This window comes from Oncorhynchus kisutch, linkage group LG25 (assembly GCF_002021735.2).
Source record: "Oncorhynchus kisutch isolate 150728-3 linkage group LG25, Okis_V2, whole genome shotgun sequence".
Taxonomy (NCBI): Eukaryota; Metazoa; Chordata; class Actinopteri; order Salmoniformes; family Salmonidae; genus Oncorhynchus; species Oncorhynchus kisutch.
The window spans coordinates 9333789-9552675 of record NC_034198.2 but is presented as its reverse complement, the minus strand read 5'-3'; the positions used below and the strand labels follow the sequence as shown (position 1 = coordinate 9552675).

Here is a 218887-nt window from a genome sequence, read left to right as displayed (position 1 = left end):
AATATAGACAGCACAGCAAAATGGACATCCAGAGTGCATCAAACATGATTAGAGCTTGTTATGGAAAAGTGCTTATTTCTGCATTTCAATGTTGCAACTTGCTGAAAACTGTCCACAATGTTCATTTAATCTCAACTAGACAGCACAGCAAAAATTGGACATCCAGAGTGCATCAAACATGATTTAGAGCTTGTTTATGGAAAAGTGCTTATTTCTGTATTTCAATGTTGCAACTTGCTGAAAACTGTCCACGGCGTTCAATTTCATCTCAACTATAGACAGCACAGCAAAATTGGACATCCAGAGTGCATCAAACATGATTTAGAGCTTGTTTATGGAAAAGTGCTTATTTCTGCATTTCAATGTTGCAACTTGCTGAAAACTGTCCACGGCGTTCATTTCATCTCACCTAGACACAGCAGCAGCAAAATTGGACATCCAGAGTGCATCAAACATGATTTAGAGCTTGTTTATGGAAAAGTGCTTATTTTCTGTATTTCCATGTTGCAACTTGCTGAAAACTGTCCACAATGTTCATTTCATCTCAACCTATACACAGCACAGCAAAAATTGGACATCCAGAGTGCATCAAACATGATTTAGAGCTTGTTTATGGAAAAGTGCTTATTTCTGCATTTCAATGTTGCAACTTGCTGAAAACTGTCCACATGTTCATTTCATCTCAACTAGACACAGCACAGCAAAAATTGGACATCCAGAGTGCATCAAACATGATTTAGAGCTTGTTTATGGAAAAGTGCTTATTTCTGCATTTCAATGTTGCAACTTGCTGAAAACTGTCCACGGCGTTCATTTCATCTCACTATAGACAGCACAGCAAAAATTGGACATCCAGAGTGCATCAAAACATGATTTAGAGCTTGTTTATGGAAAAGTGCTTATTTCTGTATTCCATGTTGCAACTTGCTGAAACTGTCCAGCAGTTCAATTTCATCTCAACTAGACAGCACAGCAAAAATTGGACATCCAGAGTGCATCAAAACATGATTTTGAGCTTGTTTATGGAAAAGTGCTTATTTCTGCATTTCAATGTTGCAACTTGCTGAAACTGTCCACAATGTTCATTTCATCTCAACCTAGACACAGCACAGCAAAAATTGGACATCCAGAAGTGCATCAAACAGATTTAGAGCTTGTTTTATGGAAAAGTGCTTATTTCTGCATTTCAATGTTGCAACTTGCTGAAAACTGTCCACGGCTGTTCATTTCATCTCAACTATAGACAGCACAGCAAAAATTGGACATCCAGAGTGCATCAAACATGATTTAGAGCTTGTTTATGGAAAAGTGCTTATTTCTGTATTTCAATGTTGCAACTTGCTGAAAACTGTCCACAATGTTCATTTCATCTCAACCTAGACACAGCACAGCAAAATTGGACATCCAGAGTGCATCAAACATGATTTAGAGCTTGTTTATGGAAAAGTGCTTATTTCTGTATTTCCATGTTGCAACTTGCTGAAAACTGTCCACAATGTTCATTTCATCTCAACTAGACCAGCACAGCAAAAATTGGACATCCAGAGTGCATCAAACATGATTTAGAGCTTGTTTATGGAAAAGTGCTTATTTCTGTTATTTCCATGTTGCAACTTGCTGAAAACTGTCCACCATGTTCATTTCATCTCAACTATAGACAGCACAGCAAAAATTGGACATCCAGAGTGCATCAAACATGATTTATGAGCTTGTTTATGGAAAAGTGCTTATTCTGTATTTCCATGTTGCACTTCTGAAAACTGTCCACAAGTTTCATTTCATCTCAAATAGACAGCACAGCAACAAATTGGACATCCAGATTGCATCAACATGATTTAGAGCTTGTTTATGGAAAAGTGCTTATTTCTGTATTTCCATGTTGCAACTTGCTGAAAAACTGTCCACAATGTTCATTTCATCTCAAATTAGACAAGCACAGCAACAATTGGACATCCAGATTGCATCAAACATGATTTAGAGCTTGTTTATGGAAAAGTGCTTATTTTGTATTTCCATGTTGCACTTGCTGAAAAATGTCCACAATGTTCATTTCATCTCAAGTAGACAGCACAGCAAAATTGACATCCAGAGTGCATCAAACATGATTTAGAGCTTGTTTATGGAAAAGTGCTTATTTCTGTATTTCATGTTGCAACTTGCTGAAAACTGTCCCAAGGCGTTCATTTCATCTCAAGCTAGACACAGCACAGCAAAAATTGGACATCCAGAGTGCATCAAACATGATTTAGAGCTTGTTTATGGAAAAGTGCTTATTTCTGCATTTCAATGTTGCAACTTGCTGAAAACTGTCCACATGTTCATTTCATCTCAACATAGACACAGCACAGCAAAAATTGGACATCCAAAGTGCATCAAACATGATTTAGAGCTTGTTTATGGAAAGTGCTTATTTCTGCTATTTCAATGTTGCAACTTGCTGAAAACTGTCCACGGCGTTCAGTTCATCTCAACCTAGACACAGCGCAGCAAAAATTGGACATCCAGAGTGCATCAAACATGATTTAGAGCTTGTTATGGAAAAGTGCTTATTTCTGCATTTCAATGTTGCAACTTGCTGAAAACTGTCCACAGGTTCATTTCATCTCAACCTAGACAGCACAGCAAAAATTGGACATCCAGAGTGCATCAAAACATGATTTAGAGCTTGTTTATGGAAAAGTGCTTATTTCTGTATTTCCATGTTGCAACTTGCTGAAAACTGTCCACAGGCGTTCAATTTCATCTCACTATAGACAGCACAGCAAAAATTGGACATCCAGAGTGCATCAAAACATGATTTAGAGCTTGTTTATGGAAAAGTGCTTATTTCTGCTTTCAATGTTGCAACTTGCTGAAAACTGTCCACATGTTCATTTCATCTCAACATAGACACAGCACAGCAAAAATTGGACATCCAGAGTGCATCAAACATGATTTAGAGCTTGTTTATGGAAAAGTGCTTATTTCTGCATTTCAATGTTGCAACTTGCTGAAAACTGTCCACAGCGTTCATTTCATCTCAACATAGACAGCACAGCAAAAATTGGACATCAGAGTGCATCAAAACATGATTTAGAGCTTGTTTATGGAAAAGTGCTTATTTCTGTATTTCATGTTGCAACTTGCTGAAAACTGTCCACAATGTTCATTTCATCTCAACTATAGACAGCACAGCAAAAATTGGACATCCAGAGTGCATCAAACATGATTTAGAGCTTGTTTATGGAAAAGTGCTTATTTCTGTATTTCAATGTTGCAACTTGCTGAAAACTGTCCACAATGTTCATTTCATCTCAACCTAGAACAGCACAGCAAAAATTGGACATCCAGAGTGCATCAAAACATGATTTAGAGCTTGTTTATGGAAAAGTGCTTATTTCTGCATTTCAATGTTGCAACTTGCTGAAAACTGTCCACGGCGTTCATTTCATCTCAACCTAGACAGCAGCAGCAAAAATTGGACATCCAGAGTGCATCAAACATGATTTAGAGCTTGTTTATGGAAAAGTGCTTATTTCTGCATTTCAATGTTGCAACTTGCTGAAAACTGTCCACGGCGTTCATTTCATCTCAACTATAGACAGCACAGCAAAAATTGGACATCCAGAGTGCATCAAAACATGATTTAGAGCTTGTTTATGGAAAAGTGCTTATTTCTGTATTTCCATGTTGCAACTTGCTGAAAACTGTCCACGGAGTTCATTTCATCTCAACCTAGACACAGCACAGCAAAAATTGGACATCCAGAGTGCATCAAACATGATTTAGAGCTTGTTTATGGAAAAGTGCTATTTCTGCATTTCAATGTTGCAACTTGCTGAAAAACTGTCCACGGCGTTCAGTTCATCTCAACCTAGACACAGCGCAGCAAAAATTGGACATCCAGAGTGCATCAAAACATGATTTAGAGCTTGTTTATGGAAAAGTGCTTATTTCTGCATTTCAATGTTGCAACTTGCTGAAAACTGTCCACAATGTTCATTTCATCTCAACTAGACAGCACAGCAAAAATTTGGACATCCAGAGTGCATCAAAACATGATTTAGAGCTTGTTTATGGAAAAGTGCTTATTTCTGTATGTCATGTTGCAACTTGCTGAAAACTGTCCACAATGTTCATTTCATCTCAACTAGACAGCACAGCACAAATTGGACATCCAGAGTGCATCAAAACATGATTTAGAGCTTGTTTATGGAAAGTGCTTATTTCTGCATTTCAATGTTGCAACTTGCTGAAAACTTTCCACGGCGTCATTTCATCTCAACTATAGACAGCACAGCAAAAATTGGACATCCAGAGTGCATCAAAACATGATTTAGCGCTTGTTTATGGAAAAGTGCTTATTTCCTGTATTTCCATGTTGCAACTTGCTGAAAACTGTCCACGGCGTTCAATTTCATCTCAACTATAGACACAGCACAGCAAAAATTGGACATCCAGAGTGCATCAAACATGATTTGAGCTTGTTTATGGAAAAGTGCTTATTTCTGCATTTCAATGTTGCAACTTGCTGAAAACTGTCACGGCGTTCATTTCAATCTCAACCTATAGCACAAGCCCAGCAAAAATTGGACATCCAGAGTGCATCAAACATGATTTAGAGCTTGTTTATGGAAAGTGCTTATTTCTGCATTTCAATGTTACAACTTGCTGAAAACTGTCCACGGCGTTCATTTCAGTCTCACTATAGACAGCACAGCAAAAATTTGACATCCAGAGTGCATCAAAACATGATTTAGGCTTGTTTATGGAAAAGTGCTTATTTCTGTATTTCCATGTTGCAACTTGCTGAAAACTGTCCACATGGTTCATTTCAATCTCAACTATAGACAGACACAGCAAAAATTGGACATCCAGAGTGCATCAAAACATGATTTTAGAGCTTGTTTATGGAAAAGTGCTTATTTCTGCATTTCAATGTTGCAACTTGCTGAAAACTGTCCACAATGTTCATTTCATCTCAACCTAGAACAGCACAGCAAAAATTGGACATCCAGAGTGCATCAAACATGATTTAGAAGCTTGTTTATGGAAAAGTGCTTATTTCTGCATTTCAATGTTGCAACTTGCTGAAAACTGTCCACAGGCGTTCAGTTCATCTCAACCTAGAACAGCAGCAGCAAAAATTGGACATCCAGAGTGCATCAAACATGATTTAGAGCTTGTTTATGGAAAGTGCTTATTTCTGTATTTCCATGTTGCAACTTGCTGAAAACTGTCCACAATGTTCATTTCATCTCACTAGGAACAGCACAGCAAAAATTGGACATCCAGAAGTGCATCAAACATGATTTAGAGCTTGTTTATGGAAAAGTGCTTATTTCTGCTATTTCAATGTTGCAACTTGCTGAAAACTGTCCACAATGTTCATTTCATCTCAACTAGACAAGCACAGCAACAATTGGACATCCAGAGTGCATCAAACATGATTTAGAGCTTGTTTATGGAAAAGTGCTTATTTCTGCATTTCCATGTTGCAACTTGCTGAAAACTGTCCACGCATGTTCATTTCATCTCAAATAGACCAGCACAGCAAAAATTGGACATCCAGAGTGCATCAAAACATGATTTAGAGCTTGTTTATGGAAAAGTGCTTATTTCTGTATTTCATGTTGCAACTTGCTGAAAACTGTCCACATGTTCATTTCATCTCAACTAGACCAGCACAGCAACAATTGGACATCCAGAGTGCATCAAAACAGGATTTAGAGCTTGTTTATGAAAAGTGCTTATTTCTGTATTTCCATGTTGCAACTTGCTGAAAACTGTCCACAATGTTAATTTCATCTCAAAGTAGACAGCACAGCAAAAATTGACTATCCAGATTGCATCAAAACAATGATTTAGAGCTTGTTTATGGAAAAGTGCTTATTTCTGTATTTCCATGTTGCAACTTGCTGAAAAACAGTCCACAATGTTCATTTAATCTCAAATATAGACAGCACAGGCAAAAATTGGACATCCAGAATGCATCAAAACATGATTTAGAGCTTGTTTATGGAAAAGTGCTTATTTCTGTATTTCCATCTTGCACAACTTGCTGAAACTGTCCACATGTTCATTTCATCTCAAATATAGAAAGCATAGCAACAATTGGACATCCAGATTGCATCAAAACATGATTTAGAGCTTGTTTATGGGAAAAGTGCTTATTTCTGTATTTCCCATGTTGCAACTTGCTGAAAACTGTCCACAATGTTCATTTCATCTCAAATAGACAGCACAGCAAAAATTGGACATCCAGAGTGCATCAAACATGATTTAGAGCTTGTTTATGGAAAAGTGCTTATTTCTGCATTTCCATGTTGCAACTTGCTGAAAACTGTCCACATGTTCATTTCATCTCAAACTAGACAGCACAGCAACAATTGGACATCCAGAGTGCATCAAAACATGATTTAGAGCTTGTTTATGGAAAAGTGCTTATTTCTGTATTTCCATGTTGCAACTTGCTGAAAACTGTCCACGAGCGTTCATTTCATCTCAACTAGACAGCACAGCAACAATTGGACATCCAGAGTGCATCAAACATGATTTAGAGCTTGTTTATGGAAAAGTGCTTATTTCTGTATTTCAATGTTGCAACTTGCTGAAAACTGTCCACAATGTTCATTTCATCTCAACTAGACAGCACAGCAAAAATTGGACATCCAGAGTGCATCAAACATGATTTAGAGCTTGTTATGGAAAAGTGCTTATTTCTGTATTTCCATGTTGCAACTTGCTGAAAACTGTCCACAATGTTCATTTTATCTCAAGTAGACAGCACAGCAACAATTGGACATCCAGATTGCATCACAACAGGATTTAGAGCTTGTTTATGGAAAAGTGCTTATTTCTGTATTTCCATGTTGCAACTTGCTGAAAACTGTCCACAATGTTCATTTCATCTCAAGTAGACAGCACAGCAAATTTTGGACATCCAGATTGCATCAAACATGATTTAGAGCTTGTTTATGGAAAAGTGCTTATTTCTGTATTTCCATCTTGCAACTTGCTGAAAACTGTCCACAATGTTAATTTCATCTCAAGTAGACAGCACAGCAAATTTTGGCCATCCAGATTGCATCAAAACATGATTTAGAGCTTGTTTATGGAAAGTGCTTATTTCTGTATTTCCATGTTGCAACTTGCTGAAAACTGTCCACAATGTTCATTTCATCTCAAATAGACAGCACAGCAAAAATTGGACATCCAGAGTGCATCAAAACATGATTTAGAGCTTGTTTATGGAAAAGTGCTTATTTCTGCATTTCAATGTTGCAACTTGCTGAAAACTGTCCACAATGTTCATTTCATCTCAACCTAGACACAGCACAGCAAAAATTGGACATCCAGAGTGCATCAAACATGATTTAGAGCTTGTTTATGGAAAAGTGCTTATTTCTGCATTTCAATGTTGCAACTTGCTGAAAACTGTCCACGGCGTTCATTTCATCTCAACCTAGACACAGCAGCAGCAAAAATTGGACATCCAGAGTGCATCAAACATGATTTAGAGCTTGTTTATGGAAAAGTGCTTATTTCTGTATTTCCATGTTGCAACTTGCTGAAAAACTTCCACAATGTTCATTTCATCTCAACTATAGACAGCACAGCAAAAATTGGACATCCAGAGTGCATCAAACATGATTTAGAGCTTGTTTATGGAAAAGTGCTTATTTCTGTATTTCCATGTTACAACTTGCTGAAAAACTATCCACAATGTTCATTTCATCTCAAATATAGAAAGCACAGCAACAATTGGACATCCAGAGTGCATCAAAACATGATTTAGAGCTTGTTTATGGAAAAGTGCTTATTTCTGTATTTCCATGTTGCAACTTGCTGAAAACTGCCCACAATGTTCATTTTATCTCAAGTAGACAGCACAGCAACAATTGGACATCCAGATTGCATCACAACAGGATTTAGAGCTTGTTTATGGAAAAGTGCTTATTTCTGTATGTTCATGTTACAACTTGCTGAAAACTATCCACAATGTTCATTTCATCTCAATATAGAAAGCACAGCAACAATTGGACATCCAGATTGCATCACAACAGGATTTAGAGCTTGTTTATGGAAAAGTGCTTATTTCTGTATTTCCATGTTGCAACTTGCTGAAAACTGTCCACAATGTTAATTTCATATCAAGTAGACAGCACAGCAAAATTTGGCCATCCAGATTGCATCAAAACATGATTTAGAGCTTGTTTATGGAAAAGTGCTTATTTCTGTATTTCCATCTTGCAACTTGCTGAAAAATGTCCACAATGTTCATTTCATCTCAAATAGACAGCACAGCAAAATTGGACATCCAGAATGCATCAAACAATGATTTAGAGCTTGTTTATGGAAAAGTGCTTATTTCTGTATTTCCATGTTGCAACTTGCTGAAAACTGTCCACTATGTTCATTTCATCTCAAATAGACAGCACAGCAACAATTGGACATCCAGAGTGCATCAAACATGATTTAGAGCTTGTTTATGGAAAAGTGCTTATTTCTGTATTTCCATGTTGCAACTTGCTGAAAACTGTCCACAATGTTCATTTCATCTCAAATAGACAGCACAGCAACAATTGGACATCCAGAGTGCATCAAACATGATTTAGAGCTTGTTTATGGAAAAGTGCTTATTTCTGTATTTCCATGTTGCAACTTGCTGAAAACTGTCCACAATGTTCATTTCATCTCAACTATAGACAGCACAGCAACAATTCGACATCCAGAGTGCATCAAACATGATTTAGAGCTTGTTTATGGAAAAGTGCTTATTTCTGTATTTCCATCTTGCAACTTGCTGAAAACTGTCCACAATGTTCATTTCATCTCAAATAGACAGCACAGCAACAATTGGACATCCAGATTGCATCAAACATGATTTAGAGCTTGTTTATGGAAAAGTGCTTATTTCTGTATTTCCATCTTGCAACTTGCTGAAAACTGTCCACAATGTTCATTTCATCTCAAATAGACAGCACAGCAACAATTGGACATCCAGATTGCATCAAAACATGATTTAGAGCTTGTTTATGGAAAAGTGCTTATTTCTGTATTTCCATGTTGCAACTTGCTGAAAACTGTCCACAATGTTCATTTATCTCAAGTAGACAGCACAGCAACAATTGGACATCCAGATTGCATCACAACAGGATTTAGAGCTTGTTTATGGAAAAGTGCTTATTTCTGTATTTCCATGTTGCAACTTGCTGAAAACTGTCCACAATGTTAATTTCATATCAAGTAGACAGCACAGCAAATTTTGGCCATCCAGATTGCATCAAAACATGATTTAGAGCTTGTTTATGGAAAAGTGCTTATTTCTGTATTTCCATCTTGCAACTTGCTGAAAACAGTCCACAATGTTCATTTAATCTCAAATATAGACAGCACAGCAAAAATTGGACATCCAGAATGCATCAAACAAGATTTAGAGCTTGTTTATGGAAAAGTGCTCATTTCTGTATTTCCATCTTGCAACTTGCTGAAAAATGTCCACAATGTTCATTTCATCTCAAATAGACAGCATAGCAACAATTGGACATCCAGATTGCATCAAAACATGATTTAGAGCTTGTTTATGGAAAAGTGCTTATTTCTGTATTTCCATGTTGCAACTTGCTGAAAACTGTCCACAATGTTCATTTCATCTCAAATAGACAGAACAGCAAAAATTTGACATCAAGAATGCATCAAACAAGATTTAGAGCTTGTTTATGGAAAAGTGCTTATTTCTGTATTTCCATGTTGCAACTTGATGAAAACTGTCCACAATGTTCATTTCATCTCAAATAGACAGCACAGCAACAATTGGACATCCAGATTGCATCAAAACATGATTTAGAGCTTGTTTATGGAAAAGTGCTTATTTCTGTATTTCCATCTTGCAACTTGCTGAAAAATGTCCACTATGTTCATTTCATCTCAAATAGACAGCACAGCAACAATTGGACATCCAGAGTGCATCAAAACATGATTTAGAGCTTGTTTATGGAAAAGTGCTTATTTCTGTATTTCCATGTTGCAACTTGCTGAAAAACTGTCCACAACGTTCATTTCATCTCAAATAGACAGCACAGCAACAATTGGACATCCAGATTGCATCAAAACATGATTTAGAGCTTGTTTATGGAAAAGTGCTTATTTCTGTATGTTCATGTTACAACTTGCTGAAAACTATCCACAATGTTCATTTCATCTCAAATATAGAAAGCACAGCAACAATTGGACATCCAGAGTGCATCAAACATGATTTAGAGCTTGTTTATGGAAAAGTGCTTATTTCTGTATTTCCATGTTGCAACTTGCTGAAAACTGTCCACAATGTTCATTTTATCTCAAGTAGACAGCACAGCAACAATTGGACATCCAGATTGCATCACAACAGGATTTAGAGCTTGTTTATGGAAAAGTGCTTATTTCTGTATTTCCATGTTGCAACTTGCTGAAAACTGTCCACAATGTTAATTTCATATCAAGTAGACAGCACAGCAAATTTTGGCCATCCAGATTGCATCAAAACATGATTTAGAGCTTGTTTATGGAAAAGTGCTTATTTCTGTATTTCCATCTTGCAACTTGCTGAAAAATGTCCACAATGTTAATTTCATCTCAAGTAGACAGCACAGCAAATTTTGGCCATCCAGATTGCATCAAAACATGATTTAGAGCTTGTTTATGGAAAAGTGCTTATTTCTGTATTTCCATGTTGCAACTTGCTGAAAACTGTCCACAATGTTCATTTCATCTCAAATAGACAGCACAGCACAAATTGGACATCCAGAGTGCATCAAAACATGATTTAGAGCTTGTTTATGGAAAAGTGCTTATTTCTGCATTTCAATGTTGCAACTTGCTGAAAACTGTCCACAATGTTCATTTCATCTCAACCTAGACACAGCACAGCAAAAATTGGACATCCAGAGTGCATCAAACATGATTTAGAGCTTGTTTATGGAAAAGTGCTTATTTCTGCATTTCAATGTTGCAACTTGCTGAAAACTGTCCACGGCGTTCATTTCATCTCAACCTAGACACAGCGCAGCAAAAATTGGACATCCAGAGTGCATCAAACATGATTTAGAGCTTGTTTATGGAAAAGTGCTTATTTCTGTATTTCCATGTTGCAACTTGCTGAAAAAATTTCCACAATGTTCATTTCATCTCAAATAGACAGCACAGCAAAAATTGGACATCCAGAGTGCATCAAAACATGATTTAGAGCTTGTTTATGGAAAAGTGCTTATTTCTGTATGTTCATGTTACAACTTGCTGAAAACTATCCACAATGTTCATTTCATCTCAAATATAGAAAGCACAGCAACAATTGGACATCCAGAGTGCATCAAAACATGATTTAGAGCTTGTTTATGGAAAAGTGCTTATTTCTGTATTTCCATGTTGCAACTTGCTGAAAACTGCCCACAATGTTCATTTTATCTCAAGTAGACAGCACAGCAACAATTGGACATCCAGATTGCATCACAACAGGATTTAGAGCTTGTTTATGGAAAAGTGCTTATTTCTGTATGTTCATGTTACAACTTGCTGAAAACTATCCACAATGTTCATTTCATCTCAAATATAGAAAGCACAGCAACAATTGGACATCCAGATTGCATCACAACAGGATTTAGAGCTTGTTTATGGAAAAGTGCTTATTTCTGTATTTCCATGTTGCAACTTGCTGAAAACTGTCCACAATGTTAATTTCATATCAAGTAGACAGCACAGCAAATTTTGGCCATCCAGATTGCATCAAAACATGATTTAGAGCTTGTTTATGGAAAAGTGCTTATTTCTGTATTTCCATCTTGCCACTTGCTGAAAAATGTCCACAATGTTCATTTCATCTCAAATAGACAGCATAGCAACAATTGGACATCCAGATTGCATCAAAACATGATTTAGAGCTTGTTTATGGAAAAGTGCTTATTTCTGTATTTCCATGTTGCAACTTGCTGAAAACTGTCCACAATGTTCATTTCATCTCAAATAGACAGAACAGCAAAAATTGGACATCAAGAATGCATCAAACAAGATTTAGAGCTTGTTTATGGAAAAGTGCTTATTTCTGTATTTCCATGTTGCAACTTGCTGAAAACTGTCCACTATGTTCATTTCATCTCAAATAGACAGCACAGCAACAATTGGACATCCAGAGTGCATCAAAACATGATTTAGAGCTTGTTTATGGAAAAGTGCTTATTTCTGTATTTCCATGTTGCAACTTGCTGAAAACTGTCCACAATGTTTATTTCATCTCAAATTAGACAGCACAGCAACAATTGGACATCCAGATTGCATCACAACATGATTTAGAGCTTGTTTATGGAAAAGTGCTTATTTCTGTATTCCATGTTGCAACTTGCTGAAAACTATCCACAATGTTCATTTCATCTCAAATATAGAAAGCACAGCAACAATTCGACATCCAGAGTGCATCAAAACATGATTTAGAGCTTGTTTATGGAAAAGTGCTTATTCTGTATTTCCATCTTGCAACTTGCTGAAAAATGTCCACAATGTTCATTTCATCTCAAATAGACAGCATAGCAACAATTGGACATCCAGATTGCATTAAAACATGATTTAGAGCTTGTTTATGGAAAAGTGCTTATTTCTGTATTTCCATCTTGCAACTTGCTGAAAAATGTCCACAATGTTCATTTAATCTCAAATAGACAGAACAGCAACAATTGGACATCCAGATTGCATCAAAACATGATTTAGAGCTTGTTTATGGAAAAGTGCTTATTTCTGTATTTCCATGTTGCAACTTGCTGAAAACTGTCCACAATGTTCATTTTATCTCAAGTAGACAGCACAGCAACAATTGGACATCCAGATTGCATCACAACAGGATTTAGAGCTTGTTTATGGAAAAGTGCTTATTTCTGTATTTCCATGTTGCAACTTGCTGAAAACTGTCCACAATGTTAATTTCATATCAAGTAGACAGCACAGCAAATTTTGGCCATCCAGATTGCATCAAAACATGATTTAGAGCTTGTTTATGGAAAAGTGCTTATTTCTGTATTTCCATCTTGCAACTTGCTGAAAACAGTCCACAATGTTCATTTAATCTCAAATATAGACAGCACAGCAAAAATTGGACATCCAGAATGCATCAAACAAGATTTAGAGCTTGTTTATGGAAAAGTGCTCATTTCTGTATTTCCATCTTGCAACTTGCTGAAAAATGTCCACAATGTTCATTTCATCTCAAATAGACAGCATAGCAACAATTGGACATCCAGATTGCATCAAAACATGATTTAGAGCTTGTTTATGGAAAAGTGCTTATTTCTGTATTTCCATGTTGCAACTTGCTGAAAACTGTCCACAATGTTCATTTCATCTCAAATAGACAGAACAGCAAAAATTTGACATCAAGAATGCATCAAACAAGATTTAGAGCTTGTTTATGGAAAAGTGCTTATTTCTGTATTTCCATGTTGCAACTTGATGAAAACTGTCCACAATGTTCATTTCATCTCAAATAGACAGCACAGCAACAATTGGACATCCAGATTGCATCAAAACATGATTTAGAGCTTGTTTATGGAAAAGTGCTTATTTCTGTATTTCCATCTTGCAACTTGCTGAAAAATGTCCACTATGTTCATTTCATCTCAAATAGACAGCACAGCAACAATTGGACATCCAGAGTGCATCAAAACATGATTTAGAGCTTGTTTATGGAAAAGTGCTTATTTCTGTATTTCCATGTTGCAACTTGCTGAAAACTGTCCACAACGTTCATTTCATCTCAAATAGACAGCACAGCAACAATTGGCCATCCAGATTGCATCAAAACATGATTTAGAGCTTGTTTATGGAAAAGTGCTTATTTCTGTATGTTCATGTTACAACTTGCTGAAAACTATCCACAATGTTCATTTCATCTCAAATATAGAAAGCACAGCAACAATTGGACATCCAGAGTGCATCAAACATGATTTAGAGCTTGTTTATGGAAAAGTGCTTATTTCTATATTTCCATGTTGCAACTTGCTGAAAACTGTCCACAATGTTCATTTTATCTCAAGTAGACAGCACAGCAACAATTGGACATCCAGATTGCATCACAACAGGATTTAGAGCTTGTTTATGGAAAAGTGCTTATTTCTGTATTTCCATGTTGCAACTTGCTGAAAACTGTCCACAATGTTAATTTCATATCAAGTAGACAGCACAGCAAATTTTGGCCATCCAGATTGCATCAAAACATGATTTAGAGCTTGTTTATGGAAAAGTGCTTATTTCTGTATTTCCATCTTGCAACTTGCTGAAAAATGTCCACAATGTTAATTTCATCTCAAGTAGACAGCACAGCAAATTTTGGCCATCCAGATTGCATCAAAACATGATTTAGAGCTTGTTTATGGAAAAGTGCTTATTTCTGTATTTCCATGTTGCAACTTGCTGAAAACAGTCCACAATGTTCATTTCATCTCAAATATAGACAGCACAGCAAAAATTGGACATCCAGAATGCATCAAACAAGATTTAGAGCTTGTTTATGGAAAAGTGCTCATTTCTGTATTTCCATCTTGCAACTTGCTGAAAAATGTCCACAATGTTCATTTCATCTCAAATAGACAGCATAGCAACAATTGGACATCCAGATTGCATCAAAACATGATTTAGAGCTTGTTTATGGAAAAGTGCTTATTTCTGTATTTCCATGTTGCAACTTGCTGAAAACTGTCCACAATGTTAATTTCATCTCAAATAGACAGAACAGCAAAAATTTGACATCAAGAATGCATCAAACAAGATTTAGAGCTTGTTTATGGAAAAGTGCTTATTTCTGTATTTCCATGTTGCAACTTGATGAAAACTGTCCACAATGTTCATTTCATCTCAAATAGACAGCACAGCAACAATTGGACATCCAGATTGCATCAAAACATGATTTAGAGCTTGTTTATGGAAAAGTGCTTATTTCTGTATTTCCATCTTGCAACTTGCTGAAAAATGTCCACAATGTTCATTTAATCTCAAATAGACAGAACAGCAACAATTGGACATCCAGATTGCATCAAAACATGATTTAGAGCTTGTTTATGGAAAAGTGCTTATTTCTGTATTTCCATGTTGCAACTTGCTGAAAACTGTCCACAATGTTCATTTTATCTCAAGTAGACAGCACAGCAACAATTGGACATCCAGATTGCATCACAACAGGATTTAGAGCTTGTTTATGGAAAAGTGCTTATTTCTGTATTTCCATGTTGCAACTTGCTGAAAACTGTCCACAATGTTAATTTCATATCAAGTAGACAGCACAGCAAATTTTGGCCATCCAGATTGCATCAAAACATGATTTAGAGCTTGTTTATGGAAAAGTGCTTATTTCTGTATTTCCATCTTGCAACTTGCTGAAAACAGTCCACAATGTTCATTTAATCTCAAATATAGACAGCACAGCAAAAATTGGACATCCAGAATGCATCAAACAAGATTTAGAGCTTGTTTATGGAAAAGTGCTCATTTCTGTATTTCCATCTTGCAACTTGCTGAAAAATGTCCACAATGTTCATTTCATCTCAAATAGACAGCATAGCAACAATTGGACATCCAGATTGCATCAAAACATGATTTAGAGCTTGTTTATGGAAAAGTGCTTATTTCTGTATTTCCATGTTGCAACTTGCTGAAAACTGTCCACAATGTTCATTTCATCTCAAATAGACAGAACAGCAAAAATTTGACATCAAGATTGCATCAAACAAGATTTAGAGCTTGTTTATGGAAAAGTGCTTATTTCTGTATTTCCATGTTGCAACTTGATGAAAACTGTCCACAATGTTCATTTCATCTCAAATAGACAGCACAGCAACAATTGGACATCCAGATTGCATCAAAACATGATTTAGAGCTTGTTTATGGAAAAGTGCTTATTTCTGTATTTCCATCTTGCAACTTGCTGAAAAATGTCCACTATGTTCATTTCATCTCAAATAGACAGCACAGCAACAATTGGACATCCAGAGTGCATCAAAACATGATTTAGAGCTTGTTTATGGAAAAGTGCTTATTTCTGTATTTCCATGTTGCAACTTGCTGAAAACTGTCCACAACGTTCATTTCATCTCAAATAGACAGCACAGCAACAATTGGACATCCAGATTGCATCAAAACATGATTTAGAGCTTGTTTATGGAAAAGTGCTTATTTCTGTATGTTCATGTTACAACTTGCTGAAAACTATCCACAATGTTCATTTCATCTCAAATATAGAAAGCACAGCAACAATTGGACATCCAGAGTGCATCAAACATGATTTAGAGCTTGTTTATGGAAAAGTGCTTATTTCTGTATTTCCATGTTGCAACTTGCTGAAAACTGTCCACAATGTTCATTTTATCTCAAGTAGACAGCACAGCAACAATTGGACATCCAGATTGCATCACAACAGGATTTAGAGCTTGTTTATGGAAAAGTGCTTATTTCTGTATTTCCATGTTGCAACTTGCTGAAAACTGTCCACAATGTTAATTTCATATCAAGTAGACAGCACAGCAAATTTTGGCCATCCAGATTGCATCAAAACATGATTTAGAGCTTGTTTATGGAAAAGTGCTTATTTCTGTATTTCCATCTTGCAACTTGCTGAAAAATGTCCACAATGTTAATTTCATCTCAAGTAGACAGCACAGCTAATTTTGGCCATCCAGATTGCATCAAAACATGATTTAGAGCTTGTTTATGGAAAAGTGCTTATTTCTGTATTTCCATGTTGCAACTTGCTGAAAACAGTCCACAATGTTCATTTCATCTCAAATATAGACAGCACAGCAAAAATTGGACATCCAGAATGCATCAAACAAGATTTAGAGCTTGTTTATGGAAAAGTGCTCATTTCTGTATTTCCATCTTGCAACTTGCTGAAAAATGTCCACAATGTTCATTTCATCTCAAATAGACAGCATAGCAACAATTGGACATCCAGATTGCATCAAAACATGATTTAGAGCTTGTTTATGGAAAAGTGCTTATTTCTGTATTTCCATGTTGCAACTTGCTGAAAACTGTCCACAATGTTAATTTCATCTCAAATAGACAGAACAGCAAAAATTTGACATCAAGAATGCATCAAACAAGATTTAGAGCTTGTTTATGGAAAAGTGCTTATTTCTGTATTTCCATGTTGCAACTTGATGAAAACTGTCCACAATGTTCATTTCATCTCAAATAGACAGCACAGCAACAATTGGACATCCAGATTGCATCAAAACACGATTTAGAGCTTGTTTATGGAAAAGTGCTTATTTCTGTATTTCCATGTTGCAACTTGCTGAAAACTGTCCACAATGTTAATTTCATATCAAGTAGACAGCACAGCAAATTTTGGCCATCCAGATTGCATCAAAACATGATTTAGAGCTTGTTTATGGAAAAGTGCTTATTTCTGTATTTCCATCTTGCAACTTAATGAAAAATGTCCACAATGTTAATTTCATCTCAAGTAGACAGCACAGCAAATTTTGGCCATCCAGATTGCATCAAAACATGATTTAGAGCTTGTTTATGGAAAAGTGCCACAACGTTCATTTCATCTCAAATAGACAGCACAGCAACAATTGGACATCCAGATTGCATCAAAACATGATTTAGAGCTTGTTTATGGAAAAGTGCTTATTTCTGTATGTTCATGTTACAACTTGCTGAAAACTATCCACAATGTTCATTTCATCTCAAATATAGAAAGCACAGCAACAATTGGACATCCAGAGTGCATCAAACATGATTTAGAGCTTGTTTATGGAAAAGTGCTTATTTCTGTATTTCCATGTTGCAACTTGCTGAAAACTGTCCACAATGTTCATTTTATCTCAAGTAGACAGCACAGCAACAATTGGACATCCAGATTGCATCACAACAGGATTTAGAGCTTGTTTATGGAAAAGTGCTTATTTCTGTATTTCCATGTTGCAACTTGCTGAAAACTGTCCACAATGTTAATTTCATATCAAGTAGACAGCACAGCAAATTTTGGCCATCCAGATTGCATCAAAACATGATTTAGAGCTTGTTTATGGAAAAGTGCTTATTTCTGTATTTCCATCTTGCAACTTGCTGAAAAATGTCCACAATGTTAATTTCATCTCAAGTAGACAGCACAGCAAATTTTGGCCATCCAGATTGCATCAAAACATGATTTAGAGCTTGTTTATGGAAAAGTGCTTATTTCTGTATTTCCATGTTGCAACTTGCTGAAAACAGTCCACAATGTTCATTTCATCTCAAATATAGACAGCACAGCAAAAATTGGACATCCAGAATGCATCAAACAAGATTTAGAGCTTGTTTATGGAAAAGTGCTCATTTCTGTATTTCCATCTTGCAACTTGCTGAAAAATGTCCACAATGTTCATTTCATCTCAAATAGACAGCATAGCAACAATTGGACATCCAGATTGCATCAAAACATGATTTAGAGCTTGTTTATGGAAAAGTGCTTATTTCTGTATTTCCATGTTGCAACTTGCTGAAAACTGTCCACAATGTTAATTTCATCTCAAATAGACAGAACAGCAAAAATTTGACATCAAGAATGCATCAAACAAGATTTAGAGCTTGTTTATGGAAAAGTGCTTATTTCTGTATTTCCATGTTGCAACTTGATGAAAACTGTCCACAATGTTCATTTCATCTCAAATAGACAGCACAGCAACAATTGGACATCCAGATTGCATCAAAACATGATTTAGAGCTTGTTTATGGAAAAGTGCTTATTTCTGTATTTCCATGTTGCAACTTGCTGAAAACTGTCCACAATGTTAATTTCATATCAAGTAGACAGCACAGCAAATTTTGGCCATCCAGATTGCATCAAAACATGATTTAGAGCTTGTTTATGGAAAAGTGCTTATTTCTGTATTTCCATCTTGCAACTTGCTGAAAAATGTCCACAATGTTAATTTCATCTCAAGTAGACAGCACAGCAAATTTTGGCCATCCAGATTGCATCAAAACATGATTTAGAGCTTGTTTATGGAAAAGTGCTTATTTCTGTATTTCCATGTTGCAACTTGCTGAAAACAGTCCACAATGTTCATTTCATCTCAAATATAGACAGCACAGCAAAAATTGGACATCCAGAATGCATCAAACAAGATTTAGAGCTTGTTTATGGAAAAGTGCTCATTTCTGTATTTCCATCTTGCAACTTGATGAAAACTGTCCACAATGTTCATTTAATCTCAAATAGACAGCACAGCAACAATTGGACATCCAGATTGCATCAAAACATGATTTAGAGCTTGTTTATGGAAAAGTGCTTATTTCTGTATTTCCATCTTGCAACTTGCTGAAAAATGTCCACTATGTTCATTTCATCTCAAATAGACAGCACAGCAACAATTGGACATCCAGAGTGCATCAAAACATGATTTAGAGCTTGTTTATGGAAAAGTGCTTATTTCTGTATTTCCATGTTGCAACTTGCTGAAAACTGTCCACAACGTTCATTTCATCTCAAATAGACAGCACAGCAACAATTGGACATCCAGATTGCATCAAAACATGATTTAGAGCTTGTTTATGGAAAAGTGCTTATTTCTGTATGTTCATGTTACAACTTGCTGAAAACTATCCACAATGTTCATTTCATCTCAAATATAGAAAGCACAGCAACAATTGGACATCCAGAGTGCATCAAACATGATTTAGAGCTTGTTTATGGAAAAGTGCTTATTTCTGTATTTCCATGTTGCAACTTGCTGAAAACTGTCCACAATGTTCATTTTATCTCAAGTAGACAGCACAGCAACAATTGGACATCCAGATTGCATCACAACAGGATTTAGAGCTTGTTTATGGAAAAGTGCTTATTTCTGTATTTCCATGTTGCAACTTGCTGAAAACTGTCCACAATGTTAATTTCATATCAAGTAGACAGCACAGCAAATTTTGGCCATCCAGATTGCATCAAAACATGATTTAGAGCTTGTTTTTGGAAAAGTGCTTATTTCTGCATTTCAATGTTGCAACTTGCTGAAAACTGTCCACGGCGTTCATTTCATCTCAACCTAGACACAGCACAGCAAAAATTGGACATCCAGAGTGCATCAAACACGATTTAGAGCTTGTTTATGGAAAAGTGCTTATTTCTGTATTTCCATGTTGCAACTTGCTGAAAACTGTCCACAATGTTAATTTAATCTCAAATAGACAGCATAGCAACAATTGGACATCCAGATTGCATCAAAACATGATTTAGAGCTTGTTTATGGAAAAGTGCTTATTTCTGTATTTCCATGTTGCAACTTGCTGAAAATTGTCCAAGTTGTTCCTACTATCTCAACTACACTATCTCAGTTATAACTGTATTTTATGGTTGAAACTTTCTGAAATTTGTTGACAGTGTTTCTACCATCCCAACAAAGCAGTTGTGGACAATATTACTTGCCAAATTAAATCAAACATGTTTTAAGACCTTCTTTGTGGAAAAATGTCGATAACTGTATTTCATGGTTGAAACCTGCTGAAAATTGTCTAAGGTGTTCTTACCATCTCAACTACACAGTTCTGGACAAAATGTTACTTGCTAATTGCATCAGACATGTTTTAGACCTTGTTTAGGGAAAACTGTATTTTATGGTTGAATCTTGCTGAAATTTGTTGAAATTTGTTACTAACCCAACAAACGCAATTGTGGACAAAGACTCAAGGGTTTAATAGCTTCCAAAAGGTGCATCAAACAAAGCACCGAGTAAAGGGTATGAATACTACATTTTCAAACATTTCTAAAAACCTGTTTTTGCTTTGTTATTATGGGTAGATTCATGAGGGAAAAACAAATTAATTTTAGAATAAGGATGTCACGTAACTAAATGTGGAAAAAGTCAAGGTGCCTTGAATACTTTCCGAATGCACTGTATGTCAAATTTTCCAACGACGGTCAATAAGGCTAGTTAATGAGGGGAATTATGCCCAAATGGAGGATGCTTTTATCGTCATACAGAAATCTCTGGAACATGCTAACATCTCTATTGACGAGTCTACAATACGTAAAACACTAAACTGGAATTGGTGTTCATGGGAGGACACCATGGAAGAAGCCACTGCTGTCCAAAAAACATTGCTGCACATCTGAAGTTCACAAAAGAACCCCTGGATGTTCGACAGTGCTTCTGGCAAAATATTCTGTGGCCAGATGAAACTACAGTTGAGTTGTTTGGAAGGAACACTCTTTCTGTGTGGAGAAAGAGACACAGGACATCAACATCAAAACATCCCAACTGTAAAGTATGGTGGAGGGAGCATGGTTTGGGGCTGCTTTGTTGCCTCATTGTTGCCTATCATTGACGGAAAAATGAATTCCAAGTTTATTAGAGACATTTTGCAGGAGAATGTAAAGCTATCCGTCTGCCAATTGAAGCGCAACAGAAGTTGGGTGATGCAACAGGACAATGACCCAAAAGACATAAGTAAATCAACAACAGAATGGCTTCAACAGAAGAAAATACACCTTCTGGAGTGGCCCAGTCAGAGTCCCGACTTTAACCTGATTTAAAATGCTGTGACATGAACCCGAGAGCGGTTCACACCAGGCATCATAAGAATATTGTTGAACTGAAACAGTTTGGTAAAAATGTATGGTCCAAAATTCCTCCTGACCTTTGTGAAGGTCTGATCCGCAACTACAGAAAACATTCGGTTGAGGTTATTGCTGCCAAAGGAGGGTTAAACTTGTTATTAAATCCAAGGGTTCACCTACTTTTTCCACTCGACACTGAATGTTTACATGGTGTGTTCAATAAAGACATAAAAACGTATAATTGTTTGTTTTTAGTTTAAGCAGACTGTCTATTGTTGTGACTTAGATGAAGATCACATCAAATTTTATGACCAATTTATGCAGAAATGCAGGTAATTCCAAAAGGGTTCACATACTTTTTCTTTCCACTGTATATTCCCACACCAAATAATTTCTCCACTGTCTGTATATGCTCAGTTAACCTATATACTATTTGAGGATATATTTGGATGATACTAAATCCTTCACACCAATGTGTGTCGACCAGCACCTTTGGGGGAAAAAAAAGAAGAGACAGACAGCTTGCTACATGCATCACTTAGTGATAATGAATAGCCACAATGAAAAGTTAGACATTCTTGGTTTTATTAAACTGCAATATAACAATTCTGGGCATATATTTAATAAACTAAGAAGCATATTTAATTCACATTTAAATAAAACTGAGTAAAACAAAGAGAACAAACATGCCTGTCACAGAACATTGAGGTCAAAGAAAAATGGCACCACACATGTTTTGGTAGCAGTAGTCTAGTCATACGTGCAAATCAGACACTATTTTCCCAGATAAAATACACTGCCTTCATGGTCCCTCGCAAAAGATGCGTTTAAGACATTTTAAAGCAATTAACCCCTTCAAAAGTAGGACTGTTTATTGCCTTTTCCTTTATTTTGAAACATAACACATTTTTAACAAACACCACCCATGTATCATTTGTAATTTCTTGAAATCTAAATGGATGAAAATAAAGTTAACATGCTCGTTTCGTCCAATGACAGAGGGGATGAGAAAGGACATCAGGAAGAGTAGCTGTTGCTTTTGCAACAGATAATTGGGATCCTAACAAAAACAAAAAAAAGGCAGTGGCAAATCGACACTAACATTGAGCTAGTTAAACCGTTATCTTGAACAGCCACAGAGTACACACCATAATAGGCTACACAACTTTGGAAGGGGATTAAGGTCGGAAACTAGATTAAATGTGTAAATAAAATCTAATACAATATTACTCAAACAATTCTTTGGTTTTGTAATGTACATGACAGTGGATCGTTCAAGGCTTTTACACTCCATTGAGGGATGCAGGTTTACCGACTAAGACTACTTCTCCATAGGCAAGCTAGTGTTCATGTTATGTGCATTACCAAGTCACCCAGAAAGCATGCTAACTTTCAACAGCACACACCCTAGAGGCCTAAAGCAGGGCTAGCCCTATTATACAGCTCAACCAACTGTTAATCGTTTGAGAGTTTAGTAAGAGATATGAAAATAAAATATAAGTGAGTAGGCGATGGACCAATCACTCAAACAACCAGGTGGCATGGTCAAAAATAAGTGTAAGCCATTATCCCATTTGTGAACCGGTGACCTAGTTTTCCCAGTCACCTAGTGTGACCACAGCTGCAGCTTGCATTGGTTCGGCTACTTTTTTTTGTTCACGATTGAGTAACTTATCTTGAACTCATAACTTAAATAACGTGAAATTATTCCCCTTTTCTTTAGTGACCTACGAATAAAACTAACGCTCCCCTCTTCCCCCATATCCCCCCACCTCTGGATTTACCCTGCCCAAAGGCAGAGGTTGTTGAAGTGATAAGGTGAAAATGCTTCCCGTCGTATCCGAGTGTTGACATCCAGAGGTGCCGACTCGGTGTCATCAGTTACATTGACATGTGTTCAGGAAGCACATAGGAGATGTCATCCCATGGGTGGCGGTACAGGCCCTGTTTTAGCCTCTTCTGGTCCAGGTAATGACCTGGGATGGGAAGTAGAGAAAGTGATTATTGATTAACTAGAACTTATTTAACTACACCTTATAACTTAGTATTACTGTGATAGTGAAGGGCGGGGGTGTATGCCTTATGATTAACGACTACATGGTGTAATCACTACAACATATAGGAACTTAAGTAATTTTGTTCATCTGACCTAGAATTCCTTACAATCAAATGCTGACCGCATTATCTTCCAAGAGAATTCTCTTCGATTATAGTCAGTTGCATATATCCCTCCAACCTGAAAGAACTTCACTGGACTCTATGTAAACTAGAAACCATACATCAAGGCTGCATTTATTGTAACTGGGGATTTTAACAAAGCTAACGTGAGAACAAGACTCCCTAAATTCTATCAGCATAACGAATGAGTGACACGAGGTCGTAAGCATTCTGGATCATTGCCACACTAACTTCTGCGATGCATACAAAGCCCTCCCCCGCCCTGCCTTTGGCAAATCTGACCACGACTCAATTTTTTTAAGATTCCCAGCCTATAGACAAACTAAAACAGGAAACGCCCCTGCTCAGGTCTATCCAATGCTGATCTGACTAATCGGATTCGACACTTCAAGATTGCTTCACTCACGTGTACTGGGATATGTTCCAGATGATAGCCTCAGACAATAACGCTGACTCGGTGAGCGAGTTTATTAGCAAGTGCATCGGAGATATCGTACCCAACTGTGACTATTAAAACCTTTCCTAAAGAGAAACCGTGGATTGATGGCACATTCGCGCAAAACTGAAAGAGAAGTAGCTCTTAATCATGGCAAGGCGACTGGAAACATGAACGAATACAAACAATGCAGCTATTCCCTCAAACAAGCAAAGCGTCAGTATAGAGACAAAGTAGAGTTGCAATTCAACGGCTCAAACAGGAAACGCATTTGGCAGGGTCTATACAGTCAATCACATATTACAAAAAGAGAACGAGCCCCGTCGCGAACACCAACGTCTTGCTCCCAGACAAATTAAAAAACTTCTTTGCTCGCTTTGAGGACAATATAGTGCCACTGACACGGCCCACTACCAAAGCCTGTGGGCTCTCCTTCTCCGTGGCCAATGTGAGTAAAACATTTAAACTTGTTAACCCTCGCAAGGCTGCCAGCACAGATGGCATCCCTAGCCGCGTCCTCAGAACATGCACAGACCATCTGACTGGTGATCGTTTACGAACATATTCAATCTTTCCCTATCCCAGTCTCCGGTCCCCACATGCTTCAAAATTGCCACCATTGTTCCTGTTCCCAAGAAAGCTAAGGTAACTGAACTAAATGACTATTGCCCAGTTGCACTCACTTCCGTCATCATGAAGTGCTTTGAGAGACTAGTCAAGGATCATATTACCTCCACCCTACCTGATACCCTAGACCCACTCCAATTTGCTTACCACCCCAATAGGTCCACAGATGATGCAATCACTATCACACTGCACAATCCTGTCTGGACAAGAGGAATACCTATGTAAGAATGCTGTTCATTGACTACAGCTCAGCATTTAATGCCATAGTACCTTCCAAATTTGTCATTCAGCTCGAGACCCTGAGTCTCGACCCCGCCCTGTGCAGCTGGGTCCCGGACTTCCTGACGGGCTGCCCCCATGTGGTGAAGGTAGGAAACAACATTCCACCCTGCTGCTCCTCAACACTGGGGCCTCACAAGGGTACATTCTCAGCCGTCTCCTGTACTCCCTCCATAACTGTGTGGCCATGCACGCTTCCAACTCAAATCATTAAGGTGGTAGGCTTGATTACCAACCACGATGAGACGGCCTACAGGGAGGTGGGGAGGGCCCTCAGTGTGGTGTCAGGAAAATAACCTCAACGTCAACAAAACAAAGGAGATGATCGTGGACTTCACGAAACAGCAGAGGGAGCACCCACCCACCCACACGGGACAGTAGTGGAAAATGTGGAAAGTTTTAAGTTCCTCGTCGTATACCTCACAGACAAACTGAAATGGTCCACCTACACAGACAACGTGGTGAAGGCGCAACAGTGCCTCTTCAACCTCATGAGGTTGAAAAAAACAAACTTTTACAGATGCAATCGAGAGCATCCTGTCGGGTTGTATTACTGCCTGGTACGGCAACTATACACAGGGCCCAGCTGTAAAAGAGACCTTGGTCTCAGTCTGTGTTCCTTGTTGAAATTAAGGTATAACTGCACTGCCCTCAACTGCAAGGCTCTCCAGAGGGTAGTGCAGTCTGCACAACGGATCACTGGGGGCAAACTACCTGCCCTCCAGGACACCAACAGCATCCGATGTCACAGGAAGGCCAAAAAGATCATCAAGGACAACAACCACGCGAGCCACTGCCTGTTCACCCCGCTACCATCCAGAAGGTCAGTACAGGTGCATCAAAGCTGGGACCGAGAGACTGAAAAACAGCTTAGATCTCAAGGCAATCAGACTGTTAAACAGCCATCACTAACAGAGAGGCTGCAGCCAACAGACTCAAAACTCTGGCCACTAATATATGGACTTAAAAGGTATCACTAGCCACTTTATTAATGTTTTACAAGGTAGTAGTTGTGAATGCTGCATTTCTCTACACTCGCATTAATATCTGATAACCATGTGTATGTGACCAACAAAATTTGATTTAGTTGCCTTACCTAGCTACCTCAAGTTGAATGCACTGGCTCTAAGTCGCTTTGGATAAGAGCTTCTGCTAAATGACCAAAATGTAAACCTTTCCCTATGCCCCACCATGCTAGTAGACAGACCCATTAACCTCTCTGGGACCGTTCGGGTCGTGAGTGTCCCACCTCTCAACAGCCAGTGAAACTGCAGGGCGCCAATTTCAAATTCCTCAAACACAGTATTTTACACCATTTTAAAGATACAATTCTCGTTAATCCAACCAGTGTCCGATTTCAAAAACGCTTTTCGGTGAAAGCAGAACATATCATTATGTTAGGTTAGAGACCAAATCAAGCCAAACAGATACCCGCCATGTTGGAGTCAGATGTCAGAAATAGTATTAGAAATATTCACTTACCTTTGATGATCTTCATCAGAATGCACTCCCAGGAATCCCTGGTCCACAATGCTTGTTCTGTTCGATAATGTCCATCATTTATGTCAAAATAGCTCCTTTTTTTGGCGCGTTCAGTACACAATCTAAACTCGCCAAGCGCGTTCACTAGTTTCAGACAAAGTTTAAAAAAAAACAAGTTCCGTTACAGTCCGTAGCAACTTGTCAAACGATGTTTAGAATCAATATTTAGGGTGTTAAAACGTCTTGGATTTACCCATCTCGGATCCTGGAGAATTGTCATCAACTGACACTAATTAGCATAACGCAACGGACAAATATTACTAGAAAATATTCATATTCATGAAATCACAAGTCAAATATATTGTTTCAAATATTTTTTATTAAACACACAAGAATGGTGTATAAGTATACAAGACAGGTATACAATTCTTATCTAAACATAAGAGCATACAGGAACAACAAGACCCAGAGTTCTGGGTGAAAAACAAATAATACAAAACACGACATACAAAACAAGGACACGTAGAAAGAAAGAGGGAATCTTCTGCGAAGATTATACGTTTCCCTCAGCAACTCAAAGGAAGCAAAGGTCCCTTCTATGTATAAATCCCCTATGGTACTTATCCCCAGCTGTCCCCATCGCTCAAAGGTGTTATCAAGGTTAGAAGGGGCAAAGGAAGGATTCCTGGCGACAGGGAGCATGAATGACATTGGTCTAAGCTCAAAGTGGACTTTCATTTGCTTCCAGATTCGGACTGTGCTATGTATAATAGGATAGTTACAATAAAGTGACATCTCCAGATTGACAGGTGACAAAATCACAGCGCCAATAGAGAAGGGGTGACACTCCTCACGCTCCATAGTAAAGCCAGCTGGATGCCGGAAGTGCGTCATCCAGCAGAAACGTAACAACGGAGGTTAGCGGCCCAGTAATAAAATATAAAATTTGGGAGACACAATCCTCCTTCCATCTTGGATTTACAGAGGTGTTTTTTACCTATCCTGTGTGTTTTATAATCCCAGATGAAAGGATTGATAATTGAGTCCAGTTTATGAAAGGATTAGTATGAATACTGGGATGTTCTGATATAGGTAGAGCAGTTGTGGGAGGAAGACCATTTTAATGGCAATAATTCTCCCGAGCAGAGAAATTGGGAGAGTTCTCCAAAATAGCATGTTTGCTTTGAGTTTTTGTATCAGAGAGGGGAAATTCTCTTTAAATAGTAAGGAGTATTGTTTGGTAACTACAATTCCTAGGTAGGTACATTTTTCTGAAGATAACTTAAATGGGAGATGTTCTAGAAAGGAGGTGTTTTGCGACCGTATGGGCATTAATTCACTCTTGTTCCAATTGATTCTGTATCCCGAGAAGGTACCAAACAAATTGATCACATCAAGAATAGCTGGGATACTAGCCTGGGGTTCTGTTACATAGAGGATGTCATCTGCGTATAGGGAAATCTTATTTAGAGTATCTTTAGTATTATAGCCGTATATTGCTGCATGAGATCTAATCGTCTGAGCGAGCGGTTCGATAATTAGGGCGAAGAGCATAGGCGACAGCGCACAACCCTGCCTTGTCCCCCTGTTAAGGTTAAATCGGGGCGACAATGATTGGTTAGTGAGTATTCTGGCACAGGGGTTCCTATATAAAAGCTGGATCCAATTTATGAACTCATCTCCAATATTACATTTCTGTAGGACCTTGAATAGATAGGGCCACAACTTGGTCAAAGGCCTTTTCGGCGTCAAGAGATATGACGGCAAGGTCCAAGTTGGGTAACCTCTGAGAATACATAATATTGAAGAGGCGCCTGAGATTGAAGAATGAGTTTCTGTTAGGGATAAAGCCGGTCTGATCCAACTAGACCAATTTGCCAATTAAAGTGCTAAGCCTGTTAGCCAGAGTTTTTGCTAAAATCTTTTGGCCTGTATTAAGGAGAGATATTGGTCTGTATGACCCTACCTCGTCTGGATCCTTACCCTTCTTATGTATAACTGTAATGAACGCTTCGTCCAAAGTAGAAGGGAGAGCTCCATCCTCATTGGCCTGAACCAACATTTTGTGCAGGTAGGGAGAGAGCATGTTGCTGAACGTTTTATAGAATTCACCAGGGTATCCATCTGGGCCCGGGTTTTTGCCACTCTTTAGAGATTTAATTGTTTCTCGAATTTCATCAAGAGATATTTCCTTATTCAGGAAGTTAGAATCTTCCTGGTTCAGGGCAGGAAGATTACAGTCCTCCATTTTTTTTTAGCATAATTAAGGGGTTAGGATCTGCTTTAGATGTATATAGAGTCTCATAAAACTGCCGGAATCTGTCATTGATGTCTTTGGCGGAAGAGAGTAATTCCCCAGATGCAGATTTAACTTTGTGAATCATTCTGTCACTCACATTTTTTCGAAGTTGTCTGGCGAGTAATTTGTTACATATATATATATATATACACATATCTCAATTTTGTTGTCCAGTTCAGCAATAGTGGCCTTAAGATCCTCCTCAGCTATAGCAACACGTAGCTCCCCCAAAGCCCGGGTAAGTTCTGTAAGTGTCACGTTGTTGCAGGTGCCTCCCGCCATGTCTGTCTCGTTGTTTAGTGGGGAGTAGGCCTCCGCTGTGGATTTATTGTCCTTTGGTCGCTTATTACTCGGCATTTTCATATAAAAAGTTACAATCTTGTATTAGAAAGAAACGCTTGCTGTAAAAAGTGCCATAAAGGAGGTTAAATTAGATTATTTCGCAAAAAAGTAGCAGGAGCCTCTCACGCACAGCCGTTCACTCCAACATGCTAGCTCCGCCCCCCACAAGTGAAATCTATTGAAACACAGCTTAGCCTTTTGTTAATCACCCTGTCATCTCAGATTTTGAAATTATGCTTTACAGCCAAAGCAAGACAAGCATTTGTGTAAGTTTATCGATAGCCTAGCATATCATTATGCCTAGCTAGCAGCAGGCAACCTGGTCACGAAAAACAGAAAAGCAATCAAATTAAATCGCTTACCTTTGATGAGTTTCGGATATTTTCACTCACGAGACTCCCAGTTAGATAGCAAATGTTCCTTTTTCCCATAAAGATAATTTTTGTAGCCGAAATAACTTTGTTAGTTCTTCACGTTTGGCTGAGAATTCGACCGGAAATTGCGATCACAACAACGCCGAAAATATTCCAAATTAGATCCATAATATCGACAAAAACATGGCAAACATTGTTTATAATCAATCCGAGGTGTTTTTCAAATATCTATTCGATAATCTATCAACCGGGACAGGTGGCTTCTTTGTAGGAAAGAGAATAAATGGTAGCATTTGTCTATTACGCACAAATCACTCAGAGCCTCCACTGACGCAATGTTGTCGTTCAGGCTCATTTTTCAAATAAAAGCCTGAAACTTTGTATTGTGACACTAGACACATTAGGGAAGCCATAGAAAAAGGAATCTGGTTGATATCCCATTCACTGCTCAATAGGGACGCATAGGAACGCAGAGCTTTCTAAATAAGAGTCTTCCTGATTGGATTTTTCTCAGGCTTTCGCCTGCAATATCAGTTCTGTTATACTCAGACAATATTTTTACAGTTTTGGAAACTTTAGTGTTTTCTATCCTAAGCTGTCAATTATATGCATATTCTAGCATCTTGTCCTGACAAAATAGCCCATTTACTTTGGGAATGTTATTTTTTCAAAAATGAAAGTAGTGCCCCCTAGATTCAACAGGTTAACATAAATCTTCAATAATGTTCCAACCGGACAATTCCTTTGTCTGTACAAATGAAGCGGAACATAGCTACCTTTCACGTGAGTGCGCCAGACCGAGGCTGTGGCACCCTGCCAGACCACTCACTCAAAGAGCTCTTATGAGCCCCTCCTTTAGAGTAGAATCCTCAAAACAGTTTCTAGTGGAAGCCTTAGGAAGTGAAACATAACAGTGGGGAGAACAAGTATTTGATACACTGCCGATGTTGCAGGTTTACCTACTTACAAAGCATGTAGAGGTCTGTAATTTTTATCATAGGTACACTTCAACTGTGAAACGGAATCTAAAACAAAAATCCAGAAAATGACATTGTATAATTTTTATTTTATTTTTTTAACTCTTGTTTATTAAGTTTTACACACACACACACACACACACACACACACACACACACACACACGACATATTGTATAATTTTTAAGTAATTAATTAGCATTTTAATTGCAATTATCAGAAAAGCAGAACTTAATATTTGGTACAGAAACCTTTGTTTGCAATTACAGATCATACGTTTCCTGTAGTTCTTGGCCAGGTTTGCACACACTGCGGCAGGATTTTGGCCCACTCCTCCATACAGACCTTCTTCAGGTTTCGGGGCTGTCGCTGGGCAATATGGACTTTCAGCTCCCTCCAAAGATTTTCTATTGGGTTCAGGTCTGGAGACTGGCTAGGCCACTCCAGGACCTTGAGGTGCTTCTTACGGAGCCACTCCTTAGTTGCCCTGGCTGTGTGTTTTGGCTCGTTGTCATGCTGGAAGGCCTCTTACTCTGCTCGTTGTCATGCTGGAAGACCTCCTCTCATGCTGGAATGCTCTTACTGAGGGAAGGAGGATGTTGGCCAAGATCGAGCGATACATGGTCCCATCCATCCTCCCCTCAATACGGCGCAGTCGTCCTGTCCCCTTTGCAGAAAAGCATCCTCAAATAATGATGTTTCCACCTCCATGCTTCACGGTTGGGATGGTGTTCTTGGGGTTGTACTCATCCTTCTTCCTCCAAACATGGCGAGTGGAGTTGAGACAAAAATACAGCTTTTTGGTCTAATCAGACCACATGACCTTCTCCCATTACTCCTCTGGATCATCCAGATGGTCATTGGCAAACTTCAGGCGGGCCTGGACATGCGCTGGCTTGAGCAGGGGGACCTTGCGTGCGCTGCAGGATTTTAATCCATGACGGCGTAGTGTATTACTAATGGTTTTCTTTGAGACTGTGGTCCCAGCTCTCTTCAGGTCATTGACCAGGTCCTGCCGTGTAGTTCTGGGCGGATCCCTCACCTTCCCCATGATCATTGATGCCCCACGAGGTGAGATCTTGCATGGAGCCCCAGACCGAGGTCGATTGATCATCATCTTGAACTTCCCAGCCTTGTGCAGGTCTACAATTTTATCCCTGATGTCCTTCCACAGCTCTCTGGTCTTGGCCATTGTGGATAGGTTGGAGTCTGTTTGATTGAATGTGTGGACAGGTGTCTTTTATACAGGTAACGAGTTCAAACAGGTGCAGTTAATACAGGTAATGAGTGGAGAACAAGGAGGGCTTCTTAAAGAAAAACAAACAGGTCTGTGAGAGCTGGAATTCTTACTGGTTCAAATACTCATGTCATGTAATAAAATGCAAATTAATTAATCATACAATGTGATTTTCTGGATTTTTTTAGATTCCGTCTCAGTTGAAGTGTACCTATGATAAAAATTACAGCTTACTACATGCTTTGTAAATAGGAAAACCTGCAAAGTCAGCAGTGTATCAAATACTTGTTCTCCCCACTATCTTCAATAGGGGCTGAGTTGAAAAACTACAAACCTCAGATTTCCCACTTCCTGGGAAATTTTGTCTCAGGTTTTTATTCTCACAGACATCATTTAAACAGTTTTAGAAACTTCAGTGTCTTCTATCCGAATCGACTAATTATATGTATACTCTAGCTTTCACGGCTGAGTGCAGGCAGCTTAATTTGGGAACGTTTTCCCATCCAGAATTCCCAATACTGCCCCCTACCCCAAAGAAGTTAATTCACCAACCCAGTACACTGTAAAAAATAATCCTGTAATTTTGACAGCAAAGTCAATAACTTATTGTAGATTTACAGGACCTTTACTAAAACACAAATGTACAGCATATTACTGTAACACCTGACTAGAGCAAAATGCTGTATTTCTAGAATTTACAGTGCATTAATGTCAGCACAGTAGCCAGTAAATTACTGTAGATTTACAGGACAAGGTTTTTGGAATGCAAAGAGACAGTATGGCACTGTATTTTGTGGGGTACACCCTTCTCACGAACACGTGCAACAAATAAATCCTCTTACAAGGGATGCCTCAAAATATGTTAATGAGCCAGAGATTATTTCTCTGCCCACAGCATTTTCTCTCAATGCACTATAATTCACAGTATGCTTTTGTAAATATAAAGCCAAACAGGTAATATAGTACATGAAAATAGAATTACTGTAATTTCCAGACTATAAACCGCTACTTTATTCCCACGCTTTGAACCTCGCGGTTTATACAATGACGCGGCTAATTTATGGATTTTTCCCGCTTTCACAAGATTCATGCCGCCAAAAAACTGAGCACCGTCACATAATGTGACGTAAATCGAGCGCGCTCAAACTTCCCATCATTCTGATTACGGTAGTAATTTTGTCACCCTCATCATGGCAAAGACACGGAGAAATGCATATGATGCAGCTTTCAAGTTGAAGGTGATCGATCTGGCTGTTGGAAAAGGAAATAGAGCTGCTGCACGGGAGCTTGGCCTTAATGAGTCGATGATAAGACGTTGGAAACAGCAGCGTGAGGAACTGACTCAGTGCATAAAGACAACAAAAGCTTTCAGAGGGAAGAAAAGCAGATGGCCGAAAGTATTTGCAGCCACTCGACATCAGTGTAAATCGTGCATTTAAAGGTGGCGCTCCTTGTTCAGTGGGAGGCTTGGAAGACAAGTGGGGGAAATCCTTCACTAAAACGGGCCGCAGGCGAAGAGCATCTTATGGTCAAGTCTGCCAGTGGGTCCTGACAGCGTGGAGCATTGTCAAAAAATCCACTATCATCAATGGGTTTCGAAAGGCTGGACTGCTGCGTGTTGAAGGGGCAGCATGAGCTCAGCGGGGTATTTGCCTCCGGATGAAAGTGACGAGAGCGACAATGAAAACGATCCAACATCGGATGAAGCAATTCTGAGGCTATTCAACTCCGACACCAAAGGAGATGACTTCAGTGGTTTCAGTGCACAAGGAGGAGGAAGATAGTGACCAATGACTTTCTTGGTAGGCTACTGTTTTAATTGTTGTTACAAGCCGTGTTTCGTTAAAGCCTATTTATTTTTGTTACAAGCCATGTTTCGTTAAAGCCTATTTATTTTTGTTACAAGCCGTGTTTCGTTTAAAGGCTGTGTAAAGTTAATTTGTTTCAATGGTACCGGTAGGCACCTGTGGCTTATAGACATGTGCGGCTTATTTATGTACAAAATACATATTTTTTTATAATTCAGTGGGTGCGGTTTATATTCATTAATAGTCCAGCAATTACGGTACAGTAGCTAACAAAATATACACCAATTTGTTAGTCTAGGTGATCCTCCGTTTTTCAGTTAACTGGACATTCAAATTAGTGTTAAACTGATGAGTGAAATTCAGCATATACTGCAGACCTGGGTTGAATTGGCCTTATGTAATGGCCTAAAAAGCCCACATGCTGCTTGCCAGGAGAGCTGCACCACAAGAATTTCAAAAACGTGTGTATTCGAACCAGATTTTATATGAGGTGGGTTTAATGTTGAGAGACACCTAAAATAAGCCAACGGGACTCACCGATGAAGCCCATACTCCTGCCCAGCACAAAGATCCCATTCAGTGCACCAATCTCCACAAACTCGTCCGCTTCGTCTCTGTAACGCAGAACACATACACTTACCAGACTGCATCTCCTAAGTCACTATTACAGGCTTCTCTGAAACGTGTTGGGAAAATACACTGCTCAAAAAAATAAAGGGAACACTTAAACAACACAATGTAACTCCAAGTCAATCACACTTCTGTGAAATCACTGTCCACTTTTAGGAAGCAACACTGACAAATTTCACATGCTGTTGTGCAAATGGAATAGACAACAGGTGGAAATTAGGCAATTAACAAGACACCCCCCAATAAAGGAGTGGTTCTGCAGGTGATAACCACTTCTTAGTTCCTATGCTTCCTGGCTGATGTTTTGGTCACTTTTGAATGCTGGCGGTGCTTTCACTCTAGTGGTAGCATGAGACGGAGTCTACAACCCACACAAGTGGCTCAGGTAGTGCAGCTCATCCAGGATGGCCAATCAGTGCGAGCTGTGGCAAGAAGGTTTGCTGTGTCTGTCAGCGTAGTGTCCAGAGCATGGAGGCGCTACCAGGGCCGCAAGCCAGTACATCAGGAGACGTGGAGGAGGCCATAGGAGGGCAACAACCCAGCAGCAGGACCGCTACCTCCGCCTTTGTGCAAGGAGGAGCAGGAGGAGCACTGCCAGAGCCCTGCAAAATGACCTCCAGCAGGCCACAAATGTGCATGTGTCTGCTCAAACGGTCAGAAACAGAGACTCCGTGAGGGTGGAATGAGGGCCCGACGTCCACAGGTGGGTGTTATGCTTACAGCACGTTTGGCATTTGCCAGAGAACACCAAGATTGGCAAATTCACCACTGGCGCCCTGTGCTCTTCACAGATAAAAGCAGGTTCACACTGAGCACGTGACAGAGTCTGGAGACGCCGTGGAGAACATTCTGCTGCCTGCAACATCCTCCAGCATGACCGGTTTGGCGGTGGGTCAGTCATGGTGTGGGGTGGCATTTCTTTGGGGGGGCCGCACAGCCCTCCATGTGCTCGCCAGAGGTAGCCTGACTACCGTTAGGTACCGAGATGAGAACCTCAGACCCCTTGTGAGACCATATGCTGGTGCGGTTGGCCCTGGGTTCCTCCTAATGCAAGACACTGCTAGACCTGATGCTTGATGCTATGGACTGGCCCGCCCGTTCCCCAGACCTGAATCCAATTGAGCACATCTGGGACATCATGTCTCCCTCCATCCACCAACGCCACGTTGCACCACAGACTGTCCAGGAGTTGGCGGATGCTTTAGTCCAGGTCTGGGAGGAGATCCCTCAGGAGACCATCCGCCACCTCATCAGGAGCATGCCCAGGCGTTGTAGGGAGGTCATACAGGCACGTGGAGGCCACACACACTACTGAGCCTCATTTTGACTTGTTTTAAGGACATCACATCAACGTTGGATCAGCCTGTAGTGTGTTTTTCCACTTTAATTTTGAGTGCGACTCCAAATCCAGACCTCCATGGGTTGATAAATTTGATTTCCATTGATCATTTTTGTGTGATTTTGTTGTCAGCACATTCAACTATGTAAAGAAAAAAGTATTTAATAAGAATATTTCATTCATTCAGATCTAGGATGTGTTATTTTAGTGTTCCCTTTAATTTTGTTTGAGCAGTGTATAATGTGCATATTAGTACACAGCCACTTAATATCTTTCTGTGTATGATAGGACAAACCTCCATTAGACCTACACACCTGACTTAAAACAGTTTGCTTTTCTACAAGCTTTTCTACAAGTGATTAACACAGTCCAATTTTGAGTCCAATTTTGAGTAGCACGAATTTGAACAGCAATCTCAAATTGACATCAATGAATGCATGATTTGTGCCTAAGTTGATGTTTTGCACACAATCCTTTAGTAATGATTTGGCCGCATGCAAGACCAAAGAGAAACGTCCTCTTACCGTGTGAATCCACCGCACATCCTAAGTAGGTCCACAAAGGCCACACCGATGAAGCCGTCCACATTGAGGATCAGGTTGGGTTTCTGCACACAGACAGGAGGGAAACAACAATACTTAGTTGATGAATCAATGGGCTTCTTCAACATTGCGGCAGACTGATCTACAAATCACCTTGCATCATAAATAACTTTCAGTATTGTTTGGCTGTGAAGACAGTTCTCCCCTGCTCCGCCTCCACCCACCCCTCTGGGTCTCTCTTTCTCAAAGTTAAGGATCCGGATCACATTTGGCGCATGTGTTAATTTTACACCAAAAAAATGTTTAACCTATCGATCACCTATATATTTTTTAACCTGTCGTAATGGACATTCCAGTTGCACAAGCAGGACGTACGCAGTCCCTACACATTGCATTGGAGCAAAATCAAGCCAAATTTTGAGATGTTGGCTAATATTTATAGTTGCTGCAATATCGTGGTCACTAGCCCAGAGTTCCTAAAAAAACAACACCACGACTGACTGCCTGTCTGCCTCCTGCTTAGCCAATGTGTGCAATGGTGAAAAAAAACTACAAATCGCTAATTAGATTCCCTGTCTGCGTCTTGCTTGTGTTTAATATGCTGCCTAGGTAGCTACATGTAACTCTACACTTGCGTTTTGCATTGGGGCAATGGAATTGTCTGCATGTACTGTAACTCAGCAGCTAAGAACATTAAATTGCTTGACTGCCTGTTTGTGTCACGCTTGTGTTTGCAATACTGTTACAACAACCTTTGTACGAACATGTCGTTCATGTCTTTTGTGTGCGGCATGTAGCCTAACTCACCTCCTGAAAAAATACAATTAAATAAAAATGGCGCTTATGCTTGTAATAGCCTACTGTTACAACACATGTTTGCTTTTCATAGGTTTCTCCTCCATCATGCCATGCCATTGTTTTGAGCCCTCCATTGGCACACCATAGCGGTGGTGATAAACGCTAAATAAACGATAAAGTGGTGATAATAAACCCATTCTGGACAGACACCAACTACTGTTTCATCTAAATTACACTATAGTGCCTGTTCGAACGTATCTTTTGTGTACAGCATGTCAAAGTTTGTAGGCTGCACCAGACAAAAGCAGAGGCAAAGCAGCTACATAAAATAAGCGGTAGTGGAGTGGGCAGCTACGTAAAAAAAATCCTGCACATTTATATGCAGGAATCTTTAGCAATGGCAAATCAGGAACCGAAGCCACGTTGTGAATGGGCCACCAGTCAACCCCCCCCCCCCCCCCCCAAATACTGTTTCATCTAAATTACACTATAGTGCCTGTTCGAGCGTATCTTTTGTGTACAGCATGTCAAAGTTTGTAGGCTGCACCAGACAAAAGCAGAGGCAAAGCAGCTACATAAAATAAGCGGTAGCGGAGTGGGCGGCTACGTAAAAAAAATCCTGCACATATATGCAGGAATCTTTAGCAATGGCAAATCAGGAACCGAAGCCACGTTGTGAATGGGCCACGTTGTGAATGGGCCACCAGTCAACCCCCCCTCCCCCCCCAAATTTGATACTCTCGAACACAGCCAGGGAAAGTACCCATCTTTTTTCATCTGGACACAGAAATCAAGGGGTACACTTCATAAGGTTGAAATGACTGATACTCTAGTATATGCAGGGTTATTAGTCCATGAGTAAGATCCCCGAATTTGGGCCATCAGGCTCACTTGGGATGACGATGTCTCAGGGATTATCTTGAAGGTCTGTGTCCTTAAGAGTTGGAAAATGTGTGATAGCAATGTGAGCTTTCTCTGCGTTATCACTCGTTCATCCCTCCATCCCATACATTTTACCCTATGACAAACAATGTCAGGATACAACAAGTTACTGCTCAAGCACACCCTTTAAATCATTACAAAGTTAAGATTCACAGCTATCCAGGGGACACATTTTTGGAATGTTAAGGTCAACAGAACTTTGACCTTTGGGCCAGTGGTGTCACCCCTGAACCTTTTGGACAAATGTATTAAAAAAAAAAAAAATCTGATATGGCATCTTCATAACATATGTTAAGCAGTATTAAAACAAAAGTTTAAACATTTTTATGACAAAAATAAACAAATGTGCTAGGCAGTAGTAGGGTAGTCACTAGTTCACACAGCCAAAGTATTATGGCTAAACCCCACTCTACAAATTAAGACCAAAAATCGATGATTTTGTGGCTCTTAACTAGTGGAAACCCAGTAGTAGGCACTGCATGAAGCCACCGGAATGACTCAGTAGCTGCTGTGATTGGTCAGGATTTCACAACGCAGTGGACCACTCACATCCCTTCACCCCTCCTCACAGCACCGGTTAAATGTTAATGTCTTCACTCAGCAAAACACTCACTCAGTCTGTAGTATATCACAGAGCAAATATGGATATTCGGAACATCTTTCGAAGGAGAGGCAAAAGAAGCGAGCAGGTTGAGCATGAGCAGGCAGCAGTGAATGAGGTGGAGAGGGCAGAACAGCCAGAAACTCAAAGTGCAGCAGCAGAGTTAGCCACAGGTTTGTGCAGGGTTGGTGGTAGCAAACTAGCTAGTCTCCCTTAGCATAAGGGTTGGCTAATGCTAATAAACTAGCATTAGCGCTCAGCATCCAAATCAAATCAAATTTTATTTGTCACATACACATGGTTAGCAGATGTTAATGCGAGTGTAGCAAAATGCTTGTGCTTCTAGTTCCGACAATGCAGTAATAACGAACAAGTAATCTAACTAACAATTCCAAAACTACTGTCTTATACACACAAGTGTAAGGGGATAAATAATATGTACATAAAGATAAATGAATGAGTGATGGTACAGAGCGGCATAGGCAAGATACAGCAGATGGTATCGAGTACAGTATATACATATGAGATGAGTATGTAAACAAAGTGGCATAGTTAAAGTGGCTAGTGATACATGTATTACATAAGGATGCAGTCGATGATATAGAGTACAGTATATACGTATACATATGAGATGAATAATGTAGGGTATGTAAACATATTAAGTAGCATTGTTTAAAGTGGCTAGTGATATATTTTACATCATTTCCCATCAATTCCCATTATTAAAGTGGCTGGAGTTGAGTCAGTGTGTTGGCAGCAGCCACTCAATGTTAGTGGTGGCTGTTTAAAGGTCTGATGGCCTTGAGATAGAAGCTGTTTTTCAGTCTCTCGGTCCCAGCTTTGATGCACCTGTACTGACCTAGCCTTCTGGATGATAGCGCGGTGAACAGGCAGTGGCTCGGGTGGTTGTTGTCCTTGATGATCTTTATGGCCTTCCTGTAACATCGGGTGGTGTAGGTGTCCTGGAGGGCAGGTAGTTTGCCCCCGGTGATGCGTTGTGCAGACCTCACTACCCTCTGGAGAGCCTTACGGTTGTGGGCGGAGCAGTTGCCGTACCAGGCGGTGATACAGCCCGCCAGGATGCTCTCGATTGTGCATCTGTAGAAGTTTGTGAGTGCTTTTGGTGACAAGCCGAATTTCTTCAGCCTCCTGAGGTTGAAGAGGCGCTGCTGCGCCTTCTTCACGATGCTGTCTGTGTGGGTGGACCAATTCAGTTTGTCTGTGATGTGTATGCCGAGGAACTTAAAACTTGCTACCCTCTCCACTACTGTTCCATCGATGTGGATAGGGGGGTGTTCCCTCTGCTGTTTCCTGAAGTCCACAATCATCTCCTTAGTTTTGTTGACGTTGAGCGTGGGTGAACAGGGAGTACAGGAGAGGGCTCAGAACGCACACTTGTGGGGCCCCAGTGTTGAGGATCAGCGGGGTGGAGATGTTGCCTACCCTCACCACCTGGGGGCGGCCCGTCAGGAAGTCCAGTACCCAGTTGCACAGGGCGGGGGTCGAGACCCAGGGTCTCGAGCTTGATGACGAGCTTGGAGGGTACTATGGTGTTAAATGCCGAGCTGTAGTCGATGAACAGCATTCTCACATAGGTATCCCTCTTGTCCAGATGGGTTAGGGCAGTGTGCAGTGTGGTTGAGATTGCATCGTCTGTGGACCTATTTGGGAGGTAAGCAAATTGGAGTGGGTCTAGGGTGTCAGGTAGGGTGGAGGTGATATGGTCCTTGACTAGTCTCTCAAAGCACTTCATGATGACGGAAGTGAGTGCTACGGGGCGGTAGTTGTTTAGCTCAGTTACCTTAGCTTTCTTGGGAACAGGAACAATGGTGGCCCTCTTGAAGCATGTGGGAACAGCAGACTGGGTTAGGGATTGATTGAATATGTCCGTAAACACAACAGCCAGCTGGTCTGCGCATGCTCTGAGGGCGTGGCTGGGGATGCCGTCTGGGCCTGCAGCCTTGCAAGGGTTAACACGTTTAAATGTTTTACTCACGACTCCGATAGCGTCTCTCCAGTGAGCCATGTTTCCGTGAAGCAAAGAACGTTACAGTCTCTGATGTCCCTCTGGACACACAACATCCTTAAGCTATTGGGTGTCAGAGTTATTCAACAGTACATTTAGTGAACGTGCAAGCTAAGGATGTTGATATAGGTCATGATATTAGATTAAGTGCTTACTTACAGCGAGTGTATTGGATAGGTTTAATTTCTGTAGCTAGCTAGCCACTTCGGTAGCTACTGGCTGGCTAGCTGAGACCGAAGAGAGAAAAGTTTCCGACTGAAGCACATATCTTCTGAGTGACACAGTGCCCCCCTGTAGACTGAAGCTAAACCTTAGTACAACTTGATATTAACCCTAATAATTCCACATTTAACCCAACCCCTCTGAATCAGAGAGGTGCGGGGGGCTAAACATGCTTGACTTGATGGCCTATATGGAAATAACAGACATGTAACTATGTAAATAAAAATAAACTGCCCATTATTACATGGATTAAATTATTTAGAGCTTTAATTTGTATTATGCTTTTTATTCACTTAGCTACTTACATTTTGTATTGTTGCTGCATTGTCGAGAGTAACATGCAAGTAAGGGATACCCCCCTGAAATGGACAAAAATGAATGGGAAGTCATTGGCCAAACCATATACACGGTGTCCAATACCACCCAATCTGGCGTTGATTCGTGTAAAGTTGATTTCAAATGCCATATGGCAAATGCCAGGTGTAACACTTTGAAAATCCAACAGGTGGCGAGCACGCTCCACCGGGGTTTTTCATATTGTCAACATCCAAAAGCAACATTTTCAAAAAGTGAATTTTTTCCCAAACTTATCACCCACCAAGAAAGTGCTTTCTGGATCGTTTTTTGAAATTCTTTCGATTTTTTTTGTCAATTACACATGTGTAACAACTGTATGAATATACTTTTGTCCAATTTTATTACCATAATTAAAATAAAATAAATTGCTTGCGCATAAGGCATATGTTTTATCCATTTGCAATATGATTTCATAGGAAGTCAAAAGTCAAAAGTCATTTTTTTGGGGGCCAAATGCCAAAAGAAATTTGACATGCTCAAAAATACTGCACAATTGCAAAATTGACTGGCCTGATGAACACAGGATGGCCTGGCAGTGATAGTTGCTCCTTTCCATCGCTTGTTAGGGTTGATTTCAGAATGTCACTTTGGTGATGGTACCTCACTGTTTAAACATATTGCAAATGGACAAGAGTCACCAGCAAGTCACAGTCCATCAGTCAATTAGAGATCATTCTGACACCAAACTGATACAAACTGACACCAAACCCACTTTTTCCAACTCGTTTAGTAGCCAACTATCACATACTTCAGAGCTGGCCCAAAATTCACAACGCCTTCTGTTCAAACCATAATAAAAACTTAAAACACGTAGTTACAGTCTAGCTGCGGGTCCAGTTCTGATGTTATGTGTAGGCCTAGCTGAGGCGACCCCGAATCCCAAGTTTCGGCTCGAGAGGTCATTTGGTGCCCGAGCAAGACCCTAATTGGTGCTGAAAATCCACTTTTTTTCCATGACTTGCTACGGGGTCCTTGAATGAGCTATCGGACAGCAACGTTGGGGTCCGTCTATATGGGCCAAGGCGGTCGTAATGCACTTAGTCTTGCGACTCTGGGACATTTCTAAATGTCGTCATTTTCGTGATGCAAAAATGAATTGAAGTCATTGCAAATGTACGAGGCTGTTTCTCGGTTCGAGAACCTTCTAGAGCCACGTAACTCACCACGCACTATCGACCTGAGGTCTAGAACAGGTTTCTAAAGTTTCAGAACTCTAGGTCTGACGGTTCTTTAAAAGTTCCAACAAAGTTAACTAATGCAGGCAGTGTATGTCTCTACGCACCCCAATGGGTCCCTCCTTCCAAGCTGTGTGTGTGTGATTTAGTTTTCCTTTGACATTTTATGGGAAAAATGACTGATTTACAGTTCATGGTGGTTGCCTAAATCACACATGAAGTTGGACAGATCTGACTTTTTTAATCCTTCAAAACAGCCCGAGACCCCAATTATGGCACTTCCGGTTGGCACAGAAGCTATAAGTCAACACATATCCTCATTGGGTATGCTTTTACAGAATCCTGAGTTAAGTCTTTACCATAAAAACTGACTGATTTACACAGGGTTGAAGGCACTATTTCTATCAAACTGCAGGCAGGGTATGGATTTACACTTTTAGGGTGATTTTAACCACTTCCGGTTGGTCCAGGAAGCTTTGGAATCTTAGAATCGACACAGGTAGACCTCATAGTGTCCTGATTGACTGTCATCGAAGACAGGTTCATAAGGCATTCATAACCCACATAGGCTTCAGGTTGAATTTAGGGGTGCAGGCAAGGTATTCCTATGGGGAGAGAAGTCATTGTAATCTGTGAGATCAAAAAACCCAGATTTACTGTTAAGGGTTAATGCCACACGGTCAAGGTTAGGCTTGCACGGATCGGGAGGACCTTAGGAACGTTCCTGAGGTCGAATTGTGCTTCTCACCCTAACGGTTCTCTCACTGTCACCCAAAAGAAAATAACGTTGTGGGGCAGGCTTCATTTTGGGCCTACTTTCCTAATGGTCGCTGCGCTTAGACCGAGCGAGCTACGGTCAAGCGGGATATCTCGTTGAACTCGGCACGGCCTAGGGATTATGGTAATGCCATTGCCTTCTCTCTGTATCTTTAAGCACCGCACTTTGTCACTCCATCCTTGCTGTGTGTGTGTGAGAGAGCTTTTCTTTGACATCTGTTGGGAGAAATGACTGACTTACAGTTTATGGGGGTTGCCTAATGACAAATATGAAGTTTTGTAAAGATCTGACCTTTTTAACACATGGAAACAGCCACTATGACACCATTTAAGGCACTTCCGGTTGGCACAGGTAGCTATAAATAAACTCATATCCTAATTGGGGTATGCCTTAACAGAATCCTGAGTTTTAAGTCTTTACGTTATTTACGGAGGGTTTAGTGAGTGTGTGTTATTTCAGAAAATCATAGAAAATCACAGAAATCTCGCAGAGTTCCGCAGCACACTTTAAAAAGATTTGTATGAACACCCTGCATCTGTAACTGTTTAAAAAAACAAACACCTATTTTAACATCACCAATTTGACATTGTACGATTTCTCTTAAATGACAAAAGATAAATGGCTGGTTCTTTTTTTATTGACACCGGAGGCTCCTAGACTGTGACGTGATGTGGAAAAATTATTGCTCTATTTTCATTTTGGACCTTTAATCCCAGAGAAATGGCCATAACGCAAAAACCGTTGAGGCCTAGATGCCATCTTGTTCGGGGCCAACTGCCCATTATGCCAAACCTACGCTCACCAAGTTTCGGCTTCAAAATATTTTCAGTTTTGGAGATAAGGCCACGTCGTGATTCGTGATGTTTTGTACATTTGCAATATGATTGCTTATGCCCTCTTGTGGGATTGACCGGGAGAGCGGAAAAATGACCAAAATTGGCTTATTTTATCAAACGGAAACAGAATGTCCGAGGAAGTTCGTTTGATGACTTCCCGGTAGATCCGGCCCTGCCGCACGGCCCGACGCCGACCGCGAATTTTAGAAACGTTTTCGGACATCTAGTAAGGGACCGTACATTTGCAATATGGACTTTCTCACTAACCATACAGCAAATGTCAAAATGTTCCCTTAAGGTATGTAAGCATTTAATTGCACTGTGTACACCATGTGTATATGACAAAAATACCTGGTTAGATTTTGAAAATGCCTCCTCAAATGTTATGTAATGAAAAAAGTTCACATTAGCTAGTAGAACTGACAAAATGTAATCAGAGGCCTTAACTTACTTCATCTTGCAGGTTAATTTTTTGGGGCTCAAGTCTCTTTATTCACTCAATCGTGAGCTACCAGTAACTCGCCAAACAATACTGAAGTTAATAAAATGTTTCATGCAAACCACTGAAAACAAATCTCAGAAGTATCAGACACCGCAAGCTCCCAGCTACTATCCAATCAATGCATCATTTACATTATTCCACCCCTGGTTAAAAAGCCAAACCTAACACTATCTGCCAATTCATTTCCAGCAATATTGCCCATCTGTCTATCAATCCGTGTGTAGCCAGTTGATGTGATAACCGTCTTGTGGGTTGACAGAGATACTTTCCCCAAAACCTCCTCAAGTAAATGTTAACTGAAAAGTAGGCTTACCTACATAAGAGATGCATTTGGCATTTGCTCTATGATTGATGAGAAACTCCATATTGACAGCAGAGCCTAGCATAGCATTATGCCATGATAAACTTACAAATGCTTGTCTAGCGTTGGCTGTAACGCATATTTTGAAAATCTGAGATGACAGTGTTGTTAACAAAAGGCTAAACTTTGAATATATTTATTTAATTTCATTTGCGATTTTCATGAATAGGAAAAGTTTCTTGGGGTATTTATGTCCGTTGCGTTTAAGGTTAGAACTACCTTGTAGTGTTCTGATACTTCTAGCTTGGAGTGGTATTTTTATGATAACATAGCTACAGTATTTCACCTTTTAATGTGTATAGTATTGCTTACTAGGTGTGTCCAATCAATTGTATAAAAACGCCCTCTTCCAATTAGGGCTAATTGAAAAGCTGTTCAAAAGAGGACACTGTATTCCTTTTTTTGTACTCCCTGACGAAGGCCATGCAGCCAAAACGCGTCGGTTTTTAAACTTTGTTTCTATTGAACATGCCATACTAATAAAGGCATTTTAATCAATTATATGAAGAGTGCCTTGGTCCTCCTTTCTTTTTATTTGAGGATAAATTGATTTTATTGATATATTATATTAAGTTAAAATAAGCATTCATTCAGTATTGTTGTAATTGTCATTATTAAAAATGTTTAAAAAGTCTGATTAATTGGTATCGGCGTTGTAAAATCATAATCGGTCGACCTCGGAGCTCTACGTGATTTCTGTGATTTTCTGAAATAACACTCATTCAACCCTCTGTAAATAAGTTCTTAACATGCAGGATTCTGTAAAAGCCTACCCCAATGAGGATATGGGTTTACTTTCAACTTACTGTGCCAACCGGACGTGCCTTAAATTGGGGGAATAGGGGCTGTTTCGAAGGGTTAAAAAGGTCAGATCTTTCCAAAACTTTGTGTGTGATTAGGCAACTCTCATGAACTGTAATCAGTAATTTCTCCCAACAGATGTCAAAGAAAAACAAACACATCTAGGATGGTGTGACACAGTGCGGGGCTTAAAGACACACAGAGCCTGCAATGGCATTACCATAATCTCTAGGCTGTGCAGAGTTCAACAAGATGCCCCGCTTGACCGAAGCTCGCTCGGTCTAAGTGCAGCGACAGTGAAAAAAAGTAGACCCAAAATGAAGCCTGGCCCTAAATTTCAGATGCCTATGGGTGACAGCGGGGGAACCGTTAGGGTTAGAAGCACAATTCAACCTCAGGAACGTTCCTGAGGTCCTCCAAATCTGTGCAAGCCTAACCTTGACCATGTGGCATTAACCCTTAACAGTGAAATTAAGGTGTTTACATCAAACAGTTTGCAATGACTTTTCTCTCCATAGGAATACATTTCCTGCTCCCCTAAATTCAACCTGAAGCTTATGTGGGTTATGAAAGCCTTATGAACCTGTCTTCGATGACAATCCATCAGGCCACTATGAGGTCTATTTGTGTTGATTTGAAGCTTCCTGGAGCAACCGGAAGTGGTTAAATTCAACCTAAAGGTGTTTGGATTTCCCCAACCTGCAGTTTGTGAAAATCACTGCATTCAACCCTGTGTAAATCAGTTAGTTCTTAATGTAAAGACTTTAAACTCTGGATTCTGTAAAAGCCTACCCGAATGAGGATGTGTTTTTACTTTTAGCTTCCTGTGCCAACTGGAAGTGCCTTAATTGGGGGCATAGGGGCTGTTTCAAAGAGTTAAGTCACATCTTTCCAAAACTGTGAGATTAGGTAAACCTCGAACTGTAAATCAGTCATTTCTCCCATCAGATTTCCACACACACAGCAAGGACGGAGTGACAGTGTGGGGCTTACAGACACACAGAGAATGCAATAGCTACCTTTGTTCTAACTTTCAAAGAACCGTCAGACCTAGAGCTCTGAAACTTTAGAAACCTGTTCTAGAGCTCAAGACGATAGTACACAGTGAGTTATGTGGCTCTAAAAGGTTCTCAGAACGAGAAACAGCCTTGTACAGTTGTAATAACTTCAATTAATTGTGACTAAACACAAAAATGACGAGATTCAGAGTCACAAGACTAGCTGCATTGCAACCGCCTCGGCCCATAGAGACGGACCTTAACGTTTGTCCGATTTTTTGGAAGAAAAAAAAATATATATTTTTTTAATTTTTTGCTATGAGGTCCTTGAATGAGCTATTCAAGGACCCCATAGCAACGCCCGGAAAAATTGTATTTTCAGCACCAATTAAGGTCTCTGATCGGGCTCCGAATGACCTATCAAGCCGAAACTTGGGATTCGGGGTTGCCTCAGCAAGGCCTACACAATGTCAGAACTGGACCCGCAGCTAGAACGTAACTACGTGTTTTATATTTTAATTATGGTTTAAAACAGAAGGCGCTGTGAATTTTGGGCTTGCTCTGAAATATGTGATAGTTGGCTTCTAACCGAGTTGAGTTGGACAAAGTGGGTTTGGTGTCAGCTTGTATCAGTTTGGTGTCAGAATGATATATTTTTGACTGATGGACACTGACTTGATGGCTGACTTTTGTCCATTTGCAATAAGTTTAAACAGTAAAACCATCACCAAATGGACATGTTGAAATCAACACAACGAGTGATGGAAAGGAACAACTATCACTGCCCGCCCATCCCGAGTTCATCGGACCAGTCAATTTTGCGCAATTTTTTAGCATGTCAAATTCGTGATGGTAAATGCCCATTGAAACATATTGCAAATAGACAGCCGTGAGCCTGGTGACTGGAACGGGTTACTAGGAACAAATATTTGAAATGGTTTCGAATGCCTTTAGGAGGGTGCAAGGTGTCCACGGCTGGGTAGCGAGCACCCCCCCCCACCCACCCGTGCCCATCCAATGGCACCCCTGGTCATTTTGGACGTTTTTCTAAAAAATAATTTAAGTCCCACTTCTCTCTCTCACTATGCATGACAAACAGACCTTGGGTTGATTCAGAGCTTAACATAGTGATATCATTTGGGCAGGATAAATGCCATTTGGACATGGTTCACTGACTTTTGGGTTTTGAAACTGACTTCCTATGATCATATATAGCAAATGGACAGAACATCCTGATTTGGCACTTTCAATACTTTCATATTGCATATGGACATTTCTTACGGAATTTGACAATGGTTCACTGACTTTTGACTTCCTATGATATCATATTGCAAATATGCCTTATGGAAAAATATGACAAAAGGTATGTTCATACAGTTCTTATACATGTGTAATTGAACAATTAGTTTTTAATAAAAAAATTCTAATAAAATAATTTTGAAAAACGGTCCAAAAAGCACTTTAAGAGGGTGATACATTTTTGGGTCTTAACTTTATGACCATTTGCAATATAAAAATTTACAGTGGCGCACGCTTGACATCTTTGGGATTTTTGCTGTATGACACTTGGCATTTGCCATTTGCAATATGGTTTGCATGAACTGTCATCCAATTGAGTGGTATTTGCGATTGTGTACATGTTTCATCCAATGGCAATATGGCCCCATTCATTTTTGTCCATTTCAGGGAGGTATTCCATTACCTGGCAGAAGTATATAATGATTAAGTATATCACTTGTATCTATTATTTGTTATTTGCGAACTTTGCCATGAAATGAGCAGCTGCAATACAGCACCATCGCTAGACCCGGCACATTTTTCACCAATATTAGACGGGAAATTCCTCAACCGCTAGCTGTTCATTTAATGGAGAATTACAACAAACAAAAAATCCTTTCAGATCTTAACATTTTTTATTTAAGCATTGACAGGTACTCAAATTTAATTGAGTTTTTTTTCTCTAAGAACAATCATAATTTGAGGGAAAACAACTAGAAAAATGTTACAATTTAGGAAACTATAAAACAATTTGGGAAACAAATCAGAAAGAGTACAGTGGGAGAGAAAAATGTGCTCATTTGAAAGCTAGAAAAAAGCTTCTTATCTGTCATGTTTGCAGTTGTTCTGTGGACACTTTACAGTTCAGTTACCCTAGTTGTGCCAGTCAGTATACAGTAACAAAAAAAAAAGCAACCACCCCTAAAAAACGATTTCTCATTTAGAAAATAGCCAAGGTGCCATCGATATAAGTCAAACATTTATTCTACTGTCAAAGTGTACTAAAGTGTAAATATAATCATTTTGGTCATTAAGTCACTGTCATCCAAAACTGAGTTTTGTGATACTTATGGTCGTGACTGAATCACAACGTAAATTAATGTTTGGTTTGTTTCAATCCTGCCCACAGCTGGCAGCACACAAGTAATCATCAATTCGGAGTGCAGCTGCACTTTGGGTTGACTTTGGACATCCCTATGGGGCTAGTTAGGGACCATCTGTAAATCACAATGTAAATGGGACAATATATAAACATTCCAATAGCTCCAAATTGTTATGACAACCTCAAACCAACTAGACATTTTTGAAATGTACATACAAATATTGAAAGCATTTAATGAGACAACTAAAAGATGTGCAACACAATATTGTCCCATTTAGATTGTCATTTATTGACGGTCCCTAACTAGCCCCAGAGATTCAAAGTCAGGTAGCACAAGGTAAATAATCTGGCTAAATCTTCCCACCTGCGAACACACACACACGCGCGCATTAAACCACACCATCAAACCAACTCCCGTTTGAATTCAGTCATGGCCGCTAACACTTAATGAACAGAATTTAAAACTAGACCAAATCAGGAAGTGCATTCGTCCTTTAAAAATAACTAATGACAGATTGCAGATGAGCCAAGGAGGATAGATGAGAACAGCAGGCCAGTGGAGTGCTTAGAAATGCAGTAGCCAAGGGCAACAGGTAGGGATGATTTAGGTGACCCAGACACAGGCCCATAACAAATGAAGCTACCTCAGGATCCCCTTGACCGTTTTCAATTGCAAAACTAAAGAGACACACCAGACAAGACACCAAGACAAGCAACAGAAGAGTAGATGGAGAGACACCAGAAGAACAGAAGCAATAACACAAGAGACAGTAACAAACAACCTGTGACAGCGAAAGTGACAGAAGAGATTGAGAGAGAAGGTTGGTTGAGCAACCACCCCTATCACTTCAAGCTGCTCTATAGAGTAATTCGTTTTATTTTTTTGCACATTACAAAAGGTGAAATACAGAGTGAAAAAGTAAAACATGGTTCACAAATAATTTGCAGGCGAGGTGAAAAAGCCTGTGTAATTACAATTAAAACAATTGTTTACTTTTACACTTTTTACAAACAGGACGAGAGAGTAGGGTAAACAAAAGAGATCGCAAAATAGAAGACCACGACACAGCAGCAAAGAGCAGACAGAGCAACAGAGAAAGCGACGGAGAGGCGATCACACAGTAGATTATCACTAAAGCATAGGCTCTATAGATTCTAAACTGAACAAAAATATAAATGCAACATGTAGTGTTGGTCCCATGTTTCATGAGCTGAAATAAATGACACCAGAAATGTTCCATAGGCACAAAAAGCTTTTTGTGCACAAATTTGATTACAACCCTGTTAGTGAGCATTTCTCCTTCGCCAAGATAATCCCTCCACCTGACAGGTGTCGAAAATCAAGATGATTAAACAGCATGATCATTAAACAGGTGCACCTTGTGCTGGGGACAATAGAAGGCCACAAATGTGCAGTTTTGTCACAATAATGCCACAGGTGTCTCAAGTTGAGGGTGTGGGAAATTGGCATGCTGACTGCAGAAATGTCCACGATGAAAATGTGGGTTTGCACAACTGAAGAATTTCTGCACAAACTGTCAAAACCATCTCAGGGAAGCTCATTTGCATGCACATTGTCCTCACCAGGGTTTTGACCTGACTGCAGTTCGGCGTTTGAAACAACTTCAGTGGGCAAATGCTCACCTTCGATGGCCACTGGCGGGCAGATAGCGTGTATGGCGTCATGTGGGTGAGCGGTTTGCTGATGTCAACGTTGTGAACAGAGTGTCCCATGGTGGCGGTGGAGTTATGGTATGGGCAGGCAATAAGCTACGGACAACCAACACAATTGCATTTATCAATGGCAATTTGAACCAGAGATACCGTGAGGAGATCCTGAGGCCCATTGTTGTGCCATTCATCCGTCGCTAGAAAGCACCAAATTGCGCTCACACAATTAAGATTTGTAAATACAGGATCATCACCGGATTCATGCATTAACCCCACAGGAGCCGTTTTCTAATATGGCCGCCAAATTACTCAATGGGGTCTTATTGGATCAATTTCACATGACCATGCCTGTATGAAATATAAATTGTATTTGGCCTCCTGAGTGACGCAGTGGTCTAAGGCACTGCATCGCAGCGCTTAAGGCGTTACTACAAACCCGAGTTTGATCCCAGGCTGTGTCACAACCTGCTGTGACCGCAAGTCCCATAGGGAGGCGCACAATTGGCCTAGCGCTGTCCGGGTTAGGGGAGGGTTTGGCTTTACTTGGCTCATCGCGCTCTAGTGACTCCTTGTGGTGGGCCGGGTGCCTTGCAGGCTGACACCAGTTGTCAGTTGAACAGCGTTTCCTCTGACATATTGGTGTGGCTGGCTTCCGGGTTTAGCGGGTGCTTAGAAGCGCGGCCGGCTAAACCCTAAACAGGATGACACGGGGTCAATTGTGCGCCGCCCCATGGGTCTCCCAGTCGCTGCGACAGAGCCTGGAACTCGAAGGATCTCTAGTGGCACAGCTAGCACTGCAGCGCCTTAAACCACTGCCCAACTCGGTAGGCCGGCGTGAGTTGTTTTATGCACGTGATGTCAGAATGCACTCACTGTTCCAAAATGTGATTCTTACACAACAGGACAAATAACACACGCTGCCTGATAGCTTATAGATAATTATGTTTCAACTTGTCAACTGAGGGGTGTTCCGCCTAATTAATTCACATAGAAGTAGCCCATTTCAGCTTTGCGGACAATTTATCTTTGAGGCTTTACTGAGCCAGACCAACGTCTTTCTTCGAGGAGAGACGACACACTTCACCAATGTGTCGAGGCACAGATCTGGGGAGGGATACCCAAAACAATTTCTGCAACATTGAAGGTCCAAGAACACAGTTGCCTCCATCAGTCTTAAAATGGAAGCAATTTGGAACCACCAAGACTCTTCCTGGAGATGGCCCAATGGCCAAACTGAGCAATCAGGGGAATAAGGCCTTGGTCAGGGAGGTGACCAAGTACCTGAACCTTCCAGAAGGATAACCATCTCGGCAGCACTCTACCAATCAGGCCTTTATGGTAGAGTGGCCAGACAGAAGCCACTCCTCAGTAAAAGGCACATGACAGCCCGCTTGGAGTTTTCCAAAAGGCACCTAAAGGACTCTCAGACCATGAGAAATAAGATTCTTTGGTCTGATGAAACCATGACTGAACTCTTTGGTGCAAATGCCAAGCATCACATCTGGAGGAAACCTGGCACCATCCCTACAGTGAAGCATGGTGGTGGCAGCACCATGCTGTGGGATGTTTTTCAGTGGCAGGGACTGGGAGACTAGTCAGGATCAAGAGAAAGATTAACGGAGCGTAGTACAGAGAGATCTTTGATTAAAACCTGGGGAGAAGGTTCACCTTCCAACAGGACAACGACCCTAAGCACACAGCCAAGGCAAAGCAGGAGTGGCTTCGGGACGAGTCTCAATATCCTTGAGAGGCCCAGCCAGAGCCCGGACTTAAGCCTGTTCAAACATCTCTGGAGAGACCTGAAAATAGCTGTGCAGTGACGCTCCCCTTCCAAACTGACAGAGCTTGAGAGGATCTGCAGAGAGGAATGAGAGAACCTCCCCAAATACAGGTGTGCCAAGCTTGTAGCGTAATATCCAAGAATACTCGAGGCTGTAATCGCTGATTCAACAAGTACTGAGTAAAGGGTCTGAATACTTATGTAAATGTGATATATGGTTAACACATTCATAATTCTAAAAACCTGTTTTTGCTTTGTCATTATGGGGTAGTGTATGTCGATTGATGAGGGGGGAAAAAACTATTTAATCAATAATAGAATAAGGCTGTAACGTAACAAAATGTGGAAAAAGTCAAGGGGTCTAAACACTACCTCATGAATGGTTGAGAAAATGCCAAGAGTGTGCAAAACTGTCATTAAGGCAAAGGTTGGCTACTTTGAAGAATCTAAAATATATTTTGATTTGTTGAACAATTTTGGGGTTACTACGTGATTCCATGTGTCATTTCATAGTTATGATGGTCTTCACTATTATTCTACAATGTAGAGAATAGTAAAAACAGAAAAACCCTAGAATGAGTAGGTTGGTCAAAACTTTTGAAGCTACAATCTATCTGCAATAATTAAAGCCTAACCCCCCCCCCCCCCCTGCCTAATATGCCCTCTGACAGTAATGGATTCAAAATAGTCTAAACTATGTTAACGGCAACATTACGCTTGATAAGAATGTATTGTACCTGTAACCTTGACCAAAAATGATCAAGTAACAAAATAAATTAAGTATTCCCTAAATAAAGTAGCCTGCACCACTAGGTAGAGAAGTGAGAGGTTTAGTAGAGGGCAGTACCTTGGAGGTGGTGATCTTTTCCACATCCAGAGCGTAATCCAGCATCGGAGTGGCAGGGAAATGCCCCTTCACAAAGTCCTTCAGGATCTGGACTCTCATGTCGGGGTTGTTGATCTACAATTATATCAACACATTTAGATCATTCTGCCAGCAAATATGTCAATGTATCCATTCTGCCACTGAGCTGTAGAGGTATACACACACACACACACACACACACTTCTGAATTTATTTGATTTAATTGTGAGGCAATAAGACTAAGGACGGGAATCAAATCTTAATGTGTACTTTCTTGCAAATCATGGTGTCAAATAACAAAAATTCTAGTTAGACTTAACACAGGCAGCCCAATTCTGATATTTTGCCATTCATTGATATTTTGACCAAAACAGAAAAATTCTGATCTTTTGCCAATAATTGGGCTGCATGTTTAAAAGCAGCCATACATCTGGTCTTGAAAAAACAGGTTTAGGATTATTTTAATCTACACTGAACAAAAATATAAGCACAACATGTAAAATATGCACTTTTGTCACAACAGTGCAATCGGAAAGTATTCACAACTTGACTTTCCACTTTTTGTTACTGTTGAGTTCTGAGAATATGAAATATACTTATTCATGTCACTGAGGGAGAGAAGGTAATGTATAACGTTTACATTATGTCAGGATATGTTATTGTTGGCCATCAGGAATCCTATGGGAAGGATCCTCTGGGAGGAGAAGACACAGTCTAGTACCAGTCACCATGACAGCCGTGAGTTGGGGAGGAGTGAGCACTTTGGGGTAGAGGTCAGGTCAGATGATACAGATATCACTAAGGTTCTGTCTAGCAACAGATGTCACTAAGGTTCTGTCTAGCAACAGAAATGCATTGGCTGTTCAGATGTGTAGGAGGAGACTCAGCCTAGGAGGAACGGTTATATATCAGTGCTTGTGTGAAAATGTCTTCATCTAATGCGGCTGCATTGATCCTCTGGGAAGAATAAACTTGTTTAAGCCTTCATAGTGTCTTGAGTTTTTTACTCAGAATTAGAAGATTAGAACATTATGTTACAGCCTTATTCTAAAATTGATTCAATATTTTTTTCCCCCTCATCAATATACACAGAATAACCCATAATGACAAAGCAAAAACGGTTTTTTTGACATTTTACGAAAGACAATGAAGAGCTCTCCAGTAGGTACCAAAATACTCAAAGGCCATTTTCTCAAGTGAGGTTACAAGTTGATCAATTTTCAAAGCAGAATTACTTTCCCATTGTTCCTGAAATGCAGTGTATGATATACCATTTTATAGTCTTGTGTCTACCTTTATCCAACGTAAAAAAAACAATATCACATGTTGCTACATAAGACCTGTCATGACATTACCCTGTTGTATGAGGTTTATGACCCCCATAATCACCTTTCCCTCTTAGAAAGCAAGAGAGAAATAACTCTTTAAAAGCCCTGTGTTAACATCAAAAGTTTGGGGAAAGGTACAATATTTCTGTAATCCAACCAGTTGAAAGTGTCCATTGGTACTTAGAGAATATGATGTCAGATCAGTTGGTGTCTGGGACATTATATCTGATAGGATGACATACATTGTATCATACTAGTTACCAGATTCACATGGAATTGTTGTGCAATTTAAATGTTTAAATATGAACCTATTTGTGAAAATATTAAAATGTAATTTAGCTTCTAAATGATTTGTTTTCATACGTAAACTGTGCTCACTCAGTGGTAATGACCAAGTGAACAGACATTGGTTGAAAACTATGGAATACGCCCTTCTCTCCCCTAATACAAAAACCCGACGGAAATCGACCCTAGTTCCCGACGACATTAGGAATGGTGTCTATACTTTAAAAAAGGGCTATTTTTGTTGTTTGTTTTTTAAACTGTACCCCCTTTTTCTCCCCAATTTCGTGGTATCCAATTGTTAGTGGTTACTATCTTGTCTCATTGCTACAACTCCCGTACGGGCTCGGGAGAGACGAAGGTCAAAAGTCATGCATCCTCCGAAACACAACCCAACCAAGCCGCACTGCTTCTTAACACAGCACGCATCCAACCCGGAAGCCAGCCGCACCAATGTGTCGGAGGAAACACTGTGAACCTAGTGACCTTAGTTAGCATGCACTGCGCCCGGCCCGCCACAGGAGTCGCTGGTGTGCGATGAGACAAGGATATCCCTACCGGCCAAACCCTCCCTAAACCGGACGACGCTAAGGCCAATTGTGAATCGCCCCACGGACCTCCCGGTCGTGGTCGGCTGCGACAGAGCCTGGGCGCGAAAAAGGGCCTTTTTCAACGTGGAGGTGACTATCCCCACGCTGGAAGGATGAATTTCGACAAGACCAGCCAGAATACAGCACGAGCTGATTATGGCAAAACGGTATGTATGAACTTTGAACTCGTATTCAATAAAGAAGTAATACATCCTAGAAGTCGAGTTATCAGCTGCAGCTGTAAACGTATGTGGCCTAGGAAATTACAGAATCTCCTAATAAGAACGACAGGGTACAACGTATCCCGCCCTACAACATTACTACCAGAAAGATTCGTCAAAGGACAAAGGCGCTCTCTGCTGGACAAACCAGTCTTCCATCATCGATCCATCTATCGAAGCGCAGCTCGGTGTAAATATACATCTCGCATTTTCCTTTTCTGAATGGGCGTATTTACAGATTCTGTATTTACAGTAGCATAGCTTCTCAAGGTCCGATAGAGACCCAATCCTTTTGTTCCTCAGTCTCTCCGCTCTTTCATTCAAACCCAACTCCCTTTCTTTGTGTAACCAGCTGTCATATCGGTTTAGTCCGCTAGGGACCTTTTATGACATTAGTAATCGATGTATGATCCATCCTGTGTATATGTAATTCTCTGTGATTATTTAGAAAATAAACAATTGAAATAATTTGTTTGCCTGGGTTCGTGAAGATAACCAAGTACTTACGACAATCAGAATGAGACCGATAGAAGGTGACGATTAATAATTGACTGCTATTGATACAAAAGATCTTCAGATCTTTAAGAGTTTATTCGGAAGGCAGCAGCTCTATAAACACTCTTCCATGGTGCCCCAGGTTATTAACAAGTTAATTGTAGCATGGTTTAATTCAATCACGTAATCAAACTTTAGGTAATCAATTTGATAAAATAGCCGGTCATAATTTAATCAGTAGGACACAACAGACCGAATCAAGGATGTCAGTCATGAATTCATAAAAAAAGTATTACTTTTACAGAAGTATTCAGACCATTTACTCAGTACTTTGTTGAAGCACCTTTGGCAGTCTCGAGTCTTCTTGGGTATGACAATACAAGCTAGGCACACCTGTATTTTGGGAGTTTCATTCCTCTCTGCAGATCCTCTCAAGCGCTGTCAGGTTGGATGGAGAGCGCTTCTGCAAAGCTATTTTCATGATCTCTGTACTTTACGCCGTTCATCTTCCCCTGGACCCTGACTAGTCTCCCAGTCCCTGCTGATGAAAAACATACCCACAGCATGATGCTGCCACCACCATGCTTCACTGGTGCCAGGTTTCCTCCAGACGTGACACTTGACACTCAGGACAAAAAGTTTAATCTTGGTTTCATCAGACCAGAGAATCTTATTTCTCATGCTCGGTGCCTTTTGGCAAACTCCAAGCGGGCTGTCACGTTCCTTTTACTGAAGAGTGGCTTCTGTTTGGCCACTCTACCATAAAGGCCTGATTAGTGGAGTTCTGCAGAGATGGTTGTCCTTCTGGTAGGTTCTCCCATCTCCACAGAGGAACTCTAGAGCTCCGTCAGTGACCATCAGGTTCTTGGTCACCTCCCTGACCAAGGATCTTCTCCCCCGATTGCTCAGTTTGGCTAGGCGAACAGTCTTGGTAGAGTCTTGGTAGTTCCAAACTTCTTCCATTTAAGAATGGAGGCCACTCTTTTCTTGGGGCCCTTAAATGAGACAAATGTTTTGGTATACTTCCCCAGATCTGTCTCTTGACACAACCCTGTCTCAGAGAACTACAGACAATTCCTTTGATCTCATTTTTTGCTCTGACGTGCACTGTCAACTGTGGGACCTTATACAAGTGTGTGCCTTTCCAAATCATGTCCAATAAATTGAATTGACCACAGGTGGACTCCAATTAAGTTGTAGAAACATCACAAGGATGATCAATGGAAAAAAGATGCACCTGAGCTCAATTTCAAGTCTCATAGCAATGGGTCTGAATACTTATGTAAATGTGATATTTCAGAAAAAAAATAGATATAAATGCACAAACATTGAGAAACCTGTTTTCGCTTGGTCGTTATGGGTTATTGTGTGTAGATAGATTTATTTTTTATTTTTTTAGAGAATTTGGCAGTACGTCCAACTATCTCACAACCACAGACCAGTGTATGATGTGTGGGCAAGTGGTTTTCTGATGTCAACGTTGTGAACAGCGTGCCCCATGGTGGCGGTGGGGTTATGGTATGGTATAAGCTATGGACAACGAACACAATTGAATTTTATTGATGGGAATTTGAAAGCACAGAGATACCGTGACGAGATCCCGAGGCTTATTGTGAGGGCCTTTTTAAAAAAGGTACAGTATCTGTGACCAATAGACGCTTATCTGAATTCCCAATCATGTGAAATCCACAGATTAGGGCCTAATGAATTTATTGCAATTGGCGGATTTCCTCATATGAATGATAACTCAGTAAAATCTTTGAAATTGTTATAGGTATAGCATTTATATTTGTGTTAGTATATGCTCAGTCAAATAAATTGAGATGGAATCGTTCAAATTAACTGGAAATGTAGCTATATTTAAATCCTTGTAATTTACTGCTCACCGATTTGACCCTGTGCCCAATACCCATGATCAGCTTGCCATCCTTCTTCATCTTGTTGACAAACTCCATCGGCAGCATGCCGCTGTCGAACGCCTTGCTGAACTGCTTGGCCGCAGCATCCAAAGCTCCTCCAAAGCGGTCCCCCTGGCAAACAATATCAACAAAGTATATTCGTCTCTAAACTCTTACAAGACAACTCCTTTTTGTCAGTGTCCCAGTAGTGGGCTACATCCAAATTCTCCACACTTTTCCTGAACTTATACAGATTCTTGCATTCATTTAACAAATGGTGGAAGCCAAAGATCTTGGCTGGAGAGAGCCTTAGACCAATTGCTATGCTTTTTAAATCCACGATGGAGAATGGGCAAGTGCAGAAGTAATGGTCTTTCGAAATCTTCACCTTTTCTCATTCCCTTCCTTCAAGACCTTTAATCTGAGAGGTATGGAAGCCATTGGATAGATACTAATGGTAACTGGACTTGATGCATTTTCAAATTAGATTTCAGGAAGTCACACAGTGTGTGTGTGTGTGTGTGTGTGTGTGTCCTCACAATGGTGAGCAGGCCGGATGTCAGGCTGGAGATTAGGTCTTTGCCGGCACGGGCACAGACTATGGTGTTGTGGGCACCAGATACGGCGGGCCCATGGTCTGCAGTCACCATCAGGCACATCTCAATGAACTGGCAGGCGTAGCGCGGTAACCTAGGGAAAAATCAAGATGTGGGAGGATAACTGGAGGGAGAAGTGATGGGGCCATGTCAGTGCACAACGCCAAAGTGGAGTGTGCATTCGTGTTCATTCATATACAGGCACGCAACGGAAAATGTTGTGCAACAGAAAAACAAAATCTGAAAGTAAAAAAAAAGTCCAGGTAATCCTTCCAGGTGTCAGTCCTACTTCCGTTTGCTGCCTAATGAACACACTCAGGTGTGAGAAATCTCTGGCCAATCAAAGACACTCCTATTTTGCCAATTGGCCCTTTTACCACACGGAGCCCTGCTGATCCATGACGACTGGTCTGCCGACGTAACAGCACGAGGGGGCTACAACAGACTTCTTCCGTCGTGACGTCCCTCTAAGGCCCCTCTGCTAGCTTGCTAGCCCCGGCCCGCTAGCTGTCTCACTGTAACCCTATGATGACTCTGCTACGCATGCTTTCCCCTAATGTCAACATACCTTGTCCATTGCTGTTTTGGTTAGTAATTATTGCCTTATTTCACTGTAGAGCCTCTAGCCCTGCTCAATATGCCTTAGTTAACCCTTTAGTTCCACCTCCCACACATGTGGTTTCCTCACCTGGTTTAAATGATGTTTCTAGAAACAATATCTCATCGTCACTCAATGCATAGGTTTACCTCCACTGTATTCACATCCTACCATACCCTTCTGTACATTATGCCTCGAATCTATTCTACCGTGCACAGAAACCTGCTCCTTTTACTCTCTCTGTTCCGAACGTACTGGACGACCAGTTCTTATAGCCTTTAGCCGTACCCTTATCCTACTCCTCCTCTGTTCCTCTGGTGATGTAGAGGTTAATCCAGGCCCTGCAGTGCCGAGCTCCGCACCCATTCACCAGGCGCTCTCATTTGTTGACTTCTGTAAACGTAAAAGCATTGGTTTCATGCATGTAAACATTAGAAGCCTCCTCCCTAAGTTTGTTTAATTCACTGCTTTAGCACACTCTGCCAACCTGGATGTCCTAGCAGTGTCTGAATCCCGGCTTAGGAAGACCACCAAAAACCCTGAAATTTCCATCCCTAACTATAACATTTTCCGACAAGATAGAACTGCCAAAGGGGGCGGAGTTGCAATCTACTGCAGAGTACTGTCTTATAGTCGTGGCCAAAAGTTTTGAGAATGACACAAATATTAATATCCACAAAGTTTGCTGCCTAAGTGTCTTTAGATTTTTGTCAGATGTTACTATGGAATACTGAAGTATAATTACAAGCATTTCAAAGGCTTTTATTGACAATTACATGAAGTTGATGCAAAGTCAATATTTGCAGTGTTGACCCTTCTTTTTCAAGACCTCTGCAATCTGCCCTGGCATGCTGTCAATTAACTTCTGGGCCACTGATGGCAGCCCATTCTTGCATATTCAATGCTTGGAGTTTGTCAGAATTTGTGGGTTTTTGTTTATCCACAAGTTCAATGGGATTAAGGTCTGGGGAGTTTCCTGTCCATGGACCCAAAATATTGATGTTTTGTTCCTCGAGCCACTTAGTTAACACTTTTGCCTTATGGCAAAGTGCTCCATCGTGCTGGAAATGGCATTGTTCATCACAAACTGTTCCTGGATGGTTGGGAGAAGTTGCCCTCGGAGGATGTGTTGGTACCATTCTTTATTCATGGCTGTGTTCTAAGGCAAAATGATGAGTGAGCCTACTCCCTTGGCTGAGAAGCAACCCCACACATGAATGGTCTCAGGATGCTTTACTGTTGGCATGACACAGGACTGATGGTTGCGCTCACCTTGTCTTCTCCAGACAAGCTTTTTTACAGATGCCCCAAACAATCAGAAAGGTGATTCAGAGAAAATTACTTGACCCCAGTCCTCAGCAATCCAATCCCTGTACCTTTTGCAGAATATCAGTCTACCCCTGATGTTTTTCCTGGAGAGGACTTCTTTGCTGCCCTTCTTGACACCAAAAGTCTTTGCCTCACTGTGCGTGCAGATGCACTCACACCTGCCTGCTGCCATTCCTGAGCAAGCTCTGTACTGGTGGTGCCCCGATCCCGCAGCTGAATCAACTTTAGGAGATGGTCGCTTGCTGGACTTTCTTGGGCGCCCTGAACAATTGAACCGCTCTCCTTGAAGTTCTTGATGATCCGATAAAAGGTTGATTTAGGTGCAATCTTACTGGCAGCAATATCCTTGCCTGTGAAGCACTTTTTGTGAAAAGCAATGACGGCATTTTATTCCTTGCAGGCAACCATGGTTGACAGAGGAAGAACAATGTTTCCAAGCACCACTCTTTTATACCCCCTTTTCTCCCCAATTTTGTGGTATCAAATTGTTAGTAATTACTATCTTGTCTCGTCGCTACAACTCCCGTACGGGCTCAGGAGACGAAGGTCGAAAGCCATGCGTCCTCCGAAACACAACCCAACCAAGCCGCACCGCTTCTTAACACAGCGTGCATCCAACCCGGAAGCCAGCCGCACCAATGTGTCGGAGGAAACACCGTGCACCTGGCGACCTTGGTTAGAGTGCACTGCGCCCGGTCCGCCACAGGATTCGCTGGTGCACGATGAGACAAGGATATCCCTACCGGCCAAACCCTCCCCCTAACCCAATTGTGCAGACCTCCCGGTCGCGGCCGGCTGTGACAGAGCCTGGGCGCGAACCCAGTCTCTGGTGGCACAGCTAGCGCTGCGATGCAGTGCCCTAGACCACTGCGCCACCCGGGAGGCCCACCACCCTCCTTTTATACGAACTCAATCAGCATGACAGAGTGATCTCCAGCCTTGTCCTCATCAACACTCACACCTGTGTTAAACAAGAAACAAGTATCACACCTTTGCCGCTTGCCTTAGACCACCTTTGCCCCCAGCTGTGCCCTGGACCCCATATGTAAATGGTTCCCCCCCATCTATCTTCAGAGCTCGTGCTGTTAGGCTGACCTAAACTGAGACATGCTTAACACCCCGGCCGTCCTACAATCTAAGCTAGATGCCCTCAATCAAACACAAATTATTAATGAACCTACCAGGTACAACCCCAAATCCATAAACACTGGCACTCATCGATATCATCCTAACCAACGTGCCCTCCAAATACACCTCTGCTGTCTTCAACCAGGATCTCAGCGATCACTGCCTCATTGCCTGCGTCCGTAATGGGTCAGCAGTCAAACAACTACCCCTCATCTCTGTCAAACGCTCCCTAAAACACTTCAGCGAGCAGGACTTTCTAACCGACACGGCCCGGGTATCCTGGGAGGATATTGACCTCATTCCGTTAGTAGATGCCTGGTTAATCTTTAACTTTTGTGGTAGGGGGCAGTATTGCGTAGCTTGAATGAAAAACGTGCCCAAATTAACCTCTTGAAGCTAGGGGGCACTATTTTTATGTTTGGAAAAATAACTTTCCCAAAGTAAACGGCCTATTTCTCAGATGCTAGAATATGCATATAATTGACAGATTAGGATAGAAAATACTAAAAAGTTTGTCTGTGAGTTAAACAGAACTGATATTGCAGGCCAAAACTTGAAGGGAAATCCAATCAGGAAGTGCCCCTGTTTCTGAAATCTCTCTGATCTCATGCATCCCTATTGCGCATTTAAAGGGATATCAACCAGATTCCTTTTTCTGTGGCTTCCCTAAGGTATAAACAGTCTTTAGACATAGTTTCACGCTTTTATTTTGAAGAATGAGCGTGAAGGATCACATTGCGTAAGTGGACAGGTGGGGGCTCTCAGAGTGAGTTGGTGCGCAATTGAGTAAGACGGCCATTGTTCCTCCCGCTGTTATGGAAAAAGCTACACACTCGGTTGATAGATTATCGAATATATATTTTAAAAACTACCTGAGGAATGATTCTAAAAAACTTGACATGTTTATGTGGACATTATGAAGACTATTTGGAACTCCCGTCTGCGTTGTCGTGACCGCTCTTTCCTGTGGATTTCTGAACATAACGCGACAAACAAACGTCGGTATTTTGGGTATAAAAATAATCTTTATGGAACAAAAGGAACATTTGCTGTGTAACTGGGAGTCTCGTGAGTGAAAACATCCGAAGATCAAAGGTAAACGGTTAATTTGATTGCTTTTCTGATTTGTGTGACCAAGCTTCCTGATGCTAAGTGTACATAATGCTATGCTAGTCTATCGATAAACTTACAAACGCTTGGATTGCTGTGTTTTCCTATATTGCACTTGTGATTTCATGAATATTTTCTAGTAATATTATTTGACTGTTGCGCTATGCTATTCAGTGTTGCTGATGACTATTATCCCGGATCCGGGAGGGGTGGTTCACTGCCTGCTTACTCAGCCGTAAAACCTAGAATATGCATATAATTAGTACATTTGGATAGATAACACTGAAGTTTCTAAAACTGTTTGAATGATGTCTGTGAATATAACAGAACTAATATGGCAGGCAATAACCTGAGAAAATATCCAACCAGGAAGTGGGAAATCTGAGGTTTGTAGTTTTTCAACTCAGCCCCCATTGAAGATAGTGGGATATGTTTCACTCCCCAAGGCACTGGATGTCAACAGCGTTTAGAACCTATTTTGAGGATTCTACTCTAAGGAGAGGCTCATAAGAGCTCTTTGAGCGAGTGGTCTGGCAGAGTGCCACAGCCTCGGTCTGGCAGAGTGCCACAGCCTCGGTCTGGCAGAGTGCCACAGCCTCGGTCTGGCAGAGTGCCACAGCCTCGGTCTGGCAGAGTGCCACAGCCTCGGTCTGGCAGAGTGCCACAGCCTCGGTCTGGCAGAGTGCCACAGCCTCGGTCTGGCAGAGTGCCACAGCCTCGGTCTGGCAGAGTGCCACAGCCTCGGTCTGGCAGAGTGCCACAGCCTCGGTCTGGCGCATTCACGTGAAAGGTGGCTAGGTTCCACTTAATTTGTACAGACAAAGGAATTGTCCGGTTGGAACATTAAGTTTGTTAACCTGTTGCGACGAGCAATCCCGTATCCGGGATCCTATTTATAGCCTCAAGCTCATTACCATAACGCAACGTTAACTATTCATGAAAATTGCAAATGAAATTAAATAAATATATTTGCTCTCAAGCTTAGCCTTTTGTTAACAACACTGTGATCTCAGAATTTCAAAATATGCTTTTGAACCATAGCTAAACAAGCATTTGTGTAAGAGTATTGATAGCTAGCATAGCATTAAGCCTAGCATTCAGCATGCAACATTTTCACAAAAACAAGAAAAGCATTCAAATAAAATCATTTACCTTTGAAGAACTTCAGATGTTTTCAATGAGGAGACTCAGATAACAAATGTTCAGTTTTTCCAAAAATATTATTTGTGTAGGACAAATCACTCCGTTTTGTTCATCACGTTTAGGTAAGAAAAAAAATGAAAATTCAGTCATTACAACGCAAACTTTTTTCCAAATGAACTATCGACAGAAACATGGCAAACGTTGTTTAGAATCAATCCTCAAGGTGTTTTTCACATATCTATCGATGATAAATCATTCGTGGCAGTTGACTTTCTCCTCTGAAGAAATGGAGCTGGAGATCACGCAATAATTTCGACGGAGGACACCGGGCGGACACCTGGTAAATGTAGTCTCTTATGGTCAATCTTCCAATGATATGCCTACAAATACATCACAACACCTTGGGGAAACGACAGAAAGTGCAGGCTCATTCCTGGCGCATTCACAGCCATATAAGGAGACATTGGAACACAGCGCATTCAAAATCTGGACCATTTCTTGTATGAAATTTCATCTTGGTTTCACCTGTAGCATTAGTTCTGGGGTACTCACAGATAATATCTTTGCAGTTTTGGAAAAGTCAGAGTTTTTTCTATCCAAAGCTGTCAATTACATGCATAGTCGAGCATCTTTTCGTGACAAAATATCTTGTTTAAAACGGGAACGTTTTTTAATCCCAAAATTAAAAGAGCGCCCCTTATCTCGAAGAAGTTAAAAACATTCTAAAGATTGATTCCATACTTAGTTTGGCATGTTTCTAAGAGCTGTAACGGAACTTGAACTTTTCGTCCGAGGTTCGGCGCGACCTGAAAGCGCCTTTTTTTTTAACCAAACGCCCTAACAAAAGATGATATTTGGACATAACTGATGGACATTATCGAACAAATCAAACATTTATGGTGGAACTGGGATTCCTGGGAGTGCATTCTGATGAAGATCATCAAAGTGAATATTTAAAATGCTATTTCTGCGTAATGTTGACTACCCAATATGGCGGGTATCTTTTTGGCTGCTTTGTCTAAAGGCTGTACTCAGATTATTGCATGGTTTGCTTTCTACGCAAAGTTTTCTTTGAAATCTGAGTCCGCAGTCCGAGACAGGTTAACCTGTTGAAACTAGGGGGCACTATTTTCATTTTTGCAAAAATAACATTCCCAAAGTAAACGGGCTATTTTGTCAGGACAAGATGCTAGAATATGCATATAATTGACAGCTTAGGATAGAAAACACTAAAGTTTCCAAAACTGTAAAAATATTGTCTGAGTATAACAGAACTGATATTGCAGGCGAAAGCCTGAGACAAATCCAATCAGGAAGGGACTCTTATTTAGAAAACTCTACGTTCCTTATGCGTCCCTATTGAGCAGTGAATGGGCTATCAACCAGATTCCTTTTTCTATGGCTTCCCTAATGTGTCTAGTGTCACAATACATAGTTTCAGGCTTTTATTTGAAAAATGAGCCTGATCGACAACATTGCGTCAGTGGTCAGCTGGAGGCTCTGAGTGATGTGCGTAATAGACACATGCGACCATTGTTTCTCTCTTTCCTACTAAGAAGCCACCTGTCCCGGTTGATATATTATCGAATAGATATTGGAAAAACACAGAGGATTGATTATAAAAAACATTTGCCATGTTTGTCGATATTATGGATCTAATTTGGAATATTTTTCGGCGTGGTCGTGACTGCAGTTTCCGGTGAATTTCTCAACCAACGTGAAGTACAAACGGAGGTGTTTCAGCTATAAAAATAATCTTTATGGGACAAAATGAACATTTGCTTTCTAACTGGGAGTCTCGTGAGTGAAAACATCCGAAGCTCAAACGATTTCATTTGATTGCTTTTCTGATTTTCGCACAATACTGTGCAGCTGTATTCATCAACCTGGCCAAGGCTTTAGACTCTGTCAATCACCACATTCTTATCGGCAGACTAAACAGCCGTGGTTTCTCAAATTACTGCCTCGCCTGGTTCACCAACTACTTCTCAGACAGAGTTTAGTGTGTCAAATCGGAGGGCCTGTTGTCCGGACCTCTGGCAGTCTATGGGGGTGCCCCACAGGGTTCAATCCTTAGGCCAACACTTTTCTCTGTCTGCATCAATGATGTCGCTCTTGCTGCTGGTGATTCTCTGATCCACCTCTACGCAGACGACACCATTCTGTATACTCCTCGTCCTTCTTTGGACACTGTTAACTAACCTCCAGACGAGCTTCAATGCCATACAACTCTCCTTCCATGGCCTCCACCTGCTCTTAAATGCAATTAAAACTAAATGCATGCTCTTCAACTGAACGCTGCCCACACCTGCCCACCCGTCCAGCATCACTACTCTGGACGGTTCTGACTTAGAATATGTGGACAACTACAAATACCTAAGTGTCTGGTTAGACTGTAAACCCTCCTTCCAGACTCATTAAGCATCTCCAATCCAAAATTAAATCTAGAATCTGCTTCCTATTTCGCAACAAAGCATCATTCACTCATGCTGCCAAACATACCCTCGAAAAACTGTCTATCCTACCGATCCTTGACTTCGGCGATGTAATTTACAAATTAGCCTCCAACACTCTACTCAGCAAATTGGATGCAGTCGATCATAATGCAATCCGTTTGGTCACCAAAGCCCCTTATACTACCCACCACTGCGACCTGTATGCTCTCGTTGGCTGGCCCTCGCTTCATATTTGTCACAAATCCCACTGGCTCCAGGTCATCTATAAGTCTTTGCTAGGTAAAGCCCCACCTTATCTCAGCTCACTGGTCACCATAGCACGCGCTCCAGCAGGTATATTTCACTGGTCACCCCCAAAGCCAATACCTCCTATCCTTACAGTTCTCTGCTGCCAATGACTGGAACGAACTGCAAAATATCACTGAAGCTGGAGACTCATATCTCCCTTACTAGCTTTAAGCACCAGCTTTCAGAGCAGCTCACATATCACTGCACCTGTACATAGCCCATCCAACTACCTCATCCCCATACTGTTATTTATTTTGCTCCTTTGTACCCCAGTATCTTTACTTGCACACTCAACTGCACATCTATCACTCCAGTGTTTAATTGCTATATTGTAATTATTTCACCACCATGGCCTATTTATTGCCTTACCTCCCTTATCTTACCTCATTTGCACACACTGTATATATACTTTTTCTACTGTATTATTGACTGTCTGTTTGTTTATTCCATGTGTAACTCAGTGTTGTTGTATGTGTCGAACTGCTTTGCTTTATCTTGGCCAGGTCGCAGTTGTAAATGAGAACTTGTTCTCAACTAGCCTACCTGGTTAAATAAAGGTAAAATATATATTTTTAAAATTAATTTAGCGGCAGGGAGAAGATGAGCAACAGGACTTCAGACCTAGAAGATCCTGCAATGTGTATACTAGGGTCCAGTTCATTAGTGACTGACCAAACAGAATGGACTTTTGTCTCTTGGCTAGGGGGCCAGACTGTACTCTCACCTGCGTTGGAACCAGAGCAGGCCCAGCACGCCTCCCAGGCCCATCTCTTCCTTGAACACCTCTGTGATGGGCATGCCTGCGTATATGAGCTCCTGGCCACGCTCGTCACAGATGCTGGTCATGAAGGAGGCGGGCTTGCGGATCAGACCCAGCTCCTAGGGACACAGAAGGAAAGACAATAGATATGGTTTTGTTAAAGGGGTAATCTGCAGTCCCAGTTGCACAAAGCGTGCAACTGCAGATTGCCCAAACAAGGAAATGGAATGGAAAACCATTATAGTCTTCCAAATAGATGTTATCCACCCCAAAAAAATCAGAAGGTCCACACCTTGTACTATTGTCAAAGAGCATGTTTGTTTTTAGTGTTTTATAATAATACACAAACGTTTCAGCTAAAAGCATTCTTCAGTGCGTAAGCTTAGTGTCTTGGGGAAGAAGATGGATAATGAAGCAAGCTCTGATGCCAATACCCTGGGGAAATTCAACACATTGGTTTTTACCAGTATCATGACCCAACAGAACCATTACTGCTGCCTATATTTACATCTTCACACCAAAAAAACAAATCAATAATCAGCCACTTATGGCCATCAGATATGATCATATATATTTTATGTGATTTATGATATACAGCGGCTTTATAAAGTTCACACACACCTTCACTTGTTCCACATTTTGTTGTGTTACAGCCTGAATTTAAAATGGATAACATTTAGATTAGTCACTGGCCTACACACAACACCCCATAATGTAAAAGTGGAATTATGTTTTTTATACATTAATAAAAAAATTAAAAGCTGAAATGTCTTCAGTCATTAAGTATTCAACCCTTTTGTTAGGACAAGCCTAAATTGTGACATTAAAACATTAAAACAACTGAGGATGGATCAAGAAGAACATTGTAGTTACTCCACAATATTAACCTAATTTACAGAGTAAAAAGAAAGAAACCTGTACAAAAAAAGAATATTCCAAAATATTGCAACAAGGCACTAAAATAATACTGGATTAAAAAAAAAAAAGTATTTAATACAAAGTGCAATGCTTGGGGCAAATCCAATTCAACACATTACCGAGTAACACTCTCCATATTTTCAATCATAAATGTAACCTTTAGTGCTGAGTGCATCATGATATGGGTATGCTTGTAATCATTAAGGACTCGGGAGTTTTTGCATAATAAAAAATAAATGTAATGCAGCTATGCACAGCCAAAATCCTAGAGGAAAACAGTGTTCATCCCGCTTTCCACCAGACAAACAAATTCACCTTCCAGCAGGATATAATAACCTAAAACACGAGGTCAAATCTACACTGGAGTTGCTTAACAGAAAGACAGTTAATGTTCCTGAGCGGCCAAGTTACAGTTTTGACTTAAATCTATTTGATAATCAATGGGAAGACTTAAAAATGGTTGTCTAACAATGATCAACAAACCAATTTGACAGAGCTTGAAGAATTTGTTAAAGAATAATGATCAAATATTCTACAATCCAGGTATGAAAATCTCTTAAGAGATTTACCCAGAAATACTCTGCTGTAATTGCTGCCAAAGATGATTTTTAACATGTATTGACTCAGGGGTGTGAATACTTATGTAAATTAGATTGTATTTAATTTGAAATACATTACTTAGGCAAAAAAATATAAAACTTTTCACTGCCATCATGGGTTATTATGGGTCAATTTAATCCATTTTGAATTCATGGTGTAACAAAATTAGGAATAAGTCAAGGGGTATTAATACTTTCTGAAGATACATTCAGTTATTTTGAAGGTAGAGTACTTAGCCTTCTTACCCTTGCCCAGGAGTAGTCCATTGGCACTGTTGGGGGTGGAACCTCCTGAGCGGGAACAATGGTTCCATTGGCCACCAGTTCATCATACACTGTCCTATTATGACCCAGAAGCACAGATTAAAGTTATCATGGACAGATCTTTTAGTATAATTTTGTAATTTCATGACGCATAAGCCGAAATTAAACCAAGACACTCAACCAGCAATTTTCAAACCTCTCTAGCACAACCACTGGTCCACAGAGATGGCGCGATATTAGGCTATTGTTGCATTTGATGGCTAGAATAATGAGTTTGAAGTGCCCAATTGAATTGATCTTTTAAGCTACTGAAAACGTTACTTAATGTAATTAAACTAAAACGCATTCATTATATTTAATCTTGAGCGTGTTTGAAGCGCTTTAAAGTTTAAAATTGATGACCCCGTCTTCAGAGCAGTACTGTCTTCATGGTGACAGTATCTGTGTTGTTTGACAGTTACCTGATGACGTCACCCAGTTCATCAAAGCTCTTGGGAACAAAGGCTCCTGCATCCCTCAGAGCTTGGTTCTTAGCCACTGCCGTTTCAAAGGCCTGATTAGCACAGGCTCCAGCATGGCCAAACTGCACCTGTAGAAGGCATCGATGTACTCATCAATTACAAACAATCCAGACAGAATACAGGTTTAGTTTGGTCTAGAGGTTCTAAAATATTCAATGGCCCGTCAATTTTTAAATAAATAAATAAATAAATGTATATATCAATGTAAATATAAATGTATATATAAATATATTTATATATATATACAGTGGGGAGAACAAGTATTTGATAACCTGCAAAATCGGCAGTGTTTCCTAGGTCTGTATTTTTTTAAATCATAGGTACACTTCAACTGTGAGAGACGGAATCTAAAACAAAAATCCAGAAAATCACAATGTATGATTAAGTAATTAATTAGCATTTTATTGCATGACATAAGTATTTGATCACCTACCAACCATTAAGAATTCCGTCTCTCAGACCTTAGTTAGTTTTTCTTTTAAGAAGCCCTCCTGTTCCCCCTCATTACCTGTATTAACTGCACCTGTTTAAACTCGTTACCTGTACAAAAGACACCTGTCCACACATTCAATCAAACAGACTCCAACCTCTCCACAATGGCCAAGACCAGAGAGCTGTGTAAGGACATCAGGGATAAAATTGTAGACCTGCACAAGGCTGGGATGGGCTACAGGACAATAGGCAAACAGCTTGGTGAGAAGGCAACAACTGTTGGCGCAATTATTAGAAAATGGAAGAAATTCAAGATGATGGTCAATCACCCTCGGTCTGGGGCTCCATATGCAAGATCTCACCTGCTGGGGCATCAATGACCATGAGGAAGGTGAGGGATCAGCCCAGAACTACACGGCAGGACCTGGTCAATGACTTGAAGAGAGCCTGGGACCACAGTCTCAAAGAAAACCATTAGTAACACACTACGCAGTCATGGATTAAATCCTGCAGCGCACCCAAGGTCATGTGGTCTGATGAGACAAAAATAGAGCTTTTTGGTCTAAACTCCACTCGCCGTGTTTGGAGGAAGAAGAAAGATGAGTACAACCACAAGAACACCATCCCAACCATGAAGCATGGAGGTGGAAACATCATTCTTTGGGGATGCTTTTCTGCAAAGGGGACAGGCCGACTGCACCGTATTGTGGGGAAGATGGATGGGGCCATGTATCACGAGATCTTGGCAAACAACCTCCTTCCCTCAGTAAGAGCATTGAAGATGGGTCGTGGCTGGGTCTTCCAGCATGTCAACGACCCGAAACACACAGCCAGGGCAACTAAGGAGTGGCTCCGTAAGAAGCATCTCAAGGTCCTGGGTGGCCTAATCAGTCTCCAGACCTGAACCCAATAGAAAATCTTTGGGGGGAGCTGAAAGTCTGTATTGCCCAGCGCCAGCCCCGAAACCTGAAGGATCTGGAGAAGGTCTGTATGGAGGAGTGGGTCAAAATCCCTGCTGCAGTGTGTGCAAACCTGGTCAAGAACTACAGGAAACAGATCTCTGTAATTGCAAACAAAGGTTTCTGTACCAAATATTAAGCTCTGCTTTTCTGATGTATCAAATACTTATGTCATGCAATAAAATGCAAATGTTTTACTTAAAAATCATACAATGTGATTTTCTGGATTTTTGTTTTAGATTCAGTCGAAGTGTACCTATGATGAAAATTACAGACCTCTACATGCTTTGTAAGGAAAACCTGCAAAATCGGCAGTGTATCAAATACTTGTTCTCCCCACTGTGTGTGTGTATGTATGTGTGATTGACTTGGAGTTACATTGTGTTGTTTAAGTGTTCCCTTTATTTTTTTGAGCAGTATATATATATATATAAAAATAAAGGGAACATTTAAACACAATGTAACTCCAAATCAATCACACTTCTGTGAAATCAAACTGTCCACTTAGGAAGCAACGCTGATTGACTTCACATGCTGTTGTGCAAATGGAATAGACAACAGGTGGAAATTATAGGCAATTAGCAAGACACCCCCAAAAGGAGTGGTTCTGCAGGTGATGACCACAGACCACTTCTCAGTTCCTATGCTTCCTGGCTGATGTTTTGGTCACTTTTGAATGCTGGCGGTGCTTTTACTCTTATTTAACCAGGTAGGCCAGTTGAGAACAAGTTCTCATTTACATCTGCGACCTGGCCAAGATAACGCAAAGCAGTGCGACACAAACAGAGTTACACATGGAATGGTCAATAACACAATTGAAAATCTGTATACAGTGTGTGAAAATGAAGTAAGGAGGTAAGGCAACAAATAGGCTATAGTGGCCAAGTAACAATTTAGCAATTAACACTGGAGTGATAGATGTGCAGATGATGGCAAAGTATAAATAGTGGTGTGCAAAAAGAGCAGAATAAAAAAAAAAAATGAGAATGAGGTAGGTAGTTGGCTGGATGGGCTATTTACAGATGGGCTGTGTACAATAATCCATGACAATGAGACAATTAGGGACAATAAGGGGCGGCAAGTAGCCTAGCTGTTAGAACGAATACCCGAGCAGAAAAGGTGAAAGATCTGTCGATGTGCCCTTGCGCAAGGAATGCTCTCTGTAGCCAATGTTATTAAGACTTTAAACAGGTTAACATTCACAAGGCTGCAGGGCAAGATAGATTACCATAACACATACTCATAGTACGCAGTGATCAGCTGGCAAGTGTCTTCACAGACATTGTAGAGGTAATTGTTAGAGAGGGGTAAAGATAAATGGTTTTTGTACCGCTACCAGATACACCAGCAGAAGAGACCGCCTAGAGTGTAGCCTGTTTGCCAGAGGTGCATTATTAGTTCACCAAAGGCACTGAACATAAAAGGGAGCGCAGCACAAAGAGCAATTTTAGTGTAAAGCACTGGAGCTAGAAAGAGAAATTGGCTTAGCGGTTGGATCCAGGCTTGAACGTGTATTCGCCAGTCAGCATCAATTCTTGGTTGTTTGTCTGACAAAAGCTTGCAACAATGTTGCTAGTAATCCATGTGATCAGAAGATAGAACGATTCCAACTCATCAGGAGTAGCACGATAACAAAGGCAATCAAACATATAACTTTTAGAAACTAAACACGCTGAAACTAAGCAAGACTTCTGCAGAGTTGCATGTGCAATCAAAACTGCCGTGTCAACCGAGAGTTCCTACACAGAGCCGGAAGAGCCATCTTTATTTCCTCCTTCCTCACTGCTGCTGCACTCTTAAAGTGGCAGCGCACGGTGAAGGCTCTGCGCAGGATTTCACCACAACATTTTCAACCTCTCCCTGATCCAGTGTGTAACTACATGTTTCAAACAAGACTACCAAAATTAATGTGGCCAAGAACCAAATTACTATTGCCCCATAAGCACTCACATCAGTAGCCATGAAATCCTTTGAAAGGTTGGTCATGGCTCACAACACCACCATCATCCCAGATACCCTGGACTCACTGAAATGTGTATACTACCACAACAGATGATGCAATCTCTATTGCGCTCCACACTGCCCTTTCCCACATGGACAAAAGGAACACCATGAGAATGCTGTTCATTGACTACAGCTAAGCGTTCAAAAGCTTAGTGCCCTCTAAGCTCATTACTACGCTAAGGACCCTGGGACTGAACACCTCCCACTGCAACTGGATCCTGGACTTCCTGATGGAACAGGATAGGAAACACATCCGCCACTCTGACCCTCAACACCGGGGCCCCTCAGGGGTGTGAGCTTAGTCCCCTCCTGTACTCCCTGTTTAGGCCACACACAAAACTAACGCCATCATTAAGTTTGCAGACGACACGACGGTGGTAGGCCTGATCACCGATGACAATGAGAGCTGGCAGTGTGGTGCCAGGACAAACAACCTCTACTTCAACATCAGCAAGACAAAAGGAGCTGATCGTGGACTACAGGAAATGGGGGCCAGTGCACGCCCCCCATTCACATTGGTGGGGCTGTAGCGGAGCGGGTTGAGAACTTCAAGTTCCTTGGTGTCCACATCACTAAGGATCTATCATGGTCCAAACACACCAACACAGTCAAGAAGAGGGACGGCCATGCCTCTTCCTCTTCAGGAGGCTGAAAAGATTTGGCATAGGTCCTTCGATCTATAAAAAGTTCTACAGCTGTACCATTGAAAGCATCTTGACTGGCTGCGTCACCACTTGCTACGGGAACTGTTTGGCGTCCGACCGCAAGACACCACAGAGGATAGTGCGTACAGCGCAGCACATCACTCGGGTCACGCTCCCTGACATCCAGGACCTCTATAGTAGGTGTTGTCAGAAGAAGGCCTTAGAAAATGCCAAAGACTCCGGCCAACAAAGTCAGACTGTTCTCTCTGCTACTGCACTGTGCCGTGTCTAGACTATCATCAAATGTGAAGACTTATTTTATCAAATCAATTCTCTATATGTAATTATTATTAACTGATTAAACCAATCATGTAAACTTGAACTAACTAGGAAGGTGGGGCACCACGGGAAAATATTTAGTCTATTTCCTGAATCGACTCATCAGATACTGTCATATCTTATCGATTAGTCTTCTATTAATGTATCATTATTACCGCATCAGTTCTCATTACTGGAAGTCGCAAACCCTTGGATATCTGCACAAACCCTAACCTAAATGATGAATCAGCGATAGTAAATAATCACAGAAGTACAAAAACAAACAGATATCGGTTACCAACACATTGTCCTTTGTGGGCTAAAATCGGTATGACGGCTTAGTAGACAAAGGAAAGGGGGTGTGGACCGCTCAAGAGCGGGAAACTCAGCAATTTCTCTGAGTGTAGTTATCAGCTAACACTTTACACGAATGACCGCTTATTTCAAAAATAAATTGCAATTGACATATTTACGAGTGTATGTCTTGTTTTGTCTTTGTGGTCTGCTGGAGAGTCAATCGACAGAAAGTCTGGTTGTGTTCATTGTGGATACGTCAGGCGTACATGGTCGCATAGACAAATGTTTCAGGCGGTTGTCGGTATTCTTGTCCTAGACAGTGGTTCCTCCTTACGCTGCAAGATTTAGAGGTAATTTGTGGTTTAGTATGGTACCCTGCGTCACCACTTCATAGCTCCAGACCAGCGCAAGGGGGAGTTAGAGCACATAAACGTAAATAGAAACTGATAATTGTGCATGACTGTTGTTACACTAAGGTTTTTATGATTTAATTTAGATTTTGCTCTTACTGTAGGCCACCGACCGGTCATGTGTGGTGCAACCGGCCTGAGTGGTGCAATGGTATAAGACACTGAATCTCTGTGCAATCTGTGTTGCTACAGATGCTGGTTCAATAGCCATGCCGGCCTTGACTGGGAGATCCATGAGATGAATGTTTTTGGTTTTTCTCCCTCTAAAAACAGAAATAAATCACTCTAAATAACAAAGTGGCTTTATTTACAAATTAGTAACAATGTCTCACCCCATGCTCAATAATTGCCTTTTTACACTTTAAAAAAGGGGCCTTGCACTAATAGCGCTGACTAGGGAAACATTCCCGCTGTTCTGTTCTTAGTGCCAGTCCGCACGTTCAAACTTAAACAATGTAACTAATAATGGCATTTTATGCTTTCATTAATAAAATGATCAAAATCGCTTTCAAAATGCCAATGTATATTTAGTGATGGACCCATAACGAATTACTATGGGAATAAGTATCACTGAATTACAGAAACATCCTCCAATCCTTAAAGTAATTATTGGTGGAGAGTCACGTCATATTTTTCAATAAACTGTAGGTCTATCGTAGGCGACATGAGTATCACTAGTGTTGAGTAATGTGCTGTTAAAAGTGGTATAGGTCTTATTTAAAGAGCATATTGAAGTTAGAAGCAGTAGGGTTTTAAGCAATAGCCAACAACTATTTTAGCACCGTTTCGCACTGCTCTGAGAGAAGCATGGGGACTAGTCTTGATAAATCAATGAGATTTTTATTTTTCACTTAATCTCTGTTTGGGTATTAGTTACACTAGAATTTGAAAATTAGGGTGTAGAAACGTTATGCTCTTAGTGTAACCATTAACTAGACAAGTCAGCTAAGAGCAAATTCGTATTTATAAGGACAGCCTACTCCTTCCTCCCCATCGGGGAATTGAACCCCGAAATACCCTGTGTCCGCAGCACACAAAGCTGTCCAGTACTTTAAAAATATCCTCTCATGTTGTCCTGGTTTCCAGAAGAGGATGCCTTCCTTAATTGACCCCCCCCATAAACATAATGGACATATACCAGGAGGTGTGCCAGGCCCGCCACGTCTGTTGACTCATACAGCTGTAACGCATACAGTTGAAGTCAGAAGTTATGCACTTAGGTAGGAGTCATTAAAATTATTTTTTCAACCACTCCACAAATTTCACAAGTGAAGTCAGTTAGGACATATACTTTGTGCATGACAAGCCATTTTTCAAACAATTGTTTACAGACAGATTATTTCACTGTATCACAATTCCAGTGGGTCAGACGTTTACATACACTAAGTTGACTGTGCCTTTAAACAGATTGGAAAATTCCTGAAAATTATGTCATGGCTTTAGAAGCTTCTGATAGGATAATTGCATATTTTGACTCAATTGGCGGTGTGCCTGTATTTCAAGGCCTACCTTCAAACTCAGTGCCTCTTTGCTTGACATCATGGGAAAAACAGCCAAGACCTAAAAAAAAAGAATTGTAGACCTCCACAAGTCTGGTTCATCCTTGGGAGCAATTTCCAAACGCCTGAAGGTACCACGTTCATCTGTACAAACACCATGGGACCACGCAGCCGTCATAAGGAAAGAAAGGAGACGCATTCTGTCTCCAAGAGATGAACGTAATTTGGTGCGAAAAGTGCAAATCAATCCCAGAACAGCAGCAAAGGACCTTGTGAAGATGCCGGAGGAAGCAGGTACAAAAGTATCTATATCCACAGTAAAACAAGTCCTATTTCGACATAACCTGAAAGGCAGCTCAGCAAGGCAGAAGCCACTGCTCTAAAACCACCATAAAAAAGCCAGACTACGGTTTGCTTTGCATATGGGGACAAAAATAGTATTTTGGAGAAATATCCACTGGTCTGATGAAACAAAAATAGAACTGTTTGGCCATAATACCCATTGTTATGTTTGGAGGAAAAGGGGGAGGCTTGCAAGCCGAAGAACACCATCCCAAACGTGAAGCACGGGGGTGCAACATCATGTTGTGGGGGTGCTTTGCTGCAGGAGGGACTGGTGCACCTCACAAAATAGATGGCTTCATCAGGAAGGAAAATTATGTGGATATATTGAAGCAACATCTCAAGACATCAGTCAGGAAGGTAAAGCTTGGTTGCAAATGGGTCTTCCAAATGGACAACGACCCCAAGCATACTTCCAAAGTTGTGGCAAAATGGCTTAAGGACAACAAAGTCAAGGTATTGGAGTGGTCATCACAAAGCCCTGACCTCAATCCTATAGAAAATATGTGGGCATAACTGAAAAAGCATGTACGAGCAAGAAGGCCTACAAACCTGACTCAGTTACACCAGCTCTGTCAGGAGGAATGGGCCAAAATTCACCCAACTTATTGTGGGAAGCTTGTGGAAGGCTACCCGAAACATTTGACCCGAGTTAAACAATTTATAGGCAATGCTATCAAATACTAATTGAGTGTATATAAACTTTTGACCCACTGGGAATGTGATGAAAGAATTAAAAGCTGAAATAAATAATTATCTACTATTATTCTGACATTTCACATTCTTAAAATAAAGTTGGGATCCTAACTGACCTAAGACAAGGAATATTTACTAGGATTAAATGTCAGGAATTGTGAAAAACTGAGTTTAAATGTTTAAATTGTCCCAGCCATATCCGTGGCAGCAGGAAGAATAAAGTCCTTCACAATCGTATGGGCCTAGCCACCGGTAGCTCACCATATAAGACGCTTCTAGCCCCTTCTTATTAATGGTATCTGTTGCTTACTACTCAAAAGTAGTCTTCATTCTCGCTCAAAAAACTTGTGGCTTATTTTTCAAATTGTCATATTTAGTTTCTAAATGTCTGCGCAAGAGTATGATAGCCATTAATTAACCTCTTGATTCTAGCCATCGTCACGGGATCATGAATACAGCCTCAAGCTCATAACGCAACGTTAACTATTCATGAAAATCGCAAATGAAATGAAATAAATATGCTAGCTCTCAAGCTTAGCCTTTTGTTAACACTGTCATCTCAGATTTTCAAAATATGCTTTTCAACCATAGCAAAACAAGCATTTGTGTAACAGTATTGATAGCTAGCGTAGCATTTAGCGTTAGCATTGAGCAGGCAACATTTTCACATAAACAAGAAAAGCATTCAAATAAAATCATTTACCTTTGAAGAACTTCGGATGTTTTCAATGAGGAGACTCAGATAGCAAATGTTCAGTTTGTCCAAAAATATTCTGTGTGTAGGAGAAATCGCTCTGTTTTGTACATCACGTTTGGCTACCAAAAAACCCCGAAAATTCAGTCATCAAAACGCCAAACTTTTTTCCAAATTAACTCCATAATATCGACTGAAACATGGTAAACGTTCTTTAGAATCAATCATCTCTTCGATGATATATCGTTCGTGGAAGTCTCCTCTCTCCCCTGAATCACATGGATGAATGCGTGCAGCTTGGAGATTACGCACCAATTTCGACAAAGGACACCGGGCGGACACCTGGTAAATGTAGTCTCAATCTTGGCCAATCTTCCAATGATATGCCTACAAATACGTCACAATGCTGCAGACACCTTGGGCAAACAGCAGAAAGCGTAGGCTCGTTCAGGGCACATTCACAGCCATATAAGGAGACAATGGAAAACAGAGCCTCAAATTCTGCTCATTTCCTGTTTGAAGTTTCATCTTGGTTTCGCCTGTAGCATCAGTTCTGTGGTACTCACAGATAATATCTTTGCAGTTTTGGAAACGTCAGAGTGTTTTCTTTCCAAAGCTGTCAATTATATGCATAGTCGAGCATCTTTTCGTGACAAAATATCTTGTTTAAAATGGGAACGTTTTTTTATCCATAAATTAAAAGAGCGCCCCCTAAATCCAAGAAGTTAACTAACATTCAGAAGTTCAGCACTGAGGGCTTTCAACCACATTTTTGTCTTTGTGGGAAACCCACAGTGCAGAATCACCTGCATAGAGGAAACAGTCACATGTACAGGCAGATTTCAAATCATTTATATACAACAAAGTGTACCCAGCACACTCCCTTGGGTTACCCCCCCAGTTAAAGGTTATGGGTTTAGACCGGGTCCCATCTACCATTAGTTTTTATCCTTGCAGATAAGACCTAACCCATTTCATAGCTAAGTTGTTAAAGCCCATGATGCACTGTATCAAATGCCTTTTGGAGATCTAACATATACTAGGCAAGTGTCAGTGGAATGGGATTTCCAAAAGCCAGATTGGAGCTCATATAGTAGGTTATATGTAAGGAAATATAAAATGTAAATCTGCTCGAACATAATCTTTTCCATGACCTTCAACATAATCTTTTCCATGACCTTCGATAAAATACACAGGAATGAGAGTTTCCATGATCCAGCATATTCCATTTTTACCCTTGCACGTTTTAGTTCACTGGGAAAAATCCCTAGTTATATGTACATATTTACCTCAATTACCTGGTAACCCTGCACATCGACTCGGTACTGGTACCCTTGTGTATAGCCAAGTTATCATTACTCATTGAGTGTTTCTTAAAATGCGTATTTACCATGCTCCAAGCACGCAAATTATTGCACAGGAGGGTGGGAGTATGCGTCTAATTCAAAGTATGCGAAACATAGCACGGAGGGCTTAGAGAAAATGTGCAGTTTTAAAGCTAATTTCCTGCAATTCTACACATTTTGTCATGGCTTAGCCGTGAACTTATACCATCTAAGTAACATGTTTTATTTATTTTATATTCTCCCCGACAGTCCAGTTTTTTTGTGATTGTTCTCAAGGATGATCTTATTTAAAAAATATACAACACTGAAAACATTTCACCATATTTGTTGGGTACCATGTTGTCAGCTAGCCAGGTAACATGACTAAACAAGGTAGTTTGTTATCAAACCAAAAACTCGTTGCCAACAAGTCGTTTAAAATGGCCTGAAATGTTTTTAAAAATATTTAACATGTACACCAATTTGCGGTAGAATGGGGTTTGGGTGAAACATTTGTGGTTTTCAGTTATGTGAAGGTGCATGTATGACTGTCATTGTGCTCAGTTTCTCTATGGCAGTGGTACTCGGAGGCTACGTGACAGCGAAGCCTAGTCAGACGGGCCTGCTTGTTCATACAGACGAAATGAAAAGACACCTACGCATCCTCTTCGCTCGGGTTGCGAGCCGCTCCAATAATTACACACATTTAACGACAGACAACCCAGCTCGCCATTACGTCTAAATAACATTTTTAAACTGATGGAGATGCGCAGAAAGAATGGACAGAGAGAAACAGCAGAGTAGGCTAGGCTAATTGCTGGTAAGGGGATGTGGTTGGCTGCTCACAGCTGTCACGTGATGTTGGATGAAGCACTCATTGCTCAATGGGTGTACACTCACTTTCATCAGACCCCACCGCTCTTCCAGAAACGTATTTTTTTTACCCATCTACATGATTCACCTGAAAGTGGCGAGTTTGAATCCCTGATAAGTTCTCCCTAGACACGTTACCAAACCGGCCGACTGACCTCCGAGGAGAACATGGTCGCACAGGTTCCTATACACCAGCACACCACCGGCTTGGTTATCCTGCCCTCCTTGATGCCTTGACAGATCTTATACTCTTCTGTGCCTCCGATCTACACAAGGGAGAGGGAAGAGAAAGAGGGTGTAAATTTAGGATATTTTGTAAATAGATATAAATCTGGAGGATAATTTACACAATCTAATAGAAATATTAGTTAATGGAGAAATCTAATAAATATAAACATTGTAAATTATGTTTCATGAAATTGGATGATATTTGGATGAAACCATACCAAAGTATGGTGATCAAAATATGAAAAATGACTTGCGTCTACTACAAGTTTGATCATAAATGTATTTGTCAGTACCCTCCCCCATGTCAAACACTTAAATTCAGGAGGTGGGATTTTTAAGGGAATATGGTGACATCACTAACTCATTTTAATACACCAATGGTAACATGACATTATTTTATAAGTTCCGCTACGTAACCAACATCGGAGAAAGCGTGTTGGCAGAGGGCCGTGGTTTATATACAGTGCCTTCAGAAAGTATTCACACCCCTTGACTTTTTCCATGTTTTAGTCTGAATTTAAGATGGATTAAAAAATTCACTGGCCTACAATCAATACACCATAATGTCAAAGTTGAATTATGTTTTTCTGAATTTTTGGAAATCAGTGAGTTTCAAACACAAAGACCAGGGATAATAATAATAATAATAATAATAAAGCAGACATTGAATATCCCTTTGAGCACGGTGAAGTTATTAATTACACTTTAGATTGTGTATCAATACACCCAGTCACTAAAAAGATACAGGCGTCCTTCCTAACTCAAGTTGCCAGAGAGGAAGGATTTCACCAGGTGGCCAATGGTGACTTTAAACCAGTTAGAGTTTAAAGGCTGTGATAGGAGAAAACTGAGGATGGATCAACAACATTGTAGTTACTCCACAATATTAACCTAAGTGACAGAGTAAAAAGGACACCTGTACAGAATTAAAAATATTCCAAAACATGCATCCTGTTTGCAACAAGGCACCAAAGTAATACTGCAAAAAATGTGGCAAAACTATTAATAAGGATCCAACCCTTTTTTTACATTTTAAACTAAAATGACACCCAAAAGTTACTGCCTGTAGCTCAGGACCTGAAGCAAGGATATGCATATTCTTGATACCATTTGAAAGGAAACACTTTGAAGTTAGTGGAAATGTGAAATGAGAGGAGAATATTACATTAGATCTGGTAAAAGATAAAGAAAAAACATGTTTTTTGTACCATCATCTCTGAAATGCAAGAGAATGTCCATAATGTATTATTCCAGCCAAGGCACAACTTAGATTTTGGCCAATAGATGGTAGCAGTGTATGTGCAAAGTTTCAGACTGAGCCGATGAACCATTGTATTTCTGTTAAAAATGTTGTATCAAGACTGCCCAAATGTGCCTAATTGGTTTATTCATATCTTTTCAAGTTCAAAACTGTGCACTCTACTCAAACAATAACATTGTATTATTTCACTGTAATAGCTCATGTAAATTGGACAGTGCAGTTAGATTAACAAGCATTTAAGCTTTCTGCCAATGTCAGATCTGTCTATGTCCTGGGAAATGTTACTTTCAACCTTATGCTTATCGCATTACGATAACCCACCGATCCTGTAGAGTCCAATACAGCATATCTTCACATCATGTTATGGGTATGCTTGAAAACCGTTAAGGACTGGTGAGTTTTTCCTGGATAAAACATTAACTGAATGAGCTAAGCACAGGCAAAATCCTAGAGGAAACCCTGGTTCAGTCTGCTTTCCACCAGACACAGCAGGACAATAAGCTAATACAAGGTCAAATCTACACGAGTTGCTTACCAAGAAGAACGGGAATGTTCCTGAGTGACCGAGTAACAGTTGACTTAAATCTACGGCAAGACCCGAAAATGGTTGTCTAGCAATAATCAACAACAAATTTGACACAGCTTGAAGATTCTGAAAATGTTACAAAATCCAGACGTGGAAAGCACTTAACAGATTTAGCCAGAGCGACTCACATCTATAATCGCTGCCAAAGGTGCTTCTACAAATATTGACCCAGGGGTTTGAATACGTATATAAATGAGATATTTCCGCATTTCATTTGTCAAAATGTACACTGTCATTATGGGACAGTGTGTGTAGAAGGGTGAGGAAAAATAAAGCCATTTTGAATTCTATCTGTAACAACAAAATGTGGAATAATTCAAGGGTAGAGAGCTACTCAACAGGTGCCAAAATTTGACCGTAGGTTATCAGCAAATATAAAGGTTTACATGATTTATCTATGGCAAAGGTACTTATGTTTCCCCTTTCATCTGTGTCTGGCGTCAGCTAGTTACTGCTGTCAAATTCTGGGTTAAACTTGGAACATTGTTATACTAGAGACATGATACATCAGGAGTCACACTGTATGTAGTACATGAGTGATAGAGACTTGTTTTTACATCAGAAGTTAATGGTTATCTGTAGGAGCCAGATGGTTGCTCTAGGTGATCACATGATTGCTATAGGTGATACGGATGGAAAGCCTTGGATTAGGCATCAAGGGGGTTGAGGTCTGGTCAACTTAAGGGAGAAGGAACAGTTATTAACCCATCACTTCATCTTCTTGTAGAACCAGAAAATATGTAAGGGTTGGAGAGGAGGAATGCATCTAAATTGGAGTATATATACTTGTTGGTGGAAACACGTTTTGTCTGATGCAGCTATATAGACCCCCTGGGAGAATAAATTTGGTTAAGCTTTCATAGTGTTTTTTTATCAGAATTTTTAAAATCAGAATTAGAACCTAACACTGACTAGCTTGGTCTTTGGCCAGCATGGAACAAAATGGGGGAAGGGCCATTCAAAACTGACAGTTGTCATGTCAACACATCCATCAGTGCTGCTGTGAACAGCATCAATAGACATGCCAAACGTAAGATTGATTTAAAAAAAATACATCAATAGCTAGGTTTCTGTCCAAATGGCAGCATATTGAATGTGAAGATCCTAAAATCCCCCAAAAACTAACATGCGCATTTTCCCACCTCCCACAAAACAAATGTGCGTTATATAGCGAGTGCGCTCACTCTGGTATTTGCACGTGCGCTCTAGCCAACAGCTTACGAGTAAAGTACATGTCGCAAAGAAAATTAGGGATGGAAACCTGGCTATTGATGCAATTTCAATGTTGTTTGAGATGCTTTGTGTATCACCAAATTAGCTTTTACTCCCTGCATCGACATAGGCCTTGCAAAGAGCTGTCAATCAATGCAACCCACTCAGCCTGTTTTTTCATACTTCCTGGTAGTTAGCCATAAGAGAAAGTACCTTTTCTCAAATTTTTTGCATTTCTATCCCCCCAAATATTATGGGTGATATTTTAGTCACTCAAAAAGCTATTTTACGTGAAAATGACTGTTCTGGACCTGTAAGACATTATACAGATATTAGAAGCAATGCTGGTAAAACAAGTTGGTAGTGCCAATAAAAGGTTCACCTCTCCAAGCATCACGATCATCTTCACTCCTGGAGTGTCCTGGTAGCGGAGCACATGGTCCATGAACGTTGAACCTGGATACCTACAGGTCAATGCAAATGGTGCTTTAGTAGAGGAACTTGTTTTAAAGAAAAAGTAGAAGTTATTAGATTATCATCGAGGACATAATAACCACCTTACAATTAAAGTCAAAACTTGGGCTTCTATTGACAAAGCGTCTCAGAGTAGGAGTGCTGATCTAGGATCAGGTCCCACCTAAATCATTATCATTTTAAAGGCAAAACTTATCCTAGATCAGTACTCCTGCCTCAGATGCTTTGAGAATACATGCCCTGAATGATAGCTCCAGTGAAATAAAGTGGATCCATTCATCCCTATTGGATTAGATTCTCTAGTTTGCCATTTGCCCTCTGACCTCTCCTCTCCCTAATCTTTCTCACCGGTCACCTCCGATGGCCACGCCCTCGTAGACGCCATCTGTAGCGTGGGAGACGATGTTGTTGAGCTCGTTGGACATGCCTCCTGAGCGGGACACGTAGGCCACGCTGCCTGGCCGGTACAGATTGGAGGCCAAGATGTTGTCCAGCATTCCGCCCGTGTTCCCGATCTTGAAGCAGCCGGGTTTGATGCCTCCCACCTGGTTAGGACACAGAGGAGTGATGGAGGTTAGGCACGGGTTGTTATGCTCTCTGCAGGGACCAGCGATATGTCAGAGAGACACAATGACAAACACACGTTAATGCTCAAACAGTAAAATGCAGCCATATTCTGTTTCAATATTGCATGTTATTAGTGAAGTGCTTACCGTGGCTGGGCCGATGATTGTGATGCCGTTCTCATCTGCCCTCTTGATCAGCTTCCTTGTCTGGGCTTCAGGGATGCCCTCAGCTATGATGGCGATGGTGTGGATCTGGAGTAACAAAAGTAAATTCATTATTAAGAGCATTCAAACAAGTAAGGTCAACATGTCCTTGAATGATAAGGGACATAACTGCTTGGTCTAAGACATTGGCCATAACAGCTTTCTATTTTGCTAATAGTATTTACGCACATTTTACGTCAAATTAGTGTTAACATTAACCTTACTCATCACCAGCAAATCGATGTTAACAGTCAGTACCAATAAACTAGAAAACCTCAGCTATTATGGTTGAAGGTTGACAGTTACTTCCTGTGTCAAGAGTAGGTGATATAACTCTGCAAGGCTACATTAGCTTCGACAAGAGCCATCGATACACATGTATGTCCTTGAATGTGGATTTTGACTATATTTGTCATTATAAGGCTACCCCCCAGCCTATCTCCGCCAAAGGAAGCCATAACTTGAGAAAAAGCTTTAAAAAAACAAAACTAAAACTAAATAAGTCGTACCTGTGAGTACTGCATGGTTTCCATGGTGCTGTCAAAGGCGGAGCGGAGCGAGGCAAAGCTTATAAGCACGTCCACTTCGGGGTGCTTTTTCATGGCGTCGGCCATGTTCTTATAAACAGGAATCAGGATCTCCTTGTGGCCCCAGTAGAACTTCTGCTTGTGGTCCCCGCTGAGAACAGTCACACATAGCTACATCAATAAACACACCAATTATTACCAGTCTGATCAAACATTATTATTCAAATCACGTCAACTGGATTAACAATTAGTATTCTAAGGATACATTCTCTCAGTTCATTAGAGTCCATTTTGGATTTGGGAAACAAAGATGGATTACCAAGTACATTAGTAATTAGTCTGGTTGATGCACGAGATGTGACTAGAATACACGTGGGAACTCCAAGAAAAGCATTCCAGCTGAAGCTGTTTGAGAGAACGCCAAGCTGTCATAAAGGCAAAGGGTGGCTACTTGGATGAATCTCAAATATATTTTGATTTGTTTAACACTTTTTTGGTTACTACATGACTCAATGTGTGTTATTCCATAGTTTTGATGTCTTCACTATTATTCTACAATGTAGAAAATATAAATTATAAAGAAAAACCCTGCAATGAGTAGGTGTCCAAACTTTTGACTGGTACTGTATGTATTAACATATTATGATAAAATATTGTAGTAAAGCCACGAGACGTGAATGGCCAACATTTCACTCCAACATAGGATTAGATTCTCTCTTACTTTCAGCATAAAAATAGCGGCCATAGTTCGGAATAGCAGACGAATCACATAACCAATATCTCCGCTCTGATTGGAAGATTCCTAAAAATTGCACACTAGGTGGTGCTGCAGATCAAGATTCCCCAGATAATAAAGGCCATGACAATTTTTTTGGAGGCGATATCTCAGCCGGTCGAAATCTGGCATAATTTGTATGGACATATACAAAGAAATGTCAATTGAAAATAAAGTCAAACGAATTCAAGTGCAGCTAGATTGCAGACTATTCCTTTTATCTTTGACCATCATTATCTCGCTCACACAGCAACTCCACTCCCACTTGTCTCCAATTCCACATACCAACCCCCAGCTTCCCTCAGCCCATCCCATCCATCTCTGCTGGCCACCCACTTCAGGATTCTACGCAACACATATCTTTCAACTATGCTGTGATGTTTAACTTACAATTTCTTATCTAAACTAATAGAAGCCACAGATTGCGAGTTGAAGATAAATACTTTTACTAAGAGTATGAACAATTGACTGACCAGGTCTCTCCAGATGTCTTAACAGTACTATTTCTATGGTGAATTTGAGATCAATGCAATGAGATTCAGCCATTCCTGAACCTGAGACCAGAAACAGGCTACCTGAGGGCAATACCAAAATAAATGGTCTATCGATTCTGTATCCTCACAACAAAATCTGCAGAGCTTTGATGACTTCATGCCCCAAATATTCAACATTTTGTTGGTGGCAAGAAATCTTATATAATAATTTTAGCTGAAAAGCATGAAATCTTGCGTTTTATATATCAACTCATCTCTTCCCAACTATTTTGCAATCCGTATGGCACAGTTGTCAACATCCTGGTCCTCAAATGAAACTGGTATACTTTCCTATTTATGTGATTTTTATTCCTCCGCCAGTTTTGACCCTTTATGTTGGGCAGACAGACCAGTTCACTACCACCTCCCACTGCCACCCGCCTCCTCCATTTTTGGGGCAATGCTGTAATCAAATTGGTTGTACTCTTGGATTGAGCAGACCTTTCCGTACAACTCCTTGAAGTACATAACTACATACCATTCCAATTTACATTATCATTTAAGAACAGAGTAACTCCTATATAGGCCATGATAATACTCAGTGTTCACTTACAGTAAGAGCAATAACCTAAATGTATTTAATCTACAGTTCCCCCTAGTGGTCTGTTTTTTTATGTCCATATGTACCCTTTTCAAACATCTTTCCCATAAATACAGGTATTTTATCAAATCAGCACATTTGAGTTCAGCCATAATATTTGTTTTATCTTTTCAGGGTGACAAAATTGAAGCTTGTTTGATAGAGGTTTTTTCAAAGTATCATTTTCAATTAATCGAAAATGAGACATGGCAATCTGCACAAAGGCAATTTTTAAACAATGGATGAGCTTTTCTTAGTAATCTACTTGAGAACCATTTAGGGTTCAAATACAACTTTTGAATGAGTGAAGCTTCTAGAGAGGTTTAGTGATTTTATATTTAATAATAATCTCAACCCACCCAATTCATAATATAGATAGGCACGTTTTATTTTGTCTGTTTTAGCGTCCCAGATATATGATTTGAAAAACGAATCAGGAGTAGGCAGCGCCATATGTAAGCGAGTAAACCGATATATTTGGGTTAATCAGGGCAATTTTTCCATAAATAGACAGGTATTTACCTCTCCATGGTAGCAGGATCTTGTCTATTTTTACAAGTTTCCTATTGAAATTCATTGTGGAGAGCTTATTTATATCTTTTGCGATATGAATACCGAGTATGTCTACTTCACCATCAGCCCATTTTATAGATTACCTTGCAGTTTATGTAAAAGTTGTATTTTTTAAGGATCCAATACATATGTTTATTTTGGATGAGAGATTTACTCCAGACACCTGATAAGGCACTCATCCCCGTCAGTCGCAGGAGAAAGAGACAGATAGAGGACGACGGTCAGGGTGCCTTGTAAGGATCCGTCGGTGTGTGGGTAATTTGCCTTTACCATCCGTCCTATTAGCCAACGTACAATCATTAGACAATAAAATAGACAAACTACAAGCACATATATCCTACCAACAAGACATTAAAAACTGTTTCACAGAGTCGTGGCTGAACGACGACATGAATAACATACAGCTGGCGGGTTATACATTGTATTTGCAGGATACCTGGACAAAAAGGAACACCTATGTGAGAATTCATTGACAACAACATAGTGCCCTCAAAGCTCATCACTAAGGACCGTGGGACAAAACACCTCCCTCTGCAACTGGATCCTGGACGTCTTGACGGGCCGACCCCCAGGTGGTACAGGTAGGTACCACATCCGCCACTGATCCTCAACATGGGAGCCCCTCAGGGGTGCGTGCTCAGTACCCTCCTGTACTGAGCAGGCATGACTCCCAACATCATTAAGTTTGCTGATGTCAACAGTGGGACAAGCATTTCGCTACACCCACAATAACATTTGCTGAACACGTGTATGTGACCAATTAATGTTGATTTGATAGGCCTGATCACCGACAACGATGAGACAGCCTTTACAGGGAGGTCAGAGACCTGGCCGTGTAGTGCCAGGACAACAACCTCTCTCTCAACATGATCAAGACAAAGGAGATGATTGTGGACTACAGGAAAAGGAGATCGAGCACGTCCCAATTCTCATCGGCGGGGCTGTAGTGGAGCAGGTTGAAAGCATTAAGTTCCTTGATGTCTCTCTGCTACCACACAGCAAGTGGTACCAGAGCACCAATTCTAGGTCCATACGGCTTCTCAACAGCTTCTACCCCCAAGCCATAAGACTCCTGAACAGCTAATCAAATGGCTACATAGACTCTTGGCATTGAAAGATGAAAGGGAGCAAACCGGTTAAAGAAGGATTGTTAAGCCTTGAGAAATGGATTGTGTATATGTTCCAATGAGAGGGTGAATGGGCAAGACAATATAAGTGCCTTTAACAGGGTATGGTAGTAGGTGCCAGGCGCACTGCTTTATGTCAAGAACTACAACACTGCTGGGTTGTTTACGCTCAACAGTTTCCTGTGTGTTTCAAGAATGGTCCAGCACCCAAAGGAAATCCAGCCGGCTTGTCACAACTGTGGGACGCGTTGGAGTCAACATGGGCCAGCGTCCCAGTGGAAAACTTGACACCTTGTAGAGTCCATGCCCTGACAAATTTAGGCTTTTCTGAGGGCAAAAGGGGTGGGTGCAACTCAATATTAGGAAGGTGTCCTTAATGTTTTGTACACTGTGTATACTGTGTGTACCGTAATTGCTGGACTATTAAGCGCACCCGAATATAAACCGCACCCACTGAATTATAAAAAAAGATGTATTTTGTACATAAATAAGTCGCACATGTCTAAGCCGCAGGTGCCTACCGGTAGATTGAAACAAATTAACTTGGTCACTATCTTCCTCCTCCTGTGCACTGAAACCACTGAAGTCATCTCCTTCGGTGTCGGAGTTGAATAGCCTCAGAATTGCTTCATCTGATGTTGGATCGTTTTCATTGTCGCTCTCGTCACTTTCATCCGGAGGCTAATACCCCGCTGAGCTCATGCTGCCCCTTCAACACGCAGCAGTCCAGCCTTTCGAAACCCGTTGATGATAGTGGATTTTTTGCCAATGCTCCACGCTGTCAGGACCCACTGGCAGACTTGACCATAAGATGCTCTTCGCCTGGGGCCCGTTTTAGTGAAGGATTTCTCCCCACTTGTCATCAAAGCCTCCCACTGAACAAGGAGCGCCACCTTTAAATGCACGATTTACACTGATGTCGAGTGGCTGCAAATACTTTCGGCCATCTGCTTTTCTTCCCTCTGAAAGCTTTTGTTGTCTTTATGCACTGAGTCAGTTCCTCACGCTGCTGTTTCCAACGTCTTATCATCGACTCATTAAGGCCAAGCTCCCGTGCAGCAGCTCTATTTCCTTTTCCAACAGCCAGATCGATCGCCTTCAACTTGAAAGCTGCATCATATGCATTTCTCCGTGTCTTTGCCATGATGAGGGTGACAAAATTACTACCGTAATCAGAATGATGGGAAGTTTGAGCGCGCTCGATTTACATCACATTATGTGACGGTGCTCAGTTTTTTGGCGGCATGAATCTTGTGAAAGCGGGAAAAATCCATAAATTAGCCTCATTGTATAAACCGCGAGGTTCAAAGCGTGGGAATAAAGTAGCGGCTTATAGTCCGGAAATTACGGTATACATTTTTAATTACAGGTGCATACTAGATGATGCACCCTGCATTAAGCAAGCTCAGCCCTAATTGTTATGTTGTGTCTTTAAGGGAAGCTGTACATTTAAACAGCTTGAAAAATTCCAGAAAAATGTGTCATGGATTTAGAAGCTTCTGATAGGCTAATTGACATCATTTGAGCTAATTGGAGGTGTACCTGTGGATGTATTTCAAGGCCTACCTTCAAACTCAGTGCCTCTTTGCTTGACATCATGGGAAAATCAAAAGAAATCAGCCAAGACCTCAGAAAAAAATGGTAGACCTCCACAAGTCTGGTTCATCCCTGGGAGCAATATCCAAACGGCTGAAGGTACCACGTTCATCTGTACAAACAATAGTAAGCAAGTATAAACACCATGGGACCACAGCCTACAAAGCGCTCAGGAAGGAGACGCATTCAGTCTCCTAGAGATGAACGTACTTTTGTGCGAAAAGTGCAAATCACTGCAGAACAGCAGCAAAGGACCTTGTGAAGATGCTGGAGGAAACAGGTACAAAAGTATCTATATCCACAGTAAAACGAGTCCTATATCGACATAACCTGAAAGGCCGCTCAGCAAGGAAGCCACTGCTCCAAAACCGCCATAAAAAAGCCAGACTACGGTTTGCTTTGCATATGGGGACAAAGACCGTACTTTTTTGGAGAAATGTCCTCTGGTCTGATGAAACAAAAATAGAACTGTCTGACAATAATGACCATCGTTATGTCTGGAAGAAAAAGGGGGATGCTTGCAAGCCGAAGAACACCATCCCAACAGTGAAGTACGGGGATGGCAGCATCATGTTGTGTGGGTGCTTTGCTGCAGGAGGGACTGGTGCATCTCACAAAATAGATGTCATCATCAGAAAGGAAAAGTATGTGGATAAATTGAAGCAACATTTCAAGACATCAAATTAAAGCTTGGAGGTAAATGAGTCTTCCAAACGGACAAGGACTCCAAGAATGCTTCCAAAGTTGTGGCAAAATGGCTTAAGGACAACAAAGTCAAGGTATTGGAGTGGCCATCACAAAGCTCTCACCTCAATCCTATAGAAAATGTGTGGGCAGAACTGAAAAAGCGTGTACAAGCAAGGAGGCCTACAAACCTGACTCCGTTACACCAGCTTTGTCAGGAGGAATGGGACAAAATTCACCCAATTTATTGTGGGAAGCATGTGGAAGGTTACACGAAACATTTGACCCAAGTTAAACAATTTAAAGGCAATGCTACCAAATACTAATTGAGTGTATGCAAACGTCTGACCCACTGGGAATGTGATGAAATAAATAAAAGCTGAAATAATTCAATCACTACTATTATTTTCACATTCTTAAAATAAAGTTGGGATCCTAACTGATTTAAGACAGGGGATATTTACTAGGATTAAATGTCAGGAATTGTGAAAATGAATGAAATGTTAAATGAATTTGGACTAGGTGTACATAAACTTTGACTAACTGTACATGCCCTCTGTTTTCTTTATCTTTACATTAGTATATGTTGCATCAGATAGACTTGATAAAAGATGATTCATCTCTTTTTTGGTTTTATTGGCCATACTTGCTGTAGTCTGACCTTTTTGGGCCACACTATCATCTATTAATCTTTAGGGTACTTCATGTTCATGGATTGCCAGAATTAGGGGGCAGGGAAAAACTCACCAGAAGTGAACATGGGTAATACAGTAGTAGCTAGCTAGAATGCATAGATGATTCACATTATTGACCTAAGTAAACAAAGGACACCCAAAATGGAAAATGAATAACTTCCATGGGTTAAAGAAATGTTCAGCCCATAATTCTCTCTTACTCTCTCTTTATATATATATATATATATATATATATATTTAATTCATTCAGATCTAGGATGTGTTATTTTAGTGTTCCCTTTATTTTTTTGAGCAGTGTGTGTATATATAATTCATTTGCATAAGAATATTTAATTCATTCAGATCTAGGATGTGTTATTTTAGTGTTCCCTTTATTTTTTTGAGCAGTGTGTGTATATATATATACACATATACACACACTGCTCAAAAAAATAAAGGGAACACTAAAATAACACATCCTAGATCTGAATGAATTAAATATTCTTATTAAATACTTTTTTATTTACATAGTTGAATGTGCTGACACAAAATCACACAAACATCAATGGAAATCAAATTTATGGAGGTCTGGATTTGGAGTCACACTCAAAATTAAAGTGGAAAACCACACTACAGGCTGATCCAACATTGATGTAATGTCCTTAAAACAAGTCAAAATGAGGCTCAGTAGTGTGTGTGGCCTCCACGTGCCTGTATGACCTCCCTACAACGCCTGGGCATGCTCCTGATGAGGTGGCAGATGGTCTCCTGAGGGATCTCCTCCCAGACCTGGACTAAAGCATCTGCCAACTCCTGGACAGTCTGTGGTGCAACGTGGCGTTGGTGGATGGAGCGAGACATGTCCCAGATGTCAGGTCTGGGGAACGGGTGGGCCAGTCCATAGCATCAATGCCTTCCTCTTGCAGGAACTGCTGACACACTCCAGCCACATGAGGTCTAGCATCGTCTTGCATTAGGAGGAACCCAGGGCCAACCGCACCAGCATATGGCCTCACAAGGGGTCTGAGGATCTCATCTCGGTACCTAACGGCAGTCAGGCTACCTCTGGCGAGCACATGGAGGGCTGTGCGGCCCCCCAAAGAAATGCCACCCCACACCATGACTGACCCACCGCCAAACCGGTCATGCTGGAGGTCATTTTGCAGGGCTCTGGCAGCGCTCCTCCTGCTCCTCTTTGCACAAAGGCGGAGGTAGCGGTCCTGCTGCTGGGTTGTTGCCCTCCTACGGCCTCCTCCACGTCTCCCGATGTACTGGCCTGTCTCCTGGTGTACTGGCCTGTCTCCTGGTAGCGCCTCCATGCTCTGGACACTATGCTGACAGACACAGCAAACCTTCTTGCCATAGCTCGCATTGATGTGCCATCCTGGAAGAGTCGCACTACCTGAGCCACTTCTGTGGGTTGTAGACTCCGTCTCATGCTACCACTAGAGTGAAAGCAACGCCAGCATTCAAAAGTGACCAAAACATCAGCCAGGAAGCATAGGAACTGAGAAGTGGTCTGTGGTCATCACCTGCAGAACCACTCCTTTATTGGGGGTATCTTGCTAATTGCCTATAATTTCCACCTGTTGTCTATTCCATTTGCACAACAGCATGTGAAATGTATTGTCAATCAGTGTTGCTTCCTAAGTGGACAGTTTGATTTCACAGAAGAGTGATTGACTTGGAGTTACATTGTGTTGTTTAAGTGTTCCCTTTATTTTTTTGAGCAGTGTATGTGTGTGTGTGTGTGTGTGTATACAGTGGGGAGAACAAGTATTTGATAACCTGCAAAATCGGCAGTGTTTCCTGCTTACAAAGCAAGTAGAGGTCTGTAGTTTATCATAGGTACACTTCAACTGTGAGAGACGGAATCTAAAACAAATCCAGAAAATCACATTGTGTGATTTTTAAGTAATTCATTTGCATTTTATTGCATGACATAAGTATTTGATCACCTACCAACCAGTAAGAATTCCAACTCACAGACCTGTTAGTTTTTCTTTAAGAAGCCCCCCCTGTTCTCCACTCATTACCTGTATTAACTGCACCTGTTTGAACTCGTTACCTGTATAAAAGACACCTGTCCACACATTCAATCAAACAGACTCCAACCTCTCCACAATGGCCAAGACCAGAGAGCTGTGTAAGGACATCAGGGATAAAATTGTAGACCTGCACAAGGCTGGGATGGGCTACAGGACAATAGGCAAGCAGCTTGGTGAGAAGGCAACAACTGTTGGCGCAATTATTAGAAAATAGAAGAAGTTCAAGATGGTCAATCGCCCTCGGTCTGGGGCTCCATGCAAGATCTCACCTCGTGGGGCATCAATGATCATGAGGAAGGTGAGGGATCAGCCCAGAACTACACGGCAGGACATGGTCAATGACCTGAAGAGAGCTGGGACCACAGTCTCAAAGAAAACCATTAGTAACACACTACGCCGTCATGGATTAAAATACTGCAGCGCACCCAAGGTCCCCCTGCTCAAGCCAGCGCATGTCCAGGTCCGTCTGAAGTTTGCCAATGACCATCTAGATGATCCAGAGGAGGAATGGGGAGATGCAATAAAATGCAAATTAATGATTAATTAATCACACAATGTGATTTTCTGGATTTTTGTTTTAGATTCCGTCTCTCTTCTCTCAGTTGAAGTGTACCTATGATAAAAATTACAGACCTCTACATGCTTTGTAAGTAGGAAAACCTGCAAAATCAAATACCTGTTCTCCCCACTGTACACAATTATACTTAATTTTAACATGCTAATTTTATATAACCCCTGAAAATGTCATGTTAATACAGCATTCCTATCTTGAGATATTTTAGTTTCGGTTTGTAAATCAGTCCACACGTGTCATTTTGGTGCCATTTTTGGAAAAAGCTTAGCCATTGTTCCAAAAATGTCACCAAAATGACAGGGGTGGACTCCGATGTGTGCATTCTCAGGCCACTTTGACCCAGAATTTGGACACAAAAATGTATATACACATCTCAGCAATGGTGAGACCTACAGACATGAGACCAAAGTGCACTGTGCTTCTGATAATGTGTTGTATCATTTGGTAAGCTCAGTTTGGCTCTAAAATAAAAATTTATTCCACCTCTACATTTCTAACTTTTTTGTGAATAAATTCTGTGCCTTTCAATAGGGTACTCTGTATTTTTATGGCCATCTACAACAATCAATTATTTTAAAGTCCTTGAGTGGTAGTGAACAAGTGCACACTTTGAGGAAAGATTTGTGGGAAAATGGAAATTGGGCTAAAGAGTCTTGAGGAACCTACGTGAAGGGATAGACGATGGCCGCCACAGAGGGCTCGTCCCGCGAGCACACATAGTCAAAGTCGAGCATGCCTTGCACCGCCCGCGTCTGCATGCCCCACATGATGGCTTTGGTGTTTCTGCTAAACAGCATGGTGGCTTTGACTGCAGGGAGATGAGAAAAGGAGGGAGTGGATAAGAGTGGAGGAAGAGAAGAGACAGCACACACAGGAGGGGTTATTGTAGAGTACAGCAAGGCACTAAGAACAGAGACAAGCAACGGGGATGGGGAGCACATGCAGAGAGACATGATAGGCTGTTAATTCTGTGAGGATATTGAGGAGAGGAGTCACAAATGTTACACGGGAAATGTATCAGAGGGAGGGTTCCCTGTTTTTTCTGAAAGCAGACACCAGGGGAGGCAAATGGACAAGGGGGATGAAGGAACTATTCATTTTAAACAAGAGGGGGTCTGAATCTGACATTGTATTTCTTCTCAAACATTTGTTAATGGAAACCGGAGGCAAGCTCAGAAATGTTATGAGAACTGAAACCAATGCAAGTGTGAGAAGAACAGAATGGTGAATGTTTTGTATTTGATACATATATAAGTTTGATACATATATCATTGTGTGCATTCCTCGATAAAAAAACAAAAAAAACTATGAATCCTTGATTGGGGGAAATTGTTGAAAATAATCTTTCCCATTGCCCGCGGCTTTGATGAAAAAAGACACACGTAGAACTATTTATCTGAAGGTATTGAATGAAGTCAAGAGTCTGACTAGTTATATTTGTCAGTAGGATATACATTTCCCATTCTTGGAGCTAAGGGCTCTCTTTCCTAAGGGGCTCAGACAAATGTTTTGGTTTTTCATTGTACTGAAAAGTGTTACTGAAACACCACCTGAAAATGGAAGAATTAGTAATGAATTATTCCAAAGCAACAACTCTTAATGTGCCTCACCAAGGAAATAAACATTTAAAACAATTCTTGAACCCAACCCAAGTGAACACAGAAAAGGGCAAAGGGCAGAGCAGTTTGGTAGTTCAGGTTCCAGTGGCATGCATTGAAACACATGGCTTCCCTGTGGCTTTTTTTTATAGCAAAACTATGAATTAACTGACCTATTTATAAATAATTGTCAACATTTAACCATCACAATAACGTTTGGGACATTCACTGTATTACAAGGAACAATAGCAATGGTCTATTTCGCTACAGCAGCTGGCATATTCTGTCCGTTCACAATTCACTTGTGGGAACATGGCTGCTCTCAACACCCGACAACAGAAAGCGACTATCCGAGAGATTGTTTTTAAGACATAAGAGAAGTCGAGGGCAGAGGTTGAGTCTTTTGCACGGCTCACTTTTAAAGTGGATACTTACCCAACTAAAGTGGAGTTTAAAGACAGCGGCCAATGTGCATGACCTGGAAACAGCATGAACTAGAAAAGGAAATCAATCTACAAAAAATGTATCAATTGAAATGCTTTCCCGTAAATTAAACTTAATTTACTGAAAGTACCATGCATTGAGTAAGACTCAACCATTACTTCCATGGAAAATCGACCCAGCACTGGACAACAAGCTACGCAGTAATGATCAATTAGCTGATTTAGCATCTATTAAATCTAAAACTGTAATTACTAAATCAGAACCCAAATTGATCTAGTTACTCCCGCTTCTATAAAGAACTGTACATCTCAGATTGTAAACCCACACCAAGCCAGACTAAGTCCTTTCTAAAAGAAGAAACCTCAAATTCTTACAGTCGTTCACAAAGGTTACTTTAGGAAAGATGTGAACACAGCACTAATTGCACTTTTATAAAAACAAAGTTAAGGATGTCAGTGTTCTCACTATCACCCCCATCCTTGTTAAACACAGATCTTAAATTGTTTTCCAAAATGTTGTCATCCAGTCTCGAGACTTACCCAAATTGGGCCACATGGACCAAAGCCGGTTTGTTACAAAGTGTTTATCCTGGGCCTCCAGAGTGGCGCAGTGGTCTAAGGCACAATTGGTCCAAAATCATCCGGGTTAGGGGAGCGTTTAGCCGGCCGGAATGTCCTTGTCCCATTGCGCTCTAGCGACTCCTATGGCAGGCCAGGCTCATGCACATTGACACTGTTTGAATGATGTATGAGTATAACAGAACTCATATGGCAGGCAAAAACCTGAGAAAAATCCAACCAGGAAGTGGGGAATCTGAAGTTTGAAAACTACAAAGTCATTGCCTATCGAATAAACAGTGTCTATGGGGTCATATTGCACTTCCCAAGGCTTCCACTAGATGTCAACAGTTTTTAGAAAGTTGTTTCAGGCTTCTACTATGAAAAGGGGAGCGAATAAGAGCTGTTTGAATCAGGGGTCTGGCAGAATATGCCTTGAGCTAAGACTCCCGTGCGGCCGTGAGCGCGAGCTCCGTTCCTTTTAATTTCTAAAGACAAAGGAATTGTCCGGTTGAAACATTATTGAAGATTAATGATAAAACATCCTAAAGATTGATTATATACATCGCTTGACATGTTTCTACAAACTAATGGAACTTTATTGACTTTTCATCTGGACTTTGGGAATTTGATTGGTGAACTAAATGTGCTAACAAAAAGGACAAAAATGACATAAGATGAACATTTGTGGAACTGGGATTCCTGGGAGTGCATTCTGATGAAGATCAAAGGTAAGTGAATATATATAACGCTATTTCTGACTTTTACAGATTCCACAACATGGCGGGTATCTGTTATGGCTTGTTTTTGTGGCTGAGCACTGTACTCAGTTTATTGCATGGTGTGCTTTTACCTTAAAGCTTTTTTTAAAATCTGACACAGCGGTTGCATTAAGGAGAAGTAGATCTTTAATTCTACGCATAACACTTGTATCTTACATCAAAGTTTATGATGAGTATTTCTGTAAATTGATGTGCCTCAAACATTCTGCGAATTTGCAGAGCAACAACATTACTAACATAACGCGCCAATGTAAACAGATTTTTGGATATAAATATGAACTTTATCGAACAAAACATACATGTATTGTGTAACATGAAGTCCAATGAGTGCCATCTGATGAAGACCAAAGGTTAGTGATTAATTTTCTCAATGTCTGCTTTTTGTGACTCCCCTCTTTGGCTGGAAAATGGCTGTATGTTTTGTGACTAGGCGCTGACCTAAAATAATTGTATGGTGTGCTTTCGCTGTAAAGTTAAATATAAAAAAAATATATATATTTGAATTTCACTCTGCCATTTCAGTGGAGCGGAACCCTAGCCATAAAAGGTTAATTAAGATGTCTTTGGTATATAATTGGTCTAGCATATACTCCAAAATTAAACAAATTAGAGTAAAATTTCTATCCAAGAGATTGGGAGAGCCCCAAGCGATTGTTGTTGGTTCATTGATTGTAAAGGCCGGCTTAAAGTTAGCCTACAATTATAGTGAATTTGTATTTGAATAAACCTACTAATAGTGCATTTTTCATAATGAATTGGATGACATTACCTTTAACTATACAGAATCTCCCCACCATGCGTTACCATCTCCTATATTCCGTACTCAAGCTCGCAAAGGGGCTGTCAACAATTCCCGAACAGATTTCACTTGGTTTCCCAAATTAAGCACTGGGTAGCTGTAGGAACAGGGATGGAGAGTCCATGGCATACAGCGATTGGGCAGAATATCAACATGCTCCGCTATAAATCCAAAGTAGAAAAATATCCTTTCTATTTTATTCAGCCAAGTAAAATTATATTCTTCTTGTAGATTTAACTTTTTTATATTCCAAAGGAGCACATTTCAGGGGCTTCTATGCAGCTTGTACGTGTGGAGGCCTGGAGATATTGAACATGTTTATGTTAATTAATGGTCAATTACCATGAGACCGGTCGTCTTTTGCATGACAATAGCCGGTTGACAAAATGTCATGACCGCCACAACCCTACGCCTGGCACCTACTACCATACCCTGTTCAAAGGCACTTTAATATTTTGTCTTGCCCATTCACACTGAATGGCACATATACAATCCATGTCTCAAGGCATAAAAATATATTATTTAACCTGTCTCCTCCCGTTCATGCACACTGATTGAAGTGGATTAAACAAGTGACATCAATAAGGGATCACACCTTTCGCCTGAATCCACCTCTATGTAATGGAAAGAGCAGGTGTTCTTAATTCATTTTGACAAATATTCAGTGAATGGCAAGGTAACCGATTCAAGATAAAATGAACTGATTTACAAAGAGGGGAAAGACACAGGACTATCCATACCAAACTTTAAAATTGCATATCCAGGCACTAGCATTTCACCATATCCTTAATTTGTTTAGGCACGACTCTTCTGCCCCCTGGCTGAGTACAGCGAGAAATATGGTGTCACCTATCTCCCTGGAAAAAGGTATTCACTGATATATCCATTCAACAATTTAAACTACACTTTGGTCAGATTCTCACACAATTTCTATGTGGCGCAAAATTGAAAAACAACGTGGCATTCCCATTTCCCAATAATGCCTTGCAACCCTTAATATCTTGGGACAGTAATGGTTTTGTTAAAATTCTAAGATAAAGATATATACACAGCAAAAGGAAACTCATTTTTCTATACTTACAACATAGATCCTATGGTGTCACTTGGGAAACTGAACTACTGAACCATTCAATGATCGGATTTAAGAATAAATTATCTGTGCTCACGAAAGGAATGCTCTCTATAATACACTGCTCAAAAAAAATAAAAGGGAACACTAAAATAACATCCTAGATATGAATGAATTAAATATTCTTATTAAATACTTTTTTCTTTACATAGTTGAATGTGCTGACAACAAAATCACACAAAAATGATCAATGGAAATCAAATTTATCAACCCATGGAGGTCTGGATTTGGAGTCACACTCAAAATTCAAGTGGAAAACTACACTACAGGCTGATCCAACGTTGATGTAATGTCCTTAAAACAAGTCTAAATGAGGCTCAGTAGTGTGTGTGGCCTCCACGTGCCTGTATGACCTCCCTACAACGCCTGGGCATGCTCCTGATGAGGTGGCAGATGGTCTCCTGAGGGATCTCCTCCCAGACCTGGACTAAAGCATCCGCCAACTCCTGGACAGTCTGTGGTGCAGTCTGTTGGTGGATGGAGCGAGACATGATGTCCCAGATGTGCTCAATTGGATTCAGGTCTGGGGAACGGGCGGGCCAGTCCATAGCATCAATGCCTTCCTCTTGCGCCAGCCACTGAGGTCTAGCATTGTCTTGCATTAGGAGGAACCCAGGGCCAATCGCACCAGCATATGGTCTCACACCGGGTCTGAGGATCTCATCTCGGTACCTAATGGCAGCAAGGCTACCTCTGGCGAGCACATGGAGGGCTGTGCACCATGACTGACCCACCTCCAAACTGGTCATGCTGGAGGTTGCTGCAAGCAGCAGAACGTTCTCCACGGCATCTCCAGACTGTCACATGTGCTCAGTGTGAACCTGCTTTCATCTGTGAAGAGCACAGGGCGCCAGTGGCGAATTTGCCAATCTTGGTGTTCTCTGGCAAATGCCAAACGTCCTGCACGGTGTTGGGCTGTAAGCACAACCCCCACCTGTGGACATCGGGCCATCATACCATCCTCATGGAGTCTGTTTCTGACCGTTTGAGCAGACACATGCACATTTGTGGCCTGCTGGAGGTCATTTTGCAGGGCTCTGGCAGTGCTCCTCCTTGCACAAAGGCGGAGGTAGCGGTCCTGCTGCTGGGTTGTTGCCCTCCTACGGCCTCCTCCACGTCTACTGATGTACTGGCCTGTCTCCTGGTAGCGCCTCCATGCTCTGGACACTACGCTGACAGACACAGCAAACCTTCTTGCCACAGCTCGCATTGATGTGCCATCCTGGATGAGCTGCACTACCTGAGCCACTTGTGTGGGTTGTAGACTCAGTCTCATGCTACCACTAGAGTGAAAGCATCGCCAGCATTCAAAAGTGACCAAAACATCAGCCAGGAAGCATAGGAACTGAGAAGTGGTCTGTGGTCACCACCTGCAGAACCACTCCTTTATTGGAGTGGTTCAGAACCACTCCTTTCACAGAAGTGTGATTAACTGGGAATTACATTGTGTTGTTTAAGTGTTCCCTTTATTTTTTTGAGCAGTGTATATAAACAACTTTTGGAACGCTCATATTCTAAGCTAGCCATAAAAAAAGCATGGTCTACAGATCTAATTAAATCAGAACAACCTTTAACTGGAACAGAATGACCTGACCAGGGAAAAAATGACCTGGTTTGCAGTTCTTTGTATGCATTTCTTTGTTTTTGTACCTGTAATCCCCCCTCTGGAAAAAAACTACATTAAAAGCACATGTTTGCCACCGTCTTACCAGGGCTTTGTTTTAAAAGCACATGTTTGCCACCGTCTTACCAGGGCTTTGTTTTAAAAGCACATGTTTGCCACCGTCTTACCAGGGCTTTGTTTCATTCCAGATCTTAGTTTCCTTCCATCTACGCTTGCCATCTGCTCTGTCATGACTAGAAGGTGGAATCAATACATCAGAACCTAGATGACTGGATGAGCTATTAAATAATAGGCTCCGCCTATCCAGATCTATCAGACACAAAAGGGGAGGGAGTGCCAGCGGCTGGGGTAACAGCCTAAGCAACATATGCCCCCCGGCAACAGTGTTTTGAGCCCAATCGCAGCCACCCTTCTGCCCCTACGATCTGTCCCCCTTTACATTTCCCACTGTACTGTCAGAAATAATACAACCCCCCCCCCAAAAGTACAATTTTGTTACGTTACAGCCTTATTCTGAAATCGATTTTTCAGAAACAGCAGTGGGGTCAAACTACAGACCGCTGTTCCTACATTTGAACATAAAAATGGTTTTATCAAACAAAACTATGCTACATTTTCTCTCTGGGACCCTCAGGACGACAAATCAGAGCAAGATCGCTGAATGTAATAACGTGATTTACATTCTGGAAGGTAAATGTATCAAACCATTTGATACCAGTGATATGTTGTGCACTCAAACAATAACATGGTACTTTTACACTAATAGCTATTGTAAATTGGACACTGCAGTTAGATTAACAATTTAAGCTTTCTGTCCATATAAAGATAAATGTCTGTTCCGTAAAGTTAGCTGTTGTATACGTCATTCTAGTCACATTAGCAACAATCGTCCCCACAGAGATAAAAAAATAAAAAATAAAAAACAGTTTTACTAAGTATTCCAGACCCTTGCTATGAGACTCGAAATTGAGCTCAGGTGCATCCTGTTTCCATTGATCATCCTTGAGATGTTTCTACAACGTGGAGTCCACCTGCGGTAAATTCAATTGATTGGACATGATTTGGAAAGACACAGACCTGTCTATATAAGATTCCACAGTTGACAGTGCATGTCAGCGCAAAAACCAAGCCATGAGGTTCAAGGAATTGTCTGTAGAGTTGAGAGACAGGATTGTGTCGAAGCACAGATCTGGGGAAGGGTATCACAAAATGGCTGCAGCATTGAAGGTCCAAGAACACAGTGGCCTCCATCATTCTTAAATGGAAGACGTTTGGAAACACCAGGACCCTTTTTAGAGCTGGCCACCTGGCCAAACTGAGAAATCAGGGGAGAAGGGCCTTGGTCAGGGAGGTGACCAAGAACCCAATGGTCACTCTGACAGAGTGATGGTTGTCCTTCTGGATGGTTCTCCCATCTCCGCAGCACTACACCAAATCAGGCCTATATGGTAGAGCAGCAAGACGGAAGCCATTTCTCATTTAAAAAAGCACATGAAGGCACACAGAATGACACAGTAGTCCAAGGCACTGCATAGCAGTATTGAGGAGTCACTACAGCCTGGGGTTCAATTAATAAAGGTAAAAGCACATTACAGCCAACTAGGAGTTTGCAAAAAGGCACCTAAAGGACTCTGACCATGACAAACTAAATTCCCTGGTCTGATGAAACCAAGACAGAACTCCTTGGCCAAAATGCCAAGCTGGAGGAAACCTGGCCCCATCCCTACGGTGAAGAACGATGTGTGGGAATTCTGTGGGAGTGTTATCAACGGCAGGGACTGGAAGACGAGTCAGGATCGAGGGAAAGATGAACGGAACAAAGTACATAGAGATCCTTGACGAAAACCTGCTCCAGAGCGCTCAAGACCTCAGACCGGGGCAAAGGTTCACCTTCCAACAGGACAACGACTCTAAGCACACAGCCAAGACAAGGGAGTGGCCTTGGGATAAGTCACCGAATGACCTTGAGTGGCTCAGCCAGAGCCCGGACTTGAACCCGATCTAACATCTCTGGAGAGACCTGAAAAAATCTGTGCAGCGAAGCTCCCCATTGACAGAGCTTGAGACAATCTGCAGAGAAGAATGGGAGAAACTCCCCAAATACAGATGAGCCAAACATACAGCGTCATACCCACTAGAGGCTGTAATCACTGCCAAAGATGCTTCAAAAAACTGAGTAAAGGGTCTCAACACTTGATATTTCCGTTTTTTTATACATTTACAAAATTTCTAAAAACCTGTTTTTGCATTGTCATTATGGAGTACTGTGTGTAGATTGATGAGGGAAAACAACTATAATCAATTTTAGAATAACAAAATATGAAAAAAAGGGGTCTGAATACTTTCCGAATGCACAGTGCGCGCATGTTTGTTTTATAATCACACAAAAAAATGAACGGTCCTCTCACTGTTAACTGCGTTTATTTTCAGCAAACTTAACGTGTAAATATTTGTAGGAACATAAAAATGTACAAACTGAACTAATTCCACAGACATGTGACTAACATAAATTGAATAATGTGTCACTGAACAAAGGGGGGGTAAAAATCAGAAGTTAGTCAGTATCTGATGTGGCCACCAGCTGCATTAAGTACTGCAGTGCATCTCCTTATGAACTGCACCAGATTTGCCAGTTATTGCTGTGAGAGGTTAACCCACTCTTCCACCAAGGCACATGCAAGTTCCCAGATATTTCTGGGGGGGGGGAATGGCCCTAGCCCTCACCCTTTGATCCAACAGGTCCCAGACGTGCTCAATGGGATTGAGAGCACGTTCACGCTGATAAGTAGGGATCCTGGGCATCTTTATTTTGGTGTTTTTCAGAGTCAGTAGAAAGGCCTCTTTAGTGCCCTAAGTTTTCATAACTGTGACCTTAGTTGCCTACCGTCTGTAAGCTCTTAATGACCGTTCCACAGGTGCATGTTCACTAATTGTTTATGTTCATTGAGGTTCATTGAGAAAGCATGGAAAACAGTGTTTAAACCCTTTACAATGAAGAGCTGTGAAGTTTAGATTTACGAATGATCATTGAAAGACAGGGTCCTGAAAAAGGGACGTTTCTACATATATACATAAATAAACAAAAAAAGGGGAGCGAGGACAGTGAGCAACTTTCTGTAATTAACAGCCGCAGACCCATTTGACAAGGTTTGCCTCTGATTCTACACCCTCCTCCCAAAGTGTACACTTACACCCGTGCATGGATTTAACAATGGTGGAAATGTACTCCAGCCAATGCTTACATCAATAATATGCTTTAAAATCCATGCCGGGAAGCATGCAAGTCAACATTTCTGGAAAAGAGTAGGAGAATTGGGACAGTTCGTCACCATGAGAAACACCTAACTGGATGGAGGCTGAACAAAGGCATTTCCCACACACACTACTTAAGAGAAACAGGGATGGACGTAGGGGAAAGAAGGAGGAAGAGAGGAGAGCCTGGAGGAGGGACTGAGGGTCTATCACTCATCCCTACCTCCTCTCCAGCCTGACGAAGCCTGTGCTTCTGTGACCAACTGGGCAACACAAAGCAGTGACGACAAAATAAGCGACAATGAAATAAGGTACCAAACAGTTTGAATAAAAGCCTTACTATGTAACCTCATCAATCAACTAATGCATTGGGTGTGTTGTATGGTTGCATGTATGGCTGCATGCCTTGGCCTTCACACTTCATTGCATGGATACCCAATAAGAGGGACCGATATAGGAGCTCAATTAACTAAACATCTATAAAAAGAAAAGTAAACAAACAATACGAAACCCAAGGAACTTACCCATGTAGACCATTCCCTAGGCCTAGTCCGTGGGAGTTCTAGAATGCCAATTCAGAACATAGGCGTGAAAGCAACACACACACACCTCTAAATTGGGAAAGTGTGGGGCAAGACAGGGACAAACCCAAGGAGTGGGGGAGCAGGATGGGTGAGCTCGTCGTGTAGGGTAACACCTGCACTTACCGTAGCAGTCTCCTGTGAATTCCTCCTTCACAGGCCACAGCCACGGATAATGAGAAGCGGCTTAAAAGATTTGAGCATGAAAAGACAGGCTGATTACACATCGAAATGAGGGGCAAAAGGAAAAAAACAAAACACTTAAAATGTCAAACTGTGCTGGGTGGTTGGTGTAGATGGGGAGAAAAGGGAAAGAGGGATGGCAGAGGTGAAGAAGCAGACAGAAGACAGAGGGTTGTGTGTGTGAGAACAGGGTCATTCATATTCATTAGTGCACAATGCACACTGTAGCAAAACATTTTGCAATGTCAATTGTTTACTCCCAGATGCACTACTACATGATTTAAATGGTTTCCGTTGCAAAACATCTTGCTACATTTAGCTACAATGTGCCTTAATGAATATGAGCTGTAGGGAGTCTAAACTGTCCCCAAGTTGTCCCTTTTCTTACTGAACCTCTGAGGATCTACACATGACATATGTTTGTTTTGTTGTAAACTAGCGCTTTAAGGATAGGTTTCCCCTGAAACAGATTAAGCCTAGTCCTGCACTTAAAAAAGCATCCTCAATGGAGACTGGGTTTAATCTGTTCCAGGGAAACCAGTGAAAATTGGTAAGGAGGGCAGGGTGGCGTGGTTAGCACTCGTTACCTGCTGGTATGCCCGCTTTGGGCTTCTTAGCTAACGTGGCATCGTTAGCTGCTCTGGGCTCAGAGAAGGAGGCTGTCCTGGTAGATGCTGGGGTCTAAAAGAAGAGAGACAGTGATGAGAGGTAGATGTGGGCATCCTGAAAACAAATTCAGTTTATTTATATAGCCCTACTTACATCAGCTGATATCTCAAAGTGCTGTACAGAAACCCAGCCTAAAACCCCAAACAGCAAGCAATGCAGGTGTAGAAGCACGGTGGCTAGGAAATACTCCCTAGAAAGGCCAAAACCTAGGAAGAAACCTAGAGCGGAACCAGGCCATGAGGGGTGGCCAGTCCTCTTCTGGCTGTGCCGGGTGGAGATTATAACAGAACATGGCCAAGATGTTCAACTGTTCATAAATGACCAGCATGGTCAAATAATAATAATCACAGTTGTTGTCGAGGGTGCAACAAGTCAGCACCTCAGGAGTAAATGTCAGTTGGCTTTTCATAACCGATCATTGAGAGTATCTCTACCGCTCCTGCTGTCTCTAGAGAGTTGAAAACAGCAGGTCTGGGACAGGTAGCACGTCCGGTGAACAGGTCAGGGTTCCATAGCAGCAGGCAGAACAATTGAAACTGGAGCAGCAGCACAGTCAGGTGGACCGGAGACAGCAAGGAGTCATCATGCCAGGTAGTCCTGAGGCATGGTCCTAGGGCTCAGGTCCTCTGAGATATAAAATCATTCTAAATAAAATCACAGTGTCACCAGAAAAGCACCCCGACACCACCTACTCCATGCTTCACGGTGGGGACAACATATGCGGAGATCATCCGTTCACCTACTCTGCGTCTCCAAGACACGGAGGTTGGAACCAAAAATCTCAAATTTGGACCAAAGGACAGATTCACCGGTCTAATGTCCATTGCTCGTGTTTCTTGGCCCAAGCAAGTCTCCTTCTTATTGGTGTCCTTTAGTAGTGGTTTCTTTGCAGCAATTTGACCATGAAGGCCTGATCCTCTGAACAGTTGATGTTGAGATGCGTCTGTTACTTGAACGCCAATGAACTTATCCTCTGCAGCTGAGGTAACTCTGGGTCTTCCTTACCTGTGGCAGTCCTCATGAGAGCCAGTTAGCTTGATGGTTTTTGCAACTTCACTTGAAGAAACTTTCATAGTTTCTTAAAATGTTCCAGATTGACTGACTATGTCTTAAAGTACTGACTATGTCTTAAAGTAATGGACCATACCACCCCTATCTTGTCACAACAACTGATTAGCTCAAACACAAATGAGGAAATAAATTCCACAAATGAACTTTTTGCAAGGCAAACGTGTTAATTTAAATGGATTGCAGGTGACTACCCCATGAAAGCTGGTTGTGTTAATGCCAAGAGTAAGCAAAGCAGTCTTCAAGGCAAAGGGTGGCTACTTTGAAGAATGTATTTAATTAACACTTCTTTGGTTACTACATGATTCCATGTGTTATTTCATAGTGTTGATGTCTTCACTATTATTCCACAAAGTAGAACAGTGTAAAAATAAACAAAAACCCTTGATTGGCTGGCTGACTGGCTGGAATACATACGTGCGTGCATGCATGCATGCATGCATACATACACTCCACTGCTTGACCCAAAAAATACATATTGGTAGAGCGAAAAGCTATCGACTGAAAAATCGACCTGTCGACCAAATTGGGGTCAGCTGAACACAAAACGTACAGCGGAGTTGGTGCTGGAGTTGAGCAGGAAGTTGGCTGTGTGGGCGGCTACTGGAGGCTGGTTGGGGATTGGCTGGTGGCCCAGCGCCATGCCGACAATGGCCGTCATGTGGGTCTCTGTGCCGAAAACATAGATGGGGATACCGGTGGTCTTACCTATGGGGAAAAAAATGGACATGGTTAACAAATATATTGATTATTCTGAACAACTGTACAATAAAAAAGGAAACCTATTGATCAAATCTCCAGGTGTGAATTTCCCAAAAACAGAAATAGTTTTCATTGTCTACCAATGGACTCAATTATCTTTAGTGCCAAAGATGGTCTTTATGTTTTAGTACACCCAGCAAACCTAGAACATTAGGCAAGTTTCATATATTTTTATTTATTTTTACTATTTTCTACATTGTAGAATAATAGTGAAGACATCAACACTATAAAATAACACATATGTGGTAATCATGTAGTAACCAAAAAAAGTGTTAAAACAAATACATTCTTCAAAGTAGCCACCCTTTGCCTTGACAGCTTTGCACACTCTTGGCATTCTCTCAACCAGCTCCATGAGCTAGTCACCTGGAATGCATTTCAATTAACAGGTGTGCCTTTTTAAAACGTATTCTTTGAATTGCTTTCCTTCTTAACCTCTCTGGGGTAGGGGGCAGTATTTTGAAGTTTGGATGACAAACGTGCCCAAATTAAACTGCCTATTACCCAGGCCCAGAAGCTAGGATATGCATGGTAGTATTGGATAGAAAACACAAACGTTTCTAAAACAGTTAAAATAATGCCTGTGAGTATAACAGAACTGATATGGAAGGCAAAACGCCGAGGACCAACCATCCAAAAAAACAAACAATTCAGCCTACCACCGTTTCCAATGGTTGTCATGTTTATTATGAGGCGAAAATCTCCCAGATTCCAGTTCCTAGGGCTTCCACTAGATGTCAACACTCATCAGAAAGAGTTTCAGGCTTGTTTTTGGAAAAATTAGCTAGAATTAGTTTTTCTAAGTGGTTCCCATTTTGTCTGTAGTGATGTCATGCGCGGGGATGAGAGCGCGTTCTTTGTTGTTAATCTCCGGTAAAGACAATAACGATTCTCCACCTTAAATGTTATTGTTTTTTTACCTTTGTGGTAGCCGAGTTTGGATTATAAACGTTGTTTGACTTGGAGGAGTTTATTGGAAACGTTTGGGATGCATTTTGGAAGGAAACCAGCTAAACTGAGTTTTTGGGGATACAAAGAAGAACATTATCGAACAAAAGGACAATTTGTGATGTAGCAGGGACCTTTTGGAGTGCCAACAGAAGATCTTCAAAGGTAAGGCATTTATTATATGGCTATTTCTGACTTTCGTTGCGCACCTGCCTGGTTGAAATATGTTTTTTAATGCTTTTGTATGCGGGGCGTCTGTCCTCAGATAATCGCATGGTGTGCTTTCACCGTAAAGCCTTTTTGAAATCTGACACAGCGGCTGGATTAACAAGAAGTTAAGCTTTAATTTGATGCGACACTTGTATTTTCATGAACGTTAAATATTTATATTTCTGTCATTTGAATTTTGCACTCTGCAATTTCACTGGATGTTGGCCAGGTGGGACGGCCCGTAAGAAGTTAATGCGTTTGAGCCAATCATTTGAGTTGTGACAAGGTGGGGGGTATACAGAAGTTCGCCCTATTTGGTTTAATGGCAAGAACAGCTCAAAAAGGCAAAGAGAAATGACAGTCCATTACTTTAAGACACGAAGGTCAGTCAAAATGGAACATTTCAAGAACTTTGAACGTTTCTTCAATTGCAGTCGCAAAAACCATCGAGCGCCATGATGAAACTGGCTCTCATGAGGACCGGCACAGGAATGCTGAAGAGGATAAGTTAATCAGTTACCAGCCTCAGAAATTGCAGGCCAAATAAATGCTTCAGAGTTCAACAGGCTAATCTCAACATCAACTGTTCAGAGTAGCTACGTGAATCAGGCCTTCATGATCAAATTGCTGCAAAGAAACCACTACTAAAGGACACCAATAATAAGATACTTGCTTGGGCCAAGAAACACGAGGAATGGACATTAGACCGGTGGAAATCTGTCTTTTGTTCTGATGTCCAAATGTGAGAATTTTGGTTCCAACCGCCAGGTCTTTGGGAGACGCAGAGTAGGTGAACAGATGATCTCTGCATGTGTGGTTCCCACCATGAAGCATGGAGGTGGTGGTGCTTTTCTGGTGACACTGATTTATTTAGAATTCAAGGAACACTTAACCAGTATTGCTACCGCAGCAAGACGCCATGCCATCTGGTTTGCACTTTGTCCCATTATCAGTTTTTCAACAGGACAATGACGCAACACACCTCCAGGCTGTGTAAGGGCTATTTGACCAAGAAGGTTCGTGATGAAGTGCTGCATCAGATGACCTGGCCTCCACAATCCCCCGACCTCAACCCAATTAAATGGTTTGGGATGAGTTGGACCGCAGAGTGAAGGAAAAGCAGCCAACATTTGCTCAGCATATGTGGGAATCCCTTCAGGACTGTTGGAAAAGCATTCCAGGTAACTCTACTCTGAAAAGTACAGTGGGGCAAAAAAGGATTTAGTCAGCCACCAATTGTGCAAGTTCTGCCACTTAAAAAGATGAGGCTTGTAATTTTCATCATAGGTACACTTCAACTACAGACAAAATGAGGGGAAAAAATCCAGAAAATCACATTGTAGGATTTTTAATGAATTTATTTGCAAATTATGGTGGAAAATAAGTATTTGGTCACCTACAAACAAGGAAGATTTCTGGCTCTCACAGACCTGTAACTTCTTTAAGAGGCTCCTCCACTCGTTACCTGTATTAATGGCACCTGTTTGAACTTGTTATCTGTATAAAAGACACCTGTCCACAACCTCAAACAGTCACACTCCAAACTCCACTATGGCCAAGACCAAAGAGCTGTCAAAGGACACCAGAAACAAAATTGCAGACCTGCACCAGGCTGGGAAGACTGAATCTGCAATAGGTAAGCAGCTTGGTTTGAAGAAATCAACTGTGGGAGCAATTATTAGGAAATGGAAGACATACATGACCACTGATAATCTCCCTCGATCTGGGGCTCCACGCAAGATGACGTGAAATGATCACAAGAACGGTGGGCAAAAATCCCAGAACCACACGGGGGGACCTAGTGAATGACCTGCAGAGAGCTGGGACCAAAGTAACAAACGCCTACCATCACTAACACACTACGCCGCCAGGGACTCAAATCCCGCAGTGCCAGACGTGTCCCCCTGCTTAAGCCAGTACATGTCCAGGCCCGTCTGAAGTTTGCTAGAGAGCATTTGGATGATCCAGAAGAAGATTGGGAGAATTTCATCTGACCATATGACACCAAAAAATAACTTTTTGGTAAAAACTCAACTCGTTGTGTTTGAAGGACAAAGAATGCTGAGTTGCATCCAAAGAACACCATACCTACTGTGAAGCACGGGGGTGGAAGCATCATGCTTTTGGGCTGTTTTTCTGCAAAGGGACCAGGAAGACTGAAAGGAAAGAATGAATGGGGCCATGTATTGTGAGATTTTGAGTGAAAACCTCCTTCCATCAGCAAGGGCATTGAAGATGAAACGTGGCTGGGTCTTTCAGCATGACAATGATCCCAAACACACCGCCCGGGCAACGAAGGAGTGGCTTCGTAAGAAGCATTTCAAGGTCCTGGAGTGGCCTAGCCAGTCTCCAGATCTCAACCCCATAGAAAATCTTTGGAGGGAGTTGAAAGTCCGTGTTGCCCAGCAACAGCCCCAAAACATCACTGCTCTAGAGGAGATCTGCATGGAGGAATGGGCCAAAATACCAGCAACAGTGTGTGAAAACCTTGTGAAGACTTACAGAAAACGTTTAACCTCTGTCATTGCCAACAAAGGGTATATAACAAAGTATTGATAAACTTTTGTTATTGACCAAATACTTATTTTCCACCATAATTTGCAAATAAATTCATGAAAAATCATACAATGTGATTTTCTGGATTTTTCCCCCCTCATTTTTTCTGTCATAGTTGAAGTGTACCTATGATGAAAATTACAGGCCTCTCTCATCATTTTAAGTGGGAGAACTTGCACAATTGGTGGCTGACTAAATACTTTTTTGCCCCACTGTATATCCCCTTTATCTATTAAGACTCCATCCTTAACGTTGTATATTAGTTATGAAAAATAATGAAAGTATTTTTGTTAAGTCAAATGTCTAGAAAATCTCATTTAAGATTGAACAGAAGCACTTACTCCAGAACCTGTTAAGGCTATGGCAGAATACTGCCCCCGTTGGAGGAATGCGTGCCCATAGTAAACTGACAAAATCTGTCAAAAATTGCTAATATATGCATATAATAAATATTATTGAATAGAAAACACTCTAAAGCTTCTAAAACCGTTCAAATTATGTCTCTATGTAAAGCAGAACTCACAGGGCAGCCATTCTTCCAAACTCTTTCTGTCAGCAGAAAAGTTGGCCCAACTTTGACGTCATCGCCCCCACCCTTCCCAACCAGCTACAGATCTGGGAATAGTTCCTATCTCTTCAGCGCGATGTCCTCTTTCAATGGGGCGCTTCATTGTGAAGATCACACGCTCCCTCACCCTTTGGCGGGAAGAAACCCTCAGGTCACGCAATAATACGTGCGCGCCTCTGTTTTTCTCTCTCCGTTCCAAGATCCACCAAACGATATAGGCTTGTCCTTTCGGGCTAAGGATTTTTATGTATGTTTATAACATGTTTTAGCTCGAATCTGAACTTAGTTTGACCAGTTTAGTCGACATATAATATGTAATTTTGAAGTTTTGATGCGCAACCCATAGAATTTTGGGTGCATTTCAGCCGAAATTAGTCGCGTTTGATAACCCAAAGACACACATTTGAAAGGCAAACGCTGGTTTTGGTAAGTATGACTTCTTCCACGACTTCTGATCGAACAACGGCAAAGGGAATATTTATGTGGTTATTATGTGTTTCTGTGGACTCCGAAATAGCGGCGCCATATTGCTAATCTATGAGCGCCATCTCATATTATTGACAAGTGAACGAATTCTGTAACGTTAAAAATAAATGTAACACAGCTGTTTTATTAAGAAGAAGTGTATCTTTCTAACTATATGTAGAACATGTATATTTAGTCAACGTTTATGATGTGTATTTCTGTTATCTGGCAGAGTTAAAATAATTTCTCCGGACATTGTAGTAGCATTTTTTGAACATGACGTTCAATGTAAACAGTGATTTATGGATATAAATTACATATTATTGAAAAAAACATAAATGTACTGTATAACATGTCCTATTCCTGTCATCTGATGAAGATTTTCAAAAGGTTAGTGAATTATTTTTCTTTTAATCCTGCTTTTGTGATTGCATCTATTGTTCCACAAATATGGCTATGTAAATTTGGTGGTGGTTTGACATAAATATGTGCTATGTTTTCGCCGTAAAACATTTTAGAAATCTGACTTGCTGGCTAGACGAACAAGGTGTTTATCTTTCATTTGAGCTATTGGACTTGTTAATGTGTGGAGGTTAAATATTTCTAAGAATATTTTTGCGTTCTGTGCGCCACTGTGTCATTTGAGCAGGGGGGGATGGTACCCCTAGAGGTACGTGTGGCGTGATGTCGTTATTAAAAAGGGTGCGTTATTGCTGGACAATAGGTCCGCCAAATTTAATTCCATTAGTGAGGACGCAATAGACTCCGATACAAATGTTGCAACGCACAAGGCAAAACATCGCAATAGCAGATTCCACTCAAACTCAGATAAGTCAATATTTTGTAGTCATAAACAAAGTGGGACCATCCTACTACTCTTCAAATCATCCTACTGTACTATTCTCAAATCACCGTAGTACGCTACTCTCATCACCCAGTGGGAGCCATCGACACAGCTGGCTTGCCTAGCTATCCAAGGAGAATCTTCCAGAGTGAACAGTAGAAGACAGGAAAGGGGAGACCCCTTTCAGACAATCAGAGCCTTACAAGAATGCAGCTGAAAGGCCATCCCACATCCTTCCTAAGGCTGGATCTGACAGACATATACAGCCTTCACACGTAAATACATTCATGATTTCTTACTCCAAACGGGCAGCGGTTCATGTGCAAAGTATATGATTAGTGAGAAGTTAATTTCTGTGTAACAAGCCGCCATATGCTGTCAGTCCGCTAGGGACCTTATTCTGATGTATTAAGTGTGTATGTTTGTGATATTATTTAGTTAGTAAATAAACCAATTTGTGTAGTACTGAATCATAAGTAAGGTTGGGGTTTTTGCAGATCCAAGGTTATGACTGTTCAGAATGATAAGAGGTAATCATTAATTCATTACCTATCACATCCGTATCAGTCAAAGACCTTTAGAGTTTAATTCGGAAGATGGTAACTCTGAACAACGGCTCTCAATCATTGTTACATGATTCATTTAAAATCGGGTAATAATTACAACAAAGTTAGTTGATTCGATAAATAAATCAGATTAATAAAAGTAAGTCACGACAGGTCTTGCTATGGATTTTCAAGTTGATTTAAGTCAAAACTGCAACTGGGTCACTCAGGAACGTTCACTGTCTTCTTGGTAAGGAATTCCAGTGTAGATTTGGCTGTGTGTTTTAGGTTCTTGTCCTGCTGAAAGGTGAATTCATCTCCCACTGTCTGGTGGAAAGTAGACTGAACCAGGTTTTCCTCTAGGATTTTGCCTAGCTCCATTCCATTTATTTTTTATTCTGAAAAACTCCAGTCCTTAAAGATTACAAGCAGAACCATAACATGATGCTGCCATGACTATGCTTGAAAATATGGAGAGTGGTACTCAGTAATGTGTTGTATTTGCCCCAAATATAACACGTTGTATTCAGGCCAAAAAGTTAATGGCATCTATTGGTATATTTTTATTCTGCACAGGCTTCCTGCTTTTCACTCAGTCAATTAGGTTAGTATTAATTAATAACTTCGCCATGCTCAAAGGCATATTCAAAGTCTGCTTTTTAATTTTTTTCACCCATTTAACAAATGCCCTTTTCTGCGAGGCATTGGAAAAACGTCCCTGATTTTTGTGGTTGAATCTGTGTTTGAAATTCCCTGGACCTGACAGCTAATTGTATGTGTGGTGTACAGAGTTTAGGTAGTCATTCAAAATTCATGTTATACAGTATTATTGCACACAGAGTCCATGCAGCTTATTATGTAACTTGTCAATCACATTTTTACTCCTGAACTTATTTAGCATTGCCATAACAAAAGGGTTGAATACTTGACTGAAAACATTTCAGATAATCATTTATGAATTTGAAAACAATTCATAAAAACAATTACTCGTACATTATGGGGTATTGTGTGTAGGCCAGTGACCAAAAATCTCAATTGAATCCATTTTAAATGAAAGACTAACACAATAAAATGTGGATTAAGTCAAGGAGTGTGATTACTTTCTGAAGGCACTGTATGACCAGTGGTAGGGTTATCTGGCCACACTTCTACATTACTTTATTACGCCCCCAAATCGCCTTATCACATCTGATAGTTGAAGTGATGGTGCCACTCAGTTGAAAGCAATATGGCAGAAACTAAGGTCTGTCCTAAATAGCACCCTATGGGCCCCGATCCCGGTGCCATCCGGTCGTCTCAGATCAGAGAATTTGGAGTAAACGTTGGCAGAAGGGAGGAGTGGGACAATTGCCATGTTTCAATTACTTTTCCTTCTCCCCAAGTGTGTACTCGTTCACTCCACCTCATGCATTTCAAAGCATTGGATTGATACAAGAATGGCTGGAGGGAGCTACCACCATATTCATTATACCAGTCCAATCCTTTTAAATCCATAACAGGGAGTGTACAAGTGCACACTTCGGGAAGTAGGGTAGAGAATTGGAATGTAGCCAACTAGTTGCAGCATGGACTCACCTACTTCTCCCATCACTCTCAGGCCCTCCTGGTAGTTGGGGCCGCCGCGACGCACAAAGATGGTGACTCCGTTCTCCTTCAGGGGTCCCTGGTAGTCTTTGATAGCCCTGACGATGCCCTAGGGGTGATCAAAGGAGAGCACAGTATGGTAAAATGTATGGATAGACATGCCTTGTTCAAAGCATGGGATTAATGGCAGGCACAATGGCTAAGGCTGGACAAAATCTGCAGGATGCCTTTTCTAAATCTGTCCTTATTGAATTTATATAATTATATACATAATTTTCATATATGAAACTGCAGCATGTTATATCATGTTTAGTGGCATTATTTGGTTTGATTGAATAGATTCCAAATGTTAGAATTTTGCCAGGAAGACTAGGCATCAGCTCTCATGTGTATCCAAATCGAGAACCACTGTGTCCGAAAAATGATCTTGCCTACTAATTTTTAAAACGTACTGTGTACTAATCATACTATATATTTATGTACGGTTTAATATAAAAGTATGCATTCAGCAACAAATAAACATACTAGGCTCACCCATACTAAGAAAGCATCATCTAATGCTCAAACGTGTTGTTTCCCGCCATTCGTTCATTTTGCAACAGCCCATCCTCTTATGACAAATGGGTCTGAAAAGATGCACCTCTTCCTTAGAGTATGCAGCAAATACAGATTAAGACTAAATGAGTACACTACATGACCAAAAGTACGTGGACACCTGCTTGAAAATCTCATTCCAAAATCATGGGCATTAATATAGAGTTGGTCCCCCCTTTGCTGCTATAACAGCTTCCACTCTTCTGGGAAGGTTTTCTACTGTACTAGATGTTCAAACATTGCTGCGTAGACTTGCTTCCATTCTGCCACAAGAGCATTAGTGAGGCACTGATGTTGGGCAATTAGGCTTGGCTCGCAGTCGGTGTTACAATCCATCCCAAAGGTGTTCGATGAGGATGAGTTCAGGGCTCTGTGAAGGCCAATCAAATTCTTCCACACCGATTTAAAAAAAAAAACATTTCTGTATGGACCTTGCTTAATGCACGGGGGTCATTGTCATGCTAAAACTGGAAAGCACCTTCCCCAAATTGTAACCAAAGTTGGAAGCACATAGTCTAGAATGTCATTGTATGCTGTAACGTTAAGATTTCCCTTCACTGGAATTAAGGGGCCTAGCCCCAACCATGAAAAACAGCCCCAGACCATTATTCCTCCTCCAAACTTTACAGTTGGCACTGTGCATTCAGGCAGGTAGCATCCTCCAAACCCAGTCTGTGGGACTGCCAGATGGTGAAGCGCGCTTCATCAGCCCAGAGAACACGTTTCCACTGCTCCAGAGCCCAATGGTGGCGAGCTTTACACTACTCCAGCCAATGCTTGGTAATCTTAGGCTGGTGTGTGGCTGCTCGACCATGGAAACCCATTTCATGAAGCTCCCGACGAACAATTCTTGTGCTGACGTTGCTTCTAGAGGCAATTTAGAACTCAGTAGTGAGTGTTGCAACCGAGGACAGGCAATTTTCAGCACTCGGCGGTTCCGTTCGGTGAGCTTGCGCAGCCTACCGCTTCGCTGCTGAGCAGTTGTCGCTCCTAGACATTCCCACTTCACAATAACAGCACTCAGTTAACCGGGGAAGCTGTAGCAGGGCAGAAATGTGATGACCTGACTTGTTGGAAAGGTGGCATCCTATGATGCCATGTTGAAAGTCACTGAGGTCTTCAGTAAGGCCATTCTACTGCCAATGTTTGTTTATGGAGATTGCATGACTGTGCTTTATTTTATACACCTGTCAGCAACAGGTGTGGCTGAAATAGCATAATCCACGAATTTGAAGGGGGGGTCCACATACTTTGGTATATATAGAGTATGACATTCTGGCATTTAAAGCACTCTTAATGTTAGACATTTTACTATTTAGAACGCGAGTAGAGGTATTTAGACAAGGCCAATGAATATATTTTTCATTACAAATTACATTCAAGGGACTCATGCACATTCTGCACTCAGATTATGTCTGGCCCTATCAATGACACAGCACTAGGGGGAAGACATTGTTTGGGCGCCTTACTTTGAACGTGGCCGCCACGTTTGTGAAGTTAGCGATGCTTCCTCCGATGATCAGCACTTTCCCTGGCGAGGCAAAGATCGAAATGTGTTAGTATTAATGCTGAGACTTTATGTAACAACATCTAGTTTGACAATGCGGTAACACACTAAGAATTGAGCATGTGATAGAACTTAGTGTTGCACGGAGTTAAATAGTCCCAACCAATGGAATTCGTCTGTGTCCAAAAGTAATTTAAGTGTAACTAGTAAAACATTGTTTTATTTTTTTTAAGTCAACACATATTGCTTCACATTTATTGATGAAGATTAATTAATTAATTAAGAAGATCCAACTCGGATCAAAACGTTGGAATAGAGGCAGTAGAGGAGTCTAGAATGTCATTGTATGCTGTAACGTTAAGATTTCCCTTCACTGGAATTAAGGGGCCTAGCCCCAACCATGAAAAACAGCCCCAGACCATTATTCCTCCTCCAAACTTTACAGTTGGCACTGTGCCACATTCTGTGGGACTTCTTGCTTCTACGTGCATTGTTTATGATATAGTGTATGAGTGTATCAAATGTAATATGAGCTGACGATGCCAACATTTATTTCAAAACTATAGTGGTGAGGTGCAAGTGGGCAACCCTGGCGAGTTCCCAGGTGTAGGGTGAAGTTGACACTAGACGTTGATCTTGGGTCAGTTATGCATTTTCCTACTAATGGTTAAGCTTATAATTGGGGTTGGGGAAGCTGAGCAAGTGCCCACCTTCGTGGTGCTTCTCTCTGGTCATAAGTGAGAGGATGGTCTTGGCGTAGTCATAGGTCTGTTGCTCGCTGGGCGCTCCCGAATACTCCCCGTAGTTGGCCAGCTCATCCACTCCACCCAGGTCACAGATGGTGTCACTACGTTCGAGGGGACAGGTGTCAGAGTCAAGGACAAGTGGTTGCCTCCCAAACGGCTCCCTATTGCCTTTACAGTACACGAACTTTGATCAGTGCCCATAGAGTAGTGCACTAGATAGAGAATAGCGTGACATTTGGGACATGGTCAAAGTCATGCCCTGAGCTGCACGGGTTATAAATGCAATTAGAAAGTATCTTCAGTGCCAAAACCGCCAATGCAGCGCAATTGTTCTATTCAGCAACACTGGGATCGATTCAAACTGAAAACTAAGTGTAGCTGGGATCATAGAATTATAGATAACATTGCACTATAGTAACAAGTAATTTTAATATTTTCCAAATCCCAGTTGGGAGGATTCCCTAAAATCAGGAGCGAACAAGCAGGGTGGGAATCTTCCAACCGGAATTTCTGGAAAAAAACATCTGGATGGCAGTATGTTTCTGCTCTCCTGCCAACTAAACTCAGCAAAAAAAGAAACGTCCTCTCACTGTCAACTGCGTTTATTTTCAGCAAACTTAACATGTGTAAATATTTGAATGAACATAAAAGATTCAACGACAAACTGAACAAGTTCCACAGACATCCTCAATGGGATTGAGATCCGGGTTCTTCGCTGGCCATGGCAGAACACTGACATTCCTGTCTTGCGGGAAATCACATACAGAACGAGCAGTATGGCTGGGGCCATTGTCATGCTGGAGGGTCATGTCAGGATGAGCTTGCAGGAAGGGTACCACATGGAGGGAGGAGGATGTCTTCCCTGTAACGCACAGAGTTGAGATTGCCTGCAATGACAAGCTCAGTCCGATGACGCTGTCACACATCACACCAGACCATGACGGACATCCACGTCGATCCCGCTCAAGAATTACAGGCCTCAGTGTAACGCTCATTCTTTCGACGATAAACGTGAATCCGACCATCACCCCTGGTGAGACAAAACCACGACTAGTCAGTGAAGAGCACTTTCTGCCAATCCTGTCTGGTCCAGCGAAGGTGGGTTTGTGCCCATAGGGTCGTTGTTGCCGGTGATATTTGCCTTACAAAAGGCCTACAAGCCCTCAGTCCAGCCTCTCTCAGCCTATTGCGAACAGTCTGAACACTGGAGGGATTGTGCGTTCCTGGTGTAACTCGGGCAGTTGTTGTAACACATGGTCTGCCAATGCTAGGACGATCAGCTGTCCGTCCTGTCTCCCTGTAGCGCTGTCTTAGGCGTCTCACAGTACGGACATCGCAATTTATTTCCCTGGCCACATCTGCAATCCCCATGCCCCCTTGCAGCATGCCTATAGCACGTTCACGCAGATGAGTAGGGATCCTGGGCATCTTTCCTCTGGTGTTTTTCAGAGTCAGTAGAATGGCCTCTTCAGTATCCTAAGTTTTCATAACTGTGACCTTAGTTGCCTACCATCTGTAAGCTGTTAGTGTCTTAATGACCGTTCCACAGGTGCATGTTCATTAATAGTTTATGGTTCATTGAACAAGCATGGGAAACAGTGTTTAAACCCTTTACAATGAAGATCTGTGAAGTTATTTGGAGTTTTACGAATTATCTTTGAAAGACAGGGTCCTGAAAAAGGGCTGTTTCTTTTTTTGCCGAGTTGATTTATGGGACAGTTTGGCTCGACAATTAGGTAGTGGGCAGAAGCCCAAAAAAATTAAGTTGAACTAGCTGATTTTTTGTATACGTGACTGAACAATTCTTATGATGACTATAAAAGTTTGACACCAATTCTTCCACTCATAAAAAGATTAAGTGTCTGCCCTGGTAAATGCGGAACTGCCAAACTTGGAACCAACCAGAACTTCCATACATACTCCTCATGATGGAAGCAAATGTCCTGCTTCTATCTACGATGTGTAAACAGCCTGTAGTGAGAACGCTGCTGTCTGATGACGAGGATCAGATATAGCTAGCTATAAGTAAATATCTGTTTGAGTACACTTCAAATATAGAAGTGCACTTTAGAGGTAACTTTAGAGGTAACATTGGCTAGCTTTCAATATATTGAAAGCTAGCCAATGTCACAGTTTGCGTAATCAACTACTGTAAATGTCAATGTGTTTCATTAGCAATCTGTCAGTGAAAAGAAAAATGTTAATCATGTTTTGGCGTCTCATTTCAAGTAACTAGCAGCAGGCTTGAAAACATTCAATCAAATACTTTTCTTATAAACACAATTAAAAGCATGTGTGTGTGTGTGTCATGTAAGCGAGAATAGAGTTAAAACAGCTGCATAGGAATATTAGCCACTATATATGGCATAGCCTACATATTAGGCATAACTTGCAATACATATGAATTCTCAAATAGCAGCTGCCCAATACCATGGTAGGCATGCATAATGTTGGATGCATTGGAATTTAAGATATGTAGAATGTTAGAGTGTGTAGGACTGTAGAAAAAGCAGTTGGGAAAATGTTTGTTCAGTGAATGTGAGTATATTTAGGTGGTTTGAATGATTAGCTTTCCTATTAATCTTCTAAAAGCTGATGTGCCAAAATCTGGCCAATCCATTCATTGTTCTACTAACTATGAGAGTGTGTGGGACATGCTTTCAATAATATACGTTTCATGCATATACATTCGAACAAAGTACACCATCACCAATAGTTTTTGTTTACCATTTATTGAGTACAAAAAAAACTATTTTGTCCATTTTAGAATAAGCCTGTGGAAAAAGGGAATGGTCTGAATACTTTCTGAATGCACTGTACAGTGTAACCTGCCAATCAATGTATATCAAATGCCGGGGAGGGCACAATCTTACAATGGTGCAGTCCAGAAATTAGCTTTAACATCTATGCCAAAAGCCTGGGCCTCTGATGGAGACTGTAGAACTGTCATCAACCCATGTTTCAGTATTCTCCCTTCTCTCAAGGAACATGTGCGCCGAGGCCCCATATATGCGTTTCGAAAGGAGGGTCTGCTAAAGACGGTCTGCTAAATGACTAAAATGTCAAATGAAAGGATCCCACCCAGGTCACCAATGTAGCAGACCGATTTAGACAGACAAGTGCCTTAGCAGAATGCAATCTTAAACTTGCGTGATCCAGAGATGAGAACTCTACCATCTATGGCAAAAGACTGAGCTCCTGACGGGGACAATACAATTCCAGGAATCCTCCAACAGTATGTTACAAATGTAAAATAATATGTTTGTCACCTGTATGGAAGGAAAATTACAAGAATATGTTTTACTGTTTATGCATCAAATAGCTTTGATGGGTACTCTCATCTGTGTCAGCGGGACTGAGTTGGGCCTCTGCGTTAGCAATTTATTTGTGATGGCTTGGTGATAAAACCTATACCCTGCATTCCATAGAATGAGTTGGTATTTGTATACTGTGAAGTACCAGGAAGATGTCTCTGGTGTGGACAGCTGATTGGAGGAACCTTGTCTTAGGGGCCAAACCCTGCTTTCTATACAAATGGAACAGTCTTCTATCTGATATCTGGCTGGGGGATACTCCTTTCTCACATACAAATCCTAACCTTTTGACCTATTCCAGACATCTGTTGTTTGTCACGTATTCAGGAGGATGTGTTTTAACTATAAAATACTGTGGCTCAATTCTGCTCGTTGAGCTCTCGGCATCACACTTCGGAGTGTGGGATCAACCAGCTTAGTTATTGAAATAATCAATATTAAATAAAGTTGATTGTTTGAAATTATAAAGTCTCCCCTTTGAATCAGAAATATTACACGACACCTGTTAAACTGATTCTACATTGAGTTTAGTCTTCAAAGTGCTTAAAGAAGCACATGTATTTGCAATTGTTCTTCAACAAAGAAAAGACAGGCAAACCCATATGTGGTCTCAATGTCTAAATAGTGATGCAGGCCTAGTTCAAACAGCAGTAGGATGGTTCTCCTCACAGCCCATGCTTGGTGAATATCACTTGGTTGATCTCTGAAAGAGACACAGGAGAGCTGAATAGAACATGTGAGACAAATTGGAGAGACAATAATTAATAAAATAAATCACTGCAAAGGAATGTAAGAGCTTGTAAGTAATCATTTCATTTTAAGGTCTACACCGGTTGTATTTGGCACACTTGACAAATAAAATTCGATTTGTAGTTTGTGAGCTACAAAATGACCATCCTGACAGTCTGAGTCAGGGTGCTCTGCCACCAACTATTGACAGGGACAATGAGACATTTCTTATTTGTCAGTATGAATAAAATGAGTGGGTTCTGCCTTGACTATTAGATTTACACTACTTGCCTTAAATGATTACTTGGAATAAACTGATAAAACACTCCTTGTCCCAGAATGATATGCTAGTGATATTTTCTCCTGCTAGCTAGCAACGGATCTACTTGTTGTAAGTCGCTAGGAAACTACCAAGCTAGCTCCAATAGTAAGGTTGCTGTGTTTTAAGTTGAGTAATTTTACTGCTTGCATAGATCACATTTCTATAACTAAGTAAGTTAGATTACAAAAAATATATACTTAACCTGATAGCAGTTGGTCAGACGGAGATCTCTTAAGATGTCACCAGCTGTCTACAACCTTAGATATGTTTAATGTGATTTGTAGACATGATCAGCAGAGATCGTACCATGGATAGTACACAAGTTTTGATTGGTTTACAGTTTAGTACTTGGCGGTGTTTGCCTGTCCAGCTAAGGAACAAAAGTATTTTGAAAAATGTGCACAAATTGAGATAGCCAACAATTGGAAATGTGTTCAGAAGAAACTCATCCAGCTCATCCCTCAACAGAGATCATTTCGAAAACTAAAGCAGATAGCTTGCACCACCTAAATGACAGGCATGGAGTTGGCAGGAACAAAACAGATCTGGGACGAGGCTAGGAACTTCGGGAAAGTTTCCAGAATTTTGCAACCCTACCTGTAGACTACGGAGGCTCCTCCACCTGCCACCATTGTCCAGATCCTTCCCAGGGGGTTCAGGATGGTGAGCTTCAGACTGGCCCCGCTCTTGGCATCCAAATCCGCGATGTAAGCCTCCTAGAATTGGTAGACAAGGATGTGTCACTAGGGCATATACTCTATCTGAGGGTAGCAAAAAAATCAGTCACAGGTTAATTACCCCACAAATCTATACAAGTTGTTAGTTCCATGGATTGAAAGTTCTCATGAAAAGAAAATGGATAACATTTATTTCAATTGAATACTGGAGAGCCCGAGCCATTGGCCTGGAGAAACAAGAAAAACCATTAGCTTAGAGAACTGTCAGACATTTCTGCAGCCATATGTTGATAGAGGAAAGGTGTCTGTTAATTGAATGATTAGAATATCCCACCCTGAAACATATGGAAATGATTAGAATGTATGAAATCATAATCAACAAATGTGTAGTCCTCGTCAGAATTAGGGTAAAACAATATGCCTTTATGGTATTCTAAACACACTGTCTCAGCTTGGTGCCGACCTGACTAGAGATTTGGGAGAGAACGGGGAGTACGTCTCAAGGACAAAGTCACTATCTCTGTCGACTGGGAAGTGAGACTGTGTGCGTAGCAGGACATGTGTGCGTATGTGTGTGTGTGTGTGTATGTGTGTGCATATGTTTGTGTGCATGTGTGGGCGTGAGAAGTCAGTATAAAATTTGTTGATTTGTATTCTTGACTTCAGAACGTTCCGTGAATAAACCTTTGACTATTTAGCTGGGCTCCGTATGTTTCATTCAACCAGGTTCTTACAAATACAAAACACCGAGTAATAATTCAATTGGGTGATGTACCTGGAGAACATAATTCTCCTATCATATGTACAATATCAAGCTTCTCATAGTAGGGATGTAAATCTAGGATCAGGTCCTCACTGTCCATGTAATATTATTCATTGTGGTCCAAAAGGCAAAACTGATCCTAAAATCGTCACTCCTACCCTGAGACTCTTGATATATACACTAAAGTATGTGGACACCCCTTCAAATTTGTGGAATCGGCTATTTCAACCACACCCATTGCTGAAAGGTGTATAAAATCGAATACACAGCCATGCAATCTCCATAGACAAAGATTGGCAGTAGAATGTCCTTCTGAAGAGCTCCGTGACATTCAACATGACACTGTCATAGGATGCCACCTTTCCAACAAGTCAGTTCGTCAGATTTCTGCCCTCCTCGAGTTGCCCCAGTCAACTGTAAGTGCTTTTATCATGGCGTGAAAATTACTGCGCAACAAAACTGAAAAGTGGTAAGCCGCACAAGAGTACAGAATGGGACCGCCGAGCACTGAAGCATATAGCGCGTAACAATTGTCTGTCCTCGGTTGCACTCACTAACTACCAAGCATCGGGAGCTGCATGAAATGGGTTTCCATGGCCGAGCAGCTGCACGGAAACCCGCAAAAGCACAGGATCACCATGCGCAAGCGTGAGCTGGAGAGGTGTAAAGCGCACCGCTATTGGACTCTGGAGCAGTGGCAACGCTTTCTCTTTAGTGATGAATCATTCTTCACCATCTGGCAGTCCGACGGAGAAATCTAGATTTGGCAGATGCCAGGAGCACGCTACCTGCCCCAATGCGTAGTGCCAACTAAAGTTCAGTGGAGGTAGAATAATAATGCTCTGGGGCTGTTCTTCATGGTTTGGGCTAGGTCCCCTAGTTCAAGTGAAGGGAAATCTTAACACGACAGCATTCCAGACGTTCTGTGCTTCCAAGTTTGTGGCAGCAGTTTGGGGAAGGCCCATTGCTGAATGACAAAGCCCCAGGGCAAAAAGCGAGGTCCATACAGAAATGGTTTGTCAAGTTCTACCACACCAAACACCTTTGGGCTGAACTGAAATGCAGACTGCGAGCCAGGCTTACTGTACTGCCCAACATCAGTGCCCGACCTTACTAATGCTTGTGGCTGAATGGAAGCAAGTCCACGCAGCAATGTTGCAACATCTAGTGGAAAGCCTTCCCAGAAGAGTAGAGGCTGTTGTAGCAGCAAAGGGGGGGGGACATACTCGATATGAACACCCATGATTTTGGAATGAGATGTACTTTTGGTCATGTAGTGTACATCTCTAGACCCTCTGTCCAACTCACCTCGGGGTAGGCTTCTCTCCCAAAGGGTGGGGGGAACTCCACGTCACCCCACTTCGCCTTGCAGATGTAGTCAGCCGTGGCATCAATTTTGGCTGCCATGTCGAGGACAAACACGCCATTTTGGTTGACCACTGGAGAGAAAAACAAATGCCATGATACATCAATGGAGAGTTAAATACAACAGCTGATTTGCAGTGAGGAATTCAAAGAGAGAGGTACTACTGAGCCATTGCTGTGGGAGCTTGTAAAAGCCTGGCTTTAAGGCATTTTCACATATATTTCAAGCAGGTCCAGATTTCATTTGCATTTCATGTACTTTTTAACGCAGAACTGGATACTACAGTAAATCAAATTATGTAGTTACATATCGGGATATTATATGCCGATATATTGTATCGACAATATTTGTGTGCTAATTTGCTGTACTTACACCAAAGCTCCTGTATTTTTCCTAAATACAGTGGCTTCAAAGTATTCATACCCCTTGACGTTCTCCACAATTCATTGTGTGAATCCATTTTAAATTAAGACAAAATTTAGATTTGTCATCATTGGCATATACACCCCCATAAGGTCAAAGTGGAATTATGTTTATCAAATTTTTACACATGAAAAGCTGAAATGTCTTGAGTGAGTAAGTATTCAACCCCTTTGTTATGGAAAACCAAAGTTCAGGCCAAAAATGTGCTTAAGTTGCATGGACAATAGTGTTTACCAGGATCTTTTAATGACTACCTCATCTCTCCACACCACACATACAATTAGCTGTTAAAAGAAAATACAGGGGGGGGGATCACGTGACCCTTGAACGAGATGGCTGCATGAACTAAGAGCTCCGCACAAGTAGTTTCCAATTCCTAATCTTACCTCCACTCCAAGTTCAAACTCATTTAGCTTTAGTAAGAAAAAGTCATGGCGGCTACAAAAGGCGACACTACAGGTGAACCCGCTCCCCCCCGAGGCACAACGAATGCCAACCTCGCACTCTGTCGAATACATCCTTTCTGAGTTGAGATCCCAACGTACAGAACTAAACACCAAATTAGATGCCATTAACTCTCAGCTCAGTGCGATAGGGGGCAAGGAGACAATCCTGGAAAACGCTTTGCCTGACATCAACAACAAAATGACCATAAACGCGGGGCGCCTGGACGAGGCAGAGGGGCAAATCCTATCCATGGAAAACTTATTGACAGATGCCATGGAAACAATAGCATATGCTAAAAATAAAATCGAGCATCTGGAAGAGAAAACAGAGGACCTGGAAAACAGGGGGCGAAGGAATAATTGTGTTCTATTCAATCTGAACGAAAAAGAAGAGGGAAACATGCCACTGATCCGCTAACTGCAAGACAAACTTCCCGAGTGGCTCCACCTGTCCACCGACAGGCCCATAGAACTCGAGAGCTCACCGAGCACTGAGGCCCCCACCAGCAGCCAGACAACCACCGCGCCCAATCACCATATACGTTTCCTGAGATTCACCGACAAGGAACGAGTCCTACAGGTGGCGAAAAACACCATCACCGTGGGAAACGCCAAACTCGCTTTACACCAGGACCTGTCAGCTGGAATACGCCGAAAGCGCCGAGAGTTTGACGAAGTGAAGAAATACTCAATTGACGAGGCATCTTCAGGGGATTCAAATACCCAAACGAGCTCAGGATTCTTCACCAAGGAGCCTTGCGACACTTCAAAACTCCCGAAGAGGCTAAACGTTTTTTGAAAGACAATCCTGGTCAATGAGAAACAGACCAATGACTAAATGCGATTAATGCCATTACTAAAGGAGGTAAGACAACATATAGCCGATATCCAGAGACCCAGCCCCTAAATGTCATAGCCGTCCAATTTATATTTATTTTCCTTTAACTGAGAGGGATGGGCTGTATAGCCTAACCTAGGCCTACTAATGTTTCAGCCCACTTTTATTTCCCTGTTTTTTTGTTGCTATTATTACTTGGGGTTCCCTATGTCCCTTGGGGGAGGTATATGTAGGCTGGGTTATTGATTTTATTTTTCTCCCCTCTTACTGTGGTCTGGACGAGGGCAACTGTGTCATTTACTCAATGCGGGGTGGAGAGGATGAGGCATTTCTTTGGTGGGGAGAGGGAGACGTTGTACGTTGCTAACTGTTCCCGGTTTTTGTTTTATTCGGAACACAGAATAGAGACTGAGCGGGGGGGTAATAGATCCAACGGGATGTGTCGAGTTGTTTGGGAACTCGGCTGGGGTGTTCAGAGATTATTATTTTATGTACACCATTTATTTTCCTTTTATGTGAACGCAGCTGTAACTACTATCCACTTTTACCCAGCGATGACTTGCACTAAAGTTCGATTACTGTTCGATGACGATGACTAGTACCTTAAATCTATTGACATGGAACTGCCATGGTCTAGGGCATGCAATAAAAAGGAAAAAGCAGACATCGCGCTATTACAAGAGACACACCTCTGTGATGCTGAACATGCCAAACTCCGCAGAGCTTGGGTGGGACATGTGTATTTCTCATCTTTCAAATCAAACAGTAGAGGCACAGCCATACTTATCCATAAAAATGTTCCATTCATAATTGACAAAAACATATTAAAATAAATCTCCCCTCCGGATCAGATAACTGGGTCACTATATGGTCAACCAATTACTATATTAAACATATACGCCCCTAACACAGATACTCCTGCCTTCATGTAAAAAATGATAACCCTGTTCAATGAGCATTGTGTCTCCTTTGGCGTGGTGGCCGGAGATTTTAATTGTACCCTTAACCCAACCCTAGACAAATCATCTCAAGTCCCCACCACAAATCCTAGATCTGCAAAGATGTTGAACTCTTACTAAAGAGATGGGACTGATAGATATCTGGAGAGACTAATAGCTCATCTATGGACTATACATACTACTCTAATGTCCATAACACCTACTCCCGTATAGATTACATTTTTATCCCAAAGAGTTTCAGAAATTCAGCCACATGTACAATCGGACCCATAGCACTTTCAGATCACGCCTTTGTCCACCTCCGCAAAAACATCCCGAGGTCAAAGAGCTGGAAATGTAATACCTCCGTGTATTTAAATGAAGCGTTCCATACATTGGTAACTACATGGATAGACAACTACACACAAAACAAAGATTCTCCTGTTTCTCCGGCCACAATGTGGGACGCTGCTAAAGCCACACTAAGAGGCCATCTAATCGCATATGCTTCCTCTAAGAAAAAAGCAATGGAAGCACACAGGTTAGATCTTGAGAGGGAGCTGGAATGCTGTGAAAGAATACATAAACAATCCCCAGACAGCACCTCATGGAGTCATCTTAAAGCAGCCAAAGCCAAACTGAATTTGGTACACTCGGGAGATGAAAAAAAGAGGTTCTCTTTACTAAACAGAAATACCATGAGTATAGCAATAGGCCCAGTAGATTGCTTGCTTACCAATTAAAAAAGGAGCAGTCAGAGCGTACAATCATGGCTATCCAAACAGCAGAGGACGAGGTCACATACGACCCAAAAAAGATCAATTTAACTTTTCATGATTTTTACTGCAAACTATACACCTCGAGAGAAAACACACGGAGGCAGAACTCCACTCTTTCCTAGAGGGAATCTCGCTACCTAAACTATCAGAGACCGACCAAGAAGATATCAACTCCCCCTTCACTCCTGAGGAGATCCTGGAGGCAATTACCTCCATGCCACCTAATAAGTCCCCAGGCCCAGATGGATTCCCCAGAGAGTTCTACAAAGCTTTTTGGCCCCAGCTCAGCCCTATCTTCATGCCAATGCTGGAGGATTTTTGCAGAAACGGAGTTCTCCCAGACTCAATGCACACAGCTCGCATTACAGTGTTGCTCATAAAGGACAAGGACCCCCTATCCTGCTCGTCCTTCCGGCCCATAAGGTTGTTGGATTTCGACTATAAAATAATTACCAAATTGCTCGCCAAAAGACTAAACGCTCTTCTTCCCAAAATAATAAAAGCGGACCAAACTGGATTTATTAGAGACAGATACTCTTCTGATAACATTCGCCGTCTTTTTGATATTATTGATCAAGCAAACGCACAGAAGACCCCTGTCCTGCTGGCTTCACTGGATGCTGAGAAGGCGTTTGACAGGATGGAGTGGAGCTTTCTGTTTTTAGTCTTAGAAAAGTTCAATATGGGCCCACATTTTATTAAATGGATCAAATCACTATACTCTCATCCAAATGCCATGGTGACTACTAATGGACTGAACTCAGACAGATTCCCTCTGGAATGGGGCACAAGACAAGGGTGCTCGCTGTCCCCCCTGCTCTACTTGTTGGGGGCGGAGCCTCTGGCAGAGCTGATAAGGAGCAATGGCAAGTTTTCAGGTTATAAGATCAATTTGAACAAATCCACTGTCTGCCCTCTCAATATTACACTCACCAGCTCTATGAAGACACTGTCCTTTCCAGTGGAAAACACAGGGGTTTCAATACCTCGGGATCTTCATATAACATATAACACAGGAAAATTATCTTCTACTCCTGGATCGAATCAAGAACGATCTCCAAATCTGGATCTCCCTCCCAATTAGCTTAGTAGGAAGAATTAATGTCATCCGTATGAACGTCCTCCCTAGACTGAACTACTTATTTCAGATGCTCCCATGCTATCTCTCAGTTTCCTTCTTCAAAACAACTTACCAAAGCATCACAACATTTATATGGGGCAATAAAAAAAACCTAGGATCAAGTTTTCCACTATCGAAACCTGAATCGAAGGGTGGTCTTGCCCTTCCCTCCCTTCAATTGTACTACTGGTCTGCCAAAATCCGCAACATGCTAACATGGATCACAAACAGACAAGAGCCAACGTGGATTCAGATAGAAGCCCAATCCTGTGGTTCATTGCCCTTAAGCTCAATTATATTCATTAATAACTTTAGTGAAGTGGGCAACATAGCCAAAACCTGATTTACAGCACCCTACTAGCGTGGAGGGACTGTAAGAAATACCTGGGTATTTCCTCCCAAATATGTTCACTCGCCTATAGTAGGCAACCCAGACTTACCAAAAGCCCTGAGGGATACCAACTTTAATCTTTGGCATACTCTAGGAATCAGGACCTTTTCAGACCTATTTCATCAGAAACCAACTACACTGAAATCCTTTCAAGAGCTCTGCAGTGAATTCGATGTGCCAAGATCCATAAAAAATAATGTAATTTCCTCATTTACCTCCAAGAGGTTTAGGACTCAGTTGAATGACGTTGAAACCCTTCTTGTCGTCACAGCACAATCCATTAAAGGCAAAATATATTACATCTATAGACTCCTTTCTGAGAAAGGAGGCTCCTCCTTTACTCCTTTGAAAATAAAATAATCTGTGAAAAGGACCTTGGTCTGACTGAGTTATGGGCGGAGGTTTGCGACAGGGTATACTGCTCCTCTACCAATGTAAAAATGAAAGATTCTAATTACAAATTTTATTATACTCCTTTGAGACTCCATAGAATGAAAACAGATATGTCTCCTAACTGTAAAATATGTACCTCTGAAAGTGGAACCTATATGCGTGTATTTTGGAGCTGTAGAGAGATTGCCAGATTCTGACCCCGTGTATCTATCTTCTTAATGCCCAGCAGGACTTTGTTCTTGATCCTGACAGAGAAAATTTGCTTATGACTATTACATACTTTGCTAAGAAATGTATTCTTCTATTGTGGGCCTCTAATACCCCTCCTACATTTAAAATGTGGATTGACCAGATTGTTGACTTTCTCCCTCTTGAAAAGCTCACTTATGACCTCCACAAGAGACAGCCCAAGTTTGATAGACTCTGGTCTCCACTACTCAACTATATTTCAAACTGGACAGAGTGAACAGGGTGACTAGGGAAATGCGCAGATACATGTTGTGTAAGGTACTGTTAAACCTAAAAACGAATTATTGGCCCGTCGTCTCAGCGAATGCTAGAAATAGCTGATAAGAACCTTGATAGTGCTGCTGCAAGTGTTATGTTTTTTTTGTGTTTTTAATTTTGTTTGAGTACGTGTGTGTACGCGTGTGTATGCGTGTGTATGCGTGTACCAAGGAAAATAAATAGATTAAGAAAAATAAGTGTTTTTATTTGACTTTCATTTTAATTTACATTTTTTCAAATGTACTATTATATTTTACACTTTATTTGTTAAAACCTGTCACATCTGTGAATGTGGAATGTGTTTTTGTTGGTTGATTGAAAAACAAGAAAACTTTAAATTGAAGAAAAAAAAACTACATTGAATATCCCTTTGAGCATGGTGAAGTAATTACACTTTGGATGATGTATTAATAAACCCAGTCGCTACAAAGATACAGGCGTCCTTCCTAACTCAGTTCCTCGAAAGGAAGGAAACCACTCAGGGATTTCACCATGAGGGCCAAGGGGACTTAAACGGTTGAAGTTTAATGGCTATGAAAAACTGAAGATGGATAAACAACATTGTAAGTACTCCACAATACTAGCGTAATTGACAGAGTAAAAAGGAAGCCTGTACAGAATAAAAGTATTCCAAAACATTCATTCGGTTTTCAACAAGCACTAAAGTAATATTGCAAAAATATGTGGCAAAGAAACACTATTTTGTCCTGAATACAAAGTGTTATTGGATTTGCCCCAAACATACAACACATTACTGAGTACCACTCTCCATATTATTCTTGTAATCGTTAAGGACTGGGGAGTTTTTCAGAATAAAATAATAATAATGGAATGGAGCTAAGCACAGGCAAAATCCTAGAGGAAAACCTGGTTCAGTCTACTTTCCACCAGACATTCACCTTTCAGCAGGACAAGAACCTAAAACAAGGCCAAATATACACTGGTGCTGCTTACCAAGGAGATCATAAATGTTCCTGAGTGGCCTAGCTACAGTTGACAAATCTGCTTAAATATTTTTGCAAGACCTGAAAATGGTTGTCTAGCAATGATAAAGAACCAAATTTGACAGAGCTCGAAGCATTTTGAAAATAATAAAAATGGGCAAATGTTGCACAATCCAGGTGTGGAAAGCTGTGAGAGACTTCCCTAGAAAGTGTTTCTACAAAGTATTTACTTATGTATATGAAATATTTGGGCTTTTATTTTTCAATAAATGTACTTACATTTCTAAAAATATGTTTTCACTGTCATTATGGGGTGTGGTATTGTGTGTAGATGGGTGAGAAATTATATTTAATCCATTTTGAATTCACACCAACAACAAAATGTGGAATAAATCATGGTGTATGAATACTTTTTGAAGGCACTGTAACTTGTTCTCCATCACTTTTTAAATAAGAAGCTATTTTATTTCCATGACTGATCAAAACTAATTCTCATGGCTCTTGCTTGTCCCGCTGCAGCAGGCATATGGTGAGCAGTATGTTTGAAACATCGAATTGCAATACATAACTTATTGGCACCTAAGTATTGCGATAATATCATATCGTGAGGTCTCTGGCAATTCCCAGCCCAAGTACCAAAAGCTCCAGGATCCGAACCAAGTAAAATCGCCTTAGTAAAACAAGTTGACTTACCCAGTGGGTTGATCTCCAGGTAAGTGAAGTAAAGGTCCTCATACAGGTTAAAGAGACCCACAACAAAACTGACCAGGACCCTGCATACAACAAACATCAAAAGTTTAGATCAGAGAGCCATCTCGGAAAACTGCATATAAAACCACATGGAAAACTATAGACAATAAATCTCTAAATTTGAGTTTTAAAAATGGTTTAATAAACTAAAATGTTAGTTTCCTGCCGTTTCTATCCTACCTGATAATTAATTGCACCCACCTGGTGCCTGATTAGAGTGGAAAAATAAAAAAAGCAAACGGTCTTTGAGGTCCAGAGTTGAATTTGAGGCCACTAGTTCTGAAGAGCCCAATCCACCCTGGTCAAAAATAGTGCACTATATATGGAATATTGTGCCATTTGGTATGCACACAATGAGTTTCCAGAATACTAGACAGTCATCACTTAACACTTCAACTTCGGGAACCCCTCCGGGTGAAACAATGAGCTACTCCACACAGACAAAACAAGCATCTCAAAAAGCACCCTAATCCCTATATAGTGAACTACTTTTGACCTAGGGGCCCAGGTCAAAAGTAGTTCACTATATTGTAGACACAGAGCAATGACCTTGGTTGAGTTCTAAATGGCACTCAATAACCTATATAAAGTGCACTACTTAGGGAATAGCGGTGCAGATTGGGACGTATCAAAGTTAATTTCACTGTGTCCACTGTCCAGCCTAAATGGGGATTGCATTGCCTATAAACACTATAAATAACTGAGGTGTGTAATTGAGTCAGACTTCTTGTCATGGATGGGAACCAGACCACAAACACAGCAGGAAATGTTAAGTATGTGCTCCCGAGTGAAGCAACAGTCTAAGTCACTGCATCTCAGTGCTTGAGGCGTCACTAGACACCCTGGTTAGATTCCAAGCTGTATCACAGCCGGCTGTGATTGGGAGTCCCATAGGGTGGCGCACAATTGGCCCAGCGTCGTCCGGGTTTGGCCGTAATTGTAAATAATAATTTGTCTCAACTGACTTGCCTAGTTAAAGGTTAAATAAAAATAAAAAGTACTCCCACTAGTTCACCACAGAATGTGGAGGGGGACACCATAATACCACAAAGTGATGTAGTGAAATCACTAAACCTCAAGTCAGTCAAATCCCAAGTACCTAGCATTGTAAGTGAAAAGCAAACGTTAGTGGGTTTGAAAGAAAAAGCCTTTGTGTGGGCTAATTAGCAAGTCATTATTAAAATAAACCAATGCGTATCGGTTAACGCTTTCATCAGGGCGTCTCAATACCTAGAATTGAAGTCCCAGTAGAGTCGCGAGTCCCTTGGTATTGCTAAAAGATGCGGTCCAACAAACTTCAAAACTACATTTCTCAACACAGAAAGTGAAATGGCTTGGTGATGAGCATTGCAGGTTCATCGTTCTACTGAAACATTTTAAAGGGTTTGTGACTAAGGAGGTTTCAGTGTATGTATGCCTGCAGCTGAAAGCAAGGGCTGGGCAAAGGACAGACTTTCTCAATGCAAAATCAAACTCCCTCATTTTTTGTGGCATTGGCAGTTGAGCGTCAGGTATCTGAGTGTTGGTGATTGGATATTTCACACCATAAATATTGCGAAGCTTAAAAAAATGTGAGCTGAAAAAAAAAAAATAGGACTCAACTCTAAACCCTGTATAGCTTTTGCTTTAAAGCAGGGGTGTCAAACTCAAATCCGTGAGGGCTGAGTGTCTGCAGGTTTTCACACCGCCCATATATGTGATCGATCATTTAAGGTAATTGATTTGTTAGAAACTACAAATCAATAGTGGTTGTCTAGGTTTGAACTGGGCATGAACTAAAAGGAAATAACAAAAACCATCAGACACTGCCCTCCAGTGATTGAGTTTGACACCCCTGACCTACGGCTCTCGGTCACTTACTCTTTCTTGTCTTCTGGGACATGCATGAAGAGCTGCTCCTTGACAGAGTCCTCGCTCAGCTTGTCGTCCACTCCCACCAGCAGCCTCTGGGCCTTGGCGTCCACGTCCCCCACATCAACGCCTCCCTCGTGGTGGAAGAGCACGTGGTCGCCCTCTCGGGTGGCGTAGATGCATATGTAGAACTCCTCCTCCTGCGGAGCACAAAGGGAGCAGGGGGGTAAGTAAGGGAGGGATTAAAAGTTAGAGGGAGCAGAGGTAGATTGTTTTGACAGTTACATAACAGTGCAATCAGAAACTATTCAGACCCCTTTACTTTTTCCACATTTTCTTATGTTACAGCCTTATTCTAAAATGGATTAAATATATTTTTCCCCTCAATCTACACACAATACCCGATAACGAAAAAACTAATGTATAAACAAAAGAAAACTGAAATCTCACATTTAAATAAATATTCAGACCCTTACTCAATACTATGTTGAAGAACCATTGAGGCATGGTTTTTGCGCCATCAGAGTGACCATGGGGTTCTTGGTCAAATCCCTGACCAAGGCCCTTGTCCCCCGATAGCTCAGTTTGGCCGGGTAGCCAGCTCTAGGAAGAGTCTTGGTGGTTCCAAACTTCATCCATTTAAGAATGGAGGCCACTGTGTTCTTGGGGACCTTCTATGCTGAAGAAATTTCTGTGCCTCGACACAATCCTGGCTCGGAACTCTATGGAGAGTTCCTTTGACCTCGAGGCTTGGTTTTTGCTCTGATATGCACTGTCAACTGTGGGACCTTATTTTTTATTTATTTTATTTCACCTTTATTTAACCAGGTAGGCAAGTTGAGAACAAGTTCTCATTTACAATTGCGACCTGGCCAAGATAAAGCAGTTCGACAGATACAGCGACACAGAGTTACACATGGAGTAAAACAAACATACAGTCAATAATACAGTATAAACAAGTCTATATACAATGTGAGCAAATGAGGTGAGAAGGGAGGTAAAGGCAAAAAAGGCCATGGTGGCAAAGTAAATAAAATATAGCAAGTAAAACACTGGAAAGGTAGCTTTGCAATGGAAGAATGTGCAAAGTAGAAATAAAAATAATGGGGTGCAAAGGAGCAAAATAAATAAATAAATTAAATACAGTTGGGAAAGAGGTAGTTGTTTGGGCTAAATTATAGGTGGGCTATGTACAGGGTGCAGTAATCTGTGAGCTGCTCTGACAGTTGGTGCTTAAAGCTAGTGAGGGAGATAAGTGTTTACAGTTTCAGAGATTTTTGTAGTTCGTTCCAGTCATTGGCAGCAGAGAACTGGAAGGAGAGGCGGCCAAAGAAAGAATTGGTTTTGGGGGTGACTAGAGAGATATACCTGCTGGAGCGTGTGCTACAGGTGGGAGATGCTATGGTGACCAGCGAGCTGAGATAAGGGGGGACTTTACCTAGCAGGGTCTTGTAGATGACATGGAGCCAGTGGGTTTGGCGACGAGTATGAAGCGAGGGCCAGCCAACGAGAGCGTACAGGTCGCAATGGTGGGTAGTATATGGGGCTTTGGTGACTAAATGGATTGCCTGTGATAGACTGCATCCAATTTGTTGAGTGGGGTATTGGAGGCTATTTTGTAAATGACATCGCCAAAGTCGAGGATTGGTAGGATGGTCAGTTTTACAAGGGTATGTTTGGCAGCATGAGTGAAGGATGCTTTGTTGCGAAATAGGAAGCCAATTCTAGATGTAACTTTTGATTGGAGATGTTTGATATGGGTCTGGAAGGAGAGTTTACAGTCTAACCAGACACCTAAGTATTTGTAGTTGTCCACGTATTCTAAGTCAGAGCCGTCCAGAGTAGTGATGTTGGACAGGCAGGTAAGGTGCAGGTAGCGATCGGTTGAAGAGCATGCATTTAGTTTTACTTGTATTTAAGAGCAATTGGAGGCCACGGAAGGAGAGTTGTATGGCATTGAAGCTTGCCTGGAGGGTTGTTAACACAGTGTCCAAAGAAGGGCCAGAAGTATACAGAATGGTGTCGTCTGCGTAGAGGTGGATCAGAGACTCACCAGCAGCAAGAGCGACCTCATTGATGTATACAGAGAAGAGAGTCGGTCCAAGAATTGAACCCTGTGGCACCCTCATAGAGACTGCCAGAGGTCCGGACAGCAGACCCTCCGATTTGACACACTGAACTCTATCAGAGAAGTAGTTGCTGAACCAGGCGAGGCAATCATTTGAGAAACCAAGGCTGTCGAGTCTGCCGATGAGGATGTGGTGATTGACAGAGTCGAAAGCCTTGGCCAGATCAATGAATACGGCTGCACAGTAATGTTTCTTATCGATGGCGGTTAAGATATCGTTTAGGACCTTGAGCGTGGCTGAGGTACACCCATGACCAGCTCTGAAACCAGATTGCATAGCAGAGAAGGTATGGTGAGATTCAAAATGGTCGGTAATCTGTTTGTTGACTTGGCTTTCGAAGACCTTAGAAAGGCATGGTAGGATAGATATAGGACAGGTGTGTGCCATTCCAAATCATGTCCAATAAATTGAATTTAACACAGGTGGAAAAAGGGAAGGGGTCTGAATGCTTTCCAAATGCACTTTAAGATTGATTTACAGCCTTATTCTAAAATGGATGGAATAAAAATAATTTCTCATCAATATACACACAATACCCCATAAAAAAACAGCGTAATATATGTTTGCATATTTATTACAAAACAGAAATACCTTATTTACATAAGTATTCAGACCCTTTGCTTTGAGACTCGAAATTGAGCTCAGGTGCATCCTGTTTCAATTGATCATCATTGAGATGTTTCTAAACTTGATTGGAGTCCACCTCTGTAAAATGCAATTGATTGGACATGATTCAGAACCCTTGACTTTTTCTTAATTTTGTTACTTTAAAGCCTTATTCTAAAATGGAAAGACAGGGTCTGAATACTTACGTAAATAATGCATGTTTTATTTTTAATAAACTTGCAAATGTTTCTAAAAACCTGTTTTTTTTGTCATTATGGGGTATTGAGAGTACATTTGAGGATAAAAAAAAAATGTATTTCATCCATTTTAGAATAAGGCTGTAAAGTAATGAAATGTGGAAAAAGTCAAGGTGTCTGAATAATTTGTATATGGATATGGGCAAGTGAACGCACACACACACACACACATCTGTTAGCATGGTTACTTGCCTACTACACACCTACCCCACAGGTAGGATATTTAAGACCTCACACAAATTACCTGTGTATGTGCAACAAACGGTTCAATGAGAAAGTTCTTTAGGATGCCTTTCGCTTTTGCCACCTGGTGAGAAACAGTAAAATAGATTAATTCAACATTTAGTTTAGTATTATTATGTGGCAAAGGGATATGAAGATGTCTGAGGAAATGGTATTTTCACATTATGGAGCACTGTGGAAAAGCAACAATCAATGGTGGAAAATAACGATTTTGCATAAATGCTCTATTCTGCAGAAAAATACTATTAATGATCCATTCTGCTGAAAAGCTGGCCCTAGAAAAAAGAAGCGCAGTAAAATGGAAAAGAGCACTGGAACTGTGATAGAAAAATGACATACCTACCTGATTTGTTTGATATTAATAGTAAACGATTATATATTTAACTAAGCGTAAGGCTGGCCTGCTAAGGCTGAGTTTTTAATGGTGACCACTAGCTTCCTGCAGCTCGTCTGGGAATCAAGGAAATTGGTTTTACTAGAGGGTGATAAAACATTACAGCCACATTCCATTCCATGATCAGTGGTGCACTGAGGGAGATGTATTCCATGGACAGGATGTGGGGTGTGTGTGACCCGAGAGAGACAGCCTGGAAGAGTTTAGAACAATGCCTCAGTTTCTCATCTTTCTGGGAAGCTTAGCTTGGAGGAGTAAAATAACACCCCCCGTGCAGAAAAACTGGATGAACCCAGTTATGGTGCCCAATCTGAATGTTTTCCAGCCATGGTTGAAGCATTTTTAGGTTTGGTATATAAAGATCCGGTATTCTCTGTATGATTCAAGACAGTTGGATTGACGGCTTCATTATTGCAGAAATGACCAAGTCTCTCTCAGTACTGAATTTCCAAGACAGACCTAATAAGGCTGTTTTGGCCATACTAGCCTCCTGACATTGGCATTACATATCCTCTGACCCCTTGCATCAGTGGTTCTAAACATAACTCGGAGCCCGTCGGTCCTGGCAGTGGAGAGACAGATGGCAACCTCAGCTCCCTATGTTTGCACGCTGTATGCTCATGAACAAGTACTGCCTGGCACATGGTGAACATGCCGCAGATGACAAACCAGGATCGTATTTATTAGTGCACACTGTAGGACAGGGTTCCCCAACTGGTGGTCCACAGGTGTTTGTATTGTTTAATTGTTGGACAGACTCTAAAAACACCGGCAAATCAGCTCCAAGTGATTTTAATTTTGGAAATCTGTTCCGGAATATTCCCACGCATAATAATAGAGACATATATGTGATCGTATACAAATGTAAGAGAAGGTTACAATTATTATGTTTTAGTCAAACATATCCATGTGGTCTTCATGGGGTCAATTTGCAGTCTACAACTGATTTGTAATTATGTTCCAGACCCCTGACCAACAGTTCAGGGGATTGTGGATTAGCAGCCCCTGAAATGGGCACCTGTCTACATGCCACACATTCACATTAACAAGCCCAGAGCTACACACTGTTGGGGCAGAGGAACCTGCCAATCAGAGGGCATTGTTCCCTCATGCACCGCCATCTCACTACGCTCTCTGATAGAGAGCTAGATTAGAAAAGCAGGCCTAGTTCCATTCCTGTTTGGAGATCTGAATGAACAGGAAGGAAGCAAAATGGAGAGGATGGCTCCATGCCAGGTCTCCCTGTTAAGACTCCCTGGAAAACCGTGGCAAGTATTATTGAGTAGACCATCCTGGCTAAATATAAAGAAATGCTACACTAAGCACTACAATGGCTAGGCCTATTGATTGAAGTCAAATTGCTTTTTAAAAATCTGCAAACATGAAAGCTGTATACTAGGTGTACAAAAACCTTAGCTGTAACTTTCTAACTCCTGCAGCAGGTTCCCACTTCCACCAGTTTGACACTGGTGGAAGTGGAAACCTGCTGCAGGAGTTAGAAATTGGCTGCAGCTAATAGGATTCAGGACACACACACAAAAAAAAGAGGGAACCTGGCAGCAGAGTTTCTATTTATGAAGTTGAGGGAGGAGTAGGATGAAGTTGCTCTTACATGCTAATCCAGGGTCAGTTTGGTTAAGGTTAGGATCGAGGAAGGGAAGCTGATCCTAGCTCTAACTAGGGGAAACTTCACACTGGATCATGCATGCAGGCATCCAGAGAGAGAAAGAGCAAGAAGATAAACTCACGGTGGTCTCCCTCATGAGGCGGGGCTTGAGCCACTCCTGCACGCCCACCAGGTCTAGGTTAACACCCACCAGGCCCAGCTTCCCTCTGCACTTGATCAGCTGGTCTGGCTTCACCACCAATCGCTGTAGGGGGAATGGACAATACCAACGTTAGCATGGTACAGCACACAGGTGAATCGTTTCACTGTCTATTGCGCCTGGACTTGTCTACCGTTAACCTGGTGACTAAAAAATATTGGGTGTGTGATAGGGTTGTCACGAAACCATTATCGGAATGCTCAAAAGTATAATGGCAAGAAAACAAAACTAAGCCAAAATCATTTGAGGAAAACAGCACTCGATAGTTGAAGATGCCCTGTTTCTAGCTTCTAGCCAATTTCACAGGATTTTTTCTTCCTTATACTATTTGCTCATAATATTTATTGTACCTATAGACGAGAATAACTTTTGGATATTAGATTGGCAGTTACTCACCAGAAATTCGATTTGCCTGACCTGGATCCTTTGTTTGAACTTCGAGAATGTTCTATTCATCCCGGAGGCTGCACCAAAACGCTGATGCACGAGAAGAGTTAAAAGTGGGGACCTAGTCAGACAGCGTGCATACCACCCCCCGCTTCAAAGTATATTGCTCACTAACGTTCAGTCCCTTCACAATAATGTAGACGAGCTCAGGGTGAGGACCTCCTTCGAGAGCGACATCAGGGACTGTAATATAGTCCGCTTTACGGAATCAACGCTCTCCGGATATTGCCCCAGTCCATCGTGGGACAGGAAAGAAATTTACAGGAAAAGAAAAGCTGAAGGGTTTGTTGTTTCATGACAAATAACCCATTGTGTTATTGTTGTAACGTACAGGAACTCAAGTCACTTTGGTCTCCCAATCTGGAATACCTGCATACCTCACAAGACAATGTTCTTCGGTCATCGTCACTGCCGTGTATATTCTGAGGAAATCTGAAGAAAACACTACCGAATTCCTATCAACATCTGAACCACTGCATTTAGCCATGGGGCCCTGTCAGACTAGGAAGATGGACGTGTACAAACAGACCAGCTCGGCCCAGTCTCAATGTCAACCGTTGAAGAGGAGACTCTGGGATGCTGGCCTTCTGGGCAGAGTTGCAAAGAAAAAGCCACATCTCAGACTGGCCAATAAAAAGAAAAGATTAACATGGGCAAAATAACATGGACACTGGACAGAGGAACTGGCCCAGAAGGCCAGCAATCCCGGAGTCGCCTCTTCACTGTTGACGTTGAGACTGGTGTTTTGCGGGGTACTATTTAATGAAGCTGCCAGTTGAGGACTTGCGAGACATCCGTTTCTCAAACAAGACCCTCGAATGTACTTGTCCTCTTGGTCAGTTGTGCACCGCGGCCTCCCACTCCTCTTTCTATTCTGGGTAGAGCCAGAATCCATGAACGCCAAGATAATGGAATTCATTTCCCTTGACAATCAACCGTTCTCTGTCGTGGGTGATGTAGGCTTTCACAGCTGGTCAAGCACCGGTACACACTAACATTACCAAGTGCGCTATTGCTCAGATATTGCCCTACCGGAGATACACAGTATTAGCGTCACTGCTATTAGCTTCACGACATACTACAGTCTTTGCGTGTCCAAAAAGATAAGTCAAATAACACTATTTAACATATTAAATAAGAGTTATATTATAGAATGTTGTGTTCTGAATTTGCACATGCAAGCCAAGTGCCACTATCAGTAGCACTGTCAAAGCTGTACAAAAGAAAGTCTGCAAACACCGGCCACGAACGATGTGTTTACAATACCACGTTGGTAATAAAGCATTATTTGTTTGACCGCAACTTCTGGGGTAGCTAGCTAGCTTTAGCTTAGTACATAGCACCAATACAACCAGGCTGAAAACAATGACCAGTAAAAACTAGAGGTCGACCGATTATGATTAGTTAACGCCGATACCGATAATTGGATGACCCCAAAAAGTTGAAAACAATTCAAATCGGCCGATTTTTATAAATGTATTAATTTATTTGTAATAATGACAATTACAGCAATACTGAATGAACACTTATTTTGTACTTAAGAGGTTAAATCATACCCGTTTGGCGAAGTCGGCTGTCTTTGTTAGGAAGAAAGTCTTCTCAGTTCGCAAAGAGCCAGTCGGCCCAAACTGCTGCATATACCCTGACTCAGTTTGCACAGAACGCAAGTGTGACAATTTCCCTAGTTAAATAAATTAATGTTAGCAGGCAAAATGAACTAATATGCAGGTTTAAAAATATATACTTGTGTATTGATTAAGAAAGGCATTGATGTTTATGGTTAGCTACACAATGCAACGACAGTGCTTTTTCGTGAATGCGCTTGTTAAATCACCCGTTTGGCGAAGTAGGCTATGATTCAATGATAAATTAACAGGCAACGCAGGACAAGCTAGTAATATCAACCATGTGTAGTTAACTAGCGATTATGTTAAGATTTTTTTTATATGATATAATTAAGGCTATCTAGCACCTTCCCTTGGCTCCTTGCTGCACTCGCATAACAGGTAGTCAGCTTGCCATGCAGTCTCCTCGTGGAGTGCAATGTAATAGGCCATTCCGATTAGTCAGTCGACCTCTTGTAAAAACTGCAGTCATTTTCACTTTTCTTAGCAATGATTTAGAAATCCTTGTAAGTATTGTTGTTCGCCTATTGAAATTGAACTTCAGTTCATGAAAATAAATAGCTAGCCAGCTACTTAACCCTGTTGCCCAAAGCTAAAGTTATAAGCAGCCAGCTAGCTTCATCTGGCTAGTGAGGCTAGACCTGACCAGGCTAGCCACAATAAGGATTAGGCAAAAGTGGAATTTGCAGTTTCCCTTCAAAATAAAAGTAACTATTTGAAAGTGATGCGGAAGGTTACAATTGATGGAATCATGCCATATTCAAATCACAGTTGGTTGTTTCAGAGTCACGAAATAAGAGCTACGATGCTAATGTTATCTGGGTGTCATTGAGTAGACTGATACTCCATGTCATTGATCCACAATCGATAGGTAAGGCTGTACAGTGAAGTATGCAAGTCTAATACATTCAGTGTGATTAAGAGACTTTAAAATTATCAAATGATTGTCTTTTGTTGATTTTATATAACATTCCAAACTCGTTTAGCATGATTTATTAAATTATGGCGTAGTTCTACTATTTGCATTCAATTGCATCACCATTAATGACATACTTTTATTTTGAAGGCTAATCGCAAAGTCCACTGTTGTGGCACATCCTTATTGTACGCGAGACAACTTTACCAGCATCATTGTATACGCATTGATAGATCATTGTGACATATGAAATACGAGCGTTAGTGTAATCAATGTGTAATAACTACGTAAAAAATGTATAAACGCTTTAAATTATTGTGTGACGTGCAGTCATATTCAGGTCCTGATTGGTCAACAAGCTTATTTGACACGTCAAAGTGTAATTTGACATGTATCTTTTTGACATGCAAAGACCCAAACGGCGTTCCATGGAAATCCTGGTTCAGAATGAAATGACTGAACAACGAAACAGCACAGCAAGTAAGTGAAATAAATAAGTTTTGATTATGTTTTATTGGTAATGGGGACATACGTAAATGCCAACAAAATAACTTTTTGGTCAGTGTGGTGTGTGTAACCTTTCATTTAACTAGACAAGTCAGTTAATAATAAATTCTTATTTAAAATGACGGCCTACCCCGGCCAAACCCGGACGACGCTGGGCCATATATGCGCCACACTATGGGGCTCCCAATCACGGCCGGATGTGATACAGCCTGGATTCGAGACGCCTCCTCTGCACCGAGATGCAGTGCATTAGACCGCTGTGTCCATGTGCGTCTGAACTATAATGCTATAGCATTATAATACTAAACTCTACAGTGATGAGGAAACAAACGGACAGATTACTCTTCTCGCTCCGAAGCACAAGTCCAAACATGTTTTGAGACAAAAATAATGCCGTCGACGTGGAATATTGAAATAAAACAGTAAGAACGAAGTACAAAAGGTCATATATATCGGTATCGGCCAAAAATGTCATAAGTGCATCCCTACCTAGCATTGTGTGATAATTTGTCCATGTACAAGAAGGTGAGAAGAATGTCCTTGCTGGAGGACAATACTATTTTATTGTACCTCAGTGAGCAGCCATGGGTGGTCCTGCGTCAAGCGGTCCCAGTCCGTCTCCGAGGTGACATTGGCGTAGCGGAAGCGGTTCTGCACGGCCGCCGAGGTGCAGATGTGCTTATAGAGGAACTCCTTCCCCGTCTGCTCTGAGATGGCTTTGGCCGACATGACGAATCACAGGCTCACTATCTAGCAGAAGGAAGAGGAGAAGTCAGAAGAGTTCAGGGGCAGTTAGTACAAGTCACGGTGGGTTATAACCACCTTGTTCAGGGGAAGAAACACGGGTTTTCACATTGTCAGCTCAGGGGATCCAATCTTGCAACCTTACAGTTAACTAGTCCAACGCAATAACGACCTGCCTCTGTCTCGTTGCACTCCACAAGGAGACTGCCTGTTACGCGAATGCAGTAAGCCAAGGTAAGTTGCTAGCTAGCATTAAACTTATAAAAAACAATCAATCATAATTACTAGTTAACTACACATGGTTGATGATATTACTAGATATTATCTAGCGTGTCCTGCGTTGCATATAATCTGACTGAGCATACAAGTATCTGACTGAGCGGTGGTAGGCAGAAGCAGGCGCGTAAACATTAATTCAAACAGCACCTTCTTGCGTTTTGCCAGCAGCTCTTCATTGTGCGTCAAGCATTGCGCTGTTTATGACTTCAAGCCTATCAACTCCCGAGATTAGGCTGGTGTAACCGAAGTAAAATGGCTAGCTAGTTAGCGCGCGCTAACTAGAGGGACGGAAGCTATACGGTTACACTGGCAATACTAAAGTGCCTATAAGATCATCCAATAGTCAAAGGTTAATGAAATACAAATGGTATAGAGGGAAATAGTCCTATAATAACTACAACCTAAAACTTACCTGGGAATATTGAAGACTCATGTTAAAAGGAACCACCAGCTTTCATATGTTCTCATGTTCTGAGCAAGGAACTGAAATGTTAGCTTTCTTACATAGCACATATTGCACTTCTACTTTCTTCTCCAACACTTTGTTTTTGCATTATTTAAACCAAATTGAACATTTAATTATTTATTTGAGGCTAAATAGATTTTATTGATGCATTATATGAAGTTAAAATAAGTGTTCATTCAGTATTGTTGTAATTGTCATTATTACAAAAAAACAAACATAAAAACAAAAAAATTAGGCATCAGCTTTTTTGGTCCTCCAATAATCGGTATCGGCGTTGAAAAATCATAATCGGTCGACCTCTAGTCCCAACGGTTTGACCTACAAACTACTATGACCACTCTATGGAAAGGGGAGACTCTCCGTGTTGTTCTATGACCACCACAAGAGTCACGTGAATCATCTGAAGGTAACCTGTACCTGTTAAAAAAATTAAATGAACATAAGTATAAAGGTAGTTTTGTGCCTACCCCCCAAAAAGGAGTTAAATGTGTATAAAAGGAATATTTCATGAGCTTTCTGAAATCTCCTAGATTTAGGACAGACTTCATAACCTGGTTTCCTATGATTTATTTTTTAACCGTCTTTGCCATTGATGAATGTGTTATTCAATGCCATTTTCTGGGCTATACTACTATAGGCCAAATCTAATATTGTATCCAAATTTGTTTTAATATTTTTGGGAGATACCTAAAGGGGTTCTAAAATTCTAAATCAAATAGCTAAATGATTCATGGTATAACCATCTTTAAACAATTCCATATGTCAGCTTAGAACTACTTCAGGCTCAAGGTTCTTCAGTCACCACCTGTTGTGTAGATTGCACTGTGTCAGGGGAAACTCAAAACTCCATAACTGCAGAGTATCTGCTTTGTCCATTCTTGCCTTTTAATTAGTGCCTGATTTTGAACTCAGAAACCAGGGTACAGATTAATCAAGATAGTAGTAGGCTAAATTATTATAGGACGCAGAGTATCATTTTGTTTCTTAATCTAATAAATGCCTTCATCTGAATCTCATCTGACAACATGTGAAAACGCTCCATATGAATTTAAAGATAAAGCTGTATGAGGATGACCGAGTGTGTCACGAGAATAGTGAACAGCCTGCGGAATATACAATCCAATATATTGTAGAGTTCAATTTATCCTGATCCTGACCGCAAAGTGATTTCTGTACTAATGACAATAAATGCCAAGAAAGTGTTATCGTTATGTTTTTTAAATTTTAGGTCTACTAGTAACTACACGCGTAAACCTTTTGCTCAATCTGCCCCCAGTTGTGGTCCAATCAAAGGAAAAAGAGACAACCAGCTGGACTGTGACCCTTTAGGACAGGTTTGATGTTCTTCTGTCTTATGATGTAACCACCCAACTGGTCTGTTTGGAATCTTGATTGGTTTAATTAAGTTGATGGCATGTTAAACCAGGAGGTTTGGGCTGGCTTTGGGACAATAGACTAGCTTGCAGACGACAGCTCTTCAGGAACTTTGAGTCCTTAAAAATACAACTATGTCAAACCCACTAATCAATGTGTGGGAACGGCACACTCCAAGGATACCACAGGTTGCCTTCAGAAAAACCACCAAACACTTGAACTGCCAAAACTCTTCCACACTGAAGGGTTGATAGCTGACAATACTAGTTTCTGGTAGGTCTGGTCAGTCCAAGGCTTTGCAGGACCTGAGAATCAATGGCTTGGTAATTTAGCCTGTTGTTCAATTCTGATTGTTATCAACACATTAGTCTGGGATAACAGAATGCGTGCCATGTCCATGTTTATAGGGACAGAATAGATTTGGAGCAGCTTCTAGCCTCTGCACTTAATGATTTGTTCACTAGAAATGGATGTTGGATGTCCGAACTAGAAGTCGAACGATTAATCGGAATGGCCGATTAATTTGGGCCGATTTCAAGTTTTCATAACAATCGTAAATCGTTATTTTTGGAACCCGATTTGGCAGATTTAAAAAAGTTTTTTTTACACCTTCATTTAACTAGGCAAGTCAGTTAAGAACACATGCCTATTTTCAATGACGGCCTAGGAACGGTGGGTTAACTGCCTTGTTCAGGGGCAGAACGACAGATTTTTTTTAACCTTGTCAGCTCAGGGATTCAATCTTGCAACCTTACAGTTAACTAGTCCAACGCTCTAACCACCCACTCATTGCACTTCACGAGAAGCCTGCCTGTTACACGAATGCAGTAAGCCAAGGTAAGTTGCTAGCTAGCATTTAACTTAACTTATAAAAAAAACATTCAATCAATCATAATCACTAGTTAACCTGTAGTGACACCCCATCCCGTGAACGGGACCGTTATCATCTGACACTAATTAGCATAACGCAACGGACATAAATCTTCCTAGAAAATATTCCTATTCATGAAAATCACAAGTGAAATATATTGGAACACAGTTTAGCCTTTTGTTAATCACCCTGTCATCTCAGATTTTCAAAATATGCTTTACAGCCAACGCTAGACAAGCATTTCTGTAAGTTTATCATAGCATTATGCCTTGATAGCAGCAGGCAAACTTGTCACGGAAATCAGAAAAGCAATCAAATTAAATCGTTTACCCGTCGGGACAATACCTTTTTCTCTAGGACCGATTGGAGTAATGGCTACCTCTGCACTTTACGCGAGAATCTCTCTCGGAGACACCATGTGACCACTTACGCAATGTGCCCCCATACGGCTATTCTTCAACAGAAAGCGTAAGCTCGTTGATGGTACATTCACAGCCATATTGGTCATTGGAACACAACGTTTTCTAAACCTGCCACTCATATGGCAGGCAAAAACCGGAGAAAAATCAAACCAGGAAGTGGGAAATCTGAGGTTTGTAGTTTTTCAAGTCATTGCCTATCGAATAAACAGTGTCTATGGGGGTCATATTGCACTCCCCAAGGCTTCCACTAGATGTCAACAGTTTAGAACCTTGTTTCAGGCTTCTACTGAAGGGGGAGTGAATAAGAGCTGTTTGAGTCAGGGGTCTGGCAGAATGCCATCAGCTAAATCATGCGTGTGGCCGTGAGAGGTAGCTGCGTTCCTTTTCATTTCTAAAGACAAAGGAATTGTCCGGTTCAAACATTATTGAAGATTTATGATAAAAACATCCTAAAGATTGATTCTATACAGTGTTTGACATGTTTCTACTGTAATATAACTTTTTGGACTTTGAACTAAGCGACCGAGCATTTGGCCATGCTGCTGTTCCAGTTTCAACTGACCTGAGCCCTAGGACCATGCCCCAGGACTACCTGACATGATGACTCCTTGCTGTCCCCAGTCTACCTGGCCATGCTGCTGCTCCAGTTTCAACTTCCACCTGACTGTGCTGCTGCTCTAGTTTCAACTGTTCTGCCTTATTATTATTCGACCATGCTGGTCATTTATGAACATTGAACATCTTGACCATGTTCTGTTATAATCTCCACCCGGCACAGCCAGAAGAGGACTGGCCACCCCACATAGCCTGGTTCCTCTCTAGGTTTCTTCCTAGGTATTGGCCTTTCTAGGGAGTTTTTCCTAGCCACCGTGCTTCTCCACCTGCATTGCTTGCTGTTTGGGGTTTTAGGCTGGGTTTCTGTACAGCACTTTGAGATATCAGCTGATGTACGAAGGGCTATATAAATAAATTTGATTTGATTTGATTACTGGGCTAAACGCGCAAACAAAAAGGAGGTATTTGGACATAAATGCTGGCCTTTATCGAACAAAATAAATATTTATTGTGGAACTGGGATTCCTGGGAGTGCATTCCGATCAAGATCAAAGGTAAGTGAATATGTATAACGCTATTTCTGACACCTCTCCTTTGGAAAATGGCTGTATATCTTTCTGTGGCTAGGTGCTGACCTAACATAAATATCAAGGTGTGCTTTCGTCGTAAAGCCTTTGAAATCTGACACAGCGGTTGCATAAGGAGAAGTTTATCTATAATTGATTTATTTTGCTCCTTTGCACCCCATTTTTATTTCTACTTTGCACATTCTTCCATTCCAGTGTTTTACTTGCTATATTGTATTTACTTTGCCACCATGGCCTTTTTTTTGCCTTTACCTCCCTTATCTCACCTCATTTGCTCACATCGTATATAGACTTGTTTATACTGTATTATTGACTGTATGTTTGTTTTACTCCATGTGTAACTCTGTCGTTGTATGTGTCGAACTGCTTTGCTTTATCTTGGACAGGTCGCAATTGTAAATGAGAACTTGTTCTCAACTTGCCTACCTGGTTAAATAAAGGTGAAATAAATATAAGAAAACCCCCTCACCCAAATGTATAGCCCTGTTGGAAAATCAGACGGAATGTTTGAAAATGTGTAAAGATGTTTTTAAAACTGTGATTCACCATTTATTGGCGTACCTCCGACAGCATTGTGCGTACCCCAGTTTGTACATCATGAAATGTTGAATCAAATAAAACCTATTTATAGAAACTCGTATAAAGTTGGTTTTGCAGCATCAACTTTGATATTCATATCTGCAAAATAGTTAAAACGGTGTCAGTTCACCTTTAATATATCATAATTTGAATTGTACTGCTAAATTTATTTGTGCGCATATCTTTCAACTGGGGCGCAAACGTGCTCCTTGTACAATAGTTCGGTGTAGAGCCCTGCTTTATTTCAGACTGTAAACAGAAAGCTTTTATCACTCACGGTCTGATTAATTAGGCAGCTAGCCAGCTAACAAGGTAAGAACAAACAAAAGTTAGCTACAAAGACGCACAACACTTCAACACTTAATTCCACACCCTCATTTCTTCGACAAATTAAATACATTATAGTGTTTAGCAGTAGCTAACGTTAACAGCATTGAGCCCGGAACATCCTCCTGGGTTGGTGATTGAGTGCAGATAGCGAAAACTACCTCCAGTAGAAATGATAGAAAAATATTTAGTATCACATGCTAGCTTGTAGCTAGATACCTAGCCAGTGAGCTACTCCATCCTGGTTTGGGGTGGGTAAACGCTTTAGCTAAACAGGCACGGTAAAGATGAATTTTCTGGTTCTTGCTAGCTGGCTAAATTAGCTAGCTAACGGTAACGTTAAGAGTCCTGCAGGACAAACTCACCAGCACGTTGTTTGCAATTTAGTCGCTGCTGAACTAACTCCAGCTAGCTACAGTAGTTAGCTAACTAGGAAGTAGGGAACGAGATTTTACACCGTCAGATGGTTTCCATTAGCTTCTATATACATAGTCAGAGTCGAAGGCCACAAAGTCAAAATGACTAATTTAAGGTTAGAATTGGGGTTAGGTTTAAAATAACATGTTTAGAGGAATTGTAGAAATGGGCGGGGTTTATTACTTTGTAGTGACAATCCCACCAGACGTTCCTAGCATCATGCGCGCATAGCTCTCTAGGTAAATTTCGATGTAGCAAGACATGAAGAAAGTCAGAACAGATAGAATCATACCTTATGCGAATGCTACGTCCTAGGGATGTAAAATTATGTCCTGGTTGCTACGAGCTAGTTGAGGGCTGCGCGATCTACGCCAAATAAATCAGTCTTCTCTTGCCACCTCACTCGTTTTTGTCGCCCCATAATCTGCCGACACGATTACGACCTCTTCGGCTGTTCCATTGGCTCAAACATAACCACGTGGTGATATTCCTCCAAACCTTTACACCCACTACCATTGGGAAAGGTTTCTTATTCTTTAAGTTTTATTGGCGAATCGCAACCAACTGACAATCTGCATACACCGCCACCTACTGTGTGAGGCCGGTCACGACCTATCTACACCACTATATTCTCTTACCTAACCCTGAATTTCTAATAAAATAAAACAATTCCCTACAAACCTCACTACTCCCATCACCCCGAATCAATATTTTAATTTACCCTCTACCCAACTGCACCAGTATATCCACAATATTTGTTTTCACTGCTTTTTTTTTGCTTTAATATGTACTATATAATTTCCATGAACATGTGGAAGAGCCTGAATCGAACAGGACTGAATTTCAAAACCTATTTGTAGCCCCAACAACAGCATCATTATGTCTAACCATAAATCCTCACGTTCTGACTTTCCAGATCTTGAACTACACAAAACTGATGCAGAGTCCAAACATATTACTACTGTTCTTAGTTGCACCTCCTCTATCCATTGCAAGCCAACAAATTATTTGCAAAAATTTCTGTTGAATATACAAATACATTTGTTAGTCTCTTGCATAGATGAACATCAAACTCAGGAATAAATACACCTTCTCCTGTCCTCCCATTCATGGGATCCTTTCATGGGATCTGTATACACTGCAAGACAAGAAAAAAACTGATTACTAATATACTGATCCACCATTGTTCCTTCATTATCTTCTTCACACCACTGTTAATTTTCTTCCATCAGGCTAAGATCAACATGTGGTCTTGTATAAAACCACAGTGGTACATTTCCTATTGACACAAATGGCCCTATGACAATATCTGAGTCAACAGTAATCAACCCTTTTTCCATTCTCTGCACCAAAACCCCTCTTTTGATATTGTTCATATTCACAGCAGTCTTCCAATAGTGTCAGTCTAGGATGATCTACCGTACTACCCTTCAGTCTTGCCCAGTATGCCAAGGCTAGCTTAACTCTTCCAAGGGATAGTGGCGTTTCCCCAGTATCTATTTGTAAAGCCTCAACCAGTGTTGAGGCTTTACAAATGCACCATCGCACATCATGAGTGCCCTCGCTTGCATCTTATCAAGGCACAACAGCGATGTAAAAGCCGCAGAACCATATACAAAGCACCCATAATCTATGGACGATCTCATCAAAGTACAATAAATATTCAGTAAAGATGGCCTATCTGCCCCCAATCATGCCCAACTATCATCCTCATTAGATTAAACATAAGAACGTATTCAGTCTCAATTTTATTTATTTAACTAGGCAAGTCAGTTAAGAACAAGTTCTTATTTTCAATGACAGCTTAGGAACCGTGCCTTGTTCAGGGGCAGAACGACAGATTTTTACCTTGTCAGGTCAGGGATTCGATCTTGCAACCTTTCGGTAACTAGTCTAACACTCTAACCACTAGGCTAACTGCCGCCCTTCAATACTGAAATTCAGCCCCAAATACTTAAATTCTGTTACCATTTCCATTCGTTCATCTATTTTTGTTAGCGAACAACATATGGCAAGATTTAGATACAGTGTTGACAAAGAATACTAGCTTTCTGAAACTATACTTGTAGAATCAGAGATAGTGGAAGCAATATCTCCACTCAAATGTAAAACAATGAGGACAAAGAGATAAGGGGAAAAGATTAATTTTTATTTCCTTCAACCAAAACATTGTACAGAGGCATATTCTTAAAAAAATAAATAAAATAAAGTACACAGGTAATAGGATCATGAAAATGTAGCGTTTCTGTTCACGTTTTCAACCTACCACCTGGCACACAGGTGAGAAGCACACAGATTGAGAGGGACATACTGACCAAACGTTCATGACAGATACAAGGCATGATGACAATCCCCAAAAGCAGAATAAAAGCCTCTCAATGAGAGCTGATTCTAGGTGCAAAAAAGGGATCTGTTTTTTTTGTCATCTTCTTTCAAGATCCCATTGCCTAGACTGGCCAGACTTTAAATTTAAACATCTTCAAAGTAAAATTACAATTAAAATAGGTGACTTTAGTTAGCACACTTTACAAGAGTTTCTCAACCTTTGTGTTTAAGCAACGTCAGTCAGTGGGGTCATTATTGCAAAATAAATGTACACATACATTATTCAATCATTTCATCCAAACAACTTGTGCGTGTCAACGAGCGTCTGAGTAGCTAGGTGCTAAAATAGAAGACGGTTCTATTTTTTACTCGTGACACGCTGCAAGTCCCACCTCTCCAATCTCCTCATTCATTTTCAGGAGAATATACCCACATGGGTGATTGAAGGATGAACTGAGGTTCCCACTCCAGTCCAGTTGGTGGTAATGCATCTTAAAGTTGGTCACCAACTGCCATATAAAGTTCACAGAAGAAAGAACAAAACTAAAGGAGAGATTACTAGAAACCACCAAGGTTTCCACTCCTATATGTGGATTGACAGAGAACACACATTTGTGTGACTCAAATTGGCCAAAATTCTACAAAGATCCAGAAAGAAAGGACCTAATGTTTATATCCCAGGACAAATTAGCTAGCAAGGTAGCTAGCTACATTTTTCATGTTTTGACCTCTCCCCAAAGTAATATAGTTAGTTCAGAGTTCGTTTTGATATTTCAACCTGCGTGTCCTGATCATGTCTGCAGGTAGCCTAGCTGTTAGAGCTTTGGGCCAGTAATCGAAAGGTTGCTAGATCAAATCCCAGAGCTGACAAGGTAAAAATCTGTCATTCTGCCCCTGGCCTGTTCCTAGGCCATATTTGTAAATAAGAATTTGTTCTTAACTGACTTGCCTAGTTAAATAAAGGTTCAATAAAAAGAAAAAGATGGACAAAATTAACATTTGCACGCAAGCGTGTCCAGTCTAGTCAACATCTAAGGCACCACTACTAGTTTGTAGAGGAACATGTACTTCGCCTGGACCAGAGTTAGAAACTGATCTACAAGACTAGCTGCTGAAGTTTCAAATGTTCACTTGGGAGTTGAAACCGGATGCATCGTATTATGGGGCCAAAGCAATGCTAGAAAACCACATGGAGAAAAATAGATCTATTAAGAGGTCAAAACTTTACATACGTGGGTCAAGGATATGTTTTTTTTTACATCCTATTCAATAGAAAACATTAGAAATCAAATGGAATATCACCAACACTGTCATTGAGATGGATACAGTTTGAATATACAATAAATAAATACATTTAAGAGAACTGAACAAAATCTCAAATCAAATTAGGAGCACAAAATAAGACTTAAAACATGCCAGTAAAATGCACAATGCATCAATGAGCAAAATGGAGACTAACATGAATCTGTAGTTTGAGTCTGCAGGAAAATCCAACAAATGAAAACAGGCCTCATTCTACATGGGACTGAAGTAGTTCCTAGGCTCTGCCCTAAGGTCAGTTTCTGCTTTACCGCCAAATGATTCCCATGCTAACTTTGTTTCCGGGCGACCTCTGTGGCGTGAATGAAAAAAATCATGCGACCTACTAAAACTAACAACGGAGTTGCACTCCCATGTGTTCATTTACAAAGCTCTACTTGCTCCAGGTACAGCAAACATTTTCCATTCAAGCAATGAAATGTATATTTTGGCAACAGTACTCCTATTTCATGCCTTCAAAACATGCTTTGCGACAAATACTCACAAAAGAGAATCAAGACAATTTCCTGAGGATTCAAGTTTTTCCGAAACCCCCTTGTCAAAAAACCTTTAACCTATTTAATTTGCTACGTTCTTAGTTACTAAACCTACCAAAAGTCGCCCTTGTCAGTTTGAATTTGAAGAGGATATTGTCAAATGTGGTGGAAACAGCCAAAAAGATTTTAGGAAGATGCCAAGCATGATGAGCACCATCTCTCTCGCTCAGATAACAACACTGAGTGTCTTTTTAGCATTGTGAAAGCAACATTTTGCAAAAAACATTGGGAGCATAAAAATCAGGTTGTGAGGGTGCGTCCGACTTAATATTGTCCACCACAGGGCTACAGCATTCCCAATGGCATTCTTCATTTCTAGCCAAACTGGAAAAATACATTTCCAGGTGCTTGGTCTACAGGGTGGGAAAAAAAGAAATGTTACTTTGCTGGGTTGAAATCCATGACAAAGTGTATGATTACAGTATTTTTGGAAAGTTTACAGGGTCCTCGAGTTTTTCCACATTTTGTTGCCTTATTCTAAACTGGATTAAATAAAAACTGTTCCTCATCAACCTACATACAATACCCCATAATAACAAAGCAAAAATAATATTTTGAATATAAAAGTGGACAAAAAGAGATTTGGCTCATTAATCTATATGGTCCAAATCAGGATGATCCACACTTCACCGAAAACATTTATACCAATTTATTCAACTTACAGGCAACAAATGATCTAATCATTATGGTAGGAGACTATAAAACAGTGTTAAGTACCTCAATGGACTGTAAAGATAATCACTCCACAAACTATCATCACCGTGCCCTTAAGGAAATCAAATATTATGGATTACATTAGAAATAGTGGATATTTGGACACTAAAAAAGCCCAGACCTAGTGAGATATACATGGAGGAGACTTAATCCAGATAGTCATCTTGACTACTTTCTTGTCTCTTTCATCAAAGATTTCGTATACAAACAATGTATACAAAATGCTTCAGTCTGGTTTTTGTCCCCATCATAGTACTGAGACTGCACTTGTGAAGGTGGTAATTACCTTTTAATGGCGTCAGACCGAGGCCCTGCATCTGTCCTCGTGCTCCTAGACCTTAGTGCTGATTTTGATACCATCGATCACCACATTCTTTTGGAGAGATTGGAAACCAAAATTGGTCTACATGGACAAGTTCTGGCCTGGTTTAGATCTTATCTGTCAGAAAGATATCAGTTTGTGTCAGTGAATGGTTGTCCTCTGACAAATCAACTGTAAATTTAGGTGTTCCTCAAGGTTCCGTTTTAGGACGACTATTGTTTCCACTATATATTTTACCTCTTGGGGATGTCATTCGAAAACACAATGTTAACTTTCACTGCTATGCGGATGACACACAGCTGTACATTTCAATGAAACATGGTAAAGCCGCAAAATTGCCCTCGCTAGAAGCCTGTGTTTCAGACATACAGTGGGGCAAAAGAGTATTTAGTCAGCCACCAATTGTGCATGTTCTCCCACTTAAAAAGATGAGGCCTGTAATTTTCATCATAGGTACACTTCAACTATGACAGACAAAATAAGAAGAAAAAAAATCCAGAAAATCACATTGTATGATTTTTAATGAATTTATTTGCAAATTATGGTGGAAAATAAGTATTTGGGAGAACTTGCAAAAAAAAAAAAGACTTTCTACTTTTAAACTCGGACAAAACCGAGATGCTTGTTTTAGGTCCCAAGAAACAAAGAGATCTTCTGTTGAATCTGACAATTAATCTTGATGGTTGTACAGTAGTCTCAGATAAAACTGTGAAGGACCTCGGCGTTACTCTGGACCCTAATCTCCCTTTTGACGAACATATCAAGACTGTTTCAAGGACAGCTTTTTTCCATCTACGTAACATTGCAAAAATCTCTCTCTCTCTCTCCTTGCTGTCCCCGGTCCACCTGGCCGTGCTGCTGCTCCAGTTTCAACTGTTCTGCCTGCGGCTATGGAACCCTGACCTGTTCACCGGACGTGCTAATAATAATAATTTAAAAAGCAGTTTCTGGCTAAAGAGACGAGACTAAGAAGGGAAATCCATGAACTAATAGTGCAGGTAAATAGCAACACTACAGAGATACAAAATAAGTTAGAGGAAAAAGACCTTGAGGTACTTCTTCAAAAATGATCTAATGTAATCTTTTAACAAAAATATAGCAAACTGGATGGAATATGGAGAACAATACACAAAATTCTTTCTGAATCTCCAATACAGGAACGCTGTATCATCCGAATTATATTTTAAAAGAGGAAGCTAATTATTTTAGGCAGATCTTCTCTTTTCCATCTCATCCTTTCCCACTGAATGAAGATTATGGTAAGGAATACTTTCCAAATAATATTTAAAAAATTGAAAATTAACCAAATGTACAGAAAGATCAGTGCGAAGGCCAAATTACAGAGGAAGAATTGAGGCTATTCAACTCTTTCAGTCTGGAAAAATGCCAGGGCTTGATGGCATACCGGTAGAGGTATATCAAGAAATTTTTTGATATACTAAAAGCTCCATTGTTAGATTGTTTTAACCACTCCTATAGAAATGGTAGTCTGTCAGGTACTTAGCAGGAAGGTCTGATTTCTCTATTATTAAAACAAGACCCAGATGGCAAATATAAAGACAGTCAGGAGGCCCCTTACACTTCAATGTTGTGATGCAAAAATACTAGCTAAATGCATAGCCCTCAGAATTAAAAAGGTTTTACGAGGTATTGTTCATCCTGATCAGACAGGTTTTTTACATGGACGATACATTGGAGATAATATTCGACAACGACTAGAAATAATAGATCATGAAACATTTAAGAAGCCAGGAATGGTATTTATACCGGATTTTGAAAAGGCATTTGATAAAGACTGGATTTTATTTATAAATGCTTGGATTTTTTCTATTTGGGTCATTCTCTTATAAAATAGGTAAAAAATTATAGCAACCCCAGGTGTAAAATAGTAAATAAAGGCTCAGAGTTTGGAATTGTCAAGAGGAGTTAAACAAGGGTGTCCGCTGTCACCATATCTATTTGCTATGGCCATCGAAATGGTAGCTATTAAAATCAGATCCAATAACAACAGAGGATTAGAAATCCAAGGCTTAAAAACAAAAGGTGTCCATGTATGCCGATGACTCAAGTTTTTTATTAATTCCGCAAGCTAGATCCCTGCAATGTCTCATTGAAGATCTAGATAACTTTTCTGTACTCTCTGGACTAAAACCTAAGTGTGTACAATTTACGTATTGGATCCTTAAAAAATAAAACTTTTACATTACCCTGCAGTTTACCTATAAAATGGGCTGATGGTGAAACAAGCATTGCAGAGCTGGCTTCAATTTTATCCCCCTGAAAAGATAGAACAAATATTATGGCTGAACTCAAATGTGCTGATTGATAAAATACCTGTATTTATGGGAAAGATGTTTGAAAAGGGTATTTTGTTCTTAATTGATAATGTAAATTGGAATGGTAGAGTTATCAGAATTGTACGGAAAGGTCTGCTCAATCCAAGAGTACAACCAATTGATTACAGCATTGCCCCAAAATGGAGGAGGCGGGTGGCAGTGGGAGGAGGTAGGGAACTGGTCTCTCTGCCCAATATAAAGGGTCAAAACTGGCAGAGGAATAAAAAAAATCGCATAAATAGGAAAGTATACCAGTTTCATTTGAGGACCAGGATGTTGACAAATGTGCCATACGGATTGCAAAATAGTTGGGAAGAGATTTTTGATGTACAGATTCCGTGGTACAGGGTGTATGAGTTGATATATAAAACGCAATAGTCAAGACTTCGTGCTTTTCAGCTAAAATTATTATATCGATTTCTTGCCACCAACAAAATGTTGAATATTTGGGGCATGAAATCATCGAAGCTCTGCAGATTTTGTTGTGAGGATACAGAATCGATAGACCATTTATTTTGGTATTGCCCTCAGGTAGCCTGTTTCTGGTCTCAGGTTCAGGAATGGCTGAAAATGCATAGCATTGATCTAAAATTGACCATAGAAATAGTACTGTTAGGACATCTGGAGAGACCAGGTCAGTCAATTGCTCTTTTTACTCTTAGTAAAAGTATTTATCTTCAACTCGCAATCTGTGGATTCTATTCGATAAGAAATTGTACGTTAAACATCACAGCATAGTTGAAAGATATGTGTTGCGTAGAAACTCGAAAGTGGGTGGCCAGCAGAGATGGATGGGATGGGCTCAGGAAAGCTGAGGGTTGGTATGTGTAATTGGAGACAAGTGGGAGTGGAGTTGCTGTGTGAGAGATAAAATGGTCAAAGATAAAAGGAAAAAATAATTAAATCTAAATAAAACATAATAAAAAGTACATTTGAATGACACTAAGTGGCAGTGTTTTTACAACTAATGCCGGTTTGCCTGAGGCTGGTGCCGTGCAGGTGTTTGTCGACATGCACACACACACACACACACTCATTCAAATAAACACAGAGAAGAACACACACATACAAGAACACACACATACATGTAATAGTGCCAGACATGCACACAAACATATACAGTTGGCATTGCTGTTATGATTTTAGTTGTCCTTGATGTCCTTTGGTGTAAATGTATACTTTTTTTGCATTGTTGTTTGGTGTTTTCTTCTACGTTTCCTTTTTAATCTTTAGTTTATTCTCTTGGTTGTTTGTGCATTGGGGGGTTCTTGGGGGTGGGGAATGGAATTAATTGTATTATTTATATTTTTTCTGAGGGGGGGTGGGGGGTACTGTGGGAGGGGTCTCAAATGGTTGAGGGACAGCTATTGGGGAATTGTGGGGGGGGGGGTCTTGGAGGGTTCGGGTTCACGTCTTTTGGCCTGGTGATAGATCGGTCAACATGCCCTTGAGCAGGGCATTGACCCTGAATTGGAATCTGTTGGAAGACTGGCATTATGTAGTAGTTGAGCGGCTTCACTGCAAGTATATTGTATGTTTCGAATATTCTATTATAAATGGGGGAAAAAAACTAAAAAAACAAAGTTAAAACAGTTAAGAAATATTGGCAAATTTCAGTCGACAGAAGGTGCTCTTCGGTAAAAGCGGTAAATTGGTCATCAAAAAGAAAGGAGGACCAAGGCACTTCATTTACATAAGTATTCAAACCCTTTAATATGAGACTTGAAATTGAGCTCAGGTGCATCCTGTTTCCATTGATCATCCTTGAGATGTTTCTACAATATGAATGGAGTCCACCTGTGGTAAACTCAATTCATTTTACATGATTTGGAAAGGCACACACCTGTGTATATAAGGTCCCACAGTTCACATAACAAAAACAAAGCCATAACGTCCAAGGAATTTCCCGTAGAGCTCCGTGACAGGATTGTGTCGAGGCACAGATCTGGGGAAGGGTACCAAAACATTTCTGCAGCATTGAAGGTCCAGAAGAACACAGTGGCCTCCATCATTCTTAAATGGAAGAAGTTCAGAACCACCAAGACATGGCTGCCCAGCCGAACTGAGCAATCGGGGTAGAAGGGTATTGGTCAGGGAGGTGACCAAGAACCCGATGGTCACTCTGACCGAGCTTCAGAGTTCCTCTGTGGAGAAAAGAGAACCTTCCAACAACACTCCACCAATCAGGCATTTATGGTAGAGTGGCCAGACAGAAGACACTCCTCAGTAAAAAGGAACATGACAGCCCAATTGGAGTTTGCAAAAAGGCACCTAAAGGACTCCGACCATGAGAACCAAGATTCTCTGGTCTGATGAAACCAAGATTGAACTCTTTGGCCTGAATGCCAAGCATCACGTCTGGAGGAAACCTCCCACCAAGCCTATGGTAAAGCATGGTGGTGGCAGCATCATGCTGTGGGGATGTTTCTCAGTGGCAGGGACTGGGAGAATAGTCAGGATCGAGGGAAAGATGAAAGGAGCAAAGTACAGAGAGATTCTTGATGAAAACCAGCTCCAGAGTGCTCAGGACCTCAGACTGGGGCGAAGGTTCACCTTCCAACAGGACAAGAACCCTAAGCACACAGCCAAGATAAGGCAGGAGTGGCTTCTGGCCAATTTTCTGAATGTGCCCAGCCAGAGCCCAGACTCGAACCCGATCGAGAATCTCTGGAGAGATCTGATAATAGCTGTCCATCTCACAGCGACGCTCCCCATCCAACCTGACAGAGCTTGAGAGGATCTGCATAGAACGGGAGAAACTCCCCAAATACAGGTGTGCCAAGCTTATAGCATCAGACCAAAGACTCAAGGTTGTATTGGCTGCCAAAGGTGCTTCAACAAAGTACTGAGTAAAGGGTCTGAATACTTGTGATATTTCCGTATGTTATTTTGAATACATTTGCAAAAATTAATAGAAACCTGTTTTTGGTTTATCATTAAGGGGTATTTAATAAATTTTAGAATAAGGCTGTAACGTAACAAAATGTATTTAAAAAATCAAGGGGTCTGAATAACCTGTGTACAAATTAAAGGTAAAAAAGTATCATTGTCACAGCAGTGTTCCTACATACTGTGATTGGATTCAAAACTGAATCCTCCTGCTGGGCCTCCAAAGAAGGTCTTGAAGATGTTGTTGGCATTGAAATCTGCAGAGAAACAACAGCAATTAGTCAAATAGTGTCAACATGCGATATTAATTCTCCCCCAATTCAGTCACATCCACACATCAAAACAAACCTTTTTTGTATTAAAGACTGCACTGGGAATAGACATTTAAAATTGGCAACTATTTCTTGCACAATTCGATCACATGTATATTTTTCAGAGATATGCCATTCTCGTAGAATTACATTTTGACTCTTGACCATGAGAGAGTGAGGAGGCCGACGCTGATCAATGGCCAGTGTTGCATTTGTCCCCTCAGTGGTTATGGTTAGGACCCAGGGTAAGGTAATCTGACCCAAGACATGTGGTTTGATGTTGATGTTATGGTTCAGACTAGCATTGAGGGTAAGGTAATCTTAAACTACACTACCGGTCAAAAGTTTTAGAACATCTACTCATTCAAGGGTATTCTTTATTTTGACTATTTTCTACATTGTAGAATAATAGTGACGACATCCAAACTAGGAAATAACACGTGGAATCATGTAGTAACCAAAAAAAAGTGTTAAACAAAACAAAAGATTTTATGTTTGAGATTCTTCAAAGTAGCCACCATTTGCCTTGATGACAGCTTTGCACAGTCTTGGCATTCTCTCAACCAGCATCACCTGGAATGCTTTTCCAACAGTCTTGAAGGAGTTCCCACATATGCTGAGCACTTGTTGGCTGCTTTTCCTTCACTCTGCGGTCCGACTCATTCCAAAGCATCTCAATTTGGTTGAGGTCGGGGGATTGTGGAGGCCATGTCATCTGATGCAGCACTCCATCACTCTCCTTCTTGGTAAAATAGCCCTTACACAGCCTGGAGGTGTGTTGGGTCATTGTCCTGTTGAAAAACAAATGATAAATGGGACTAAGCGCAAACCACATGGGATGGCATATCACTGCAGAATGCTGTGGTAGCCACGCTGGTTAAGTGGGTCTTGAATTTTAAATAAATCACAGACAGTGTCACCCACAAAGCACCCCCAACCCATAACACAACCTCCTCCATGCTTTACGGTGGGAAATACACATGCAGAGATCATCCTTTCACCCACACCGCATTTCACAAAGACACGGCGGTTGGAAACGAAAATCTCCAATTTGGACTCCGAACCAAAGGTCAAATTTCCACCATTCTAATGTCCATTGCTTGTGTTTCTTGGCCCAAGCAAGTCTATTCTTCATTGGTGTCCTTTAGTAGTGGATTCTTTGCAGCAATTTGACTATGAAGGCCTGATTCACAGTCTGCTCTGAACCGTTGATGTTGAGATGTGTCTGTTACTTGAACTCCGCAATTTCTGAAGCTGTTAACTCTAACTTAACCTCTGGGTCTTCCTTTCCTGTGGCGGTCCTCATGAGAGCCAGTTTCATCATAGCGCTTGATGGTTTTCGCAGCTGAAATATTCCGTATTGACTATTTTGAAGAAACTCAAATATAAAATGTATTTTGATTTGTTTAACACTTTTTTGGTTACTACATGATTCCATGTGTTATTTCATAGTTGTGATTTTTTCATTATTATTCTACAAAGTAGAAAATAGTAAAAAATTAAGTAAAAATCCTTGAATGAGTAGGTGTTCTAAAACTTTTGACCTGTAGAGTAAATCTTTGGGTAGGGGAAGTGTTTGGGTAGTGTTTAATGTGAGGTTTGAGGGGGATGTAACCTTGTCCGCATTAGCCAGGAAACGGCCTCCCGAGTGGCGCAGCGGTCTAAAGCACTGCATCGCAATGCTAGAGGCGCGTCACTACAGACCCGGGTTCGATCCCGGGCTGTGTCGCAGTCGGACACGACTGGGAGACCCATGAAGTGGTGCACAACTTGCCCGTGATTGTCCGGGTTAGGGGAGGGTTTGGCCAGCCGGGATGTCCTTGTCCCATCGCGCTCCAGCTACTCCCTGTGAAGGCCCGGGCGTATGCACGCTGACTTCGGTCGCCAGTTGTACGGTGTTTCCTTCAACACATTGGTGAGGCTGGCTTCCGGGTTAAACGAGTAGTGTGTCAATAAGCAGTGCGGCTTGGCAGGGTAGGAGGATGCATGGCTCTCGACCTTAGCCCCTCCAGAGTCCGTACGGGAGTTGCAGCGATGGGACAAGACTAACTACCAAATGGATGTCACAAAATTGCGGAGATCCTTGGCAGATCCTCAGTCTCTAGGAATAGCGAAATGGTTAGGGCTAGGATTTGGGGTAAAGAAATATAATCCTAAATCAGTGGTTATGGGGTACTGTTTAAGATTTGGATAATGGAATTTGATTCTAAACTCAACAAAAAAAGAAACGGCCCTTTTTCAGGACCCTGTCTTTCAAAGATAATTCATAAAAAGCCAAATAACTTCAGATCTTCATTGTAAAGGGTTTAAGCACCATTTCCCATGCTTGTTCAATGAACCATAAACAATTAATGAACACGCACCTGTGGAACGGTCGTTAAGACACTAACAGCTTACAGACGGAAGGTCACAGTTATGAAAATGCTGAAAAACACCAACAGAAAGATACCCAGGTCCCTGCTCATCTGCGTGAACGTGTCTTAGACATGCTGCAAGGAGGCATGAAGCCTGCAGATGTGGCCAGGGCAATAAATTGCAATGTCTGTACTGTGAGACGCCTAAGACAGCACTACAGGGAAGCAGGACGGACAGCTGATCATCCTCGCAGCGACAGACCACGTGTTACAACACCTGCAACAACAACTGCCCGAGTTACACCAGGAACGCACAATCCCTCCATCAGTGCTCAGACTGTAAACAATAGGCTGAGAGAGGCTGGACTGAGGGCTTGTAGGCCTGTTGTAAGGCAGGTCCTCACCAGACATCACTGGCAACAACGTTGCCTATGGGCACAAACCCACCATTACTGGACCAGACAGGACTGGCAAAAGGTGCTCTTCATGGTCAGATTCGCGTTTATCGTCGAAGGAATTACACTGAGGCCTGTACTCTGGAACGGGATCGATTTGGAGGTGGAGGGTCCGTCATGGTCTGGGGCGGTGTGTCACAGCATCATCGGACTGAGCTTGTTGTCATTGCAGGCAATCTCAACGCTGTGCGTTACAGGGAAGACATCCTCCTCCCTCGTGGTACCCTTCCTGCAGGCTCATCCTGACATGACCCTCCAGCATGAATAATGCCAGAAGCCCTACTGCTTGTTCTGTGCGGGATTTCCTGACAGGAATGTCAGTGTTCTGCCATGGCCAGCGAAGAGCCCAGATCTCAATCCCATTGAGCACGTCTGGGACCTGTTGGATCAGAGGGTGAGGGCTAGGGCCATTCCCCCCAGAAATGTCCGGGAACTTGCAGGTGCCTTGGTGGAAGAGTGGGTTAACATCTCACAGCAATAACTGGCAAATCGGGTGCAGTCCATGAGGGGGAGATGCACTGCAGTACTTAATGCAGCTGGTGGCCACACCAGATACTGACTGTTACTTTTGACACCCCCTTTGTTCAGGGACACATTATTCCATTTATGTTAGTCACATGTCTGTGGAACTAGTTCAGTTTATGTCTCAGTTGTTGAATCTTATGTTCATACAAATATTTAGTGAGAGGACGTTTCTTTTTTTGCTGAGTTTAGATTGGTGGTTACTGACCTCCCATATTATTGCTGTCCTCCTCCAGGTCATGGCCACAGTCATAGCGAGTCTTCTTCTTGGGGTCAGAGAGCACAGTGAAGGCCTCGCCCATCTCTTTAAACTTCTTTTCCTCCTCCTTCTGTACCTCTGGCGTGGCCGCACTGTGACGATCTGACCGGCAAATAGAAAACATTAGGTGAAAATTTGAACGCTTTACTTGACCGTTGCAGCTGGTATTTCCCAGAGACACAAAAATGAAAATGGGAAAGGCTGCTCTCTGATCCCTTATATCACCTCCTGCAATTATGCAAGGCACAATTGCTCTCCATCCAGGGGCGCTGCACTGCAGCTGACCCTGTGCCTCTCAATGTGGGAGTCTATATATGGGGGTGTTGGGAAAGGCAAAAGACAAATTTCCATTCTAACCAATTGACAATAAAGTACCTATTCTATAGGTGTTGGTTTTCTTTCAAAAACGTTGATGTTTGTTTGAGCCTGCCTGGAGTAACGGAAAGAATATAAATATTATTTGAACACAGGTCAGTCATACTCCTCAATGGTGTTGCCTGTGTATGTTGGTGTACCTGGGTGGTGCATGAGGGCCCGTTTCCGATAGGCCTTCTTAATCTCATCTTCTGTGGCATTCTTTCCCACCCCCAGAACCTTGTAGTAATCTTTCCGCTTGCTCTTCTTCAGTTCCAACTGAGCCGTCTTCAAGAGATGCTTGTGTTCTATACAGAGGGAAAGGGAAATAGAGGGAAAGACAGAAGAGATAATTTGTTAACAAAACAATTTCACCCGAATGAACAAATGCAATAATGTAATCAATCATCACCATCAAGAACATTTCAAGAAAGAAAACGAGTACTGTTCAACCTCTGCCATTATTTTTCCACTGGTGACTATCAAGTAAACTATGGTTGCAATACCAACATACCTTTAGTCTTCTCTGTCTGGTAGACCTTTTCATAGTCCCGTACAGCTTCTTCATACTGTTCGATGTCCATATAACTGCAGAAAAAAAAGCAGAGTTAAGTGTCTCACTGTCTCAGAGTCAAGAGGCAAAGAGTCTCTTGGAAGCGATATTCAGCAGCCTAGCCACCAGCGATCAGTCATTTTCAATGGAAAGGGGAAACAAGAGGAGAGACACAGCGACTTAACGGTCGGTGACGGGAGAGTTAGCGACCAGAATTGAAATGTCTCAATATTAAGCACATTTCGGCGACGCAACCACGCCACAGCCAATCAGGAGAGTGTAGTTCTTGCTAGCAAGCCTTGGCTAACAACAAAACTGCCGTCATCTAAGGTGTTTGCATGAAACACCCACCATGGGAGATCTCAATGACTTGATCGCTGATTATAGCTCCAAGTCTGAGCCACTTGTTATAAGTACTTTTCATAGCTTACCACTGGGCTCGTCTCAAATAGGCCTTGATATATGTGTCGTCCAACTTTATTGCACTTGTGCAATCTTCGATTGCTTGATCAGGTTTATTCAGCTGAAGGAGAGGAAGTAAAGACACAAATGAACAGATGGCATGCGTTTCAAACAATTAGGAACTCAACTTCCAGAATCTAGCTTGGATTGCTAACATACATAAAGTATTATCAAATGTACTTTTAACTAACCCCAAGATGGTCCTTTTTCAAATGGGAGTTGGGAGACACATTGGGCAGAACAAGCAAGGAGGGAGTTAAGCTGAGCGAAGCACGAGCAGGTGAGCTCCTATTGGCGCATTTTAGCATGTATTTGCATATTTCTGTTAGGGAAGGCCTATTCTCTGAAGTATGTGTGAGCAGGAACTTGAATTTGTCTTTGCACTCCTAAACAATGTAATTTTTTACAACTTGGCAAAGGTTAAATTCTAAGAAAAGTGCGCTCTGTTCGTGTGATGAAGCGGACTCGGCCGCTCTCGTCATGACCGCACATTATTTAATTCCCCTTATAAATGGTTTGGCGCATTCATGTTTTCCCTTTTTTGTAAGTGATGAATTTATCCTAAATATATATATTGTTGTACTTCTTTCACAAATATCATGAGTATTAACTGTGTGCAAAGCTAATCATGTATTGAAATGTTAGGTCAAGTTGCACAATGGCACTTTTTATTCATGTATTTTTTTATTGAACCTTTATTTAACTAGGCAACTCAGTTAAGAACAAATTCTTATTTACAATGACAACCTACCCTGGCCAAACCCGGACAACACTGGGCCAATTGTGCGCCGCCCTATGGGACTCCCAATCACGGCCAGATGTGATTCAGCCTGGATTCAGTACAGGGACTGTACTGATGCCTCTTGTACTGAGATGCAGTGCCTTAGATCGCTGAGCCACTCAGGAGCCCATTCAGTTTCAGTAATTTATCCTTTTGCAATCCTCCAAGTGGATGCAATGTTCAGATGCACATGAACACTCGCTACACTGATTAGAAAAAAAGCTTATTTCCATTTATTAAATTCCTTATGGAGCCGCACACTGCCCACTCTCCCGCTACACATGGACATATGTTTGTAATTTGTGCATCTTGGAGCTCCATGTCCGTCATTGTTCACATGTCCATGTGTACCGGGAGAGTGGGCAGTGTGCGGCTCCATAAGGAATACGTGTTGCCGCCTGTTTATAATACTGGTCAACAAAACCAGTATTATAAAAAATGTTTTTCTTAAAGTATTACAGCTTCTTTGAGATGTCTATTTGGACGGAATATGTAAAAGTGGCTATAATGAAGATGCCTGTTACTAGGGATGCAATGATTCTCCGATAAACATTTGAATCGGGGACCGATGTGTAAGATACAGTGGCTTGCGTATTCACCCCACTTGGCATTTTCCCTATTTTCTTGCCTTACAACCTGGAACTAAAATGTATTTTTGGTGGGTTTGTATCAGTTGATTTACACAACATGCTTTGAAGGTGCAAAATATTTTTTCTTGTGAACCAAACAAGAAATAAGACAAAAAAAAGCTGAAAACTTGAGCGTGCATAACTATATATACAGTGGAGCAAAAAAGTATTTCGTCAGCCACCAAGTTCTCCCACTTAAAAAGATGAGGCCTGTAATTTTCATTATAGGTACACTTCAACTATGACAGACAAAATGAGAAAAAAAATCACATTGTAGGATTTTTTATGAATATATTTGCAAATTATGGTGGAAAATAAGTATTTGGTCACCTACAAACAAGCAAGATTTCTGGCTCTCACGGACTTGTAACTTCTTTAAGAGGCTCCTCTGTCCTCCACTCGTTACCTGTATTAATGGCACCTGTTTGAACTTATCTGTATAAAAGACACCTGTACACAACCTCAAACAGTCACACTCCAAACTCCACTATGGCCAAGACCAAAGAGCTGTCAAAGGACACCAGAAACAAAATTGCAGACCTGCACCAGGCTGGGAAGACTGAATCTGCAATAGGTAAGCAGCTTGGTTTGAAGAAATCAACTGTGGGAGCAATTATTAGAAAATGGAAGACATACAAGACCACTGATAATCTCCCTCGATCTGGGGCTCCACGCAAGTTCTCACCCCGTGGGGTCAAAATGATCACAAGAACGGTGAGCAAAAATCCCAGAACCACACGGGGGGACCAAGTGAATGACCTGCAGAGAGCTGGGACCAAAGTAACAAAGCCTACCTTCAGTAACACACTATGCCGCCAGGGACTCAAATCCTGCAGTGCCAGACGTGTCCCCCTGCTTAAGCCAGTACATGTCCAGGCCCATCTGAAGTTTGCTAGAGAGCATTTGGATGATCCAGAAGAAGATTGGGAGAATGGTCAGATGAAACCAAAATATAACTTTTTGGTAAAAACTCAACTCGTCGTGTTTGGAGGACAAAGAATGCTGAGTTGCATCCAAAGAACACCATACCTACTGTGAAGCATGGGGGTGGAAACATGGGGCTGTTTTTCTGCAAAGGGACCAGGACGACTGATCCGTGTAAAGGAAAGAATGAATGGGGCCATGTATCGTGAGATTTTGAGTGAAAACCTCCTTCCATCAGCAAGGGCATTGAAGATGAAACGTGGCTGGGTCTTTCAGCATGACAATGATCCCAAACACACCGCCCGGGCAACGAAGGAGTGGCTTCGTAAGAAGCATTTCAAGGTCCTGGATTGGCCTAGCCAGTCTCCAGATCTCAACCCCATAGAAAATCTTTGGAAGGAGTTGAAAGTCCGTGTTGCCCAGCAACAGCCCCAAAACATCACTGCTCTAGAGGAGATCTGCATGGAGGACTTACAGAAAACGTTTGACCTCTGTCATTGCTAACAAAGGGTATATAACAAAGTATTGAGATAAACTTTTGTTGACCAAATACTTATTTTCCACCATAATTTGCAAATAAATTCTAATTTTGTCTGTCATAGTTGAAGTGTACCTATGATGAAAATTACAGGCCTCTCATCTTTTTAAGTGGGAGAACTTGCCCAATTGGTGGCTGACTAAATACTTTTTTGACCCACTGTGTGTGTGTGTGTGTATGTATATATATATATATATATATATATATTTTGGTGATTGTTGGATCTCAAAGATGATCTTATTAAAAATATATATATAACACGTTATACCAACATATTTTGGGAGCTGTCCGCGTGATATTGGATAAAGCACTCATCTCTCAATCTGTGATAAAGTCTGCATCTGAGCAGTTTTGGCACTAGACATCAGAAATTTACGGGGATCATTTTTCATATTTTTTAAACAATGTACAGAATTGATTAAAACTATTCAAAAAAAATGTTTATATATATACACACACACATATTGAAAAGCCCTGGTGCATATGGTTCATTTAGAGATAAGGCAATCATTTCAAAACGAGGACACTTTTGCGAGGCACACCGCATGGCCGAAACGAGAGGATTAGATCACTACGGAAAAACTTTTAGATGGTGAAATCCAAAGTTGTGCTATACAGTGCATTTGGAAAGTATTCAGACCCCTGGACTTTTTTCCACATTTTGTTACATTACAGCCATATTCTAAAGGATTAAATAGAAAAACATCTACACACAGTACCCCATAATGACGAAGCGAAAACAGGTTTTTAGAATGTTTTTCAAATTTATGACAAAAACAGAAATACCTTATTTACATAAGAAATACCTTATTTACATAAGTATTCAGACCCTTTGCTATGAGACTCAAAATTGAGCTCAGGTGCATCCTGTTTCCATTGATCCTTGAGATGTTTCTACAACTTCATTGGAGTCCACCTGTGGTAAATTAAATTGATTGGACGTGATTTGGAAAGGCACATCTGTCTATATAAAGAGTTGTCAGTGCATGTCGGAGAAAAAAAAAAACAGGCCTTGGGGTCTAATCAATTGTCCGTAGAACTCAGACAGGATTGTGTCGAGGCACAAATCTGGGGAACGGTACCAAAAAAATGTCTGCAGCATTGAAGGTCCCCAAGAACACAGTAAATAGAAGTTTGGAACCACCAAGCCTCTTCCGAGAGCTGGCAGCTTGGCCAAACTGAGCAATTAGGGGAGAAGGGCCATGGTCAGGGAGGTGACCAAGAATCCAATGGTCACTATGACAGAGCTCCAGACTTCCTCTGTGGAGATGGGAGAACCTTCCAGAAGGACAACCATCTCTGCAGCACTCTACCAATTAGGCCTTTATGTTAGAGTGGCCAGACAGAAGCCACTTCTCAGTAAAAAGGCACATGACAGCCTGCTTGGAGTTTGCCAAAAAGGCACCTAAAGGACTCTCAGACCATGAGAAACAAGATTATCTGCTGTGATGAATGCCAAGCGCCAAGACTGGAGGAAACCTGGCACCATCCCTACGGTGAACCATGGTGGTGGCAGCCTAATGCTGTGGGATGTTTTTCAGCGGCAGGTACTGGGAGACTAGTCAAGGGAAAGATGAACTAAGCGCAGAGAGATCACTTGATGAAGTCCTGAGCAGGTTCTCAGACTGGGGCGAAGGTTCACATCCCAACAGGACAAAGACCCCAAGCACACAGCCAAGACAATGCAGGAGTGGCTTCGTGACAAGTCTCTGAATGTCCTTGAGTGGCCCAGCCAGAGCCCAGATTTGAACCCATCGAACATCTCTGGAGAGACCTGAAAATAGGTTGGATGGGGAGCGTCGCTGCACAGCTGACAGAGCTTGAGAGGATCTGCAGAGAAGGGAGAAACTCCTCAAATACAGCTGTGCCAAGCTTGTAGCATCATACCCAAGAAGACTTGAGGCTGTAATAGGCGCTTCAAAAAAGTACTGAGTACAGGGTCTGAATTCTTATGTAAATGTGATTTAAATTAAACATTTTTTATACATTTGCAAAATTGTGTTCAAGATTTTTTTTGCTTTGTCATTCGGAGATATCGCGTGTAGATTGATTAATTAAAAACAAAATCAATTTTAGAATAAGGCTGTAACATAACAAAATGTGGAAAAAGTCAAGGGGTCTGAAAACCTTACAAATGCACTGTTTATTCATTGACTGTCATAGCTACACTGAACAAAACAAATTTACACAACATTGCAACAATTTAAGATTTACTGAGTTAATATAAACTAAGGAAATCAGTCAATTAAAATAAATAAATTAGGCCCTACTCTCTGGATTTCACATGACGGGGCAGGGGCGCAGCCATGGGTGGGCCTGAGACAGCATAGGCCCACCCACTTGAGAGCCAGAACCAGCCAATCAGAATGAGTTTCTCCCCCCAAAGGCCTTTATTAGAGATCGAAATAAGCTTCAGTTTCATCAGCTGTTCGAGTGGCTGGTCTCAGATGATCCCGCAGGTGAAGAACCAGATGTGGAAGTCATGGGCTGGTGTGGTTACAGGTGGTATGCGGTTGTGAGGAAACTGCCAAATTATCGGAGGTGGCTTAGAGAAATTAACATTAAATTATCTGGCAACAGTGGGTCTGTGGTCCAAAGGGTCTCTTTTCCAAGCTTAAAAAGGATAAACAATACATTGGCCATGCTGTCAATCCAGCATGACTTCTGCCACGTTCAAAACAACTGGAAACTCAGAACTGGGAAATCTCAGAGTTCAATGAGTTCAAGACAACTGGGAACTGTGATAAAAACTAGCTGTGACTAGAAGTCGGGAACTCTGGCCTCTTTCTAGAGCTCCAACCAGAAGATCACTGGCGCCATGATTCGAATGTGTTCCCAGTTGTCTTGAAAGCACCATAAATCCAGGTAATGCCAGACTTTGATGACACAATTTGCACACAAGTCAGCCATACATATCAGCTATGATTTTTTTTAAAGGAGTAAACCATTCTGAATGAACTGTTTCGCTGCCAGACAAGGCTCCGCTGATAACCAGGTGTATTAGTGGTAAGGATTCACTCAATGGTGCTGAAAAGAAAGCTCTGCTGTTGGGACAGCTTTATGTAGGCCCGAACAGTTTGTGGGCACCATTTGTCACCGGTATAGTGCAATTCATGTATTGTTTCATTTAGTGTAGTGGCTTTGCTGGCAAGCATCATTTTTTATTTTTGTCCCACCAAGATTTACATGCTAAACTCCCCACTGACACACACAATAGAGAAGTGAGCTCAGACAGATCCAACTTAGGTCATGAGCTCCATCAGCAGCAGATCTTAATTTAAAATGGAAAATTAATATGTTTAAGCAACATGTTAATGCATCGAATCGTATCAATTTGTTCACGAATTAAACCGAATTCCAACATATCTAAAACATCATTCATGTATTATATCTTCTTGAGTAGGACACTACAAGCTTGGCGCACCTGTATTTGGGGAGTTTCTCCCATTCCTCACTGCAGATCCTCTCAAGCTCTGTCAGGTTGGATGGGGAGCATTGCTGCATAGCTATTTTGAGTTTCAGAAATGTTAGATTGGGTTCAAGTCCGGGCTCTGGCTGGGCAACTCAAGGACATTCAGCGACTTGTCCCGAAGCCAAATCCTCCTTTGTCTTGGCTGTGTGCTTAGGGTCGTTGTCTTGTTGGAAGGTGAGCCTTTGCCCCAGTCTGATGTCCTGAGCGCTCAGAAGGTTTTCATCAAGGATCTCTGTACTTTGCTCCGTTCATCTTTCCCTCGATCATGACAAATCTCCCAGTCCCTGCCGCTGAAAAACATCCCTAAAGCATGATGCTGCCACCACCATGCTTCATCGTAGGGATGGTGCCAGGTTTCCTCCAGACGTGAAGCTTGGCATGGTTTCATCAGACCAGAGAATCTTGTTTCTCATGAATCTTTAGGTGCAAACTTCAAGTGGGCTGTCATGTGCCTTTTACTGAGGAGAGGCTTCCGTCTGTCCACTCTACCATAAAGGCCTGATTGGGGCAGTGCTGCAGAGATGTTTGTCTTTCTGGAACTCTGTCAGAGTGACCATTGAATTCTTGGTCACCTCCCTGACAAAGGCACTTCTCCCCCGATTGCTCAGTTTGGCTGGGCAGCCAGCTCTAGGAAGAGGCTTGGTGGTTATAAACTTCTTCCATTTAAGAATGATGGAGGCCACTGTGTTCTTGGGGCCTTCAATGCTGCAGAAATGTTTAGGTACCCTTCCCCAGATCTGTGCCTCGACAAAATCCTGTCTCGGAGCTCTACGGACAATTCCTTCGACCTCATGGCTTGGTGTTTGCTCTGACATAAACTGGACCTTATATAGACAGGTATGTGCCTTTCCAAATCATGTCCAATCAATTGAATTTACCACATGTGGACTCCAATCAAGTTGTAGAAACATCTAGGATGATCAATGGAAACGGATGCAAATGTCTCATAGTCTCAAGTCTCATAGCAAAGGGTCTGAATACTTAAGTAAATAAGGTATCCGTTTTTTTATATTTCATAAATGTGCACAAATTTCAAAAAAACTGTTTTCACTTGATCATTATGGGGTATTGAGGATTTTTTATTTAATCTATTTCAGATTAAGGCTGTAACGTAACAAAATGTGGAAAAATTCAAGGGGTCTGAATACTTACCGAAGACACTGATTGTAAATATTCTGCCATATTATATTTTCACATGGAACCACTTAACTGAATAAACTGGACACAATTTTACACGGGATACTGCTGCTTCCTGCTTCGTACTGCCCTTAAGGCTGCTCCAACTATAGTTTGTAACAGATTCTAGTTTTGGGAACAGAAAACTGAATTGATATTGGATGTTTCTCTCAGAAAATTAGCAGAATGTCGGCCCAGTTTCATCTTGCTCAGTCTTCCTGACCACCGCACTTCCTCTCTGGTGGTGCCTCAGATTTTTACCCCATGTGACATCTGGGTTCCTTTTTTATTTGTAGTATTATTTAAGGTCTGGCCATTATGTACATTCAGGATTTTTACAAAAGTACTTTCCCAGTCCTGTCTAGGATTCCATAAATTGGGAACACTTTTGAGATGAGGTACTACCTGAACTTGCCCAATATGAGCACTTAATTCTGCAATGTTTTTGCACATTTGCGCCTGAACTCTACCTTGTTCTAGAGCATTCCAGTTGAGGTTCTCACCTTAGCCCCGACGGTGCCTCTGTTGCAGTAGAGCTTGGCGTTGGTTTTGATGTTGTTGGGATCTATCGCCAGGGCCTCCGAGTAGAGCCGGTAGGCTGCCTCAAAGTTGCTGTTCTTGAACACTTTGTTTCCCTCCTCCTTCTTCGCTTTCAAAGCTTTGGCATTCTGATTTTAGATAGATATTAACCACATTGAATCAGTACGTCAGATGCAGTAGAACTCAATTCACAGGCTACAGTACTGATGTGTAACCTTTATTTAACTAGGCAAGTCAGTTCAGAACAAATTCTTATTTGACGACCAACCCCGGCCAAACCTGGACCAATTGTGCGCCGCCCTATGGGACTCCCAATCACGGCCGGATGTGATACAGCCTGGATTCAAACCAGGGACTGCAGTGACACCTCTTGCACTGAAATATCGTGCCTTAGACCACTGCACCACCCGCTATTGATCAAGTAGTGTTGTCACAATACCAACATTTGACTCTTTGGCCTAGCTACAGACCTCTCCCTGTACACTATCCAATGACATAAAAACTACCCTACACGAGTAAATCATTTCAACATTTTAAAATAAGTACAGGCGCAAGTTGAGTGACTCACTCTGCAAGCTAGCCGAGACTTCTCGTGGTCTGGGGCCATGCGCAGTGCTTGCACGAAGAACTGCACAGCTTTGTCGATGCAGTCCTCGTAGTACAGACACAGGCCTCGCACGTACAGAGCGTCTCCGTTAGTCGAGTCCATCCTCAATATATCGCTGGGAGAGAAAAGACAAGATTCATAAGACAAAGAATCTGACTTTGATATTCCCCTATAACTGGAGCAAACAAAAACAAGGGCAAAAGAAGCCTCGTCAAAATGGCGATGTTCCTGGGGTTTTGAAAATTAAATTTAACACGTTAGTCAGCAAAAGTTGTATAAAAAAAATAAGGGCTGAAGTCAAATTCGACAGTTGAAAAGTTTATAACCAGTGAAAAATTAAACATCCTATTACAGCTGAAGAAAACAAAATACACTACGTGACCAAAAGTATTCTGACCACTTGACTTTTTCCACATTTTGTTACTTTACAGCCATATTCTAAAATTGCTTAAATAGTTGTTTCCCTTCTTCAAATCAATTTTAGCAAATTCATAAACTAAAAACTGAATTATCACATTTACATAAGTATTCAGACCCTTCACTCAGTACTTTGTTGAAGCACCTTTGACACTACAACCTTGGTTCTTAACTGACTTGCCTCGTTAAATAAAGGTTAAATTAAAAAAAATAAAAAGCTTGGCACACCTGTATTTGGGGAGCTTCTCCCATTCTTCTCTGCCACCCGGTAAAACTGAGCAATTAGGGGAGAAGGTCCTTGGTCAGGGAGGTGACCAAGAACATGATGGTCACTCTGACAGAGGTCTAGAGTTCCTCTGTGGAGATGGGAGAACCTTCCAGAAAGACAGCCATCTCTGCAGCACTCCAGCAATTAGACCTTTATGGTAGAGTTGCCAGACGGAAGCCAGCTCTCAGTAAAATACACATGACAGCCCGCTGTGAGTTTGCCAAAAAGCACCTAAAGACTGGTGAAACCAAGAAACCAACTATTTGGCCTGAATGACAAGCATCACGTCTGGAGGAAACCTGGAACCATCCCTACGGTGACGCATGATCGTGGCAGCATCATGTTGTGGGGATGTTTTTCAGCGGCAGGGACTGGGAGACTAGTCAGGACCAAGGCAAAGATGAAAGGAGCAAAGTACAGAAAGATCCTTGATGAAAACCTGCTCCAGAGTGCTCAGAACCTCGGACTGGGCGAAGGTTCACCTTCCAACAGTACAACAACCCTAAGCACAAAAGCACAAGGTAGTTAATCCATTTTAGAATAAGACTAGTGTAACGAAATGTGGAAAAAGTCAAGTGGTCTGAACACCCTCCGAATGCACTGTACGGGACCGCTGAAGCGTAATTTAAATGAATTTATTAGGTCCTAATCTATGGATTTCACATAACTGGGAATACATAACTAGGCATCTGTTGCAGACAGATACTTCAAAAAAAAAATTTAACGAGACATGCAATCGGCAGTTCCGTTCTGTGAGCTTGTATGGAGATTACATGTCTGTGTGCTCAACTTTATACACCTGTCAGCAACGGGTGTGGTTGAAATAGACATATCCTCTAATTTGAAGAGGTGTCCACATATTTTTGTATATATACACAGCGACTTGCAAAAGTATTCACTCCACCCCCCTTGGCATTTTTCTTATTTTGTTACGTTACAACCTGGAATGAAAATATTTTGGGGGAGGTCTGTATCATTTGATTTACACAACACTTTGAAGATGCAAAAACATTTTTATTGTGAAACAAACAAACTTGAGCATGCATAACTATTCACCCCCCAAAATACTACTTTGTAGAGACACCTTTTGCAGCAATAACAGCTGCAAGTCTCCTACGATGTCTCTATAAGCTTGGCACATCTAGCCACTGCGATTTTTGCGCATTCTTCAAGGCAGAACTGCTCCAGCTCCGTCAAGTTGGATGGGTTCCGCTGGTATACAGATTCTCAATTGGATTGAGGTCTGGGCTTTGACTAGACCATTCCAAGACATTTAAATGTTTACCCTTAAACCACTCGAGTGTTGCTTTAGCAGTATGCTTAGGGTCATTGTCCTGCTGGAAGGTGAATTCCGTCCCAGTCTCAAATCTCTGGAAGACTAACAGGTTTCTCAAGAATTTCCCTGTATTTAGCGCCATCCACTATTCCTTCAATTGTGACCAGTTTCCCAGTCCCTGCCGATGAAAAACATCCCCACAACATGCTGCCACCACGCTTCACTGTGGGAATGGTGTTCTCAGGGTGATGAGAGGTGTTAGGTTTGCACCAGACATAGCTTTTTGACCATCAAGGAAAATGCTCAATTTTAGTCTCATCTGACCAGAGTACTTTCTTCCATATGGAGCTTTGCAGCTCCTTCAGGGTTCTCGTTGGTCTGTTGCTTTTCTGATGAATGCCCTCCTTGCCTCGTCCATGAGTTTTGGTGAGCGGCCCTCTCTTGGCAGGTTTGTTGTGGTGCCATATTCTTTCCATGTTTTAATAATGGATTTAATGGTGCTCTGTGGGATGTTCAACATTTCTGATATTTTTATTTATTTATAACCCAACCCTGATCTGTAGTTCACCACAACTTTGTGCTTGACCTATTTGGAGAGCTCCTTGTCGTCATGGTGCCGCTTGCTTAGTGGTGCTGCAGATTCTGGGACCTTTCAGAACAGGTGTATATATACTGAGATCATGTGACACAGATTGCACACAAGTGGACTTTATTTAACTAACAATGTGACTTCTGAAGGTAATTGGTTGCACCAGATCTTATTTAGGGGCTTCATAGCAAAGGGGGTGAATACATATGTACACACCACTTTACGTTTTTTATTTTTTTTAAACAAGTTATTTTTTTCATTTCACTTCATCAATTTGGACTATTTTGTGTATGTCCATTAGATGAAATAAAAATATATTTAAATTTCAGGTTGTAATGCAACAAAATAGGAATAGGGGGATGAATACTTTTGCAAGGCACTGTATGTAGTATATATAGCACCACATATATAAAACCTGCCTTTCAAATATGAAACAAATGTCCTGGTAAAGAGCTTGGTTGGATAATCCTCCTAACTTCCACTCCTTTCTGCCCCACTTTAGTGCCTGATTGGTTTGTACCTGGCCACAGACTGGGCTTCTAGGTAGCGACCCAGTAGGGCCAAACACTCAGCCTTGAGGATTTTGAAGCGATGACAGGTGGACGCCAATCCCAGGGCCTTGTCCATAGAATACACCACCTGCAGCAGAGAAGACAACAGCTACCATCTCACAACTGGGTTGACTGCCAATGTCTGTGTGTCAATAGGTGTGTGTGTGTGTGTAGGGTTGAATGGGGTAACATGCCTTTCTGAAATCCCTCTTTTCGAAGTCAAGTTCTGCCATTCGTTCGTACTCCAGTACTGCTGTGGCATTTTTGTGCTGCAAGGCACAAAGAAAAAACAAAGCACACTGTGATAGAAATTTCTACACAGAGTATGATAAGAATAGGAGGCTGAATAATTGAGTAAAACATGCACATCGTCTCGCACAGTTCCCATTGACATGATTTACATGCAAGTCAGAGTTGTGCAATGCGTAACCAAAAATATAACTGAAAGATGGCGAATACAACAATCAAAAGATAACGCACTTGCAGAAATTACTTTAAAAAGGTCCAATGCAGCAGTTCTTATCTCAAAATCAAATCATTTTTGGGTAACAATTAAGTATAGGGGTCACGTTACGAGTTCAGGAATCTGAAATTGAACGTCAACAGTGTAGTTTTAGCTTCAATAGAGTGGCGTGCAACTAGTTTTCCTTGACAGAAAATACATTAGTGCAACACATGCGGCAGAAAAAAGCTTAACCAACATTTATGGATAAAGACCATCATGAAAATAAAATAACCTGAAAAAATATAAAGAATATATTATAAAAAATCACACGCTATATAGAATATAAAGTACCAGTGAAAAGTTTGGACACACCTACTCTACATTGTAGAATAATAATGACAAAAAATCACAACTATGAAATAACACATATGGAATATCTAGTAACCAAAAAAAAAAGAAGTGTTAAACGAATCAAAATATATAGATTCTTCAAAGTAGCCACCCTTTGCCTTGATGACAGCTTTGCACACTATTGGCATTCTCTCAACAAGCTTCACCTGGAATGCTTTTCCAACAGTCTTGAAGGAGTTCCCACATTTGCTGAGCACTTGTTGGCCGCTTTTCCTTCACTCTGCGGTCCAACTCATCCCAAACCATCTCAATTGGGTTGAGGTCGGGCGATTGTGGAAGCCAGGTCATCTGATGCAGCACTCCATCACTCTCCTTGGTCAAATGGCCCTTACAAAGCCTGGAGGTGTGTTGGGTCATTGTGCTGTTGAAAAACAAATGATAGTGGGACTTAGAGCAAACCAGATGGGATGGCGTATTGCTGTTGTAGCCATGCTGGTTAAGTGTGCCTTGAATTCTAAATAAATCACAGACTGGGTCAACAGCAAAGCACCCACACACAATCTCCTCCATGCTTCACGGTGGGAACTACACGTGTAGTGTTCACCTACTCTGCATCTCAAAAAGGTACAGTAGTAAATTTGTACTCATCACACCAAAAGGACAGATTTCCACCAGTCTAATGTCCATTGCTCATGTTTCTTGACGTTGAGATGTGTCTGTTACTTGAACTCTGAAGAATTTATTTGGGCTGCAATTTCTGAGGGTGGTAACTCAAATGAACGTATCCTCTGCAGGTCACTGTGGGTCTTCCTTTCCTGTGGCGATCCTCAAGAGAGCCTGTTTCATCATAGCGCTTGATGGTTTTTGCGACTGCACTTGAAGAAACCTTAAAAGTTTTTACATTTTCTGGATTAACTGACCTTTATGTCTTAAAGTAATGATGGACAGTCATTTCTCTTTGCTTATTTGAGCTGTCTTGCCATAATATGGACTTGGTCTTTTATACCAAACAGGGCCAGCTTCTGTATACCACCCCACCTTGTCACAACACAACTGATTAGCTCAAAAGCATTGAGGATAGAGGTCGACCGATTAATCGGAATGGCCGATTAATTAGGGACGATTTCAAGAAATAATAAATCGGTAATCTACATTTTTGGACACCGATCATGGCCGATTACATTGAACTCCACGGGGAGACTGCGTGGCAGGCTGACTACCTGCTATGCGAGTGGAGCAAGGAGCCAAGATAAGGTGCTAGCTAGCATTAAACATATCTTATAAAAAACAATCAATCTTAACAATCACTAGTTAACATGGTTGATGATATTACAAGTTTATCTAGCTTGTCCTATGTTGCATATAATCGATGCGGTGCCTTTTAATTTATCATTGAATCAGACTACTTCGCCAAACGGGTGATTTAACAAGTGCATTTCTGAAAACAGCACAATTGTTGCACGAATGCACCTATCCATAAACATCAAAGCCTTAAAATCAATACACAGAAGTATATATTTATAAACCTGCATATTTACTTCAAAGAAATTCCTGTTAGCAGGTAATATTAAACTAGAGAAATTGTGTCACTTCTCTTGCGTTCATAGCAAGCAGAGTCAGGGTATATGCAACAGTTTGGGCCGCCTGGTTTTATTTTCAAAATGATAGTTTCCGGATTTGACCATATTAATGACCTAAGGCTCGTATTTCTGTGTGTTATTATATTACAATTAAGTCTATGATTTGATAGAGCAGTCTGAGCGGTGGTAGGCAGCAGTAGGCTAAGCATTCATTCAGACAGCACTTTACTGCATTTGGCAGCAGCTCTTCACAATGCGTAAAAGCATTGCACTGTTTACTTCAAGCCTATCAACTCCCGAGATTAGGCTGGCAATACTAATAGAACATCCAATAGTCAAAGGTATATGAAATATAAATGGTATAGAGAGAAATAGTCCTATAATAACTACAACCTAAAACTTCCTACCTGGGAATATTGAAGACTCATGTTAAAAGGAACCACCAGCTGTCATATGTTCTCATGTTCTGAGCAAGGAACTGAAATGTTAGCTTTCTTACATAGCACATATTGCACTTCTACTTTCTTCTACAAAACACTTTGTTTTTGCATTATTTAAACCAAATTGAACATGTTTCATTATTTATTTGAGGATAAATTGATTTTATTGATGTATTATATTAAGTTAAAATAGAATTGTTCATTCAGTATTGTTGTAATTATCATTATTACAAATAAATAAATATATATATACAGTGGGGCAAAAAAGTATTTAGTCAGCCACCAATTGTGCAAGTTCTCCCACTTAAAAAGATGAGGTCTGTAATTTTCATCATAGGTACACTTCAACTATGACAGACAAAATTAGAAAAAAAATCACATTGTAGGATTTTTTATTTATTTATTTGCAAATTATGGTGGAAAATAAGTATTTGGTCAATAACAAAGGTTTCTCAATACTTTATTATATACCCTTTGTTGGCAATGATAGAGGTCAAACGTTTTCTGTAAGTCTTCACAAGGTTCACACACACTGTTGCTGGTATTTCTCCATGCAGATTTCCTCTACCTCAGTGATATTTTGGGGCTGTTGCTGGGCAACACGGACTTTCAACTCCCTCCAAAGATTTTCTATGGGGTTGAGATCTGGAGACTGGCTAGGCCACTCCAGGACCTTGAAATGCTTCTTACAAAGCCACTCCTTCGTTGCCCGGGCTGTGTGTTTGGGATCATTGTCATGCTGAAAGACCCAGCCACGTTTCATCTTCAATGCCCTTGCTGATGAAAGGAGGTTTTCACTCAAAATCTCACGATACATGGCCCCAGGTCTGTGAGAGCCAGAAATCTTGCTTGTTTGTAGGTGACCAAATCCTTATTTTCCACCATAATTTGCAAATAAATTCATTAAAAATCCTACAATGTGATTTTCTGGATTTTTTCCCCTCATTTTGTCTGTCATAGTTGAAGTGTACCTATGATGAAAATTACAGGTCTCTCATCTTTTTAAGTGGGAGAACTTGCACTGGCTGACTAAATACTTTCTTTGCCCCACTGTATAAATCGTCCGATTAATCAGTATCGGCTTTTTTTGGTCCTCCAATAATAGGTATCGTTGTTGAAAATACACAAATCAGTCGACCTCTAATTAAGGAAAGAAATTCCACAAATGAACTTTTAACAAGGCACACGTGTTAATTGAAATGCATTCCAAGTGACTACCTCATGAAGCTGGTTGAGAGAATGCCAAGAGTGTGCAAAGCTGTCCTCAAGGCAAAGGGTGGCTACTTTGAAGAATCTCAAATGTAAAATATCTTTTACTTTTTTGGTTACTACATGATTCCTCGTGTTATTTCATAGTTTTTACTTCTTTACTATTATTCTACAATGTAGAAAATAGTAAAAAATAAAAACCCTTGCATGAGTAAGTGTGTCCAAAGCTTTGACTGGTACGGTGTTTTTTTTATTCTGGGGGGGGGGGGGGGAACAAACAGAAGAGGAGATGGCGGGGCATTTGTGTGGCAATTTGACTTTTAAACTCATGGATACACTCGCAATGGCTGCCTGGAATTGTGATGCAATAACTTCCATGGTAATGTATAATGTTCATTCAAATGATGTTAACTGATGTGGTTCATGCGATGGAATGTCATTTTTTGTAATGACAGTTAAGTTGAATCAACAAATTACAGCACATATTGGTACTAGTGATGCTTCTCGGTCTCTATAAATTGCAGAGTGTGTATTTTTTGGGGTCGTCATTTATCTTATTTACCACACTCTCACAGCATACAGAGCCTAGTTTATGAAGTGGAATGACCTATCACCTGTTAGACAGCGCGAGAGCTGTCCTGGCACTGGAGTGAAATGTGTGCTTTTAAAAGCCCAGTCATCGAGCAACAAATAACAATTCTAAAATGCAATAACGCGTTAAACTTTGATGGCCACGATAAAAAAGGCTACTATTATTTCTCAATCTCAACTTGTAACATCCCATTTGCAATTTGAGTGCATAGGCTATAAATCAACGGTAGGCAGCACGTTAACCACCACTTTACAATTGTCTGAAAAATTTACGTTTTGCTTTACTTTAAATAATGAGGAATGTATTAGCTTGCATCAAAGTAGTCTAGCCATAATCCAACCATAGAAATATCGAGGCAATATTTTTATAGACTTCGTGCATTTCTCTCCTGTTCTATTCGTTTTCATATCAACATTATTTCGTTGTCCAAAAGCAAAAAGCACAATCCTAGTCATATTAGCAATCCATCCTAGTTCTAGCTATTAGATTCCCCCTCTTTCTAATCTAACAGATTTTCATCTCTGTCACATATGGAACCGCTCGCATTAGGTGAACTATTTAGAAGTGTTTCCCCCTCGAATTGCATTTTAGCAAATGTTTGAAAATTGTTTTTATTAGCTGCTTCATTACATCAGTTGCATGTTCAATAATAGGCTATATAGCCTTTTGACTGTGATGGGTACAGGCTTCTTTGACTTATACCTTTAATTATGTTATCATATTACAACTGAGGGTATGAAAATGTACTGAGTGAGAAAGGGGAACGCAGAAAGTTACCATTCTGTCAGAACAAGTTAAAGTTAGATATGAGGTATCCTATGGAGAGAAGGGCCACAGTCTGGTTCAATTCAACAGGACAGCCATGAGGACTTTGGGCGAGGTCAGGTCAGATGAAGTGAGAAAGAACAGACATCACTAAAGTCCTGTCTAGCAACATAGATTTATTGGCTGTCCAGATGTGTAAGGAGACTCAGCATAGCAGGAAGGTATAAATGTGTTTGTGTAAATATGTATTTGTCTTATACAGCTGTGTGACCCAGTCAGTGAGTGAGTAAACTTGGATTGAGCTTCACTAGCCATCTAAGTTTTACTCTGTCAGATGGCGTTGTTGGCAGGATTCACCACGATTTTCAAATCAAATGTTATTTGTCACATAGTTAGCAGATAGTTAGCACATGGTTAGCAGATGTTAATGCGAGTGTAGCGAAATGCTTGTGCTTCTAGTTCCGACAATGCAGTAATAACCAACGAGTAATCTAACCTAACAATTCCACAACTACTACCTAATTCACACAAGTGTAAAGGGATAAAGAATATGTACATAAAGATATATGAATGAGTGATGGTGCAGAACAGCATAGGCAAGATGCAATAGATGGTATCGAGTACAGTATAAGGATATGAGATGAGTAATGTAGGGTATGTAAACAAAGTGGCATAAAGTGAGCTGGAGTTGTTGGCAGCAGCCACTCAATGTTAGTGGTGGCTGTTTAACAGTCTGATGGCCTTGAGATAGAAGCTGTTTTTCAGTCTCTCGGTCCCTGCTTTGATGCACCTGTACTGACATCGCCTTCTGGATGATAGCGGGGTGAACAGGCTCGGGTGGTTGTTGTCCTTGATGATCTTTATGGCCTTCCTGAGACATCGGGTGGTGTAGGTGTCCTGGAAGGAAGGTAGTTTGCCCCCGGTGATGCGTTGTGCAGACCTCACGACCCTCTGGAGAGCCTTACGGTTGTGGGCGGAGCAGTTGCCGTACCAGGCGGTGATACAGCCCGACAGGATGCTCTCGATTGTGCATCTGTAGAAGTTTGTGAGTGCTTTTGGGTGACAAGCCGAATTTCTTCAGCCTCCTGAGGTTCTTCACAACGCTGTCTGTGTGGGTGGACCAATTTGGTTTGTCCGTGATGTGTACGCCGAGGAACTTAAAACTTACTACCCTCTCCACTACCGTCCCATCAATGTGGATAGGGGGGTGCTCCCTCTGCTGTTTCCTGAAGTCCACAATCATCTCCTTTGTTTTGTTGACGTTGAGTGTGAGGTTATTTTCCTGTCACCACAAGTCAGTTAGGACATCTACTTTTTGCATGACAAAAGACATCAGGAAAGAAAATTTTAGAAAATCGTAGAAAAGTATAAACACCATGGGACCACGCAGCCATCATACCGCTCAGGAAGGAGACGCGTTTTGTCTCCTAGAGATGAACGTACTTAGGTGCGAAAAGTGCAAGTCAATCCCAGATGAGCAGCAAAGGACCGTGTGAAGATGCTGGAGGAAACGGGTACAAAATGATTTATATCCACAGTAAAACAAGTCCTATATCGACATAACTTGTAAGGCCGATCAGCAAGGAAGAAGACACTGCTCCAAAACCGTCATAAAAAAGCCAGACTACGGTTTGCAACTGTACATGGGGACAAAGATCGTACTTTTTGGAGAAATGTCCTCTGATCTGATGAAACAAAAATAGAACTGTTTGGCCATAATGACCATCGTTATGTTTGGAGGAAAAAGGGGGATGCTTGCAAGCCGAAGAACACCATCCCAACCGTGAATCAAGGAGGTGGCAGCATCATGTTGTGGGGGTGCTTTGCTGCAGGAGGGACTGGTGCACCTCACAAAATAGATGCTATCATCAGGAAGGTCAATTATGTTGATATATTGAAGCATTATCTCAGCACATCAGTCAGGAGGTTAAAGCTTGGTTGCAAATGGGTGTTCCAAATGGAAAATGACCGCAAGCATACTTCCAAAGTTGTGGCAAAATGGCTTAAGGACAACAAAGTCAAGGTATTGGAGTGGCCATCACAAAGTCACAAATCCTATAGAACATGTGGGCAGAACTGAAAAAGCATGTGCGAGCAAGGAGGCCTACAAAACGGACTCAGTTACACCAGCTCTGTCAGGAGGAATGGGACAAAATTCACCCAACTTATTGTGGGAAGCTTCCCAAAACGTTTGACCCAAGTTAAATATAAAGGCAATGCTACCAAATACTAATTGCGTGTATGTAAACTTCTGACCCACTGGGAATGTGATGAAATAATTAAAAGCTGAAATAAATAATTCTCTACTATTATTCTGACATTTCACATTCTTAAAATAAAGTTGGGATCCTAACTAACTGAATATTTACTAGGATTAAATGTCAGGAATTGTGAAAAACTGAGTTTAAATGTATTTGGCTAAGGTGTATGTAAACTTCTGACTTCAACTGTATGTCAAAACAATTATATTACAGTGACTGCATTTATTTGTCTGGCCAATTATCATAATCCAAAATCCATGACCCTCAAAATCCACAGCCCTACTATTAACTAATTGACCAGCTGGTGATGTCACCAGGTAGGCCAAAACTCCATTCCACCAAAACAGGCTGAATTTTCAGGCATTTTTTTCCAAACAGCTCTTACAATAAAAAGGCATTATCATAATGTTCGTAATTTCACAGTATTATTCCAACCTCGGTGTGGAAATAAAAACAGAAAAATCACATTGACAGCACTTGGCCTTTAAAACAATTATTTTTTTATGTAGGTCAAGTGAAGGTAAATGTTCAATGGGAAAACAAGAGGGAAGATCTTGGTATGCATGTATAAGTATGTGTCTAATAATCCTAGATCATTTAAAGTAATCAAGGTCACTTGGACCCACCTCCTGCTGCGCCTGGCTGTTGCTGGGCTCAAGTTCCAGGACCTTCTGAAAGCAGCGGCTGGCTGCCATGGCGTTGCCCAGAGACAAGTGACACTTGCCCTCTCGCAGATGGCCCTGTGGTGCAGTGGGTGGAAAGATACTTCCTGGTTAAAGCTGCTGGAGGACGACAAAGGTTTGGTGTGCTCCACATAGGGTTCTCACGATACCAGCATCGTGATTAGAGCCCAACTGATATCGTATTTCTGGATCCAATACCAGCTTAAGAGGTTGAAAAATGTGCCAATTAACAACATATCTGCCCCAAAATTGTTTTTAATATTTTGCTGGAATGAAAAGTATAGTTGTGCAAAAAAGAAATCTGCTCCAAACGACAACTTTAAATTAATTATAAAAATGTTGCAACAAATCTTAAATTAACATTTCATAGTTTGCATGATGAATTAGTACAAATTCTTACTAGACCATTGTTTTTATTTATTTATTTTTAATCTTTTTTTTTTTTACCTTTATTTTACTAGGCAAGTCAGTTAAGAACAAATTCTTATTTTCAATGACAGCCTAGGAACAGTGGGTTAACTGCCTGTTCAAGGGCAGAACGACAGATTTTGTACCTTGTCAGCTCGGGGATTTGAACTTGCAACCTTTCGGTTACTAGTCCAATGCTCTAACCACTAGGCTACACTGCCGCCCCATAGATAAGGTGTGAACAATTATATATTTTTTTTGTAGGCCGCCCCATAGATAAGGTGTGAACAATTATATATTTTTTTTGTAGGCCTATGCAAAACTGATTTAACTTAAGTTGCAACTTCTTGAGGACAAAGCCAAATACAAAGCACACATAAAAAAGCCATCATGAACTAACACTCACACTTGACTTGCCCACCCCCCTACTATAGCACTGCCTTTGCTGAGATACTTTGAGGAAAAATGTACTTACTATGACAGATATATGGTCCCACCTAGCTATCTTAAAGATGAATGAACGAACTGTAAGTTGCTCTGAATCATCTGCTAAAGGTAATTAGAATACTATAAAAAATGTGAATACTTTAATAGGATCTCTATGGGAGGGACAATATGCGGTGTACAGTAGGTAGATGCCCTGGCTGAATTAATAAACGTAGTGTCAATGTAAATATGAAATTGCACTTGTTATGTTGTACTGCCGCTTTAAGAACAGGCAGCGAGATGACAACGTTATATCCGAATCACCAGATAGTCATCGTTCTTCTCGAAAGTCTAAGCTATCATCAATTTTAAAGCATTTGTACTGATCTTTAACCAAAGCCTAAGTCTCAAATCATTGCAGCACTTTAGTTCACAAGCAATGTTATTCAATTCAAAATGTATTGGCTAGATATTTCAAATCTGTATGGTAAGCGATACAACGTTTATGCTTGCCGCACTCATTTGAGTCACTACTCGTTCTAGCTAGTAACATTCCAATCACAATATCAGCACATGGCTTGAATGACAGGCACAGACAATAACTGCAACCAGTGTTATTGTATAACTTTCGCCACCAGTCCTGTCATTAGCAGCACAGACTGCCAGGCATGCTAGCTAAAAATACTTTGCTAGCTAGCTAACGTTAGCAAAGTGAGAACTTTGCATCGGTTAAGTGTACATAGCCAGTTTGATTTACTTTGATTAATTACTTTTTCAAATGTGGTTGCAAATGCGGTCAATAAACCCTTTGCGATCTGCTGGCTACAGAATGATGTTCAGTGAGAGTCTTGTATGAGACTAGAGAGCCATCTCAGGGCAAACCTGGAAAAATGATAGTAATATCTCAGATTATGCTCAGATTAGTGGATTTGTTAATTCATGTATAAACAATATCGTCGTTTTAAAGACGGAAGACTGATACAAATATATTTGCGAAAAGACCATGTCGGCCAATAATATCGGCAAACGGATTTATTAGTAGGGCTCTAATTGTGATACTCAGCAGTATCATGTCAAGGAAACAAAACATGATGCAGTCTCCATTTCTTGAGGGAAACAGTTCTAAATGGAAAAAGTCAAAATTATGTTAATTTTCCAATATACAGCTAATAATAAATATATATATTTATTTTTATTTATTATTAGCTGTATATATATGACTCAAGAGTTCGAAAATGTGGTATTGTAATACTGGTATCGCGACAACCCTATGCTCGACTCCCAATTCTACAATGACACCACGCCACGGAAGCAAGCAGGCTGAACTCTGACCTTCATGAAACAGTCGTCCAGCCGCACGGCCCGTTGGGAGTCCACCAGGGCCTCTCGGAAGCGGCACAGCATCATGAGAGTGGCCGCCCGGTTTCCATAGTAACTGGCGTTTTTAGGACATGCATCTGACAAAAACAAAAAGGGAACCATATTCTCAAGAGTCACGCCTGAAGGTTTCTCACTTCTCTCCCAGAGGAAGAGAACCTGCCTTTTTAAATGACATACTAAGATATATATCACGCCTGTAATCAATCACCTTGAAACAACAGTCTATAATTCCAGAGAAACATATCAGCATGTCTGGAAACTGAAATAAAATAGTATTCGCTGAATTTTCAAACTAGTCGTCAATGAGAATTGGCTCTAACGATCCAGTTAAATAAGAAATATATCATTTGAGAATCCTTCAAAAAATGTCCCTACACAGTTATGTGCAACCCTACGCTATGGCCTAGCATGTTGTTACTAAACTAGGGTTCAAAGCTAGGGTTGCATTCTCACCAATGGCCTTTGTGTAGTAGTTAAATGCCTCAGAATAATCCTTCTTGACGTAGAAAGCATTTCCTTGATCTTTGAAGCCCTCAGCCTCCCTGAGAGAAAACAAAGAAACAAATGGAGCATTCAGGCTATCCACCAAAAAATGTTACCTACAATTCAGCAGTAACTGATATACAATTACGCTTAAGCCAGTTAAGCAGGGGAAAATCTATTGACAAATCCTCTTTACTTGCTAGTTGGTATTTTGATTGTGATGTCAGCAAAAATATTCAGAGGCAATCTATTTGTGCATAGCAGCCAGGGGATCTCGTCTTAGTAACAAACACATGTTGACCTATGCAAATGAATTGGCTCAGTGTACCAAATGGGAAAGCACACTTGGCATGTTTACCTGATTGGAACAAACAGAAACAACTGGCCCAGTGTGAGGACATAGAAGGCACTGGAGCAAAACCAATGAAGGGGATTAAATAAATATATCATTAAGACATAGGCCTACTACTAGGGGATGTGTAGTCTACTCGATTGGCTATAGCGGCAATTTAGCAACTCCGTCCCAATTTAAAATTGTGCCCCTGAGTTTATGGACAAGCAATACATGCTTTGGTTTGCCTGGCACTGTTTCCAAATGCTAACATTTTAGAATTTGTGGCACAAATTTGTAAGCACTTTCCGCACATCCTGTCCAAATTATCCAAAAGCACCTAAAAATGGATTGTTACACTCAGTCACTTACAGCTGATTTGAACATGATGCGAAAGAAATGCTAATAACAGTCACATGACTTGAAATGGGATTTGTGACACAAATGCAACCGTGCCAGCCACTGCATGGGAAACTAAAACAAAGCATGGATTGCTGCTATACCTTGTTCATAGACTATTTACAGGGTAAGGAAACCAATGAGAGTTCTATTAACCTGAGCCATGGTGCACCCATCTATGGCCCGTGACGTGAAAGGGCAAAAGCGGTGAAGGAGGAACGTCCTTCTCAAAGCTAACAGTAATATACGCCACTCGGTCAAGTTGTCAACAAGGCAGCATGTTGCATCATCCAGAAACGTACATCTCTTTACATAGAAAATAGATTTGAACTACTTTCCATTGGGAAGGCAGATAAAAAGCATTTTCACAAAAATAACTTTTGTATGTCAAATCACAATCCTAATGTCTGTGTGTGTCTCATTAGTTATCGCTCTGTCAGTGAATACAATTGAATCATGTTTTGGCATGATTACATGTAATTTCAAGTAACTGACTGCAGGCATAATAAATCATATACTTTGCATAGAAAACCAAATAAAAGCTTGGAGATAGAAAGGTGTGTCACATATGCTAGAATGGATGTTTCAAAACGACAGCTGCACATGCATATTAGCTAATACATATGGCATAGCCTAGACATATCGCATAACTTGCGATACAATCTTCTCCAAAAATAGTAGTACAATGCGCTGTGCAATAAGCACCTGCCTGTAACAAAGAGACGACTAAGAAAGAATTAACACAAATTTATTAAATAAAGTAACTTATATACAAGTAACAATGGTGTTTAATCAGTAGTGTAAGTGAGTGGATGCGTGCATTGATGGTGATGAGGGGTGTTGAGAGGTGCCAAAATAAATTAACAAAGCCCCAAAATGCCCCAACAAAAACGTCCGCGCGGAGAGTCTCCTCGAAGTATGGGGGAAAGTATTTATTGCCAGGACACACCTGAGCCAAGGTGTGTCCCATCTCGCAGACGACCCTCCCAGCTCCACCCACCAACATTCTATTAGGGAAAACAAGAGCAGAGAAATAATTTGTCAGAGAGTGGGAGAACCCCCCCAGGGACCACACCAACCAAAAAAGATATCAAAATAATAATAAACATATTGCCCTGGTTAAAGCTACCTCACTGCCCCAGCCAACCTCATCCTCCCCAGACCTCAGCAATCTTTAAGAGGAATTAAAAACGAGGATAGCAGGGAACAGATGACAGGAGCGACAAGATAACATAAAATACAGTTTCCCGGTTACGTGGACAAAAAGCATACATCACAACACTCAGGGACTACACGCATGAGAAATCACATGTCCACGTAACCAGAACCAGATGCGTTCAGGAACAGTGCGCACGAGAGAGCATCATCAACAATATTATCAGACCCCCTGATGTGCCACACATTGAGATGGAATGCCTTTAAGAACATTATTCTCTGGTCAGGAGACAGACATCAAGAAGGTGAGAGGGTTATGGTTGGTGTAGACCACATTTGGTACTACACCCGACATACACCTTGAAGTCTTGCAGCACCCAAGTGAGTGCTAGAGCTTCTTTTACAACCACGGAGTAGTTCAACTGATAACGGTTAAACTTCTTGGAAAAGAAACCAACGGGCCTCAACACCGGACACATCTGCTTACAGCAGGACTGCACTTGCAGTGACTCGTATCTACCTGCAAGGTCAATGACAAATCCACGCCAGGAGCAGCCAGCAACGGACCGGAGGTAAGCAAACTCTTCACATCAAAAGTCTGCTTACAGGAAACCAGACGTAAAACGCATTAGCTTTCAGCAAATCTGTCAGGGGTGCGACTACGGTAGAGAAGTTCCTACAGAAACTACGATAACCAATCATTCCCAAGAAACGCATTAGTTCTTTATTAGTAGTTGACGGTCGAAAATCATCAACAGCTTGAACAGGACACACTTCACCCTGCTCAACCACCTTACCAAGGTACGTAAATATGACCTGAGCAAACTCACTCTGCCAAGTTGATAGTGAGGCAACCCACAGCCAGGCGGTTGAACAAGGCTTGAATACCGGAGAAAACCCAATCTATAAGATGCTGAAAAGCGGCAGGTGCATTACGCAGGCCGAAACTAATAACCGAATATGAGTACAGACCGGAGGGCGTAATAAAAGGCAGAGAATTCAGATGCCCTACACCTGCCAATTGACCTTTAACATGTCAAACTTTGCTTCTCAACCTGATTAACGCAGTCCTCCATCTAAGGAAGAGGAAATTAATCTGGCTTAGTGACTTTACTGTAGTCTGTACAAAATCGGTTTGTCCCATCCGGTTTACTGACCAAGATACAGGGAGAAACCCAGCAGGAAAAAGAAGGCTCTGCAATATCATTCTCCAGCATCCAGAAAACTACATTTCTCTGGAGAAACTATAGAACCACTGACGGATGGGGTCCACATCCCTAACATTATGTTGTATTAAGTTTGTACATTTAGGCATATCAGAAGAAAAAAAATGTTTTTTTGGAAAACTCAGAATAAGACCGACCAACTCGTCTTGCCTATCAGCAGGTAGATGAGCAAGAAGGCTATCCAAAACACCCAGTGGCTCTACATTTTTCAATCTACCCTGCAGTACACAATCGTCGGGAGATCCTCACCATGCACGTACAATAATTTTTTTATTAACTAGGCAAGTCAGTTAAGAAGAAATTCTTATTTTACCTCGGCCAAACCCGGACGCCCTGGGCCATTTGTGCGCCGTCCTATGGTACTCCCAATCACGACTGGATGTGATGCAGCCTGGATTCGAACCACGGACTGCTGCGCCACTCGGGAGCCTTTCACCAGTTCAGAATCCAACATCAGTTTACGCAATGGAAATGAGTGTTCGACCCGATTCCCCTAATTGAAACACGATTCCCTGAATCAGTCTCAGCAAAGAAAGGTAACAGACTAACAAACAACTCTGAGCCACCTGTGTCCCTCAAGATCTACACTGACACGTTACTTCCTAACAGACACACAAAACCCTATGTAATGAAAGGTAAATAATCTGGGTAAATTGGGACTTGAACATGCACCTGGGCATAAGACGAAGTGACCGGAGTTAACGGATGTGAGACTGGCGCTTCCATCGCCGTAGGCTTAGGTTTAACGTTAGCGCCAGTACTGAATTTACCCTTAGAGAGAACAGGACATTTGTTTTTTCAATGACCTGAACCCTGACAGTAATGTCACTTGACCGGAGTCAGCTTTACCATGGGAGCCAGGCTCAACTCTAGATGAATGAAGCTCTGCCCGTGAACCAGAGTGTCTCGTTGGTCGAGGCTCAAATCTCTCCAGACGCCCCCACTCAATCCAAATACAGGGCTCTGCAAAGCCACTTATTTGAGTCAAAACATACTCGTCCGCCAAAACCTCAGCTTCAGAGACAGTCTTCACTTTTCGTTTGTTAATTGATCTGGGTTTGTGTCCTTAAATTGTTCTAGCATAATCAGATCACACAGCCCCTAGAAAGTCTTAACCGCAGAGGAACACCTGCGATTAAACTGAAGATAAACAAACAGCCTCATGTTGAATTTGAGTTATCATCCCTTTTTAAAGTTCTAAATTGTTGGCAGTAAGCCTCAGGAACCAATTCGTAAATCTGTAACACAGCCATTGACCTCATAACTGACAACGTTGGCTACACCAAAGTGCTGAATATGTTTCCTGTGCTTTACCAGTCAACACACACAGCAACATTAAAGTGTGATTAGAATCAGGTCAACTACTAGCGCTAGAAACTTACTCTAACAATGAAAAGAATGTGTCAGGGTCCTTTCATTAAATTTTGGCAACAGCTGTAAGTTTCCAACAATATCAAGTGTGTCCGGGGCAGGAACGAAAGAGGAGCGACCCTTAGGTGAATCAGGGTCACATTACATAAGCAAACTCTCGAGAACTTTCCTTCCCTAACCAATTCTAACCGCTCGTAGCAGCTTGATTTTAGCGAGCTCCAAATACTCTAAATTCCAATTCCTTGTCATGCTTAACACAATCAGCGCGCTACAAATCCCATTTAAATTCCAATTCCTTAACACGACTATGCTCAAGCTGTAACAGAAGCAGTTATTTCTGCTGTTCAGAAGAAAGACTACTAGGGCTAACAGACGGAGAGGCCATTGCAGCGAAACCGGGAGATGGCTGGAGAGTCCCCGGCAGAGGCTGCCCCAGTGGTATACCACTCTCAAATCAGATTGACCGTCAATATCAACCTTTTTTTAAATGTATCACTCATTTCAACCTGGTAGTGTTCAGCGATCTTCAACAACTGTACTTTAGTACATAATTCAAAAAGTTCCTCTGATGGAACGTGAATGAACATTTGACGCCATAATCACAACTACTAAAAAAATACATACAAATCTCACTCTTCCCCTCTGCTGAGCACACCAGACTGGACCTTAAACAAGATAAGTGCCAATCACACTGGGCACCACAGGAGAGAGATGAGCTATACAGCACCAGTCTGAATTTGGCACACCTACTCATTCAAGGGTTTTTCTTTATTTTTACCATTTTAAAATTTGTAGAATACTGAAGGTCCAAACTATGAAATAACACATATGGAATCATGTAGTAACCAAAATAAAATAAAATGTGTTAAATCGAAATAATTTCATATTTAAGTTTTCAAAGTAGCCACCCTTTGCCTTGACAGCTTAGCACTCTTGGCATGCTCTCAACCAGCTTCATGAGATAGTCACTTAGAATGCATTTCAATTAACAGAGGTGTCTTGTTAAAAGTTAATTTGTGAAATTTCTTTCCGTCATAACGCATTTGAGCAAATCAGTTGTGTTGTGACATGGTAAGGGTGGTATACAGAAGATAGCCCTATTTGGTAAAAGACCATATTCCATAATGGCAAGAACAGCTCAAATAAGCAAAGAAACAGTCCATCATTACTTTAAAGAACTCTGAAAGTTTCTTCAAGTGCCGTCACAAAAACCACCAAGCGCCATGATGAAACTGGCCCTCATGAGGACCGCCACAGGAATAGAAGACCCAGAGTTACCGCTGCTGCAGAGGATACGTTCTTTAGTTACCACCCTCAGAAATTGCAGCCTGAATAAATGCTTCAGGATTCAAGTAACAGACACATCTCAACATCACCTGTTCAGAGGAGACTGCGTGAATCAGGACTTTATGGTCAATTGCTGCAAAAAAACAACTAAAGGACACCAATAAGAAGAAGAGACTTGCATGGGCCAAGAAACACAAGCAATGGACGTTAGACCGGTGGAAATCGGTCCTTTAGTGCAAATTTGAGATGGTTTGGGATGAGTCGGACCGCAGAGTTTAGAAAACACAGCCAACAAGTGCTCAGCATATGTGGGAACTCCTTCAAGTCTGTTGGAAAAGCATTCCAGGTGAAGCTGGTTGAGAGAATGCCAAGAATGTGCAAAGCTGTCAAGGCAAAGGGTAAAAATATATTTACATTTTGTTTTTAACACTTTTTTGGTTACTGCATGATTCCATGTGCGCTATTTCATAGTTGTGATGTCTTCACTATTATTCTACAATGTAGAAAATAGTAAAAATAAAAAACCCTGAAAGAGTAGGTGTGTACAAACTTTTGACTGGTATTGTACAAGGTGCTTCACCAAATCCTACAACAGCTCAACCCTAGTTTTCGTGCGGATTCGGGGTGGGTAATTACGCACTGTAGCCCGCTAGAAAGGGGGAGGGGCAGCAAAATGGCAGATTCCACCCGAGCAACAGATGTGCCCCCTGAGACAATTGATCGGTCCACGGACCCCACACAAAAATAGCTAACTATGCCCAACGTATTTCAAATTGAAACTCGTCGTCAAAAGACTAACAGGGCTATGGCTCCGGGGAGCAAATGGCACGTATCCTATCCAAATCTCCCATTGAGGTACACATCAGAATGTACTCACCTCTTCGGAAAAATGTCCCAACAGCAAGTAGAGCAAGAGTTTCCAGCCTGGGCAGGGGACTGGAAACTAACCAATGTTCCTCTCCAACGCAGCACACCAATTATACAATGCAGTGGCTAGTTTACCAAACAAACATAAAGGCAGCCAACACTGGGCCTACCAAACAGCGCAACTCAAGACGGCAGTATCAAAACATGAACAGAGTTGATCAAAACACTCATTGTTTTCTCCTAAACAAAATACAATTACCAGTTAACATAACGACACTAGTATTAGGCCTACTGGCATATTTTCCAGGCAACACACCTGTTTGATGACAAGCAAAATCACTGATACGTCTCTAAGGCACTATACAGAACACGTATAAGACGAAGCAGTGAATACCAACCAAAGCGCATCCCAATTAGCATTCACCCATCATAATGCATAAAAGAAAAATATATATTCATTAAATAAAGTAACCTATATATAAGTAACAATGGTGTGTGTGTAATCAGTAGTGTAAGCGAGTGGATGAGTACATAGATGGTGATAATGAGGGGTATTGAGAGGTGCCAAAATAAACTAACAAAGCCCCAAAATGGCACAAAAAAAAACAGCATGTCTGCGTGGTCTCCTCGATGTATGTGTGGGGGTGTATTTGTCCCATCTCGCTGACAACGCTCCCAGCTCCACCCACCATCAATCCTATTAAGGATAACAAGAGCAGAGAGAAAGAATTCGGCAGACAGAGTGGGAGGGTCTTCACAAACCGTAGTTACATTTCTAAACGAGATGAAATCTCAAATAGCAGCTTCTCAATACCATGCATAATGTAGGATGCATTGGAACATAAGGTATGGAGAATAATAGAGCCTGTAGGATTATAGTTTGGAAATGTGAGTTTTAAATACTAAATGTTCAGTGTATGCGAGTATATTTAGGTGGTTTAAATTATTAACCTTTAAAGTTGACAGTGTCAAAATCTTGCCAATCCATTCATTATTCTTCTACTAACTATGACTGAGTACGAGACATGTTTTCCATGATCTAAATATAGTGTAACCTACCAATCAATGTCTATTTAGTGCCATGGAGGGTACAATCTTACAGTCCAGAAATTAAAAGCTTTTACCATGCATGCCAAAAGCCTGGGCCTCTGATAGAGACTGTAGAGTCATCAATGCACTCTTTAGTTTCCCCCACCTCTCTAGGAGCATTTGTGCGCCCAGGCCCTATAGGCGTATCGAAAGGATCCCACCCTTGTCACCAATGTAGCGGACCGATGTAGACAGACAAGTGCCTTAGCGGAATGCAATCTAAAGTGTGTGTCTTGTGTGGTCCAGAGATGAGAACTCTACCATCTATGGCAAAAGCCTGGGCTCCTGACAGGTACAATTGAATTCTCCCCAATGCATGTTACAATAGTAAAATAATCTGTCACCTGTTAAACTGATTCACAGTGAATTGAGTCTTTGAGATGTTCAAACAGGCACACATCTGTAGTTGGTGTTCCTCAACTCTAAAAATGCACTAGATTGTTTAAGACCAACCCCAAAAAGAAAAGACAACAGGCAAATGCATACGTGGTCCCAATGTCTAAATAGTGACAGCAGGGCTAGTTCCAACTGCAGTAGGAAGGTTCTCCTTATACAGCCCATGCTTGGTGAATAGCACTTGGTTGATCTCTGGGAGATGGACACAGGAGAGCTGAATAGATCACGTGAGACAAGTGAGAGACCTGAATGAATAAAAGAAATAACAGCAAAGTAATGAAGTTTGTGAGCTAGAAAATGTACATCCTGACAGTCATCCTACTTCAACTATTGACAGGGATAATGAGGCATTTCTTATTTGTCAGTATAAATTAAATTAGTGGGTCCTGCTTTGAATGTATTAGATTTACACTACTTGTCCTACAGGTCAGTCCTCTTAAATTATTACTTGGAATAAACTGATAGCTAAAACGCTCAATGTCCCGGAATTACATGCTAGCTAGTAATAAACCTACACTACATCACAAAGTATGTGGACATCTGCTCGTCAAACATCTGATTCCAAAATCATGGGCATTAATATGGACTTGGTCCCCCCCTTTGCTACTACAACAGCCTCCACTCTTCTGGGAAGGCTTTCCATTAGATGTTGGAACATTCCTGCAAGAACTTGCTTCCATTCAGCCACAAGAGCATTAGAGGTCAGGCACTGATGTTGGGCAATTAGGCCTGGCTCGCAATTAGGCCTGGCTCGCAGTCAGTGTTACAATTCATCCCAAATGTGTCCGATGGGGTTGATGTCAGGGCTCTGTGCAGGCCAATCAAGTTCTTCCACGCTGATCTCGACAAACCATTTCTGAATGGACCTTGCTTTGGGCACGGTGACATTGTGCGGCAGGTAGCCTAGTGGTTAGAGCATTGGACTAGAACCGGAAGGTTGCTCGATCGAATCCCCGAGCTGACAAAGTAAAAATCTGTTGTTCTGCACCTGATCAAGGCAGTTAACCCACTGTTCCTAGGTCGGTGTTGAAAATAAGAATGTGTTCTTATTAATTGACTTGCCTAGTTAAATAAAATAAAAAATGTAAGTCACGCTAAAACATGAAAGAGCCTACCCCAAATTGTTGCCACAAAGTTGGAAGCACAGAATCGCCTAGAATGTCATTGTATGCTGTAGTGTTAAGATTTCCCTTCCCTGGAACTAAGAGGCCAAACCCGAACCATGAAGAACAGGCCCAGAGCATTATTATTCTACCTCCACTGAACTTTACAGTTGGCACTACGCATTCGGTTAGGTAGCATTCTCCTGGCATCTGCCAAACCCAGATTAGTCCGTAGTAGGACTGCCAGACGGTGAAGAGTGATTCATCACGCCAGAGAACACGTTTCCACTGCTCCAGAGTCCAATGGGGACGAGCTTTACATCACTCCAGCTGACACTTGGCATTGTGCATGGTGAGCTTAAGCTTGTGTGTGGCTGCTCGGCTATGGAAACCCATTTCGTGAGGCTCCCGACAAACAGTTATTGTGCGAACGTTGCTTCCAGAGGCAGTTTGGAACTTGGTAGTGAGTGTTGCAACCAAGGACAGACAATTGTTACACACTACATAGGCACTCAGCAGCCCCATTCTGTGAGCTTGTGTAGCTTACCACTTTGTGGCTGAGCGGTTGTTGCTCCTAGACGTTACCACTTCACAATAACAGCACTTACAGTTGACCGGAGAAGCTCTAGCACGGCAAAAACGTGACGAAATGACTTGTTGGAAAAGTGGCATTTTTAGTTTTTTATAACTATACAAAGATAGACCACAGCCTGTTGTTTCCAATGGGAACATATGAGGCCTAGTGGGCAGAACAAGCAAGGAGGAGGGCAGAAGCAAGCACGAGCTAGCGAGATCCTATTGGCGCGTTCTAGCGTGCATCTGCATATTTCCGTTAGGGAACACCTACTCTGAAGTAGGCGTGTGCATTAACTCAATTCTCCTTTACACTCCTAAACAACACGATTTTGAAAAACTTTGCAAAGAGTGAAGTCTACAAAATGTAGTCCACTCTGTTCATAAGATTATAGTTTTAGGAACAGAAAACTGTATTGAGATCAAACGTTTCATAGATGAGAAAATGTGCAGAATGCCAACCGGATGCCTGACATTTATACATCTGGTGAAATATCTGTCCCATTGTTCTATCTGTTTTGGCATCCTACGAAGGTGCCACGTTGAAAGTCACTGAGCTCTTGGAGATGGAGATTGCGTGACTGTGTGCTCGAAATAGTGGCTGAAATAGCCAAATACACTAATTTGAAGGGGTGTCCACATACTGTTGGATATATAGTGTATTTATTCCGACTAGCTAGCAACAGATCTACTTGTTCTATCTAGCAAACATTAGAAACATTACTATGGTTGCTGTGTTCTATGTTGGGAGTCATTTTACAGCTTGCGTTGATGCATCACGTTTCTATGGCTAAATAGCTCAATTACAAATACATTTAAAATACTTTACCTGATAGCAGTTAGTCGGAAGGAGGTCTCTCGATGTCACCAGTTTTCTACTACCTTAGATACGGATAACATGATCACCAGCGATAGTACACAAGTTTATATTGGTTTACAGTTTAGTATTTGGCGGCGTTTGCCTGTCCAGCTAGCGAACATAAGTCATTATTTTGACAAACGGAATGTGTTCAGAATTGTTAAAACCAGCTCCTCCCTCAACAGAGATTGATCATCTCGAAAACGAATGCAACTAGCTTGCTAAGGGTTACCACATATAGTTAGCTAACGATATTTTGTACATCATGCTATAACGTACAACTGACCTTATTTTAACGCCCCAAAAAACATAATACTTCCAGGTCAACTGTAATATGAATACCATTGTAAAGCATAATATCTACCCTTTCCAGGAAAATCAATGACAAGCCCGTCATGCTGCCCGTCTCTGCATGATTGAAGAAGGCAATCAAATCAAACTTATTTATATAGCCCTTCGTACATCAGCTGATATCTCAAAGTGCTGTACAGACACCCAGCCTAAAACCCCAAACAGCAAGCAATGCAGGTGTAGAAGCAATGAGCTCTGTTGGGTCTTTTTAAAAATGGCGGGTGGGGAAACGAAACCTACTGCGTGATAAGGAAAGCGGGAGATAAGCAGTGTGGGGTAACAGATTATTTTCACCTGATCTGTCCAACTTATCACCTCTGAAATGTAAATAAAACACAACCGGTGTCTGTATATAGCCTTGCTACTCTTATTTTCAAATGTATTTTTCCTGTTTTATTTCTTTACATACCTACACACACACACACACACACACACACACACACACACTTTTTTTCCCACTATTGGTTAGAGCCTGTAAGTAAGCTGTAAGGTCTACCTACACCTGTTGTATTCAGCGCACATGACAAATAAACTTTGATTTGATTTAAAACACTATAAAAGTTTATATAATGTGTCATTACATACCCATTTGAAGTTTGTCGAGTTAGAGTCGGGTTTTTAGGGCGGCACTAAAGTTATCTTCAGAAGTAAACAGCGGCTGTCGCGGCTTTTGAGTCATGGTGGCTTGCAGCGATTATGCAAAAAAATGAATGCATTCAGTTGTACAATTGACTAAGTATCCGCCTTACCCTGTTCCATTCTTGTTTTTAAACTGCGAGAAGCGCTACACCTGGTGGAGAGAGGCTGTACTACACAGAATGAGTTGCATAATGCGTGCATACGTACGTCACAATTTAACAGCGTCAGAGGGGGCAGTTTTTTCAACTTTTCTCCAATACTATGGGGCAATTACCATGTCAATAGAAACGTAGTTCACAACCCAGATTTTGATGCCAACACAGTCCTATTAGTTTTCATTGCAGTCTCGTTTGAATGCCGCGGTTGCGCAAATTTGTACTGAATGGGGTTAGTCAACAGTAATTGTGTCATTTTGTTTGGGTAAACTGTCCACATCCACTTTTTTCCATTAGGCCCATCCATGTAAACTAACAGCGTGATATCCTGCAACCACATCAAGTGCACACTTCGTTTCTTTTGAAAACCAAACTTAGATGCTAAGTCGCTACCTAGCGTGCACAAAGATCATTGATAACTGGATCTCAACGCTAAGTAGGCAAAAAAAAGGCCACAATCCGTTCATTTGAAAAATGTAATGAGCAGACCAATATACATATACACAGTTCAGTTATTGACACTTGTGTGGCAAGTAGCTACTATGATGGCATTATCATCGTGACTGAGAAATGGGTAATTCCGTCTGGCCTCAGCATGGTTTTATCCACTAGTCAGATGTGGTGGCCACTTTTTGCTTCCTAGGATAATCCATAGGCAACCTAACATGAGTGGCAAAAATGCAGTGACAAAGGATACACATAGAACAGCACAGTTCAGGGTGGTTTGCAGATTTAGTCAATTAACGTTAGCTAGATAAACTAGTAGAACATCGAACCAATTTTGTCATTGTAAAGTAACGTTAATTGTCAATACGAAGGAACAAATGGCATAGTTAACTAATACTAGCTAGGATAGTTTGCTTTCTGGAACGTTCTGTCTGGAGATTCGAGACCGTTGATAATGCCCCTTGGATTAGCTAGTTAGTTGTAGCTAACGTTACCTAACCCTTGTTAGTTGGTGAAAGACAGTTAGCGAGCTAGTTAGCTAGCCAGGTAGGCCCCGCTAAGTAGAAATGACGATTATGCTCGGATTTCGATCAAATAACAAAGGGTACTTTCTTCACAACCATTCATGAAAAAGTGCATATTTAGCTACCTCTCCATGTCGGTGTCAATAATTATTTGTGGCTCTAGTTCCGTCTGCATGTCGATGTCAACAGCTGCCATTTTTCCTGAAAGGAACCCGTCTTTTTTCCCAACCAGTTCAGCCAAAGCCACGCCTAGGGGCGTAATTCAGCCTACATACCTCCGCGTCATTGGTCAACAGCATGCGAAAGGTGATTGGATAGTTTGAGAGCCTCAGCCAGGCGTATGTGGTGGAGTGATTCAGGTCAGAATTCTGCCAGGTGAAGCTACTGATACCTCTCAATTGAAGGGCTTTATTGGAATGGGAAACATATGTTTACATTGCCAAAGCAAGTGAAATATGTAATAAACAAAAGTTAAATAAACAAAAAATGAACAGTAAACATTAACATGCATGTTAACATTAGAAGCCTCCTCCCTAAGTTTGTTCTATTCACTGCTTTAGCACACTCTGCCAACCCGGATGTTCTAGCTGTGTCTGAATCCTGGCTTAGGAAGACCACCAAAAATTCTGAAGTTTTAATTCCAAACTACAACATTTTCAGACAAGATAGAACTGCCAAAGGGGGCGGTGTTGCAATCTACTGCAAAGATAGCCTGCAGAGTTCTGTCCTACTATCCAGGTCTGTACCCAAACAATTTGAACTTCTACTTTTAAAAATCCACCTCTCTAAAAACAAGTCTCTCACCGTTGCCGCCTGCTATAGACCACCCTCTGCCCCCAGCTGTGCTCTGGACACCATATGTGAACTGATTGCCCCCCATCTATCTTCAGAGTTCGTGCTGCTAGGCGACCTAAACTGGAACATGCTTAACACCCCAGCCATCCTACAATCTAAACTTGATGCCCTCAATCTCACACAAATAATCAATGAACCTACCAGGTACCTCCCCAAAACCTTAAACACGGGCACCCTCATAGATATCATCCTAACCAACTTCCCCTCTAAATACACCTCTGCTGTCTTCAACCAAGATCTCAGCGATCACTGCCTCATTGCCTGCATCCGTAATGGGTCAGCGGTCAAACGACCTCCACTCATCACTGTAAAACGCTCCCTGAAACACTTCTGCGAGCAGGCCTTTCTAATCGACCTGGCCGGGGTATCCTGGAAGGATATTGATCTCATCCCGTCAGTAGAGGATGCCTGGATATTTTTTAAAAATGCCTTCCTAACCATCTTAAATAAACATGCCCCATTCAAGAAATTTAGAACCAGGAACAGATATAGCCCTTGGTTCTCCCCAGACCTGACTGCCCTTAACCAACACAAAAACATCCTATGGCGTTCTGCATTAGCATCGAACAGCCCCCGTGATATGCAGCTGTTCAGGGAAGCTAGAAATCATTATACACAGGCAGTTAGAAAAGCCAAGGCTAGCTTTTTCAAGCAGAAATTTGCTTCCTGCAACACTAACTCAAAAAAGTTCTGGGACACTGTAAAGTCCATGGAGAATAAGAACACCTCCTCCCAGCTGCCCACTGCACTGAAGATAGGAAACACTGTCACCACTGATAAATCCACCATAATTGAGAATTTCAATAAGCATTTTTCTACGGCTGGCCATGCTTTCCACCTGGCTACTCCTACCCCGGACAACAGCACTGCACCCCCAACAGCAACTCGCCCAAGCCTTCCCCATTTCTCCTTCTCCCAAATCCATTCAGCTGATGTTCTGAAAGAGCTGCAAAATCTGGACCCCTACAAATCAGCCGGGCTAGACAATCTGGACCCTTTCTTTCTAAAATTATCTGCCGAAATTGTTGCCACCCCTATTACTAGCCTGTTCAACCTCTCTTTCGTGTCGTCTGAGATTCCCAAAGATTGGAAAGCAGCTGCGGTCATCCCCCTCTTCAAAGGGGGGGACACTCTTGACCCAAACTGCTACAGACCTATATCTATCCTACCGTGCCTTTCTAAGGTCTTCGAAAGCCAAGTCAACAAACAGATTACCGACCATTTCGAATCTCACCATACCTTCTCTGCTATGCAATCTGGTTTCAGAGCTGGTCATGGGTGCACCTCAGCCACGCTCAAGGTCCTAAACGATATCTTAACCGCCATCGATAAGAAACATTACTGTGCAGCCGTATTCATTGATCTGGCCAAGGCTTTCGACTCTGTCAATCACCATATCCTCATCGGCAGACTCGACAGCCTTGGTTTCTCAAATGATTGCCTCGCCTGGTTCACCAACTACTTCTCTGATAGAGTTCAGTGTGTCAAGTCGGAGGGTCTGCTGTCCGGACCTCTGGCAGTCTCTATGGGGGTGCCACAGGGTTCAATTCTTGGACCGACTCTCTTCTCTGTATACATCAATGAGGTCGCTCTTGCTGCTGGTGAGTCCCTGATCCACCTCTACGCAGACGACACCATTCTGTATACTTCCGGCCCTTCTTTGGACACTGTGTTAACAACCCTCCAGGCAAGCTTCAATGCCATACAACTCTCCTTCCGTGGCCTCCAATTGCTCTTAAATACAAGTAAAACTAAATGCATGCTCTTCAACCGATCGCTACCTGCACCTACCCGCCTGTCCAACATCACTACTCTGGACGGCTCTGACTTAGAATACGTGGACAACTACAAATACTTAGGTGTCTGGTTAGACTGTAAACTCTCCTTCCAGACCCATATCAAACATCTCCAATCCAAAGTTAAATCTAGAATTGGCTTCCTATTTCGCAACAAAGCATCCTTCACTCATGCTGCCAAACATACCCTTGTAAAACTGACCATCCTACCAATCCTCGACTTTGGCGATGTCATTTACAAAATAGCCTCCAATACCCTACTCAACAAATTGGATGCAGTCTATCACAGTGCAATCCGTTTTATCACCAAAGCCCCATATACTACCCACCATTGCGACCTGTACGCTCTCGTTGGCTGGCCCTCGCTTCATACTCGTCGCCAAACCCACTGGCTCCATGTCATCTACAAGACCCTGCTAGGTAAAGTCCCCCCTTATCTCAGCTCGCTGGTCACCATAGCATCTCCCACCTGTAGCACACGCTCCAGCAGGTATATCTCTCTAGTCACCCCCAAGACCAATTCTTTCTTTGGCCGCCTCTCCTTCCAGTTCTCTGCTGCCAATGACTGGAACGAACTACAAAAATCTCTGAAACTGGAAACACTTATCTCCCTCACTAGCTTTAAGCACCGACTGTCAGAGCAGCTCACAGATTACTGCACCTGTACATAGCCCACCTAAAATTTAGCCCAAACAACTACCTCTTTCCCAACTGTATTTAATTTTTATTTATTTATTTATTTTGCTCCTTTGCACCCCATTATTTTTTTATTTCTACTTTGCACATTCTTCCATTGCAAAACTACCATTCCAGTATTTTACTTGCTATATTGTATTTACTTTGCCATCATGGCCTTTTTTTGCCTTTACCTCCCTTCTCACCTCATTTGCTCACATTGTATATAGACTTGTTTATACTGCATTATTGACTGTATGTTTGTTTTTACTCCATGTGTAACTCTGTGTCGTTTTATCTGTCGAACTGCTTTGCTTTATCTTGGCCAGGTCGCAATTGTAAATGAGAACTTGTTCTCAACTTGCCTACCTGGTTAAATAAAGGTAAAATAAAAAATAAATAAATAAATAAATTACACTTCCAAAAGTTCCAAAAGAATAAAGACATTTCAAATGTCATATTACGTATATACACAGTGTTGTAATGATGAGCAAATAGCTAAATAGTACAAAAGGGAAAATAAACATAAATATAGGTTATATTTACAATGGTGTTTGTTCTTCACTGGTTGCCCTTTTCTTGTGGCAGCAGGTCACACATCTTGCTGCTATGATTGCACACTGTGGTATTTCACCCAGTTATGGGAGATTGTCCAAATTTGACTTGTTTTCTAATTCTTTGTGTGTCTGTGTAATCTGAGAGGAATATGTGTCTCTAATGTGGTCATACATTTGGCAGGAGGTTAGGAAGTCCAGCTCAGTTTGCACCTCATTTTGTGGTCTGTTTGTGAAGAGACCCAGGACCAGCTTGCTTAGGGGGCTCTTCTCCAGGTTAATTTCTCTGTAGGTGATGGCTTTGTTTTGGAAGGTTTGGGTATTGTTCATTTTAGGTGGTTGTAGAATTTAACGTCTATTTTCTGGATTTTGATAATTAGTGGGTTTCGGCCTAATTCTGCTCTGCATGCATTATTTAGTGTTTTCCGTTGGACACAGAGGATCTCTAAGAAGATACGTTTCCATGGAAGTCCTGGGCTTGCTGACGCCAAGAAAGGTGAGAAGACAGATGAAAACGTGAATCAACTGAATTAATGTTACTGTGTGAATTAAATTGTCATGTTTGAATTGTTCAAGAGTTCATGAAGAGCTATGAATTTTCATATATTTTGCTCTGCAAGTGCTATGGATTTATTGTTAAAGGAAAACTGTTATTTTGTTTGTTGGAGAGCAACAAGGGTGCACTCCTATCATTTAAATTGAGTTGATTAGATTAGAATCTGGCCATGCTTTCCTGTCTTTTGTTTTCACTAGTAAAGTGCAAAGAAATGCTAACTCAGGTGGGCATGATTTTCTGCTTGAATTTGGTTCAAAGACAGTGAATTTGTTCATACTTTGAGAACTTGCTACCAAGCTGCTGTGTGTATCTGACACACACAGTTTTTTCTTTTAGAGATTATTTTGAATTGAAGACATGTTACCGCGTTGTTTTAACCTAATGGTAATAGTCATATAGGCTACTCTGTGTTATTCTTTAATGTATCATACATTTCATGTACACTAATTGTTTCTGTAAATAGTTTCATGACTAATGCATCCTATTAGTTGAATGGAGTAACTGCATTCCTTGTTTTACAGTTATTTGATGAACTAAACACTTATAATTTAGTAGGTCTATTGGTAGTTATTTACACTATACACATAGCATATTCGTGGGTACCACCTTGACATCGCTGATCAGCTTGCCTCAATAAATTAATGCTAGAACACTGGTCGCCAGGATTAGCTATTTGTATCTAGTCTCTTAATAATTGCGTAATAATGCAAGTTTGACACATGTCCATTATACTGTAGTCATACTGTCGTTGATGCAATGATTCGCTATCTTGCTAGATCCTATGGAGATGCACATTGCCTGTTATATCCCCACCAGTAAATGTGAACCGTTAATGCTGTTTTTTAAATAATCTACAATGTTGATTTATGGTAATTTATGTTAATGAAATTTAAACTGCTACACTTGATCAACAAGTTCTGTTTTATTTCATTTACAACTTTTGTCAGTTTCTTCATTGTTTTGTACATTTCTTGATTGCATTGAGCATGTATTTTTTTGTCAGTCCTGTCAATATTGAGTGATCACACATGCATCAGCATGCATACAGTAGAAGGCTACTTTGCCTGCTTGCAAATATGTGCTAAAAGTGGAGCTGTTTCACAGTATTGTTGGTTAAAAAAACTACTGAAAACCACAGAACCACCACTGCAATATAGCCCTACATTCAGAAAAAAAGGTGCCATCTAGAACCTAAAAGGATTCTTCTGCTGTCCCTTCTGGTTCCACGTAGAACCCCTTCTGTGTCTAGGTAGAACCCTTTTGGGTTCCATTCCACAGAGGGTTCGATTTGGAACCCAACAAGGTTCTTACTGGAACCAAAAATACTTCAACCTGGAACCAAAAAGGGGGATCTCCTTTGGTGACAGCCAAAGAACCCTGTTGGAACCCCTTTTTCAGAGTGTACAAGTTTAATTTACACCATTTCATTATGTACTCAAACTTCTGCCTGGTATTCAAGATAACACGCAACATAACACCACCAACTTTGAAGGTTTTCGTCAACCTCTGCTCAGACTAAAATAGCAGTGTTCCAAGAACCTCCACCAGGGGAGACTAGCATCCTCAAACGGATATTAATGAGACACGAGGGCACCCCACACTCATTTTAGATCCCAAGGGGTCTTCATTTTCATATGCTCTCACTCACATCACTATCTCCTTTGCCATCTTCCATTTATTGCATTTCAACATTGATACATAAGGACATCACACGTCTTTTCTTGGAACTCTATGTTCCACTCTCATTTCTCTCATTCTAGCTGTCCAGCTGAGGCCTTGGGGTGGATCATGTTTCAATGAGATGGCCACAGGAGTATGTAAGTACAGTCATTTTCAGTGTGCCGGCAAATTTGTTGAACAGGAGAAGAGGATGTGTTTGTGGAGGGAGAGCAGTGGGCGTGGTGGGTTGAACAGCTGCAGTGAAGTTAATTGAAGGTCAAATAAAAATACATTAATACAAATCACATCTTGACAAAAACAAAGATCGATTTAGAAATTAGACATTGCCATAGTTCAACAGCTGAAAAGCCTTCATGAACATGCTCCCAGAGATAGCAAGATATCCAGTATTTACTGAATGAAGTAACCTACCCATCCCCATTTACAATTTCATTCATCAATAAAATAAATTATACTAAAGCACATTCAATGACGTTATTATTGTAGACTATAGGCTACTCCTGTATCTACCTGGTAATCATTGAATTAAGTATCGTACCCACCCACACTTAAAATTGTATTTATCAATTAGATAAATAATACTAGCACATAGTTACATTATTGAAGAATAGGCTACTCCTGTATCCACACAATAATAGGATACCGTTATGATTTCATTGGTCTTGTCAGGCATGATTTTAAATCTTCAATCGAAGTTCTATGCTGTACCTCGTTTCTCAACTTCAGGGAAAAGTAGTTATGCATCCCCCTTAATTTCAGCTCATGTGTGTGACAGTGTAAAAATCAACCCATGCCTTCAGCACACAATGTAAAGTATGTATACAGTGCATTCGGAAAGTATTTAGGCCCCTTGACCTTTTGTTGCGTTACAGCCTTATTCTAAAACGGATTAAATAAAAGTTTTTCCTCAATCTACACACAAAGCGAAAACAGATTTTTAGCAAAAGAAAATAAACAGAAATACCTTATTCACCTAAGTAATTCAGATCCTTTGCCATGAGACTAGAAATTGACCTCAGGTGCATCTGTTTCCATTGATCATCCTTGAGATGTTTTTACCACTTGATTGTAGTCCACCCATGGTAAATTCAATTGATTGGACATGATTTGGAAAGGCACACACACAGCTGTCTATATAAGGTCCCACAGTTGACAGTGCATTTCAGAGCAAAAACCAAGCCACGAGGTTGAAGGAATTCTCCTTAGAGATCAGAGACAGGATTGTGTCGAGGCACAGATCTGGGGAAGGGTAACAAAACATTTCTACAACATTGAAGGTTCCCAAGAACACAGCGGCCTCCATCATTCTTAAATGGAAGAAGTTTGAAACCACCAAGATTCTTCCTAGCGCTGGCCGCCCAGCCAAACTGAGCAATCGGGGGAGAAGGGCCTTGGTCAGAGAGGTGACAAAGAACCGATGGTCACTCTGACATAGCGCCAGAGTTCCTATGTGGAGATGGGAGAACCTTCCAGAAGGACAACCATCTCTGCAGCACTCCACCAATCAGGCCTTGTTGGTAGAGTGGCCAGAAGGAAACCACTCCTCAGTAAAAGGCACATGACAGCCCGCTTGGAGTTTGGCAAAAGGCACCTAAAGGACTCTCAGACTATGAGAAACAAGATTCTCTGGTCTGATGAAACCAAGATTGAACTCTTTGGTCTGAATGCAAAGTGTCACATCTGGAGGAAACATGGCACCATCCCTACGGTAAAAGCATGGTGGTGGAAGCATCATGCTGTGGGGATGTTTTGCAGCGGGAGGGACTGGGAGACCAATTAGGATCGAGGCAAAGATGAACAGAGCAAAGTATAGAGCAAAGTATAGCGAGGTCCTTGATGATAACCTCCTCCAGTGCACTCAGGACCCCAGACTGGGGTGAAGGTTCACCTTCCATCAGGACAACAAACCTAAGTACACAGCCGAGGCCCTTAGAAGGCCCACCCAATTGGCAGCTAGGCCCACTCATTGGGGAGCCAGCCCCATCCAATCGGAATGAGTTTCTCTCCCACATCCATTTACAGCACATTCGGAAAGTACTCAGACCCCTTGACTTTTTCCACATTGTGTTACGCTACAGCCTTATTCTAAAATGAATTAAATAGTCTCTCCCCCCCCCCTCAATCTACACACAATACCGCATAATGACAAAGTGGAAATAGGTTTTTAGAAATGTTAGCAAATTTGAAATAAACAGAAACCTGGCACCATCCCAAAGGTGAAGCATGGTGGTGGCAGCATCATGCTGTGGAGATGTTTTTCCAGTGGCAGGGACTGGGAGACTAGTCAGGATCAAGGTAAAGCTGAATGGAGCAAAGTACAGAGAAATCCTTGATGAAATCCTGCTCCAGAGCGCTCAGGACCTCAGACTGGGGTGAAGGTTCACCTTCCAACAGGACAACAAACCGAAACACACAGCCAAGACAATGCAGAATTAGCTTTGGGACAAGTCTCTGAATGTCCCTGCCACTGTAATCGGTGCCAAAGGTGCTTCAACAAAGAACTGAGTAAAGGGTCTGAATACTTGAATACTCTGAATACTCTGATATTTGTTTTTGTTTTAAATTTGCAAACATTTCTAAAAACCTGTTTTTGCTTTGTCATTATTGGGTGTTGTGTGTAGAATGATGAGGGAAAAAAATACAATTAAATTCATTTTAGAATAAGGCTGTAACGTAACATAAGGTTACGGGGTCTGAATACACTATGTGTGTATTTATTTATGAACTTAATTCTAAATTACGGGAACTTTGGTCCTCCACACTTACAAGCCTTTCATTCTAATAGTAATATACCATATTCTTAAAATTCAACAGATGCAGACTTTGGCAGGGGGGGGAAAAACTCAGATTGGAGAGTACCAGTCACCCATTCAATGGTGTTCCCTGTTCAAGTTGTGGGCCCAAAGACACATAAATGCCATAAGAGGAAAGACAGAATAACAAAAGCTAAAGAGAAATAGGCTGCTGAAATGTACAAGGCGGCAGTATGTTTTCCTCAAGGAAAAAAGCTGAGAAGGCCATGGACACCCTACCAACCAAAAGAGTCTCACACCCTTTCACAGGTGGACATGCAAAAAACTGTTTGCCTAACAGAGTGTGGCATGAGATACCTTGTTTGCAGGGAGCGTAGGGCAGGAGGAGGGAGGAGTGTGCGTGGTTCGTTCCACCAATCGAGTACCCTTCGAGTAAATTAACTTTTATTTCACGTAATTTGAACATAACACAGAGTCAAACTTAACAAAAACATGTTCAACTCAATATGTTTAATAAATGAACTATTAACAGAGTGGAAGTTATTAGGTTCTAAATAAATGGAGAAAAAACAGCTGACTAGTAAAGCTCAAACCAAGTTTATTCATCCATTGGGTTACACAGCTGCAAAAGACAAAAACATGTTTACACAAGCTCATATATTTATAACTAAAACTTCCTCTTATGCTGAGTCTCCTCCTTACACAGCCAATACATTTATTTTTGCTAGGCAGGAAGTTAAGTGATATATGGGTAATAAACTGTTCCTTCTCCCTTCATGTGACTTGACCTCAGACCAAATTCCTTACAAATCCACAGCTATCTACCCTTATCAGTGACAGCAACCATGTGATTCCCTTTCCCCTTACTTAGTAACATTCCAAGACACTGGCACATATCCAACCTCCACTGACCCCACCATATACAGGTGAAATCGGAAGTTTACATATACTTAGGTTGGAGTCATTAAAACTCGCTTTTCAACCACTCTACAAATTTCTTGTTAACAAACTATAGTTTTGGCAAGTACGTTAGGACATCTACTTTGTGCATGACAAGTCATTTTCCAAAAACTGTTTACAGACAGATTATTTCACTTATAACTCACTGTATCACAATTCCAGGTGGTCAGAAGTTAACATATACTAAGTTGACTGTGCCTTTAAACAGCTTGGAAATTTCCAGAAAATGATGTCCTGGCTTTAGAAGCTTCTGATAGGCTAATTGACATCATTTGAGTCAATTGGAGGTGTACCTGTGGATGTATTTCAAGGCCTACCTTCAAACTCCGTGCCTCTTTGCTTGACATCATGGGAAAATCAAAAGAAATCAGCCAAAATAATTTTGTAGACCTCCACAAGTCTGGTTCATCCTTGAAAGCAATTTCCAAACGCCTGAAGGTAATTTGTGGGCAGAACTGAAAAAGTGTGTGCGAGCAAGGCCTACAAACCTGACTCAGTTACACCAGCTCTGTCAGGAGGAATGGGACAAAATTCACCCAGCTTATTGTGGGAAGCTTGTGGAAGGCCACCCAAAACTGTTTTATCCAAGTTAAACCATTTAAAAGGCAATGCTACCAAATACTAATTGAGTGTATGTAAACTACTGACCCACAGAAATAAAAGCTGAAATAAATCACTCTACTATTATGACATTTCAGATTCTTAAAGTAAAGTGGTGATCCGTACTGACCTAAGACAGGGAATTTTTACTAGGATTAAATGTCAGGAATTGTGAAAAACGAAGTTAATGTATTTTGCTAAGGTGTATGTAAACTTCCGACTTCAACTGTACATACCTCCTATACATAACCATTAACTTCTGGTGTAGCAAGTATTTCAAATTTACAACCCAACAACTGAAACCAGACTGTGGCCCTTCTCTCCATAGAATACCTAATATCTAACAATAACATATTCTGACAGAACGTAAACTGCATTCTCCTCTCTACCAGCTGTCTACCAGCAGATCACCGAACCTGTACATAGCCCATCTAAATATCCCGTCCAACGACCTCATCTCCATACTGTATTTATTTATCTTGCTCCTTTGCACCCTTGTATCTCTACTTGCACATTCATCTTTTGCACATCACTCCAGTGTTTAATTGCTATATTGTAATTACTTCACCACCATGGCCTATTTATTGCCTTACCTCCCTTATCTTACCTCATTTGCACACTGTATATAGACCTTTCTTATTGTATTATTGATTGCATGTTTGTTTATTCCATGTGTAACTGTGTTGTTGTATGTGTCGAACTACTTTGCTTCATCTTGGCCAGGGCGGAGATGTAAATGAGAACTTGTTCTCAACTAGCCTACCTTGTTAAATAAAGGTGAAATAAATAAATACAAATATTTCAAGTTTAGAAGTCAGAACATTAACTCCATATTGTTCAACATTATATAAACTTGTAAATGACTTATAATTGAACAAAAAAAATACAATGAACAAAAAAAACATTCACAGATGATTATTAGGTTTGCACCTCTGAGACTTATGGCCTCTGATCTATTATTACAGTCTTATTCCACCTCTCATCTGACAACCGATAATGACATTTCAGCTGGAGCTTTTGACTTCCTCCATTTTCTCCTTCTGGTTCCTAAGAGAGCGATAGCACAAGACTTGAAAAGCAAAGAGAAACAAAATATATTTATTAATAATATGCAAAGAAAAAACTGTTTGATAGCATGATGATTCCCACTCTCTCCTGATTCTATGCCGTCGGGATACTTTTTCTGCTGGGTTCCACAACAATGAAGGCCCTAAAAAAGGTCCTCATGCTTTCATCCAGTCTTCCCCCGCCCGGCCACAGGTTCCAAAAGGTGTTCCAAGCCATGTCATTTTCAGTTCACTCCCCATCTCCTATTTGCCTTCGTGGTTTACTGATAGATCTAGGACTGAACCTTTCCTACCTGTCTCCCAACTCATACCCGGTTCCCTAGCCCCCAACGGCATCCTATGTTCTTCTACAGTCAGAACCTTGCCCAGTTTAGGAACAACACCATCTCTGCTACTCCCACCATGATCTGGGTATGTGTGATGTTCAATTTAACTTCATAATACCCTACGAGGAATATTAAACTACCAACAGGATATTAAAAACTGTAATATCTTACGCTTCACGGGGTCATGGCTGAACGACGACACTATCAACATACAGCTGGCTGGTTATACGCTGTATCGGCAGGATAGAACAGCGGCGTCTGGTAAGACAAGGGGTGGTGGACAATGCATATGTAAACAGCTGGTGCACGATATCTAAGGAAGTCTCAAGGTTTTGCTCGCCTGAGGTAGAGTATCTCATGATAAGCCTTAGACCACACTATCTACCTAGAGAGTTCCTGTATTTTTGTAGCTGTCTACATACTACCACAGACAAATGCTGGCACTAAGACTGCACTCAATGGGCTGTATTCCGCCACAAGCAAACAGGAAAACGTTCACCCAGAGGCGGCGCTCCTAGTAGCCGGGGACTTTGATGCAGGGAAACTTAAGTCTGTTTTACCACATTTCTAATCAGCATGTCAAATGTGCAACCAGAGGGGAAAAAAATAAAACTCTGGACCACCTCTCCACACACAGACGCTTACAAAGCTCTCCCTCAACCTCCAAATCTAACCATAATTCTATCCTCCTGATTCCTGCTTACAAGCAAAATTAAAGCAGGAAGCACCAGTGACTCGGTCAATAAAAAATAAGTTAGATGAAGCAGATGCTAAGCTACAGGACTGTTTTGCTAGCACAGACTGGAATATGTTCCAGGATTCTTCCTATGGCATTGAGGAGTACACCACATCAGTCATTGGCTTCGTCAATAAGTGCATCGATGATGTCGTCCCCACAGTGATCGTACGTACATATACCCCAACCAGAAGCTATGGATTACAGGCAACATCCGCACTGAGCTAAAGGCTAGAGCTGCCACTTTCAGGGAGCGGGACTCTAACCCGGAAGCTTATCAGAAATCACGCTATGCCCTCCAACGAACCATCAAACAGGCAAAGCATCAATACATGACTAAGATCGAATCGTACAACACCAGCTCCGACGCTTGTCAGATGTGGCAGGGCTTGCAAATCATTACCGGACTACAAAAGGGAATCACAGCTGAGAGCTGCCCTATACAAAGGCCTACCAGAAGAGCTAAACTACTTCTATGCTCGCATTGAGGCAAATAACACTGAAACAAGCATGAAAGCACCAGCTGTTCCGGAAGACTGTGTGATCACGTTCTCAGCAGCCGATGTGAGTAAGACCTTTAAACAGGTCAACATTCACAAGGCCAGACGGATTACCAGGACATATACTGCGACAATGCACTGACCAACTGACATTTTCAACCTCTCCCTGTCCGATTCTGTAATACCAACATGTTTAAGTCAGACCACCATAGTGTTCTTGGGCACAGGGACTAAGGTAAACTGCCAAAAATAACTACCGGCCCCGTAGCACCCACGTCTATAGCCATGAAGTGCTTTGAAATGGCTGGTCATGGCTTACAACACCATTATCCCAGAAACCCTAGACCCACTCCAATTTGCATACCACCCTAACAGATGATGCAATCTCTATTGCACTCCACACTGCCCTTTCCCACCTGGGCAAAAGGAACACCTATGTGAGAATACTATTCATTGACTACAGCTCTGGGTTCAACACCATAGTGCCCTCAAAGCTCATCAATAAGCTAAGGACCCTGGGACTAAACACCTCTCTCTGCAACTGGATCCTGGACTTCCTGATGGGCCGCCCCCGGGTGGTAAGGGTAGGTAACAACACATCCGCCACGTTGATCCTCAACATAGGGGCTCCTCAGGGGTGCGTGCTCAGTACCCTCCTGTACCTACTTTTCCCTCATGACTGCATGGCCAGCACCACATTAAGTTTGCCGATGACACAACAGTGCTAGGCCTGATCACCAACAATGATGAGACAGCCTATAGGGAGGAGGTCAGAGACTTGCCAGGACAACAACCTCTCCCTCAACGTGATCAAGACAAAGGAGATGATTGTGGACTACAGGAAAAGAAGGACCGAGCACGCCTCCATTCTCATCGACGGGGCTGTAGTGGAGCAGGTTGAGAGCTTCAAGTTCCTTGGTGTCCATATCACCAACAAACTAACATGGTCAAAGCACACCAAGACCGTAGTGAAAAATCTATTCCCCCTCAGGAGACTGAAAAGATTTGGCATGGGTCCTCAGATACTCAAAAGGTTCTACAGCTGCACCATCGAGAGCATCCTGGTTGCATCACTGCCTGATATGGCAACAGCTCGGCCTCTGACCGCAAGGCACTACAGAGGATAGGACGTACGGCCCAGTACATCACTGGGCCAAGAGGATTCTAAACATCTTCTACCCCCAAGCCGTAAGACTCCTGAATATCTAATCAAATGGCTACCCAGACTATTTGCATTGCCCCCCCACCTTACACCGCTGCTACTCTGTTATTATCTATGCATAGTCACTAATAACTCTACCTACATGTACATTACCTCGATTAACCAGTGCTACTGCACATTGGCTCTGTACCAGTACCCCCTGTATATACAGTGGGGCAAAAATGTATTTAGTCAGCCACCAATTGTGCAAGTTCTCCCACTTAAAAAGATGAGAGAGACCTGTAATTTTCATCATAGGTACACTTCAACTATGACAGACAAAATGAGGAGAAAAAAATCCAGACAATCACATTGTAGGATTTTTTATGAATTGATTTGCAAATTATGGTGGAAAATAAGGACTGAGTATAATCTGATTGGTGCCATTGGGAGCCGTTGTGCCTCACATTTATTCAAATTGGACATGGATAGTTTTCCAGGTGGTACTGTCTGGACCTGCGGGCTAGCAATCACGTGTTCTTGAGTAATAGACTCAAACACTAGTGTGAAGGTGTCAGGTTTCACAGTAGAACTGTGGGGATTGTGTGTGTGGAGACCTATGCCCCCTGTCACTTCTGATTTATTGTCCTGGTTGCCTGGAGAGAGCCACTAAGCCAGTTGCTTTTCTGTGTGTGTAAGTTTGTGCGTGTCTTAGCATCTGTGATGTAGGTGACCCTAACCGAACAGATAGATGGAATTGCTATGTATTAACCTACAATGTTGTTTCCACAGGTGTTGATATATACTTACAGCATAGCTAATACACATCTAATGTGTGGGATGGACCTTATCGGCAAACTGACAGCGGACACCAGTATATCTGTGTTATGATAGACTACATCACTAAATGGCCACAGGCATATCCCCTCCGCACAAAGTTTGCTAAGGAGGTCAGACTACATAATCACATTTTTCTATCAGTTTGAGGCACCCAAACGTACAGTTGAAGTCAGAAGCTTACATACACCTTAGCCAAATACATTTAACAATTCCTGACATTTAATCCTATTAAAAATTCCCTGTCTTAGGTCAGTTAGGATCACCACTTTATTTTAAGAATGTGAAATGTCAGAATAGTAGATTATGATTTAATTCAGCTTTTATTTATTTCATCACATTCCCAGTGGGTCAGAAGTTTAGATGCTACCAAATACTAATTGAGTGTATTTCCTTTAAAATTGTTTAACTTGGGCCAAACGTTTCGGGTAGCCTTCCACAAGCTTCCCACAATAAGTCGGGTGGATTTTGGCCCATTCCTCATGACAGAGCTGATGTAACAGAGTCTGGTTTGTAGGCTTCCTTGCACGCGCACACTCAGTTCTGCCAACAAATATGCCATAGGATTGAGGTCAGGGCTTTGTGATGGCCACTCCAATGCCTAGACTTTGTTGTCCTCAAGTAATTTTGCCACAACTTCATTGTCCATTTGGAAGACCCATTTGCGACCAAGCTTAGACTTCTTCACTGGCTTCAATTTATCCACAATTCTCCTTCCTCATGCCATCTATTTTGTGTACTGCACCAGACCCTCCTGCAGCAAAGCACCCCCACAACATGCCACCCCCGTGCTTCATGGTTGGGATGGTTTTCAGCTTGCAAGCATCCCCCCTTTTCCTCCAAACATAACGATGGTCATTATGGCCAAACAGTTCTATTTTTGTTTCATCAGACCAGAGGACATTTCTCCCAAAAGTATGATCTTCATCCCCATGTGCAATTGCAAACCGTAGTCTGGTTTTTTGATGGCGGTTTTGGAGGAGTGCCTTCTTCCTTGCCTTTCAGGTTATGTCGATATAGGACTCGTTTTACTGTGGATATAGACACTTTGTACCCGTTTCCTCCAAAATCTTCGCAAGGTCCTTTGCTGGGATTCTGTGATTGAGTTGGACTTTTTGCACCAAATTAACGTTCATCTCTTGGAGACAGAACGCGTCTCCTTCCTGAACGGTATGACGGCTGCGCGGTCCCATGGCGCTTATACTTGTGTACTATTGTTTGTACAGATGAACGTGGTACCTTTAGGCATTTCGAAATTCCTCCCAAGGATGAACCAGACTTGTGGAGGTCTACAATCTTCTGGTCCGATTTATTTTGATTTTCCCATGATGTTAAGCAAAAGAGGCACTGCAATTTAAGGTAGGCCATGAAATACATCCACAGGTACACCTCCAATTGACTCAAATGATGTCCATTAGCCTATCAGATACTTCTAAAGCCATGACATTTTCTGGAATTTTCCAAACTGTTTAAAGGCAGTCAATTTAGTGTATGTAAACTTCTGACCCACTGGAATTGAGATACAGTGAATTATAAGTGAAATAATCTGTCTAAACAATTGCTGGAAATATTACTTGTGTCATGCACAAAGTAGATGTCCTAACCGACCTGCCAAAACTATAGTTTGCTAACAAGAAATTTGTGGAGTGGCTGAATAACGAGTTTTAATTACGTCAACCTAAGTGTTTGTAAACTTCCGATTTCAACTGTATACTACAGACACTTAGACTCCCAACCCCTAATCTAACCTATTAAGGGGGCTAAACCCTCCTGAACACGCTGTGCTCCAGTCTAACCTAGTATTTACAGTGGGCCTACTAAATGAACTCAGGCTTTTCTAGGTCCGTATCCTTTAATTGTTCAGCCTACTTTGCCTACCTTGTTTCTGGTGCCAGCTCCTTTTCCACTGATTCGGACTCCGTAGTTCCATTGTAAATCGTGGTGAACCCCGCTCACAGCACCAACTGTTAGGTTCGAAATAAACATAGTAAAAACTCACCGACGACCAGTAAAGCTCAAA

The 218887-nt window shown here is 41.2% G+C and overlaps 2 protein-coding genes across 10 annotated transcripts; both read right to left on the bottom strand.

The window, feature by feature from the left end:
• Positions 1 to 22099: 22099 nt before the first annotated feature.
• LOC109881689 (ATP-citrate synthase) lies at positions 22100 to 151047 on the bottom strand. 7 transcript variants are annotated; one of them, XM_020473800.2, is made up of 29 exons: positions 150849 to 151045; positions 144506 to 144685; positions 140363 to 140485; positions 138222 to 138284; positions 134995 to 135185; positions 133078 to 133157; positions 125548 to 125678; positions 123397 to 123515; positions 118399 to 118535; positions 117651 to 117712; positions 115579 to 115696; positions 107659 to 107813; positions 105956 to 106049; positions 105312 to 105371; positions 95086 to 95227; positions 85238 to 85406; positions 84672 to 84776; positions 84307 to 84503; positions 83867 to 83948; positions 80353 to 80463; positions 69645 to 69772; positions 69166 to 69259; positions 67367 to 67521; positions 58534 to 58684; positions 57983 to 58126; positions 53163 to 53276; positions 36070 to 36152; positions 34114 to 34190; positions 22100 to 23514 (listed from the first exon to the last, which is right to left on the bottom strand). In XM_020473800.2, exons 2-29 carry the CDS (start codon positions 144662 to 144664, stop codon positions 23420 to 23422), a joined length of 3339 nt encoding a protein of 1112 aa, XP_020329389.1. In that variant the 5' UTR covers positions 144665 to 144685; positions 150849 to 151045; the 3' UTR covers positions 22100 to 23419. The 7 variants fall into 7 exon arrangements, with proteins under 7 accessions (XP_020329389.1, XP_020329391.1, XP_020329390.1 ...); XM_020473802.2 differs by having other exon boundaries at positions 144506 to 144681; XM_020473801.2 differs by lacking the exon at positions 150849 to 151045 and adding an exon at positions 150505 to 150700.
• A 1637-nt stretch (positions 151048 to 152684) lies between these two features.
• LOC109881690 (dnaJ homolog subfamily C member 7) lies at positions 152685 to 202088 on the bottom strand. 3 transcript variants are annotated; one of them, XM_031804977.1, is made up of 14 exons: positions 201957 to 202068; positions 189030 to 190796; positions 188529 to 188653; positions 186306 to 186419; positions 178231 to 178305; positions 178006 to 178124; positions 174897 to 175050; positions 174292 to 174456; positions 166238 to 166329; positions 165768 to 165841; positions 165415 to 165561; positions 164849 to 165001; positions 161181 to 161255; positions 152685 to 155090 (listed from the first exon to the last, which is right to left on the bottom strand). In XM_031804977.1, exons 3-14 carry the CDS (start codon positions 188601 to 188603, stop codon positions 155053 to 155055), a joined length of 1281 nt encoding a protein of 426 aa, XP_031660837.1. In that variant the 5' UTR covers positions 188604 to 188653; positions 189030 to 190796; positions 201957 to 202068; the 3' UTR covers positions 152685 to 155052. The 3 variants fall into 3 exon arrangements, with proteins under 3 accessions (XP_031660837.1, XP_020329393.1, XP_031660836.1); XM_020473804.2 differs by having other exon boundaries at positions 153015 to 155090; positions 189030 to 189118; positions 201957 to 202088; XM_031804976.1 differs by lacking the exons at positions 152685 to 155090; positions 161181 to 161255 and adding an exon at positions 162050 to 162100 and having other exon boundaries at positions 189030 to 189118; positions 201957 to 202082.
• Positions 202089 to 218887: the final 16799 nt, after the last annotated feature.

Excerpts from the sequence above, each read along its gene's own strand:
- LOC109881690 (XM_020473804.2), bottom strand. The coding sequence starts at position 202,027 with ATGGCAGCTGTTGACATCGACATGCAGACGGAACTAGAGCCACAAATA. Across the intron at positions 189,119-201,956 it reads ATTGACACCGACATGGAGAG|GGAGGCTGAGGGCTTCAAAG; the intron begins GTAGCTAAATAT and ends GTTTTCTCTCAG. Across the intron at positions 166,330-174,291 it reads GAGGCACCGTCGGGGCTAAG|CTGAATAAACCTGATCAAGC; the intron begins GTGAGAACCTCA and ends CCTCTCCTTCAG.
- LOC109881689 (XM_020473800.2), bottom strand. The coding sequence starts at position 144,664 with ATGTCGGCCAAAGCCATCTCAGAGCAGACGGGGAAGGAGTTCCTCTAT. Across the intron at positions 69,260-69,644 it reads GAACTGGGTGACGTCATCAG|GACAGTGTATGATGAACTGG; the intron begins GTAACTGTCAAA and ends GGGTCATAATAG. Across the intron at positions 34,191-36,069 it reads ATGTGCGGTGGATTCACACG|AGACGAAGCGGACGAGTTTG; the intron begins GTAAGAGGACGT and ends TCTGCGTTACAG.